Source organism: Acartia tonsa, chromosome 6 (assembly GCF_053477335.1).
Source record: "Acartia tonsa isolate MP-2025a chromosome 6, ASM5347733v1, whole genome shotgun sequence".
Classification (NCBI taxonomy): Eukaryota; Metazoa; Arthropoda; class Copepoda; order Calanoida; family Acartiidae; genus Acartia; species Acartia tonsa.
The window spans coordinates 11,079,778-11,368,135 of NC_137265.1; the positions used below are offsets into that span (position 1 = coordinate 11,079,778).

The 288,358-nt window shown below is 32.3% G+C and overlaps 16 protein-coding genes, 1 long non-coding RNA gene and 1 other non-coding gene across 25 annotated transcripts; 13 read left to right on the forward strand and 5 right to left on the reverse strand.

The window, feature by feature from the left end:
- The first annotated feature begins 937 nt into the window (after positions 1 to 937).
- Positions 938 to 4,370, forward strand: LOC145323263 (retinol dehydrogenase 12-like). Its single transcript, XM_080165698.1, has 8 exons — positions 938 to 1,096; positions 1,644 to 1,760; positions 2,008 to 2,110; positions 2,543 to 2,593; positions 2,808 to 2,916; positions 3,484 to 3,559; positions 3,844 to 3,924; positions 4,213 to 4,370. Exons 1-8 carry the CDS (start codon positions 1,048 to 1,050, stop codon positions 4,353 to 4,355), a joined length of 729 nt encoding a protein of 242 aa, XP_080021824.1. The 5' UTR covers positions 938 to 1,047; the 3' UTR covers positions 4,356 to 4,370.
- A 912-nt stretch (positions 4,371 to 5,282) lies between these two features.
- LOC145321827 (dehydrogenase/reductase SDR family member 13-like) lies at positions 5,283 to 7,762 on the forward strand. The gene is made up of 5 exons (XM_080163457.1): positions 5,283 to 5,409; positions 5,958 to 6,018; positions 6,308 to 6,355; positions 6,610 to 6,657; positions 6,813 to 7,762. Exons 2-5 carry the CDS (start codon positions 5,982 to 5,984, stop codon positions 7,013 to 7,015), a joined length of 336 nt encoding a protein of 111 aa, XP_080019583.1. The 5' UTR covers positions 5,283 to 5,409; positions 5,958 to 5,981; the 3' UTR covers positions 7,016 to 7,762.
- A 293-nt stretch (positions 7,763 to 8,055) lies between these two features.
- On the reverse strand, positions 8,056 to 14,820 carry LOC145321826 (zinc finger Y-chromosomal protein 2-like). Its single transcript, XM_080163456.1, has 11 exons — positions 14,747 to 14,820; positions 14,207 to 14,287; positions 13,855 to 13,926; positions 11,647 to 11,795; positions 11,051 to 11,167; positions 10,491 to 10,592; positions 10,084 to 10,187; positions 9,608 to 9,701; positions 8,861 to 8,968; positions 8,481 to 8,540; positions 8,056 to 8,223 (listed from the first exon to the last, which is right to left on the reverse strand). The coding sequence occupies exons 2-11, from the start codon at positions 14,247 to 14,249 to the stop codon at positions 8,116 to 8,118; spliced, it is 957 nt and encodes a 318-aa protein (XP_080019582.1). The 5' UTR covers positions 14,250 to 14,287; positions 14,747 to 14,820; the 3' UTR covers positions 8,056 to 8,115.
- A 232-nt stretch (positions 14,821 to 15,052) lies between these two features.
- LOC145322246 (uncharacterized) lies at positions 15,053 to 22,399 on the reverse strand. Its single transcript, XM_080164111.1, has 20 exons — positions 22,249 to 22,399; positions 21,958 to 22,024; positions 21,681 to 21,748; positions 21,428 to 21,513; positions 21,036 to 21,108; positions 20,707 to 20,833; positions 20,442 to 20,512; positions 20,169 to 20,249; positions 19,693 to 19,754; positions 19,087 to 19,180; positions 18,607 to 18,711; positions 18,231 to 18,292; positions 17,557 to 17,670; positions 17,379 to 17,430; positions 17,173 to 17,298; positions 16,665 to 16,754; positions 16,465 to 16,550; positions 16,092 to 16,158; positions 15,615 to 15,700; positions 15,053 to 15,212 (listed from the first exon to the last, which is right to left on the reverse strand). Exons 1-20 carry the CDS (start codon positions 22,351 to 22,353, stop codon positions 15,053 to 15,055), a joined length of 1,782 nt encoding a protein of 593 aa, XP_080020237.1. The 5' UTR covers positions 22,354 to 22,399.
- LOC145321828 (Na(+)/H(+) antiporter NhaA-like) lies at positions 22,361 to 23,686 on the reverse strand. The gene has a single exon (XM_080163458.1). It carries the CDS (start codon positions 23,494 to 23,496, stop codon positions 22,507 to 22,509), a length of 990 nt encoding a protein of 329 aa, XP_080019584.1. The 5' UTR covers positions 23,497 to 23,686; the 3' UTR covers positions 22,361 to 22,506.
- Positions 23,687 to 23,951: 265 nt separating this feature from the next.
- Positions 23,952 to 25,917, forward strand: CHMP2B (Charged multivesicular body protein 2b). The gene is made up of 2 exons (XM_080163475.1): positions 23,952 to 24,408; positions 25,059 to 25,917. The coding sequence occupies exons 1-2, from the start codon at positions 24,262 to 24,264 to the stop codon at positions 25,557 to 25,559; spliced, it is 648 nt and encodes a 215-aa protein (XP_080019601.1). The 5' UTR covers positions 23,952 to 24,261; the 3' UTR covers positions 25,560 to 25,917.
- Positions 25,918 to 26,310: 393 nt separating this feature from the next.
- On the forward strand, positions 26,311 to 43,297 carry LOC145321833 (guanine nucleotide exchange factor for Rab-3A-like). 4 transcript variants are annotated; one of them, XM_080163465.1, is made up of 14 exons: positions 26,311 to 26,402; positions 30,087 to 30,542; positions 32,881 to 32,981; positions 33,639 to 33,707; positions 34,018 to 34,070; positions 35,707 to 35,812; positions 36,194 to 36,279; positions 36,590 to 36,704; positions 37,133 to 37,218; positions 37,515 to 37,594; positions 37,798 to 38,111; positions 38,532 to 38,631; positions 39,079 to 39,200; positions 40,667 to 43,297. In XM_080163465.1, the coding sequence occupies exons 2-14, from the start codon at positions 30,369 to 30,371 to the stop codon at positions 40,809 to 40,811; spliced, it is 1,551 nt and encodes a 516-aa protein (XP_080019591.1). In that variant the 5' UTR covers positions 26,311 to 26,402; positions 30,087 to 30,368; the 3' UTR covers positions 40,812 to 43,297. The 4 variants fall into 4 exon arrangements, with proteins under 4 accessions (XP_080019591.1, XP_080019589.1, XP_080019590.1 ...); XM_080163463.1 differs by having other exon boundaries at positions 30,087 to 30,535; positions 32,862 to 32,981; XM_080163464.1 differs by having other exon boundaries at positions 30,087 to 30,535; positions 32,862 to 32,981; positions 33,639 to 33,703; positions 34,020 to 34,070.
- Cog7 (conserved oligomeric Golgi complex subunit 7) lies at positions 43,282 to 61,200 on the forward strand. Its single transcript, XM_080163459.1, has 21 exons — positions 43,282 to 43,386; positions 44,170 to 44,253; positions 44,457 to 44,524; positions 45,334 to 45,420; positions 45,750 to 45,822; positions 46,236 to 46,337; positions 46,797 to 46,885; positions 47,142 to 47,213; positions 50,488 to 50,545; positions 51,086 to 51,215; positions 51,776 to 51,936; positions 52,391 to 52,496; positions 52,755 to 52,829; positions 53,124 to 53,214; positions 53,594 to 53,691; positions 53,788 to 53,960; positions 54,183 to 54,324; positions 54,481 to 54,551; positions 54,716 to 54,809; positions 55,260 to 55,466; positions 60,665 to 61,200. The coding sequence occupies exons 1-21, from the start codon at positions 43,282 to 43,284 to the stop codon at positions 60,829 to 60,831; spliced, it is 2,253 nt and encodes a 750-aa protein (XP_080019585.1). The 3' UTR covers positions 60,832 to 61,200.
- Positions 57,837 to 57,960, reverse strand: LOC145323513 (small nucleolar RNA ceN39). Its single transcript, XR_013881010.1, has one exon. It is a non-coding gene; the product is annotated as a small nucleolar RNA ceN39 (small nucleolar RNA).
- On the forward strand, positions 61,200 to 67,513 carry Septin1 (Septin 1). 2 transcript variants are annotated; one of them, XR_013880424.1, is made up of 7 exons: positions 61,200 to 61,244; positions 61,578 to 61,834; positions 62,174 to 62,408; positions 62,764 to 62,916; positions 63,562 to 63,785; positions 64,153 to 64,713; positions 65,008 to 67,513. XR_013880424.1 is itself a non-coding variant. In XM_080163471.1 (6 exons), exons 1-6 carry the CDS (start codon positions 61,206 to 61,208, stop codon positions 64,346 to 64,348), a joined length of 1,104 nt encoding a protein of 367 aa, XP_080019597.1. In that variant the 5' UTR covers positions 61,200 to 61,205; the 3' UTR covers positions 64,349 to 67,513. The 2 variants fall into 2 exon arrangements, 1 of the variants encoding a protein (XP_080019597.1); XM_080163471.1 differs by having other exon boundaries at positions 64,153 to 67,513.
- Positions 67,480 to 79,454, forward strand: LOC145321835 (tumor susceptibility gene 101 protein-like). Of its 2 annotated transcripts, none has more exons than XM_080163469.1 (13): positions 67,480 to 67,574; positions 67,902 to 67,950; positions 68,575 to 68,637; positions 68,838 to 68,930; positions 69,454 to 69,540; positions 70,423 to 70,550; positions 74,238 to 74,386; positions 74,826 to 74,921; positions 75,773 to 75,849; positions 76,473 to 76,597; positions 76,900 to 77,000; positions 77,439 to 77,652; positions 77,974 to 79,454. In XM_080163469.1, exons 2-13 carry the CDS (start codon positions 67,903 to 67,905, stop codon positions 78,017 to 78,019), a joined length of 1,227 nt encoding a protein of 408 aa, XP_080019595.1. In that variant the 5' UTR covers positions 67,480 to 67,574; position 67,902; the 3' UTR covers positions 78,020 to 79,454. The 2 variants fall into 2 exon arrangements, with proteins under 2 accessions (XP_080019595.1, XP_080019596.1); XM_080163470.1 differs by having other exon boundaries at positions 67,519 to 67,579.
- On the forward strand, positions 79,430 to 89,281 carry LOC145321834 (esterase/beta-lactamase LipL-like). 2 transcript variants are annotated; one of them, XM_080163467.1, is made up of 11 exons: positions 79,430 to 79,487; positions 80,130 to 80,192; positions 80,527 to 80,633; positions 81,061 to 81,182; positions 81,565 to 81,662; positions 82,033 to 82,180; positions 85,777 to 86,119; positions 86,408 to 86,544; positions 87,642 to 87,679; positions 88,532 to 88,644; positions 88,988 to 89,281. In XM_080163467.1, the coding sequence occupies exons 1-11, from the start codon at positions 79,454 to 79,456 to the stop codon at positions 89,126 to 89,128; spliced, it is 1,344 nt and encodes a 447-aa protein (XP_080019593.1). In that variant the 5' UTR covers positions 79,430 to 79,453; the 3' UTR covers positions 89,129 to 89,281. The 2 variants fall into 2 exon arrangements, with proteins under 2 accessions (XP_080019593.1, XP_080019594.1); XM_080163468.1 differs by lacking the exon at positions 79,430 to 79,487 and having other exon boundaries at positions 81,072 to 81,182.
- On the forward strand, positions 89,260 to 95,472 carry LOC145321839 (hypoxanthine-guanine phosphoribosyltransferase-like). Its single transcript, XM_080163473.1, has 9 exons — positions 89,260 to 89,339; positions 89,785 to 89,869; positions 90,445 to 90,495; positions 91,500 to 91,633; positions 91,981 to 92,055; positions 92,552 to 92,651; positions 93,814 to 93,862; positions 94,161 to 94,231; positions 94,508 to 95,472. Exons 1-9 carry the CDS (start codon positions 89,290 to 89,292, stop codon positions 94,565 to 94,567), a joined length of 675 nt encoding a protein of 224 aa, XP_080019599.1. The 5' UTR covers positions 89,260 to 89,289; the 3' UTR covers positions 94,568 to 95,472.
- Positions 95,473 to 95,474: 2 nt separating this feature from the next.
- On the forward strand, positions 95,475 to 104,145 carry LOC145321838 (zinc finger C3HC-type protein 1-like). Its single transcript, XM_080163472.1, has 12 exons — positions 95,475 to 95,558; positions 96,232 to 96,300; positions 97,190 to 97,254; positions 97,687 to 97,733; positions 97,954 to 98,062; positions 98,458 to 98,553; positions 100,763 to 100,843; positions 101,228 to 101,331; positions 101,468 to 101,562; positions 102,139 to 102,206; positions 102,596 to 102,713; positions 103,262 to 104,145. The coding sequence occupies exons 1-12, from the start codon at positions 95,481 to 95,483 to the stop codon at positions 103,361 to 103,363; spliced, it is 1,032 nt and encodes a 343-aa protein (XP_080019598.1). The 5' UTR covers positions 95,475 to 95,480; the 3' UTR covers positions 103,364 to 104,145.
- Positions 104,109 to 122,965, forward strand: LOC145321832 (motile sperm domain-containing protein 2-like). The gene is made up of 19 exons (XM_080163461.1): positions 104,109 to 104,235; positions 107,644 to 107,720; positions 110,120 to 110,215; positions 110,877 to 110,941; positions 111,390 to 111,489; positions 113,026 to 113,077; positions 113,254 to 113,315; positions 116,233 to 116,324; positions 116,699 to 116,770; positions 117,085 to 117,194; positions 117,841 to 117,937; positions 118,379 to 118,524; positions 119,808 to 119,897; positions 120,306 to 120,484; positions 120,984 to 121,109; positions 121,390 to 121,471; positions 121,933 to 122,011; positions 122,545 to 122,602; positions 122,776 to 122,965. Exons 2-19 carry the CDS (start codon positions 107,668 to 107,670, stop codon positions 122,828 to 122,830), a joined length of 1,614 nt encoding a protein of 537 aa, XP_080019587.1. The 5' UTR covers positions 104,109 to 104,235; positions 107,644 to 107,667; the 3' UTR covers positions 122,831 to 122,965.
- Positions 122,966 to 123,666: 701 nt separating this feature from the next.
- Positions 123,667 to 125,629, forward strand: LOC145321841 (uncharacterized). Its single transcript, XR_013880425.1, has 2 exons — positions 123,667 to 124,974; positions 125,314 to 125,629. It is a non-coding gene; the product is annotated as an uncharacterized LOC145321841 (long non-coding RNA).
- A 401-nt stretch (positions 125,630 to 126,030) lies between these two features.
- LOC145321831 (chitinase-3-like protein 1) lies at positions 126,031 to 133,976 on the reverse strand. Its single transcript, XM_080163460.1, has 10 exons — positions 133,870 to 133,976; positions 133,457 to 133,532; positions 132,712 to 132,808; positions 131,084 to 131,161; positions 130,318 to 130,822; positions 129,708 to 129,871; positions 129,134 to 129,267; positions 127,987 to 128,124; positions 127,472 to 127,827; positions 126,031 to 126,522 (listed from the first exon to the last, which is right to left on the reverse strand). The coding sequence occupies exons 1-10, from the start codon at positions 133,898 to 133,900 to the stop codon at positions 126,374 to 126,376; spliced, it is 1,728 nt and encodes a 575-aa protein (XP_080019586.1). The 5' UTR covers positions 133,901 to 133,976; the 3' UTR covers positions 126,031 to 126,373.
- Positions 133,977 to 157,343: 23,367 nt separating this feature from the next.
- Positions 157,344 to 166,080, forward strand: LOC145321842 (iroquois-class homeodomain protein irx-1-A-like). Of its 2 annotated transcripts, none has more exons than XM_080163477.1 (5): positions 157,344 to 157,673; positions 160,822 to 161,277; positions 161,404 to 161,700; positions 162,110 to 162,263; positions 164,768 to 166,080. In XM_080163477.1, the coding sequence occupies exons 1-5, from the start codon at positions 157,566 to 157,568 to the stop codon at positions 164,956 to 164,958; spliced, it is 1,206 nt and encodes a 401-aa protein (XP_080019603.1). In that variant the 5' UTR covers positions 157,344 to 157,565; the 3' UTR covers positions 164,959 to 166,080. The 2 variants fall into 2 exon arrangements, with proteins under 2 accessions (XP_080019603.1, XP_080019602.1); XM_080163476.1 differs by having other exon boundaries at positions 157,380 to 157,673; positions 160,822 to 161,292.
- Positions 166,081 to 288,358: the final 122,278 nt, after the last annotated feature.

A 288,358-nucleotide genomic window follows, 5' to 3' on the forward strand; every position in this document is an offset into this window, starting at 1 on the left:
GGAATGTGGTGCTATTGGAAGAAAATTAAAACTGCAAAAAAATTTACTGTTTTGCAAAAAATTCTATGATTAGAACTAATCAAATTCTTTCAAATATGCAAAAATACTGTTTTTGGATGGGATGGTTTCAGGATATTTTCACCACTACCACTACAAATACAAAGTCCCTACATGCTAGACGCCGCCCCTAGTAAGATTTATAATGCCAACTATATTAGTCTGTCTGAAAGTCTCACGGTCACGCCACCCTTAGGATCACATTCAGAGTTCTAAAGGGTTAGGACAATGGTCAATAAATAGTGTACGTCCACTGTGATGATACACAAAATTACCCCTTCTGTAGATTATAATTAGTGGTTGAACAGTTTGGACACTCAATTCTTAATGAACAAATTTATCTTAATTCAATAGAAGTCGCCAACGAATAAGAAAACGTTATCATAAGACTTTGTGGACTTTTGTAATAACCATCCCAATGTCTCCTCCCTCTCTGGATCACAACACCTATTGAAGGTCTGTATAACTTCCCCTACAGCACCCCCCCTCTGACAAAAACATGTGCACGCCACTGAATCTATGTACATTATTTTGTTCGCTAAATGTAAACTGTTCACCCTGGTCGTCGCGACCACTTGTTGTAATAGTACGTCAAAATATCTCTTCACAGTCCAATGTTCCCTCTCTTCCTGAGTAAAATTAAATATCTTGCTTGTGTTTAGGTGTTGAGAAATATTAAATCTCTAACAATTCATATTGTCCTTTTATTGAAAAATTCTTCGCCCAATTATAAAAAAAATTGGAACGTGAATTAAATAGTGCAGCAGTGAAAACATAAAAAGTGCCGCTAGGACGCACACAACACAAACACACACAGACACACACGTTTGAAAACACATCACACACACACACACATGCACAAACAAGCACGGATGAAGAAGAATAAATATAAATGGATGAATCCGAGGAACATAGTTCAGTATTGGCGCGACTCATCTAGTGTCAACTGGTGGCTGTACTCGGGGATGGGAACAAATTTCAAAACACAAAATGACGGAAGCTCTTCTCACCCTTTTGCAAGTTTTTGCTGGTTTAATTGGTAATAATTAACCCCATAGCTTTTCTATAATTACCTTTCTTCTTAAGTTCTTTTTTATATTATTAGTTAGAATCACAAAAAAAAGATTTAAAAAAAATCTTACTACGATATAATTACCAAATGGCTGATGATTTTTGGATGTGATGTAAGGGTTTAAAAAGCCTATGATAATCAAATTATCATTTTAACATCTGTCCTTATCTTATTATCTTGGGTTGTTAGGAGGTTCAGAGCCTAAAAATTGCTTACTGCCCTAAAAGTTTTAATCATTCACCTAAAGAAATTTTCATTAGGGGAGTTACAAAACACATCAATATATGCTTAATTTTTCTGAGGTGAATTTAAATTTTTTAAAACTAATCAACTTAAAAAGAAAATTCTAGTAGCCTTAATGTTGTTTTAAATTTCCATCAAAAGATAAATTAATTTTCAAAATTAAAACTTGAAATTGTTTTTCCAATTTGATATTGTTTTGCGCTTTTCTAGTGTTAATTTGGGGACGGGACAAGAAAACCTAAGCTATCTAATTAGTGTATCTATTATTTAGTATCAGTTACAGCTCTGCTATTCGTGTTAAAAACCTGGATGCAGGGACCTAAATTCAGACCAAAGAGTCCAATTTCTCTGACTGGCAAGGTTGTTGTCATCACTGGAGCTAATACAGGTATAATAGTTCTAGATATGATACAAAGAGTCCAATTTCTCTGTCTGTCAAAATTATTGTCATCACTGGAGATAAGACTGGTATAATAATCCTGGAAAAGATTCAAAGAGTCCAATTTTTCTGGCTGACAAGGTTGTTGTTTTAATTTGAGCTAATAATATCTCCAAATATAATCCTATGGGTTTAAAATAAGCTTCCAAATCTAATAATTGTGTATTTTTATTAATTAATATTGTGTTTTTTCAAGGAATTGGAAAAGTCTGTGCCTATGAGATGGCGCAGAGAGGAGGGAAGGTTATTATGCTCTGCAGAAATTATGGCAGAGGACAAGTAGCAGCTGAAGAAATAAGGTGATTCATTTTTTTACAGTATAGCTTCTCTACAAATAAATTATGTCAGTAGACTCCAAGAAACAAATGTTTAATCGTCTCTTACAGAAAATTTAATGAGAGGTTAAGAGAAAAAAGTTCTATTTTTCTATTTAAGAAAATTATGAAAACCTTGAGATTAAATTATAGTAAGTATGCAATTTTATTATAAGAAAATGGAAGATAAATTTGAGTCTTTCAATTTGTATGAATTAAATTCTTTTTTAAGTTTAATTTAAGTATTTAATATTTTAATGGTTAAATTATAATAAATGACATATTTACTCCTTTTCTGATAGGTATGCCAAAAATAATCATAAAATAGCGGACTACTAAATAAGTATTTGTTCAAAAAATGTTCTTCAAAATGATATTTCAATGATTTTTGATTAATATGAAAGTATTTTTTTTTAGATCCAAAACAAGTAATGGTGAACTGTTAGTTGTTGAATGTGATTTATCAAGGTAGGGATCTTTTTTCAAGAAATTATTTTTATTTTTGTTCATTAATAGACATTTTTGAGGAGGGGGGGGGGGGGAAGGGTACTTTCTTAATATTTGAATTTTTCTACATTTCATCTTTTAAGAGATCTTATACGACAAACAGACAAGCTAATAGACTATATATGTAGAATGTAGACTATTGATTTTTTTTGACAGAAATTATAATTTTTTGTAGCCTATCAAGTGTGAGGGCATGTGTAGCCACTTTGTCCACTCTGGTGGATCATATTGATGTTCTTCTCAATAATGCAGGCGTCTGCATGCTTCCTTACTCTATTACAGAGGTAATACTTGTTTCTTATTAGACAATAGCATGCTATATTATATCTTCTTCTCAATAATGCAGGCGTCTGCATGCTTCCCTATTCTATTACAGAGGTAATATTTATTTCTTATTAGACAATAGCATGTTTTATTGATATACTTCAAAAACAATGCGGAAAATCATAAAACATTTCCTAGGAGTTAGAGTTACACATAACTTTGTATTTATTATATCCTATTTCCTAGACTAGCCTAGAATTTTTAAAGGATCTGGCTTAATATTCTTTTAATCAAAAGGATAATTGTATGATATTTAGATGTTACATAGAAAATTTGGATGTAAAATATACGTGGATATTATTACAGGAGAAAAAAATGTCGTCAATTTTAGGATGCTAACATGGAACTCGTTTATTGGTCAGTTCGTTCATCCAATAGGAAGGCAGGGGATGCGGTAAAGTGGGAAATCCTTATTTTAGCCCGTTGCAAGTTTCACTTTATTAGAGAACATGAAAATCAGGCGTAATATCCATGAAATAATATATTTATAATAGAAACTGTGTACCTATATCAATATTAATTTTCAGGATGGAATCGAGACCACAATGGCTGTCAACCATTTTGGACATTTTCTTCTCACAAATCTTCTCATGCCATTATTACAGGAATACAAACTTGAATAATTTTATTTAAAAAATAAACTAATTTTTAACATACTGGCCTACCATTGCTCAATTAAAATGTATACTGGCCTGCCATTGGTAATTTTGTCTGTGTATTGGACTATCATGGGTCATTTATATTGTATTTCGTCATTTTTTTGAGACACTATGAAGAGCTTCTTATAAGCATCATGCCTAAAGGTTAACAAGTAATAAACCTTGTTTTTTTTTCAATTAAATACTGGCGCATAATTGATTTTAAAAATATCTAAGTTTATATTGTTTAGAATACTCAAATTCTTGGCTTAAAATGTGGACAGAAAAACACAGCTAGAGTTGTCATTGTCTCATCATTAATACATGACAAGGAAAATTTACATTTTAGAATTAATTAATCATTTCAAAAAGAAAAAGTATTTTTTCTTACTTACAAAGACATTTATTCAAATATCACTTTAAAACAATTTAAACACCAAAATTTGCTAAATTTGGCGAATTTTAGACGAGCAAATTTTTAGCAAATGATTTTTTAAATCGACTGTAAGACAAGACAAAAGACTAAACCCTACTTAACTTAGCCTAAAGAAGCATAATACATATATAGTTATTTAAACCATAAAATATTAAATAAATTCTAAAATGTTGATATCAAACAGGGCAAGCTGCAAGTAGAAGATCTGAATTATAAGCGCAGATCTTTTGTGCCTATCCAGGCGTACTACGACTCCAAGCTGGCTAATCTCATGTTTGCCAAAGAATTGGCCAAAAGGAATGTCACAATACTGGTTTTATATTGAGCTAGGACAACCCCCCCCCCCCTCTTATTGAATTTTTATTGATATCGCAAATAGAGGATAAAAAGATGATAATCTAATTTATCAAATGCTTTGTTAAAATCAAAACAACAAAAATGTTTAAAACCATATATTCGTGAAGAAATCTAGTTATTTTTATACATTTTAAGTAATTTCATAAATATTTGAACATATACTAAACCTAAGTAATTTCATGATATCTTAATGAATAAATTATTAAAATAGTATTTAGAAAAGGAATGTTAAAGACTAAAAATAGACAGACTAATTAAAGTAATAAGTATTCTTGGGAGTTGTAGCTTCTCTGTAATTAACTTTAAAACTCTAATTATTTCAGTAATTGTTTTTTTTATTTATAAAATTCTGAATGTGTACTACTTAATTGTTAACATATTTTTTAAAATTAAATTTTTAAGCTAGTATGTAGTCAATTAGACTATATATTCTATTAATAGTAAACTTTTCAAAAAGCTATTAACTTTTAATTAGAATTCTAAGAGACTAAAATTGATTTTCAACAGCTAAAAATAGCATTAATAAATTAATATCAAATTGAAAATTTTTAACCAAAATATAAATAAAATATATAGTACTTTTTTATTACTAGCGGCTTTGCCCCTAGCCTCTAGAGGTATAATTACATATTCTATTACCTTCCCAGCGGAAAAAAATGTGAATGAATCGCAAATTTTCGCGAATTCGCAAAAGAAAATTATTAGGGGGGAGGGGGTTTTGGGGTGTCCCATCCCCAAAAGAATAGACCGAAACCACCACAGGACCAGTAAGTATTTTCCTTGAAGAGTAGAATCCGATCGGTTCAGTGGTTACCGAGATCCTAAGGGACAGACAGACATCGTTCTACTTTGTATTTTAGATAAAGCAGAAATAAAAAGGAGGGGGGATGTTATTATAATATGTTTGTAATGGTGCCCAAACGTGACATAACCCTAACTGCAGGCTTGGCAACAACAGTGGAGTCAATGTTTATGTACTTCATCCTGGAGTCATCGCTACAGACCTGGGCAGACATTTTAAGGTAATTACAGACTTTAACCGACCCAAATGACTTGTGTATAATAACTTTGTTGCTAATTATTGAAATATTTATTTCGAAGTAAATTTATGGGGTATAGTCCCTTTCGTGACATCGCTCCTCATGGGGCGATTCTTCGTATTTTTAACAGTAGGTTTTCTCCTACTTCTAGCCCCTGCGGGGGGCTCTAACCCTGCGGGGCCAATTACCTAACCCTGTGGGGCAATCACCTAACCCAATATAACCTAACCTAACCTAAATTAACCTATAAAAAGCCATTTTAAAAATACGACAAATCGCCCCTTATGGAGCGATGTCACGAAAGGGACTATTCCCAATTTATGTTTACACCTACTCTGTTAAAAGTAATATAAAATACAAACAAAACTGTTTTGCTTCTTACTTTTCTACCTGTAAAAAAATTATATTGAAACAAACAATATTATTTCTATACATGTTAACTGTAGCACCTCCTGCTTCTTTTTGTTGGTGGAAAAATGAGAGAAAAATTTTTTTTTAGAAATATTGTTTCATGTAAATATTTTTTTCAGGAAGTCTCATCTGTATTAAACTTCATGTCTCAACTTTGTTACCCTCTGTTAAAAACTCCAGGTAACACACCCGGTCTTGTAGAGCATCTTCGCAACTAAAGCTGATTTTTATAAATACTTGGAATTTTTCATTCGCTGTTATAAATACCAGTTCTTTAATTTCCCATCGAGTTTCATTGCATTTTGTATGGATTGGGCTTCAAAGCTAAAGCTATATTTCCACAAACCGACCAACGTGCCCCCAAACGACTTTGTAGCCCCTTGAAAGGCTCTCCTAACCTTTACTTGACCTAACCTATCAAGCACCAGAATTTGGTTGCAATATTTTAAAACAAAATGTTTATTTTTAGAATCTGGGGCACAGACAAGCTTATACTGCTGTCTTGAAGAATCTCTATGTAAGTAATGCATAATTATATATGTAAAAAATGTCACAGGTAATTAATCCTGCACTGCACACACCCTACCCGAAAGTTAGACCTGATTTTTTGCCATTTCAATTGATGAACACGCAAATAGTTAGATCAAGTTGTGGTGTAGACCGAGACTCAAACCGATTACTTTTTCGACAATTATAGCGGCTGCAGAAAAAGACTAGGGTTTCTTGAGAAAAAAATTTACAATATTTAACTTACTTTAAATTTTTGTTTAGGCTGTGAAACTGGAAAGTATTATAGTGACTGTAAAGTGAAACAACCAGGTATTTAACTAATATCCTAACTGCTCCTTATCGCATGATATTATTTAAAATTTGAACATTTCTCTTTTAAATTTTGTTAAACATTTTATTTTGCTATTATACAATAAAAAGAATCCCATATGGACATGGAATGATGATTATATCTTTTGTTTTAGATAAAATAGTTGAAAATAGCGAACTATCTCAACAACTATGGCAAGTTAGTGAGAGGATAACAGGGTTGTCTCATCCAGGAGGCGCGTGCACAGAAATTTGTCAGGGAGTGGTGGACATTGAGGAGGGGATAACTGACCTCCCCCTTTCCTTTGCCCAGGGCTCTGTTAATTGTAACACCCCCCTTGTGTACGCACAAGCTTAGACTTAATATTTTCAATGTATAACATAACAGGAGCTGGCTAAGCCATGCAGACATTTTACTGTGATTATATGCAATACAAAAACTATGAAACCGTCTTACAGTGGTAAATCCAATTTCAATAACCAGTTTTGTCACACGGCCAGTAACCGGTTTTTATTCATTGGTATCGCTGGCAGCATGCTAAAACTACTAATTCGATCTCCATAAAATAATGATGTATTAATTTTAATATTAATTTATGTTTTAAGTGCTCATTTTTATAAGACTGACTTAAATTGTAAAATTATTCTAATGAAAGTTTTAATAAAGATACCTATATTATATAAAAAATTTTTAAATCATAGAATATTTTCAATGCAATAAAACACCTTCTAAGATTTCCACTTCTAAGGTTTACATGTGATACCGTGATGAAAAACATTTTAATATTTTTTTTAGCTTTAGTACAAATTATTTGTAAATAATAAAACACACAATCAAGAAATGATAATTATAGAGAAACAAAAATTTATAAAGTGTCCTTTTTTTCTGATACAACAGTACTGACAAAAAATCTTTTTTATTCTTGACGACTGAAAAGTATTTGAATCAAAGAGTATTTGTTTTAAAAGAGAACTATAACTAATTAAATTAGTTAGAAAGATTATTTATGTATTATTATATGTATTAGATTTTTATAAATCAATATAAATATTATGACAATGTACAAATATAAAATTATTTGTTAAATAAATGTTAGATATATTAGTATTTATTGTTTTTTTTCTTCTTTACTTCAGATGTATATAAGGATAGATTTAGGCTATTTTTTGTCCTTCCCTCCCCTTTCGAAACCAGATCCTCTAGATGTCAGGGACGCATCTGCTAGTTAAACTTAGAGTACCTAAATAGTTGCTACAATACCTATACTATACGTAATCTTTATAGGAATCTTTAAACTAGATAATTGATTATTATAAAAAAAATCATGCTATATAGACGGACAGACATGCCCTATTTGCAGAAAACCTTCATGTTTGTCTCCTTTTAAATTAAATTAATTTGACTTTATAAATTTATTCGACAATGATAATACCCAACAAATCATTCTACAATTAATACTATGAATGTTTCTTTTGAATATGATTCTTGAGTTCAGTTTTTGTTTTGAAATATTTGCTGCAATGATTACACACCTCCAAATCTGATTTGTCTGGATCATTGTGCATCTAAATAATACGAACATTGTTACTACAGCAGCTAAATATCTTCTACATCACAAATGACATCTTAACTTTATTTCTATGGTTTAACACTTTACAAATGTTAATTTTCCTCTACCTTTTGTAATATAAATAAGATACCAAATCGTTTTTGAAAGGTTACTTTGTTTGAAAAAAAAATATTATGCCAACTACTTTTCAGCTGGCCGGTCAAACATTATATTTCTTATAAATGATTTTTAACGTGAAATTAATAAACTTACCTTAACTCTATGGAAAGCTAATTGTTTCTTGTTTTGAAAAGGCTCCCCACAAGTTTTACACTGAACATAATTAATATGAAAAGTTAAAAAAAAATAACTTATCTTAATTGCAAACATAATATATCCTTATTTAAAAGTAACAGAGTGTCTGTCTTTCTGTGCGTATATACCGAAGGATCTCTATAACCGATATGGTTCTCCTTTACAATGTAGCTTCTCATGGCTCCTGGGAAGGTTTAAAACTATTGAAAACTAAAATTTAAAATGTGGGGTGTCAACTCCTCACCTTAAGTCAACCTAGAGTCATCTAATAGTAATACACTAGAGAGGAAACAAATTAAGTATGTCAATAAATTGAAGTAAAACAATACATTTCTTACCTTTCGATCAAACCTACTTCCAGTCTGATGAACACTTTTTAAATGCATGGTCAGGTATCTTTTTCCACTAAAATGTTTTCTGCATATACCACAGGAAGTACCTTGAGTCTAAAACAACATTTTTAAAATTAAAAATAGACAATTCGTGGATTTTTAGACACCTAAGAACATGCAACTATGAATATAAAATATAGTTGAAATTTGTAAAATATTGGTTTATCAATATTCACCATAAATCAACATTAAATATTTTAATAAGGTCTAAATTATACGGACAAATAATACAAGAATATGGGTGATTAATTTTGGAATATTATTGAGCAATTAAAAAAATTTTGGGATGTATGTTTTCTTTGTCATTGTCCTTTCGTTCCCCATATAAAAGAAACGTGCATTGATTAATATTAGTATCATAGACGTCCAACCTTTTAATTGGGGAGGGGGTAAAATGGCGCGCGAAGCGCGCCGCAATTTTTTTTACCCCCCCCCAAAATTACCCCCAGGGTAGGGGTAAATTTCAAATAGGGGGGGGGTAAAATGAAAAAAAAATGGGGGGGGGGGGGTAATCGCTACTTTACCCCCCCCCCCTAGGACGTCTATGATTAGTATAGTATTAAAATTTTCTTTTTCCTTTCTGATTTAAATAAGTTTTTTTTAATTAGCCCCAAAAAATGGTGACTTTATGGCTTAAAATGTTGGAGGAAGAACAATTTATCTCCCATTGTCCTTTACCTCTCTGAACATTACCTGGTTATGATTATTGTGGAAATGTTGTGAAAGATAATATTTGGCAGGAAACTTCATCCCACAAGTTTTACACTGAACTTCTCCATACACATTTCTAAAATACAAGTTCATAAAAATTTATAGAATGGTTACGCTACTAATTAAACATAGTACTATTAGGCAGTGACAAGGGACCAGGATTCTGACAAACAATTCTAAGCGAAAATTTCCCCACAATCTACTTCCTTCCTATCCCCCTTCATACACACTTCCCTTTAGTTACAGAACAAAAGCAATGACAATTACTTCTGTAGGAAGCGCATCATAAACAAACTAAAAAAAAATAAAATTGAGAAAAAAACTGTAAAATAAAAATACAGCAAATAAGCAAAGATATATTCGAATTGCATATTAAAACAGCAAGGAAACATCAATTTTTACAAACTCTCTTTGAGGATTCACTATATGCAAGAGTAGCTGCGCTATAAATAACTTACGAGTGTGCATCTTTGATGTGTGTCTTCAGCCTATGTCTGGAATATTGGACAGATTTACACAGGTAGCACTGAAGATTTAGGTCAAATCCACCATGCACAGTATGCTGAAAAAGATTACAAGTTATTATTATTACATTTATGTCCATTAATATCACAGAGCCAATACTTCAGGTTTTTGGCAGCTTTACTAAAACACTTCAGATTTGAAATAAATTGAAATTAAAGGGGGGGGGGGGTCTTTTCACTATACTTCACTTATACATAGCCAATCCAACCTGAACCAAAAATAATAAACAAACAAAAAACTACCCACCCCCTACTCCCTTCAAATTTATTTCAATATGAGGGGTAGGGGGTTTCTGCTTTTGACTAATTACTTTGAGGAAAACTGTGAATTTTTTACTAACCTTGTGTTTATTACAAGCGTACATATCTTCGAATAGTTGATCACAAGAATCACATGAGAGTTTTGCAACAAGCATATGCATATTACCATAATGAGTAACAGCCTTAAATTAAATATTCTTATTAATTTTATGTACTTTAATTATTGTTATAAATGTGCAGGGATCTTTGTTTATGAGACAATGGATGATATATGATATTCATTTCCAATGATTTTAAAAAATTACCCCTTCCATAGATTATAATTGTAGGTTGGAACGTTTGGACAATCCATTAAAAACCAACGTATCAAGGTTTAATAAGGAACCCAACGTTTTTCAGTCAAAAAATTGGAGAGCATGTTTTAAAACTTTGGATACCAGTATAATTTAGAGTCAAATATCACCTCCATTCCGGTTGCTATGTAAATTATTTTGGGTAGTCAATAATTCCTTATATGGTTTAAAATCAATGAAATTAAGAAAATTTAATATTAGCTTGGATTTAGAATTAGAATTAATCTTAGGACCTCTATAAATCGAAAAGACCAAAAAATCCGCCATATGAGAAAAAATAACTAAACCTGTTTATATTTTTTAAACTTAGCATCACAGACAATACAGTAGTGGATAGCCATCTCTAGACGAGTGTCAAGTCTCACCAATCCTGTCTCATCCAGGTAATCAGGATTCAGCTCATTCTAAACATATATTTACTCCAGTTCACACAGGGTTAGCTTATTTCTTTATCCATGATTCTCTGAAGTTAGGATTCAAATCACACGGAGATTGGAGGTGAGAATCCTTTGGCCAATCACAGCTGATTGTTTCTATGTTAGTGTCATACTCTGGAGGCTCCTATGTATGTAAGTTAGGATTCTTATGCACACGGAGATAAGAATTCCTTTGGCCAATTTTAATTAGGAAGCTTCGCGAATAGCTGAGCTAGAGGGGATCTTATGTTACACAACAAGCTGACCCACAATTCTCGTGGAAGCTACACGATTATTACATAACCCTACTATGGAGTTTTGTCTGGTGTTTCATCTTAAGCACTCTTATATGAATGAGGAGCAAGAAACCTAACATAAATGCATAATGACTTGATATGCGGAATCAATGGCAAATTAATTTGATAAAAAATCTTTTGATGATTTTTAAAAAAATCCTTTAAATTTACCTTGTCTACTCTTATAATACCAATGGATAGTGGGTCTCGTTTTCTGCATAATTGTTGGTGGTCCAGCTTTCCAGGTATATCTGTTGCTGCAGGTTGTATTTCTGGTGGCATCCCGACATCCAGCATACCAGCAGGATCATTGCCAGATACTTAAAATAGTTAATGTATAATATAGTGGCGGTTATGCCCTAGAGGCCTCTAGTCGAACCTTTGGCTATACTCAAAAAACGCCTATCTCAGAAAACGCCCATCTCAGAAAACACCTACTTTACAAAACGTTCATCTCAGAAAATGCCTATCTCAAAAAAAGCCTTTTTCATAAAATGCCTGCTACATTTTTAAAATTATCTTGTAGTGAAACATGTCAGTCTAAGAAGGTATTGTGAATAGTGTACAATATGTACATTATAAATCTTCTTATTAAAATATCTATAACTAATGTATAATGTCACTCTTGTACATTCCTTAGGCACTTTTCATTTTCTAAAGCATTTTGAGCAACAACATACAAAAGGTTTGCTTTTTGAAAATTGATCACAATTGAATAACAAAAACTTTTTCCTAGTTAATTCATGTTTTAAGTGTCTTTATTTCATATATCTACTGCAAACAACCCAGTTTACTTTTCAGTTATTACAATAAGATGAACAAATATGAGCTCTATAAAAATTACTTCTAATTTATTTTCTTAATTTTTTGACCTAATATCTTGAATTAACAGAATATCAGGTTGATATTTTGTAAATATGACTAAACCTAGTAAATTTGTTAAGAGATATTCATAAAGATGTTGTGGAATTTGGGTTGGGTAAATTTCAAAATAGGGTTGTAAAAGGGGACTATCCACGAACAAGAGCAAGTGATTCTAAGCACTTTGAAATGTTAAGCATTGTTTGGTGCAATATCATCAAATGCTTTGATGAGTTTAAACTGTTGTTTAAAAGCTTTGACACAAAAGTATATTATTGTGATCAAAAATGTATATTTAGAAAAAGGGTTAATTTAATTACCCATTAGTTTAATTAATGTACTTTAGCAATTTACAGCATTTGATGCTTTTCTATATACAGTGTTATTTTATTTTGTCCTTTGAACTCAACAAAGCATTTTATGATATTGCTTTAGAAAATGCTTTACATTTCAAAGTTTTTTTCATATAAAACCATGGTGAAACCTAACTTTTTAGTCGATAAACCAAAAATCAAACATAAACCTAGTATATTCACTAAAAAAATACTATGGATCAATGCTGGAAGGTGCTTAGAATTACTTGCTCTTGTTCGTTGAAAGTCCCCTTTGGGTAGGGTGTAAGGAAGGCATAAATAGTTTGGAAAACACAAAATTTTGTTCTTGTTTTTATTATGCTTAAAAGAAATTTTAGATTCATGTTATATAATTATTAACATACACAAATAATATACAAAATATTTATTGAGCATGACATGCTTATTTAAAATTATCAGAATTATACAGCTGTTCCTCAAAATAAAAAATTAGTTTAGAATAATTATAATAAATTATAAAGCAATTTATCATTATTTTAGATTTTACTTTCCATAGTTGATGAATTTTGGGGGTAAAATAGGGTGAGGTTATTTTAATGTCTTATCCCTATATTTCTTCTTATTTTTATCAGATTCAAAATTGATGTACTTTTGAATAAGCTTCAATAATTAAACCCTTTCCTCTAATGAGTTCTCCCTCCAATAATTTTCTCCCATCCCCCATTTTCCATTTATTTAAACTATCCCTATTCTCTTAATATAGCAGCTACTCTTTAGTCTACCATTTTATCCATCTTTGTACATAGTTTATAAACTGGTTGATTTGGTAACTGTTTATTTGTGTTTTAGATAAGAGATCATGAATGACAAGTATTTTAATATTCAATTAAATACTAGTTATAAATTAGGATTTATTTTTAAAAAATATAGTGGGCATTTTATGATAAGGCGTTTTTTGAGATAGGCGTTTTCTGAGATGGGCGTTTTTTGAGATAGGCGTTTTTTGAGATGACCCAAACCTTTAAGTTTAGTAAAAGGGAACTTCGTTAAACACAAAAGAACATCCAGTTACTTTCCATTGCATAAAAATCATAAGATATAACTGTGTTTTGTCAAAACAAAAAGAAAATTTTAGGCCGAGCTAAGTTTTGAAACAGTTACAACTTCTTTAACCCCACAAAAAGTAGTAAATGAATATCTATACCTGATGGCTGAACATTAATTTGATGTTGTCCTTCAATATTATCATTCAGTGCTTCATTCTCCTCTTGATTTTCTATAATAATATTAAAAACATTTTTTTGGCTATATTACCATTCAGAAAAAAAGACTAGGTACAGTTTTCTTGTTCTTGCTATCTAGTTTCTTGTTTGTTTGAATATTATAATCTTCATTTTTACAAATTCAAATAAAATTTTTATCCATAATAAAATCCCAAAACGATAAACATTTATATTCACTTTAAACGCATTTTAAAATAGGACGCAAGCTTACAATTAGGTACAGAAAAATGATGGAAGATGCTAAGCTTTATGAAACTCATTATGCGTATATACCTTGTGAAAATTTATAATGTCCATGTTCATCTAGAAGGACCATGGAATCACTCAAAGATTCCTCCCCATCAGGAAAAATTACTAAGAAAAGATAATTAATAGAACTTTAGAAGTGTTGAGATGGCTACTCTAAAATTAGTGCAAGGCCTTGGCCATCAAATCATAGAATAATAATTTCTACACCACGACCTGGATAGATTTCTAAACAATGAACTTTTGAAAGATCTTTCAATGTTGAGAAGTCCTTAAGGCCATAAAAATGATGGAAAAGCAATTTTTTTACAGTTGCCAGAAAATGATATTCGAATTTATTCTAGGGCGGAAAAATACCATATATTAAAGAAAATAGGAGACCTTATTGTTTTGTGATTATAATTGCACGGGTTAACGGGAAGTTCGTTTACTTGTGAGATTATAAAAAAGCAAGGGTACACAGTTTTGGTAGATTTTCATAACTAATATTTACAGGCAGACAGACTTAAGGAAATGCGAAATGGTTGTTGTAAAATAATTTTTTTTATAGAATTTTTGTTAAGTTACCCTTTCTTTTATGCTGATTAATAATATTTCTGTGTTGATTTTCTTGGTGGTTTTCATTATCTAATTCATGGACTTCTCCTTTAGGTATTGTTATTGAGATAAACATTGTGAAAACAATCACAGGAACAGGGTTATCAAAGCTTTAGTTTCTTCCGTGTTTTGATAATGTCGTCTATAGATGCAAAAATATGATTCCATTAATTTCTTGTACAATTGTGAAAATGTTATTCTGAAACCTTTCTACAAGTAAAAAATATAAATAATGATTTTTAAGCAATACCTAGTCTTTTCTTACTTGCAAAAAGGCTACAGACCAAATTTTGATCTATTATGCTTATTGTTATCAATATTGTTTAACTCTCTGCCTGAAGCTTGATGTTGGTCTTGATGTTGATCTGTGTTAACCACGGGGTCCAGATCAAAATGTATAATTGATTGGCTGGAATAAACTCGGGCTTCATACAATCTTAATAATACAAGGATGATTGCATCCAACAGTTGCAAAAATTCTTTAAAACTTCAACATTTTTACTTAGATTTTATAATAGGTCAATGAAATGCATAGATTTACCAAATACGTAAAAATTTCATAAAAAGGTAAAACAGCTTATATTTTACTAAAGATTCCTAAAAACAGATAATTAAAATTTTGCTTGGAATTAACTCTTATCGTACAGGTTTTATGCCAATAAAAGCCCGAAATACTTGGACCTGGTTAAAAAATGTAATTGCACTACTTTGCTTAAATCTAAAAATACAATTAATAATAGGTAGAATGATATAGAGCTGGTAAAAGAAAACTATTTTAAATACAATAGATCACAAAATCATAAATCGCATGTTATAAATAAGATAGGTATTGACTTACTGTATAATGCTTTGAATATTAAGTAGCTGAGCCAGGGGTAGAATATTGTAAAGTTCATCCAAATTAATTTCCTCTAAATTTAATTCCTAAAAAAACAAAATATAAAAGTGCATGAAATCCAGGGAGGGAGGGGAGGGGACATTTGGCTTTTTTTACACTAGTCCCCAAAGTTTTAAATTAAAGTTTTCTTATTCGTTTGCTTATCAATTTGGGGACTTGTAATAAATTTTGATTTGTTTGTTAAGTCTTGATTTAAGTGTCCAACGTTTTATCCAATAATTGTAATCCAAAATTCTTATTTTATGTATCATTATTGGCCAGGGATGGGATGTACATAACTTTATTGGCAATTGTCTTATCCCTTTAGATCCCTGATGATATCACAATTTTACAACTACTCATATAATAGTCTTTGGGAAATTTTAATGAAAAGTAGTATAAAATAACAAATAAAAAAAAGGTATTCTAAAAGCTCACCTGATAAATGATTTTGTTTAATAAATGTAGTTGGCTGGTATTAAATTCAGGAGGCAAAATTATAGTCCTAAAATAAAGAATCTATAATCCCAATTTATTTGAAATTATTTGAGTTAAGGGAGTTTGTAAGTTAATAATCCTAATATTGAAAAAATCAGGATGTATGTATGTAGCTTAAGATCTCGCTAACTGGACTGATAATATTCATATTGGAGGAGGGTATCTCTACCACTCAAAGAGAAATCGCATCTGAATCCCCCCACCCCCCTCCAAAAAAATTTCCTTTATTTTACTTATTTTTTAAAAACTAAAATTAAAAATGGATGGTCAATTTCCTCCCCCCCCCCCCTTCCTTTAAGAACTTTTTATATACCTGTTCGCATCTATTCTTGGCTGGGAAAACATTAATTCTTTTAAAAACCCAGATACAGACGCTAAAATCACTCCACTTGAAAATACCTAAGAAAAAAGGTTATTTAGAATAGATACTTTAAAGTCTAGTCACTAGATTCCTGATTGTAGTAGTTTAAAAATATCATTCCCTAAAGATCCCTAATTAATAACTGTATGTACCTGACCATCAGAACAATAGAAGACCAAATCACACAGCTTTGGAATATTAATTAGTGATGGCAGTTCTCTTGCTATCATCCTATCACTAAACTAAACAAATTTCCAATTTAAAAATATTATTAATATTAATCTTTTTGCTCATTTATACTGAAAACTTTTATTCAAAGTTCCCTCATAAACAGACATTTTTCGCTCTAAGGGACTTTTTAATAATGAACACAAAATCATATTTCTTTCTACATCTTTGAACCTTAATTATCTCACTTAATACAATACTTCATCAAATACCTAAAGTAGTAAGTTTATTTTCTGTTCGTAAAGATTTCGCTAGCCACTCTGAACCGATTGAGTACTCTATTTGGAGGGGGCTCAAAATAGGATGGTTTTAGACCAATTTAAAAAAATATATTTTATGGGTAGTTTGAGGCTATTTTTCTGCCCCTTCCCCATTTCCCCCTAGATGCTAAAGACGCAGCTGCAAGTATCAAATAATATGAACTAAATTTACCTTACAATGTATTCTAATATTCTTGTTATCACCATCATTGATATTGGAGTGTTGTATTTCTATATTTGGATTAATTCTTGTGTTTTCAATATTGTTCTCAAATCTTTCTTCAGAAAACTCTTCAATCTAAAATTGATTAGGTACTTTATGTTTTATATGCATTTATATGTTAATAAATTTTTATTCTGTTAAAAGTAAGTTTTTACCTTTCTTATAGTTGATGGTCGCAAAGACTTGCTTGGTTTCGGATTTTTTCGCCTAGAACAATAAGACACATTAAAAAACCTACCATTCTTTTCAACTTTTGCCCAGAATGAAGTGTTCCCATTGGAGATTTGTGTTGTACTATGAGATAAATTATCACAAATTTGGATATTGGATTACCTCTTGATTTGTTGTATATTGATAGAATTGGTGGCTGGTTCCAGAATATTATCACTGCCAGCATATCCACGTTTACGTTGCTCATCCACCTCACATTTTTCCCTTCCATCATGTCTGAATAAATGCAAAGAAGATAAAGTATAAAATTGAAAACTTTATTGGAAAATTGAAGAAAAGTTACGCTTTTGCATTAAAAATACTATCTCAAACTTAAATTGTACATATGTCCAGTTGGGACAAAACTGAAATGATATTTTTTAAAGAAAATATATCGAAATGAATACATTTAATTAACGAAATTCACGTTAATACAATTTTATTATAGTTTAGCACATAATAAAAAGTTTTAATCCGTTGTGTATTGAAGAAAGGTGGTTGAATGCCAGTCCTAGTGGCTTTTAGTAAATGATTAAAAAAGGCATTAATTTTAAAAATATATGTGGATAATTTCTGAAAACATATGATGTGATTTTACTAAAAGCCAGAAATACTTTTTGGTCTTGCATAAGTTCCAATTTTAATTAAGACTAGCCTAGCAGAATCTTCTACCTGAATTCTATTCTATACTTAAACTTCTGTGGAATAAATGACGGTTTCTTTCATATCTATATTCGACTATAAGCGTACAGAGTTTCAGTCTACAAAATTCAAATTTTAATTGATAAAATACCTACCTCATTATAATGCTATCACTGAGTTCATATGACATGTCATTACTAGATGATTGATCCATTGCCTAAGCAAAAATAATTCATAGGTTTTGTAATCTAATAAGTGAAAGAGTACATATTTTTCATTAATAAATCAATTTTGAAAAGAATCTTACAGAAAAGCAGCTAAAAATAGTAAAATATATAGTCTGCTTTTACAAAAATAAAATAGACTAAAACCAGTCTAAGAGCACTGCTCATGCATGCTATACTCATACTCTAACTAGTCTGAAAAAGTCCACGTACCATCCTAAGTTCAGTAAGGAAAATATCTGAATATGTCTTGAATTTGGATAGACAGAAAAATATATAGAGCAGCTTCGCTACTAATACAACTCACCCTACTATCAGAAACAATATCATTCAAAAGAAAACCCGACATGTCAGAAAGATGAATTTTCATAACTCGGGCAGATTTGGATAATCCTCCATCCTCCCCAACTCCCTAAAAAAAGTTATAGACATTTTAGTTTTTCATATTAAGAAATAAACCTATCTTAACTTATTACCTACTACCTAATAATGTGAATGTGCTTAAATAACAATAATAAAGGATCGCGGTGATAATCAATGCCATTACTTAGGTAAAATTGGTAGTGTGGGGAACAATGTAGTGATAATATCCCATTGGAACACCAACCAATAAGCCTCAACAAGCGCAATTAATCTTTATCAATTAAATCAATATTATTTTGTTTGTTATGTTCCACGTCCTGATAATCATATATAGTATTATACATGTAACTCTTAGGTAACTTTCACTAGGGCGAATATAAGTAGGACATATGTCACTTTTATGACAAAATAAGAAATCGTATACCTGTATTATAATGTTATTATGTCCATCAGAATTATACACAAATTGGGTTTCTTCTCCTTCTGAATGGTTCTCATACGCAGACAAACTTGTTTCCCTAGAATTGAAATAATATCCTATTTATGGTCTAAAGAAGTTGGATGTATCTAGATATAGCGTGAAAGCTATACAATGGTTTATAAAAGGTATTACACTATAATGGGATATACCCTCTTTACTTTCAAGTGAAATGGCCTGTGTAAAAAAGTGTCTCGGTCGGACCCTCTGAAAAATATTCCCTACAGAAATAAGAGTTGGGTATTCAAATTCATATTCCCTAGAACGTAATCGCCTGCAGAATCTAAGGGTATAGCACAAGTCTATAGGTAGAAAATAGAGGGAGCATGAGCTATGTTTAACTCTGCCAACAGAGTGGTGACACTTTCCCGATTTTGTATTGGGTCTTTAAAAACAGCTACTAGAGTTAGAAATATAAGCACTACCAAGTCCCTACAAATGAACAGAAAGCAAATTGCTATCAGACAAAAGAGTCTCCACCACTTGAGCAGGTAGTTTTCTGATTATACATCAATGTATACTTATACATTTATTTCTATAGTATCTACAAACCTTGGTTCAAGCATATCATTTACGGGGATCTTGAACAATTCTTCAGGAAGAACAACTTGACTCTGAACAAATATAAGTTTCTGTAAATTAAAAAGTTTTGGGGCTAAGTGGACAATAAAATTGGACGTTACAATTTTAGGAAAGAGGATAAAGCTCAAGGATCTAAAGGGGTAAGACAATAGCCGATAAATTGATGTACATCGCATATGATAATACATAAAATTTCCTCATCTGTAGCTTCAATTATTGGTTGAAACGTTTGAATCAATAAATCAAAATTCCTTAACAGTCCCTAAAGTTGTTAAGCCAACGAATAAGATAACATTATTAAAAGCTTTAGTGACTAATGTAGTAAACACTAAACAGCCCATTTTACCCTTTCTTAAATAAAATTTCTGGATAAAGCTACTATTCTAATTTTCAAATTGATAAGTCTTTCTTTTGTTCTGAATCAAACCAAATGAAAAAAATATAACCTTATCAGGGAGAATAGATGAAGTCAACCCAACAACAGAGTTTTCTGATGACATCTCCATTGCTTTCAAGCTACTAAATGCCTGAAAAATTATATTGTTAGTTATTCATAATTAAAACGGACAATTAAAAAAAAAGGCAACAGTATTGTAAGTATATCTAAAGGGTATTGGTCTGTCCGTAGTTTCTATAAGGTTGCAGTAACATTTCTATAAGTGGTTCAAAGTCAGACAAGCGTTAGTTATTGAGTAGCTGCGCTCATAGATATTTCTTACCCGCTGTGTTTGTACTTCAGATAGATATTCTTCTGGCGTAGAAAGAGAGTTAGAACTCGAACATGCCACCCCTATTACAAAAAAATCATATTCAAATATAATACCTAGAAATAAGGGGTTACAAAAGTTTTGAGGAGGTTAATCTTTTGAGAGTTTCAAAAATTTGAGAGGTAAACACCCCTGCGTTGAAAGTCTATGGTATGTGCCCTCATGCAAATTATTAGATTTAGAATTGTGAATTTAACATTTGAATAAAATTGTTTACCTGACTGTAAAAACAACCTTTGTGTTTTTGTAATATTACTGGAACTGGATACTGTAATACTTTTAGTTGCTGCTATATTTAGGCCTGAGCTTGATTCTATGGTTCCGGATTGTGCCTCTAGACTAACCTAAACATCAAAATCAATTACTTTTTAAAATTCAGTCAACAAATTAAACAAGCAAATTACAAATGTTTATTAATGTGAATACCTAGTAAGTTTTTATTCTATAATTTTCAACAGCATATTACAATACTATAGATTACTCTTTGTCTTATGACATATGTTTTACTTCTTTAAAGGTGTAATTTCATTAAATTAAAATAATTACCAGGCTAATGTGTTTTGTTTGTGACATCAAAGGAGTTCTGAAGGAAAGTGAAGGTTTATCCATTGAGCAAGAGCTTCAAATTTATGAGAAATAAGAAATCTGGAAATACTGAAGGGTGGATTGAAGTATTCCCACCTAAGCCTACCCCCTAGTTTAATTTTTTTTGAAAACACTTTTCTACAATTTAAAAAAGAATTGTTAATATCTTAAAACACCCATAATACCAACCCTAAGATTCCCTGAAAAGAATGGTATAAACGAACCCTCCGTTTGTGGATAACTTGATTAATAAAAAACTCTTTCATTTTATGGATTCTATTTGCTATCTTGTTATTTCTGTGCTACTTATGGATATAATTATTTGTGTTTACAAAGATTTCTAATTCCTATCCCTAGTTTTTGAGGTGACCTTCTTGTCCTTTGATTCCATACTAAACTCTCTTGCTTGTCTCAACAGTTCCGGGTGCTTGTAACAAACCTAAAATAATATCATAATGCAAACATCCATAAATGTTACAAAGGACAAGTGAGTATCATAATACCTAATACTTCAATGAAGCAACAAGACAAAAAAAAAATAATCAAATTTTGTCAAATTTAGGTATCTAAACGAAAAAACTGACCATTTAAAATATCAAATATTACCTGAACAGATTTCATTCCAGATGGAATTTCTTTTTGTATCAATTCGAATATTTTAACCAACATCATTCCTGAAATATTTTAAAGTGCATGAATTTCTTCAATAACACACATGTCCCTCAGTAGACTTATATTACACAAAACAAATCTCGAACTGAGAGTTCTAAAATTTTCTCAACAGCTTATAATCATTGTGTATTATCGTTTAAGATTTATTATCATATCTATTTAAAATATTTGCAGTTATATTTACAATACAGGGAAACATAATCGTCCTTACCTGTAAAAGCCAGACTGCAAGGAAAAGGGCAACGACATAAAGAACCATCTCGCTTCTTTTCACATTTCTACAAGTAATATTTTCTTATATGTAGATAAACTTTGATGTTACATCTTAACAAGACTAAATCAAAGTTAGAAACAAACAAACAAAAATCTACCCCCATCCCTATTCTTAATTTCTTTAAAATATATGAAAGGATAGGTCAGTCAAAGGCCAAACAGAAGGGAGGTTGTTTTTGTGTGGTCTTAGTACTTTAGACCCATCCTACCTTTTCTTATAAATACTTACCACGCAATATTCAGAAACATATTCTGCAAAAGCTTGTTCTAAATCTTTTTGAGTTGTTCCACACCCAGGCAGCTCACAAACTAAACCTGAGCTCTCTAATGACATTTTGTAATCTAAGATAATAAATATTTGTTTAATAAAGAAAATGGTTCTACATTAGGTCTCAAATATTATGTAAGTGGGATTAAAATTTTAATAAAATCATATTAGATTTATACAAATACTAATATAATAGAACAGTTTAACATTAAAATTAGTTTATTTCAATTTTAAGCTTTCTTGTGAAATTTTGAGAGCCATGGAATCTTCAGCTAATGGCGTGGTAATTGGTGAATTCTGGTCTAAACTAAAGCTTGAGCCGCTATATTCATTAGCTGCCAGTTGCTGATTTGCAGCAATCAGCTGATTAACTGCGACAAGCTGACCCATAACACTAAAGTCAGGGTCGAAGAAAGCACCTAATAAATTGGCCAAACCTCCACCTCTTTTAGCTCTGTAAACTTTAACCTTATCTCCATAAGTTCGCTCAATATATCCATCTACAGTATCAATTCCATCAACAAGACCAAGTTCTAAGGCCTTATTACCCGTCCAAGCCTCTCCAGTAAATAAGGTTTCATCATCTCCCTTCAACCTCTCCCCTCGGCTTGTCTTAACGTGATCAATAAAATGTTGATGTAAATGGGTCAATATGCTCTTTAATCTCTGGATATCCGCCTCCTTCAGGGGCTCTAGTGGGTTCATACCAGCCTTATTCTCTCCTGCAGTAAAAATTCGACTCTCAATGCCATACTTCTTAATTAATTCATGAACACCAATGCTGGCAGTGATGACTCCAATGCTGCCCACTAAGCTACTTCTGCAAGCATATATCTTGCTTCCAGCACAGGCAATCCAATACCCACCAGAGGCCGCCATATCCTCCACAAATACTATCACATCTACTTTGTGTTTCAGGGATTTGTCCTTTATGTATTGGCTGACTAAATCTGACTGCACAGGACTACCGCCTGGGGAATTTACGTTTAAGCAAACTAATTTTAAATTTTTCTGTTTGAAGGCATCATCAATCATCTTTCTTGTTGATTCTAAATTAATTTTCTTTTCTCCACCAAACTTAGGACTACCACCTGACAAAATTTTTCCTTCTAATCTTATAACAGAGACAGTTGGCTTTGGATTCATATAACCTGATATTCTTTTGCTTCTCAATGCCATATTCTTCACCTTTGACAGGAGAAAACTCATTTTGCTGTGACGTTTTTCTCTCTTCAAATAAAAAATTTTAAAAACAAATCTGAAAATATAACAAGATTAAATAATACAAAAGATCATTTTAAGATAAAACTAAGGTAAAAATTAACACATTCATTTCAAATACTTGAAAAACCAAACAGTATAAGATTGCCTTCTTTTATTTTTGTCTTTGATGTAATATGTTGACAATTGTGAAAGAAGGGGAAGTATAAAAGGGGAAGGGGGTTTGTTTACAAGAGCTACAGTGCCGCGTATAATTTTTACTGCGTAGAAGAGCAAAGTAAACAACTTTTTATTATTACCATTTTTATTTTATTTTTGGGGCTGTTTAATTAACATTTAGGATATCAAAATTGTTTGTAATGTCCAAATATTTACTGCGTTTTTGCCTTAGTAAGTTTTATAACGAAAAAAGGGCTCTTTTACATAAATAAAAAGTATAAATGAAATGTTGTTAGCTCTAAAAAATAAAAGTAGAATCTACGCAGCATTAAATGACGTTTCAAGTTCCATGGACAAAACCGTTATTGAAGCCGTTAGATATCCACAGGTTTTTATATAAAGAGATGTATACAGCTTACACCGGCTAGCAGTTGTCTGTTAAGAAAGGGAAGAAGTTTTCGTCACATACGGATAAGCATCAACAAAAGAAAAAGTTTAAAAAATGAATCATTGTTTTCTTTTATTACGTATATCAACACACAATAATTAATTGAAGTTATCAAAATACAAAACAGTGCTTTTTGGTGATAAAAAATGGATAAGTTATTCGGAAAAAAGCCAACGGTCAAGGAACAGTTGAAGGAAAATGACCGCGCCCTCAGAAAAGTGAACAGAGACGTGGACAGAGACAGAAGGGAGTTGGAAAGAGAAGAGAAAAAATTAGAAGCTGATATTAAGAAGGTGAATTTAGAAAAACCTTTTCGCTTTATATCAGTTCTCATTAAAATACTACATATGAATTTTTGTGTACGTTTTTACAGTTTGGTATAGATTTTTTAATGTACACTATTATGGGGATTATTTATAAACAGTTTTATTTGGTTTTCATAATATTTACTTTCATACTTTTATAAAAATATAAAAATCAAATGGTTAAGGTAGCTAATAAAAGGGCAAATTAATTGATTTAATACGTAGCCCCTAATTTCCTTCAGAGATTATAAAATTGTACACATATACGTGAATGAAGTATAGCATATATAGTTAAGATTTACTAACAATTTTCATAGTTATCTTTTGTTTCTATATATTTGTATATCATTAACTTTTAAAATAACAGTTAAGTTATTGCTTAGGTAACATTAATTTTGAGGTTTAGTTCTATGGTTAGCTTTTATTTTCTATGGAAAAAAACCTTAAAACATGGTAAATACGTTTATGTAGAAGCGGCTATCTAAGAGCATCTTGAATTTTAGGTGAAAAGCTTAAAACCAGTGTATTATTGGCTTCCCGGATATGAATAACTTAATAGAATTCCGTGACATTTTTAAGGACATACTTCTTTATGTGTGCTTTTTATACATTTGTTTCTAATAATAAAACTGTTTTAGGCTGCCAAAGATGGAAACAAACAAGTGGCGACAGTCCTTGCTAAACAGCTCATCAACATTAGGAAACAGAAAACAAGAACGTACACAGCCAACAGTCGTATCCAGGCAGCCGGCAGTACAGCTAAGGCGATGGGTGCCAATGTAAAGCTCACAGAAGCTATGGGCGCCACCGCCAAAACTATGGGTCAAATGAACAAAGTCATGAATCCGCAAGCCGTGGCCCAAACCATGCGAGACTTTGAGGTGGCCAATACTAAGATGGCAATGACTGAAGAGATGATGAATGATACTCTTGACGACATATTGAACGAGAGTGGAGATGAAGAGGAGAGCGATGCCATTGTCAGCCAGGTTCTGGACGAGATTGGCATTGAGATATCTGGCAAGATGTCAAATGCGCCATCCGCGCATAAGGGAAGTCTGGCCGCTAAACCTATTAGTGATAAAAATGCGGATGCAGATGCAGAAATTGAGCGAATGTTGGCTCAATTGAAATCTTAATCTTGTAATTGTTATTGTGATAACTACCTAATAATTTTATTTCCATAATGTACTCAAATATCCTTTTTTAGTTATAAGATACATAGTTTTATGAGACAAAACATTGAAAGCTATCCATTCTTTCCAGAAATTGAACTAATTTTTGTAAAAAAATCTTTGGTAGATAGTAAGTACTTATTTGTGTTATTTGCTGTGATTTAAATAAAATCAAATTTTAATATAATTACAAAATTTCAGTTAAAATGAAAATCTTTCTTTTATTGTTTTAGTGCCATTATGCTGTGAAATATGTTTCAAATCTTAATCTTCTGTGCAATTGATTTTAGTTATGGGTAAGATATTAAATATGGAAAGAAAATCAGAGAGAGAGAGGACAATGGGCTGATAATTACACTAGTCCCCAAAGTTTTATAATAACGTTTTCTTATTTGTTAACTTAACAACTTAAAAAACTTTTATTGAATTTTGATAGGTTGGTTCATTTGAATGTCCAAATGTCAGCCATTAATAACGTCATGTGTGTCATAATTGGGGATGTACATCAATTTATTGGCCATTATCTTATTCCTTCAGATCCCTGAAAGAAAATTGTGATTCTGTATAGTTTATTTATATTTAGGATGAAGCTTAACATAAACAATATTTGATTTTCAACAAAATTCTGCACTCAGTAACAAATTATCTATTGATGCAAATCTATTGATTTATTTATGTATAATCTATTCACTTTTTTTAATAATATAATCTTTAGTGACAATAATTTAAATTTCAGACTAAAAAATGAGAAACTAAAAAGTCTCTGTGTGGATTTAGACTAAATTAATAATCTATTTAAATTAATAGGTGAGTATTTTTAGTCATTTTTTGAAGCATTTAAACTATGTTTATCTAGGTACCTAGTACCTAATATTTTTAGTTAAAAACATGGACTAATGGGCTTGTTATGCATAGGTATTATAAAAGTACTTCGAGTAAAGTACGGGAGACTGCAATATACCAAAAATTATGAAATCTATTGGCATTCTAAGTAAATGTAATATATAAACTTAGATAAACTAATTTTTTTTCGTGTCCAAACGTTTCAACAACTAATTGTAATCTAATACTATAGAATGGGTAATTTTGTGTATCATCATTGGGGATTTACATCGATTATAGGCAATTGTCTTATCTCTTTAAATCTTTAAATTTTCTTATCAAAATTTATATCTTCCTATAAATTCAATTACTTTGCGTTACTCTATTAAATTGAACTTTGTATTATTGATATTAAATGAAAAATGGCAGTTAATGATGTCATAAATAATTGAATTATGTGCAATGTTTATGTATATTGAGTCAGTCATGTTTAGTGTCAAGTAAATATTCAATATTCATATTTGTGTATTTATATTTTTTTGCTTTTAATGATTTTAATGAAGACGCTGGATAAAGAAAGCATTTCAAGAACTTAGTTTAATTCTTCACAAATATCTCAAATTTTAAAGATACAGTTGTTTTTTATATAAATATATAAAACTCGATAAGTAATAGAAGTAACGTTTTTGTACCTAATAGTTTTTTGTCATCGCATTTTTTGTTCTATTGGCTCAGAGGAAAAAAAATTCTATAATAGGTACAAATTTTCAGCATGGTTAAAGATCGGTTTTATTTCAGCGGAATTGAATCGGATTCGTAGCCATACTGGAAAACTCATCTTTTTTCCTTGTTGATCTTCATACTACACAATAATGTATGCATAATAAATGGTACTTCACTAAAATTCAGAGAATCACATTATCCTGCAATTTTATGTTGTATTAAACTTCAGGGAGAGAAAGGATAATGGGTCTGCAATTTAGGATAAATATTTCCAGTATGACTGTCGGATTAGAACCGGTTCTCAGCTATAAGGAAAATCATGTATAGTATTGTATTACAGACAATTTTCCACGAATATTTAAATAAATATAATAAAATCAATACCAGTTTTATTAGCCCGGGTCTTCGGCCCCTAGTGGTTAACAAACCTGGTTTTAATCTTGTATTTTTTTATTTATATATTCGCGTAAAGCTGTCTATAATACTATGCAATAAATAAACTATTCTTTACCTAAGTATTTACAAGTGGGAAAGATAGATTTCATATAAACATAGGAAAATATTATTTTATCTTGAATTTTCTTATCCCTATATTCCTGGCAAAACTTACAATATATTGTGTAAATGTATCATAATAATAATTATTCAAATATTTTATTTATTAAACTTTGCAATTGCCCCAAAGCACATATGTATGTGCACAACTTTATGAAACTCGGAATAAGCATCGAATTATCATATCAGTAAATGGGACAATTGTTTTCATAAACGTTTGGACACTCAACTTAATGAATCAGCCAATCAAAATTCAATGAAAGTCCCCAAAGTTGTTAAGCCAACGAATAAGAAAACATTATTATAAAACGTTAGGGACTAGTGTAATAAACAACCCGATATCTCCCTGGCCGCTTCCATCACAAAAACTAACTTTAGCATTTAAAAAGCAATTTAACAAGGATGACAACATTCATAAAAGCGAAGCTCTGAAACGGTATGACAGACGAACATTAACTCTTGTAGAGTGTCAGAACTGAATATACAAAATATGAATATATAAGTTTTGACAAAATTATACATAAATTTGTTGCAAAACTTATTAAATAAAGGATTCTGTTTAAGGACATATTGACATTTTTAAGACTTGATTATAGAGATGCTTCGCTCAAAATACTGTACCTTATTGTAACATTAATCAGTAATCAGTTGTAAAAAAGTTATAAAAATCAACTCGTTTAAAACGGACGTACGGACATTCTGGTAACGGTTATAGAGTTGTTACGATTTCTAAATCGTACCTAACTACTACAGGAATTACCATACAAAGTTTGAAATCGATAGGACAGTTCTAACATGCCTAAATTAACGAAAAAAGAAATCCGTTACGGATTGACGGACGGACGGACGGACGGACGGACGGACGGACGGACTGACCGACCCTAATTATAGAAAAGCTTCGCTTTTAAAATGCATAAACTTAATAATACAAACATGCTAACATCTTTTCGAATGATTTTAAACAGATTTTTAAACCGCATAATTGAAATTTGCCTGTGTACTGTTATTTATTGCCAAAATATTAGATAATATTGCTAAAAAATAATGCAAAGAAGATTTTAAAACAGAAATGGATAATGGTGCATTTTTATTTTTCCTATACCATACATTTATGGTCTGTCTGTCTGTATGCCATAGTTAAAAATAATCATCCGTCACCCCTCTCATTTTACAACACAGTACATGAATTTAAAATCTTTTTAGTTAACTTATTTTGCTCCGCTTTACGTAGACTATATGTTCTTTTTATTAAGATTTTAATCATAAAACCTTTCCGAATGACTAATATTTGATAAATATACGGAAGTATTTATAGCTTATGATAGTTTCCTTTCAAAACTTTTTAATAAAAATCTTATTTATTAATTTGACCTTGTAATTAAAGGGGGGGGGGGCGAAAGTGACACTTTTTGAAACCAAAACTAAAAGTCAAAGGAACTCAACTAAAAAAAGTGTTACAGGTCTGACATTTTGCATGGCAGTTGCTTTATAGGGGTACAATATGGAACTGTGAAAAAACGGCGGCGCAACCGCCGAAAACCGCCGAGAAAAGGCAAAAAAAATTACGGCGGGAAACGGCGGTTTTCGGCGGTTGCGCCGCCGTTTCTTCACAGTTCCATATTGTACCCCTATAAAGCAACTGCCATGCAAAATCTCAGACCTGTAACCCTTTTTTTAGTTCAGTTCCTTTGTTGACTCTTAGTTTTGGTTTCAAAAAGTGTCACTTTCGCCCCCCCCCTTTGTACTTTTAAGTAGCGCAGCTACCTTCTATGTACACGTTAAGTACTAGTAACCCCTCCCCATTATTTATGAAATTTATTGAAAATAATAAGGGGTAGGGGGTTAGTTAGGGTATTTATTTTCCGATTGAATATTATCCTTATGTTCGTCTATAGACTAAATATTTTTCTCTCTTTTACCACATCAAATATTTTAGCGTTGGTTGCTTTTTATGATCATAACTGTTCTTGTTGAGTTTTATATTTAGCAAATATTTTTATATACACCCTTAATTATTTAATTTAAGATATGTTTATATTCTTAATTTTGACGCAAAAATCTAAACATGGATAGGTACTTATTCTATAATAGTTATTTATTGCATCGTATTATATACAATTACAGCTTTCTATGGATAGTAAAATTAAAAACGATAAGATTAAAACCAGTTTTGTTAACCCCAATAGTATTAATATTATGTTTTATTTTTTAATATTTGTTGAAAATTGCCTATAATACGATGTTATACATGATTTTTCAGTATTACTGAGAACCGGTTATAATTCAGCCATACTGAAAAAAATTCCTGATTTGGTGAAGCTATAGGTTTGTTTTCATAATCCTTATTTCCCTTCCTTGAAATTATGATATCGAGTATTATTATTGTTACAGATCTGATGTTACGGTCCATTGAGCGGCGCTAGTCTACACACCTCCCACCCCCCTGCAATACACCCCCACACTCACCACCACCACCACCGTTTACTTCTCAATATAAATTAATCCTAATTGCGTGAGCGGCGTGTGTGTATGTGATTCTTCTGCTACGTGAATGCCAAACGCAAGTTAAAGTGCACGCACACACATAAATTCACACAGACAACACATATATATGTACATAATATATATACACTACTAAAGTATACAATAAGAAGAGAGTGAAAAAAACAATGCATGTGTGAAGCAATGAGTAAAAACAGCGGCGGTGACCCTCTGGAAGAAGGAGGGAGCAGTGAGCAGTTAATTGTGCATGGTGGCTCTAGTGGTTCTGATAATTCCAACAATTTAACAACTAGTGACCAAATTACTTCTAGTGAGGAAACTGTGAATCTAGAGTTTAAGTTAGATATTATAGGCTGGCCACAAACATACTATTTCCACTATATCCACTATTTCCACTATTTTTGCATACTATGCAAACTATTCCAAAAAAATATGCTATTTCCACTATTGTCCAAAATTGCATACTATTTCCACTATTTCTTTGGATTTCAGATAAATCTTCAATTTTTAGGTAACTAAAACAAACTGATTTTTTTTATCATGAAAAGAAAGCCAAGTAGCAGGTTTCATCGCATTTTCACAGTATCTTTTCTCCTATTTCTCGTCCCTGCGGGGGGCTCTAACCCTGCGGGGCAATCATTAACACTTACCTAACCTAAAATAACCTATCAAATGCTACTGTGAAAATACGGCAAAATCGCTACTTTGTTTTCAATTTTTTTTTTAGAAATGTTTCCAGAAGAGAGTAGTCTTTCAGTTCAGATTGTTGTACCTTTATTGAAAGTTATTGGTATTTCTACATTCAATGTAAAGATTTTTTTTTGAAAGATACCAAAACTTGGGGTAATTAGTGACACAACCAAAAAGATTTCACCCAATTATCTCTAAAACTAAGGGAGTAGCACCCAAAATGAAATTGCTGGTATGTCGTGTCACGTGTGACGAGTCACCACATTTCTCCCCCCCCCCCCCCTTTTGCAATTAGATGATAGGGTTGATTTATCAATTACATAACACTTGTTGCTTCGCCCCTCGCCTCAGGAAAATAGCTTAAAACCAACCAAGTTTTTTATGAGCTTAGCTGAAAAGTATAACCGATTAGGACCAACATACTTTTGGCTTTAGAAAAACAAACTTACCTACTACTTATATTATAGGATAAAAATTAAACTAAAAATAATCGTTCATAAAATTGTGGCTAATCTTCCTTTGAATCATAATTAAATCATACTGACAATAATTATAAAGTATCTAACGGTTTCGGACATCATATAATGCAGTTTGAAAACAATAGGACAACTTTAACATACCTAAATTATCGTCAAGAGCTATCCGTTACGTACGGACGGACATACATGAGAACCTATTTATAGAAAAGCAGCACTTAAAAAAACTCCCAGCTGTAGTAAAGGTAAACAATATACTGACACTGAACATAACCTGTCGCGACAATATATTGACGTAAAAAGTATAAATTGAACATACACAACTTGAAATTTATATGAAAAATGTTAAAAATGCTACGTACTTTCTAATCATACCTAGATAGGCTGGTTTTAAGAATTTAGAATCAATTGTATACTATTTGAATGTGTCGATCTACTTTAAATAAATATGCCATATCTAGTATATCAGTTTTATTTCAGTATTTAGTGTTATCGCTGCGCTACATACTTTTGGACCGGATTGTCCTATATATGAACAACAAGGATGACAACATCCATAAGTAGCGAAGCACAAACAAATAAATAAGAATTTAGATATTAGTTGTTTAAAGCATGTAAATTAGGAAAAAATCACGAAACCTTTTCAACATTTGTTTTTAATTTCTTAATATTTATATTTCAGTACTATGACTAACAGACTGACGGTCAAAGTAAATTACACACTGGATGCTTAAACCAACGGGAAATTTAATTTTGATATATTTAACTACAAGAATTTTTAAAAACGGACCATAAACACCAAAGATAGGAGGAAAAATGTGAAAAATATAAAAATAGCCAAAAACCTGCAAAAAGGCAGTCTGACCGCTATTGATGTTTTCTTGAAACGACAGGAAATTTAATTTTGATATATATAACTGAAAAACTTTGGAAATCGGGCCATAAACACCAAAGGTATGGAGAAAAATGTGAAAAATACAAAAATAGCCTAAAACCTGCTTAAAGGCAGTCTGACCGTCATAGTTGTTTTCTTGAAACGACAGGAAATTTAATTTTGATACTATAACAGAAAAAATTTTGGAAATCGGACCATAAACACCAAAGATATGGAGAAAAATGTAAAAAATACAAAAATAGCCTAAAACCTGCTAAAAAGCGGTCCTAACACCATTGATGTTTTATAGTTAATTGTGCTCCTTAATAATGGGAATGTTGTTTAAAAATTTCAGCCTTTTATCTTTTATAGGAGCCGAGAAAATCACGTTTCCCCCAACTAAGACATACGGACAGACGGACATTTCAAATTACTGATAGCTAACCAACATTTTAAGGCCCTATAGTGTTTTAAATGCTTGCTATTTCATACTATTTTGTTTAAAATGCATACTATTTCATACTATTTTTAAAAAATTTGCATACTATTTTTAAAAATTTTACATACTATTGCATACTATTTACTTTTTTTTTGCATACTATTTTATACTATTTTGAAAAAAAGTCTGTGGCCACCCTGTATAATATCATCGTGTGGGGTCAGCTGTGCGAGTACATCGTCGTCAATAAGCAGGCCGACAAGCAGTGGTGGCACAGGGTGCACTGCGGTTCCAACCTGTACCAGGCAAATATTATATCTTTAAATTTAGTGATTTTTTTTCTTGTTTTTTAATATATTATTGTCAATGATCTAGATCCTATAATAATAGAATTTTTAAAATAGTGATTTAAATTAATCAGGGAACTTAAGATATATGACAATTGACGTCAAATTGATGTAATTGTATTATTGTACACTCGTTTTTATTATGCACAAATTTATCCTATCTGTAATTTAGAGTTATAGGAGGAAAAGTTTGAACCTTATCCAATACGGTTTTATCAAATGTTTCTAAAGTTGATGAGTAAACAAATGAGAGAACTTGTTCATAAAACTTTGGGTACCAGTATAATTTATAAGCCAATGTCCCCTCTCTTCCTTGAATTAACACATACATAGACTTGTAGGATAATTTGTATTTATGCAATTAAACTATGATTCGCTTTGATGTTTATGTACCTATTTGAATGTTTGACAAAGGTTAAGAAAATTTTACTTAATAGAACTATTATCATATTATACCTTTAACATGAATTGTCCCAAAGAAATAATATGATATTACTAACTTTGGTGGGCAGAAAAGTTTCTTTTTTGATTAAATATCACACCCTAGCTACAGCTAGGAACTGGATCAAAACTTAAATGCTTAAAAGTAAATTGAAGGATATAATCTTCTTGCAGGGCTACAACAAGTAGTAGGCCATCTTCATCATCAACGACCAGCAGCAGTAGACCATCATCTTCAGGCACAGGAATAAACATTACCTATATAAAGCATTACAGCAAAAAACCTTTTGTAGTTTTAAATACCTAGCGAAGCTACTGTATAATTTTAATTTAATTTGTCTGTTCGTCAATGTGTAAGGCTATGAGTGACTGTTATTTAAGATAAATTTGTGATCTTTCTTAAAACAATATGAAAAGAACATGAGATTGTTGTAATTAAATCATGCTACATTTTTATCTATTCTTGGGCCCATAATAATTCACGAATCTAGATTCGAAAAGCTACAATAAAAATTCTCTTTGGCTTTCTTAATGTTTAATTCTGTCACTGTATAGGAGGTTCAAAAAGACAAGAGTGTCACAGTAGAACTAGTAGTCTTAGTTCAGGTAATAACTAGAGATAGTATCACTGTGTATACTAGGTTCAGGAACATAAAGGCAAGAGTGTCACAGTAGAACTAGTAGTCTTAGTTCAGGTAATAACTAGAGATAGTATCACTGTGTATACTAGGTTCAGGAACATAAAGGCAAGAGTGTCACAGTAGAACTAGTAGTCTTAATTCAGGTATTAACTAGGGATGGTATCACTATGTATACTAGGTTCAGGAACATAAAGACAAGAGTGTCACAGTAGAACTAGTAGTCTTAGTTCAGGCAATAACTTACTAGGTATAGTATCACTGTGTATACTAGGTTCAGGAACATAAAGAGTCACAGTAGAACTAGTAGTCTTAGTTCAGGTAATAACTTACTAGGTATAGTATCACTATGTATACTAGGTTCAAGAACATAAAGACAAGAGTGTCACAGTAGAACTAGTAGTCTTAGTTCAGGTAATAAGTAGAGATAGTATCACTGTGTATACTAGGTTCATGGACATAAAGACATGAGTGTCACAGTAGAACTAGTAGTCTTAGTTCAGGTAATAACTTACTAGAGATAGTATCACCATGTATACTAGGTTCAGGAACATAAAGGCAATAGTGTTACAGTAGAACTAGTAGTCGTGGCTTTAAAGAACCATAGCATAAAGCAATAATTGTAAATCCAAGATTTAGATTCATGTAGATATGTATTTAACATTTAGCCAACTACCTTTTATATAGTAACACCTTTACTGTATTACTTTTTAGCTGTAGTACTGGAACATCTTTGGATTTACTGTTTTTAAAGAAAAGAAAATATTTTTGCTGTGGAATTTTTTCTTTATTATTGCATTCAAACACAATTTCATTGTTTTTTTTACTGCAACTTAAGTATGTAATAAATGTTATAATGAATATGAAACAATGTGATTTGATATTACATCTGTAGTAGAAAGGAGAATTTATGCAAAATAAGATAAAAATGTTAAATAAGGAAATGCATGAAATCTGATATTTATTATTAGCGTGACATCTTTCTTTTACTGCAATATCGTTGTAATCCCTTTAATAGACAAGTGGACCAATGAAACCCTCCCCATATTTTCATCTATTAAAGTATATTTGTTCTAGCCTCCATGGATCGCATATCCTACTTGACCCTCCCCTTTCTTAAAAAAAAAATATTTTTAAAATTTTGAAATTATTTTATGAATCTAGAACTAGTTGGCTAATTTTCATTGGTCAATAAATATTTTTTCCTATATATCAATATTTCTAGGGAAAGAGAAATTAATACTTAAAAGTTTATATTGACAATGAAATTGTCATCCTTGTGAATATTAGTAAATCTAATTTCTCATGCAATATTCTTCATTCAATTATGGCTCTGGTTCTGAATCCAATTAAAAACCGCTGGATTGAAACCGGTTCCAAGCCGTACAGAAAATATATGTAGCTTATCATTTCCCGCGAAAAGTCAATGATTTGTTGGCCAAGAATTTCGGTGCCAATGAAATAGAACTTAATCCTATATTTTTCATAATTTTTTCCTCGGAAAACTGTCTATAATACGATACAGTAAATATATATACATTCTTGTATGATAAAGAGCAATAGATTAAACTCTCACACACAATCATTATTATTATTATGTTTAGGAGATGGACTGTTACTGTCTGTATCAGCATTAGCCCGTGGAGGTAATCCCCCCCAGCAAGGTGCAGCAACCAGGCAGGACCAACCTAACTCAGAGTTATATCAACAACAGGAATATGCATTTTTAGTTTTGAAAAAAATATTTTTTTTTTATCTAAAACAACTTTTCATGATTGTTAATAAATTGAAATGTAAGATTAAAAGGTGCCTAGTCTTCACAAAAAGTGCCTGTTGAGCACTGATCATCCACAAACCCTGTGGAAGGCCCTAACCCTGCGGGACCTATACCTGGAGTACCTTAACACTGTTGGCTACCTTTTACCCAATATAAACTAACCTTACCTGAAGTTAAACCAAACATTATATACTACTAACTTAAAAAAATTATAGGCGAGGCAAGGGGGGGGGGGGGGGGGTAGTGGGTTATCAGTGCCCCCGACTAGGTACTTTCTGTGAAATCTCTGACTAAAACTTAATGTGCATGTAATGACAGTGTATGGGCCAGTCTGGTACTAGGCAGGCAGGGGTACATACCTCCTCCGGGCCTCCTTCTGGTGAGAGAGAGGATCCTGAAGGTAAGCTATATTTAAAAGTAACAGGATGTTTATGTATCTATCTCTGTGAGTGTAGCAAAGGATCTCCCTAATCACTGAAATTATATGGTTCTCCGTTACAGTGAAGTTTTCTTAGGTCCAGGAAAGGTTTATGATTTAAGGGTAAATTACCTTCCCAAGAGAAATCGCCCTTAAAGAAAAATTAGAATTGGAGGATAGACCGATTAATATTTGCTGGAGTAGAACCGTTTCTGATCCATACTGAAAAATCATGAATCGTATCTTAAAGCCATTTTCTACGAATAATAAAATAAAGATTATCAACTTTCAGGTCTAACAGATGGGGAGGATGAAATCCAGTCAGGTCTGGGATCCCTACTAGCCGTGGACAAGCGGGTATTTGGAAGGTTACAAGAGGAACTTACTGCTGCCCAGTCAGAACTAAAGTAAGTTCATTGCTGTTTTGCTGTTTTTTTATTTTCTTGTGTAAAAATTATTTATTTCATTGTTATTTACAAGTATCCTGTTTTTATAAAGTAGGTAGTAAGTTTTTCTTTTCTTACCACTGAACCGATAGTCTTTAGATAAGTTTCTCGTAGGTCCATATATGGTTTAAAGCTATTTTATTTGTGGATTTTGTTGGTTTAGTTTATTTATCTTCTTTCCATCCCCATTAAATACAGAGCCTCTAAAGCTGCAAGTGGCCAAGCCTTTGTAATAATTAGTAAAAAACAATACATTTTGTATCAATAATGATAACTTGTGTTGCCTCTTCTGTATAAATCATACAGTTTGACTGCTTTTTTTTGTATGGCGATATTTCTTTAATACATATTAAAACATACAGAGAAGATTAAAATATGATATTGATCAGGTTGAAAGAAGAGGAGGTGACAAGATTATCCAGAATAAGAGATGATGTAGAATCAGAACTACAAGAATTAACCGCCAGCCTGTTTCAGGAATATATACATTATTATTTATTTATTAACACTTTTTGCGATGGCCTGAATCTTCGGACCCCAGAAATTTATCCTTTGATTTTCATATCCCGAAGCTTACGAACTATCCAACCATTGAACCAATTGAGTTATCTTTTTCGGGGAAGCTTTACTTAGCTCATGAAATGGTTTTAGATTATCTTATTTATAAACTCAAGACTTGGTATGGTTTTCAGCGATTTTTCTTTTATTTCGAATAAAAATCCTTAGACGTGTGGAGCCGGTCTACAAGAAATATAATGTAATAAAACGTATAGGAGGCTCACAATATGGTAAGAGAGGCCAATGTGAAGGCTGCTATGTCTGAAAAAGCGCTTGTAGAGTCGAATATGAAGGTAAAACTTCATGATTTTAAAAATTATGAAAAATATGTCAGCTTTATGTTACTAATATTTATGACATAAAAGACTGAAGAGAACAATTAGAATTTAGAAATCAAGAATGCATTTTAAAAGAGACAAACAATAAATTCAATTTTTTAGTAGCAATTTCAATGAACAATGAGCTAATTGTGACTTCCAATGATTTTAATGCTTAGGTTGACGGATTAATGATGGAAGTAGCCGCCCTGAAAGCCCTAGTCATAACATCAACCCCTGCCAAACCCAACCCCCACTTGCACCCACAAATATCGGGGGGAAAATCAGTGTCGCCAGCGGTCAGAGGGGGCGGATCTACCCCTGGCACCCCCACAAAGGAGCGCCTGAGTGGGGTTGGCAGTGATGAAACGGATGGGGGTGAGGAGAGGAAGGAGGAAAAATTTATGGATCCGGTTTTGAGGGGAGAATATCTTGACTGGAAGAAATCTCCCAAAATGGACCCGGAGCTGCCATTCTTTGTCAGAATTTATAGGTATTGTCATATATTAGTATTAAATCTCGGGAGGGTTGAGCCTCAAGTCCAGCAGTGAGCGAGATCGTTAAGTACTAACATTCAGATAGACAAATTAGATTACAAAAGAACAGCTACTTTATAAGTTTAGTAAGGTCTGGCCAAAAATAGCTTCCTCACAGTCTATAATTTTCCATTTACGCAAACGGGCCCGGTAGACGCACCTCAAATTCTATTTTTTTAAACAAACAAAAACGTTTGAAGACAAGATTATATCACCGATTTTTTTAAAATTTGACTGTCGTCTAAATGTGATATTTAAGCGGTACAACGTCCAACACTACATATTTGACAATTTGTCATAAAACTATTTCATTATTACAGTGTACTGTAGTTTATAATCTTTCTACAAACATTTTTAAATGAATTTTTGCTTTTCAGAGAGGACATAAATCCTTGTTTGGAATTTCCTAACGAGAGTTTATCAGCAGAAGTGAAGGAAGCTGTTCTACAGAATACTATTTGTATTAGTCCTGTTAAAGTAAGTACATACATACTATTTATATATACTGGTAGCTTCGCTCAATATAGAGTAAAGGCTAATCCCTGCATTGTTTTAAAAAGATTTACAATTGAAAATTAAATAGCTTGTATACAAAGAAAAAAGTACTTTAATGTGAAAGCGATTTATTTTAAGAGGGGGGAAGTTTCAAGGGTTGATATCAATTTGAAGTATAGAGGTACCCGCCCCCCATAAAGTTATAAACAATCCCTGGACATAAAAGAAGCTTCAATGCAAATGAGATCCATGTAGGTCCAGCGGTTAGCGAGATCTTATTTACAGACAGACCTCTTACTTCTAAATTGATTTCTTGATTCAATGACATTATGTTTAATGGAGCCAAAATCACAATATGTAATATTACTTGCTAAATTTTGATATCCTCCTACACGTCTGACGCATCTCTCACAATCAATGATATTTCAGGAGTCTTTGGAACTGCCCCGGAACTGTTCATTATTAGAACAGCCACGACGGTGTACTCACATCATCACATTGGGAGAGGGGGATAACAACCAACATTTTGTATCACAACTTGCTAGAAACAGGTAATAATGATATTACATTGGGGGATGGTATGGATGTCCGGGTAGGTAGGGGTAAAGAGGTGTTTCATAAAATAGATCCCCCTCCCACACAAAAAAAAACTTTAAGGAACCCTCATTTAATCTCACCTACCCCCCCCCCCCCCATCAAAAAAAAAATAATTAAGGCTTGGACGCTCTAGGGGGATGGATGGTATAAAAACATTCCTTATATTGCACAAACTTTGTCTAAAAGTCCTTAATGTGCATGCCCAATTAGTTCGATAAGACAACTACCAATAATAGGTACACAAAAATCTTAAATTAAAACTATAAAAGTTAGAAATCTTTTTCAACCCAATTTAATAGGGTCAAGCGGGGCATTAACCGGTAAGGGGCATTACCGGTAATTTTTTATCCACCTTCAGAAAATGACATTTTTCTCCATGTTCTAATCGACTGACAGAAAAAAACACAAAAGCAAATTTGTTCCTTATTAAATTGCCTACAAAAAAGTATAAAATGAAATTTTTGTGAGATGAATTTTAAGGGTACTTTTTGGGTCTCAAAGTCGGACGAAAATTTTTTTTCTTCAAAATTTTTTTCACCTAGGTGTATAAAGATCGACCTACACAAAAATTGGTAAGACCTAGAACTGATCCGTAAAAACCTTTTGAACTAAGAATTGCCCGCTCTTTCCAAATCCGTTGAGAGCTTAAATGTAGAGTTAATATTTTTTTCAAAAATGACCAAAGTTCGCGCGGGGTATTTTTCGGTAACGTCGAAAAAAAAATTCAAATTCGATTTTTAAGATCAATTTTCAGATTTTCTTTGGTAAAATCTAAAATTCAATATGGGCTTTTTAAGAATTAGGCCAAAAAGTGAATAGAACAGGTTTTTTTTTATATAAAAAAAATTAAATTAAATTTTTTAAGAAAATTTTTGTGAAAAAAAAATCGAAATTTCTCGTCTTTTAAATAAAATGATTTTTGACATATAAGGAATAGTCCGATCTTTATGAAAATTTTTGTGGATAATCCCTATAACCTATACTAATTATGATTATTTATGTTTGACTGGCCGTTTGGCCGTTTTTCATCGATTTTTTTAGGTTGAAAAGACGTTACCCACAATGCCCCACCGTGGGGCATTTATCGGTAATTTCTTTGAGTCCAATTATGACAAACTTCTAAAAGTCCTAGGATAACGTCCTATAAGGACCTGATAGTCCTTTCCGTAAGCTTTCTAATGGTCTTGGTCCCATTTAAAAATATTAATATTTACCCCATTTTTTTTTTCAAAAAACCAAAAAAATTACCGGTAATGCCCCGCCTCACCCTAGGAAAAGATTTACTTTAATATTTCAAGTAAAAAGTACTTATTATCAAACGCATCTGGAAAAAAAACCCCAACAAAATAGAATATTCTTTACGAGTAAAACATTAGATAAGACTATAGATAAAATGATAACAAAATAATATTTCACTTAGAATTGCTGCTGTTTGTGATTTCCTTCTGTACTGTCGTTACATCACCCAGGGACTAGTGAAGCAACATACCAACGAAGTCTATTGGCAGATCATGAATAGAAGAAAGAATATGACACTCGCGAGATTTGGCTTTCCTCATAATTAAGTCGACATATTTAGGTTTATATCATTATTTAATGATATTATATAGTAAGGAATAATGTAAAAATTATAGTATAACCGTGATATTCACAGAAAATTTTGAAATTAAACTCTTCCTATTTCTCTAAAAATATTACAAGTTAATAGAATAGAAAATTTTATTGTAGGTTTTATTGTAACTTGATTAGGTATTTTTTTAATATTCTAAGAAGTTATCCCTAGTTTTTAGTAAAATTTTATATTTATTGTTTATCTACTTAGATTTTGTAGGTTTTGAAATTTGCATTACAGAGATTATATTTAAAGAAAACACATATGATTCATTGTGTAGAAATAAGAATTTTTGCATCACACGGTCACCTATGCATTCAATTGAGATATTAAAGGGATAAAATATCTAGAAAAAACTTATAATGCACGACATTTTTTTGAAGTCTTAAATCTGAGTTGCAATGAGTTGCTACTGTTTATGAAACAAGGCATTCATCCTATTATTACTGTTAAAGTCACGGGCCATGCATAGCAGCATTAATTACCATTTATATGTCCTCAGTATGACTCGAGTCAGTTGTTTTATTACCAGATCTTCTTGTTCTCTAATAAAGTGAAAAATGCAGCGGGCTAAAATAACGATTCCCCAGTTCGACCCCCCCCCCTACCCTATCCCCTCCCTCCTACTGGATGAACGAACTGACCAATAAACGAGTTCCATGTTAGCATGCTAAATTAACGACAATTTTTCCACTGTCCTAATATCCACGTATATTCTACATATATCCATTGTAACAACTATGCATATTCATTACTCCCTGTGAGATATGATTAATATGCATGACGATTTTTTCTTGTCCACGTGTGTGTGTGTGATATTTTTTAAGATCCTGTTTGGATTTTTTTATATGGTGACATGTAAATGCACTCACCAAATAAATTTCTCTAAAATTTTTCGACCATGAACAAATGTTTTAAATATTGCATTATAAAATTCTAAGAATTTTATGATGCATTTAGTTTTACCACAGAAAGAAATTAATAATAAGATTTAAGTACTAAGGAGGCTAGCGTTGAATTTATAATCAAAACTTTTAACTTTGATTGTTTTTGTGTGTAGTTTTAGCTATTTTGATCAGTGAAAAAAAATATTTTATTGATATATTCTAGAAGCAAAATAAATTGCAAACTTATATTCTTGCCAATTAAGATAAATGAATACTCAATATTAAGATCTGTCCCCAACGATATATTGCTCATTAGCTACATGTTTTTACAGTTATTAGATAAAGGGATAATTCCATGAATGGTATTTAACGACTCCAGCTTCTAAGCCTTGTGAATTGATGCTTCTTAAGTTATTGTTTTTATAATTTAGAAAGATAAACTAACTTTACCACTTAGTTTTTGATGATTTTAAAGAATATTATATTAAAATTATTATTTGGTTAAAATCTATTCATGGAAATATCCCTTTGGAAATAAATTCAAAATAACAAATCTTTTATATTCCTAGATGTGTTTAATGTTATGTGGAATTAAACTCTTATTGTCAAATACTCTTAAATAGTTAAGAAATAATATTATAAATGCATATATTTCAAATTAGAAATCTCAATTTATAGCTTTACATATTTAATGTTATATTACTATAACATAATTTTATTGTTGTTTATGAAAAATTGCATAATATTTTAAATAGTCAATTTATATTTAGTCTACTTTTATTAACTGTCAAATATTACCCAACAATTTTGATTCCTTATGAAAATTGGTATATAAAAAGTATTTAGACTAGTTTTTATTAGATTTGACTCCTATTCGGAATTTAGATATGACTTATGGTTATGAAAAAGTTTTCTATTAAAAATTTTATATAGATTATGATATTAGAATAGAAAATTTTTATAATTTATATTTATAATTAGAAGTTTCCAGGTTGATATTATAGTTTGATTGTGTACAAATAAATTTTGAATTTCTATGATTGACAACCCTCTATAGATGGTCTAAATATTTATACTCAGGTACCCACAGATTTATCCATGTTGTAATTAAAAAACTGGACATAAAAGATAAATAAATATATTCCTTTTATTTAGTCCTTGTAGTTGCCAATATTTGATCACTATCCATTAGGTAGGATTATGAAATCTAAATTTGAAAAAATATCTTATATTATATGTTTAGGTTTTTTGAAATACAACATTGTTCAATCCGTGGGTCATAATTTTTTACTATTTATTACATCTACATGTAATATGTTGTACGTGTTCTTAGACAATAAAAATTCAATTATATATTTTTTGTACCGGTTTTTTAAAATTCCTGTGATTAACTATATTATTTATATAAATATAATAATATTGATATTCAACGAGATAGTTTAGTTATATTTAAAAATTTTCATAGTGTAATAATTCGTGTTTTTTTAGATTTTAACATTTATAGATATAAACCATGATTTTATTCAAATTATAATAATGTTTACAGACAAAATGGATGTTGCAGCGTTTTCAGATGAAAATTTTAATCCAAAAGATTGGATTAATAAAGCTTTAAAAACGTCTGATCCTACTCAAACAAAGGTAGGTATTAATTTTGTATTGTTGTGTTTCCCCTTTTATTGCGTGTAAGCAGGAGTCGCAAGGTGCCGATTTTTTTTTCAAAGAAGGAGGAGTTATTGTACTGTAAATTACACTTGTAAGTGGTACTAAATATCCACATAGTTCCTGGGACACTTTATGGTGTGAATCATGGATGGAAAATCGGGTTATTCCTCAAATATTCTGGACTTGACAATTTGTGTATTTTTTTACATTTTACTCGGAATCATTCGCATTTTTAATCTGTGTCTAATGAAGCCGCCAATAATCAGAGTTTGTGAAAGTTCTTCGAATTGACTTCTGTAAAACTACCACGGTTACACATTTATATTTTTTTTATTAAGAGTGTTTAATCCTTTAATGGCACTCTTTTCCTCCTTTGCTTTCTTTCTTTTGGGTTTCGTTTATATTATTAGTATTAAAGAAATGTTTCTGGTGCAGTTCACGGTAAAATGTCGGCATCGATTATTTCCATAAATCCAATAACTTGATATATTTTAACAGATCGCTTTCAGATTATTTGTAGCCATTGGCTATAATGTTCGAACATAATGTCGACGTTTATCCGTTTGGCCTCTAGCAGCCTTCAAAGTTCTAATTTTTACAAAATTATAATCGATTCCAGCAACATTTTATTGTGAACGGCACCAGATCCAAAAGTAGAACACCTGCTATAGTTAGGTAACAAATATGCTTTTTTAGAATTAGATTATAAATGGGTAAAAAAAAGCATTCATAAAAGACTTTAAAAATCTTAATTTACAGGAGCAAGCTGCTAGTAGCCTGGTGTTGAAACTACAGCTCATGATTTCCAAGTTAAACACTGCACTGGAGGACCAGTGCCAACAGGTATACTCGTTCAACAAGGATGACAACATCCCAAAAGACTATTGCACAAACAAAAAGTAAGAAATTAAAAGTGACTTTGGTTACAATATCGAAAAATAAACTAAATATCATTGTTCATGATTTAATTCTGAACAAAATTTGATGTTAAAGTCCGAGAAATTGTTTGAAATTGATTAATGTATAATTTATATTGATATATTTAGGTTGTTCAAAGTATTCCACGAATTGTTGTGGAAGCTGAACAGTTGCAACAAGAAGCAGCTTTCTTAAAGTAATAATAGTTTTAAAAGCACAGTTACTCATAATAGGTTCCAGGACAAACGCAGGATTATTAAAATATTAAGCAGGGGTGTATATTCTGCACAAGATTTATTTTTTTTCCCTGCTACAAAATTTTTTATTTTTTCCCCCCCTAGTTTTTTCTCACCAAGTAGGGGTTAAAATGGAAAAATATTTAGAGAACTCTATAATTTATTTGTTTTATCCCTCCTACCACACATTTTTTTTAGTTTTTTTTTACCAAGGAGGGGGGGGGGGGGATGGAAAAAATGTTTTCAGTTTTCTTAATTTTTACATTTTTTTTCCCTCCAACCACTTATTTTTTATTTCCCCCCCCCCCCCCTGAGCAGGGGATCCCATGTAGAATATACACCCGTGATATTAAGTTAATCAAGTATTTCTATACACGTTATCTAGGTTATATATGAATATACAAATCAGCTCCACGCAGGTTAGGCATTTGGAAAACCCATAGAAAGGTTTAAAATACGTTAAGTTAGGTTTAGTGTTCACTCCGACGATTTTACTCCTGCGTATGTCCTAGGACCATATGATGGTACGTATATAGCCCAACCGAGTACGTAATTAACTGTATAACAAACTTCTTCGGTTTAAATTTTAATTATTTCAATAGGTACATGGTTAGTTAAAGTATAATTAAATATTTTTTTACATTGATTGATTTACGATATGTTAAATGTTTTAAAGTAAACGACCCTTTGAGAAAAAATGCATTTAAAAATGTTATTTTACAAATTCTATAGACATTATTTTGAAGTTTTATCACAAATAATATTTTAGGGATAAGTTGATATCTGTGAAAGCAGATGTAGAAAGTGTTGAACAGGAAACTGAACAAAATATGAGAGCTCTTATTCAAATGGATAGGTAGGTCTTATCTTTTTATCATGCAGATAAAAGTTCTGCAATCAAAATTTTAGTTTTCCAAAATAATCTATGAATCATAAATTGGAAATTAAAGTTTCACCATACGTGACAAAAATTATAGTTAGGTAAATCCAACATATTTTTCCAGTGTGGCATTGAATCCGATACAAACATTTTCTACGAATATTAGAATAAAAATCATAAAATTAATACATACCAATTTTGTTAGCACCGAGGGGCCGTCATTTTCATTTTGATATTCGCGGAAAGCTCTCGTAATACGATGCGATAAATACCTAATATCAATACCTACTTATTATTATTTGTAGGGTGAAAGAAAGAATCTCCGAGACGAGCAAAGCTCTTCAGGAAGCGGATAACTGGTCTATTTTAGACTCACAGGTAATAAATACCTAAATATTATACTTTTAAAGAAATTAATTATGTAAATTTTTAAAAGATATTGCGGACTGTACCAATTTTTTTTAATGGTCATTTTGTATAAAAGAATCTAAAGTTCATTTGCTCTCTATTTTCACAGTAGTTTTTCTCCTATTTCCTTGCACTTACAGTCTGATTTTCAAAACCTGATCTAACCTAATCTAAAATCGCATGAAAAGCTACCGTTAAAATAAAATAATATCATTAATCTGTAGTTAAGAAACATTACAAATTTTTAAGTGCTACAAAAGTCATAAAGATTGACAACACGAACCAACAATTTAAATTGCGGGTTGCGTATTCTGGGTCAAAAAATTGGGCGGATTGAGGATTCTGATTGTTATCCCTACTTTCAACATTACCTAATATTTTAGGCTGAGGAGGGTTTGTTGAAAAAGGATTACACCCTGGTTGGAGAAAAAATTGCTGGTATGCAGATTAGTCTCAGGTTACTGCATCATGCCCAGGATTATCAGGTCAGTTGGATAATTCTTTTATTTTATCAAGATTTAAACAATGCCATAACTAGGTACCTATTTTTAAAAATAAATAACAGAATGCTAGAAATTGAACAAATTATTTGGGCAAATTGGGGGTAAATGTTGTGATTAAAGGAAAGTGAGTAAGGAGGGGCGAAATAAAGGAAGTGGGTTATGGGTAATTTTCATTTCGAATTGGGTGTTAGAATCATGGTTCCTTATCCCTGAGTAACACCAAAATGTTCTTAATTTATACCTAGTAGTGAAGCAAATATTTAACTTGGTATGTCTGTATGTCAAACATTCACTAATTCGCTAATAATACCGAAAATGGAGTATGGAGTATCTATGTCATTTATACTTAACATTTTCTGTATATATCTGAAGATTAATATATTATTACAGTTTATTGATACTATTGCTGAGCTACTTATTGACATAATTGTCCTTGTTAAGGAAAGAGTCGATCATCTGGAATCATTAAGAAACAGGCTTGAGGCTACCCTAAGTCCAAATCTTGTCAAGGCCTTCAGTAACAATGATAGGTAAATACCAATTATACAAAACCCTACTTAAGGTATTAAAAGCAATGGAATACTCCGTAGTAAGTACCTAATATGTGGTTGTAATTTAATTTTTTTTTACCATCTTTGTTGTTTGTTAACATTGGATTGTATATATTTAGTATATACTCTATATACTTAAAATTTTGATAATAAATAAAACTTCAATTTATGTTTATTTTTAATAAAGACAAAAAAAATCTTCGAAAGTAAAATTTAAAGATATTTCAATATTCAGGGAAGGAGCTAAAACTATAGTAAACATATTTCGTGGAATGGAGAGGGACAAACAACTTACTAAATATTACAGGTAATTCTTAAGAAACTGGTGAGAAATCAGTATTCTAATAAATATAGTTGCATTAAGGTTTTAACCTTTGATCATGGGAGAGGTGGGAACAGGGGTGTATTTTATGAATTGGGTTCCCCTAAAAAATTAAGGGGGAGAGGGAAATAAAAATATGTGAGAGGGTAAAAATTTTTTCCATTTTCCCCTCTCCTTGTGTGGAAAAAATAAGAAAAATATGTATAGAGGGAAAGAATCGAATAAAATAAAGAATAATGAAAACATTTTCCCATTTTTACACTCCTCCTTTGCGAAAAAAAATTGGGTGACAAAATGAAATATTTTGCAGCCGGGGAAATGAAATAAATCTTGTACAGAATTTACATCCCTGTATTAGACAAAATTCCACTGTTACCCATAGTATTAAAATCACTTTTTCTTATTCCTTGATTATGCACGAAAGAGAGCAAGTGATTTTAAGCACTTTCCAGCAGTAGGTTAATGTATAATATACCTTGTTATATCGACAAAAAAAAAAAAAGTTTCACCATGGTATTATATTTAAAATTTTTTTAAAAATGTTAAGCATTTTTAGACGAAAAATCATTAAATGTTTGTTTGGGGTGCTGCCACTTTTACCACTAGCAAAAATACAACCACTGTGTTTTTGGCAAAAAGTGGGTGTGTTTTTGTCAATTTTGATTTTAGCTGTTTTTTTGGCAATATTTTTTTATCCACTGTCAAAATTACACCTTCACTGCTGTCATAAACACAGTTTTACTGCCATTTTCACACCCATGAAATTCAATGAGGCTGTCAAATTCACAGATTTGATGACAAAAATGCACATATTTTCATATTAATATTAAGTATTTTAACCAAGCTGTTATAACTTATAACTATTAATGTTTATAGTTAAATTAATCTACACAACAATAATTCTAAACTCAGAAAAAGAAGGTAACAGACAAATATTAGATTATAGAGTCCCAACTATTATTGTATTTATAGGTTCAACTATATTAGGTTTGTTTTTTTATTGTTATACAAAATTATATATTTTTATGATATACTTGTAACTTATGCTTTAAATCATTTTTCTGAAATGCACTTCATGCAACTATGCCTTTTATTTATTTTGTCATCATGTAAATTAATCTACACAGCAATAATTCTAAACTTATCAAAAGAAGGTAACAGACGAATATTAGATATAATAACAAAAAAGATTGTTGTTAGTCAACATATTTATTAAAAATTTCCCGGGCGCACCTTATTATAAATTTTTGATTGTTTTAAATTTTGAACCCATACTTCACAAATATTTTCAAAGGTCAGTATAACCTGAATCAAGTTTGTCCCTTAGACTAGACCTCACTTTCATCATTGACTTAGCTTTGGTTCTATGAACAATTGGTATTTTACCTCCCAATGCTAGAGAACATTTCAGTAAGCTATTGTTCAACTCTAATAATTAAAGTATTAAGATATACTTGTAGAATTGCTACGATTTTTTAATAATTAAAGAATTAAGATATATTTTGAGAGTTGCTACGATTTTCAATTAAATTAATAAATTAGATAAAATGTATTTGAGTATGTACAATAGGAGTATAATTAAAATGGTTTTATACATATTTATTTGTATATGTAAAAAGTAAAAGATGTATTTTTGTCAATATGTAGGTGTATAATTGACAAATTATGAATTTAATAGATGTATTTTTGTCAATATGTAGGTGTAAAAATGATAACAAAACTGTGAATATGACAGTGCAATAACTGTATTTTTGTCATACCCCCTTAAAGTGCAGGTGTGAATTTGACAGTAAAACTGTGTTTATAACATCAAATCACTGTGTTTATGACAGTATTATCACTGTATTTTTGCTAGTGGTAAATCTGCCATGTACCCGTTTGTTTTGTTAAGTTCAAAAGGCAACATAAGATAACATGACAAAACATCAACAAATGCTGTAAATTGCAAAAGTACATTAATCAGACTATTTACAATATTACAAGTTACCATCCCTTTTTCTAAATATGCATTTTTTATGAAAAAGTTTGAACCTAACTGAATATTTGATGATATTTCGTCAAAAAATGCTAAACATTTTTCATATAAAACCATGATGAAACATAATATTTTCAGTCAGTATAACTATATTAACCAAAAAAATATCCAGTTTCACTGATGTTTTGATTGATTGATTAACCATAGTCTCTTAGGGTTTGGACCTAAGTAGTCATGGAGTAGGCTGAGACACTTTTGTATAGCCACTAGGGCTATCAAGCTCCACGTTCAAGCACATTATGACTTGACCCGCTATCTCATGAGAGCTACTCATTATTACCTCACCCTCGCCGCGTATGGCAGGTGTCCCAAATTAAGTCACCGTAATGAATGACGCTCTCCGCAGAGGAGCTTGGGATAAGGGTAGTACTGATATTATGTACTTGACTATTAAGTATCCAAACTTACTCAATAATCCCCTTCTTACACAACCAGGGGAAGTTGCGTGAATGTGTTCAACTGAGAAATTCGAGTTGCCACATGGGGACTAGAACTCGAACTCTCATCACCGTAACTCAGTGCGTTACCACTTAGCTACGACGCCCCTTGTTCATGTAAGGTGCTTAAGTTACTTTCTCTCCCCTTTTTGGTACTTTTATAATTAACTAGCGGCTTCGCCCCTAGCCTCTAGGGGCTTTGCCCGATGAGGTAGTTTAAAAAAAAAAATAAAAATTTTCTGTTGCTCCGAACCATACCTACTCTCCCCCAAATTAAGAAAAAAAAAATTGCAAAAATTTCTGGTGCTCCGAACCATACTCTCCCCCCAATTTTTTTTTTTTTTAAGGGGGGGGGGATTTCATTTTTGTGGGGTTTGGGGGTGTCCCACCCCCCAAGAAAATAGCTTAAAACCACCACAGGACCAGTAGGTATATACCCTGAAGAGTAGAATCTGATCGGTTCAGTGGTTACCGTGATCATAAGGGACAGACGGATGGACGGACAAACAGACAGACAGACGGACGGACAGACGGAGAGACAGACATCAAGCTACTTTGTATTATAGATTGATTTTTTGTTGGTTTCAAAATAGAAATATTCAAACTTTTCAACCAAGAATTTAGTTCAACGAAGGAATTATTTCTAGATATAACAATGAGAATTACATCAAGTTATTATACATTGTCTTATCCGTAAATTAAAAGTTTTGTTATTGGTAAAAGTACAGAAATTTAAATTGGTAGGTACCTACCTAGGTACTTATTTTATTCTATATAATATTTATAGTAAATGTGTGAAAGCAAGAGTTGCTCAGCGATGGACTGAAATTGTTAATACGCCGGAGGTAAATACAAATATATTATTTGTAGCATAGTATTTATTCAGATCTGGATCTTTAAATCATTTTAGTGGTGAGCCAGATCGGGTTGAGCCGAATTTCAGCCAATCACAGCGCGGCATTTCATAAAATGCTGTGCTCTCATTGGTGGAAAGTTGGCTAACCCCGATCTGGCTCACCACTAAAATGATTTAAAGATCCAGCTCAGATTTTGCATATTATTGTATAATATCTAGGTATGGTATATCCTATTATTTCAGTAGTAAGGTTTTTTTGTCTGTAGCGTAAGATTTCAATAACTAATTGAACCTATTGAGTTCTTCATTTTATGGAAGCTTCTTATAGGTCTCTAGAAGGCTATTACATTTTATATTTAAGTTTGGTTTTAGGCTATATTCCTACTTTCCTTAGGAACAGTCGGCAGCCACAAGTGTATTATGTTTTTTATATAAATCTTTTGGTTCTTTGAAAACATAAGGTGAAATAGGAAGATTTTAATGAGTTAAAAGCCTCAAGGATAATCTAATCCAATGTAAACTTATTTAGACTGATGTAGTCGACTGGTTAGCAATGCTGTATAGAGATTTATTAAACCAAGCCAAGGAGAACAAAGAGTGGTGTGAACAAATATTTTCTGATGATAATCCTGATAAGATTACCTGCTCTGTTGTTACAGGTTCCTTTCATTTTCAGCATATAAATATATTATTCCAAACATAGCCAAACTTTTAATATTATTTCTGATCATTTAACTATTTGGATTAGGGATCTAAAGGGATAAAACAATGGCCGATAAATTAATATATATTCCTAATAATGATACACAAAGTTAACTCTTCTGTAGATTACAATTAGTGTTTGAATAATTTGAATGGACACTTGACTTAGTGAACCAACCAATCAAAGTTCATTAAAAGCCGCGTGCCCAAAGTTGTCAGCCATCGAATAAGAAAATGTTACCTAGTATAAAACTTTGGGGATTAGTAAAATAAATGTCCCCTCCCACCCTGAGTTTGATCATTACTTTAGTTTTTTGATGTTTTTTGCCCTTTTGAAAATGCATTTAGCATTTAGATACTTTTTCCACTAATTCTCATTTTATTTTGTATGGAGTCGACATAAAAGGACAGTCATTCAGAAAGACATTATTTAAGTTTTCATGAAAGCTAATTTTAATATTTTTTACGACTAACAACAATATTTTGATGAATAACAATTTGAATTAATACATTTCAGGATGCCTTACTGGTCTCGATCCTAGCCTTGACTTCTGTCTGGAGGCGGGTGGCAAGCTGCAGCCCTCGCTCTTGCCTTACCTGTCAAATCTGATCCAGAAAACGAATGACTTCTTGTCTGAACTGGAACCATATTTATCTTCCTGCACGGAGAAAGAATGCAGGAAAGATGTTACTCCTTTTAGTTATATTAGCCCTACGCCCTTGCTTTTAGGGGCTCAGTATTCAAAGAGGAAGAGAGGGGCTTGAAAATATCTTAAATCGTCCTGAGACTTAAATCTGAAAATAAAACAGGAATTATGCAAAGCCTATCTAAAATAGAACTAAATCGGTTCAGTAGATATTGAGATCTTAAGGTTGGACATAAAACCTTACTATTTTATAAAATACAATATTGATAACTATGTCATAGTACCTAACATAACCTTACCTAACCTAACCCTTATTTAGGATAATAAACTAACGAATATAACACTCCTCCCTCCCCACTTTTCACATATTCATATAATTTTTTGTTTGGTTTGATAGTTTCATGTATATTCAATTAAAGGGTTTGATGTTTACTAGCTACATATATAATTTAGATAAGTATAATTGTGATAACATCTTATCTTAAAGGGATCTCGGTAAAGCTGTTTACGGGCCGTACAGACCGTTTGTTAGCAAATACAGAGAAATAGAGGCGCAAACTTTAATTAAAGAGATGGAGTCTTGGACCTCAGGTTTCACCTTTTTTTCTTGTAGTAAAGCTTCTCTATAACTGACAAATATCCGTCTTTCAAGGATATTTTAGGAGTTAATATTATTTCAGAATATCTCTAGTACATAATACATTGGGCAGAGCATATTTTCAAAAAAACATAGTTTTATGTGTGCTCTTAATTTAATATATATTCAAAGACCTTGAAATTAGATTTAGTTGTAACTTTTTTACGTTTTTGTGTGAAATTCTAAAATTAAATAAAAAGGTATATATTTAGGTGGGAAGGATACTATTGAAGAGATCCATAGCTTGAGCAGCAGTGTGGCTAAGCTTGTCCAGTTATTTACCACAGGTTATTCTTAATTTTTGTTTTTGTTTGTACAGTTGCCTCTTTAATTGGGGTGACGAGGTTCTATTTAGATTTCAAGACAATATCTAGAGAACCCAAGGGGCATCATCCGCTTGGAATTGGTTACCATACCCTAACACCTAATCTAGGATATTAACATCCAACAGACAACCAATCCTTTGTTAAACGACCTTTGTCTGAAATTCCTTATTGTACATAGTATAAGTTGCCCCAGGAATTATCCGTACTCTCTTACATGACATGGATCATTCATTGAATAAATGCTTTTTGTTTTAGGAGCAACAAGGTGCAATCAAATCACCAAGGGAACTGCATTCCCTGCCTTTGCCGGAGCCGTCCGTGACTGCATGGATAAACATCTAGACAGGTAACATGAATAATCCAGTTATGTTATTCATTACTTTTTATGGTCTGTCGCATACAAATACAGTCTTACATGTTTATTAATCTGTGAAAGATAACCACTTAAATAAATCAGGGACCTAAAGGAATAAGATTAATTGAGGTAACTCCCCAATGATGATACACAAAATTACCCCCTCAGTAGCGTAAAATTAGTGGTTGTAACTTTTAACATTTAACTTAATAAACCAACTAATCATAATTCAGTAAAAGTCCCCAAAGTTCTTAAGCCAACCAAAAAGAAACCTTATCATAAATCTTTGGGGACTAGTGCAATAAACAGCCCCTTGTACCCTCTCTCTCTGACGTTAATCACTCGTATGAATAGCTTGGCTTTTATTTAGATATAGAAAAGTGATGCGAAGACTGGAGAAAAGGAAGGGAATAGCAGATGATGACTGGTCTGTTCTACAGAACTGTCTGTCTGCTGTTCAGATTACAGGCAATTTTTTGTAAAAATCGGAGAACAAACTGTACTCAATAGTTTTAATTTGTTTTTATGTTCATAGTCATAGTTTTAAAATTATCCATTATTCAGGTGACCTTTTGAATCAATTTGAAGAATTGGATATGAAGTTGGCAATGATGTTCCTGGAGGCCACCAGATCGTACCTGGGATCTGATACAGCTACCAACAAACCTTTGGCCCAGTATCACAATTTCCTACTCAATCCTGAGAAGATTAAAGAGTTGGAAACTATGTATTCTAAGGTATGATGTTTGTATAGATCATTTTTATTATACGAAACCTTTATGATTTTTAATGGGCCTTGGATAGCCTCGTATGGTATTAGCTTCACAGGTATATGCCTCCATCGGTTTGGACCCCGCAGAGGTATTAAAAATAAGGAGAGGGGGGAGGGGGGTTCAGTGCTCGACATGCACTTTGAGTGAAAGCTCCAATTTATTTTTTAATGCTTAAATACAATTCAGGTTTCTGGCAAATCTGGTGGGAGTACAACACCAATTTTGAAGGATTCTTTGGATATTTTGAAACAGGCTTCAGCTGATTTACAGAAAACCAGTTTTAACATAATGTTCCATCCTATTGAGACTCAGCTAGATAAAGTTTCAGGTAAAAAAATCTTTATTTTTTTTGCCTTTGGCTCTTGTAGGATCTTGCTAAAGTCACTAGGGGCTAGCCGCTAGTTTCTAGTAATATGCATGTAACATTTAAAAGAGTTATTATAAATCTAGGCTATTTTTGTGTTCAAATTTTCTATTTTTTTAGAATTGGCCACACAGCAAGGTCCAGGTATAAGTTTGGAGGCCAACCTACCAGAGTTCAGCTTCTCACCACAGGCATACAATACAAAGTATTTTAATAGGGACAGGGAAAAAACTGTAGTTAATGCATTGCAAGTGGATATAATCATTGGGTGTGTACTTCAATTTTTCGTCCATTGTCTTATCTCTTAAGGTCCATTGAATATTGTTTACAATACTTCATACTGTATGATCTGTAGGAGTATATAACCCAGACAGGTGAATATCTGATGACACTGCCGCAGCACTTGGAGCCATTCATGTCAGCTGCTGATAACACAAATATCACTACAGGTAAACATTGTGACTAGCTAGATAGATACACTAAAGAAATATTTTATCAAGAGAAATTACAGTTCCTTCAATTTTAAATTATTTTATATAATCATAATATCATTGTATTATGGGCAATATTATTTGAATCATTGATGATTGTTTTTGACCATAGAGGCAAAATTATTATAATTACGAACGAATATAACTACATCGGCCCTTTTATAATCTTACAAACCCTAAGGTCCGAGGCTATCTTTTTGATAGTTTAATCTGGAAATGACAAACTACACCAGATTACTATAAATAAAATGCACCAATCACTCTTTGAAGTTCGATGTTTTACGGGAAATAGAGAAGGAATATTTGAGATTATAATATGAAACCTTTTAGTCTGCTTTTAAAGAAAAATACTTGAGGGGGGGGGGGGGATAAGTGGGCAATTTCATAAAATTGGTTCTTAAATTTAAGGCCTTGCTCGAGCCCTCAGAGACGGCAACATACCAGGATCCAAAGAGGCAGTGCGCGGGGGCGGTGAGTCGGCTGCCGACTGCAGTGCGCCTGTTGACTTTCTGCTGGGCTGTGTGGCCGTCTCTACCTGTGGTAAATACATGGAGCAGCTGAATGGAGTGCAGGGTATCAGCAATAATTCTGCCAGGCAGCTGGGAATTGATATAGGTAAATTAGTTTTTATCAGCACAGAAACTACATAATATAACTTAAGCTAGTGTATATTTGCAACTGCATGTCTATCCTTTATGTGTTAAAAAATACTTGAATATCCATTATTACTGCTGTAGATAACTTAAATCATTTGTTTAGTAATAAACCGTGTAGGAAGCATTTTAGCATCTTAAAATTTGATTATAGAGTTATTTAACAAACAAAAGATGAAAATTATCTGTCATCCAACAGTCTACAGATATCTTAATATACAAACTAATTCAATCTCATGTGTATTTCATTTAAATCTAACTAATTTATAGCTTGATAATTCACATAAAAGCTAGGTATAGTTTTCTCGGATCATGGAAAGAAAACAAAGTCATTCCTTAATTATGACAGTAGTCACCTTCCTAGGAAGGACATAAGTAGCTTCCCTTATGTGAGAATTTGTTAGATAAAGGGCATAACTTGTCTCCCTTAACAAAGATTTTGCAAGATGGAGGACATAAGTAGCCTCCCTTCACCACACAAAACCTAGCTTTTTGGTCCTTCACATAGCAAAATCTAGCATAAAATAGTTTATCTATCCTTCACATAGCAAATTCTTGCAAAACATAGCATTTCTGTCCTTCACATAGCAAATTCTTGCAAAACATAGCAAATTCTTGGAAAACTTAGCTTTTCTGTCCTTCACATAGCAAATTCTTGCAAAACAGCAAGTTCTTGCAAAACATAACATTTCTGTCCTTCTGTGGCGGATGGCAAGTACCTTATGCTTCAGCCAATCCAACCCTCAGGTGCCGTCTGTTCCTAGTCTGACAGCGTCTTCATTTCATTTTCAGTCTTAAAGCATATGCATTCATTACTCATAATTCAAATTCTCTCATAGGTTCTTTTACGGTAAAAAATTACCTAAAATAAAAAAGGAGAATTATTTTTGGTATTGTGAATTAAAAATTTGATTCAAATGAAGTTAAGTTAAAGTTTAGGTAAAATTTTTAAAAGACCAACATTTATTACAACAGTATATTTATATACAATAGACGAAGGCTTTAACAGTAACTATTATTGTAGAAATAAAATAAAGATAAAAGAAGGTTAATAAAATATAAAATGTATATAAGCTTATTAAAAGTCCTATTTTCACTGTAAGAAGTTCGGCAAATGGGCTTAGTTTCAAGGATGAATAAAAACTTACATTGCAGGTATGCTGTTTCTGTTTTCAGGAACACCCGGATTATGACTAGTACTGTTCAATATCCCACATTGGCGTTGTTGTGGTTGGTGAAACTTCCACTTTGATCTTCTTAATTTATTAGTTTTGATATCTGTTGGTTAAGGCTCTTGATTTTGCTTAATTATTATCAATTGTCCTATCTCTGGGCCTGCTACAAAGGCTTTGAACTCCTGATCCGAGTCCTGAACAAAAAGAAACCATTAGTGGGTTCATATAGGTGGCCACAGGACATAGTCAACACTATTATGAGGCGGCTATGGAAGGTCTTATTTATAATTGTGGTGGCCACAGGACTCATTCACATTTCCAATTACATTTAGAACATTGAGGAATCATTGATGGACTCTTATTGGTTCAAATAAATTGTAAGGAAATTATACCTTTGGCAGCTATAGTGTAGGCTTAAGCTCCACAGTAGCTCTCACACTATTTGGATCAGACAGGCTCCACAGATCTGTAGTAGTTAGTTTTCCACTATTTATTCAGCAACTGGATGAACTCTCAGCTGGCAATGGACTTTAAGGTTTGGCCGATCTCATCAACCTAAAAAGGTTGCTGTTAGATGTTGAAGTTACTCAGTTAAGAGCTGAAGAAAGTAAGATTAATGTATGTTGAAATATTTGCTTCTTAAAAGGCTATAATTTTGTAGATTATTATGCAGGTTTCTTTTTATCACTTTATGCAGAATTCTCATATAACTAAGCCCAATAAAAGTTGCCATTTATTTTAACTCCTTTAACTAATTATACCTCATAGACGTCCATATAAATAATTAATAAATAAGCTTATATACCTGTTAAAGCCACCTTATTTATGTATGAATTATTAACATTATTACGGGTTAAAATAGTCTGAAAGATAAAACTTTTTTTAAAACTCTGCTAATTGCCTTTCAGACATGGAATTACATTTGAATTTATTTATCTCATTAGTTCCTCTGGCAAGGTGGGAACAGATTATTTGTACAATTAATTCTTATTAGACATAAGAAAACATTTTAATATCTCATCAGTTCCTCTGGCAAGGTGGCATAGGCGTCCAAGGGGGGGGGTAATGGGCCATTTGGCACCCCCAAAATTTTTTGAACAATACCCCCCCCAAAAAAAAATTACCCCTAGCTTGGGGGTGCCGTAGGCACCCCCAACGATTTTGGGGGGGGTATTTACCCCCCCCAAACCATTTTGGGGGGGGTATTTACCCCCCCCAAACCATTTTGGGGGGGGTATTTACCCCCCCCAAACCATTTTGGGGGGGGTAATTACCCCCCCCAAAATAAATGTTCTTTAAAAAAAATTTTTTGGGGGGGTATTTACCCCCCCCAAATTGAATGTTCTTAAAAAAAAAATTTTACTGAAAATTTTTTTTAGGGGGGGGGGATCTATGATGTAATTGTAAAGCACTGAAGATTCCATAAAATAGATACCTAACTAAATTAAATATTTCATTAAATAATGAAAAAGAATTTCTATAGGCGATTTCTTTTGGGAGGATGTCAGGGTGTCTCAAAACTAGTTATAAAACTTACCAGGACCTATAAGACGCTTCACTTTAAAGTATAATCATATTGGTTCATTGGTTAGTGAGTTAATTATTGTATTTTTATGTTCTAAAGAATGAGATACTACTATATATTTGAATAGTAGTGGCGCCCTTAGCATCTAAGAACTCGTGTTTTCTAAAGGGTAAAAAGGGAGGAGAAAAATAGCCTAAAACCACTCAAAGGATTGACCTATAATAGTGTGGAACCATCATGGGATCTATGTGAAGCTTTCCTAAAAAGGAGAACTCAGTATTAAAAGTAATGAAATCTGAAGCTATAGTCAAATAAACCTTACTTACTACTTTATGTTATAGGATAGTACTTATTAACTTAATATATTAGGTAGGTGCTTTTTTTACATAATTAAATTACCCCCCCCAAAAATTTTACCCCCGGGGTAAATTAGTTTGGGGGGGGTAATTACCCCCCCCAACAGATTTGGGGGGAGTATTTACCCCCCCCAACAGACTTTAGGGGGGGTAATTACCCCCCCCAATCAAATTTTACCCCCGGGGTAAAAATTTTGGGGGGGGTAAAAAAAAATTTCGGCACGCTTCGCGCGCCATTTTACCCCCCCCAAACACGAATTACCCCCCCCCCTAAAATTTTTTACCCCCCCCAAAAAAAAAAGCTTGGACGCCCCTGCAAGGTGGGAACAGTTTATTTATCATTATTATTAATGCTAGTTTGACATTAGAAAAACATTTGATATAAAATTGTATTTTGTACTTTTTTTGATATTTATACTATTTTTTGCTGTTTATGTAGGTTTGAATTTAGCAAAGCATTTGACGAATTTAATAATAGGAATAAAATCAATAAATTGGAAGTTAAAGACTTGAATAAGGAGAAAGATATAATGATTCAAAACACAAAGGGTGGCATGATGGATTATTGAAGAATGTAGACATCTTGCAAGTTCTGTAGATTCCTTCAACATTCCATGACTTATATTTTGGTTGCTTTGACTTAATGAACATCTCATATCCATCGGTTTACATCAATCTCTATCAACATCCACATATATTCTTCAATTACTTAATGCTGGGCTGGTTGGTCCTCGTCAATTTGATAGCTTTGAAATTTCCACATGTTCTGTCCAGACAACTGTGGTGCATCTAAAAGAGTTCAGATTAGAATCTTACACCTTCACATAGCAAATTCTTGCAAAACATGGCAAATTCTTGCAAAACATAGCAAATTCTTGCAAAACATAGCAAATTCTTGCATCACATAGCAAATTCTTGCATCACATAGCAAATTCTTGCATCACATAGCAAATTCTTGCAAAACTTAGCTTTTCTGTTCTTCACATAGCAAAACCTCACAAAACATAGCTTTTCTGTCCTTCACAGAGCAAATTCTTGCAAAATATATAGCATTTTGTCCTTTCAATTTATGAGATCTGAAGCTACAGACAGAAAAACTTTACTTTTTTGTTTTTAAACAACCAGGGTATCAGAACATAAATGGCTATGTTTTGCAAGAATTTGCTATTTTTTACAAGAATTTGCTATGTGAAGGACAGAAAGCTAAGTTTTCCAAGAATTTGCTATGTTTTGCAAGAATTTGCTATGTTTTACAAGAATTTGCTATGTTTTACAAGAAAAGCTATGTTTTGCAAGAATTTGCTATGTTTTGCAAGAATTTGCTATGTTTGGCAAGAATTTGTTATGTTTTGGAAGAATTTGCTATGTTTTGCATAAATTTGCTAGTTCTTGCAAGAATTTGCTATGTTTTGCAAGAATTTGCTATGTTTTGCAAGAATTTGCTATGTTTTACAAGAATTTGCTATAATTTGCAAGAATTTGCTTTGTTTTGCAAGAATTTGCTATGTGAAGGACAGAAATGCTATGTTTTGCAAGAATTTGCTATGTTTTGCAAGAATTTGCTATGTTTTGCAAGAATTTGCTATGTGAAGGACAAAAATGCTATGTTTTGCAAGAAAATGCTATGTTTTGCAAGAATTTGCTATGATTTGCAAGAATTTGCTAGGTTTTGCAAGAATTTGCTAGGTTTTTGCAAGAATTTGCTATGTTTTGCAAGAATTTGCTATATTTTGCAAGAATTTGCTATGTTTTGCAAGAATTTGCTATAATTTGTAAGAATTTGCTATGTTTTGCAAGAATTTGCTATGTGAAGGACAGAAAAGCTAAGTTTTCCAAGATGAAGGACATAAGTAGCCTTCCAAGATGTAGGACATAAGTAGCCTTCCTAATGTAAGAATTTGTCAGACAAAGGACATAAGTCACCTCCCTTAAGTTAGATTTTGTTAGATGAAGGACATAAGAAGCCTTCCTTAGACCAATTTCCAGTGACTTCTGTCCTAATTAGGAATGACTTTGTTTTCTTTCCATGATCCGTTTATTTATTGATATTGATTTATCAATGTGGAAGATAGGTATGTTCCTTTAATACGGATTTTTCCTTTAGGATACCTGGGGAATGTGCTGGAGGACCTTGGACACTGTCTATCTGGAGACCTGGCCAGTGCTTCTACCTTGCTCAAGATTGAACAACAACAATTCAAAACAGAAGCTCTCAACCATCCTATCAGTATTGCTACTTTAGTTAAAAAAATTAGAGCTATTCAGAATTGATTTGTTTTGCTTGGTTTTTTGAATACTAATAGTGATTGTTATGTATTTTTTTTTGTTAAGAATTTAGATAGAAATGACAGAAAAGTAAGAAACTTTGTCTTATGAAAAAAATTGGAAGTGTTTTTTCTTGAGTTGTGAAGGATTGCAAGTTTGCTGTTCGTTTGGCAATTTATATTTAGTTTGTTAATGATTTTATTAGTGTTTGTTTTAGAGTTTTTAATGAAAATAATGTTATCAGGTGATGGTTATTTGTTTTTATTATGGAATTAATCTGTGATAGTTAATATTTGATTACTACATTTATACTTATGTAATGAAGTCTGTTTTGTTTGTTGTAAGTTTTAAAGTTTTTAAAAATTTTCAGAAAAATCAAAATGACGGGAGATAGCTCTAGATCATATACAAGTTTAACACAGGAATTCTATTTTTACAACTTTTATATTAATAAAAGCACAACGCAAGATAAACATGAGAATAAAATAAGAAATTTTGGACAAGACTAATCTAATTCATTAAAGATACCCAAAGTCAACGAATATAATGGTTAGGTTATAATAAAACTTTGGGAACCTGTGAAATTCACAGTCTAATGGCTCCTTCCTCCTGCATTATAATGTCTACTTACATTTTAATAGCATCATATTTCCTAAATATGAAACATCAGATTTTTTAAGAATAATTCTCTTTCAACCCTTTTTTGTATCACTTTATAATATTGTGCTAAAAGTTGTAAATATACTATATTCCAGCAAGAAACATCCGGCTATGTTGGATTCGCCAACCTCCCCAACCAAGTGCACAGAAAATCCGTGAAAAAGGGCTTTGAATTTACCCTGATGGTTGCGGGGGAGAGTGGGCTGGGCAAGTCCACCCTGATAAACTCCCTATTCCAGACAGATCTGTACCCAGACCGTGTGATACCACCGGCCGCCGACAGGATCAACCGCACCGTCCAGATTGAGTCAAGCACTGTTGAGATTGAGGAGCGTGGAGTTAAATTAAGGTGAAAAATTATAACGTGCATATCATGTTCTGTTAAGCTTAGTGTCTCTTGTAGCACTAGTTTTTGCATTTCTTTTTGTATGCCAATACTTCACTCTCTATTTTAGTTTGAAAAAGAGAAAGTTTAAAATATTTTTTTAGGGGGGAGGCTCTTCTTTTTAATGGGCGATTTCTCTTTGGAGAGGGGAAGTAACCTCCCCCTACATATTATTATGTTTTAAATCTTCCCGGGATCTTTATGAAGGTGAACCATATCTGTCTAGCGGTTAGATTTTATGCTAGCCAGACAGACAGACAAGCATGTTGTTACTTTTATATAACAAGTAATAATGATTTTTAGATTAACAGTGGTCGATACCCCTGGTTTTGGTGATGCCATAGACAACACTGACAGCTTCCAACAAATTATCAAGTACATTGACGACCAGTTTGAGCGGTATCTGAAGGATGAAAGTGGTCTGAACAGAAAGAATATTATTGACAACCGTGTGCACTGTTGTTATTATTTTATATCACCGTACGGCCATGGTCTGAAGCCACTGGATATTGATTTCATGCGGAAGTTGTCCAACAAGGTAAATGTTTTGTTACATGCTTTTTGTTTGATTTCTAATGATTTTATCACTCTCCATTGTTAATGATCAGTCTTTTATTTTTACCTTTTTTTGGCGATTTTTCTCAAAGTGCATAGTTGATCACATAAACCCGACCATGAAATAAATTGAAACAAATAAGGGGGTGGGGTTAGTCTTTCGTGTGTTTGAGTCGAGAACCACTGAACCGATTGTGTCATCCAGTTTCGATAATCTTCACATAGATCCAGGGATGGTTTTGGGCTATTTTTCTCCTCCCTCTCTCCTCCATTGATAATAATACGTCTTTTTACTAGGGACACAGTCGCTAGTTCAACTAACTTTACTATTTCCAAAGGTATCTGTTGTGCCTGTGATTGCCAAAGCTGACTGTCTAACCAAGAAGGAAATAGCTGCCCTGAAAATTCGTATCCTGGATGAGATCGCAGAGAATGGAATCAAGATCTACAGTCTTCCTGACTGTGACAGCGATGAGGATGAGGAATATAAGGTAAATAGTGACCAGCGGATGGTTCCACGTACGTACAAAGTACAAACCCTAGTATTAAAGAAGCTTTGCTACTAAAAACACAGGAAATCGGAATCCAAATTCAGGGATCTAAAGGGATAAGACAATTACCGATAAATTGATGTATATCCTCAATGTTGTTAAACAAATTTATCCCTTCTGTAGATTACAATTAGTGAATTAATGAACCAACTAATCAAAATTAAATAATAGTCACCAAAGTTTTTAAGTCAGCTAATAAGAGAACGTTATTATAAAACTTTGGGGACTAGTGTCAAATGTCCCCTCCCTCTTTAGGTAAATAGTGACCATCAGATGGTTCTACGTAATGGATACCCTAGTTTATAAGAAAGATTTGTTATTTAAGACATAGGAAATCGAGAGTAAACATCTCACTAGCTCATTTCTCAGTCCAGAGAAACTAAAAAGAGTGGGCATTATTTTTTTCCAAACATGAAAAAAGCTAATCTTGATTTGTTTGACGTTATTTGTAGTCCTTTTACAACAATATAAGATTGTTTGACTAAAACAAAACCTTTATTGTACCATGACCTATTATATATCATCTCTTTCATACATAAAATTGTCAAATCTATGCTAAATATCATAAAAGTGTTATAATTTTAGACCCAAGTCCAACAGTTGAAAGAATCTATCCCCTTTGCTGTAATCGGTGCCAACGCCATGGTTGAGATAGCCGGCAAGAAGGTGCGTGGTCGCCAGTACCCGTGGGGTATTGTTGACATTGAGAACGCGGACCACTGCGACTTTATCAAACTGCGAACGATGCTGATCACCCACATGCAAGACCTACAAGAGGTCACCCATGATCTGCATTATGAGAACTTTAGGTATGTATTTTATTAGACTTTTGCGCAAAAAAATCTCAGCTGGCGCATTTTGTGAGAGAGTTACTTTTTTATATAATGATGTCATAACATATTTGAAAATTGTAGTTCTTCTAAATAGAATATTGTATATCTTCCACCAAGTGCTTTGTTGAAAACATCGAAAGTAGAGGGAGGGGGGGGGGGTGTAGATTTTCATTTGTTTGTTGAATACATAAGGTTAGGTTATATTGGGTACTGGGTAGCCCCGCAGGGTTGGAGAACTATAATATCCTCCCTTCCTTACAATTAATTTAATGGGTTCAATGATCGACAGGCACTTAGTGGTAAAGCTCCGAATATACAAATCCTTACCAACATTCTAATTTAGATCGCAGCGTTTGACGTCCACCTCTCAGCTGCCAAATGTTGGTGGAGGCGCGACAACTCCTGGTGGTACACTAGACGCCACGGAACAGAAACTGCTGGAGAAGGACGCAGAACTGCGCAGGATGCAAGAAATGTTGGCCAGAATGCAGGAACAAATGAAGCAACAGAGCACTACGAATCTAGCTGCCAACTATTAAGAAAATATGTCCCTGAGAATTATCCTTATATTAAAGGTAGGGAATGCTAAACCACTATATGAAGAAAAACTGCTACAAATTTGAAATTTGTCTTAATTTTCACTGAAAATAAACTCTTGTTAATTTTCTACATAACTTTTCCAAAATACTTGATTGATTTATTGAATAGCTAGGCAGGTTTTTCTAAATATTTTGAAATGTTGACTATAATGGTGTTCAAAAATATCAATGTTTAGTTTTTTACTTATAATTTTTATACTTGTGAATAGGTATTCTGATTGTGTACAATTAAACCTTAAACAGGAACATTACTCATTCTTGTTATTAATTACTTTTTAGAAACACAGGATCTATTGCAGTTCACGGTAAAATATTCCTGGTAACGATTATCTCTAAAAAATCTATGAACTTTAAAGGCTGCTAAGTTATCTCGCAGGATACATAAAAGTGTGAAAAAGACTTTTTTTTTATTTTAGTGACACTTTCCCTGTGCATCATTAGATCTTTGCTTTTCCTAATTATTTATTGGCTCTCTCTTGCCGCTTATCACGGTGTGCGGGCATGCCATGTACATTCAGCATGGCAACTGGCAGCCTTTAAAGTTCATAGATTTTTGTAGATAATGGTTACCAGGAATATTTTACCGAGAATTGCACTAGATCTGAAAAACATTATCCTATGTAATATTATATGAACCAATGTGGAACTACAAGTTATCTTATCGAGCTGTGTGGCATTTTTGTCTGTGACCTGCTTTTGTAATGCAACATTTTTACTTTAAGGTTTTAAAATTAAATGTTTAGATATTTAAATTTAAAGGAATAATTTAAAAATACTTTTGAATTTATGTGAAAAATCTCAGATTTCTTACAAACATAGAACTTTCATTAGAGTTATGGAGTATTTTTTAAATAACATTAATAACTACAGCAAATTCTATATAGAAAGTTAGGTAAACCCATTAACAGCATAAATGTTAAACTAAATTAAAATTCAATGTTACAGAGTAAAACTGAGTAAATATAAGTGAGTCTAGGTAGTCTCCTTAAGTGAGGGAATGGACAATAATCGATATATAAATCTGGATCCCTTTCATCCCCCGAATATTTACCTACAAAATATAAAAATCAAGATTTATTTACCTTTCTTTGTCCTTTCCCTGCGTCTGCGAGTTTCTAAATATTGAGTTAATGGTGCTGATACAACGAATCCGTAAACGACCTTTGTATCTAATATTAATTAGTATGTTCTTAAAACTAATGTTAATTAATGCTTTAAAAAGCCAATAGTAATATCAAAGATTTAATAACCAAAGATATGATCGAATGTAAAGATACTATTTTTAAACGTTTTAAAGTTTGTTTTTTAATGTTCATATCTTTAAACTTTATAGGTTGTAATATTTTGATTTTACACATATCAAAATTGTTTCATATAATCCTTTTATAAAAGTAACATGATGTCTCTGTGTGTGAGAAGGATCTCTTCATACAATGATTACGTTACAGAGAAGCTTCTTATAGGTTAAGGGATATAATATTACTAGTTAGGGGAGGAACCTTCACCCTCCCAAAAGAAATCGCCATAAAAAAAAACATTTTTCTATTTTCATTTAAAAACTTAGATGGAAAGTGTTTGGTCAATCCCTCCCCCATTTCCCTAAGTGCCCCTAGAAGCCTCTAAGGGCGTAGCCACTAGTTATTATATTAAAATAATGCTAAAAAAACTTAGTTGCCAAGTTAAAACAGAATCTGGTGTTAAAAAAAACGCATGGCCTTTTATTTTTTATTTTATTGTATGTAAAAAAGTTATGTATAAAATGTCACTTTTGCTGCCTTATATCTTTAAAAAATATTGATTCTTTAAATACTGATTCATGTTATTTATTGTATATGTAACAAAAATGTTGAAATATTTAAAATCCTCATTGATTATGAAAAAAAGGGCACAAAATAAAGTATAAATGGGTATTTTTTTTGCGTATTTTTCGTAAAGGGGTAGTTTCACGAAAGGCATTTGAACTTAATTTAGTGAACCGCATATTTTTTCCTGGTTAATTGGTTAAACTACATTTATATGGCATATATTTGAAAGAATTTAAATTTTCTACCACGTACTTTTTAAAATATCAAGACCTGAAAATCGTCTTTTTAAATTGCATATATCACAAAATGACGATTTTCAAATCTTGATATTTTTAAAAATACGTGGTAGAAAATTGAAATTCTTTCAAATATATGCCATATAAATATAGTTTAACCCATTAACTAGCAAAAAATACGCGGTTCACTAAATTAAGTTCAAATGCATTTCGTGAAACTACCCCTTTGGGCGTAACCTCTTAGTTAAATGCTCTTATTAAAGTCATAATTAAGATAATTTTGACTTAACAGGAGCATTTGAGAAAAAGGTTACACTCAACTTTACAGAAAATAAACGAAAAAAATTACACTCATTTTTTAAAAGCGAAGCTTTTCTATAATTAGGGTCGGTCCGTACGTCCGTCCGTCCGTACGTCCGTCCGTCCGAGATAGATAGCTTTTATTCGTTAATTTAGACAGGTTAGAATTGTCCTATCGATTTCAAACTTTGCATGATGATTCCTGTAGTAGTTAGGTACGAGTTAGAAAGCGTAGCAACTCTATAATCATTACCAGAATGTCCGTACGTCCATTTTAAACATGTTGATTTTTCTATTTTTTTAAAAACAATTTTTTATGTGATCTAATTTTCCGTTTGATCTGATTTTTTGTATATTGATCCCTGGGACAACAAAGAACAATAGTATAAACGAAGCAACTCTATAATCAAGTCCTAAAAATGTAAGTATGTCCATAAACATTATCCTGTATCAAGCAGTTTTTCAACAAATTTACTTACAATTTTGCTTCGACTCATTCGATACTTTTATATTCTGATTATTCAGTTTCAGACACTTTACAAATGTTAATGTCCGTTTGTCCTTCCGTTTCAGTGCTTCGCTTTTATGGATGTTGTCATCCTTGTTTAATCAACATTTTTTGACTCAGCAATAATAATTTGTGAAATATTTTTTCCATTTTGTGCCATTTCAAAAACAAATGCAACATTTGTGAAAATGTTTGGATTTACTAAAATGTGTGTGTCTATATTTTGGCTAACTTTATATAACATTTGTGTTTCAGACTAGTATTAAAATGTTTGATTGAAAAATCTGTGATAGATCCCAGAAAAAAAATTAGTTTAGGTTAGGTAATCATTTTATTAAGTTTAAGAGAGAAAATAAAGACATTTTGGATTTACTTAAAATTTTGGGGATATTTTAAAAAATATTCGAAACCAGTGGCTTTGCCCGTAGCTTCAAGGGAGTTTTTCCTCCACATTTATTTTGTTGTAAAAAGGTTTATTTTTGCATTGGGAGGGAGTAAGTTTTTTAACGATTAGCAGACAAATAGACATTATATAACTCTCTAACTCTAGACAATGACTTTTTGAGAAGACAGTTTTATATTTTAATTTAATTTCGAACACGCTCACTCATTTTTCATTACCATTTATCAATCATTTTGTTAAGAATGTCTAATCGAGTATCTGAGGACCAGTTAAACCAGGCTTTGTCCAAGGCAGGAGCAATGCAATAATCAAACTTTTATATCTTAGTAAATGCCTCTAAAATTTAAATCTATGGAGGGAGAGGAAAACAAAAAAAAATTACTTTTAACGTATACCCAATGTTTCCATTTAGATTAACATTAACACGAAAGACATAATTGTACAAAGATTTTGCTGCGGATTCCCATTCCCTGATAAATATTTTTTTCCCATAGCTCTAAGAGTACGATGGCTATTTTATATTTTTTTTCTAATAAATATCTAATTATGAGGAATTGAGAAATACAGAAATGTAGATAAAATCTGTAATTCCCATCCTAATTAAAGAATATTAACATTGATGGATTTATTATTACTTGGATCGTACACCAGATTTTTATGTTCTATAATAAAGTGAACTCTGTAGTGTGTTAAAATAACGATCTCCCCCATCCCCTTCCCTTCGACTGAATAAATGGCCTGACCAAAAAATACTAGGGTATATTGCAACATAAATTGACGACAATTTTTCTCCTGTCATAATATCCAAGTATATTATACATCCATTTTAAGTTTTTAACATTAGTAATTTTAGATTTGTTAAGCCTTCAAACTCCTTTATTTATTCAATTTTATTCCATGCTCCTGGGATTCAGGTGAACTATAGAAACAGCGACCTTACAAAGAGGGACATCAAAGCAGCCCTCCACCATTATAAGGCAAGTATATAAGTGTTCTTTAAATAGCAACTTTAAAAGAAGAAAGGAAGTCCTTCCCAATTACAATTGTAAGGGGGATATCAACACCCCCTACCGCACGCCACTGCTTACATTACAACATTACTTTTGTTTTAATAAACGAAATTTTTTAGTATAAGCATGAAATCTTTACAAAAATAGCGATAAATGTTTTGTTTTAGGGTCTGGTACCAAAGTCAGACACCTTCATATTCAACGATGGGTCACAGAGGCTGCTGATCAACCTGGCAGGAACTATACCTGTACCTTATAGGGTAGGTTTTTTTGTTTTGTCGTCGTTTTTCCTTAAACTATTATCACTCCCAAAAAAGCCTTTTTTGTAACTTGTATAAAAATAAGGATGACAACATTAATAAACGCGTAGCTCAAAAATTTTAGAATTTTAAAGTATTTTATATTATACATGATTTTAAAGTCTTGAATATTTATGACCAAAATTACTTAAATACAATTTTTAAAATTGATATACTTAGAAGTTTTATTTTAAGACTTTGCTTACAACATTTGCTTTCAAAATTTGACCTAACTATTACAGGAATCATTATGTCTAATTTGAAGTTGATACGACAATTTTCACATGCCCTAAATTTAAATACAATCAGCTTATACCAACAACGAAATTGATTCAAAAAATATCCCGTAACATATACTTTATTTTCTGCTGTCGTTTGTAATATTGACGATATTTCCATCTGACCCCCGAATATTATTTTAGATTTATTTATCTTGTTGGCTATACCTTATACCTGAAATATAATACCTACCTATTGTTTTCAGGGAAACAAGTATAATATCCCAGTATCATTGTGGCTACTTGATATCCATCCTTTCTCAGCCCCAATATGTTTTGTTACACCCACTCAGGTTAGTACCAGGGAGGGAAGGGACACTGGGACGTTTATTACCTTAGTCCCTAAATTTTTATAATAACGTTTTCTTATTCGTTGGCTTGACAACTTTTGGGGCTTTTATAAAATTTTGATTATTTTGTTCTTTAAGTTGAGTGTCCAAACGTTTTAACCAATGATTGTAATCTAAAGATAATTTTGTGTATTGTCATTGGCAATGTATTGTACATCAATTTATCGGTAATTCGCTCATCCATTTAGATTCCCGGGTTAGTACTACGAGAGAACGTGTTTATTAAGGGGGGGGGGGGAAGTTCTGACACATTTGCGTAAACGGTGATTATAGGCTTTATCTTTGGACTGAGAGGATAGGTTATTAGGGATAAAATCATTCTTATATGATGAATTTCCCCCAGATTTAAGATTTTTTGGATAGGCCTCCAGGTGGTCTCTGTACAGGTAAAAATGAAAAAAAAAATTTGTATGTGAGATGTCAGCTTATGAGACAAAATATGTATGTTTTTTCTTCAAATATGTGAATAACAATCAAAAAGAAGCATATTTTGTTTTATAAGTTAATCTCTAACTCTTCAAAAAAATCTTTTTTTAATTTTTACCGGTACAGAGACCACCTGGAGGCCTGGAGCTCCGGAACCTGGAGGCCTATCCAAAAAATCTTAAATCTGGGGGAAATTCATCATATAAGAATGATTTTATCCCTAATAACCTATCCTCTCAGTCCAAAGATAAAGCTTATAATCACCGTTTACGCAAATGTGTCAGAACTTCCCCCCCCCCTTATTGGTGCCAGTATATTACATTTCAAAATTTATTGTCTCTACCTACAGTAAATGTAAATGTTAGTTTAATGTTAAGTAGAGACATTATTTATATGTAGGACATGCAAATCAAAGTATCTAAGCATGTTGACGGGAGTGGAAAGATCTATCTACCCTACCTCAGCGAGTGGAACTACCCCAGCTCTGACCTCCTGGGACTAATTCAGATCTGTATTGTTACATTCAGGTACTAATCAAAAGTGTTTTATGATTAAAGAGCAGAAAGGGATAGAGTTTGACATTTCTCACTAATTGTATTAAAATCTCATTTGCCATTGAGAGCATCATTCACAATATTTCGTAAAATTGGGTGTAAGTTTTCAGTCAAATGCGCTTATTAGGTCGAATTGTACTAAATTTGACCAAACGCATAATTAAGAACAGTTTGACCTAATAAGCGCATTTGACTGGAAACTTGCACACAACTCTACGGAATAATGCGAAAAAATGACGCTCATTATCAAATCTGTGATAGTTGCTTAGATCCATTGTCTTTCATTATGATGACAAAATCTGTTTTGAAATTTATCATAAAAGAAAAAAATTTAGTCGGTTTCCCTTAAAATGCTTAGACGAACATAAACTGAGTTTGAAATAAATTGAGTAGTTTTTTGTGTCAGTTTATTTTATATTTCAAGGTTATTGTCCACGCAGGGATTATAAATATAGAAAAAATATAGCCCCCCCCCCACAGTGGGTTTTTTGGCTGATTTGGGGATTTTTTAACTTTATGAGTCATAAATGCCAACAAAAGCTTATTTTATCTAAAATTAAAGTTAAAATCTTTCATATACAGGTTATATCTTATGTAATATAACATATTATATACATATTATTGTGATTTTAATAAGAAAGATGTCCCTAGAACTACTCTACTCATATAGTTAAAAAATCGAAATTTCTGATATTATTCTGTTAAAAAGAAAATTTTTTTTAACATCGACTTAGACCTCAATTAAAACTTTTGAAGAGTTTTAAGGTGTACATATATGATTAATATATATAATATATGCTTCTAAGTTTTCAATAAATAGTATACAGGGCTCGGCAGCTGCGCATCAGCTGTGACTAAGCTGTAAATTTTAACCCATTTTGATGCTTTAAAAGATTTTTGATAAGCGGGATTGTCAAAATTGGGTCAGGTTCAAACTTTCAGTTGATATTTAAAATTGTAATAGGTTTTCCTGAGGTATATAGGCTGCCGAGCCCTATTACAATGTCCTTAAAAATTATCCTTTAATTATTCAGTTTTTCAACAAATTTACTCACAATTCTGTTAAACTTTTATACATTATGTTCTGATTATTTAGTTATGACAATCTATAAGTGTTAATGTTCGTTTGTCCCACCGTTTCAGAGCTTCGCTTTAATGGATGTTGTCATCCTTGTTATTTTCAAATTTTAATAGTTGGATGGAAAGTTTAAGTAATACCTACAGTAAATGAATGTGGATTCAGGGACTACTATTAAATTTAGAAACCAAGACCATTGAAAGGAAAGAACAATATAAATCAAGTATTTTAAACAAAGTTAAAGGACAGACAGAAAAAAATAGTGGCTTATAAATCAAATTTAATTTAAATGTTTCAGAAATACAGAAAGGAAGACATACGCACATTTAGAAAAATTGAGCAGCTTGTTCCTATTACTATTTCATAATAATCATTGTATATATGTTTTCAGTTTATCCTATAATATAAAGTACTAAGCTTTTTTTTGTGTGTAGCAAAGGATCTCACTAACCACTGAACCGATATGGTTCTTCTTTAGAGGGAAGCTTTTTATAGGATGGTTTTAGGCTATTTAATTTTTATTAGCCTGGGTATTGTTTTAAGCTATTTTTCTGCCCTTCTATATCCCTTCGAATACCCTAGATGCTAGGGGCGCAGACGTTAGTTTTATATAGAGTAGATTACCATCAATGAGGTAAATCTTTACCCCCCTCCCCTCCCCCCCAAAAAAGCTTTCTATCTAAAATTACAGCAAAGCTTTTCTATAATTAGGGTCAGTCCGTACATCCCTGCGTTCGTAACGTTAGCTTTTTCGTTAACTTAGGCATGTTAGAATTGTTCTATTGATTCTTGTATTAGTTCTGTACGATTTGGAAAGCATATCATTATCAACCCTATAATCATTACCAGAATGTCCATACGTTTATGTTGATTTTTAACTTATATTATAAGTTCAATATTATAAGCGAAGCATCTCTATAATCAATTCCTAACAATGTCCGTATACCCTTAAACAGTATTTTATATTTAAGAACTTTTGCAACAAAGAGGACTATCCACGAACAAGAGCACGTGATTCTAAGTACCTTCCAGCATTGATCCTGAGTATTTTCTTTCAGAATATAATAGGTCACTATCAATAATTAATATATTGACGAGAAAATTTATGTTTCACCAGTTCAAGTTGAAGAAAAGTAAAAAAATGTTCACCATTTTTCGTTAAAATTCTATCAAACGTTTTGTTGAGTTCGGAGTGTCTTTAATTGTCCATGTTGTCAAATGATAAAAATTAAAAAAAGTCAAAAGCACTTTTAACATATCTCATATGTATGTTTAAATTAAAACTAATATGGATTAATTTACAATCTATATAACACGAATATTCGCATATGTATCATCAAATATCCATTTTATTAAAAGAATTAGCTTCATAAAAGTTTTCAAAATCAATTAAAATACCTAAAAAAACATGGTGAAACATAAATTTTCTCTACAATATATTAATAATATATGTTGACCTATTATATTCTGAAAGAAAATACTTAGGATCAATGCTGGAAGGTACTTAGAATCATGTGCTCTCGTTCGTGGATAGTCCTCTTTAGGCAAAATTTTGACAAGACGTATTTATATATATTTTACATATTCACGCTCTACAAGAGTTAATGTTTGTCTGCCACCCCGTTTCAGAGCTTTGCTTTTATGAATGTTGTCATCCTTGTTCAAATATAAATCAACTGGTTGTCAGACCATTATCGATAGACTGAAGGACTTAGTAAATTATAATCTGGATGCTTCTTAGTATGGTAATAAAGTCTTTTAAAAAGCAGCCGAGAAATTCACGTTTTCCCTAATACTGTTTCTAACAGACAGATGTACCAACAGACGGACGTATCATATACAGAATAGCTTCTCTATTAAAAACGGAAAGGTAACCTTTAAAGATTAAATATGTGTGTTATTAAATTATATAAATTTTTAGTAGTTTGACTTCATAATGGTATTTAATTTATATTAATAAAACTTCAGTGTCTGTTTTCTAAGCTGAATTACTAATTTGGGGCTACGAGGTGCCAAGAGTTATGAACTAATCTTGAATTATGAATACTTGAATTTAATCAGGGCCTAAATAACTTTTGGCACCTCGTAGCCCCAAGTTAGAAAAACCTTTAAACGTAAAAAATACATGTTATTTTAAGATGCAATTTGAGGTGTTCTTGGATTTTAAATTACAGATTTATGACAACTTTTTTTATTTTTCTTGGCATTTTAAAGTAGAAACATCTGTCTATATCAATGAAATATTGTTACATATCATTTAATCAGATTTTTACACCAATTTATTCTAGGAAAAAGTAGGAAAAGCAATGTATGATGATTTTAATGAAAAATTTCACTTTTTAAAAATATTCCTTTGACCACGTTCAGCAAAACGGCTGTATTTTGCCTAATATTGTAGTAAATCAAAAAAACTGTTGTATGGCAACTTTTGAATGGTAATACTAGCCTTTGGGACATTTAACTCAAAATTGAGGAAATTTAAAAAATGACCAAAAATCCCACTGTGCCCCCCCCCCTCCCCCAACTTATTTTTCATTCATTTTAAAATTATTTAAATGATAAGTTTTTATATAACATTTCAGTGAGCAGCCGCCAGTTTACAGCCGGAAAACGTCTGCGGATGCCCAGCCGTCACACGCCTTGCCTTATCCAGCTGCAGGATATCCCGGTTATCCGCCATATCCGGGGGGCGGACAGAATTACTCCCCTTACCCAAACTATCCTCCTTCAGGTAGAAAATTTAATTAAGAAGTGTGGCTCACCTTCCGTTGTGGTAAAAGCTTGTTCACTCTGAAATACATCACTCAGTAGGTTGAGTCAGAGGGAATCTTCTCTTGATTTTAAAATAATCAGAAGATACAGATTGTCTTATCGTTTTTATTTAGTGACTCAAGATCCAACTATGCATTTCAGTAGCAAAACTACTCTTTTACTCATTTTGGATGTCTGTTTGTCCTCTGGTCCTAATTTGGCAATTTAACAGGGCTGCTAAACTCATAAGGGCTAAAAAGGCTAAATTTTAAAGATTTATTAACCGACGAGCATATTCTCTGTAACTCTGTGTGTCTGATCGCCTGTTCTGGATACTTTAAAATAATCGTTAATTGACAACCTTATTATTAATTCATTTTTTCAATACTTTTATCCTATAGATCCGTTTTTGATTTTAGGATCAGGATACCCGCCTCCAGCTCCCTTAGGGTACCCTCCTGTCCAGGTTGGCTACCCCCAACAACAATCAGGCGGATACCCTCCTTCTGGATATGGTACGTCTTTTTTTTGTTGCAAATTTGATAGAGATGATGGTCTACAATCAGCATATCCCTTAATATTTCACTTGGTTATATTTTTGTAGAATGCATTATTAATATTAGGGATGGCAATCCGTCAAATTTTACAAGAATCTGTCCAAAAAAAGGCGGATTCCCGCGGATTCCGGATTCTTATTTTTTGCGGATTCCGGATTCGGATTCCGGATTCTAGCAATATTTTTAACGGCGTTTTTTAAAAATTAAAAAATTTAAGTGCTATGTCCTAAAAATTAATGTTCTCAAGACGCTAATTTTAGCCTACCAATTAAGAATCCGAATCCGCTATTAAAAAACGGATTCCGGATTCGGATTCCAAAATTGTCTAAAAATTTGGCGGATCCCGGATTCGGATACGGATTGCAAACCCTAATTAATATTGATGTTAAGGGATAACATTGGACGATAAATTGATATTTAAATCGCCTATGTTGATAAACAAAATTAATCCTTCTGTATATTAAGACTATTGGTTAAAAAGCTTTGAAACTTCTAGTTAAAACCAAAGCAATCAAAAAATCAATAAAAGTACCCAAATTTTTAGATCTAACGAATTAAAAGTCGTAGTTAGAGAACATTGGGTACTACCGTAATTTTCAGTCCAATGTTGCTTTCCTTCTTGATCAATAATCTTAGCTTAATTGTGATTTTATTGGTCATTATATGAAACTAAGTATTTTTAGCAGCTATTCTATTCTAAGTAATACTTGTTTATCAATTGTGACCGATGCATATTGCCAATTAGCAGCACATGACATATATTTGGTCCAGCTACCTGTCCTAACATTTCCTTGATTGTTACTGTTCAGGTATGCCAGCAGCTGGCAGCTACATGACTCAGGATAGTGCGGAGAGTAATAGCAGCATTGCGGATGAACATATCAAGGTAATTTTCATTATGTTAAAGGGATAGGGCAATATGTGATAAATTAATGTACAACCCCAATATTATGATGAATAAGATTACCTCTTTAGTAGAAGAGTATTAGTGAACAATTCTTGGACTATTCATTATTCAACCTCACATACCCCAAAGTTTGTAGGCTAACGAATTAGAAAATGAGTTCACAATCCTTTGGGGGGACAGTAACACTTGCAGGCTATTGTACCCAATATCCTTATCTTTAGGGTAGGAATTTAAGATTTTAACAAAACATATAATTTAGTAACCTCATTGCAATAAGTTCATTATTTTATTAATGAAATTGTCTCTTGTAAAAAGATGCATCTGAAGTTATTTAAAGCGAAGCATTTCTACGCTTACGGTCGGTCCGACCGTCCGTAACTCATAGATTTATTAACATTCGATTTCAATATTTAATCCTAAACAACTTAGATCCGTAGCAACTCTTTAATCATTTTCAGAAAATTCGTAAATCTATTTTAATATGATGATATTTCAGCTAAATATGATTTATATTAGATGCGTTGTTAATGTTCGTTTATCTGACCATCTTATTTGTTCAACTTCGCTTTTATTGATGTTTTCATCCCTGTTTTTATTTGCAGGCAAGTATCCTGTCTGCTGTAGAAGAGAAAGTGCGTAGACGTATCTGGGAAGAATTTTCTACCCTAAAAGCTGAACATCTTTCCTTACAGAAAATGAATGAAGACCTTAATAACGGAAAGATAAGGTGAATAAATTTGCATTTCTTTGAAGATTTTTCATGCTTTCCCTCAAAGTCCCTATCGAGCACCGAACCCCCACTTGCCTTATTTTCTAAATAAGTAAAAAAATATGGGTGGGGGTTGGCCTAACTCTCCAATATAACCTAGCCTAACCTGAACTAAGGTAATATCAAACAAATGAAAAAGTAACCATTGCACCCCACTCAATTTTCAGATTATTTTCAAAATAAGAGGGGCGGTTTCTGTGCTCCACATTTCACTTTAAGGGAAATTACTGATAATTTTCATTCTCTGAATATTTGTTTAGATTGAGCCAGATGACTGAAAACCTTGCCAGTGAATCAGAACAATTAGACAACTCCATCAGAATTATGGAGGAGAAAAATACAGAATTGTCAGAACTTGCTACTAGGAAATCATTTTTAGTTAAAAGATTTTTTTAGTTTTAAACCTTTCCTTTCATCGTTTTAAAAAAAAACTTATTTGTCATTTGTATGGCCCCTTTGACCTCTAAAACTCTTCCAGCCGCTTACAGCTGCTTCTAGCCGGTAGCGACTGTTACTAGAAAATTAAAAAAGGTAACTGGTAATTGAAATAAAGCAAAGATATGTTTTTAAAAGCTGATCCCTATGTAATATATGATAGATTTGCCCTGAAAATAGCCAAAAAAAAACCGGCTAAGCCGACAGCCGTTACTTTTCCAACTTTTTGTTCAATTTACGGAAAATAGTACTCATGCCAAGTTTCATAACGAAATTCGAATTCTAAGTGTCATTTGCGCATTGATTACGAGATGGTTGCATTACCCCCCCCCCCCCTCCCCTTATTAATATGATTAAATCACCGCTAGACTTGACGAAAATACTAACGACCTGGACGTGGATGACGCGGTAACCGCATCCGCACCGCTCTACCGCCAGCTGATGGCCGCCTACGCCGAAGAGTCCGCCACGGAAGACGCCATTTATTTCCTCGGCGAGGCGTTGAATCGTGACGTCATTGATGTGGAAACGTTTTTGAAACATGTCAGAAATTTGTCAAGAAAACAATTTTTACTCAGGTAATACCTATTATTTTCTGTTCTTTATTGATTTGATAAAACAAAGTGTGCCTTATTTTGCAATCAAACTTTGGAAAACCCTATTTTTAAGGATTATGTTAGGTCAAGTAAAGGTTAGGATAGCCCGCAACAATAGTACCCCATAAAATTATATTTTTTTCTCTTAAAAAATTCCAAACTAGGTTTGCGTAAGAGCCCTTAATTGTCTTAGTCGCTTAGCAAAAGTTATCTCCATCTAGTCTAAGATAAATAATGGGCGCGTTACACCTTACGATTAGTCCGCGAGTATTACTACTTATAAACTCTTTATTTTTTATTTAGGGCTACTATGAGAATGTGTAGGCAGAAAGCAGGGCTTTCAATTTAGAATATTTTTGTTTATTTGAGTATTATTTTTATTTTGAAATCCAAAGATTTTTAAAAATTTGTATGATATAGGTATATAATATTTCGTTATCTTTAATTTAAGAAATTAAGATAAACATTTAATTTGCTTTAATGATCATAATAATAAATTTATTAAATACAGTATATGAATAATTTGTTATCATCACTTGTAAAAGTACAAGAAATTTTTAATTTACTGTGATTTGTTTCATTTTAGTAACTAATTAATTTTGTGATTAAAGTATTGTTATTTTGAGATTATTTAATGTAGTTCTAAACGCATAAATATAAAAATATATTGATATCTTAATTAAATTTTTGTTTGTATGTAAATTAAACATATGATTTGATATTATTTTAAATAACTAAAGTGCAATAACCTGGGCATGCATTCACAAAAAAGTTGTACCACATTTTTTTGATATTCATGGCGGCTTCTGATCCCTGAAAAATATTTTGTATCATTTTAATCTTTTATTTGCAAAGACATGTAGTTTTTATCTTATCCACCATTTTCATTTTTGAAAATTTTTCTTGTCATTTGTATGGTAATTTAGTCGATTTTCAATAGATTTTCACTTTTTGAGGGCTGAAATAAAATAATTTCACTAGGGTTGGCAATCCGGATCTGGAATCCGTTTTTTAATAGCGGATTCCGGATTCTTAATTGGTAGGCTAAAATTAGCGTCTTGAGTTTTTTCTTTCAACTCCTCCTCTTTGAAGGCAAAGATTTTCATCATTATATATAATATCTTTTAAAATCTGGTTCGATTCTCGGAAGTGAATTATAGAGAACACCAAGAACATTGATTTTTAGGACATATGTAGCACTTAATTTTTAAAATTTAAAAAAATCCTTTTAAAATATTGCTAGAATCCGGAATCCGCCACTTTTTTTGACGGATTCTTTTAAGAATCCGGAATTCGAATCCGGCCCAAAAATTCGACGGATTGCCATCAATAAATTTCACGTCGTTTCAAGCAGAATTGGATGTCTAAATGTCAAAGTAGTAAGATGTGTGTGTTATTATTTTCTGTACAAGAAAGGACAGTAATCTTTTTTTATTTTATAACGCAAAAACTTTTCTAGAAACTATCCTTTTTGATAAGTTTTATTCTGTCGGTGTGTAAATTTTCCGCACATAAGTATTTTTACTAAATTTTAAAGTACATATTTATGTATACATAATAAGAATATATTTGTTTATATGTAAAACATTAAATAGTCGTGACACAACTTTAAATATTGACATCAATTCTTTACCTAGTTTTCTAAATAAACTAAAGCTTTATAATCAAAAGATGTGTGCTAATAAAATTAAAATACACAAATTTTCATGATATATGTTCTTATTTTCTTTCAAATAAAATATTTAATTTATGGATTAAAAATTACTTAATTTTCAGATAAAAAATGGGAAATAAATACAGCTCTACAACTATTATAGGCAGGAATAATGGAATATTTATTAGTGCTAAAAAGAAAAATTATTTATTTATTGTCATTAGTAGCGCGCGACTTACGCATAATTCGTTTGTTCGTTTGTTTCAATGTCTTCTACTTCACCTTTAGGAATATTGTCTATTAAGTCTCGTAATTGTCTAATTATGCATTAAATATACTTTAAAGATAATTCGTGGTAAAGAAAGCGACTTAGATATCATTTAAGAGTTGGTATGTTAGCCTGTTTTATTTTTTGTTTAACATGCTCCGTCAAATAGTGGAATTTACGTAAACAATTTTAGTTGATGATCATTAATCATTCATATAAACTGAAATTAAACACAACCAAGAAAGGTCCGAGTGTAAATACTCATTATTAGAGGAATTTACACAAATAAAAACAGATATCTATCCTTCATAGCTGCAGAAAAAGACAAGTTTTGTAAGTGACTTGGGCGGATGGAAATTACTTTAAAAAGAGCAAAAAAGCGTTACTAAAAAAAGGTTAATAAATAAGGTCTTTTTTCCTGTCTCTTTATTTCTGTTAAAGATCATTGTCTCTTCTTATTTTCGACTACGCGGACAACGAAAATTTAAATAATATATAAAATATATATTTTTCAAATTTCATTATTTTTGACAACAGGGGGAAGCTGTGATGAAGAATATGAATCTGTTAAACAAATGTTTGTCAAAAATTTTAAAACAGGTATTTGAATAAATTCTGAATCCTCTACCTATACTAATTTTTTTCGCTTGTCTCTAGCTTACAGTGAAGCTTCTTATAGAAAAAAGGAAGGTTTTCTTACTATTTGGAGAAAGGATACCTCCACCTTCTCAAAAGAAATTGCGTCAGGATAAAATTCCCCCTCCCCCCCACCCCTCACAAAAGAACAGCCTTTCTTAAATTTTCTCCATCTTTATTTTATATAAACTTAGATTTGTGGGTGGCCCCTCACCTCCATCCCTCAACTGCCCCTAGAGGCTTCAAGGAGAATAGCCGCAAGTGCTTTTCATATGGCAATAAGTAAAATGTTTTTCAGGAAAAGAAAGAGATGCTCAATTATGTGTGTATGTGGAAGGAAAGAAAGTTATAGATTTGTGGGGTTCAGCAGAAGGGGACGAAACTTATAATGGAGATAGTCTACAGGTCATTTTAAAAAAAGATAGCTTTGCTTTTAAGGAAGAATTTTTCATTAGTAAAGATGATTTATTAAGGTGGATGTACATGCAGTATTATTGTGAATAGGTTGGTTAAGAGAATGAAAAAGAATAGATGCAAATGATTGATTTATTAAGTTTCAAGAAAGATAAGACAATGCATGTAAAAAAGAAAATTCTGAACATACATTTCTTGTACACCTACAGATAGATTTGATAAACTCATGTTTAGTGACAAAAAAATGATTTAACAAATACTTTTAAGTTTAAATACCCAGTATTTTTTAAAATCCAAATCTGCTTCTAATCAAACAAAAAAAATCGTTGAAAATTTGGGGAAAACATGTCTTCTTGTGGTATAGGTATTTTGTGTTTGACCCTATAAAATATCAATTTGACAATGATAAAAATTTCAGTGTGTTTTCAGTTCCTCAAAAGTGATAACAGCCATAGCTGTGGCCAGCCTGGCAGACCAAGGACTCATCAAGTATGGGGATCCGGTGGCCAACTATATACCTGAGTTTGCCAGCAAACCAGCTGTCAGGAAGGGTTACAACATTGTTGTCTTAGTATCTTATACACTTCCCAATCCCTATAAATAGGGACAATCAAGGCCGGACGACAAAGCTTCTTATTTAGATTTTTTTTGGGTGGGGGAGGATTAGGGTTTTCAACGGTTTTTTTTCTAAGGGGGGGGGGGGGATAATCTAACATATTTTCATTTTTTTTGTGGGAGTGAACACCCCTTTACCTTAACCCCCTGGACGTCTTTAGGACCTGAGCATGTGTTTAAATTATGATGCTAAAAAGATATATACAGTATAAAATATCGCTTTCTGTAATCATCCATCAGACTTAGTACAAATACAATCTTATCAATCAATTGCATCGAATTATTAAAAGTTGTAACGCTCTTATGATGTCAGGGTTGAAGATGTGCTTCGGCATGAGAGTGGTCTTGCCAACCTTCATTTCCCTGTGGATCCTGAACATACACTCAAAGATCATCTTCACAAAGGTGAGCTATTTTGTTACTTAGGGCTGTTTGATCATTTGGTCATAATGGGGGGAAAAGGGACCATTGAATTTATATCGAATTGCGTATGTATACATTTAAGTCATCAATTGCATAGTATCATTATTAGTATTATTGTTAATAGCCTTAAATGACATATACATTGATTTTTGCATTTAGAACTCAACAAAACATTTGATCATTCCTAGACTAAAAGATTTCTAATTGTGTTTTTAAAATTTCCTTAGTTTAAAAATATTTTGTGCGGGACTTTACTTGCTTTTACTGGTGCATAGTCAACTTTGGCTTTTGAAATGTAGAATAATCTCTGTGTGAAGATAGCCCTTTCCACTAATAATACAATTTTCTTAAGGTACACTGGCTTCATTGATTGGGGGTAATAAGCAAATATTTCCCGAAGAAACTCCCCGTCAGTATCACAATCTAACTGGGGGTTGGATTATCAATGAGGTTGTGCGCCGCGCTATTCCAGATAATGTCACACTTGGTGCCTATATTAGGTAGTTACTTGTTCTTATCATAGCCTAGGGGCACACGAAGAAGGGGGGAGGGGGGTTGAGTGGACCCTCTAATTACATTTTAGTTTTAAGAAGAAATAAAAATTTAGGGGCATTTTTTAGGATGGCGGTACCTTTCCCCAAAACTGTAATAAACCTTTCCTATTCCTTTGAAAAGCTTCACACTAAAGGAGAATCATAACTGTTTAGTGTAATGGACTAAGGGGGGGGGGGAAGTTTTGCCACTTTCGCGTAATCCGTGATTATTAGGCTAGGTATTGATGTGAGACTATAGGTTTTTTGGGATAAAAGTTTACTTTTGGGTAGTATTTCACGTATATTTAATCATTTTTGGATAGGTATCCAGGTTCAGGTGCTGCAGGCTGGAAGGTGGTTTCTGGACAGGTAAAAGAAATTTAAAATTTTTGTTTTAAGAGTTAGAGATCAAATTATTAAACAAAATATGCATCTTTATGGATGTTATTTCATATCAGAAGAAAAAATTAAAATCGGCCTCCAGGTTCAGGTGCTGCAGGCCTCCAGGTCAACTCTGGACAGGTAAAAAATCAAGTTTTTTATTTAAAGAGTTAGAGGTCAACTTATTAAACAGAATATGCATATTTTTTAATATTATTGACATATTTGAAGAAAAAATTAAAATCGGCCTCCAGGTTCAGGTGCTACAGGCCTCCAGGTCAACTCTGGACAGGTAAAAAAATAAAAATTTTTATTTGAGGAGTTAGAGGTCAACTTATAAAACAGAATATGCATCTTTTTTGATATTATTGACATATTTGAAGAAAACATTAAAATCAGCCTCCAGGTTCAGGTGCTGCTGGCCTCCAGGTCCACTCTGGACAGGTAAAAAATCAAATTTTTTATTTCAGGAGTTAGAGGTCAACTTATAAAACAGAATATGCATCTTTTTTGATATTATTGACATATTTGAAGAAAACATTAAAATCAGCCTCCAGGTTCAGGTGCTGCTGGCCTCTAGGTCCACTCTGGACAGGTAAAAAAATAAATTTTGTATTTAAAGAGTTAGAGGTCAACTTATAAAACAGAATATGTATATTTTTTTATAATATTGACATTTTTAAAGAAAAAATCTAAATCAGCCTCCAGGTTCAGGTGCTGCTGGCCTCCAGGTCCACTCTGGACAGGTAAATAATCAAATTTTTTATTTGAAGAGTTAGAGGACAACTTACAAAACAGAATATGCATCTTTTTTGATATTATTTACATTTTTGAAGTAAACATAAAATCAGTCTCCAGGTTCAGGTGCTGCAGGCCTCCAGGTCCACTCTGGACATGTAAAAAATCAAATTTTTTATTTGAAGATTTAGAGGACAACTTACAAAACAGAAAATGCATCTTTTTTGATGTTATTGACATATTTGAAGAAAAAATTAAAATCGGCCTCCAGGTTCAGGTGCTGCAGGCCTCTAGGTCCACTCCGGAAAGGTAAAAAATCAAATTTTTTATTTGAAGAGTTAGAGGTCAACTTATAAAACAGAATATGCATCTTTTTTGATATTATTTACATTTTTGAAGTAAACATAAAATCAGTCTCCAGGTTCAGGTGCTGCAGGCCTCCAGGTCCACTCTGGACATGTAAAAAATCAAATTTTTTATTTGAAGATTTAGAGGACAACTTACAAAACAGAAAATGCATCTTTTTTGATGTTATTGACATATTTGAAGAAAAAATTAAAATCGGCCTCCAGGTTCAGGTGCTGCAGGCCTCTAGGTCCACTCTGGAAAGGTAAAAAATCTAAAAATTTTATTTGAAGAGTTAGAGGTCAACTTATAAAACAGAATATGCTTCTTTTTTATATTACTGATATTTTTGAAGAAAAAATTAAAATCGGACTTCATGTTCAGATCCTGCAGGCCTCAAAAATTACCTTTCTGGATATTTATCTGGCCAACGGCCAACAGCGGTCACTGGGATCCATCAAAAAGTTTCAATGAATATGATAACTACTAGGTTTAAATAAAGAAATAGAATAGAAAGAATAGAAAAAAAGTAGGGGGGAAATCAAATAAATAGGAAATGTACCTGGAAATAGCCTCTAAAGTTCACATGGAAGCCTGCAGCACCTGAACCTGGACGCCGATTTTTTTTTTCTTCAAATATACAAATAACATCTAAAAAGATGCTAATGTTGTTTTAATAACTGACCTCTAACTCTTTAAATAAGAAATTCCAATTTTTTACCTGTCCAGAGTGGACCTGAACCTGGTGGCCGATTTTAATCCTTTCTTGAAATATGTTAATAACATCCAAAAAAAATGTATATTCAGTTTTATTAGTTGACCTTTAACCTTTTTTACCTGTCCAGAGTGGACCTGGAGGCCCGAAGCACCTAAATCTGGAGGCAGGTTTTAATTTTTTCTTCAGATATGTCAAATTAGATTTTTTTTATTTTTTTTACCTGTCCAGAGTTGACCTGGAGGCCTGCAGCACCTGAACCTGGAGGCCGATTTTAATTTTTTCTTCAAGTATGTCAATTATATAAAAAAAAATATGCATATTCTGTTTTATAAGTTGACCTCTAACTCTTCAAATAAAAAATTTGATTTTTTACCTGTCCATAGTGGGCCTGGAGGCCTGCAGCACCTGAACCTGGAGGTCGATTTTATTTTTTTCTTTAAATATGTCAATGATATCAAATAAGATGCATATTCTGTTTTATAAGTTGACCTCTAACTCTTCAAATAAAAAACTTGTTTTTTTACCTGTCCAGAGTGGACCTGGAGGCCTGCAGCACCTGAACCTGGAGGCCGATTTTAATTTTTTCTTCAAATATGTCAATAATATTAAAATATGCATATTCTGTTATAGAAGTTGACCTCTAACTCTTCAAATAAAAAAACTTGTTTTTTACCTGTCCAGAGTGGACCTGGAGGCCTGCAGCACCTGAACCTGGAGGCCGATTTTAATTTTTTCTTCAAATATGTCAAAAATATCAAAAAATATACATATTCTGTTTCATAAGTTAACCTCTAACTCTTCAAATAAAAAACTTGTTTTTTTCCTGTCCAGAGTGGACCTGGAGGCCTGCAGCACCTGAACCTGGAGGTCGATTTTAATTTTTTCTTCTGATATGTCAATAATATCCATAAAGATGCATATTTTGTTTAATAATTTGATCTCTAACTCTTCAAACAAAAATTTTAAATTTTTTTTACCTGTCCAGAAACCCCCTTCCAGCCTGCAGCACTTGAACCTGGAGACCTATCCAAAAAATGATTAAATATACGTGAAGTACTACCCAAAAGTAAACTTTTATCCCAAATAACCTATAGTCTCACATCAATACCTAGCCTAATAATCACGGATTACGCGAAAGTGGCAAAACTTCCCCCCCCCCCCCTTATATTATTTCAAAACAAATATATTGTCTATAAAAAGGTTTTTCATCTTAAATATTGAACTACTGTTATGTAGGTATAAATACAGCCGCCAGTAGGGATATTTCATATAAGGATATAATATCAATTGGTCTAAAAGATAATGAGAACTTACGCTTAATACAGACAATCGGACATATATTATTCTACTTTGTACCTATGAAAGATAAAACATATTCAAGGCGAGAATTTTATGAGAAGCATGGTGTTGACGTACACCTCGGGCTGACCAAGGACGAAATTGCGCGAACCTATCCACTGAAGGCAATGACCGTTCCCAAGGCCATCATGGAGAGCCTTATACCCAACGCCTTCGGGGCCGAAGTGGAGCACAATGTTTTTGTATTTGGAAAAATTTTGAAGTCTTTTAAGAAGAAGTTTATGGAGTATGAAAAGCAAGGATTTGCGCCAATGTTCAAGGGAAATAAGCAGGATGGCGATCCAGGGGAACAAATACCATTATTCTTTAACAGTTCGGTGTGGCGGGAGGGAGAATCGCCGGCCGGAAGTGTTCACGCCAGTGCCAGGGATGCATCCTTAAAAAAAACTTTGTCTGCTGATCAATGAGAATGATTATGTTGAAAAGTATAACATTTTTAAAAAATCATAACATGACTAGAATTGTTATGCTGTTGGTAGGTAATATTGAATTGTCTTGATTCTAATTTTTCTTTAATACGATTAAATGCGGTCATATGCACATTAACTAAATAAAGAGTAGCTTCCTTAAATAAAATGCAAAATAAACTAAAAACTTTTTAAAATAATCTTTTTTAAGTTCAAATAAGTTTTAGATTTTAAGGATTGATCTGTAGAGCACTTGCAAAGCTGGCCGCGGCTATGTCTTTAGAAGGGAAGCAGCTGGAGGGGGAGGCCATCATAACACCTGGAGCCTGGCAGCTGCTGCATGCTAATCCTGTTTGTAGACCAGATGCACAGTTTAATATGGCCAGGAACAGATGCTTTAGAAAATACTCTGTTGATAACAATTGCAGCATATTTTTTTTTTCTTCTAATGTATGAAGAATAATTTTTTTGTCTCAATTAGATTTGAATGTTATACCGAGCTGGATCTTTAAATCATTCTAATGGTGATTTAGATCGGGGTGCGCCGAATTTCAGCCAATCACAGCGCGGCATTTATCAAATGCTGTGCTGTGATTGGCTGAAATTTGGCGCACCCCGATCTGGTTCACCACTAAAATGATTTAAAGATCCAGCTCAGTCAAATAAGGGGGGGGTTTTTAATGCAACCATCTCGTAATCAATGTATAAATGGCACTTAGAATTCGAATTTCGATATAAAATGTTGCATGAGTAATCCTTGGTAGGTCTATTTTCCCTAAATCGAACAAAAAGTTGGAAAAGTAACGGCTAACAGCTGGCAGCTCAGCCGCTTAGTAATTTTTTGGCTTTTTTCTATGGAAATAAATCACGAAACCTCTCTCCACATAATGCTCTTTTCCAATCCAAAAAGTTTTAAAACGATTCTAGCCGGTAGTTGCTAGTACTAGAAATCTAAAAAAATATTTTTTGTATCATTTCACATGATTTAAAGCAAAAATATGTTTTAAAATGTTGATTTCTACGTAATTTTTGACAGATTTGCCCTAAAACTAGCCAAAAAACGGCTAAACGGCTGAGCCGTTAGCTGTTACTTTTTCAACTTTTTGTTCGATTTAGGGAAAATAGACCTACCAAGGATTACTCATGCAAAATTTCAGATCGAAATTCGAATTCTAAGTGCCATTTATACATTGATTACGAGATGGTTGCATTAAAACCCCCCCCCCTTTGTTCTTTTAGTAGCTGCTAAATATTTATTTTCACTTTGTCTGTCCGTCAGCCAGTCTGCAAATTTGATTTTCTCGGCTGCTATTAAAGATATACAGTTGTCATCTTTAGTGAAGATTCCTATGACAAGCGCATCTAATCTATACACTGTTTTGTGATTTCTGGGTGTTTATGCATATTCTATCTTTTTTATATGAGAACTGAATATCTATTCAAACCTCTCTGTACAGTTATTTAAAGTATCTGTTGTTTACAGGACTGAATTCACACAAGGTGGTGTCAATATGTATAAGGAAAGTTTTAACTAACAATGAATTGAATTATCATTGATTCAATAATATTTGCTACCTATTTCATTAAAGGGGGGGGGGGGGGGGGGTTAATGCAACCATCTCGTAATCAGTGATTAAATGGCACTTAAAATTCGAATTTCCATCTGAAATTTTGCATGAATAAGTGTAGGTCTATTTTCCCTAAATCAAACAAAAAGTTGGAAAAATAACGGTTAACGGCTAGCGGCTCAGCCGTTTTGCCAATCTTAAGAGCATATTAGTCACAAAACCTATCTCCACATAATACTTTTTCTCGCTCAAAAACCTTATCAAACGGTTCTAGCCGGTAGCTGTTGGTACTAGAAATTTTTAAAAATGGTTATTGCTATCACTTAAAATAAATTAAACCAAAAATATGTTTTAAAAAGTTGATTCCTACGTAATTAATGATGAATTTGCCCTGAAAATAGGCAAAAACGGCTAAACGGCTGAGCCGCCAGCCGTTACTTTTCCAACTTTTTGCTCGATTTAGGGAAAATAGACCTACCAAGGATTACTCATGAAAAATTTTAGATCGAAATTCGAATTCTAAGTGCCATTTAATCATTGATTACGAGATGGTTGCATTACCCCCCCCCCCCTTATTTTATTTGTTATTATCAACAAAACATATTGTTTATTATGTTCTAAAAACCGAAGAAATTATATTGTTAAGAATTCAGACTGGTGTCATTTTTTATTCCTTAAATTATGGAAATTAGAATTCTAATAGGTATGAACTGTTCAGTATTGAAAATAATACCTCTTTATAAAGCCACTTTCCGCCTTATTTCAACCTTTAAATCAAAAAGTTAAAACTTGCATAAAAAACAGGACTATGAAGATGACACAATGAAGGAGAGATTGTTGAAATCAGGTAGAGATGGATACATTGGCTGGAAAGGAATGGGTGGCAGTGTCGTTCAATGGCATCCAAGTTTACAGGTATATCTTTATTATAGAAAAGCTTGCTTTTAATTATTTAAGTATGTTAATTAAAAACCAATTCTTTTTCTTATTACGTTATTGGTATGATTTTGCATTAGAAATAGGTGGTGATCAATTTATTGGATATTGTTCTATCCATATCTTTCTTGTCATATCTTTGTGACTTTAAAAGATAGTCATTATAATAAGCTCTAACTTGAAGTGAAAGAACCTTGAGACCTGAATAAAAGCACAAAACCATCTAGGACTGTCAAGATCAATTAAAAGTGTCTGCTATTTTTTTTTTTAAATAGAGGCTTAACGATTTTTCTACGATTAAAATATCCCTCAATGCTTTTAGATTGGGTTCGGTTATGCCTGTACCTTCCTGACCTGGTGGGACATGGTCAACACCAAGGCAAGAAAATTACAGAAGGAGGTGAAGGCCTGCGCTGAAAAGATCAAAACTGTCAAGACTGATGTCAATAATAATCAACCTTAGTTACATTTTAATTGCAAATTGCATAATATTACTATTCAAAATAGCCATATTATATTGTGATATTTAAGTTTATATGTATTTAGTTATATTGTTATCAGTTTAAAATATTATAATTTAGATATTTAATCTTATGTAAAATACTCAAATTTCAGATTTTAAAAATGGCAAGCTTGGATTTAGACAGGGTTCTCAAAATATCAGATGACTGCGAAGGAATGGTTTTACATTTTTAAATTCATAGAAAAAAATTAGGGTATGGTCCCTTTCGTGGAGCATAAGGGGCGATTCTTCATTTTTTTCACAGCAACTTTTCTCTTATTTCTAGCCCCTGCGGGGCCAATTGCCTAACCCTGTGGGGCAATCACCTAACCTAACCTAAAATAACATATCAAAAGCCATTTTAAAAATACGACGTATCGCCCCTTAATGGTCGTTGCCACGAAAGGGACTATCCCCAAAAATTATACATACGTTCATCTTCCACCCTCTTACAAAATAGTTATGAACCTTTCCTAGACCCTAAGGAAGATATATTGTACAGGAGAACCGTATCTGTTCAGCGGTTAGCGATATATTAAGCTACAAACAGATGTAGAGTAGAAGTATAAAAATTCTCATTCTCATGCATAAAAATGTAACAACCTATTAAAAACCTTAGGATTTCCAACCGATCTGTTTTGTGTGCCTAAACATTACGAGGGTTGTGTCAGCAATGTTCTTATCACCCATGGTACTATTCAAGTAAGTAAATAACTGCAAGGACAACCATATCCATAAGTTGCACTGCAAAAACTAATTAAACATTATGAGTCTCGTGACAGTAATATTTTTATTTGCACTCCAAAGTGCCGAGTCGAGCACAGAACCCCCTTTTTTTAATAAGATAAAAAATAAGGGGGGGGGGAAATATTTTGTTTTTTTTAGGTAAAGTTAGGTTAGTTTATGTTGTGTGCAGGGTAGCCCTGGAAAAAAAGATACCCCCTACCTCACATTCAATATAAAAATTAAAGAGGGGGTTCTGTGCTCGCCGGGCGCTTTGATGGAAAACACACATTTTTATTACTGAACAATATAAGATAGATTGAAATGGTTCCAGATGATTGGTATCTTTATAAGTAATATTCTCCGTTTTCTTCCACATACTTTCGCTTAAAATTCTCTCATAAGTTTCCCAAGGTTTTTCAGGAAGATGGTTGTTTCAATTTTCATGTTTAGATTTCAACATATGTTCATGTATATCTAAAATGTAAAAGAGTGGACATGAAGATTTAAGTACTACTTAGTAATAGGAATTAAAAATATTTTTTTTTATTTAGGATAGAATAGAGAAGTTAGCTAGAGATATCTTCTATGATTTCTACAATCAGGTATTTTATTCTAATGATTTATTTGAAATTCATGAAATCTATTTTGCTTTAACATTTTTGCCTGTCAAAGGGGTAGTTTCATGAAATGCATTTGAACTTAATTTAGTGAACCGCATATTTTTTTGCTAGTTAATGGGTTAAACTATATTTATATGGCATATATTTGAAAGAATTTCAATTTTCTACCACGTAGTTTTGAAAATATCAAGACTTGAAAATCAACTTTTTGTGATATATGCAATTTAAAAAGACGATTTTCAAGTCTTGATTTTTTAAAAACTACGTGGTAGAAAATTGAGTTTTTTAAAAATATATGCCATATAAATGTAGTTTAACCAATTAACCAGGACAAAATATGCGGTTCACTAAAGGGGGGGGGGGCGAAAGTGACACTTTTTTAAACAAAAACTAAAAGTCAAAGGAACTCAACTAAAAAAAGAGTTACAGGTCTGACATTTTGCATGACAGTTGCGCAACCGCCGAAAACCGCCGAGAAAAGGCTAAAAAAAATTCGGCGGGAAACGGCGGTTTTTGGCGGTTGCGCCGCCGTTTCTTCACAGTTCCATATTGTACCTCTATAAAGCAATTGCCATGCTAAATCTCAGACCTGTAACTCTTTTTTTAGTTGAGTTCCTTTGTTGACTTTTAGTTTTGGTTACAAAAAGTGTCACTTTCGCCCCCCCCCCCCTTAAGTTCAAATGCATTTCGTGAAACTACCCCTTTTAGTTAGTCAAAATGTATGTATTTTGCTTAGAGGCAAAAGTTTGTAAAGATCGATATGAGTACAAAGATAAATCATTATATAAAAGAAACAGGATGTCTGTATGTCCTTTTGTAGCTGAAGATCTCGTTAACCACTGAACCAATATGGTTCTCCTTTGCAGTGAGGCTCCTTATAGGTCCAGAGAAGGTTTATAACTTTTATGGGGGAGGGTATCGTCCTACACCCCTATATAATAATGACCGCTAGAAAAAATCTTTTTTCTTACTTTTTCTTGTTTTAGGGAAAGGAACCTCTGCACGCAATATGTGTTCTAAAGGGAGGTTACAAATTTTTCTCCGACCTGCTTGACAAAGTAAATGGACTGAACTCCAATCATAATGATGGCAGTGTCCCCATTTCTGTAGACTTTATTAGGTAAATATCTTATATTAAGCAAAAATCATAATATAAAGGTAACAGGAGGATGTCTGTCTTTTTGTAATGTAGGATCTCATTAACCGATCAGCCGTATTTGATTTCCTTTACAATGAAGCTTCTTATAGGGCCAGGAAAGGTTAATACCTACATAATCCCATGAGAAATCATCCTTTTTTAATAAGTGATGCGTAATTTGTGTCTTTTTGACTGTGACAAAGCAATCGATATATTATTTTTACGCATATAATTTTCATCAATGATTAAAGACTTTGTTTCTTTATTATCATCATCAAAAAAGAAAGAAAACTATGAAACAACTGGACTTGATTTTAATAATAATTTAGGTTAAAATCATATGAGAATACAGAGTCTAGCGGTGAGGTGAATATCATCGGTTTAGACAATCTAGACTGTCTACAAGGAATTTAATATTTCATTTCATTAGATAGGCTTTGGCTGTTTGTGTGTACTTAATTGTCCCTTAAGATTTCTAAAAAGATAACAAACAAAATCGAACAACAAAGACAATTATGATTATAGAAAGCTTTTAGATCCTACGTAAAGTTTTATCAAACTGCATTTAAGAATTAGACAAATAGACCCTAATTTTAGACTATAGGTTTTACTAATAAAGTTTCTTCTAGGGAACTTTAGATAATACAATAGCCGATAAATTAAAGTAAATCCCCAATGTTGATTTACAAAATTACCCCTTATGCAGATCACAATTTTAATTACTCGTTGAAACGTTTTGAATCTCAACTTCATGAAACAACCAATCAAAATTAAATAAAGCTAACGAATAAAAAGACTTTATTATAAAACTTTGTGGACTAGTGTAATAGACAGCCCAATGTCCTCTACCACCCTGAGTTTCTTCAGTGATGGAGATGAAATATTAAAGTATTGCTAAACAGGTAAGAATGTGCTTATAGTAGAAGATATAATTGACACGGGTAAAACTATGAACAAGCTACTGAACACAATCAACAAATACAATCCAAAGTCAGTAAAGGTAACTTTTTAAAATATTTCTAGTTTACATTTGTTGTCCTGTATACCTAGTATTTTAAATAATAACAAGGATAACTTTGTTTATAAATAGATCAGCAAAAAAAATAAAAGTAAAAAAATACAGATTAGCGCAGATACGTTTAGTTTAAATTAGGGTTGGGCCGGATATCCGGTGTGGCCGGATATCCGGCCATTTTCAATATCCGGCCGGATACCGGATATTAAAACTATCCGGCTATATAATTTTTATACTTTACACCAAAAATCTCTGCTTTTTAAAATTTTTAATGGCTATAACTTTCTTATTATTGAAGCTAGAAGAACATTTTTTATCTTTATGTTTATCTTTATGTAAATTTATATAAGATTTCTGTAGAAATTTTTTTTGCTACTTTAATATATGGTAATTTGGCCGGTTATCCGGCCGGATATCCGGTAATTTGGCCGGATAACCGGATATTTGCCGGATATCCGGCGTTAACCGGATATCCGGCCGGATACCGGATATCCGGCATTTGAAATCAGCCGGATATCCGGTATCCGGCCAAAAAAGTATCCGGCCCAACCCTAGTTTAAATATTTAATCTTAACAAAACAGTACTTTTTTGTTATAAATACTGTTAATTTTACAGCATCATTACATTACATTTCATGGGTGTGAAAATGACAATAAAACTGTGTAAATGACAGCGTTAATAGTGTGCTTGTAATTTAAAAGTATTGTCAAAATACAGCAAAATACGAAATTTTTGTCAAAAACATAAGTATTGTACTTTGGCTAGTCGTAGAAGTGACAGCAACCCTAACACGTCTGTTTAGTGGGTGTCTGAGATAAAAAGAAGTTAAGTAGATACTGTAGGGACGTAACTACGTAATAATAATGATTATTTGGTATCTGCGATACAAATGATTCAGGGGGGGGGGGGTAATGCAACCATCTCGTAATCAGTGTGCAAATGGCACTTAAAATCTGAATTTCGTTATGAAACTTGCCATGAGTAATCCTTGGTTGTTCTATTTTTCCTAAATTGAACAAAAAGTTGGAAAAGTAACGGCTGTTGGTTTATCTGAATACTGAACACGAGATGGTTGCAATAACCCCTCCCCCCTAAATGAAGAATGACTTTTTAAGATATTTTAGTCTCAAACTTAATTTTGTTCAGGTTGCCTGTTTGTTGAGGAAAAGAACTCCACTTAGCTCTGGCTACATTCCAGGAATCAACATGATTAAAATAATGCATTTAGAATATACGTGGAAATCATGACAGTGGAAAACTGTCGTCAATTTAGTTCCTAACATATACAATACATCACTTAATGATCAGTTCGTTCAACTAGTAGGAGATGAGGGGTAAATGAAGTGGATGGGGGTTTCATTATTTTATAAAGCTACCAGAAGCTGCTATTCAGCCAATTAATTCCATTTGAAATTGCCGAAGATTAAATATTTTGTTGGAGTAAGCGATTAAGGATTTTTTTCATACTTTAAAATTGTTGATATTTTTTTGTGCAGATTATGTTGGATTTGAAATCCCTGACAAGTTTGTTGTTGGATATGCTCTAGATTATAATGAATACTTTAGGAAAACTATATAGAATAAGAATCATTAAAATTAAGAATTTGAAACATAGCGCAGTTACTTTATTGAAGTTACAACCCCAATGATGATTCACAAAATTACCCTTCCTGTAGATTACAATTAGTAGTTGAAACGTTTGGACAGTACCAACAAATCAAAATTTAATGAATGTCCTCAAAGAAGTTGAGCCAACAAATAAGAAAATATCATTATAAAACTTTGGGGACTGGTGTTTAAAACAGCCTAATTTTAATCTATATAGTTATTACAAATGTTCAGGGACCTGCTACATATTTGTGTTATCTCCAAACAAGGCATTGATAAATTTAAAGTCTAGTCTATTTATATATACTAGTCTTCATTTCAGAGATAGAACAACTGCATATAATTATTTTTTGTTCAGATGCCCTATTTTGATCTCTAGTATAACAATTTAGTGATAATGGGATAAATAGATTAATCATTTAAATGCTATAAAGAAGCAGGGACAAGGGAATGATATTCTGACAAACGATTCTAAAGGAAAATTTCCCCACAACCCCATTCCTCTTTTCCTCCCCTTCTCACACACCCCTCTTCACTTACATGAGAAAACAAAATAGGTATACTTCCAAATACTTTCAAGGTTTCGTGATTTTTTTTGTAGAATTGATTGTTACAATAGCTACCCCTGTAATGAAGGGACTGAGATTTATTTTTACCCTTTCCATGCCAAATATGAAAAAACTGATTTAGAAATATATATTTTAATTTAGTTTTTTTAGATTTGTTTATCTCCATATCTCTAGTAAATACTCATTAAATACCTAATTGAAACTTTAGCTTTAAATTGCATTTAAACCAAAATTGGAAATATTCAGATATTATTTCTTTTTGAAATAGATAAAACTTTGTTTATTACTGAGAATATTTTCATAGTCTTACCTAGTTAGTTTATATAATCAGAGAGGGATCTTTTTGCTGAAGAAGAACTACTTCATATTTTTGCTAGTCAAAATTTGAAGGAATATTGTTATTTGCTGACAATTTTTACAGTCAAAAAGATAAAGTATAGGTTAAACTTTTTCTTCAAATGAAATATTCCACCCTGATGAAACTTAGTCAATTAATAACTGTTGGGCTGTTGAGTGTTGTTGTTTTCACATTTTCTATTGTTTGTTACATACAGTGATTTATGAATTAGTATGTATTGAAATATACAAAAATAGTTTTTATTGTTATAAATTTTTTATATTTTCAGAAGTTTAAAAATGAGTAATCATCTAAAGAGATTAGGTGATATATTTGGCAGTTTTGTGTCAAAAGATTTTAAAAGAAAACGGTTACAGGTTTGAATTTTATATATCTTTTGTTTTGTTTAATGCAAAGAATGTTATTTGAGCAAGAATTTTAAGGTATAAGTCAATGGATGATAAATTGATGTACATTTCTAATGGAGATACATAAAATTATCCCTTCTGTAGATTACAACTAGTGTTTAAAACGTTTGGACACTCAACTTAATGAACCTACCCATAAAAATTCAATATAAGTTTTTAAGCAGCCAACGAATAAGGAAACCTCATTATTAAACTTTTGGGACTAGTGTAATACCAGCAAAATGTCCCCTCCTTCCCTGGTTATTGCAATTTCAAATTTATCTAAGGAAGATTATAAAAAGAAAGTTAGCTTTGAAAATAAAATTTTAGAAACAGATTAATGGAAAAAAAATCAGCTCTCAATGCGATAATGCTAAATGTCACTAGAGAGTCCTACATCAAATTACTCTCTCTCCCCCAAGCTTTTTCGTCTATGACGCACACAGACAAACCTCATGTGTTTTGACGATCGTTTTCAAAAGTCTTTGTCTTATTTTACACTTTACAAGGATGAGATACATTGTTTGTTAGTTTTCGCCTTCTAGAGAAGGAACATCTTGAAAAGCTATCCAGCACTTTGAATCGAATATCTGACAGAATATCCGCGGGTTACTTTGGAAGTAAACAATCTTGTTAAATTCAGGATGAATCAGTTACAGATGGAAAGCCAGACGAATATTCACCTGTTAAACTTAAGGAGTTTAAGAACAAGGTAATTGTCGTCTTCGATTGTTTCAAAATATTCTTAAAATATTAAGCAGAAAATGAGGCTTTGTTGATAGTCAGTTTCTCCTACTTTAAGGGTTGTATATTCTGCACACACAAGATTTTTTTCCCCTGCTGCAAAATACTTCATTTCAACACCCCCCACCCTCCCTTAGTGTTTTCCCCCTCCCACACATTTTTTATTCACCCCCCCTCCCCTTTAGCAGGGGATCCTATGCAGAAACTACACTCCTGCCTTTTTTTGAACATAATTATCCTTGCTATTATTAATTTCATGTCGTCATTACCAGTAAAATTCTCGATGTTGCTCTGTTGAAAAAAATAAGTTAAATTGTCATGTCAGTCATTTCTGTAGTCAGCATTTAATGCTAGCCAAGAAAAACAATAGTTTATCATTTAATATGTTTATGAATAGTTTAATAATATTAAAATGTTTTGACTCTTTATTTGTTCTAATGTATCATTATAAAAACAAGGAAGACAACATCCATAATAGTGAAGCTCAAGAGTTCAGAGATACAAATGAACATAAAGTTGATATATAAACTTACATATTAAAGGTTTAGAATTAGAAGTCAGAACAAAATTTCTTTAGTGAATCTTTTCCAAAATTACTTGAATTCAGGATGAGTAATACGTACATTTAAAGTCTTATGACTTTTTGGCTGGTTATGTTTTATAGAGCTGCTACGCTTTCTAAATTGTACTTACCTTACTGTTACAGGAATCATTTTGCCAAGTTTCATTTTGTCTAAATTAAGAAATAATATCTATCCGTTGCGAACCTATCGGCCTTAATTATAGAAAAGCTTCGATTTTAAAAACCTTGTCCTTACATTTAATAATACAAGTTTGCTCTTTTATTTATTTTATAGAATGAGGAGATAGAAGAGAATGAGTTTATGAGTGTTGACTGCTTTGTCAAGCGCGTGGCTACTTTTACAGGAATTCATACATACATATTATATAACAAAATTGAGAGAAAAAATATTCGGAAACTTTTCTGCTACTGATTTTAAAACTAGCGGCTACGCCCCCTAGAAGCCTTTTGGGGCACTCAACGCTTGACCTTATCTCATTATAAATTTGGGTTTTAAAAGAGTTAAAAAAATATTTTTTTGGGGTTTGGGCGGGGAGGGGGTGAAGACACCTTCCCAAAAAAAGTTTTAAACCTTCCCAGGACCTATAAGAAGCTTTATTGTAAAGGAGAACAATATCGGTTCAGCGGTTAGTGAGATCCTTCGGGACAGACAAAAAACGCTTACTACTTTATATAATAAGATAAATCCTAAAGATCTTATAAACGTGAAGTTTCATATTGTTTCGTGGTAGATTTCTTTTTAAAAAGTTGATTTTAATGTATGAATTTTACTACAGATTTTTGTTGGTGCCGTGATATACCACAACTTTCACCTTTAGGTAAATATCCTTTTTATGCTTTAAAAGTTTAATTAATGTCTTTTAATACCAAATTATGGTAATAAATCTATGTTTAAACTTTTATCTTAATTGCTCCTTTTTTCATAAAATTGCTATTCGAATAATTGAGATTAAGATTTACAAAGGTATCCAAACTCATCCAATACATTTAAGGAATTTTAACATAAGTGAAAAATATTTCATTCACATTTAATTTTAGAGATAGCACGTCACGGATGGGCCTCTACTCGTGATGATTTTATGGTGACCTGTGATTCCTGCAACCAACACCTGTCACTGGCCATTCCAGACCAGGATTCTGGTATCAGGTATGTCAGTTATTTAGTTGCTTAGCTACTAAATAATTGTGGTACAAAAGTTATTTTACTGCCCTACAAGCCCTGTAATTCAATTAATATATATAATGCTTAACAGTTAATTATTAATACAAATAATCAGAAAATATTCAAGGAGGAAGAGGAAATTACAAATTATACTGGTACCCAAATTTTTATAATTACTTATCTTATTCATTGGATGACAAACTTTGGGTACTTTAAATGAATGTTTAATGGTCGTCGTTCAACCAATACTCTAATCTATAGAAGGTGTAATTTTGCTTATCATCGTTGGGAATGTATATATATGAATTATTAAAATTAAATTGCTAAAACGTCGAAGGTAAACACTCTGTTAGTTATTTACGAATATTTTTATTGTTCAGGGATAGTTGTATTAATACAGCTGTTGGAAGACTTTTCTCTGCCCACGGAGAATTTTGTCCTTGGGCCACTACCTCATCACCCGCTCATCTAGCAAGGTAGGACATGATATAATGTTGAAATTGATATGTTATTTCTTGAAGAACTATCGCTTAAACATACGTAAACAAGGTTAGATAAAGGTACAATTTTATAAGCGAATTATCTTTATAATCAAGTCCTAAAATTGTAAGTACGTCCTTAAACAGTATCCTCTTATTAATCAGTTTTGCAACAAATTTACTTACAATTTTGTTTAGACTTAATTCAACTATGTTCTGCTTATTAGGTTTTATGTGTTAATGATCGTTTCAGAGCTTAGCTTTTATGGATGTTGTCATCCTTTTTTATCTGAAATCTTATGGCTACACTTCACACTTATAAAATAACACCAACCTAAGATTTTTTTATTCAATCTTAACCAGACAAATGCCATCTAGCTAAAAAAGATGTGTAGATTTCATATCTGGCAACCAGAAAATCTGCAGAAATCGCATTTACGAGATCCAAAAAAGTTTCATTAAAAAAACCTTACACCAAAGATAACAACTTATAAATAAAAAGACGACTTAGTTTCTTTTTCCTGTTCAATACTAATATTGAAACTAATTCACAGGCATGCATGTTTGTTGGTATAGTACTTTTTTAGAAACCAAAATACAGACATATTCAAAACTACTATAGTGCATATTAGTTATTAGAAAGATTATACTTTTTTTTCTTGAATCAAAACAACTTTTTGTACATAAAAACCCGTAGGTAATGTCTTCATTATTGACACAAACATGCATGCTGTATAGTTGGAAAAATTTAGTCATTTAAAATTCTCATTAGAATACAAAACAAGAAATAAAGGTTATCAACTCCCTATGAGCTTTTTCTGTTAAATAAAATTTATAACAAAAAATAAAAGAGTTTAAAAAAAGTAGTGAAATAACAAATTGTTAGGTGAATAGTTGATATTAAAATAATCAAAAATTGTTTCACATTCTTTTAAATAATTTTAGTAAAACATATATATGCTCAAATGTAAATGAATAAAGTATTAATCAAACTTAAAGGATTTAATCTTTTTCTTTGAAATTTATATGTCTAAATAGTGTAATTATGAAGTTCTTAATCACGAATTTTCAAATCATTAGATTTTAAGCAAGTTTATTACAGAAATAAAGAATAATTTCGACCAAAAAAATAGCCACAAAAAGGGGTACTGCATTATAAAACTGGCTTAATTGTACAATTGCATTCATTTTGTATAATTACCTTAAAAAATGAGTGTTTATATGCTGACTTGGTAATAATCAAACCTAAAAGTGCTCTTTAGTCAGTGACAGAGTGAAAAAAAATATACCTTGTTTTATAGTTTTTGATCTCTTTTTTTATATACTTTTATCTGATTTGTATATCAAAATTAAAAAGTATTTATTTCTTTAGATATTCATTCTTTGCTAAAACGCCTTGGTTACTTTTTGCACTATATTTGCTCTAAAAAGGATTCTATATCTGACTTTCACATTTAAAATGATAGATTTTATATCAATTATTGTGTTGACTTTAATTAAAATCATAATTTCTGTTTATATGCATTTTTTTATAATGAAATGTAATAATTGCCTTTTTTCATATATAAGGCGAAAAAACTGACACTGAAGATATTTTTTTGTCTTATATATGCTCTTAAATAAAAAGATTTATTTAAAATATGTCATTTAAGGCATGAAATAGATTTTGCAAATTAACATTGCTAAATTTTGCAAATAACTTTTAAAAATGATTTCTGCGGATTTTCTAATTTACATGGGTGTTTTCTACACATTTTCCCCTTTCCAAAAATACCTTCCTCGTAAAGATTGACTTCAAGAAAGTATATACTTTCTGAAAATGAAATGTGACTTATAAAGAAGAGGGAGTGTTAAATAATAATAGAAAGAGAATGGATTTTGAGATATTGTAATAGTATGCAGCTCTGTTGATCAAATAATGTGACCCATGTGTGAAGATCAATTACACTAAGAATAGCTATTTCTCGCATCGTATTATAAACAGCTTTCCGCGGATATAGAATGTACAATTATAATTTTTTTTTAGCCACGAGGTTCCGAAGGCACCGGCTAAAAAACTGGTTTTAATCTTATGATTGTACATTTTTATATTCGTAGAAAGCTGGATATAATACGATGCTAGACAGTTTTTTCGTATGGATGAGAACCGGCTCCTATCCACCGGATTCGAATGAAAACGAGAAATAATATTACCTATTCTATTTAGAATTGAAGTACCTGATTTAGAAGTAGTAGGCAGAACTGCTGCTAATATTGCTCAACACCAAGAACGCCTACCTTATTTAAAGTAAGTTTTTTCCATATTATGTAATACTCACTACTGTAAAGATAAGGCTAGGGGTTGCGAGAGGGAGGGGGGTGACACAATAGATATCACCGAAGAAAGTCTGTTGATTCAAACTTTCAAGTGGTAATTAGATATGTTAAAAGACCAGCATAAAAAGAAGTAGCTTGTTTCTTATTAAAATGTTAGCCATATATTCTAACCTATTTGTAAAAAATTATTGTTCTCGTTGGGGGGATGCAAAAAAATTTCAAAATTGAAAAATAAATTTCCACAGAGGATAATGCCAAGGCTTGTTTCCTCTAATAGGACACAATTATATGTGTAAAAAATAAAGGATAAAATGTCTGGTTTCTTTTTTATTTGCTTGTTTTGACATTTATTTAGATCCTGTCACGTAGAAAAATGGCAAGAGGTGTTAAAGAAAATAAGCAAAGATAATCTTAAAGACATTGACGATGAAAGAGTCAAGAATTCTGCCTGTATTTTAGGTCAGTAAGAATTTTAAGTAGCATTACTTATAGTTAATCGGTGTTGGTTCGTTTAATGCTGTCTCCTACTTTATATTTGATTGAAAGTTAGTAGGATAGTATCTTTATTCCTGAAAACTAATCCTGTTTTATTCAGCTTTGTGTGGTTGGAGGCCAGGTAGCTTAGAGGATACACTTACAGATGTTTATGCTGTTAGAAGAATTGGATTATGGAACTTTGTCAGTATACAGGTAAGAATAATAAATATTACAGCCATAGACGTGCGGTAGAGAGAATATGGGGGTGTCAACACCCCTAAAATATATTTTTTTATATGGGATCATCATCCCATTTTTAATCATTCCAAAACACTAGGTACACTACTTTCTGATGAATACCTATGCATGCCACTAATTACAATAGATGGGGTTGACTTGAACTTGACTTAAATAGGTTCATTGGCACATTTTCTACATATTGTGTAGTATCATTGAATTAAACAACCAATTATTACATGAACTTTGCAAGCTTATATGCAACTTCATTTTGACCGAGACATTTCCCCTACTGTGAGAATTGTCGCATATGATTTCACAAACTTTGTCCCGGAATCTTAATTATGCAGGGTAATAAAGTCTCAAACAGTACATTTTAATGGTGGTTAACTTTTAAATTAATACAGAAGTTGTATTTTTAACGTCTTTTGTATGCCATAATGGGAAAGAACACGCCTAATAAACGTAGTCACGTTACAAAAGTCCCTAGGTAGAGTAAAAGCGAATCCTATTATATAATGAATTTGATAAATAAGAAATATATTTAATTAGGATGAAGATGACATACTAGAGACCCAAAGAGTAGCTGAAGAGTTGGGCCACTCCTTAGAAAAAGACAGGTAACAAATATTATTAAAAAAAAACCTTTTTCTTTAATGAGAATGATTTAAGTGTATTCAAACACTCGGCAGATGGCTTATTTTAATGCCGGAGGCAGCTAACTCAGGTATCTAGGGCTATGACAATGGCCGATAAATAAATGTACATCCCCAATGATGATACATAAAATTACCCCTCCTGTAGATTAAAATTAATGGTTTAAACGTTTGGACACTTAACTTAATGATTCAGCCAATTAGTATTCATTTAAAGTCCCCAAAGTTGTTAAGCCAACGAAAAAAATAACGCTAATTTAAAACTATAGGGAATAATGTAGACAGCTACAGTTGCGAAGTTCTTAAATTAAACTACTATAAAAACGAAAATTTATATTACAACTTTTGTTTAGATGTATCTTGCCCGAGGGTAAAGAATACCTGGATCCTGTAACTGAACATGTATCCTGGCATCCTCTCCTGCAGAACCTGGAATCTGGAACACCTGCACAGCAGTATATCATTGATCAGGCATGTTGTTTGATACTTTTTCCAGTAAACTCAATAAATTCTTCATAATAAGAGCTACCAAAAATCAAAATTGTATGTTTTGTTTATTTCACACTCACAGCTATCTTTAATTTGTAAATTATTTTTTCTTATATTCATATCAAAAAGACCTTTTATTCCTTTTTACTTCTTCCATCAATTAAGAAATTTTTAGTGTTTTATTTTTAATGAACTGTTTGGATAGGTGCTTCTTATCCACAAAGTGCCCATCGAGCACTGAACCCCTCAGCCCACCCCTGCATATTTTCAAAATAAATAATATTAATATAAAGGGCAGATGGTATTTTTTTCTAATCCTATCCGCTGTGGGCCTCCCTAGTTTTTTTTTAGCTTTCCTGAGTACGCCACATAACCTAACCTATTCTGACCTAAAGTGATAAATGAATAACTACTACTTCCACTAATTTTATTTTATTTAAAAAAAATAGGATAGGGTTCAGTGCTCGCTCAACAAGGAACTTTGAAGATATTTGCCAAATCTTTTGATATATTTCATTATTATTTTTCAGTTGTGCAAGGGACCGTCTGCAACGTGTTTAATAGACAAACTTGGTAGAAAAGACTCTATTCGTGCCATCTTTAAAGTCAGGGACATTGTGGAACAGTGGTGATGCAACAATCTTAATTTGAAACTTTGTTGTTTTCCCTTTATTCCTGGAAGTTTGAAAGTTATGCACAAGAAGTTTGTTTTGTTAAATAAATCTTCCTTTTCGTCTTTTAATTTAGTAGCCTATTATTTCTTCTTAATGGAAAATCTTTGGATTTAATTTTTTTCAATATGAAAATACTTCAAATGTTAAAATGAGAGGCAGAAAAGTTAATGGCAAAATTTAGTTTTTATAAATGTCATTAGTTGATAACTTTCCTAAAATCCTTTTTTAATTTAATTCTTAAGTTATTATCCAAAGATGATCTCTTTTTAATTTTTCTTAATTCTAGAAAGAAAAAACTCTGATAAAATATACTTACAATCTCAGTTAGATTTTTAATTGTTTAATTTTTTATGTTGACTTTATAGTTATGTATTTGTTGTTTTTACATTATACATATTAATTACATGGTGATTATTCATTTCTGAAAAATGTAAATTTTTTCACAAGTGTCACATAAATTGATATATCATTACTTGGATGTTACACCAGGTTTTCATGTTCTCTAATAAAGTGAAAACACGCAGTGGGCTAAAATAACTATTTCTCCAAATTCCACCATCTTTACCCCATTCCCTCCCCTCTTACTGGATAAAATAACTGGCCAATAATAAGATCCATGTTAGCAAGCAAAATTTACGACAATTTATCTCCTGTCATAATATTTAGAAGTCCTTTAACGGAAGCGAATAAACACCACAAACTAAATATATCTGATTATGAATTAGTATAATACTTTCAGAGTCTGTGTTTACAGTAGAAAGATGGAAAAATAGAAACATTATTAGTAATTGCCATTTATCTGTAGTAGAAACTAGTTACATAGCATAGAGGTAATTTTAATAAATTCATGAATTTTAATTGTAAATGTGTCCCCAAAGTTTTTTTTTATGAAAAAATCAATCCTTTGCACCGGTGTCCTGGATAGAAAACAGGTTTTTTTTGACATACGTCTCACAAGACCTATGTAGTCATGACCGGGAGACAATGACGGTTTAGTAAATGACTTTCGTTAAATCACAGCTGATCATTTTTGTGGATTTTTTTGAAAATTACTTTTTTATCCAAAACTTCATAGTTTTTCCAAAAAAAATCTCAATTTTCTCACATTTGCTGCTTAGTTAGCCTAAATTTACGCAAGAAAAGTATAATAAGTAACAGCTGTACTGAAGATTGTGCTATCACCTATAACAAGATCTTTCAGAATCAATGGAATAAGATTTGAAGTCTAGAAATTGAGTAAGAGTTAATTATTTTGAATTAATGTTCAACAATAAATTTGCACGTCAGAACTGCTTCTAGCCTCCATAGGCTTTCACCTGGCTTTAACATGATTCAATCTATCTGACTTTGCCTGTGACTCCACAACATAAAGTTATTGCCCTCAAATTTTTTTCACTAAAACATTATCTCCTATCAATCCACATGTTAAACTTCTTGTTTAAAGACGTTAAAGTTATCTTCCCTGTCCTTCAACTTTAATAAGTATGCCTCATAATACTTTCCACTAAACAGGGTACCTCTCTCCACCCTGGTATAGCCAGACCTCTATTCTAGCCGGCTGACATGTTTCACTCAGCCTATAAATCTTGATGGAAGTCAGTTTAGAATTCTGACCTTGTTTGTTAATCAACAATTTCACACACTTTTGACTCTTTCTTTATGGCACTTGTGTGCTATTGAACTTGTGGCTTGACTTATGCCATATAAAGGGATAACCTCAAGATTCAGAATAAACTTTCAAGTATTCTTACTTTTTACTTCCTTTGGTTTCCTATGAACCAACTACTGTCATGAGAGATCTTTCCATGAATGAAAGCCAAGACTGCCATGCATCTAGCTACATGGTCTTTAAGACTCCCTTGCCTTAGTTACTTCAGCTAAGAGCTCATATCCTCTCATTCTCTATTACTCAGAAATTCACCATGGTTTCCGCCTACTCTGCTGATTGAAAGTCAGGTGGGTCTATGATTCCAAATTTAACACCACTTGATAGACAAATTGCCCTTTATTTTTGCTTTGCTAATCCTTCATTTTGGTCTTCTTGTTCAATACCTTCCTAGGTCCCTTTACTACTGGTAGCTTTTAGGAAGGGTAGTATTGATCTGCTTAGGACAAAGAACTTGCCTGTGTTTATTTTCAAATTGGATTTTAAAGTCGCCATTGGAAATCAGTTATGATCATGTAACCAGCATTCACATTCACTCTAGTAATAAGCTACTATTATTTTCTTCAAGCTATGAGCCAAGTCAGTTAGCTGCTCTTACACTATCTTGAATACACTATCTTGCAAATTATTCATCCAGCTTAGAATCCAATATGTATCTATAATCATTCTGTAGGTTCACCTATGTAAAACCTTCCATGGTTCTCACTATGACATTTAATCAGTAGTAAAGACAAGCAGTGTGTACAAAAGGCAGAGACTCAATCAAGATCAGCTATAGACTGGTCTTTACACGGATTCCAAGTTCATGTCAAACACTTACAAGTGATAATCCCACTTATTAAAAATAATAACCTTCTACTAAGCTCTTTTGAACCAAGGACTGGTTGTATATTCAATTGTAGCCTGGTATATATGGCAATATATGACTTTAAACATGGCAACTGTGGTTGTGGATATATATGTTATACTCCAAGCAGATATTGTTTTGATGTTGAGACATCAAATCAGCCAGGAACCAATAATGAGCAGGATAACTTGTTAATATTTCAAGGAAGCTTGTTTTAAATATATAATATGTCATGAGGCATGCAACAGGGACATGAAATATTTTTTTAAAAGTTAATTACAAGAGTTGTTTAGACATCAATTCAAATATTTACTTCAAATAACTCTTATTTCATTCTAGACTACAAATCTTAGATTATTCAAGATTCTTAAAGATTTTGTTATTAATGATAACACAGTTTTTTAGTTCAGCTGTATTTATTATACTTTTCTTGTGTAAATTTAAGTTAACTAAGCTGCAAATGTGAGAAAATTGTGATTTTTGAGGGAAAAACTATGAAAATTCGGGTATAAAAGTAATTTTCAAAAAAAACCACAAAAATGATCAGCTGTGATTTAACGAAAGTCATGTACTGAACCGTCATTGTCTCCCGGTCATGACTACATAGGTCTTGTGAGACGTATGTCAAAAAAAACCTGTTTCCTATCCAGGACAACGGTGTTTGATTGCACGACTTTTTGTATGTTTTCTTTAATTTTCGTAGAATATTGTCGCCTGTTTGTGGGCTGCTGCATTCCACTATTCTTACTCTATAACATGGAACATCAAAGTTCTATTCTTATTGTCTCTATTTTGACACAGCCTCAACCCGCCAAAATAAACCAATATCTGAACTGTTATTTGTTTGTTAAATTATTTTGAAATTTTAATAGTATATTATTGAGAATTGAAAGATGTGTTTTTATATCATTAAAAAATAATTTAGATAAGGAATAAAACTGATAAGAAATTAACAAGGATGAAAACATCCATTAGGACAGAGCAAAGAACACATAGTAGGGGAATATCCAGGGATAAGACAACGGCCAATAAATGCACGTACATCCTCAATGATAATACACAAAATTACCCCTTCTGTACATTAAAATTAGTGGTTGAAACGTTTGGACACTCAATTTAATTAAACAACCATTCAGAATTCACAAGTACCCAAAGTTGTTAAGATCGCGAATAAGAAAACGTTATCATAAAACTTTGGGGACTATTGTAATAAATAACCCATTGTCCCCTCCCTCCCTGCATAGTAGGGGAATTTCAGAAGCCTTATCCCGACGAGCTGAATAAATCACGATTTACCAACTAGAACATTTTTTTAACATACAGAATGACTAATACTTAAATTATAGAGTAGCTCCACTGTTTGAAATTAAGTAACATGAGAAGAAAATAATAATTGGTGATCAGTTGTTAAAATAAAGTGACAGCTCCATATTTACTATTGATAAAAAGTTATAGGATTAAAAAAAAATTGACATAATTATTTTTTTTAAGTAGAGCAGCTACTCGTAATCTAATTCATGTTCTAACGTTAACAGAATTAACTTGCCTGTTTTGGTTGATTTTATAATACAAGTTGATTCGTCCCTAGCTAATAAAAGATACCCCCACATTTTTTAATTAGGTGGGGAGGAGAAGAAAAAATGTTATATAAATTCTGTCTTTGATAACTATATTTTAACTGGATTTTTTGCCATGTTTTTGTATATACCTATTAAATTTTTTCAGTGATTATAAAGTAAGGGCAGAACAATGCCGGGAATTGAGGGGGAGCCTCCAACTCCTGACCAGTTAAAAACTCTCAGGTAAACTTCTTTTTTTGCACCCAAGGAACTTCATCCACATTTGATAGCCATTAGATTATTTGATGATGATCTCTAGAGGGCTTGGTGTTGCTAAGGGTTCTAGACCTCTCCGCGCATCTAGAAATATAATCCGCATCGTATAATTGCTGTGTAAAGCGTCCATTCGCCTGATAAGACAACCAACCCTTTGATTGCACGACCTTTGTCTTGAAGATCTTACTGTGCATGGTAATGAGTTGCACCTTTTTATGGGCTAAGGCATTCCCTATACTCTTATTATTGATACCACGTGTCTGACCCAGCAGCAGTAGGTAGGGTAAAGCGGGGCGATCTCGGTTTTGAGGTGAAGTCGGTATTTTTTTGACCACCTTCATTAAATGACATTTTTCTCTATGTTCTAATCGACTGACAGAAAAAAACATAAAATCAAATTTGTTCCTTATTAAATTGCCTACTAAAAAATATAAAATTTTTGTGAGATGAATTTTTAGGGTACTTATTGGGTCTCAAAGTCAGACGACAAAAATTTTTTTTCTCGATTTTTTTGCTTCGGTCGGAAAAACGGTAAGTTGGACAAAAATTGGTAAGAGCTAGAGCTTAGACGTTTTCAGGGGACTTATTAAGAATTTAATGGGCTATCCATTTCCGTTTAAAACTTTAAAAAAGCTTGTATAGTTTTTTCTTAAATCGACTAAAAGTGAAGCGGGGCGAACTCGGTTTTTTCACTTTTTATACTAACTTTTTCAATTTTATATAAAAAGTGAAATTTTCGAGAAAAAAAGTCAAATTTCTCGTACTTTGAAAAAATTTATTTTTTTTGTAGAAAAAATTGTCCGATCTTCATAATTTTTTTGTGAATGCTCTTTATTACATTTAGCAACTTTAACCTTTAGGGCATGCTGTAATTAAATCAATATGTCATAGGTTTTTTGAAGCTGGAAAATCGACCACAGATTTTGCCAAACTTTTCTTTTTTTTCAACTTGATATTTTTAGGAAATTTTGCTAATAGAACTAATTTTTTTTGGCCAAATCTATTCAAAATTGCCTGAATTTTAAGGATCAGGCCTTAAAAGTCATAAAAAGTTATTTTTTCTAGTAGTATTTTAATGTTTTTTATCAAACAAATTTTCGAGAAAAAAAAGTCAAATTTCGCGTACTTTTGAAAAATTATTTTTTTTGGTAGAAAAAATTGACCTATCTTAATAAATATTTTTGTGCATACTCTTTATTACATTTAGCAACTTTTACCTTTTGGGCATGCTGTAATAAAATCAATACGTCATCGATTTTTTGAAGCTTGAAAATGCCCTACCGACTTCGCCTCAAGGCGGGGCGAAGTCGGTGCCGTTTTAGAGATCAATTTTGACAAACTTCCCAAAGTCCTAGGTTTACGTCCTTTTAGGACCTGATCGACTTTTCCGAGATCTTTCTACTGGTCTTGGTCCCATTTAAAAAAAATAATTTTTACGATTTGCAGGTTCAAAAAACCGCTTTACCCTACCATTTTTAACGTCTAGTATGAGATAAGTTAGGTAATTTAGATTGAGTAATTTACAGTTTTTCAAGGTTTTGATAATTTAAGTTAAGGAGAGATTTTTCCTCCTATATACACGAACCTGAAGATATACCTACTCGTCATATTTCTAAAATTATTATTGCATTTTTTTCTTGGGTATTAGGGGGCAGAAGTGGTGGTTATTATTTTACTTCCAACCTTGGGATTTGAAATGGTAATATCTCAATTTCAATAAAATAAGTGAGTTTTAATTTCCATCTTCACATGTTCTTGATTTGAGAAAAAACCTTTTTTAAACAGAATATACCTCCCAACGTAAAACCACAAGATTATTGCATGTTAGTTGGAATAAATAAATCTACAGATTAATACAATCATGTTCCTCATACTTAATTTAATCTTATATAATAATAATAGTAATTCTGGTAATCATGATATAATCATTATTTTATTGAATTTCGTTATATAATCTTAAATTTCTTCTAACAAATTAAACATATTAGGTAAAAATTGGGAAATTGAAAGGAAAAAGTTGTTTATAAGAAAATGATCATTTGATATTTCTTAGATTGAAATCATTGTTCGAAAATTTTAACCAATAAATCAATGTTTATAAGAAAAACAACCCTTTCTGTAGATTGAATTATTGGATGAGAAGTTTGATCAAACCAATCAAGGTTTAATATAAGTACCCAACGCTTTTAAGCCAACGAATGAAAGAACGTGTTTGTGAAACATTGAGTACCAGTGTAAAATTTACAGACCAATGTCTGCTTCCTGCGTTCTTTGACTTTACTGAATCATTTGATAGTTGTTGATGATTCTTTTCAGCTTTATTATAAACCTTCCTTATTAATATCATATTTCATACTTTGTTATAGGGAGAATGCCTTGTCCCGCCTGCGAGAGAACGGAGAATCAAATTATTTAGCAGAGGATATCCAAAGAATTGCGAAATCTGACCATTATGTTTCCAGGTATCAATCTTTGGGCGCATTTTATTATAAACTTATAGCTAATGCGTATTCGTAAGGAGGAGGGGGGGGGGGGGATGGTCAACATCACTCAATTAATATTGAAATCTGGTAGGCCTGCCTGCCCTCCCTCCCCTCTCTGCTCTCTGTCCATGATCAGTACACAGACTCAGAATTACCACTTTTTTGAAATTCAAAAGTTATCCTTAAATAACTGTCAAAATCAGCTAATTTTGCTAAAATAGCCAAAATTGTCAGTCTTTTGAGGATAACTTTTGCCAGGGTCATTATTTTTAAAAATCGTTTTTTGATCCATAATGTACTCTTCAAGACGCATTCAGGAAGGTATATAAAGCCACGGTTTGAAATGAAATAAAATAAAATTTCTACCCAAGGGGAGACCCTTCCCCTTTTTCATGAAAATCGAAATTGACATATTGCTGAAAAAAAGCTTCCAGAACACTTTTTTTGTCAATAGTTATCATATCATAAAAGAAATAGGTTAGAATAGCGCGCCAAAAAATTTTGCGTTTTGAGTCAGTATCATACTTCCTTCTTCTATAAAATACTAACATTTTGTGTTTAAAAAAAAACCTAAACTGCATTATACCTTTATATTATTGTTAGTACAATTTCGTGGAATGTATTTTTTTATTAAATTAAGATTTTGGATGCATATGTTTGATGAGCCAGGCGATCAAGGAGAATTAGCATGCAATATGATCATTGGTAAGTTAAACTCTAACCCCGTGGGAATCTTTTTTTGCAAGATTGCAATAAAATCCTTAATAAATTGTCACTATTACATAAGACTAGTGGCTAGGCCCTTAGATGCCTTGAAAGTGGGGGAGTTGACCGCCATTTTCAATTTTAGATCTTTTTCAAAAGTTTTTTTTTAATTTCTTATTTTTTCTAGGGGCGATTTTTCTTGAGATGGTGGTTTTACCTCCCCTAATAGTTTTAAACCTTGGTTTTAAACCATGACCTATGAGAAGCTTTACTGTAAATAAGAACCATATATCTTTTCAGTGGTTAGTCAGATCTTTCAGTACGAACAAGCAAACATACAGACATAGATCTGTTACATTTATATAAGGATAACTTCTGTTAAATATTTTAGCTATAAATTAAATTTTTATTTTACTGCATTATAATTTATTGTTCTTGTTATTTTAAGAATCATTGAAATGGAGAAAAGAATTTGGAGTGGATGGAATAAGCGTGGATACAATTAATTCTGCTCTCATTGATAAAGGAAATGTTTACTCTCATAATAGGTATATTCATAGTAGCGAAATTACTCTATAATTACCATTCGGGCTATGTGCGTACTTCCCTTAGTCGTAAGTAAGTACCTTTATTAGAATAAGTATGGATTTGATTAATTTTTAACTTATTTATCTCATGAAAGTTTATTGGCGCAGATTCTTAAATCAACATTTCTGTCAAATAGATTTTAGCTGCACATTTTCCATGCAGCGCTGCTTATTGATATAATTGTCCTAGTTAAAAAATCGATGTAAAAGGACATATGATACCTTTTTGATTTTTTAACCCTTCAAATTCCTAATTCATTTATAAAAAGTTTGACTCTTAAAATACACAAATGTAGTAATTTCAAAGTAATTTACACACGTTTTATAGTTTTATCTTGTAACTTAAGGGGGGGCGGGGGAAGTTTTGACACATTTGCGTAAACAGGGAGTATAGGCTTTATCTTTGGACTGAGAGGATAGGTTATTAGGGATAAAATCATTCTTATATGATGAATTTTCCCAAGTTTTAAGATTTTTTGGATAGGCCTTCAAGTTCCGGAGCTCCAGGCCTCCCGGTCCTCTCTGTACAGGTAAAAATGAAAAAAAAAAATTTTTTTGAAGAGTTAGAAGTCAACTTATGAAACAAAATATGCGTTTTTTTCTTCAAATATGTGAATAACATTCAAAAATATGCATATTTTGTTTCATAGGTTGACTTCTAACTCATCAAAAAAAAAATTATTTTTTTAATTTTTACCTGTACAGAGAGGACCTGGAGACCTGGAGCTCCGGAACCTGGAGGCCTATCCAAAAAATCTTAAAACTTGGGAAAATTCATCATATAAGAATGATTTTATCCCTAATAACCTATCCTCTCAGTCCAAAGATAAAGCCTATACTCCCTGTTTACGCAAATGTGTCAAAACTTCCCCCCCCCCCTTGCTGTACTTTAGACTTTAATTCAAATATTATCAAATAAATACATATAAACAAAGTATTTTTTAAGATAACTAATTATACTTAGAATACCAGGTGCAATATTATCAAATGTAGAAGATTAGGTTGTTTCCCTCTAAATGCCTATTTAAGTACAGAAACCCCGCCCACATATTTTGATATAAATTGAAATTAAGGGGAGGGGGGGGGGGGGGTATTTTGTTTGTTTTTACTAGGGTTGGCAGTCCGGATCCGGAATCCGGAATCCGCCCAATTTTTGGGACAATTTTGGAATCCGAATCCGGAATCCGTTTTTTGACGGATTCTTTTAAGAATCCGGAATCCGAATCCGGCCTAAAAATTCGACGGATTGCCATCACTAGTTTTTACTTAAGTCTTGGTTATTTTGGATATAAAGTTGGACACTGCTATGTTCGAACCAACCAATTAAGATTCAATTAAAGTACCCAAAGATTTTAAGATAACGTGGTTATAAAACTTTAGGTACCTGTGTAATTTACATTCCAATGTCCCATCCCTCCCTTAATTAAAGCAAAATTATAGCATTTGCCTCATTTTTACCCATACAAGATAATGTGTTATCTGATGGATTTTTTTCAGGGATAAAGACAATAAGAAGTTGCTAGTATTTTCTGTTGGTACTCATGAAAAGGTAAGGTATTTTTTCAAATATTTAAAATCTGACAAATATATGTATTTTTTTTGAAAGTTCTTCTCTTTTTGAGTTTTGCTTTAACCTTTGTCAAATAAAGTAATTGTTTTAAATTGGAAATTTTGAAAGATAACTCTAGTTTTTAGAAAAATAAAATTGAATTCGTAATTTTTTAGGGAAAAGACAATATGGTTGAGTTAAAAAAGTTCTTTGTGTACTATCTAGAACGTTTAGACAGGTAACATTTCAATAAACTTAGTTGGAAAAAATACTTTAATGGACATTTATTGGCGCAGCTACTCTATGATTATGTCTTGTCTGTATGTCAGTCAGTCATTTGCTCCGTCACTCAAAAATTCATAAGGATACTGTCTTAAATAAACAAAAAAAATGCTGGTGGAGGGGGGGGGGGGGTGTCAGGTTAGGTTAGGTTAGGTTAGGTTATATTTGGCACTGGATATCTCCAAATCCACAGTTAGGGTTTTACAGGTTTAGGACTGCAGGGTCCCAGAACGGGTCAGGCCCAAGGGAAAAGAACCATTGCTTTCAATTCATTTTTTTATTGCAACCATCTCGTAATCAGTGAGCAAATGGCACTTAGAATTCGAATTTCGATCTGAAATTTTGCATGAGTAATCCTTGATAGATCTATTTTCCCTAAATCGAACAAAAAGTTGGAAAAGTAACGGCTGGCGGCTGGCAGCTCAGCCGTTTAGCTGTTTTTTGCCTATTTTTAGGGCAAATTCATCATTAATTACGTAGGAATCAACTTTTTAAAACATATTTCTGGTTTAATTTATGTTAAATGATAATAATAACCATTTTTAAAAATTTTTAGTACCAGCTGCTAAACGGCTAGAACCGGCTGAAAACGGCTGGGAGCCGCCAAGAGTATAAAGGGTAGATAGGGCTTGTGACATGTCTAGGGGTAGGTTTCTATGGGTGCTGAGCTCAAAAAATGCTACTAAAAATAGTGATGGCCAATCCATATGGCAGCTGGGTAACAGCTGCAGCTCAGCTGCAAGCGGCCAAGAGTAGAATTAGTAGATAGGGCTTGTGACGTGTCTAGGGGTAGGTTTTTATAGGTGCTGAGCCCAAAAATGCTAACAAAAATAGTGGAGGCCCATCCACATGGCAGCTGGGTAATGGACGCAGCTCAGCTGGGTAACAGCCACAGCTCAGACGAGATAGGCTAAGAGTAGAATGAGTACATGAGGCATGTGACGTGTCCAGGATTAGGTTTTTATGGGTGCTGAACTCAAAAAATGCCTTTAAAAATAGTTTCGGCCAATCCCTATGGCAGTTAAGTAATAGCTGCTGCTTATTTGCGAGCGGCTAAGAGTAGAATGATTAGATAGGGCTTGTGACGTGTCTAGAGGTAGGTTTTTATGGGTGCTGAGCTCAAAAATGGTACCAAAAATAGTGGCAGCCCATCCATATGGCAGCTGGGTAACGGCCGAAGCTCAGCTGGTAGAGGCCAAGAGTAGAATGAGTACATAGGGCATGTAACATGTCTAGGGGTAGGTTTTCATGGGTGCTGAGCTCAAAAATGGTACCAAGAATAGTGGTGACCCATCCACATTGCAGCTGGGTAACAGCTGCAGCTCAGCTGCGCGCCACCAAGAGTATAATGAGTAGATAGAGATTGTGACGTGTCTCAAGGTAGGTTTTTATGGGTGTTGAGCTCAAATATGCTACTAAAAATAGTGGCGACCAATCCATATATAGCAGCTGAGTAACAGCTACAGCTCAGTTAGGAGCGGCCAAGAGTAGAATGAGTAGATAGGGCTTGTGATGTGTCTTAGGGAAGGTTTTATGAGTGCTGAGCTCCAAATGCTACCAAAAATAGTGGTGACCCATCCATGTGGCAGCTGGGTAACGGCGGCAGCTCAGCTGGGAGCGGCCGAAAGTAGAATGAGTACATAGGGCTTGTGACGTGTACAGGGGTAGGTATTTATGAGTGGCGGCTCATCCATATGGCAGCTGGGTAACAGCTACAGCCTACAAGCCCTATCTACTCATTCTACTCTTAGCCTCCCCCAGCTGAGCTGCGGCCGTTACCCAGCTGCCATATGGATGGACCGCCACTATTTTTGGTAGCATTTTTGAGCTCAGCACCCATTAAAACCTACCCCTAGACACGTCATAAGCCCTATCTACTCATTCTACTCTTGGCCTCTCACAGCTGAGCTGCGGCCGTTACCCAGCTGCCATATGGATGGACCACCACTATTTTTGGTACCATTTTTGAGCTCAGCACCCATAAAAACCTACCCCTAGACACGTCACAAGCCCTATCTACTCATTCTACTCTTGGCCGCTCGCAGCTGAGAAGCAGCTATTACTCAACTGCCACATGGATTGGCCATCACTATTTTTGGTAGTATTTTTGAGCTCAGCACCCATAAAAAACCTAACCCTGGACATGTCACATGCCCTATGTACTCATTCTACTCTTGGTCTCTCCCAGCTGAGCTGCCGCCATTACCCAGCTGCCACATGGATGGGCCGCCACTATTTTTGGTAGCATTTTTGAGCTCAGCACCCATAATACCTACCCCTAGACACGTCACAAGCCCTATCTACTCATTCTACTCTTGGCCGCTCGCAGCTAAGCTGCAGCTGTTACCCAGCTGCCATATGTATTGGCCGTCACTATTTTTAGTAGTATTTTTTAGCTCAGCACCCATAAAAACCTACCCCTAGACATGTCACAAGCCCTATATACTCTTCATACTCTTGGCCGCTCCCAGCCGTTTTCAGCCGGTTCTAGCCGTTAAGCAGCTGGTACTAGAAATTTTAAAAATGGTTATTGCTATCATTTAATATGAATTAAACCAAAACTATGTTTTAAAAAGTTGATTCCTACGTAAATAATGATGAATTTGCCCTAAAAATAGGCCAAAAACGGCTAAACGGCTGAGCTGCAGCCGCCAGCCGTTACTTTTCCAACTTTTTGTTCGATTTAGGGAAAATAGACATACCAAGGATTACCCATGCAAAATTTCAGCTCGAAATTCGAATTCTAAGTGCCATTTGCTCACTGATTACGAGATGGTTGCATTAAACCCCCCCCCCCCCCCTTATTACATTTTCTGAATATATTGTCGAAATATTTTATTTGTTGCAACGCTACTTGATTGTCCTTGTTTTAGGGAAGAGAATGGTGATCTGATAACGATATTGTTCGACTGTAGAAATGCTGGGTTAAAAAATATGGATATGGAGTTTATTCAGTTTATTATAGGTTGGTTTGTCTTATTACTATCCTGTTACAGAGAGAGAGGGGACAATGGACTGTTTATTCAGTAGTCCCCAACATTTTATAATAACGTTTCTTATTTGTTGGCTTAACAAGTTGGGGACTTGTATTGAAAATTCATTGGTTGGAGTCGAGTGTCCAAACGTTTCAACCATTAATTGTAATCTGCAGAAGGGGGTAGTTTTATGTATCATCATTGGGGATTTACATCAATTAATCGGCCATTGTCTTATCCCTTAGATTTTTTTACCTAGGTACTAATTTTTGCATTTAAATGAAAACTTCATATTAAAATATTAAAAGGTTGATGATGATTTCAATTTATGTCGAATTTTGACTAAACAATATTTTATTTACAGGAGTATTCAAAGACTACTATCCTTGGATGTTGAATTATATTCTTGTCTTTGATATGCCTTGGGTTCTTAATGGTAAGTCTTTTAAAAACATTTTTCAACGAATATTTTAAAATATAACTGTTTTGAAATTAACCTTATAAAATGAATATTTAAGATCTATTTTTAATGTTATGCGAAAGAGTCATTAGATTTACTTCATATAGTTTATCTTTTTTCTCTAACCTTTTTTTATCACTTAGCAGACAGACAAAGTGAGTTTTTGAGTAGCTTCGCTACTAATAAAGTATAGGGTTTTAGTGATTCTTTAGGACTTCAGTATTATTTTATTAAACAAAACTTGAAGCTTCGCTGCTTTTTATATATGTAATGGTTTTGTTTTTGTTAAGCTGCCTGGAAGGTGATCCAAGCCTGGCTGCCACCGGCAGCTGTCAAGAAAATCAAGTTTCTTAAAAAGAATAATATTTCTGAATATATCGATGATGAGAATAGAAGAGAGGTAATAATCATTTATAATTTTAAAAATCCGCAAGTAAAGCAAAGGTGACAAAATGTTATTGGCCAACTAATGTTCAAGAACGGTTAGGACTCATAGACAAAGATCTTGCAATTAAGGGGGCTTGTTGTCTGGAAAAAAAAGCAACATGGACGCGTTTCAATCTAGATAGAGAGAACAATAAAAAAATAATCTTTACTCAATAATTCCAAGCTACTATTGATAGATGAAAGGGGGGGGCGAAAGTGACACTTTTTGTAACCAAAACTAAAAGTCAACAAAGGAACTCAACTAAAAAAAGAGTTACAGGTCTGAGATTTTGCATGGCAGTTGCTTTATAGGGGTACAATATGGAACTGTGAAGAAACGGCGGCGCAACCGCCGAAAACCGCCGTTTCCCGCCGAATTTTTTTTTGCCTTTTCTCGGTGGTTTTCGGCGGTTGCGCCGCCGTTTTTTCACAGTTCCATATTGTACCCCTATAAAGCAACTGCCATGCATAATGTCAGACCTGTAACTCTTTTTTTAGTTGAGTTCCTTTGACTTTTAGTTTTGGTTTCAAAAAGTGTCACTTTCGCCCCCCCCCCCCCCCCTTTATAAAATAGTGGATTTATCCTTTATTGTCATATGCCTATATCCTTGTAATTTTAGTGTTGGGGAGGTATGGATATGTGGGAGTATGTGTTTGAGCCAGAAGTTGTAAAATCTCCGCCTCCTCAGATTAATGGACATTCCGAATCTGTAGAAGGTAATATATACACATTTTATATTTTTATATAAACATTTAACACGGATGGTATTAATTCATAAGTAGCAAAACATTAAAAAAAAATTGAATGGACAAGGACAAATGGAGTTATAGGGCACATTAATTTAAAATATAAAAAAATCACGAAGCCTTTTATCTAAATTATTGATGTTTTGTAGCATGAACGACAGACCGACGGACCAAATGAATTAAATACTGGATGCTCATTGGTGTGTGAATCTTCACCCAGATTTCAAGATTTTTACAGACTGTCGGATATTTTGAATTATAGAGGTAAAACAAAATTATACCACTTTTGACAATGCTTTAAGCATAATTCAAAACTACGCGATAAAAGTAATTTTTCTTTTGTATTCCTTGACACCTGACAAAGAATTAAATTCTTGACTTTTTTGTGGGGATGACAACTTTATATTCCAGACACTGATCACCGGCAGCATTCCGAGTCTAGAAAAACTGTGACCTTTGCCGAGGTGAAGTCTAGTGCCAGCATTGACAGTCTGAGTAGCTCCATCACCTCGGTACAGACAGGACCTGATATTCTCAAGCTTATTCCAAATCATGAGGTAAGTTTTTAGCTTTATATACGATTCCACACAGGGACAAGAATGCTGACAAACAATTGTAAGTGAAAATTCCCTACAAACCCCCCCCCCCCCCTTCGTACCCACTTAATTTAATTGCGACTAAAAACAAGTTTTACTCCAACACTAGTACGCTTCTCAAATATCCAAATTTTTAGCAATTTTTAAATAGAATCAATTTGCTGAATAACGGTCCATGTGAACATACCATACATAGAATAACCAATTACACAGTAATGTTTCTTAAACAAAAAGAGTGTAACTAAATGGCTTAATGTCATTATTAGTTATGGTGAATTGAACCATAAGATATACTACGAGCCTATATTCCAAACCAAAAATTATTTTTGATTGCTATTTTATAAAAACTACTAGCGGCTTCGCCCCTAGCCTCTAGGGGCTTCGCCCTATATAGTTTTGGGAAGTCAACCCTCCTTAATAGAAATATTCAAAATATTATTCTTTGTTTAATTACTCTGTGGTAAAATTAAACCCAGGTTGTGCGCTTTATGCACAAAAATTTTAATTTGTACAAATTAAACCCAGGTTGTTTGCCGTATATACAAAAATTTCAATTCGTAAAAATTAGACCTAGGTTGTTCGCATACACAAAAATTAAAATTAAAAAAAAATATTTAGATTTTTTTTTTCGGGGGGGGGGGATTCATGGGGGCTTTGCCCCATGTTGCAGTGGGGTTCCCCCACCCCAATTACTGGTTTTTGTTTTAAAAAAAATAAAAAAATAAAAAATATTGGGAGTGGGGATTTTTTTATTTTTGGGGGGGTTGGGGTGTCCCACCCCCCAAGAAAATAGCTTAAAACCACCAGAGGACCAGTAGGTATATTCCCAGAAGGGTAGAGCCCAATTTGATCAGCAGTTACTGAGATTTTACAAAAAATGTAAAAAAAAAATTTGGGGGTTGGATTTTTTTTTATTTTTGGGGGGGTTGGGGGTGTTCCACCCCCCAAGAAAATAGCCTAAAACCACCACAGGACCAGTAGGTATATTCCCTGAAGAGTAGAATCCGATCGGTTCAGTGGTTACTGAGATCTTAAGGGACAGACAGACAGACGGACAGACGGTCAGACGGACAGACATCAAGCTACTTTGTATTATAGAAAGAAATCATGTAATTCCTGTTTTCATATGTTCTATTTGACTTGTAAACAAATAGTTTTTCTATAATTATGATATATGAGATTAGTAACTATGCCTAAAAGTGATTAAAGTCGAAAAACTATGACTTAGATTTTTATGGGTTTAGGTAATCTTTGAAGCTGCAGCCAATGGAGACCTCATGTCACGTGTTCAAATTATAAACATCAGCGACAAGAAAGTGGCATTCAAGATCAAGGTGGAAATTTTTTTCGTTTTTTTGTATACAAATAATAATGCATGTACAGACATATTAGACATTTTTCTTCCTTCACTCCTATTGAGGACAAATTAGGCGCTTCCCTGAAAAACAAATAGTTTTTCTTGGTGATTTTAGAGATATATAGTAACTCTCAAATTAATTTAAAATTTGCTAGCGTCAAGCGTCTATATTCCTATCATCTAGGGGCTCCGTATTTTAAAGGTTATGGAAAATAGTCTAAACCCAATCTTATTTTATAATGAAATAGCCTAAAACTTTCTCGGGACCTAAGTGAAACTCCCTTAGAAAGGATATCTCGGTTCAGCAGTTATCAAAATTTTAAGTTATAGACAAAAAAGTCACAATGATAGGAATTGATACTAGGATTTACCGTTACAATTTCAGGTAACCTCGCCGGAGAAATACCGAGTGCGTCCTTCCAGCGGCCTCTTGAGTCCCAACGTAGAAACATCCGTTTCGCTGTATGTACCGGCGGTCAACAACGGCAACTCGCCGATAGCGGACAAGGACAAGTTTCTAATCACGGCCGTGTATGTCGAGGAAGAAGATGTCTCAAATTCAAGGTAAGTTTGGGTTATGGGGATATGACAATGCTAGATTTTAGTGCCTCAAAGTGCCTAGTCGAACACAGAAAACCCCGCCCTTCCTCCCGTTAAAATAATTGAAAAATAAGATATTTTTCTTGTGTTTGTATTTTTTATTAGAATAAGTTATGTTGGGTTATATTTAAAACATGGTAGACCCCTAGGTTCAGGCCAGGCGATTATGCAGAAGAATAAAAAACTAGAACGCTTATTTTTAATTTGTTTAATTAACAAGGATTTTGGTGAAATGCACCAGATTTTCTAATGATTATTTTTGTCCTTTATATTTCATCAACTGAGAATAGTAAAGAAAATTAAAATCTTCTTTATTTGTTTACTTATTTAATTTTGGACAATTATAAATGGAAAAAAGTGGATTTGTTTACAATACTCCATACAATTAATTAAGAAATTGTTTATCTCTTTACTTAATATCTTTCACTGCTTTCAAAATAATACTAACTGTGATAAATTTTAGATTACAAGAGCTATTAAAAACTAAGAAGCCGGACGGAACATACCGACTGCGATGTCACTTAGCTGGCGGTCACATGACTCCGCCACAGTCCCCTGCTCCGGGTGGGTGGCCAGCCCAACAAATGTCCCAGGAATCACCATTTTTATTTCTTACCTTAAAAATTGGTATTGCAGTGGTGAAGAAACTAAAATCTAGGACATTAGTTTACAACATAACAGTTCTGTTTGTAAAGAATATTTTGTTAGGTAATAAGCTAGTTATTTGATGTAAATTATTGCTCTTATTACACATCTACAATAAATTCTTCCTTCATTAGATTCAATTGTAAATTTTTGGAAGGAAATACGCGCTGGAAATTATTCTTACCAGCATCGACAAATAAATAAAATAAAAAATGGTGAAATGATCAGGTTACAACTCTTGGCTCTGCACCTGGAGGTCCTGCAGCCCAGGATCCTAGCAAACAAATTACTCTCCTCCTTAAAAAGGTATATTTATATTAAGTTACAAGCGGCTAGGCACATAAAGGCCTCAGGGATAACTTGTAAGAGAGGGATGGGATTGAAGAAAAAAAGAAAAATCGGGAGTAGATGCTTTTTTAATGGTGGATAGAGCCGTTTTCTACAATATGAATAAAAAAATTTATGGGAACTATATAAAGCTTCCCTGTTAAGGGGAGTCATGGCGATAAAGTGCTCAAAAATATCTTACACTCAGATAACCTGTTTCATTTAAAAAATAACCTGAATTTAGGTTGTTAATCTATTTCTATCATTGGGATTTAAATATGCTTCATAAACGAATCTTAAAAACTATGTTCTGCATATTTTGTACTAATAAACCGAGAGTAAAAAGTATGTCTCGTATAATGAAATTTAACCATATAAACGGAAGTAAAGTCAATTTGTTAATTTATGGAAGGATGGCTAAAACATTTTTTTACTTTTAGGTGGTGGATTTGACTGGTAAAACTGATAAGTTAGAGGAACAGCTTACATTTCAATTCTATATACAAGCGATACTTTTAGGTAGGTTATTATTTACTCTTGGCTATTAGGAGCATTTGAGGCAAGTAGGGGAATTTTTAGCAATTTCTCTTGAGAAGTTAGAGTTATCCTTCTCAAAAAAGGGTAATACAACCTTCCTTGTAAAGGAGAACCATTTCCTACCAGCGGTTAGTGAGATCTTAGGCTACAGACACGAGATATGCTGTTACTTAAAGACTATTTATACAATCTACCAAAATAGTGAATGGATTAAATAGTATATATCAGACAACCAACTATTCAAGTGCATATACTTTAAAATTTGAATAGGCCGAGACAATCTTCATGCTCGTACCGATGATGTCACATGTCTGACATATCAGCAGTATGAACTTTTTTTCTACTTTAGTATTTGGTGCTTTTATAACACTCAAAATTGAAAGGATACTGTCAGACAAGACACGAATATCTTTGCTTTATTAAAAATTACTTTTTTATTATCCATTTTGTATCTTAGACTTTATCAAAGCATTTAACAGATACTTTCCTTAAGATTTATTCATTTGTATATTTAGGATTAATCTTTCTGTTGCTGATAATTGTTTGGTTCTATATCCCTTCTTCAAGTATACAGTAAGTTTGATTTATTTAATAACTGGTTTGATCAATTATGAACAAAAATGATAAAGACAACAATTTTCTTTAAAGTTATATTTTGCCTTTTAGAGCAGTTAACTAATACCTCGTTATTAGTAGAACCGTTCAATTTGGCTTTCTTAAAATAAATGATTGATTGATTGTTTTAGGTGTGAGTTGCCAGAGGGAAGTGGGGGACAGAAATTATCATCTGATGAACTGTGATTTTAGTTAGTATTTATTATTGCCTATCCATCTTAATATTTACTCAATGTTTTATGTTGAAAGCTAAGTTTTTAAGTCATTTTATTGAGATTACTTAAAAGAATATTTTTTATGTCCTATAAATTGATACTTGATGTGAAAAAATCTGGGGGGTTTTTTATTAAGGGGGGGGTTTTTAATGCAACCATCTCGTAATCAGTGATTAAATGGCACTTAGAATTCGAATTTCGATCAGAAATTTTGCATGAATAATCCTTGGTAGGTCTATTTTCATTAAATCGAACAAAAAGTTGGAAAAGTAACGGCTGGCGGCTCAGCCGTTTAGCCGTTTTTTCCCTATTTTCAGGGCAAATTAATCATTAATTACGTAGGAATCAACTTTTAAAACATAATTTTGGTTTAATTCATGTTAAATGATAGCAATAACCAATTTTTAAATTTCTAGTACCAACAGCTACCGGCTAGAACCGTTTGATAAGGTTTTTAAGTGAGAAAAAGTATTATGTGAAAATAGGTTTCGTGACTTTTTTGCTCTTAAGATAGTAATAACCGTTACTTTTCCAACTTTTTGTTCGATTTAGGGAAAATAGACCTACCAAGGATTATTCGTGCAAAATTTCTGATCGAAATTCGAATTCTAAGTGCCATTTAATCATTGATTACGAGATGGTTTCATTAACCCCCCCCCCCCTTTATAACTTTAAAGTTTAACGTTTAAATAAGGTGATTTATGGTATTCTGATTCTTTTGTTTCTATGAAAAGGGGGTTGTTTTGCCCTTATCTAGTAGACAGCTACCCCTCCCTCCCCCCCCCCCCCTCCCTCTCTGATAAATAATAATACCCTTGTTAAGTTTAACTATAAAATTAATCGTCAAATATTTTTATAGAAAAAGTGCAAAAATAAAAAATTGCTTTAAGTATCTGTGTTAATATTATTTTACCCTTAAATGTTAAAAAGTTGGTTATTAAATAATAGTTTGATGGATTTCTTCAAGATTAAATGCTCTCAAAATCGAAAACAGATTCTTCTTTAAAAAGACTCCCACAATTGAATTGATTTCGAGATCTCTACTTAATTTATTCTACCTACCAATTTTATATATAAATTTTGAGATTTTTAAATATTACGAGATCGTAAAAGAACCCCCTCCCCCTATCCAATTTTATGATTATGAGACCCAAAATATATATTTACAAGGATGACAACATCCATAAAAGCGAAGCACTGAAACGGTAGGACAAACGGACATTAACACTTGTATAGTATCTGAACTGAATAATCAGAATTTAAAAGTATAAGAGCCGAAGCAAAAGTGTAAGTAAATTTGTTGAAAAACTGCTTGAAGCAGGATAATGTTTATGGACATACTTACATTTTTGGACTTGATTATAGAGTTGCTTCGCTTATAATATTGTTCTTTGTTGTCCCAGGAATCAATATACCAAAAATCAGATCAAACGGATAATTAGAACACTTGAAAATTTGTTGTTAAAAAAGTAGAAAAATCAACATGTTTAAAATGGACGTACGGACATTCTGGTAATGATTATAGAGTTGCTACGCTTTCTAAATCGTACCCAACTACTTCAGGAATCATCATGCAAAGTTTGAAATCGATAGGACAATTCTAACATGCCTAAATTAACGAATAAAAGCTATCTATCTCGGACGTACGGACGGACGGACGGACGTACGGACGGACCGACCCTAATTATAGAAAAGCTTCGCTTTTAACAATTGCTCTTTCAACTCTAAATACCTTTTAACTTTTATAATAAAATCTTTAAAAATCTTGCCCCCTTACCTAGTGTTTTCAACAAAATCTCAAAAAAGAAGATTTTTATTTATATAAAATAATAGTTAAATCTAGCGAGCTTAGAAGCGCATTTTCATAATTTTTATCAACTTGCTAAAAAGAGATTATTCTATCGTAGAAAAATGTAGTTTTTACGTTGTATAGTATTTCTAAATAATTGTTAAAAATACATTTATTGGATTTAAACTTAATATTTATTGTCATATTCGTCCTTGTTAAAAAAGACATTGCTACCCTTTAATTTAGAAAAAAAGACATTTAAATATGTTTTGATTTTGTTTTATGCATTTAGTACTTGATAACATTTGTTTCGAAGCCACTCTATAGTTAGATTGTGTCCGTTTTTTACTTTAACTGCATTGTTTGTAGACAGATTTTAAAGATTTAATTAGATAAACAAAGAGAGTGGTAGGTTTCTGGTAGAATCAGTAAAGGTGTGTGTTTTAAGGCTTAAAAATAGTAGTATAACGATAAAAATTTATGTTAACTTTTTTTAAAAAAATTTTGTCTATAGTTCTTTTCAATAAGAAATACACATATTTAGTGAATATTATCGTTCTACTACTATTTTTAAGCCTTAAAACACACACCTTTACGGATTTACCAGAAACCTACCCCTCTCTTTGTTATTATTTGTTATGCTTCTTATGGATATAATTGTCCAGAATGGCTTCGAAACCGATTAATATCTGCTGTATTGGAACCGGTTATCAGCCATACTGAAAAATTATGTATAACATCGTATTACAAACAATTATGGGCTAAAAAACTGATTTTGATTTTAAAATGATATCCGCGGAAAGCTGTCAATAATATGATGCGGTAAATAATTGAAAATATTTTCAATGAATTAAATATTATAATGTTGTGATTATTTTTTCTAAGTCTGTGTCAAGCACAAAACATTGCATCATGTGATTTTAATTATCCTGTACTTAATTAATTTGTATATTAGGTTAATAAATATATGTAATATTTTAATTAATTATTTTATTGCTTTTAAATAGCAAGGATAGTTTTATTACGAGAAGCACTGCAATAAAAAACAAGCACTGTATGCGAAGTTTAATCGAAATTGTCATTTATTGTCAATTTTATTAAATTAATAGCTTATTTAATTTAAGTACAATTGTATAATCCAGACAACTACCTGGTCCAAGTGATGGGAACCTTTTTCGTCTGCTAGCAAATTGCTCTCTGTTTCTATGAAGCGATACGGCTTTGTTTATTTTACCGACGCTATTTGCTGATATATTCAAAGACCCAAGGCCCCACCACGTGGGTAGAGTTACATATAGCTTTTTATTTTGATAATTCGGGAATCCGCTATTCAACTCTTGCCCCCTTTATTCTTCAACTTTAATATTATTAAAACAAAAAAATGAACCATTATTTTTATTTTAACATTACATATGACATAGTACTATATTTTGTGAAAGTTTACTATACATACAATATTATACATGATTATTATACTACTAAATACATAGATATACTTTACGAGAACTGTTTCTAATATAATACTTTATTTTTTTTATGTTTTATAGAGATGATTTAAGAAGTTAAAATTTATAGCTTTATTTGCAATTGTTTCAAAATTGTAAAAAATCTAATAAATTTCAACTACTTTTAACTTGATGTTATATGATAAGTATTATTAAAATTTATTTTTTTGTTGAAATTTTAAAATACTTTAGAATCGCAGAATGCTTTTCTACAATTTGTTTACTGGCAGAGGTTGTCATTGCCAGGTTGTGGATTCCAACCGCAGGAATCAACAACAGGATCAAACCACTGGCTGTGGCAGGTGTGGAGCTCCACGTGACAACTTCCATCACTCTCGTACACACACTTGTAGTACTTGTGACAATCACCTACACAATAAACAAAATTACCCTTTACTATTACACTTTTTGGTTTAAACGTTTGGGCACTCAACTTAATGAACCAGCCAATCAAAAATTATTAAAAGTCTCCAAAAGTTGGTAAACCAACGAATAAGAAAAGGTTATCATAAAACTTTGTGGACTAGTGTATTAAACAGCCCATTGTCCGCTTTCTCCTTGGAGTAAAGTTTAATAATGGAATATTAAATTACCATAAATGTGTTTTTAAGAATGATAACTTAGATACCTACATTAGTACATATCTATAATACAAAGTAGCTTGATGTCTGTCCCTTAAGATTTCGGTAACCACTGAACCGATCGGATTCTACTCTTCAGGGTATATACCTACTGGTCCTGTGGTGGTTTTAGACTATTTTCTTGGGGGGTGGGACACCCCCGACCCCCCAAAAACAAAAAAATCCCCCCCTTATTTTTTTTAGAAAGTAGTGGGGGCACCTTAGTGGGGGTACTTAATTTTTTTTTTTTTTAACAGAAAGTAGTGGGGTTACTTAATTTTTATAATTACCTCTTGAGGCAAAGCCCCTAGAGGCTAGGGGCGAAGCCGCTAGTGGTATTATATAAAGTAGTAAAACATATTGTCTAAGATTTGATACTGTACTGGTTAAGTTATCCCTTTTAGAAAGCTTTACATATGTCCCTTTATGGTTTTAGACTATTTAATTTTTAGATTCAAGCCTTGGGATGGTTTTATTCTATATTTCTGCCACTTTCGTACACATTTGAAGCCATAGTCCCTAAATGCTACGGGCGCAAATAATAGTGTGAAATATTAAGATATATTGTAAACGTTAACTGCTTTATTAAAGTCAAAACTGTTGTATGACATGATATCTTTTTTATCCTTCTTTTTTATGTGATACCAGCAGGTATAATTGTAAATATTAACACGCATCTACCCCAAAAAATTTTTTACCTGGATATGAAACTAGGTCTCCATCACCACGGCAGTTGACCTCATTACATTCATGCTCAGCTGTTGTTGTGGTTTCAGGGCGCATACTTGTGGTTGAAGGCCCTGGGATATAAGTTGACAGAGTGGGAATAGTTGGGGTATAGTCGGTGGGGTCACAGAGAGGTGCCTGAGGGGCACAAGCGCCGTTCTCCTGAGCCTCGCCCAGCTGCTCGTTTTCCTCCAGACCCTTTCCACTCTCCAGGGCACGTGCAATGGCTTTGGAGATTGTGTATTTTTCCTTGCCAAAGTCTCCGAGGAAGTTGTCAGTGTCAATTTCCCAGACAAAAGCTCCCTTCAGTCCATAATGATTAGCATACCTGGCAAAAAAATAATATGTTATTCCTATTTTATATTAATTTAGCTCAGATTCCATTGTATAATTCCCTTTGTTTACAAAATAATATATGTATCCTAAATGTAACGCTAATCTCATAATGATATCAAATCAAAGCAGTAATCTTATAAGGATCATTTACCTGGCCTTAAGATCGACAGAGGCCTCATCATCATAAGATATCCAGAGAGGTCCTTGCCATGCGTGGGGTGACATGTAGCATCCATCAGTAAAAAAGTTCCAGTTGTCAATACCTGGCACGATTCCCAGTTCCTGGTACCTGCAACGAAAGAAACGTTTTTAAATGTAAATTAAGTTATCTGTAAGATTATTCTCAGACAATCTTTAACTAAACTTCATTTTTTTAAGATTACAAATTAAAATTAAATTAATTGTGTAAATTGTTCTTCATATTCCTGCAATTTTGGAAAATGTAAATTAAGAGTTGGAAAAATACATAATAATTGCGTTAATGCTTTTTATCTACTGTTTGTAGCTCTTTAATAGAGCATTTTGAAACTTATCTTCATATTAAGTTTAATTATTTTACATCTTGAATTAAACAAAAATTCATTACGTCACCCCTATCTCATCTACTAATTATGCTGCTATAGACATCTATAAAATTATCTGCATATTACAGTATAGGTTTATATTAGGTCTCATTTGTAGACCATCTTGAAACTTATCTGTATAATGTAGTTTAGTTTTCATAATAAACACAAGTTCATTTTGTCCAGTCTTAGAGTTGAGCCACCGCTTTTTTCAGGGTTCGGAAGCCGCGCCTCAGCCGCGCATAACCTCAGTTTTAAACCTGCTTGTGAGCAGAAAAAGAAATTTTTGAAAGAAGGATTGTCTACTAAAGAGACAGTCTTATACATCCAGCTAAATTTTACAGTGATAAAATGACGATTTCACTGAGGCTTACGCGCGGCTTCCGATCCCTGCCTTTTTTATCTATTTATTGATTTATAGAACATCCAAAAAATTTTCTGTTTTTAGCAGTTTTCATCCTATTATATAAGTAGCAAGGGTTTTTTTCCTCTGAAGCTTAAGATCTTAATAACTACTGAACCGATTATGTTCTCTATTGTAGGTGAGCTTCGCTTTGATCCTGTGATGGTTTAAGGCTATTTTATTTCCATATTGAAGTCTTGGGGTGGTTTGAGGCAATCTTTCTAGCTCTCCTCTGCCCATTGAATAAAGACCCTCTAGATGTTAGTGGCATAGTGCTAAATAAAAAGTGCATTTTTTGCCTTTTAGAGTAGAGGAAGGTTATTAATACTGACCTAGGATCCTCAATGGTGTCGTTGTAGAAGAACTGGAGGACTTCATAGTAGTTGAGCCATCCCTCCTGCCTGGAGAAAGTCATGTTCGGGGAACCAGAAGCTGGACAGTAGATACCTCCTTCAGTTCCCTCATCCTGCAACAACAAATTTATTTTATTAAAGCAGAGAAGGACTGTAAATTACACTGGTACCTAAAGTTTTTTAATTACTTTGGCTCAAAAATTAAGGGTACTTTTATTGAATTATAGTTGGTTTAAAACTAGTGTTTTCCAAACTATTCAAACAATAAATTTAATCTTTAGAATGGATAATTTTGTATATCATCATTGGGGATGTATATTAATTTTTTGTCCATTTTCATAACTTAAAGATTTCTTCATTTTAGTGACAACGCTAATTAATATTCAGTTTTCATTGAATATTTGTATTGTTTCTTAATTAAATTGTATGCTTTTTAAAAAAATATTTACTTCTTTATATCGTCTACAGTATTTCTTATTATTATTGTACAATAAATAACATGTTGCAATTTTTGTCAACTAAGAAAATAATTGAAACAATGAAGATAACTTGCCTTCAGTACAAATCCTTTTGATTCAGTGTGAATACCAAGAGAAAGCTTCTCTGGGGGAATGCCCTTGCTGAGATAATGCTGTACAGTGGAGTGGATGCTGAACTGATAATGGGGGTGGCCCTGGAATCCCTCCTCCCATCTTCCATAAAGGGGTGCGTCAATACCTTAAAAGAAAATTAAATTTTAAGATGAGCTTAATGTCTGCTTTTTGCATGGAATTGTTCTTTGAAATTGATATTTTTCATAAGTAGGGTTTCCGATAAAAGTGGCTTGATGTATGTATAAAGCTTAAGATCTCAGTAACCGTAGAACTGATTAAGCTATACTATTCAGGGAATATACTGGTCCTGTGGTGGTTTTAGGCTATTTTTTGGAAGGTGGGGTTTACCCTCTTTAAAAAATACTTTAAAGTTCTCCTGGGCCTATGTGAAGCTTCACTCTAGTTGATACATAGGTTTGAGAGATCATAAGCTACAGACAGACACACGCACAGATAGACAACCTGTTACTTTTTTTAAAAAGATATAAGAGCAACAAATGAAACAAATATGGCCTTATATCAATACTCAAAACCAACATGGTGTTAAAATATTTGTTATAGATACAATACCTGTGAATTTATCCCATAGGCCACCATAATCATAGGACATAATGTTGATCCAATCAATGTAGGGGGCGATCTTATCCCACTCGTACGCATTGTCGGCCTTATAGGGATCAGCAGCTGACGCAAATGTGATCAGCAGACCCTCGTTGTCAAAAATCGGCCTCATTTCTTGCAGGAGTAGGGTAAAATGTTCCCTATCAGCTGGGTCGGTTGGTTCTTCAGGCAACATGTCAAATGCTGGGTACTCCCAATCAATATCAATACCGTCGAAGCCAAAGTGGTTGAGGAAATGCACCGCGCTCAGGATAAACTTCATTCTTGTCTCCTTGGTCTGCGCCATCTGGGAGAAGATCCAGCCACCGGCGGTCCACCCGCCCACGGAGAAGAACACCTTGAGGTCGGGGTTGATTTTCTTGAGGGCAATGGTCCTACGCATACCGTTGTGGTGACAGTACTCAAGACCGTCGTCTGTCACACATCCTGGTGGCCACGCGTGTCCGTCTCTCTCCTAGAAACCAGGTATATTATAGAGATAAGTAAATTAAGAAGAATCATACACCAAGTTTTTCAAGATTTTTTAATTTCATAAAAATTTCAATGGTCTTTATATGTTAAAAGATGAATTGAAGTAAAAATTTAAAACATGTTTCATACATGTTCAAATCTCGTTCTAAACAACGTCTCACAAAATGATTCTTATTAATTAAAATAAAAGTTGTAGTGCAGAAAAAGGTTTACAATTGAACTTAAAATATCCTTAAAATTCTACCTGGATACAATTGTAGATATCCAAAGCACTGCTGTCAATCTGCATATCCATGTCAAACCAGGGGTCCCAACTACAAACCTAAATGTTTATATATTTAGGGGTCCCAACTGCAAACTTAAACATTATCATATATATTAGCGGCTACGCCACTAAAGGCCCCAACGAGCACTTGATGAAAATGAGATGGGAAGTCGACAAAGCGTCCCTAAAAAGTACAACCAATTCAGACCAGCAATTTCTTAGATCTTTCAGTCACAGACAAAAAGAAATCTACTTTAAATGATAGGATTGGTTATGTACAATTTAAAGCAAAACAAGGATGACAACATCAATAAAAGCGAAGCTCTGAAATGAAAGGACAACGAACATTAAAACTTATAGATTGTCAGAACTGAATTAGCAGAATATCAATGCATCAGTAAAAACAATATTGTAAGCAAATTTGTTGCAAAACTGCATAAATAGATGATACTGTTTAAGGACATACTTACATTTTTGGGACTTGTTTTTAGAGATGCTTCGCTTATAACATTGTACCTTGTTGTAATAGGAATCACTTTTCAAAAAATCAGAAGAATCGGATAATTTTAACATACAAAAATTTATTGTCAAAAAAGTTAAAAATCGACAGGTTTAAAATGGACGTACGGACATTCTGGTATTGATTATAGAGTTGCTACGCTTTCTAAATTGTACCTTACTACTACAGGAATAATCATGCAAAGTTTGGAATCGATAGGACAATTCTAACCTGTTTAAATTAACGAAAAGAGCTAACTGTGACGTACGGACGGGCCGACCCTAATTATAGAAAAGCTTCGCTTTTAAAAAGTGATACTAGATTCATTTAACAATTATATACAAATTTACATTTATCCCGGATTTTAATAAAACTTGATTTATAAGATTAAAGGAATTCATAATAAATAATGATAAGACTACTTTTATCTTTTAAATTGTACATACTTTAACCTTTGAATCTTAACAAATATTTCATGAGAGTTAACTATTGTTTAATATTTTACTTTTTTTGCCAAATTCCAAATAATTTGAATAAATAAAATCAGACATTTTTTTGTCTTATTAAAATCAAACATATAATAAACATAACCCAACGATGCACTTAATACAAAAGATGAATAAATACAGAAATTCGAAAATATTTTAGACATAAGAACTTATTCTAGTTATAGAATGGCTGCACTACGTGAATTCAAAACAATTCAAATAACAAATTCAACTAAGAGAACTTATTTAATTTTAATACACATACTTTAATTATCATTCTTATAGCTATTTATAAAGACAAAGTTATGTCCGTCCGTCCGAGACGGATAGCTCTTAACGTGCATTAGACATATAAGCATTGTCTTATTAATTCATAAGTTGGTTTCTGAGTTGTTAGCTTCGCTTTTATGAATGTCGTCACCATTGTTATTTTTATCAGGAATAAGTATATAGCCAACAAGAGAAATAAATCAAAAATAGTGTTTTGGGGCCAGATAAGAAGGTCGTCTTTTCTACAAAGCGTTGCCCCTAAAATTACGAAAAATCTGCTAAAATTACCAAATATCTTTTAGAATTAATTAAGTTGTTAGTTTTACAGCTGTATTTTTCTAATTAATTACCTCATATGTATCATTGAGAATGTTACCAAAGCCATAGTAGATGACGTCACACATTGTTACATCAATATCCTCGGGCCAAAACTCCCCCATACCAGGTCTGCAGGGGACAATTCATATCAAGAATAGAGTATCAAAATGAGTTATTTTTGAAGTTTTTTATAGTGCCCATAAAAATTGAGGTCATACTGGACTATCATTGGTAATTTAGTCTGTGTATTGCCCTATCATTATCATTTGTATTGTATGACGTAATTTCTTTGTAGGCGCTTTAAACAGCTTAAGATTTCTATCTGGAGTTTAATTGTATTGCCTCTAGTCAAAGCAATAGTATTTTAAAATTTTTGGTGATATAAATTATGTGCAGTTACACGCTTTAAACAAGGACTCGGCAGCCGGGCGTCAGCCGCCTGAAAGCCTCATGGAAATCAGCTTTTTACAAAAAATTAGCTGGAAATCTTAACCTGACCCAAATATGGTAATCTCACTTTTCAAAAAAAAAATTAAAGCATCCAAACGGGTTTAAATCTGAGGCTTCAGCACGGCTGCCATAAACAAATACATTTAATCTAAATAATGATTATATTCTCAATGAATTTTGTTTACTGGTATGGAGAGAGAATTGAATGAAAGAAAAATTTTAAAAAGATTAAATATAATTATTTGTAGAAATCCAATGATAATATTGATCAAATATAAGCACAGTTTCAACCCGATAGTACAATTCTAAAAAATGAATTATCCATGCCTAGTATAGGCCCAGACACCATAGTAGCAACCAAAATGTTTCTTAGCCTCAGCCTCGCCAACATTTGCACTCAGCCCTGATATTAATTTTACCATTAATTCTACTTTTAGTTGATTCAAGTGGACATTGGGCTGTAAGGCCATGTTTTTACTTTTTTCTTTTATCAAAAAATGATCGTCATTTTTTCATAGTAATAATATACAAATTTTTCGTTTTTTAAGTAATAAGAAACAAACAAAAATCAAAAGTAATTTCTGACCTAAAAACTAAAATCTGATGTGTATAAATTAAAATCACAAAAATAAGTGGCTTCACGCAAAAAGGTATCAACGATTCAACATGTAACAGACTTTCGGACCTATAATAAGTATAGAACATGCTATAAATATTTTTAAAAAATAAAAATAACCTACCTAGGGCAAAAATTGCCGCAAGGACCCACATCCTAAAAGATAAATCCTAACACTAAGTCAAAATTTATCAAAAACATTAACAAAGATAACGTTTAAACAAATATAATTACCTTTTTAAATTAAGGGATAAATATTATTTTTCAATTATATAAATTATAATATTTGTAATATCTTTACTATATACGTGGAGTATTTCTACTATTTTATGCAAAAAATGCGATTAATATCTAATTTAAAATGCCAGGTAAATAAATTTTTATCTTTTTTTCAGATTGACGTATTTTCTGTTAATAAGTTACAAAAGCATTTTAAAAATTCTCGTGTTGCTTATGTCATACAGAAGCGTGCAGAAGGGTTTGTGTATTAAGAGATATAAGTTTTCCGGAATTTAAATGTAGGGAGTAGATTTAAAATCTGCATCAAATTTTAAGGATTTTTTATAAAATTTGTTTTTTGTAAAATTCTTTATCTAAAAGCGGAAATACATTTAAAGTTAATTAATTTTGACCAATAGGATAGGTGGATTTTAAACTACCTGCGCTCTAATTGGTCGAATGATGTACGACATCCAATCAGAGCGCAGATTTTTTAAATCCACCAATCACGGATGCCAAAATTAATTAACTTAATTTGTATTTCCGCTTTTAGATAAAGAATTATACAAAAAACGAATTTTATAAAAAATCCTTAAAATTTGATGCAGATTTCAAATCTACTCCCTACATTACAATTCCGGAAAACTTATATCTCTTATTGTGTATCCACCCCTAGGCCAAAATAAAGTGGTGTGAAAACAACCTCTTAGGTTTGAATTAAATGGGATTGAAATAAGGGGGGGGGGGGGGTTTAATGCAACCATCTCGTAATCAGTGAGCAAATGGCACTTAGAATTCGAATTTCGAGCTGAAATTTTGCATGAGTAATCCTTGGTAGGTCTATTTTCCCTAAATTGAACAAAAAGTTGGAAAAGTAACGGCTGGCGGCTGGCAGCTCAGCCGTTTAGCCGTTTTTTGCCTATTTTTAGGGCAAATTCATCATTAATTACGTAGGAATCAACTTTTTAAAACATAATTTTGGTATAATTCATGTTAAATGATAGCAATAACCATTTTTTAAAATTTTTAGTACCAGCTGCTAAACGGCTAGAACCGGCTGAAAACGGCTGGGAGCGGCCAAGAGTATGAAGAGTAGATAGGGCTTGTGACATGTCTAGGGGTAGGTTTTTATGGGTGCTGAGCTCAAAAATACTACTAAAAATAGTGACGGCCAATCCATATGGCAGCTGGGTAACAGCTGCAGCTCAGCTGCAAGCGGCCAAGAGTAGAATGAGTATATAGGGCTTGTGACGTGTCTAGGGGTAGGTTTTTATGGGTGCTGAGCTCAAAAATGATACCAAAAATAGTGGCGGCCAATATATATGGCAGCTGGGTAACAGCTGCTGCTCAGCTGCGAGCGGCCAAGAGTAGAATGAGTAGATAGGGCTTGTGACGTGTCTAGGGGTAGGTTTTTATGGGTGCTGAGCACAAAAATAATACTAAAAATAGTGGCGGCCCATCCATTTGGCAGCTGGGTAACAGCTGCAGCTTAGCTGCGAGCGGCCAAGAGTAGAATGAGTAGATAGGTCTTGTGACGTGTCTAGGGGTAGGTTTTTATGGGTGCTGAGCTCAAAAATGGTACCAAAAATAGTGGCAGCCCATCCATATGGCATCTGGGTAACAGCTGCAGCTCAGCTGCGCGTCGCCAAGAGTATAATGAGAAGTACCAGCTGCTAAACGGCTAGAACCGGCTGAAAACGGCTGGGAGCGGCCAAGAGTATGAAGAGTAGATAGGGCTTGTGACATGTCTAGGGGTAGGTTTTTTTTGGGTGCTGAGCCCAAAAGTGATACCAAAAATAGTGGTGGCCAATATATATGGCAGCTGGGTAACAGCTGCAGCTCAGCTGCAAGCGGCCAAGAGTAGAATGAGTATATAGGGCTTGTGACGTGTCTAGGGGTAAGTTTTCATGGGTGCTGAGCTCAAGCATGCTACTTAAAATAGTGGCGGCCAAAAAATATATGGCAGCTAGGATCGGCCAAGAGTAGAATAAGTAGATAGGGCTTGTGACGTGTCTTGGGGTAGGTTTTTATGGGTGCTGAGCTCAAAAATGATACTAAAAATAGTGGCGGCCCATCCATTTGGCAGCTGAGTAACAGCTGCAGCTCAGCTAGGAGCGGCCAAGAGTAGAATGAGTAAATAGGGCTTGTGACGTGTCCAGGGGTAGGTTTTTATGGGTGCTGAGCTCATAAATATTACCAATGATAGTGGCGGCTAATCTATATGGCAGCTGGGTAACAGCTACAGCCCACAAGCTCATCTACTCATGCTACTCATGGCCTCTCCCAGCTGAGCAGCGGCCGTTTCCAAGTTGCCATATGGACGGGCTGCTACTTTTTTTGGTATTATTTTTAAGCTCAGTACCCATAAAAACTTACCCCAAGACACGTCAAAAGCCCTATGTACTCATTTTACTCTTGGCCGCACTCATCTGAGCTGCAGCTGTTGCTCAGATGCGATATTGATTGGCCACGACTATTTTTGGTAGCATTTTTAAGCTAAGCACCTATTAAAACCTACCCCTAGACACGTCATAAGCCTTATCTACTCAACCACTCTGCTCTGCTTGCAGCTAAGCTGAAGCTGTTTACCAGCTGCCATATGGATTGGCCGCCACTATTTTTAGTATCATTTTTGAGCTCAACACCCCTAAAAACCTAACCCTGGTTATATCACATGCCCTATGTACTCTTTCTACTCTTGGCCTCTCCCAGCTGAGCTGTGGCCGTTACCCAGCTGCCACATGGATGGGACGCCACTATTTTTGGTAGCATTTTTGATCTCAGCACCCATAAAAACCTACCCCTAGACACGTCACAAGACCTATCTACTCATTCTAATCTTGGCCGCTCGCAGCTGAGCTGCAGCTGTTACCCAGCTGCCATATGGATTGGCCATCACTATTTTTAGTAGTATTTTTGAGCTCAGCACCCATAAAAACATACCCCTAGACACATCACAAGACCTATCTACTCATTTTAATCTTGGCCGCTTGCAGCTGAGCTGCAGCTGTTACCCAGCTGCCATATGGATTGGCCGTCACTATTTTTAGCAGTATTTTTGAGCTCAGCACCCATAAAAACCTACCCCTAGACACGTCACAAGCCCTATCTACTCATTCTACTCTCGGCCGCTCCCAGCTGAGCTGCGGGCGTTACCCAGCTGCCTAATGGATGGGCCGCCACTATTTTTGGTAGCATTTTTGAGCTCAGCACCCATAAAAACCTACCCCTAGACACGTCATAAGCCCTATCTACTCATTCTACTCTGGGCCGCTTGCAGCTGAGCAGCAGCTGTCAACCAGCTGCCATATGTATTGACTGCCACTATTTTTGGTAGCATTTTTGAGCTCATCACCTTAAAAACCTACCCCTAGACACGTCACAAGCCCTATATACTTATTCTACTCTTGGCCGCTCACAGCTGAGCTGCAGCTGTTACTCAGCTGCAGCTATTACTTAACTGCCATATGGATTGGCCGCCACTATTTTTGTTAGTATTTTTGAGCTCAGCACCCCTAAAAACCTAACCCTGGTTATATCACATGCCCTATGTACTCTTTCTACTCTTGGCCTCTCCCAGCTGAGCTGCGGCCGTTACCCAGCTGCCACATGGATGGGCCGCCACTTTTTTTGGTAGCATTTTTGAGCTCAGCACCCATAAAAACCTACCCCTAGACACGTCACAAGACCTATCTACTCATTCTAATCTTAGCCGCTCGCAGCTGAGCTGCAGCTGTTACCCAGCTGCCATATGGATTGGCCGTCACTATTTTTAGTAGTATTTTTGAGCTCAGCACCCATAAAACCCTACCCCTAGACATGTCACAAGCCCAATCTACTCTTCATACTCTTGGCCGCTCCCAGCCGTTTTCAGCCGGTTCTAGCCGTTTAGCAGCTGGTATTAGATATTAAAAAATGGTTATAGCTATTATTTAACATGAATTAAACCAAAAATATGTTTTAAAAAGTTGATTCCTACGTAATTAATGATGAATTTGCCCTAAAAATAGGCAAAAAACGGCTAAACGGCTGAGCTGCCAGCCGCCAGCCGTTACTTTTCCAACTTTTTGTTCGATTTAGGGAAAATAGACCTACCAAGGATTACTCATGCAAAATTTCAGCTCGAAATTCGAATTCTAAGTGCCATTTGCTCACTGATTACGAGATGGTTGCATTAAAAACCCCCCCTTTATTTGTAAGCATGTTGATAACCAAGCGGTTTGAACCCCTTACAATAAAACAACACTCTTTTTGTTGTTTTAAATACACCCCTCGAATTGGTTTTAAGGGGGGTGTCATAAATCTTAATGGTGTTTCAAGATTTTCTGTTGTGCTTCGTGCACCCTCTTGGTAAAAGGCCACTTATGCCACTGATGTCATCTAATAAAAGAAAAACGATTGTTGTTTATTGGTTGAATATCTTTCTTATAAATTTCAAATTCATTATTCTATTAATTTACAGGACTATGGTTCAGAATTGCCAAACCCTTTAAAATAATGACGTACCAATTGATTTAAGATTACTGGCCCTTAAATCAGTAGAATTATTACAAAAAAACATCATCTGTCTAAGATAACAGCCGAGAAAATAAAACATTTTGTTAAAAAATATTGTTACTTCGAAGCATTACAGATAGACTAACAAACAATTGATATAGAAGGTCATTGGTATGAGAAATCTTAACAAAGATTTTACCCGTTTATAAAAAATTGCTGCCAAGAAAATCGCATTTGTCATATTGAGTTTCAGATGGATATGCAGAGGAACATTTGAATTCATATACTACTAAAAATTTCGTCATTGTTTTATTTTTCTTCATCGTCAACATAGACGTGATTTTATTGTTTTACGTCAGTAGGATCTAGAAAGGCTAGTGAAATAATTTTATGGTTTATTTGCCTTGCAACTTTATTAGTTCATCATAAAACTACTCTTTAATTTATTTCAATTCATTTAATATTACCTAATTAATTCTTAAAATGTTTGGCCATGGAAATTAACATTGTAAGTCAATCTGTGTGGGTATACCTTAAAGATATCTAAAAGCCGCTGGTCCGTTGAGGTTCTCCTTTTCCGTGAATCTTTATATAGGTTCTAAGCAGATTCTTATCTCAAATGAATATAGCAAAATAATATGTTTACATTTTCTTATCAAAGAAAAAATTAATTGGAGGGAGGCCCTATTTTCATCGAGGGCCGAAGCCTATTGTCGCTTAAGTCGAACAACTAGAATGAAATAAATTCAAAGGCTTTAATCGTGCATTTTTAATTCAATAAAATATTTTCTTCCAATATTATTCAGAACTTTTAGCATAAAATAAAAATTTAAAACTAAGTATTTTATGCGAATTTTTCCTATAAATATGCAAATCCTTGTTCCTTTCATAAGTACATAACAATTTTGCATTAATGTAAATAAAATAATAAAGGCTTGGTGACTAAATTAGGACAAGTCCGGGAAAAGTAACTGCAAAGAAACGCCTAACTTGATTTTATGTTGCTCAAGCTAACCTAATTCGTGTACCTTCCTTCATAAGTGCCTGAAAATGGGGTAAAACGTCCTTCATACAACCATGTCTTTAAGTGTGGCTGTATGAGGATCAAGGCTTTCCCTTGCAACAACTCTTTCTAAGTGTTTGATAAAACCGTAAATAAGTGATAAATGGTAGCCATACTGGATTTGTTTAGGTTTGAAATTGGCATGGACGTTAAAACCACACCCCCACTCCGTACCTTCTTAATGATTAAGAGATTTTTTATTTTAACTGAGAAACTTCTAGCCTCTCTAGTTCTATCTTGATCTTAGATAATAGGGAGTGGAGAGGGGGAGGCATTTAACAGAATCAAAGAGACAAAAATACAGGCGGACAGACGATATTACCTAATTGAAGAATAGCTACACTACAATGTAAAAATTAAGATAGATTGAGGAGTTGCTTTGACTGAAAGTTACATGAGAGGGCAATGAGCTGTTTATTATACTAGTCCCCAAAGTTTTATAATAACGTTTTCGTTTTCGTTTGCTTAACAACTTTGGGCACTTTACTGAAGTATATCAATTTATCGGCAACTGTCTTATCCCTTTAGATCCTTGAAAGTTAAGTTTGTACATAATACATGATTATTAACTAACTAAGGTTACATGAAGATTTTCCTTAAAATTATCAAATAGTTTTATAAACACTTTTATAATCATACATCATATAAACAGGAAAATTAATTATGATAACATTTAAAACAACAATATTATAACATAAAGTGCAAAAAAAATAAGAGTTACATAAATGAAAACTAGAGACTGTTCTCTAAAAAGTCTCAAAAGCATAATAAATTTTAAGGGAAAAAATTGCTGAAAGCTTACTTAGGACCAATATGAAACTTTCTTTAAATATAAAAATTAAATGACTGCTATTTTTTAGATCCTAACGGACAGACAAAGTTAGTTTATGTCGAGTAAAGATTAGAATCCTTACAAGAATATGGAACAATAAACATATTCTTAAAAATTAATAAGGATGACAACATCCATAAAAGCGAAGCTCTGAAACGGTAGGACAAACGGACATTAACACTTATATAGTGTCAGAACTGAATAATCAGAATATAAATGTATGAGAGTCGAAGCAAAATTGTAAGTAAAATTGTTGTAAAACTGCTTGATACAGGATAATGTTTATGGACATACTTACATTTTTAGGACTTGATTATAGATTTGCTTCGCTTATAACATTATACTTTGTTCTCCCAGGAATCAATATAACAAAAATCAGATCAATCGGATGATTAGATCGCATAAAAATTTGTTGTTAAAAAAGTAAAAAATCAACATGTTTAAAACGGACGTACAGACATTTTGGTAATGATTATAGAGTTGGTACGCTTTCTAAATCGTACCTAACTATTAAAGGAATCACCATGCAAAATTTGAAATCGATAGGACAATTCTAACAAGCCTAAATTAACGAAAAAAGCTATCCGTTACGGACGGACCTACCCTAATTATAGAAAAAAAGCTTCGCTTTTAAGAATGGGAGAGTAGGGTTTCGATGTTTCAAAATTTGATTCAGAAAAAGCATCTTCATCACATTTATCTTGGCATCAATCATGAAACCTTCTTGGAGATCTTTGCGTAGCTACTGTAGATGCTGGTCAGTCTAGGCACAATAGATCATCGTTGGGAAGGTGATGAGTTTGAATCTCGGCCCAATCTGCTTCATGCCTAATGGTGTTAAGGATTGTATTAAATGTCTGGCTTTAAATCATTACCTCTCTCCAAAGGTCTACACCTGTATAATACATTTTGAAATTTAGGAAAACCATAACATACCCGCATACTTTGTACCAAAGAACTTTAGTGGTTGTACCTCTAAAAACTACCAGCATAAAAAGTCCCTCTTCTTGCTCCATTTGAAGAGCTGTCATCGTTTCCTGCAGGACCTGTTATAAGGATAGCTGACAATGACGCTATTGCCAAAGTAGGTAGTAGACGCTTATTCTTTGCTCGAAATTCAATAACAAAACCAATCCTTCTTTGCTCTAAGGTTAAAGTTTAATTCAATTATGCTGGTCAACTACAGGACGCAACGTTCTTGTACGTTTGTAAGAAAAGTTACTTTTTTTCTTTTATATTGCTCTTGTTTTTCCTTAGCCAAAACCATCGGTAAATTTCTGTTATCTATAATACAAAGTAGCTTGATGTCTGTCTGTCCGTCCGTCCGTCTGAAGCTTAAGATCTCGGTAACCACTGAACCGTTCAGATTATACTCTTCAGGGTATATACCTATTGGTCCTGTGGTGGTTTTAAGCTATTTTCTTAGGGGGTGGGACACCCCCAACCCCCCAAAAAATGAAAATTTCCCCCTCATTTTCTTTTTTTCTTTTTTTTTCTTCTTTTTTTTTGATGATGTATAATTATAATATGATGAAGATGAGGATCCTAATTTTTTTTTGATAATGCATATGGTGAAGATGAAGATCCACCACATGTACTACATTTTTTTTTAATTACCTCTTGAGGCAAAGCCCCTAGAGGCTAGGGGCGAAGCCGCTAGTGATAAATAATTGAGGAAACATTTTGGACTGTAAATTACTCTGGGACCTAAAGTTTTATAAATAAGTTATCATATTCGTTAGCTCATATATATTGGGTACTTTTATTGAATTTTCATTGATAGGTTCTAAAGCGTTCAAACTTTTTAAGCAATAATTTTAACCTACAGAAGGAGTTATTTTTATCATAATTGTGGATATTCATCAATTTATCGTCCATTGTCTTATCCCTTTAGATCCATGATTCTGGAAGAAATTACTGAAAATATTTCATATTAAGACGACCTATGAAATTTTCCTAAAATTACAACATTTACAATAAGATGAATAAGTACATTTGTTATCTTTGTTTTAAGTTTTATCTACACAACATTTATATACTAATTAATAATTGATACCATAGTTTTAAAGTAAACTCTCCTGTTCAATATATTTGTAGATAAATATGTATATGGAGTTTTAAATATTAGTTTGAAACTAATACTGTAATGAAAATGTAGACTCTAGTTTATTTCATGTAAAGATGGAAAATGTTCTACCAATGGTCCAATATTTCAAGATAAAGGAGAGTTCTTTTAATTGTGTTCAGATAAGGTGGGTTTAAGCAAATTATAATATAGGAGAGTCCTTTTAATGGTGTCCAGATAAGGTGGGTTTAAGCAAATTATAATTTAGGAGAGTCCTTTTAATTGTGTCCAGATAAGTTGGGTTTAAGCAAATTATAATATAGGAGAGTCCTTTTAATGGTGTCCAGATAAGGTGGGTTTAAGAAAATTATAATATAGGAGAGTCCTTTTAATTGTGTCCAGATAAGGTGGGTTTAAGCAAATTATAATATAGGAGAGTCCTTTTAATTGTGTCCAGATAAGGTGGGTTTAAGCAAATTATAATATAGGAGAGTCCTTTTAATTGTGTCCAGATAAGGTGGGTTTAAGCAAATTATAATATAGGAGAGTCCTTTTAATTGTGTCCAGATAAGGTGAGTTTAAGCAAATTATAATATAGGAGAGTCCTTTTAATTGTGTCCAGATAAGGTGGGTTTAAGCAAATTATAATATTGGAGAGTCCTTTTAATGGTGTCCAGATAAGGTGGGATTAAGCAAATTATAATATAGGAGAGTCCTTTTAATTGTGTCCAGATAAGGTGGGTTTAAGCAAATTATAATATTGGAGAGTCCTTTTAATTGTGTCCAGATAAGGTGGGTTTAAGCAAATTATAATATTGGAGAGTCCTTTTAATTGTGTCCAGATAAGGTGGGTTTAAGCAAACTATAATATAGGAGAGTCCTTTAAATTGTGTCCAGATAAGGTGGGTTTAAGCAAACTATAATATAGGAGAGTCCTTTTAATTGTGTCCAGATAAGGTGGGTTTAAGCAAATTATAATATAGGAGAGTCCTTTTAATTGTGTCCAGATAAGGTGGGTTTAATCAAATTATAATATAGGAGAGTCCTTTTAATTGTGTCCAGATAAGGTGGGTTTAAGCAAATTATAATATAGGAGAGTCCTTTTAATTGTGTCCAGATAAGGTGGGTTTAAGCAAATTGGGAGCATATGTTTAATGTCTACTCAAAACAAAAGTTGCTATAATAAAGTATTTGAATATTAAAATAAACACATAATCTAATCTTTTAAACTTAAAATTATAAACAGGCATAATAATGAAAGTAAGGTATCTGCTATAAAGATATGTTAAAATAAGTGTTACATATAATTAATTACAAGACAAGTACACTATGTTGATATAAAAGTAACAGGATGTCTATATCTTCTCTATGTCTGCGTAAGAGCTCATTAACTGTTAAACCAATATTGTTTTATTTACAGTGAAGATTCTTATAGGTCCAGAAAAGGTTTACAAATACCTAGACTTCCAGCAAAAGTGGAGCAATTAAAATATTAATCTATAATGCAAAGTAGAACGATGTCTGTCTGTCTCTTTGTTTGTCTGTCTCTTTGTTTGTAGCGAAGGATCTCGCTAACCGCTGAATCGGGTTCTCCTTTACAGGGTAGCTTCTCATAGGTCCCGAGAAGGTTTATAACTATTTTCTTGGTGGGTGGGACACCCCCAACCCCCCAAAAAAATAAAAAATACCCCCCCCCCCAAAAAAAAATATATCTTTAAAACTAAAATTAAAATAGTGGGGTCGACTAGCGCCCCCCCCTCCCAAAAAAAAAGTTTCTCCCTCCCCCCAGAGAAATTTTAAAAAAATTTTCTTTTAAATATAAAATACGAAAAATTGGTTTGATCAAACCTCTTGAGGCAAAGCCCCTAGAGGCTAGGAGCGAAGCCGCGAGTACTTTAATAAAATACTTTTGTATATGCATGCTACAATGTTATGGTTGGTTCTAAATGCAATATCATTAAAATAAAACAATACAGCAATACGATAGTTTTGACTGTGTTGAGATTTTGTTAACAAGGAATGTAAATGACTATAGAAACCATACTTAAGCAGCAGCATATGTTATTTAAGGTCTGCAAAAGAGCCGTTTTTAATAAACACACGAGGAAATAAATTATTAAATGATCATAGGAGGAATTACAGAAAGACATACAATTACACAATCCTTATAATAAAGTAACAGGAACTCTGTGTGTCCCAAGGGATCTCGCTAACCACTGAACCACATGGTTCTCCTTTACAGGGTAGCTTCTCATAGGTCCTGGGAAGGTTTATAATATTTAATCTCCCAAGAGAAATCACCCTAAATAATTTTATTTCACCCTACCCAAAAAAATTTTTAGTTTTTATTTTCAAAAATCTGTAATGAGAAATTCAAAAGAGGCCTACACCCCCACCCCCCCCCCCCCACCCCAATATCAAGAATCCCTAAATTCGCTAGTTTCTTCGCTACTAAAAGCTTGGCAGTTTTGTTTTGACACGTAACCAGTCATAGCATAATCTATGTCAATGTCAACATCAAGAATTAGGCGACACACCTTTTGCACAGGGAGGGAGGGGACATTGGGCTGTTTATTACTCTAGTCCCCAAAGTTTTATAATAATATTTTCATATTCGTTGGGTTAACAACTTTTAAGAATTTTATTGCATTTTGGTTGGTGGGTCAATCAAGTTGAGTGTCCAAACTTTTCAACCACTAATTGTAATCTACAGAAGGGGTAATTTTGTGTATAATCATTGGGGATGTACATCAGCCATTATCCCTTTAGATTCATGCCTGCACAATCACATGTTAAACTATGGTGCAGGTATTATACCAACATCAAGAATATATCATATACTATCGACAGTGGGCCAAGTCCTATATAATTTCTAATGGTTCACTAGGAATATGGTTTCCTAGGGCCTATGCATTTCTTAATATCTATGTAAGGCAAAGAGAAACATTACTCCTGGGCTAGGATAGGAATTTTACCTATCAAGATTTTTAAAAAATACCGAAAGGTTTTAAGCCAACAAACCTGATATCAACATAATGTAATAGGGGTGAAGCAATTCAAGCCCTATTTGGTGAGTCCGGCGAGAGAGCCCCTAGCCTTAATGATTCTATCAATAAAATACTCCAAGTAGTTACAGTTTGAAGATTTATTTAGAACTAACTATACATGATAAGATAATCGCTTTATATACAACAAATTACAGATATTGGGTTAGGTAGAAAATGGGTGTGGAGAGAATGGGGAAATGCTGTCCAGGTGAAAGGCAGAAGGGCAGGCCAGTGTGAGGGGTAAGGCTGGCGTCCCCCGGAAAAGGGTAGGTTGGCTGGCGGCTGGTAGTGTTGACCGCGTTAAGCTGGCGGTCAACAAAAGAAAGGGTTTGTTGAGGAATGTGCTGGGTGGAGATTTAACACCTGATTGCTTATCGGGACTCTAGGAGCGTAGCATGCTCTAGGAAGTAACAGTCTGTCCGACTACCACAATAATACTTAGTTTCAACAGTTTATCCAATATAAAAATTGTTGATAAGCTTCCCTTATAATTTTAAATCAGAGGGATGGTTGTTTGCAGGATAAATCCCAAAAAGCTTAATATCACAACGAGTGTCCTTTTATTTGTGCTAATCAATTCATGAATCTTAAGGGAAAAGACAATGGCCGATAATATAATACACATCCCCAATGCTAAGAAACAATATTACTCCTTCTGTAATATAACATCATTGGTTGTTAATTATGAACCTTAAGTTTTGAGCCAACAAATGAAATTTCAGTAAAAGTATCCAAAGTTTTTGAGCCAACAAATAAGATAACGTGGTTATAAAACTTTGGGTACAAGTGTAATTTACACTCCAATGTCCCCTCCCTGCCTGTAATTAATTGCACGTCTGTTGTCACTGATACACATAGAACATAACATCTCAACTAGCACATTTATTTCCAATATGTATACATCACCAAGTTATAGAGAAGCTTCGCTATTAACAATATAATACTATCAAAGTAGTAAGTTTTTGTCAGTGTTAAGATCTTACTAACCGCTTTGTAGATCAACTATTCCAGTTTAGGTGCTCTTTTATCCATCAATATAGGGCTTAGTGTGGTTTTAGGCTATTTCTTTATGTCTTTCTCCCCCCTTCGAATTAAATGTACCTGGTTTTTTTTGTGGTGGGAGAGAGGGATGGATGGAACATTTATTTAGGACAAACACTAAGCTGTCCTTAGATGTGTACTCATTGGTCAGCTGTTTTTGGTAACATTTTTGTACTTGCATACTTACAACCTACTACTTTAGTTTATGATAAAATTACAGTACAAATATAGTAAATGAGTTCAGATGAATTGTGCTAACTTGATGCCTAGGTGCATATTATCATCAATTTCATTTGGCATTCATTGTGACCATTCAGAAACCACCTTTTAGTTCTTACTTTATATACAGTCTTACTCAACTCAGCATTTCATCGATTTACCTTCTCTGACTTATGGGGTAATTTTGTTTACTATAATTAGGGTTTCCTTATGTTCATTAATTTTTCAATCATTGTCTTATCCCTCAAGGTACCTGTTAAACAAGGAGACAACATCCATAAAAGCGAAGCACTGAAACGGTAGGACAAACGGACATAAACACTTGTATAATGTCAGAACTGAATAATCAGAATGTAAATATATAAGAGTCAAAGCAAATTTGTAAGTAAATTTGTTGAAAAACTGCTTAATACATGATAATATTTATGGACATACTTACATTTTTAGGACTTGATTATAGAGTTGCTTCGCTTATAATATTGTACTTTGTTGTCCCAGGAATCAGTATACCAAAAATCGGATAATTAGGACACATACAAATTTGTTGTTAATACTGTAAAAAATCAACATGTTTAAAATGGATGTACGGACATTCTGGTAATGTTTATAGAGATGCTACGCTTTCTAAATCACCATGCAAAGTTTGAAATCGATAGGATAATTTTAACATGCCTAAAATAACGAAAAAAGCTATCCGTTACGGACGGACGTACGGACGGACGGACCGACCCTAATTATAGAAAAGCTTCGCTTTTAAAAAGGGAGGATTTTTGAGGTATCAAAATAAATCAAATAGGATAATTATATTTTATCTCTGAATAAGATCCCACCTCCCTTTCACCAAATGGTATAGGGTCTGTTTAACACAATATAAGTTGCAACAATTGATATATTATTACCTGGATGTTGCACCAGATTTTCATGTAGTCTGATGAATTGTTGCTTAAAATAACTTTACCCCCTATCCACCACTTATATCCTAACTCCTACTCTTCTGGATGTATGAACTGACCGATAAAAGAGGTCCATATTAGTAAGCTAATTTGACGACAAATTTTCCTCTGTCAATATATCCACGTATATCCAATATCCGATGATGATAAACATAATACCCCAAAGTTTTATATTATTTTTTTCTTATTTGTTGGCTCAGCAACTTTGGGGACTTGTGAATTTTTATAGGTTGATTCATAACGTTAAGTGTTTAAACGTTTTAACCACTAATTTTAATCTATAGAAGGGGTAATTTTTGTATCATCTTTGGGGATGTACATTAATTTATCGGCCTTTGTCTTATCCCTTTAGATCCCTGGAATATATACATATGCAGAATGTAGATACACATTAGTTTGGTTATCTTAACATTCCTTAGGACATACTCTTATCTTTTTCAGGGATAAATATGCCTAAATTCTTTTCATTATATATCATGAGGTCAGCGTGTGTGTCTGTGCCGAAAAATCTCGCTAACCGCTAGTCCTGGGAAGATTTTTATCCATTTTGAACGGTATCCTAACCATACCAAAAGCAATGACTCTAGAACCCCCCCCCCCCCCCCCCCCCCCAGGAACTCAACTTTTATAACTAAATGTTTTGCTTATTACTGCGCTACTTATGACAACAACAATCCTTGTTTCCTTTTAAAATAAAGCATTACACTCAAAAACAAGTGCAGTTTACAAAATCTTGAGGAACATTGTGACAATCCCCCTGTATTTGTTTAACAGTGTTAAGTTTAGAGCTGCTTAAAGAACACAGTAATAGTGTCTGACTGATAATGACGTAACAAAAAAAAATTAGCCAATGAGAGGCCGTTATTGACCAATGGTAAAATTAATAGTGGCCTCTCATTGGCTAATTTTTTTTGTTACGTCATAATCAGTCAGACACTATTACTGTGTTCCTGCTTAAATAATGCCTCTATCTATCTATCCCCATAAATGCACAATGAAAGTTTTTTATCTTCTTTAAACAGGATGATAAAAAGACAAAGATGTCTTCAAAGGATAGAAAAGAAAAGTAAACATTAATACAGTAATAACAATGAAAATTTTAAAGAAAACAGCTAGGAGTCTGTAAAGTATTGGCTTTGTAAAAACAAAACAATCTAAAACCATCCCAGGACCTAAGGGAAGCTTTCCAAGAAAGAAGAGCTTACTCAATACAGTAGTAATTGAGATATAAGCTTTAAGAGAAACAAACCTTACTACTTTTAAAAAAAGAATATATTGTATTTTTTTATTAAAAAATGCAGAAAAAAACTATTGTGAGTAGTAAACCCTGGCAAGATAAAGCCAATAAGAGACATTGAACGTGAGACCCCTATTTCACCCCCACCCCCTTCATGATTTGCGCCTCCAAATGCACCCCTCCAAACGCCCCCAACCATTAGATAGTTTATTAGATGAGCGTAAAAAGCATTGGAAATGGCTGCTAAATGAATTTCTAACGTTCCAAAACAAAATGGCCGACAAGAATTATTTAGTACATTTGTACAATTTTATTTATATATCCTCTAGGAAACGAGAATACTGCAATCTTTCTTTGTGATGTATTTACAAATTAATCTACCTAATATGTTCTTTATAATGTTGCTAAACATCCTACAGACAACTAACCTTTTGGCATGGTAATAAATTGTGAATTAGAACCAAGAGTAAGACCTTTCAATAATTGTAATTTGCTCAATATATCGGTAAAAATCATATTTTATGGTCTTTATATATAACAGGGTTTGGGCCAAGAATCGAACTAATCACCTTTGTATATAAAATAACTAGCGGCTTCGCCTCTAGCCTCTAGGGGGTTTGCCCCAAGAGGTTTAATCAAACCAATTTTTCGTATTTCACATTTTAAAGAAAAATTTAAAAAAAAATATTTTTTTTTTTTTTTTTTGGGGGGGGGGGGGGTAGTCGACTCCACTATTTTGAATTTAGTTTTAAAAAGGAAATTTTTTTGTGGGGGGGGGGGTATTTATCCATTTTTTGGGGGGTTGGGGGTGTCCCACCTCCCAAGAAAATAGTTATAAACCTTCCCAGGACTTATGAAAAGCTACCCTGTAAAGGAGAACCCGATCGGTTCAGCAGTTAGCGAGATCCTTCGCTACAAACAAACAGACATACAAACAGACAGACAGACATCGTTCTACTTTGTATTATAGATGCATAACGTACAAATCTTACAACTTAATATTAACAGCCTTTAAATTTAAAACACTACAGTGTGTATCTATAGGTAAAAAGAAATGGGGAAATGAAAGGAAAAGGGGGTTTTGGAGAGAGGGTGCCATTGGCTCAAAATTTTATGAGTATCTTTCAGGGAAGATGAGAAAATTGACAAATTAATCTGCTTCCCTTTCTTTCCACAACATTTATCAACTTTCAACTGGTTAATTTCACATGTAAGAAGAACGAGGTAAATTTATTGACCATTCTTTATCCCTGGGTTTGTTAAAAAGAAACATTTTGTAGACAAGATAAAGATAATTTAAGTACTTCGGAGCGAGAAGACAGTAGAGTCAGGAAACTAATGGGATAAGACAATGGCCGATAAATTGATGTACTCCCCCAATGATGATACACAAAATCACCCCTTCTGCAGATTAAAATTTGTGGTTGAAACGTGTGAACACTCAATATAATTATTCAACCAATCAAATTTCACTAGAAGCCCCAAAGTTGTTAAGCCAACGAATAAGAAAACGTTATTATATGGCTTTGGGGACTAGCTCAGTGTTCCCTCTCTCTCTCTGGGACAATAGAGTAGATTGATCAAAACTGATCTAAACCTCTTTATCAGCACTAGTCCGTGAAGAAAAACCATGTTTTCCATGATTTCATAAAAAGTATCATGAGAAACATAGATGAATCACTTTTTGTTGAGCATATCAGTCTAAACCGGAGAATTTTTCATTAAGGTTGCCACGACACACGTAATCTATAAAACCCTTCAGTAAATTAAAACTATTTCTCGTATTTATTCGAATCCGGTGGATAGGAACCGGTTCTCATCCATACAAAAAAACTATGTCTAGCATCGTATTATATCTAGCTTTCTACGAATATAAAAATGTACAATCAAAATATTAAAACCAGTTTTTTTAGCCGGTGCCTTCGGCACCTCGAGGCTAAAAAAAATTTAATCTTTTAATTGTACATTCTATATCCGCGGAAAGCTGTTTATAATACGATGCGAGAAATAACTATTAACACTGCTAGTTTGTACCATCCAATCAAGATTTAATAAAAGTTCCCTCCTCCTTGTTGAAGCCAAAGATTCTATAATAATGTTTCCGCGGTAAACTATCTTTAAATATGTTTTCTAGCAGCCATAAACAGGTCTTATAAATTATATTTGATTTTTTTTCTACAATTGCGCGCTAGTTCAAGTCAACAGTATTATATTTGAACTTTTACCCTTACAGTATTTTTAAAAAACAATGATAAATACATCAATTACAAAGAAAGAACAATTACGTCCAAAAACAGCAAAAACCATATGAAGAAAAAGACTAAATATTAAATTACAAATCAAAGATGGCTTGGTTGCTTTTCTTCACCCTTGATTTTAATATAAATCTAAAATGAGGGGACTATTTTTATTCCTTTGCCCAAGGTGGGCCCTAGGATTTGATATACATTCCCAATGATGGTAAACAAAATTACAACTATAAATGTAGATTAAGTTTATTAGTACCAATTAAAGTACTCAAGGTTTTTGAGTCAACGAATAAGATAAATCTTTAGGTACCAATGTAATTTTCAGTCCATTGTCCCCTCCTACATTAATAAATCCTATTATATAAAGTACTAAGATATTTTTCTGTCTGGAGCTATAGATTTCAATAAATACTAAACGGGTTGAGTTATTTTTTATAAAGAAGCTTTATATAGGTCATGGGGTGGTTTTTTGCTATTTCATGCCCTCTTCTTACCCCTTTGAAGGCAAGGTCTCTAGATGCTAGGCGTACAGCCGCTAGTATTAAAGTAAAGGAACCTAAGATGTATAGAAAACGCATCAAGCATTTTTGTTTTTGACAATTTTGATTTATATTTTGACATGTGGAATAACAATCATATTAAAATGTAAAAAACATGTTAACTATAATAATCAAATGTGTAATTTTGTTGGTGAACATTTTACAATTATTTAGACTAAATTGTAGTTAAATATCCAAAAGAAATGATTAAAATTTGCCACTTTTAGCGACAATTTTTACAAAATGGTGATTTTTTTGACATTTCAAATAGCTTTAATGTGGGTTTAATCCCCCAACCCCCAAATCTCAGAAAAGAATTGCCACTTTTAGCGACATTTTTTTTTAAATGGTGATTTTTGACATTTCAAAAAGCTTTAATGTGGGTTTAATCCCCCCCCCCAAAAAAAAATCTCAGAAAAAATTGCATAGTAAAGAATTGAATTTCTCCTCTCTCTCGTGTAAATTTTAATTCCTAATTAAAGATCAATTATCTTCCTGATGGAGATCAAACCCCCCCCCAAAAAAAAAAACCAAGAAGCATTACCCACAATACAGCTTCCCTGAAAATTGTAGGCACAAAGAAAATCCATCCTTCTTTTGAATTATGAATTATTTGACCATTAAAAAACACGAAACCTTTCTACAACAACAATGCAAAAATATGTTTTCAAAAATGAAATATTTCTTTTTCTTTTAAATTTATGGTGTGTCTGTACCTTTAACGGATAGCTCTATTGATATAAATTTGCATTTTAGAATCGCCCTATTAATTTCAAACCTGGCAATCAGAAAATTTGAATGCTAAGTAACTATAAAATCATTACAAAACAAACTTACTTCCATTTCAAAAAATTATTATTTTTTTACAATGCAATATTTTAAATGTTCTATCAAAAGTTGTGTCGTTACTATGTCAACATAAGTACTAAGATATTTATCAGTCAGGAGATTTCTTTATTAAAGCCTTATAAACGACATGAACCTTTGAAATTTCATTAAATGTCACCGATTTTGCCAGGGTATAAATAACATGGTTTTATATTTTGTTTTTACCATTTATCAATATTTAAACCATATTACTCTATATATTTTTTATGTTTGTTTTCTATCTATATTGATTTTTGCTTTCATGGATGTTGTCATCCTTGTTTCTCTCTTTATTTTATCTTCTGCATAAATGCTAATAGATCAATTAATTACAGTAAAATTATAATAAATCATTGCAAATAATTAAAATGGGACACTAAGGTAATTTTCCAGATAATACGAGTTAAGAATTTTATACCCATCCCCTACAAAAACTAAATGTTACGCCTAAGTATTAGCCAGAAATGGATGTAGAATATTGTGCGTGGATATTATGACAGGGGAAAAATGGAGTAAATTTAGGTTGCTATTTCCCCTGTCCCTTATTGGTCAATTCGTTCATCCAGTAGTAGGGAAGGGGATGGGGTAAAGGGTGAGGGTCGGTATTTTAGCCAGTTACAAGTTTCACTTTATCATAGTACATGATTATCTGGTGTAACATCCATGAAATAATAAATCCATTAAGCTAAGACATTACTACTCTCACTCGCCTGAAGTAGCAACATTCCAAGTATGAACTATTATTAACGCCTTTAGTTTTGATGTAGTTTAGGCCTTGACTGGAAACCATCACCTCCCTGACAACTAACGGAATGGGGTTAATTCTTAAATGAAAAGTATTTTTCCTCAATATAGATTAATGAGTTAAACAAGATAAAGAGCTAGTTTAGTACTGGGTGCTAAAAGCTAAACATTAAGCAGTATCCTAGTAAAATAAATGGATAAACCCCCTCCCCCCCACTAAAAAATATCAAAATTAAAAATTGTAATTTATAATTGCATGATTAGATAGATATACATAAAAATCCTCTACATAAATTAAACAATATATAGGTATGTATAACTGTTACCAACAACTTATAAAAATATTTGTTAAGGTTTTGTGATTTCAGCTGGTTTTAGAAGTTTTCATTAGTAGAAGTAACAACCTTTTTTTTGCCCAAAAATATTTATTTTCAACATATTTTGCTTGTTGGTTATAATCTATCCCTAGACTAATTAAGTTAATTATTCTTCTTTCAAACTAATTACTTGTCTCTTACTGAACATAATATTTATGAAAATATCAGATATATTAGACAGTCAATTACTAAGTCAAACCATGGTTAAGTTGTCGATACTAAACATTGATCGTATGTCAATACTTAACCATCATTTGTTGCTTTAAAGGGATATTGCAAAAAAATAATTTGCAATTGGCAAAGATTGCCAATTTTAGAGTGTTTCAACAAATGGAAACAACAAGTAGGACAAAAATTATTAAAAGCGCAATTTAATACTATTTATTAAGACTATTTATCATTTCCTGGCTGTCTGTGTGTTGTATAAGATCTTATAAACAGCTGATATATAAGTGTATGTTTAAATGATATATTCATCTTACAGAAATAAATCTTGCATATGATCATAAAAAAAAACTTATGTATTAGGTCAAATTTAAAATAATTATCCTATCTTATAAAGCAGTAGAGTGTTTTTGTCTGTTAATATCTACCTAACAAAGTTTTTAACCTAAATTGGAATCCTGTCAAGTTTTCGTAGATTAATTTGATGTTGATTATGATTTTAAGTCAGTCAATACTACTTTATTATAAGGATACATTTATTTAATGTATTAATTTTGACAAGGTTTTTTTTTACTAAAATAAAGCTTCCATGAAAATCAATTAAGCCGAATTGCCCAAGAAAACTAAACAAAAACACAAAAAAAATTCATTCTTTATCCTAAATAATATTTACATTTTTCCTCTAAAAAATCACGAAACTTCTCCACAACAAAATGAACTAGAAGCGTGGTAATATGAAAATTAAAGCTGTTCAATTGATATACTTTAATTTTATTATTATAGTTTGATTTTATGATATAATACTTGTAATTTGAGATATTTTTTAGTTCAACAACCTTCGCATAAAACATTTTTTATGCAGTAATGTTTTTTATTGATTTTTTCATATTTATATCTTAATTTTATTATTTCAATACCTCTAAACAATTTGGGGGTATTGTCTACTTATTGTTAAATTTTCTTCCTCACTAGCCTTAGAAAAACAAGGATGACAACATCCATAAAAGCGAAGCACTGAAACGGTTGGACAAACGGACATTAACACTTATATAGTGTCAGAACTGAATAATCAGAATATAAATGTATAAGAATCGGAGCAAAATTGCAGGTAAATTTGTTTGATAAAACTGCTTGATACAGGATAATGTATATGGACATACTTACATTTTTAGGAACTTTGCTTATAACATTATACTTTGTTGTCCCAGGAATCAACATACCAAAAATCAGATCAATCGGATGATTAGATTACATAAAAATTTGTTGTTCAAAAAGTAAAAAAATCAACATGTTTAAAATGAACGTATGGACATTCTTGTTATGATTATAGAGTTGCTACGCTTTCTAAATCGTACCTAACTACTAAAGGAATCACCATGCAAAGTTTAAAATCGATAGGACAATTCTAACATGCCTAAATTAACGATAAATACTATCTCTCTGTGACACACGGACGGACCGACCCTAATTATAGAAAAGCTTTGCTTTTAAAAACAGTCTTAAGTTATATACATTATACATTACAAAGCTTCTTAAGAAAGCAAAACTCAATCATTCCAGCCGTTTCAAAGATAATTTTCTTAAAACAAATTTCCATTACAGAAAGTAGCAAGGTTGTTTTGTCTGTCAGTTTAGATCTTGCTAACCAATGAACCGATTAAGTTCTCCATTTAAGAAAATTAACTTACGTCCCGGGTTTAAGGCTATTTTAATTATAAATTTAAGTCGTTATATTGTTATTTTATGTCCCAATTCGAATACATGGGTTTATAGCCTAGGATTCCAATCGCTAGAATTGGAAATGGACAAAAAAATATTTCTCGTATTCATTCGAATCCGGTGGATAGGAACCGGTCCTCATCCATACGAAAAAACCATGTCTAGCATCGTGTTATATCCAGCTTTCTACGAATATAAAAATGTACAATCATAAAAAAAGTTTTAATCTTATAATTGTACATTCTATATCCGCGGAAAGCCGTTTATAATACGCTGCGAGAAATAATATTCTTTATTTTAAATAATACTCTTAATTTAATACAAAAATTATGATTTTTATTACTATAATTGTAGTTTTAATTTAACATTCATAAAATAAATAATAAAACAAGTGTAAAAAATCCTTCTATTTCTTTTTAAAATAAAGTTAAAATTTATTTTGAGTATTGAGGTTATATATAGGGTTTAGCAAAATTTATGATAGATTATTGTAGTCAAAAACTGCTATTTTTCTACTCTATTCCAAATTAACCATTGGTTTGTTTGTCTGATATTTATGTAGACATGATATCCAATGTCTATCAAGTATCCAAAAACTATGTCTTATCTACTTTGCTATTCTAATAATGATATTAAATAAAATGCTATATTGATAGAATAACAGCACATAGGTTTAACAGAGTATTTTTGTCTCAATGCCTTATCTGTACAGAAATCTTTGTTCCATCCAGTAGATACACAGAATAATGCGACACACAGACACACAAAAACACACAGAAAGATGTTACACAGAAAATAGTCATCTAATAAATACACAGAAAAATAAATACAGTAATACTTAAACACAAACACACACAGAAAATACACACACACACACACACACACACACACAGACATACTTTTATATATACACAAAAATCTACACATAGTGTAAAAATTGTCAACAGACAATCCTGATGTATAATTACAAAACCGTGGTATTTATATTTATCTATTTTAAACGGCTAGCCGCTGGAAATGGGCGTTTATGGTCCCCGAGAGTAAAAAAATAACATAAGAGTGAAAGAGGAGCGTGTAGAGGGAGAGGAGGAGGGAGGGGGGGAGGGGGACAAGTATCTAGAAGGTAGAACATAATACTTGCTCCAAATTCGCTGTTGGTACAAAATGCGCTACACAAAAAACAACATAACTTCAGATAGCAGAAAGGGGAAGAAATAAAGAGAATGGGGGCGTTCAATTCTGAACAATTCAGCGGCAAATTACCCCCAGAATAATAGTTAAGCTCGTACAGGGGAGGTTAAATGCAGCGGCTTGCCTTACCCACCTCCCTTTTTTGGCCCTCTTAACTCTGTGTTGGCGGGGGGAATCTGTCGAGAGTGTGTGTGTGCTAGGGGGTGCCGGGGGGGAGGGAGGGAAGACCGCAGTGTAATGGTCATGTTTCCTTGTCCAACATTTGTATTACATCGCAGTGATAATTGGTACGGATGTTTTCATGTGATGGGGGGGACGCTAGCAAAGAGAGGTGGGCTAGGCCAAAACGGGCTAGGGGGAATATTTACTAGCAAAAACATGGGAAAAGGGGGAGGGGGAATGGGATGGGTTTGAATTGAGTTCACTTTACGGGGACGTGGGGGCAAGGGAAAAGAAACTAAAATCTGTTAATACAAGCATTCAATGGGAGTGGGGGATATAGTGTTATATAGATAGACAAGAGGAGGGATGTTATTATTTGTTGGGGAGGTGCGCACCATCCCCCCCCCTGCAGGGCTCTCTCTCTCTCTCTCTTTCTCTGGGTACATGGAGTGAATACATGTTAGTACAGTAGTCAACATAATACAAGTCTAACTACACTACAACTTGTACCGACTAATATTTACATGTTCAAATAAAAAATATATAAATAATATATATTTTATTATTTAAATGTAATATATAAAAAAAAATACTAAAGTGAAGACATTATAATAGAGTTACTATGCACTAGTGAATGGTGAAAGGACCTGATATATACGTGGACAAGAGTCTTAGTTCATCTAAGATGTCTCATCTAACTTTTTCTTATAATTCTGTTCTCCCTTCAACTACAGCCGCACAGGTGATTACAAATTTAAGTTTTTGAATAAAATATCATTATCACTTCTATTTTATATAGTTTTAAACTTTATAAGTCATATTTTTGTTTAATTTAAGAGCATTTTACATTGAAATCTTAAATTTCTTATTATATGATAAATTGCAATCAATTGTAAATAGTTATTCCTATCTTTTGAATAGGTTAAACTATCTACACTTGATCAAAGATCAAGATATTTATACCTTGTTTTTATGTGATTCTTCTTATATTTTCTTAGACTTTCAACTTTTCTTACAAGTATTTAGTTGAAAAAAAGGTTATGTTTTTAATTGAAAACATCTCAGAAATATAAACTTATATCTACAAAAATAACTTTTTTTTGTATAATTATAAGTTTGAAGTAATTTAGGTAATTAAATGTAAAGCAAATGTAAAACTAATGTAGATTAAAGATTAAACATAATATTAATGTATGCGTAGGAAAGTATGATTATGGTATATTTTAATATTTTACACGAAAACTAAAATTCAAGATTACATTTAGATTACAAGGGCAACCTTGTTTCAACCAGGGATCTAAAGGGATAAGACAATGGCCTATAAATTGATGTATATCCCCAATGATGATACACAAAATTACTCCTTCTTTAGATTATAATTAGTGGTTGAAACGTTAAGAAACTCAACTAAATGAACCAACCAATCAAAATTCAATAGAAGTCCCAAAGGTTGTTAAGCCAAATAACAAGAAAACATTATTGTAATACTTTGAGGACTAGTGTAATAAACAGCCCAATGTCCTCTACCTCCTTGGTTTCAACCAACTTAAGGAACTTTAATTCTTCTAATTAAACTAAAATAATACAGGCAAATATTCAAAGTATCTTTTTTAAAAAAGGCTAATAAAAAGTAAAAAAAGAAAGCCTAATATAAAAAATTAAAAAACTTATCAATATTTTTTCTCATTAAGAATTATTGTTTTATTCCATGTCTTTGGACTTGACATGAGTATTAACATTTCTAAATTCAATTATATTACAACTTATGCATTTAATACAATTTTGTTTTTAAAAAGTAAGGAAATCTGAAGTTATTTAAAATTTTATTTTATGGCATGGCAAAAAATGGGAGTGGAGTTTTTTAATCTTATAAGTCAAAGCACGATTTTTAAGAATACAGTTGGGGGGAGGGGGAGGGGAGGGTCATTGCTAATAAAGTTTATATATACAATCCCTTCATAGCCCCTCCAGCTTTTGCAAGAAGGGTTTATAATGTTTATTAAGCGGCCTAGGGTACTAAAAAATGGCCATAAAAAAGTGCCTATTTGTTTAAAGCTGTGTAGATACAAGGCGAGTACATTATATACATGAACGTTTAGTCCTATTAATACAAGGATCATAATATCCATAAGTAGCGCAGCAATTACAATTTTGATGGAAAAAGAACAGTAAACTGCTATACATATTGTATTGATTGATTTTTTGTTTTTTTAAGAATTTTCATGGAAAGTCAATGTTCAAATCTAATTTGACAAAAAAAGTTTTTTTGTGGACAAAAGGAGATACTGACAAACACTTGCTATAGAGTAGCTGCACTTCAAATAATATTTCTAGAGATGCCTAATTTGCATAACAAGTTTTAAACTGCTTGCAGGAGAGAGCTTGTATGGGAGGGGGGGAGTATGGTATGATATTTATATTTTATACCATTATATATATTGAATAAATACCAAAGAAGAAGAGAGGGTTAAAAAGATAAATAGCCAAGCTCGCCAAATTATGAGCTTTTTCTATTTATTACCAAAAATGCTAAAGAGCGCTGGTATTATGGTATACACAGTTTTTATATGTATAATTTATTTATACATACACTTTTATTCAATATATTATGGGGCTTCATAAACACCCCCTTCCCCCCTTTTAATTCAAACACCCCATCATATATAAAAATTTACAGCTACAAAATATGTTTAGATATTAAAAAGTAGAGATGGATAGATAAAAAGAGGTAGAAAATGGAGAGTGGATAAAAAAGATGAGAAATGGGCGGGGTTAGGGAAAATCCAAAGGGGGAGGGGCAGAGAAATTTGAATATTATAATAAAACATAAAACTGTCATAAACAGCTTCAGAGCTAGAACATTGAACAGATATGAAAAACCAGAAAAAGTATAAAATACCAAAACTGCCCCAATTTTTAAATAGATTTGATCATTTAATTTTAATAAAAGTTAGGTTTACTTAATTTTCATGGAAAATAACTAAAACTTTTTTCCAATGTTTGATAATGCTAAAAGTTATTTTTTATTAGATTGAAATTTATATCATATTATACAGTTGATATAGAAAAAAAAAACAGTTAAGGAGTTGTATTTCTTGAATTGTTGAAAAATGATCTGAGTTTCATAATTAATTATACGAAGCACTTTTGATAACACTTAAATTTACCCCCACGCAAGTGTCAAAATTATTTTAATTTATTGTCCATATAAATATCATTTTTTTAAAATTTATTTTATTTTTATGACAGTATTATGTATTACAATTTTAATGGGATATTTTTTATTATAATTTTTATCATAAAACATAGTTTTAGCTTAGAAAACTTTGAAAAACACTTGAGTTTTTAGACAAAAACATTATGTTAGTGATAAGTTCTAGAAATCTCCGCTAGACTGCTCTAGTGTAGCAAATATAAATTGACTAGTTGCCGCCAAATTTGCCGCCAGCCACTCAACTCTCTCTCTACATATTCTACACACTATCTCATAAGTTCTTTGTTAATAAGCAGATGGGTGTTAAGGGGCATTTAGACACTCATTTAGATAATTTTACTACAAAACTTCAAATTTTATATAAATCAAATTAAACAATTAAAATATTAGGAACTAATATTCAACATTAAAAATCACAAAATATTTTTTTGTAGAATAGAAATTAATTTTTATAGCTTCTATGTTTAATGAAGTATGTTTTATGTTTTCTTAGTGGAAAGTTAATTGTATGATTGGTTGACTTGAAAACATGAAAATTTATTGTATTTCCTAATTTATTTGTAAAAAAGACAATTGTAAAAAACTATTAAAGTTGTTAATGTACTAACGCAATGGTTAAATATTAATTTTTGTGTAAAAAGTTATTAAAAAACTAATTTATTTTTTTATTTTTCAGATGTTAGCTGGTTTACCAACAAGTTCACCTAACCTCTCCACCTCCAACCCATCACTAAGCCCTGTGGGGTCCAGCGAGGAGGGCCGGGCAGTCTCACCTCTCCCCGCCTCATCCCTGCTTCCGCACCGCCTTTCCCTGCCGCCCACATCCCTCGGCTCCTTGTCTCTTCCGCCGCCGCCCGGCAGTTCTTCCCCGCCGTCCGACTCATCGCCGCGAGTTCCGCCACATTCAGCCGCCGGAGGCCTAGATCCCAGTCAACTGTTTTCCTCAGCTGAGGCCGCCGCGGCCGCAGCAGCATCAAATCCTCTCAGCGGACTGTCCGCCTACTCCCGCCTTCCGCCCGCCATGATGGCGTTGAGCGCAGTGCCTGGTCTAGGCTCGCCATACGCCGCCGCCGTTTCTGGCGAAGGTAACCCCTACGCATCACTAGCTGTGGAAAATTTTTATAACCCCCTGGTAAGTTATCAATATGTAAGTTATAAATATTATACAAATTTCAAACTGACTCAAATAAAAAACAATATAATTCAAAATCTATAATTTAAATTGGATTTTAATTTAAATTTATTTCTTATTTTTCAGGCAAATCCATACAGTTTAAAAGAGGGCAGCGGACCGCCACCCTCAGCCGCCGAAATGGCAGCCTGGACACAGTCTTCCGCTCTGGCCGCTTCCGCCTATGGTTACCCCTACGACAGTTCCGCCTTGGCCGCCTATGGGTACGGCGGGGCCTACGGTCTGGCCGCCACCAGGAAAAACGTGACCCGCGAGTCGACGGCGACTTTGAAGGCGTGGCTGAACGAGCACAAAAAGAATCCATACCCAACCAAAGGAGAAAAAATTATGCTCGCTATTATTTCCAAAATGACTTTAACACAGGTGAAGATTTTTATAATTATTATTTTATTCTTATTTTATGTTACGTTTTCCTTAAAGTGTTGCTTATATAAAAAAGTATTCTTTAATATTATTTATTAAAAACAATACATTTTGTTCCAGTAATAATCAATTTTTAATAGTTTTCTTCAAAAAAAAATTAGAGAGGTAGGGGACGTTGGGCTGATTATTATTCTTGTCCCCTAAGTTTTATAATAATTGGTTGGTTCATTAGGTTCAGTGTTCAACGGTTTCAAACAATAATTGTAATCTAAAGAGGATTTAATTTTGTGTATCATCAATGGGAATGTACATCAATTTATCAGCTATTGTCTTATCCCTTTAGATCCCTGATATCTCCCATAGATTATGATTTTTAAAAAAAGTGGACTAACTCAAATTTTGCGTGTAGGTGAGCTGCTGGTTCGCGAACGCGCGGCGCCGCCTGAAGAAGGAGAACAAGATGACCTGGGAGCCAAAGAACGGACTCAACGACGAGGACGTCGACATCTCGGATGAAGAGGACCAGGACAATTCTTTCAAGGATGAGAAACCTCACCAAACAGGTAAATTTTAACCTCCATTTGCATGTTGGTCTTAGAATTATTCAGCTGACATTCTATATTATTATAGGCTGTTACTTAACCTAAAAAAACTCTGTCCTTGAATAAAAATCAATCTTATTCCTAAAAAGTGCTTCTGTAAGTCTCAAAAAATGACCCGAAGCCTTTTTTTAAGTTTTAGTTTGCTTTTAGTCTGTCATCAATAACTAATGGTCTGTACCTCAATCTATCAAGTAGCCCACTCAGCTCCCCCCCCCCTCTCCCAAATCTGTCAAGTAGCTAACTTGGCCCAACCCACCCCCAAAATCTATCTATCAAATGCCTCTACTAATAAAATGCTTTGAGATTTTCAAAAATCTCCTAAAACACTTTAAAAAAGAAAACATTGATATAATTATATAAAAATTTAGGTAGGTATACTTATTTAAATATATAACTAACTTTTAAATAGGTATTCCAATTTAATCTATGTTAGAAGAACGATATACTTTCTTAATTAATTTTACTTGAATTGTAAATAAGATTTTTAAATAAAAATCAATTTATAGTAACAAGTATTTTGGTGGCAAAAATCTGATTTTGTGCCATTTTTTAGTTGTACTATCATGGTTTTAAATATTCTGACATTTCAGCTACCTAATTCTTTCTCTCCCTCTTTCTCTAAAATCAATTTAAATTTGCATTTTTAGCATCAATTTTCCTCGCAGACACTTTTTACTTTAAAAAACTTTATATTTATTCTAAAAACCACAAAAAAAGAAGAGAAAAAATTAATTTGTGGGTTAAAAAAAATATAAGAAACATATTTCCAGTTTGACTTCGTAACCAATGAAAATCCGCTGAATGAAAACCGGTTCTCAGCCCTAATGAAAAATCATTTACAGCATCGTATTACAGACAATTTTCCACACATTATTAATACCAGTTTTGTTATAAACTTACATTTTTTTGTTTTAATATCCGCGGAAAGCTGTCTATATAACGATTTAATAAATAACTATCAAAAGTTAAAAAAATCCAAAGATGTTAAATTGTTATCATTTTAAAGTTTCATATTTGACTGGTGACTATTAAATGTGTCAATATTTGCTTAAGATTAAAACTAAACCTCAAACTATTTGTCAAAGAAACTCCATAATTTAATATCAAATTCCTCATTTTAAAATCAATAATGAATATTTACACATTTTATACTACCCAATGAGAAATCTTTCAAATGTACTTAAATAAAAATAATTTTAATTATTTTTGATCTAAAAATGGCGTTTTATTTTCGTCACGCTTAGAAATGCATAAAATTTAAATATTTTGGCGCGCAGCATTTACCATAATTATCAATATATCAGGCATATTTCATATCAAATATCAAAATTCAAAGGGAATAAATATGCAGCACATTTAGGCTTTATAATAATCATGGGGGGGGGGGGGATTAAAATTTTCTGACACCAAATTATTTCCCAGGGGGCAGCAAGAGTTTTCTTTGACGAGGTTTTATTCAAAATCCGCCCTAATTTTCTGTGTGTTTGTCGTTCTGTGTATGCTCATGTGTGTGTGTGTGTGTGTGTGTGTATGGGCAAAACCCGCAGATATGTAAATTGGTCGCAATTAGGTCGCTTTTCTAGAAATGTTAAGATCATCTTAGTAACATACTTTTCTCGGCCATTATCACGGATAGAGGGACAGACAATTGGGCTATTTGATTAGTAGTTTCAATGTAAAGTAAATGAAACTCTCTAACCCAAATTAATGCATATTTTGTCTGATATTTAAAATAAAATTTCCCTAGACATATCTTTTACCCCAAACTGGACTTGTTCCTAATTTCCAACCGTTAGTTAGACAGACACATAGAAACAATTAGCAGCCAAGGGGCGGGGAGAAGGCAAGGGGGGGTCAAATTGGTAATGGGCACTGACAACTTAGCAACCAACAAAAGTATAAAAAAGAAAATTTTGTTTTATTTTCAAACATCTTTTTTTTAATAGAAATTTAGCAAAATGACATTAATTTTAAAACAAAAATGATTATTTTTTGGGTTGTAAAATTGTCGTCTACCCGAAAATTTTTGTAAAAGTTAACAGGTCCAGATAAAGATAGATAGATAGATAGATAGATAGATAGCTGGAGGAAAATTATGGTTAATGGCTCACAGAATGTACCAAACTTACTTTACTTAGGAGGATGGGGGGGGGGGGGAGATAAGAGTGATAGGTAGGGACTAAATATTTTAGAGAAGATATGCTTAGGATGGTGGGAAGGGGGGGGGGGAGATGGTGTTATAGTGGTCCATGGCGCCTAAACATTTTCAGACAAATAAATACTTGTTGTTCTATGTGTTGTTTGCTTAAATTTACAAATATTTGTTTATTTTAAAACTAAAAATATACCCCTTTTCTGACTATTTAAGTCAATTTAGATGTTTTTTCTTCAAATTTATGTGTCTTAAAAATTGTTTGAGAAAAAAATGTGTGATTTAAATTAATTTTATTTTATTTTTATTTCAGAATCCGAGGATCACCATATACCCAGCAGTTTACCCACCCGACCCCCTTGGGTTGTTACCCCCGGCGGGGTAGAGCTCACCCCCTCACCTCCACACAAGGATGGCGTACCGCTGCCCCCCACCAAACCCCGCATCTGGTCCATGGCTGAGTTGGCGGTTAGCAAGCCAAGCTATGGTGTTGGCTGCGGCTAATAATATGCGGCCAGCCGCATTTTTTAGCCTAGCGCCTGCCAAAATCAGCCCGGTTGTCCGCAGTTGACACAGCTTATCCGCAGATATAATCTGCGGCTTTCAGCTGCTAAAGTTTGCGGATAAATAATTTAGTGCGCAATATACAGGGTGTCCAGTAGTTTAGAGATTTTGCTAGTTAAATTAGCTGTCCTGGTCACATGAAACACCCTGTACACCACAAAATTTGAACATTGTTACTGAGTTTTTATATAGAAATTCTTCATGAAAACAAAACTATTTTTTGGAGAGAAAAAACAATTAAATTCGGCTTTAAAATAATTTAGAGATATTATTAGAATTTATAGAATTATTACAAAGTTAAAGTGAAATGGATAAACATTTTAGAAATCCTAAATTTAAAGAAAGCACATAAATTCACACACAATTGTGGCCTGTAGAATTTTATCAAGAAAAAATACGCCGGCCACCCTGTAGCTTTTCAACACAAAAATACTACACAACGAAAACACACTTTTTAAATTCTAGTGATTTTATTTCTGTTTGTAAAAACACCAAGTCATAATTTTAAGTCTGTTAAAATTAACATGCAGTTATAATAAAAAAAATCATAGCAATTTTAATTTTGAACTCCCCATTATGCATTAAATAATTTACATTTTTTCTTTTTTTATGGTTTTTTCTTTTTTTCTTTTCAAAGACAGATTTATTAAAGATCTATCGGAAAAATAATTTAAAATTTAGAAGGTAATCCTAAGCATTTTTAAAAATTTAGTTAGAATAATAGTTCTAAAAATATCAAAATTAGAGCAAATAGTAATAAAACCGATGGTTCTGAATTTTTTCAATTTCTGTAGCTTTTAAAGACAAATTTTTAAAACAAAATTAAAATACAAAAAAGGAGAAAATAAAATTTTCAATTTCAAAATAGCATCTTTATAGTTTTAAAAATTTGCCTCTAAAAATAATTTCCTTTATAAATTGCCAAAAATTAATGTGATAAATATATTATTATTATAATTATGAATTATTATGAGTTGTAACCTTATGTATTAAGTTATTATTTGTTTTTCTTATATTAATTAAGTCCATTGTCAGAAAAAAATAAAAAGTTTGAATTGAAAATTTTGTTGTTGTTTCTTTTACCTAGCGGCGCATCTTGGGAAGAGAGGTAGTGCAGTAAAATAGCCTAAAACCCTATAAAGTTGTCCAAGCTAATAGATAGATATTTTAATGTTATTTTTATGTCGAACTTTAATAATTACTAATATAGAAACTGTAAAACTTTTAACATATAGCGAATCTTTCTGAAAGTGCCATACATATGTGGCCACCAAACGCCAATAGATATAAACCAAAGGATCTAAAGGGAAAACAATAGCCGTTCAATGATTATCCCTTCTGTAGTTAACAATTAGTGATTGAAATGTTTGGACACTCAACTTATTGAACCAACCAATAAAAATTAAATTAAAGTCCCCACAGTTATAGACCCATAATACATGTTATTATAAAACTTTAGGGACTGGTGTAATAAAAAGTCAAATGTTACTTCCCCTCCCTGTATAAATCAACATTTTAAACGTTTTCTGTATGTTTTACCTGTTTATAAGAATATACACCAGGCCTGTTTAAAGGCTAAGTCATTGATTAATTCCAAGCGTCTTAATTAAAAAAACATATTAACGTCATTTAGACACTTTGATATTAACAAATATGTAGATGTAAAGGAAATTATATAGATACTACGCTTTCAAATACTAAATAACATTTAGAGTCAAAAGTCAAGCTAACAAAAAAGAAGTGAAATTTAAAAATTTCTTTACAATTTAAATAATTCAATTGACAAAATATTATTATTAAATTTCTTTTTTTCAACAATAGCATAAATATTTCATTCACGTAAATTGGTGTGCAGATAAAGAAGCATATTTTACTAACGTGTCCGCTAGTTGTCTGGTAGGTGTTCTTGGCATAATATGTTGCCTACTGTTGCTATGTTAGACTACATAAAATTAAAAATAAGGAAACGCCATGACCAAAAATTACCACCTTTATTACTTTGATTATGACTTCAAGACAATGGTCAGGCAGTTAAAGTGTCGGTTGCCCGTAATGCAGAATATTACAGTAGTTTAATTAACGCGAATAATACGCTGGTTTAATGGAAAAATTAAAGGCACTCCGCTAGTCCTTAAATTCTATGTTTAAATGAGTTAAACCTTCAACAACCCAGCAATGGCAGTGCAACTAATTTAAGATAGAAAAAAGAACAGTAATTTGTGATACAGTAAAAGAATAAGGAATATTGATCAAATATAACGTTATAGAGTAACTAGACTACAAATACAATATTTATTGTTTTGTAAAAAATCTCAAAATCAAATCAGTGCTTTAGTAATAGATGCATTCGTCTAGATGAATAATATCTAAAAATTTCAAACAGAAGAATTCTGGGTACTATAATGTCATAGTTAACATATAGTCTACATACTATTGTCTAGAATTATCAAAAGACATAAAGACTGGAACCCCCCCCCTCTTCCTATGAGACCTCTAGGGGCGAAGCTGCTAGTTAAGGTAATAGTGGTAAAACTCTAATAGGATGTTAGATGTCTATTTTAACGTATCTATTGGATATTGGAAAAGGGGGGTGGAGTGTCAAAAGGTTATATTTTTCAACATCTCAGTTCAAAGTGCATATACACACACTAACACACACATGCACACTCACACACACACACACACACACACACACAACAATTGAAAAGATACTTTTAATATACATAAATATAGTTTTTTTTTCTACTAAATTATTAAATGTCCGTTTCTATTTCTGAAACTTTCTATTTATATCCAGTGCATTTCGAGGGTTTTTGCTACAGACAGACTCTGTTTTATTCTGCTGACAAAAAAAAAGAGAACTCAAACCACTAATGGCATCACCCCCTTGCCTCTAAGGGCCCTATATTCTACGGAGGGGGGAAGGGCGAAATAGATCCTAAAACCATTACAAATTTTTAATTCAAAGTAAAATAGCCTTTATCCAACCCCAAAATTAGATCAGTAGTAGATCAAGATATTAACTGGTAAACTAATCAACTTTACTACTTTTATATATTAGAATAAATGACTATGAAACGAGAATATAATGTTAAAAGTGTACATTTATAAAGGCAGAAACATTCATGATAATTTATATTATACACACATATAAATATTAGGCAAACCATCTTGAATTTTGATCAATATATTTATTTTATCAATGACTGGGTATCAGCTTATTTTAACACATAAAATGTAAATAAAATGCATGGCTTTTGGTTCAGAATTTTAGATAATTGTTTTTCTTACGGCAGGCAATGACTACAAATATAAAATCATAAAATTTACATAGAAAAACCTAATCATACAATGTAATTTTATAAAAATAAGTGAACTGTTACCCAGCCACTAGAGTGGGTGGAGCCAGGGAATTTATATCTCAATTGATTAAAGCGAGAGATACCTTACTTGCACCACTCGATCCATACATGGATCTAAAGGGATAAGACAATGACAGATAAATTGATGTTCATCCCTAATGATGAAACGCAAAATTAACTCTTATATAATTAGTGGTTGAAACTTTTGGACACTTACCTTTCTGAACCAACCATTCAGAATTTAATTAAAGTCCCCAAAGTTGTTAAACCGACGAATAAGAAAGTCCCCAAAGTTGTTAAGCCAACGAATAAGAAAACGTTATTATAATTTGGGGACTAGTGTAATAAACAGCCCAGTGTACCCTCCCTCTCTGCGATCCTAAGGTTCCAGGGATCTATACATGCTAAGAGACACTAATTTAACCTAACCCCCAAGGCTTTTATGAGACAATGCCTTTTGTAGGTGTTGATTATTGCGGGAAAAATTAGCTGAAGATAAATTTAATTATCATGATCCTCACAATCCCTGTGTACGTACGTAGCTGCGAAAGGATTTCAAGGTTATTATTAATAGATTTGATCATTGCTAATTATTGTACGGATTTTATTGACAAACAACTTTATCAATATCGTCTACTATAAAAGATAAAAAATTTACACTAATATAGTTTTAACTCTATCAAGTTTTAATAATTTTTTGGTGAAGGGAAGTAGGGTTATTTTATCTAGAAATTCCGTTTGGAAAGAATCTTCAATCACTGTAAAGAAAAGCTATATTAATCCAGGTTTTAGCAAAATCTATAGACAGAGAGACATCCTGTTACTATTATATAGAATACTAGCGGCTTCGCCCCTAGCCTCTAGGGGCTTTGCCACAAGAGGTATAATTACATATTCTATTACTTACCCAGCAGAACGGATCGCAAATTTTCGCACCTACCCAGCAGGAAAATTTTTTTGCGATTTTTTGTTTTTTGGGGGGTTGGGGGTGTCTCACCCCCCAAGAAAATAGCCTAAAACCACCACAGGACCAGAAGGTATATTCCCTGAAGAGTAGAATCCGATCGGTTCAGTGGTTACCGAGATCTTAAGCTTCAGACGGACGGACGGACGGACGGACAGACAGACATCAAGCTACTTTGTAATATATATAAAATTATCATGTTTGATATATTAACTTTTTGAGGGCCAAAGCATTCCCCCACATGAATAACCTTGTAATATATGCTTATAAATGTGCCCCAAGTCACTGCCATCAACTCAATACATACAATTTATAATCAGTCATATATTCACACCAGCCCGCCCTATACATTACTATCTATCTATCTATCTATTTATCTATCTATCTATCTATCTATCTATCTATCTATCTATCTATCTATCTATCTATCTATCTATCTATCTATCTATCTATTTATCTATCTATCTATCTATCTATCTATCTATCTATCTATCTATCTATCTATCTATCTATCTATCTATCTATCTATCTATCTATCTATCTATCTATCTATCTATCTATCTATCTATCTATCTATCTATCTATCTATCTATCTATATATCTATCTATACATTTCAAATGGACAATATCTACTTTTATCTTTTATTGAAGTTTCCCTACAACAGGAACATTTATTTCAGCATAGCTTCTCTATAAATTAATAACATAAAAAAAGGCATAATTACAAAGCTTACCCCATCGTTTTCAAACACGGAAAGAGTAATGCCTTAACCCAAAAACAGGCGCATCTCTTAAATACATAAGGACTTTCAGACAATTACAGGGTTGATAGTCTGTAATGGATGTTATATATAACGCCAAGCCATTGGCTTGAACAAGAATATAATTATCTTTATTTTAGCTTCGCTACTCATCTTATATTGATCCTTGTTAAAACGTATTGCCTTGGTCAAACATTATTTTAGCTCGTTATAGAAGAAATTATTTCATTCCTGACACTCCCCTCCTTCCTGCCTATTAACACCCACTTCCCTTTTACACCCAATTAACACCCACTCCCCTTTTTTCTACTTATTAACACCCCTCTAAATAGGGTGCAACGAATTTCATGGATAAAAATGAATATATAAATTTCTTGGATATTATGCCAGGGAAAAAATTGTCGTCAATTTAGGTTGCTAACATTGACATAATTTATTGGTCAGTTTGTTCATCCAGTAGAAGGGGAGGGAATGGAACAAGGGGGGTGGATGGAGTATTGTTAGCTAGGAGTAACACTGATCTATATCTTGTCTATCACCTTCCCGCACGTCAGATACATTTAGACGGGAAAAAAGACTGTACATTCCTATTCCTAAGTAAATCATTGTCTGTTCCGTCCTTCTGTCTGTACAGATGAAATCAAAGGTCTCGCAAACTGCTTGACAGATTGGGTTCTTTTATTCAGTAAATATACTTTTATTTAATCAAAGGTAATAAATTTATTTGGATGGGGATAGATTAACGTTTTATTTAAAAAAAGATATTGTAATTGTTGGCTCTCTCCCTCTTTTCCTCGGCTTCCCTAGAGGTTACAGGCGAATCATTAATAAATACATTAACTATATTCCTTTTTACTTTTGTGGTTTTGAGGTCTTTCCGGACAAACAAAAACCTTATTGTTTTTCATAGCAGTATTTTAAAAATTTTTATCAGGCAGTCTTTTTAAAGTGTTAGGTTACCTTCGGCGCCTGTCTTTCCTTCCCCAACCCTTCCTCATACCTTCTCTTTTATATTAAAATTTAATCCTCCTCCCAATTTTTCTCCCTTTTCTTTGCTCTGCTCCGGGAGGTTACTCAGAGAGGGAGACAGGAGTAGAAATAAGAATTCTTAAAAAAATCCTTTTGTACAAAGTAGTAAGGTGTTTTGTACTATTTGTGTGTTAAAATCTCGCGAACTGGTTCGATTTGGTTTCCAATTTAGAGAAGCTTCATATGGGTCTTGTCCTGATATAGTTTTATATCTGAATGAGTCTTCGGTTAGGCATAAAAAAATACTAGCATTAAATTTAAATGTAAAATATAAAAGAAATGCAAAAAATAACTATTACATTATTTTAAAAACAGAAAATGAAAAATTGTAAAAAAATATATCTGGTTCGTTAGCCCCTTGTAACAAAGATATGGTACAATAAAACAGGAATAAATCATATTTCACCCTTGTAAAATGTACGATTTTTGGGGAAAATGGGTCAAATATAAAGCTTTAATTTTCTCAATGTACAATAAACAAATATTTAAATGGCTTATATTTAATAAAAAGCACCTCTTGCTAATGGCAAAATTTTCCTTGTTTTTCATAAAAATCCACCCTCTCCTTTGCAGAGATAATGTAAAACTTTGCGAGTAATGTCTAATTTAATATATCATCGATCATCTGAGGTGTTAATATACAAAGCAAATATTATATTAACCCTAAACCAACCAAATTTAGAGGAGCGCAGCTACTCTATAACTAGGATATGTCTGTATGTCAAACATGCCTTCACTGACACGTTTCCTCGAAAGTTGGCTTAAACTTTTTGGGCTTATATTAACTCTTAATAGGTTGGTTTGTTAATGTCCAAACTTTTAAGTCAATCTGCAGTAGGGGTAATTTTGTTTATCGTATTGGGGGTATACTCAAATTTATCTTCTTTTGCCTTAATGTGAATATCTGAACATGTAATTTGTTATACATTCTAAAATGTATAAGTTACAGTTTATTATTATTGTTTTAGGCTCTTTTTGTTGTGCTAAATATGAAAAAATTTGTCCTTGTTATTGTAAAATAAACATAACGTTGGGGGGTGGAGGGGGCGTTGATGAGGGGGCCCTAATTAAGAAAGGTCATATTATAATGAAAATTATGATATTTGATCACTTATAATAACGATTACATGAAATTTAAATTAAATAGAACCAAAACGACAAGATTCTAAAAAGCGAAGCTTTGAAACATCTATGAAAGAATGTCTATATTGGTCAGTAAAAAAACAAACAAAATTAAAGATGTTATTACATCCAATAATGTTTTTTTTTTTTTTTTTTATAAAATTACACTTTTTTGTGTATATTCACTTAACCAAAGACGCATATTTAAGAAGAAAACACTGTTTGAAATCATGTAGCTATAAAAACTTAAATTTATCGAGTAAATACTTAACAATTTGCTTAGTAAGCTCTAAATAAATATTATAACTAGTTTGTTTTTATTTGATAGCATACAACAAATTCATTATAAATCATCAAATGTAAGAATTATTTGATGTAGTTAATTTGTAAAAGAATATGGTGTAAAACCTAAAATTGTAAAATTTCAATGTTTCCTTGAGTATTACCGACGTGCAATCAGCCGTCTTTATATTAAAAAAAGATACGGGTGGACTATCAGACAAAGTGAGTTATAAAGTAGCTTTGGAACAAAATTTTTCAAAAAATTGAATTTTAAGAAAATTTTTTGAGAAGGAGGAAGGCTAAAATCTAGTACTACAGGAGTGTTTACTTAAACACTATTAAATGTGGAAAGTTTAAACTTGATAGGCCAATTCTTTATGACAATATTTCATAAGGAAGTTATATACATTAATACGCCCTAATTATAGATAAGCATTTATCAAACAGCTGCGAAATTATGAAAAATAATTTTGACCTGACTTGATAATCAGGGATCAAAAGGGATAAGATAATGGCCAATAAATTGATATACATCCCTAATGATAACACACAAAATTACTCCTTGTGTAAATAAAAATTAATGGTTGAAACGATTGAACACTCAACTTAAGAAAACAACCAATTAAGATTTAGGAAAAGCCTCCAAAGTTGGTAAGCCAACGAATAAGAGAACGTTATTATAAAACTTTGGGGACTAGTGTAATAAAGAGCCCATTGTCCCATCTTTCTCTGCTTGATAATGCTTAAAAGAATATAGGGAAAGGGCAATGAGAGAAGAAAAAAATTTTTCTCCCTATTCTTAATTGTTTAGTTAAGCTTTTAAAGCTTGTAAATATTTGAGGGAAAAGGGTTTGTAGATTAAATTAACCGCCACTATTCCCTTCCTCCCTGAAATGAATCGAACCCTTAAAAAATGGGCGGGGTCGGTATTTATAAAAATATTTGTGTAAATGATGTGTGTTTATAATTTATGAGATGTATAATAAGGCGGGTGTCATATATGTATGAGATTAGAGGGGGGGGGGGGAGGTTTATCCGTGTTAAACAAAGTAGGCGTATTGTTGACAAAGAATATCAATATTTGTTTTTGATAAATTTGTATACATTTTACTTTACCATATTCTGACAAGGATGACAACATCCATTACAGTGATGCTTATCAAAACAGACAGACAGACAAACGAACATTACTTAATTATAAATGAATCTTAGTAGAAATCCACTTTTTAAAAATCAAGATAATTCGATAACATATCACAGGAAAGGCGAAGCTTTTTATAGTGCCTAGAAAAAAATTGTGCCATACTGACTTGCCATTGGCAAACTAAATTTAGCCTGTGTATTGGACTATCATTGGTCATATATATTGTATGACGTCATTTTTATAGGTACTGTAAAGAAATTTAGGAAATGCTAAAAAGTCAACAACATTGAAAAAGGTAGTACGATCTTTCTGTTGGTGAGAAAATAGAACCTAATTGTCACAAGAATCATCATGCAATTGAAGTAGATTGTTTAAAAAATAAATGACAGCTATAGTTTTGTGTTGATATAATAACAACACAAAAGACTAACAGGATAAGGGAATGTTTATTAATTATAATGAGGGAAGCCATTAAACTAATAACAGCACCAAAGTCTAACAGGGTAAGGGAATGTTTATGAATTATAATGAGAGGAGCCATCAAGCTAATAACAGCAACAAAGACTAACAGGGTAAGGGAATGTTTATGAATTATAATGAGGGGAGCCATTAGGCTAATGATATATTTGGATTACACCTTCTTAGTGTGATATCAGTTTTTTCAGTAGCGAAGCTACTCTACAACTAGCGTTTGTCTGTATGTCCATTAATTCTATTGGTTAAGATGTACAACACAAGAGATGATCTTAAAAGATGGATTTATATATTATTTTTAAATTTCACTTGCAATCAATAGTAGTTATAGGTTTTTAGTAGTAATACCATCATTTTGACATAAACCTTTCAAATAAATTGGTGATGTGCAAACCCTACATTTTTTTAGCTTTGAAATGGACTGTTATGAATGATTGTATTCTTGTTAACCCTAGAATGTAACAACCCCCAACCCATTTCTTATACTTTAATTTTTTGTTTACTTATCACATACGTGTAAATATGTGTATTTACTTTTATTATAACTTTTAATTACCCTTAATGGGTAAATAACCCATTATTATATTATTTTATGAGCTAAGGTGTAAAAACTATTATATTTTATCTTGTTTTAATGAGTTTTTGATTATGTGTCGTTTCTAACAGGTTTTGTTTGTATTTTAAGAAGTCGGTGCTTCGCCCTTAAACTCTAGGGGATCCTCATCAAGAAATGGGGAGGTAAAAAGTTTTGGGTCCATTTCTCTTTGGAGGGAGGTTTATATACTCCCCTAAAATTTAATATAGAATATGTACAGGACCTAAGAATAATCTAAGCTTTTTGGAAATTTGTGAAGCTAATGTCCAACCGTTAACGATGCATTATAAGGACATACACACACAACTTACTTATATATAATGTAGGTTGGAAAAAATCAAACTTTCAAATGCAAAGTTATTCTATTTTAGATTGATTCAATGTTTAAATATTTGAAAGCAAGATTCAATGTAATTTTGCGTCAGTAATAAATTTTTACATTTTGCTACAAACAGTTCAATAAAAATCTCCGGAATGGCTAGGAACGCTTCTGGGAGGGAAAGATTTTAGCCTGAAAATCATACACCACGATTTAATTTGGTTGCTGAAAAAATTTTGGGGCTTTTTATTAAATCTTCATTGTTTTGCACATTTTCATTTTGTTTATCATGATAGGGAGTGTCCATAATTATATCGTCCATTGTCCCTTAAGTAAAAGTCTCAGAGAAAACTTTAATTATGTCCTTAAAATGATAAAACAATTCTAAAAGAAAACCCAAAATAGTCTACACAGTTTAAAAGTTTAAATTTTCCTATTTTCCCTAGAAGATGTTTTATAAAAAAACTAATGATAGAGATTAGTAGTTGCGATATCTAAACATTTTTCATAAGATTATTTTTAAACATCTTTTCTTTAAGAAATTCCCACACCTAACTTGGTGGGGAGGATGAGTTGATTGCTGTCGACTTATGCGGATTTTCTAATATTTTTTTGACAGATTTTTATGATAAATGTAACAAAATCACGGCTTTATTATAGCAAGGGAATGAGATTCTTATTTGTATATCAAAAATAAAACAATTCAAGACTTTACAGATAACCAACCAGTTGTTTACACGATCTTTGTCCTGAATTTCTTACATTGCATGATAATGTGTTAGATCTGTTTACGAGATAAGGCATTCAACCCTACTCTACCCTTCCTAATTTCAAGCGCCTTACATAGCTGCAGATGGTACCATTTTTAAAGTCTTAAGTTGTTTTTTACAGATTCGAACCCGTTCACATAAATAAGAGGAAATAGTAAAAGAGCCGCTTAAATAATTACAAATCAACTCAAATTATCTACCTTACAGACTCAGGAAATAAGAAAAATAAACAATCATAAAAAAGGATAGATTTGAATATAATCATAAAATATTTGAGAAAAGTATTTAAAGCAGGGGTTTTCTGCAAATAGGGACTGACAGTTCGTTTATTACTCCTCATTGAGAAATATAAAAGAGTCTAGATTAACATAAAGTCTTTTAAAACTGCTTTTAAAAAAATTGTTATCCTTTTATATAAAGTAGCAAGATTTTTTTTTTATATCTGTAGCCTAAGATTTTGATAACTACTGAACTATTGTGTTCTCCATTTTAGAAAAGCTTTATATGTATCTCACTATTGTTATAGGCTATTTTATTTTTAAATTCAACTATTGGGGTGGTTTTAGGCTATTTTTCTGTCCTTCTTTAGCCTTTTGAATACAGAGCCCTTTTATGCTAGACCGCAGGGGAATGATTTTATTTTAAACAAAAATCTTTTACAATTTTATCCATGGATATTTTCATCCTTGTTTTCTTTAAAACAATTGGATAATAAATTTGAAAAAATATAAAAATCTGTCAAAACTAAAATACCTATTTTTCAAGGATATTTTTGCTTTAAAAAAACTAAATATGTCAATTTTAAGTTTCCTTAATTGTTCTTTTTTTTAATTATTGACGATTGGGCTACGAAAAATACTTGAATCTAATTTTTAATTGAGATAAAGTGCAAATATTTCATATGCTAGAAACTGTCCACTGAAACGTAAAAAGTAAGTGTAGAATTTTTGTTTTCTGTGAAAACTATATGCAAGACATAAACTTCAACTTCAGAGTTCTTTTTATGATAGACATATCTTGGGACGAAGACATTCTTTTTTATGTTATTCATGATATAACGCATTAATTTGGTATTATTGTATCCCACCCCCTTGGCTGATAATTATTAGGTATACTGATCAGTGCTTAAATGAGAGGAAACAGTTTTGACAGCCAATTTTTTAAAACACATCCTAAACTCAAAATCAGACTTTTTTGGGTACGCTAGCAAAGCTACTCTTTAATTATACCTAAAAGTCTGTATGCTGTAGAGTAAGTGAGCATTTTCTTCAAGACGTCGCGTAATGCTAGGACAAATATCCACTAAAATTGTAAAATAAAATATCTAAAGCCTCTTAACGAAATAAGTAAGGTAAGGCTATATATGGATTAACTTTTGTTTTACTATAATTAAAGACTTTCAGAGGTTTTTAGCAGGGAGGAAGGGGATATTGAAAAATCAATAATATTGGCTGGACAAAGTGACTAAAAAATTAGCTTTTTTTCGTCATAAAAATGAGGAATTATCCATCTCTTTTTTCAGGGTTTTCTTTTCCACTTCTCTTCTCATCTCCCTCTTTTTTTTATGACGTCACACGGCAGATTTTTGAGACACTTTGTCCAGCTACTATTGGATCCAAAGTTTTATGAAATATTTGGGGACTTTTATTGAATCTTGATCGGGAAAGATTAGTGCAGATATGTTAGTATCACTACAGGTCCAACATAAATGTTGAAATATAGAGCAGCTACGCTTATCAAAAGCGAGAATGAAAATTTAAATCATTTTACTTTCACTTTGAAAATAGCCTGAATCCTGTAAAAGATAAACGCTACTCTATTTGAAAAATCTGGTTAAGCTATTTTTGAGATCTTACTGGTATATTTAACCAGCTATTTCAGCTCCGATTTGGAGGGGTTAGGACGGTCCTTTTTCAAATGCAATAAATTCCCACAAAAGTTTTTTGTATGACAATCTAAACTTGAGAAATTTTCTGCTGACAAGCTTATAAAACATGATTGTGGTTGATTTCTAGCATCATGCAAATTAGAAGATTTTTTAAGCAGATATTTTTATACAAGAACAATAATATGTCATTATAAGCATAGCATTTAAAAGCCATTTGATTTTAGCCAATTAAAGATGTTTAAAAAGAAGAAAAAATGTTATGGGGGGGGGGGGATAATTATTTCAGGGCCATATCTCCGAGAAGGTGCTTTAAAGTTAAACCCCTTTCAAAGAGTCTAAAACCTTACCTGTACCAATGCCAAACTTCTCTGAAAATTTTGGAACTATCGGTAAAGCCATTATGGAGATCTTAGCTGACTTACAGACAGGCTGATAGACATTCCGTTACTTAATATTAAATAAAATTAAATCAAGTTTATGCCTTTCCAAATATTTTTACTTTCTCTTAAATATCTAATTAGCCTGAAGCTAGGGTTTCTATATTTTGATACAAAAAACAAGATTAATACATTCCAAAGTAGTGAAACTTTGCCTGGATCAAAAATTTATTTTATACTGTATGTTTTGCTTTAGGTATAGCTGAAAAAATACCCAAAATTAAAAGCATTTTACTTTAGGGCTATATTGCTTCCTTTTGTTTAAATAGGTTTTTTTTACCTAAAGCAAGAAATAACAGACAGGGATACAGACTGAAAAAGGACTTTTGGAGTAGCTGTGCTAAAAAAAGGCATCGAATTTTTAAGTTAATTTATATATGTATTTTGATTCAATGAAGCATAACTTATTGGCTTTCTAATTCTGAAACCTTTCAGGGCTAGTGGATAAAGCTTATTAATTTGGATAACCCCAACAAAAAGTCTACCAAAAGTTAAACTTCAAAAGTTGTTAAGTATGGTTCCTAATGCTGTAATGCTAAAAAACGAGAGAATAATTTAAGTTGGTATATTCTATGCAGTAGTAACTTATATCCATGTTTATGCACGTATGTCCCAAAATATCTCGTAAACGGATGGACCGATCTTTCCACAATTTTCAGAAAAGTTTCATAAAATGTTTAAGGCTGTTTAGACGACAGTAAGATCTTAACGGACAAGCAAAAACTTTTAAGCTTATATCTTAGTATAAACAGTTATTGAGATATTAGTACAAAGGTCGTGCAATAAAATTGTTATGTTTGAAACATATTTGATTCATATTTACCTATACATTAACCATGAAAAAGGCTTCCTATAACATGAATAGATAGATAAACAGATAGACATGTTATGTACATTATCATGCAATGTTTTAACCTTTATTTAATAAGCATTTTTATATGGTTCATGGAAAATGAATAGCCGACAATTATTATTTTTTATGGCCAAAATTAGTAGGAAATGTTTTGGTGCTTTCCCCCAAAGTGCAAATCAGAAAACACTGCGGGGGCCTTGACCTTGCAGGGCTATACCTACGATACCCAGTAACCAAAAACCTAACCTAACTGAACCGAAATCAATAAACAAATAAACGAAAAATTCCCCCTCCTCTCAATTTCAATTTATCAAAAAAATAATGGGGGTGAGATTTCTCTGCTTAACAAAGCACTTTGAGGGAAAACACCAATTATCTTCTAGTAAAATAGCACTTCTAAAACCTTAAAACAAAACAAATAAATCTTTCAAAAATATTTCCTTGCACTGAAAAGTAATAAATTTATTAATTAATCCTAATAAATTAATAAAATTTAATAAGTCAGATATGATATGTGGAAATGGTTTTGGATATTATGACAAAGGGAAAATTTTTCGTAAATTTAGCTTGTTAACATGGAGCTAATTCATTGCTCAGTTGAATTAACCCATTAGGAGGGGAGGAAATGGGGTAAAGGGAATCGTTATTTTACTATATTGGTGTACATTGATGTAAGATCCAAGTAATAATATATCCATTTATGTGGGATAAATCACCTGTAGAAAAACTATACTGTTTATTGCATTAGTCCCTAAAGTTGTATAATAACGTTTTCTTATTTGTTTGCTTCACAATTTTGGGGCTTGAGTGAATTTTGATTGGGTGGCTCATTAAGTTGAGTGTTAAAAAGTTTTAACCAATAATTTTAATCTTCAGAAGGGTTAATTTTGATTATCAACGTTAGGGATGTACATCAACTTATCGGCCATTGTCTGATCCCTTTAGATCCCTGTAATCAAAAGAAAGCAATTATTACAATGTTGACCAAAAAACCTTAAAGATAGAAAAGCTTTACTTCTAACGACCCTCCCATATTAAGGTTTTTCTATGTCCATTGGGGGAAAAATAAACATTTTTCTTACATTATCTTCCAAAAATATCAGCACCAACGAAACAAAGCTATTAATCTTACTTTAAACTTAACATAAAACCAACTTTTGTTTTTTCTTTTGTTTGAGATGGCTTTATTTTTTAATCAATGTATTATTAAAACCCGCGACCGTGGCTCAACACGTAGCGCATCCGCTCGTCGTCGGGAAGGTGATAGGTTCGAATCTCGGTCCAACACCGCATCATAACTAAAGACGTTAAAAATGGTTCCCACTGCTACTATGTCAGATGCGCGACGTAAATAGTTGGAGTGGGGAGAATGCCTTGGCCCAAAACAGGCGCAACTCGCTACCATGCACAGTTGTGACTTCTCAGACAAAGGTCGTGCATCTCAGAGAGTTGGTTGTCTGATGGGTGAATGGACGCTTTTCAACGCAATCATAAGTATTGTATGTATGTTTCAAGGTGCGTGGAGTAAGGTCTAGTACCTGAAGCGACACCTAGCCCCCTAGAGTCTTAACTCTTAATCGATGTATTTTTAAAACTTTTCTATAATTATTTATCTCTAATCGTTAATTCAGGCCTGTTAGAAATGTCCAATCGATGATTTCAATTTTTGCATGATGATTCCAGTTAAATACGATTTAGGAGCAACTCTATAATCATTACTAGAAAGTCTGTACGTCCATCTAAAATATGCTGCTTTTAAAAAATTTTTAACAATTTTTTGGTATGATATAATTAGCATATTTATGTGATTTTTGGAATAATGATACATGGACAACAAGGTACAATATTATAAGCGAAGAATCTCTAATATGAAACCTTAAAATGTATGTCATTTAACAGCATCCTGTATTTAAGCAATTTTGCAACAAATTTACATATTATTTTGTTTGTACTTTTTCTTATGGATATTGTCTATCCAGAAAAAGGTTATACTTAAAAACGTTTAAAAAAATGACAAAATATATTTAAGACCTCAATCCTAAAAACTAAATTATCTTTGAAATAATACTTTTTAAAGAAGTGAGAGATTAGAGAAAAAAATAACTTAATCCTAATTTTTTAGTCTTCTTCCTCCTTTCTTTTATTCTTTTATTAGATTTTGAAAGGACAGTTATATTAGAGTTGAGTTAATTGTAAAAATGCCATGGAGAAGTAGAACATGTTATACTTTACTTTACTTGGATTTCAACAGGTAATTTCTGATTTAAACCATTTGCAATAAATTTAGACTTTATAGAGTAAACTGCTAAGCAATCTGCAGAGGTGTCGGGCTCGAGTCTGGATCCCACTACCTGATACTAGATACTTTTGGTTCCAACTGCTATGTTAGACGTGTGACATTAGTAGTACAAATAGGTTTTGTCGTTATAATGCAAGGAGCCTAGTTTAACAGATTCTGGCGGCAAAGTTGGGTATTGTATAAAGAGTATTAAGTTTAAATCAGGTATTCAGTTACTCCAACAATTTTTAATCCTATCTAGGCTACTCAATATTTTCAAGTGGCGTAATAATTCTACTTTCTTTGTCAGCTTAAGTCTTAAGTCACGTAAAAAATCAACCTTAAAAAATCTAATATTATGATTATTTCAATCAAAAAATATTTTTTCTTAACAATTTTCTTTAAATAAATAAAAGAAAAAATAAATAATCTATTGCCTTCTTAAATAAATATATTGTTTTAAAGTTATGAATTAAGATGAAGTTGATAAAGTTGAATTTTTATAAAAAATAGTTTTATATACCAATGATTCAATAATGTTTATTTTAATTGCCGCAGTTTACCAAACCCAACAAAAAATCCCCAAAATGTCCAGGACCAATAGAGAGCTTCTCAGAACATTAGAATCTTTGAACAAACAGACAACTATTTTCTATTATTTAACGATGAAATAAAAGGGAGGGAGGGGACATTGGGTTGTTTATTACACTGGTCCCCAAAGTTTTATAATAACGTTTGACTATTCGTTGGCTCAACAACTTTGAACACTTTGAATAATTTTGATTGGTTGATGCAATAAGTTGAGTGTTCAACCACTAATTTTAATCTACAGAATGGGTAATTTTGTGTATCATCATTGGGGATGTACATCAATTTATCAGCTATTGTCTTATCCCTTTGGATCCCTGGCTATTTGTTAACTTTCTTTAAAGTTGTGATGACTTTATTACTTCATACAAGACACCGCGGAGACAAACACATGGTAATAGATGTAGAAAGACTAGATGATCAATCCTTTAATTGGATCAATGGAAAATTACAACTCGACCACATTATCGGTTATAAAGTGTACACATTATAATCGGAAAAGAATTAAATTTGGTATAATAATCTATTTTACATTATCGGTTATAAAGTGTACACATTATAATCGGAAAAGAATTAAATTTGGTATGATAATCTATTTTAAATTATCGGTTATAAAGTGTACACATTATAATCGGAAAAGAATTAAATTTGGTATAATAATCTATTTTACAAAGTAGAATGATGTCTGTCCGTCCGTCTGTCTGTCCCTTAAGATCTTGGTAACCACTGAACCAATCGTATTTTACTCTTCAGGGAATATACCTACTGTTCCTGTGGTGGTTTTAGGCTATTTTCTTAGAGGGTTGAATACCCCCAACCCTCCCAAAAAACAAAAATCCCCCCTTTCCAATTTAAAAAAAAAAAGAATTTTTACGAATTTCGCGAAAATTTACGACCCATTCGCATTTTTTTCCGGTTTAATAGGTAATAGAAGATTTAATTATACCTCTTAGGGCAAAGCCCCTAGATCTTAGGGGCGAAGCCGCTAGTAAACAATATAGAAATACTAGAGGAACCATCCTTTCATTAAACCATTTAGAAATAAACAACCCGACTTCATTATTGGTAAGGAGGTACAAACATTATTAATTTTCCAATTTATGAGTCAGCTACAAAACTGTTCGATTTCTTCTGATAAAATTCTGTTTGGGAAAGGTAAATTGTCCAAAACTTTTGTCACTTGAGATTGAATTTTTTTGGAGTTGAATCATTGTGTCTGATTGAAAGTCTAGGGTATTAAATCAGAGTAATGAAATTACAAGTACCATTGCTTCAGAACTTTTCCTAATATTTGCTTTTTTAAAATATGGAACAATTATCAGTTTATAATTGTATTTTATAAATATCCAAATAATAGCAGTGTATTAATGAAAGTTACTTTAATTTTTCCCCCCTTCATTACTTATCCCTTAATGCGTGAGTAAAAAGACTGCATTCATTGAAAAGTCCGCCATTCATACTGATATTTAGTTTTTAATACTTTACTAAAATGTACTTTTTTTGCTTCAAAAGTACATCTTAAAATTTAAGCGGGGGTACTCTTCACCAAAAGAGTTATAAACCTTCCCTTAATATGAGAAGCTTCACAGTAAAGGAGAACCATATTGGTTAGCGAGATCATTTAGTACACAAAGACAGATAGACACCCTGTTACTTTTATAAAATGTTACAAATATTAAATAAGTAAAAAGCGACTATCGCAACCATTTTTTTTTTGGTTGAAGCCTCGTTGCTTTCGTACAATACTAGATCAAGTCACAAGATTAGGACACAAACTTATAGTGTTACAACGCTCCAGCTAAAATATAGAATATAATAAGTTTCTAGCAATACGGTTTATTGCTTGATCAATTGATAATATGTATGTATATGATGACCCTTTAAGCCTTAAAGCCATATATACGACAAAATAGAATGTCAATGAAATAACTTTTGATTTAACCAGGAAAATATAATTTTTTTTTACAGAATATGGGAACACTTTATATTTTTTACAACCTGGAAAAGGAGGTAAATTGGAGCAGGGGGTGATATGTTCTAATAAAACCACAAAAAGTTTTTTAGGATTGGTTAGAAATAAGCATACTATATCCATTTTTGGAGTAAGGGTGTCCAAAATACTAATCATACTCCTAATGTCATTGTAAGGCATAGTAGATAAAATTTATGGGATTTGGCCTATAATGACTTTACTTTCAATGCCTTTTCAATGAATAAAAAGGCTTTTTGGATATTATATGCTAGGTTAAGGGCAGTTAAGATTTATCATGATTATAATTATAGTTAATACGTAAAAATATCTAAGCTTAAGCTAATGAAGTTTAATTCAAATTCTGAAATTTTTTTGTTTTGTATGAGAACCAGTAAAGTGAAATTATTATGTCAAGACGAGAAAACTAAACTTGGAGCCAAACAAGAACAACCACCTCAACAGATTTATAGGGGGACATCGGACTGTAAATTACGATGGTACCCAAAGTTTTATAAACACGTTATCTCATTAGTTTGCTTTTGAAAACTCCTTGAACGAAAGTTAATTTAGATTGTGTTGTACATTCCAGCAGAATTCAGACAATAATTTCAATATGAAGCTTCTAAAGTGCCTATAAAAAATTACGTCAATTGGCCTACCATTGGTCAATTAAAATGTATACTGGCCTGCCATTGGTAATTTAGTCTGTAAATTGGTTTTTCATTGGTCATTTTTATTGTATGACGTCATTTTTTACAGGAACCATAAAGAGCTTCTTTCAATATAATTTGGTTTATCAAAATTGTGGGTGTACAACCAATGTCTTATCCCTTAAAATCCCTGGTTTTATGAGACTCAAACCATCACCGTCCCGCAAAATCTTGCGGACACTTGAACTTGTAGAGATGCTGCGCACATAAAAAAGTTTAATCCATGGTTTTGTATGGCTTAAGATCTCGACATCTACATCTCTAACAAATATCAAATTTTTTTTGAGCGAAGCTTCAATACAAGTCTTAGGTTAATACTAGGTAGACGTGTAAGTACGTCTAACATAAAAGTGTTTAAAGATTGGAAGGCCTAATAAAAAGAGAGTTTTTGTGTAGTTTTAAATTTTGTTACAATATGGTAGAATTTATATCATTTGCAGGATCATAATGTATACAATCTCTACGCAGTATACTCTAATTAAAAAGTGCACACACGTTCACTCATTCACATTTATTATATAGTTACTGTAATAAAGTACGTTGTTATGATTTTAATTAGAATCATTTTAGTCTGTCTGTTGTAGTTGCGCTAACTATGGACAAAATTTTGCTTGTTTTTATTTTATTTTCTAAGCCTTTTCACATCAACTTACTTTCTTTGGAAGCAAGATTGTGCCCTTTGGAGAAAGATGCTATATTTAGTAGGGAGGAAGGGGACAATTGGTTCACCGGTTAGCAAGATCTCAACGGTCAAGCAAACAAAAAACCTAACTACTTTAAAAAGTGCTAGGAGGACTATTTTCTATTCTAGTTATCAGCATTACACATTAACAAACGACTAGAACTATAAAGTAGATTTGTTGTTAGAAATCAATTACTTCAAAAAAAGGAAATCTAAAAAAATGTTTAAATATTGAAAACGTGTATAAAAACGGATATTCTAATTATTTTAAAGTCACAGGGAAATTCAGGGACAAGACAATGGAAGATAAATTGATGTACACATCAAAATTATGAGAAACTAAATAACCCTTTTTGTATATTTAAACTATTGGAGGAAAAGTTTAGACACTGATAGTTAACACCAACCAATTAAGATCGATTTTTTTTGTTGACAAATGAATGAACGGGGTTATAAAACTTGAGGTCAAGCTTAATTTACGGCACAATATCCCCTTCCTCCTTGATAATTCTGCAAGACAAAATATTTAAAAAGAAGAATGGGGGTGGGGGGGTTATATTTACTTTTCAAACTGTCTCAGGAAGTAGGAGGGCTAGGAGGGAGGGGCGGGATAATTACACTCCATTTTTACAGGATGTGAATGAGTGGGGGGGGGGAGGGGGGTGAATTGGGATCACATTATTGATGATTACGGTAAGGTGAAGAAAGAGGGGGGGGGGAGGGGTCAAAGAGGTCTTTATGACCATTAATAAAACAAGGATGACAACATCCTTAAAAGTAAAGCTCAGCAAATCAAACAAACTAAAACTAATTTATTTAAGCTAGTACGGACATACTTTCATTTTAAACCTTGGTTTTAGAGATGATCCGCATAAAAGATCCGGCCCAATAGTCCTAGGAATCATTACTAAAAAATTCAAGTGAATAGGATAATCGTATAAAAATGTTAAACATGAATAAAAATGGACATAATTGAAATTTCTGGTAATGGTTAAAGAGATTTTTGAACTGTACCTAACTGTTACAGGACTCATAATTCCAAGTTTGAGATCACAAAATAAATGTCTAAATAACTATCAGACACGGACGAACGGTTGGCTCAACACTAAAGGTAAAAGATCTTCATTTTTCAAGGACGAAACAGTTAGAAAGAAAATGTCAAAGCTGTATCAAATGAAAGGACCAACATATTAAGTAACTCAGGTCTAGGTCAATGGAAGTTTCATGTGAAATTGTTGACATGTTAGCTGGATAATATTGTTGAAATGATTAATTTATTCTCCTACCCTTCCCCAATGACTGAGTTCTTAAAAGTTTTATTTTGATAATCTTGAGTTATCTTATTATTAATTCAATGGTCAACCTTACTTACATTTAATATAATATTTAGTAATTTAGTCAGGTTATCATACATTACTTTAAGATAATGTTTTTTTATATTTTAAAATGTGTCTTAGGCTGCTGTCCATGACACTATAACGTCAAATTCAATATACAAGTATAAATAAGTGGAGATAACTGTTTTATGAAAGGTAACACTATCTCTTTGATTGTACTTCCTTTGCTTGGAGGTCCTTACAGTGCATGGTAATGAATTGTGCCTGTTTATGGACCAATCAACTCATCTTACTCTTTTAAGTCACTTGCTTGGCATAGCAACAGAAGCTCCGATTTTTTTGCGTTAAGATGTTAAAGAAAAAATATGATATAAAAGTATTTTTTTTTATTTTCTACACTAGTAACCTGACATAACCTGACTAAGTGTGGCATAGATTCAATAAGCAGACCAGTAACACTTTGTTGTGCGGATTTGCAGCAATGTGAAAACGCTTTAGATAGGCTAGAGCATTCCCCACACTAATAAAATAATCCATTATAAATAATCTACCTCTTTTTACACAGAATAATAAATATTATCATACAGGATACAGGGAGAATGGGGACATTGGGCTGTTTATTACACTGGTTCCCAAGTTTTATAATAACGTTTTCTCATTTGTTTGCTTAACAACTTTGGGGACTTTAATTGAAGTATGATTGGTTGGTTTATAAAGTTGAGTGTCCAAATAATCCAACCACTGATTAAAATATACAGTATGGCTAATTATGTGTAACATCATTGGGGATATATATCAATAAAAATTTATCGGTCAATGTCTTTTACCTTTATATCCTTGATAAAATACCTTATTTCCCCAATGGAACAATCTTAACTCCCTTACCTGCTTTAAAGATAGGGTTTCTTTCGATTGGGCAACTTTTTCAAATTGTGAATCCTATGAAAATTAGGCATAATATTATAAGCAACCTTGTCTCTCAAAATTCCGTCTATTCTGGTTTTCAAATTGATATTTGGTTGTTTCCCTCTTAATGCAAATGGACCTCTGTGGTTGTTAATGTTTATTTGTCCGGCTGTCAAGATTCGCTTTTACAAATATTGTACAGGGAGAGATGGGACTTTGGGCTGTTTATTGCATTTGTCCCTAAAATTTGATAATAACGTTTTCTTATTCGTTGCCTTAACAATTTTGGAGATTTTCATTAAATTTTTATTGGTCTGTTCATTAAGTTGAGTCTCCAAACGTTTAAAAGACTAATTTAATTTCATAATTGGTAATTTTGTGTATTATCATTGGGAATATTATTCATAAATTTATCGGCCATTTTCTTATCCCTTTAAATCCCTACATATTGCCAACCTTGTTTATCAATGTGTCGCCATTATTTATGGACTTTTGTGTCCAGATTTTTATAAAAACAAACAGTTTTCAAAAGTGGGCGGAGATTGTTTAATTGCTTCGGATTATATGAAACAAAAGAAGTTTTGAATTAATAAATTGTAGTTGTACGCCAAAAGATAAAGGGTGTGTAAATCTTATTATTCAGATTCAAAAAGGGTTAACATATGTTTCTATGAAAATTTGAAAAAAGACCATGAATGCTTAAGTAATTCTTTTTACTACAAAGACTACCAAGAAATGAACAGATTTATGTTTCTGTAACCAACTTCTATCAAACTTTAAGAAAAGAATGATTGCATCAGTAGTTAATTATTTTGCTATTTTGAAAGTTTCCATATTTTGCTAAAACATATATTACTCAAATAGGTCCAGATGTTAAGGGGCGGAGTTTAGATAAACAGGGGAAAGGATAGGTAAGCCTATGAATGACAAGAATATATTGGTCCATAAACAGCATAGCATTTAATATGCTAAACAAACCCATAATTTGTAATGTTGAAGTGAATAAGTCAAGCTTTTGAATAAATTATTGCACTAAAAAGTTTCTTTCTATTTCTAATGTATATTAATAAAAAAAGAGTATATAACTTAATGCGTAGAGACGGATATTCAGGGATCTAAAGGGTCAAGACAATGGCCGATAAATTGATATGAATCCCGAATGATGATATACAAAATTACCTCATCAGAAGATTAAAATTAGTGATTGAAACGTTTGAACACTCGACTTAATGATCCAACCAATCAAAATTTTAAAAATAGTCCCCAAAGTTGCTGAGCAAACGAATAAGAAAACGTTATTATAAAACTTTGGGGACTAGTGTAATAAACAGCCAATTGTTCCCTCTCTCTCTGTAGACACTGAATATTATTAGCATTCATTGAGTGACGGTCAGTCAAAGATTAGGATATATTCTTATTATAGAGTAGTTGCTCTACTAAAACAGGGAATGAAAAATTTGGGGAAGTGGTCAACTAAAATTGTTAAATAGGGCGGGAAAAAGGGGGAGGGGGAAGAAAGGGGTGTAGGGCGTGGTAAAGTGGGCGGAGTCGGTGAATCTGTGGAGTTGTGGTTTATCATCATATACATATGTTCCTATTCTACCGCCAATTTTTTTTTAGAATTAGCTAATCACATTTAAAAAGTTTAGATACTTTTAATTTAGTGTTAAATAAAATAAGAATTACAAAAAAGCACTTTTTTGTAACAATTATTGACAATTAATGCCCAATAACATTGATTAAGTATGCTTATTTTTATTGGTACCAAAACTTTGCTGTTAAAGAAAAGTGTAAAATTTGGCGTTAGTGTAACCACTCTAGTTGATCTATTTAATTCTTGCCAAAATAGGTTAAAACCAGAGATCTTAAGGGATAAGACAACTTTCGATGAATTAATGTAAATATCCATTGATGATACATGAAATTAATCCTTCTGTAGAATTTAAATATTAGTTAAAAAGTTTGGACACTGCAAATCATAATTCAACAAAAGTACCAAAAGTTTAAAAGATATTTTTTTTTTGAGAAATATAAAGACATAATCATGGGATCATGTTACTTGTAGATGCAGCGCTGCACTTACAAGTAACATGTTTAACTTTGCTAAACCTACAAGTAACATGTTAAAGGGAGATACAAAAAAGGAGATAGGCAGACAATGTTAGTTATATTTTTTATTGAAAATAAGCTTTTTAGTCATTTCTAAAGAACTTCAAAACCCCAAACAACTTCCTTCATCTTGAACCAAATTAAACCAGAACCTTCTTACAAAGTTATTTAAATAAATAAATGTGGAAGGATCGCTATAATGATAATGCATTTTACAATTTGTGCAACCAGATTGCTATTCAATATCATGTGTAATTATTTAATAATATTTTTGCATATATTCAAAACCATTACTAATTAAATGTTTAGCTAACGAATTAATCTTAATTGTTTCTATTTAGTATAATCATATTAGTATCTCTAAAGGGAATGGTGGGAGGATATTGCTGCACCTACAAGTAACATGTATGAGTTTGCTGCACCTACAAGTAACATGTGATTAGCGCTGCATCTACAAGTAACATGATCCCAATGGCTTAAAAGTTTAGTGACTTTTTATAAAAATCCTAATTAATTGATTTGTTCAAACTAGCAGGTCCTAACTTTTCAACCAATAATCTATTCAACAGAAGAGGTTTTTGTGTTTATCGTGGTTAAGGATGAAAATCAACTTATCGTCCATTGTCTTATACCTAAAAAACACTAGCTTCCGGTCAATTGGTAATTTTAGCATCCTTCCTATTGATATGGTTTCTCATAACCCTTTAATTTTGAAACTAGCGCAGCGGATATGCAGTGCAAGTAACAGATTTAGTTATAATTCATTTTTCTAAAGATTGGAAAATAAAACTGGTTGAATATTTGCACTTCTATATTATAAACAAGTCTCTTAGTTAAGATGACGTTAGAAGTGTCACTTTTATAAATATAGACCATATAAGATCATTTTTAAATCGAACATAAGTTCACAATTAAAAATTTGAACTTGTTTGTCATAAAAAGCTTCCAAAGTAAATATAAAAACGCAGGATTAATGATAAGGTTTGTTTAGAGATACCTCTCGCACATTTAAAAATTAGTTTACCTATAACTATTCCGCCAATCAAAACTTAAAGTCACATAATCTAAATAAATTATGACTAATGCTGTATTACAAGAAATCTACAAAAATTATAAACATTATAGTAATACTTTTATGTACATACTCCTTGATAGGTTGACCCGTTATAAACAGAGCAGTCAAAATTAACCTGTTTATAGCAGAGCAATCACCAGAGTGGTTGAAATTGACCTTAAATACATCCGGCCGCCTGGAACAGCGACATGTATTCTGAAAAACAAATTTTAGACCCTGTTAACCTTTGAACAAAATGTGGATATTTAATCCAAATGGTTTTTGTCGACTTATGGCATTTAATGACCTTTGTCATCTATGTGTAAAAAAATTTTGTTTTTCCCAGTATGGCTTTGAAACCGATTAATATCCGCTGGATTAGGACCAGTTTTTATCAATACTGAAAAAATTATATTGTATCGTATTATAGACCAATTCTATTATTAATACTCTACATTTCAATGGTTATTTAAATTTTTTTAAAAGCTTAGCAATTATTGGACGTAATATTCCTTTTTTTATTCTATTTCATATAAAGTTTGTCCATTTCTTATTATTTAATAATTATAGACAATACAATGGTTAATTTTGGTGTCAAAAAATAGATATGCAGTGATTTCCATTGGGCGGATCCATTTCCGCTGGTCAATTTAAAACACCATTGAAAGCTGGGATAAAGGGATAAGACAATGGCCGATAAATTAATGTACATCTTCAATGATGATGAATAAAATTATCCCTTCTGTAGGTTACAATTAGTGGTTGAAACGTTTAAACACTCGACTCCCTGATTAAAAGTGTTTTAAAAAGTTACAAAATACACAATCAAACTGTTTGCATTTTCAGGCTTGGTTCATGATGGATTTAAATTGGCATCGCTTTTTTGTAACCCCTAGAGGCTAGGGGCAAATTCTTAAGTATGTATAAAGAAATCTGAAAATAACATATGAATCCTATGTTAAATAGGACAGCAAATAACTAAAGTAACCCCTAGAGGCTAGGTGAGGGGTACTAGTATGTATAATCCACAGTATTAAAAACAACAGATGAATCCTATGTTAAATAGGACAGATATATTACCAATGTTCCTTTTATTCTTATTAGAATAGTGTCAAGAATGAAAGAATTAGTAAAAAAGCTGGATATTCTAGATCGATATGGAAAATATAATTTTTGTTATTATTGAAAGTGTTAATTTAAACGTTCAGACCAATCAAAAAGGAATAAAACCTTGATTTTTCAAAATGTTTAGAAAGCCATATACAAGAAAAATATGATGGTATAAAACTGTTTTTTCCCTTCATCCGTGCAATTTATCTATGTTTTGATATAAGTGTAACACATGTACGTATTCATATTGTTTATGAAAGTGTTGGGGGGGGGGGGGGGGGGGATTAAAAGTTTTTTTTTGCAACAATGAGACAAAGGACAGATAGGGAATAAGAGTTATGTTTTGACAAACTGCTGTTATGTCAGACGTGCACAAAGAGAGAACTTAAAAGAAAGAAACCCAAATTAAATATTTATAGTACAGTATTTCTATACATGTACTTTAATGCTAAGAAGGATAAAAATATTTAATGACAAACAAAAATGCTTATAAAACAAAGTAGAAGAAAACTCTCGTTTTCTTTCGAGATATAAAGGGTACCCTGCTTAATACAAGAAATTGCTTATTAAAAACAAGGATTAAAAAATTTCATTGTAGGAAACATTATTAGTAGCGGAGCTTCTCTTTATTTACATATACATACATGACTGTCCGTCTAAATTTTTGTTAGGAAATTAACCCTCTGGTCTTTGTTTGAAGTGCATAGATTAATTAATTGTCCCCGTTTTTTTAGCCATGGCATTTCACATAATCTTATATAAATTTTACAGGATTTTTATCTGTAGCTTAGGATTTCTATAACGCGGGACCGATTCGGTTGTCATTTACAGTGGAGCTTCTAATAGGTCTAAAGATGGTTTATAACTTTTCTGCTAGGATAAATTGCCACATAAAAAGTCCATCAACTAAAATTTTCCCTTTCATTTTAAAACAAAAATTAAATGAAGAGGCTTGACTTACCCCCACCTCTGCAATCTCTGAGCGTCAAGGACTGACAGACATAAGAAAGAAAGTAAATTATTAAGTAGCTACGCGCAATTTCAAAAGAAAACTTTTTCCCAGGACCCTTTAAAATTTGTTGGCAAGCGACAATCTTTTATCCTTTGAATATGAATCATCAGAGAGTGAGGGATATGTAATCTTTTATACTTTGAATATGAATCATCAGTGAGAGAGGGATATGTAATATTTTATACTTTGAATATGAATCATCAGGGAGAGAGGGATATGGAATCTTTTATACTTTGAATATGAATCATCAGGGAGAGAGGAATATGTAATCTTTTATACTTTGAATATGAATCATCAGGGAGAAAGGAATATGTAATCTTTTATACTTTGAATATGAATCATCAGGGAGAGAGAGATATGTAATCTTTTATACTTTGAATATGAATAATCAGGGGGAGAGGGATATTTAATCTTTTATACTTTGAATATGAATCATCAGGGAGAGAGGGATATGTAATCTTTTATACTTTGAATATGAATTATCAGGTAGGGAGGAATATGTAATCTTTTATACTTTGAATATGAATAATCAGGGAGAGAGGGATATGTAATCTTTTATCCTTTGAATATGAATCATCAGGGAAAGAGAGATATATAATCTTTTATACTTTGAATATGAATTATCAGGTAGGGAGGAATATGTAATCTTTTATACTTTGAATATGAATCATCAGGGAGAGAGGGATATGTAATCTTTTATACTTTGAATATGAATCATCAAGGAAAGAGAGATATATAATCTTTTATTCTTTGAATATGAATCATCAGGAAGAGAGGGATATGTAATCTTTTATACTTTGAATATGAATCATCAGGGAGAGAGGGATATGTAATCTTTTATACTTTGAATATGAATCATCAAGGAAAGAGAGATATATAATCTTTTATTCTTTGAATATGAATCATCAGGAAGAGAGGGATATGTAATCTTTTATACTTTGAATATGAATCATCAGGGAGAGAGGAATAATAATATTTTATACTTTGAATATGAATCATCAGAGAGTGGGGGATATGTAATCTTTTATATTTTGAATATGAACCATCAGGGGGAGAGGGATATGTAATATTTCATACTTTGAATATAAATCTATAGGGAGAAATATGTAATTAAAAGTAATAAACCTTCTTTTTAAAGCCTATTTACTTTTTCCTTCACCCCTGACTTGGCAAGACTTATACCAATATTATACAAGCAAAGCTACTCTATTACATTTTGATTGTTAATTAATCATTAAATATGAAAAAAAAATGGATTATACTCGCACAATTATTTGTAACATTATATTTAGTAAACATGTCATAGGATTTCCTAAAATTATACTGTATTCCAGTTCACTGTCTTTTTCCATTCTATATTAAAATATAATTTGCTTGTAATGGCTGCGCTACATAAGGACAAATTCTCCTTGTTTTTTCTTTAGGTAGGTAGGTAGGAAGGTAGCTGGTTTTCACTTTGTTATTCAAAGATATGCCTAAATATTTGATGGATCGGGGCCTACCGTTTCAAACAGTTTAAACTGCTACTGCCTAATTAATTGATTCAAAGGGTGAGTTAGAAAAAGAATAATCTTCTTCAGTAGTTGGATTACGTTTGTTTGTAATCTCTTGAACAGCTAAACCAATTGATTAATAATTTTAAAATTAGCAGGTAAGGGTTGGGGGACACCATTAGGGCCTGACACTACAAGAATAGTTATTTCTCGCATCGTATTATAAACAGCTTTCCGCGGATATAGAATGTACAATTACAAGATTAAAACCAGTTTTTTTAGCCCCGAGGTGCCGAAGGCACGGGCTAAAAAAACTGGTTTTAATCTTATGATTGTACATTTTTATATTCGTAGAAAGCTGGATATAATAAGATGCTAGACATAGTTTTTTCGTATGGATGAGAACCGGTTCCTTTCCACCGGATTCGAATGAATACTAGAAAAAAATACACAACTCAATTTGTTTCTTTTCATTTAAATTATTTTCTAAGAAAATCTTTATCTGACTCACTCAATAATCGTGTATTCAAATCAAGGCTGTATATAAAACCGGAAAGGAAAGACAATAGATTCTAACTTATACCGGTACCCAAAGTTTTATCAACACAGTATCTCATTCGTAAGCTTAAAAACTTTGGGTACTTTTTATTAAATCTTAATTGGGTCGTAAAACCTTACAAGTACAAACTTTTCCAGTGATAATTCCAATACAAAAGAAGTAATTGTGTTTATCATAACTTGTAATGTACATCAAAAAACAAAGTTTTTGCTTTCAAGTTTCTTATAAGGTAAGGTTACCTTAATACACAATCTTGAAATCCCTTTAGGCCTACCTTAAGTTAAAGTGTTCATTAAAACCTGCAATATAATATATGTATGTATAGGAGGATTTCATTATTATCACATTAGTAAATTTTAAATCTTTACATATCATCTCATTTGTAAATCTTACCAATCATGTCAGTAAAACTGTTTTGAGTGCCTTATATTTAGAAAGATTTAAAAAGTTTAAAAACATAAACCACTTAATGATTAATAAATTTTTGCATTAATGATGCATTTTCTAAAATGGATAAATCTGTTTATTTATATTAAACAACAATTGATAATTGCCTCGCTTCTTAAAGTTCTATATTCTATGGGTTCTATACCTTTGACATTCGATTACTCTATAATGTAAGAAGAGGTTCTTTAGCTTTATTAACAGGACGCCTGCATGGTTAACCCTAGGCCAGGGTAATATATCAACCTTCTGTCAGTGCTAAACACATTGGGCCTAGCGTTGGTGATACAAAACTAAACAAATTACAGTTTCCTTTTAAATTGATTATTTTGAGACAAAATCTAGTTTATTCTGCTAAGTGTAGGGCCATATATTTAGACTTTTAAGACTTAGTTTTGCGCCAGTGAAAAAAAATAATCATTATAAAGACATAAATAAATAAACTTGCATTTTCCCTCTCAGTATCATAATTTAGACTTCACAGGATATGGATTAAATGCTAGGCCTACATTCGGTATAAATCATAAGATTGTATATCAGTATTATTTATTTTTTTCGCTCATTTTTTTCGTATTATTTGTAGCACTACCCAACTATATTGAAATGTGCTTAATTTTGTTTTAGGCCCATTTTCTTTATATGTATACACTTACTCCCACGATTTTTAATATCGCAGCTACTCTACAACCGGGGAATGTACGTACAACCTACATTCTGTAATACGTAAATAACTGCCGTTATTATGTTCTATCTGATTTTCTGTAAATGTTTATATTCTGTCAAACTTTTATGTAGTTAACATTTATGTATTTAATCGCAATGTCGATGATATAACCATTTCTCTTCAATGCCACGTATAATAATGTCAAAGATTGTATGTCAATAATATGTCAACCATGACTGCGTTTATTCAGTGACAAATACCATACATAAACCAATGGAAGTCAAATGAACTTTATGAAAATTTAAACCTGGAGGAATGGATACACCACAAAGTCTTATTTTAGTGCATATCATATTGACAACCAACTCTTTGATTGCCTTAAACCCATAATTTTGCATGGTAATGAAATGGCAATTTCCCCTACTTTTACTGTACATGTCACACAACCTGCATAGCAGCAGAAGGTACATTTTTTCAAGCTGAGATTCAAACCCATCAACTCTTAAGGAGTGGATATTTTCGCAAGTTACAACCAATAAAATATTTCAAAGATATTGTTCAGACTTGTACTCTACTAATTTATTATAGTTTTCAAACAAATTCTTTTAATTTGTGTAACTTATCAATCAACGTAAAACAGTGAAATTTACATAGATCTTCAGATAATAAAATAAATAACAAACAAACAGTATTTCTTCCAAAGAAGCGAAAACAAAAATTTTGAATTAAATTTTTAAAAATGATAAAATAAGAAAGGGGTTATTAGGCTGTAAATTATACTTGTACCCAGTTATATGAATATGTCTAACAATATTGGGCACTTTTATTAATATTGATTGGATGGTTTAATCCATAATTTGATTCTTTGGAAGGTATGACTTCAATCATCCATTGTGTCATCACTTAAGATCCTTGAATAATCTGCAATGGTTAACTGCAAGATCTTGAAACACGTACAAATCATTTTAAAAAAGTAATTAAAAAATTATGTTGATTCGTTTATAAACAAAATAATACCAAAATAAAATTAACAAAATTACTCCTTTAGTGGAATCACAAACTAGTTCTCATATTGTACCTTATTTAGTGCTAAAATCTGTTAAATATCATCATAAATAAGTATGAGTTTTAGAGTAGATTTGCCACCAAAAACAAACAACTTATTGACTTAACCACTGCTGTTTTCAACCCCCATCCCCTACCCCAACTTAAATTCCCAGGTCTTCAAATAATGGTTTGAGAGTTAATACCCCACTTGAGCAACTGTTTAGGATTTAATGCCATGCAACCCCCCATCCTCACCACCCAGCAGGGGGTGGGCTCCCCCCCTACAGGTGGGAAAAGCCTAGTAAAATGTTTATAAAGGATTGTTAATTTGGACACCTAAACTTGAAAACATTCCAATCATTCCGATATTTGGTGTGCCAATTTATCAGCAAATAATCCTACTTTTTTGGAAGTCAAACTTCTATATACTAATGTTCTCTCTATCTACATACCAGCCAATAAAGAATCTAGCGAAGACACACAAGTAGACAGCATAGAAACTCCTTTGGTAACGCACATTTTGTTGTTTTATACGACAAAAAGACTGCTTTAATTTTGGATATTTTTATAACTACTGAATATACCGTGAACAACATTAACAAATAAAGAGCAACTACGCTTTTGATATTCTACACTATCCATAAGTCTGGGTGGACATACCGACCTTACTTGCAGAAAGGCTTCTTAAAAAAACATTTGGTATAAACCTTATACTCAAATCGTAGCTTAATTTGATTTTTAAATTTTTTGTCTAAAACTGCGAACACCTATGCATGTAAGTATGAGACAAAAAGTTAAGTGTAATTTTTGGAATAAAATTAGTTTTTTGTCAACAACCTTGTTGAAATATCGACAGAAAAGGGTTTAAGACTTTAGCTTACGCATTTAATCGACATGCTGTTATTTTGCTTCAAATAACAACATTGAAATCTGAATCTGTAATTTTTATTGTCATTTTGAATGACTAAAGTCTTAGTTTGATACAATAACAGCACAAAAGACTAAAATTGCAATTCAGAAAGGATCAAAACCAATATTTCCACTAAATAGGGTTTTTAACAATAAAAACATATTTGTTTTTTATGTAATGGGGACAAAGATAAAACTTCTAAAAACAAAAAAAGTCTAATTCTTTTTATGAAGTAATTTGTAGTATGTTCTGTTAATCTCTCCATATTTGGGACACTGTGATATTTTTTATGCCAATTTATTTCTAAATGAAAGTATTGGGATGGTATTAGTTAATTTTTTTGCGTTAAAATACATTTAGCTTAATCCAACGTTTAAAAGAAATTTTTGTTTTCAGAATATTTAGTCCCAGCCATAAAAAAATTAAACATGTCTCCAATGTATAATTGGTTTTAAAGTTGGAAGTTTGAAAATATTTCATTATATTAAAATGATGAATAACTTTTATAAATTTATCTCTATTAAACTTGAAAATGAGAATTTCTATATTAATTTTGAATAGCCAGTTTTTAGAATGGAATACTAGCCTAAAACCATTTAATTTGTCTTTGTAAAAGAGTAATAATATCATACCTATTGCTTACAAGTGTTGATAGCTTACATAAAAATTACAATTTGTATTGTAAGGGAAGTGGAATATTTTCAACCCCCCAAATCTTCTAAATAATTAAAAAAAAACAAATTACAATAACAATTTATTAAAATATTTAGTTACAATTGTAAACATGACAAAACATAATGTAAATACATGTTTTATAATGATTTTAGAAAAACTAATAAATACCACGGGGGGGGGGGGGAGGAGGATTGATTGAACTAATTTATACAATTTTAGTGACCTTTGTCTGGGAGTCCTAAATTTATATGGCAGTGAGTTGCCTAATCTTTTTTTACATTCTTTTTAGTTATTGCAACTGACATAGTAGAAAATTATACACTTTTTAACTTCTCTAGTGATGACGAAATTGGTTCCATGATTCGGACCTACAAACAAATCTAACATTGTAGAAAGTTCGTCCTTTTGACTTAAAACATTGTCAGTTGTTTGTTTGAAGTAACTTTATAATCTTTATCTTTACTGACTGAAATATTAACCTACATCATTGTTCTCAGTAAATTATAGAGTAACTTCACTGCTAAAAAAAACAATGTTTCTAATTAAAGGATTAGCCTTGCATTGTTAAAATAATTTAATCTTATTTTTTTTCTACCTATTCTTTTTTTAAAGGAAAATTGGGCGAATCTCCTATTCTTAGATGCGTGGCAGTATTCATATCTAGGGTGTGTTGAATATCCAACCGTTGCCACGTCATAGAAAATTAAAATTAATACCTCCAAGTTTATTTTATATTGACAAATTTTATTAGAAACATATAAATTATATTGATTACAAAAAGATAAATAAATTATCACATTACAGTGTTCCATTCTTCATAGAAAAGTTTTCTAAACCTGTTTTATCATTTTTGAAAATCTAGTTTTACTGTATATTATCTTACTGCTTTTTTTCCGATCGAAACATACCCATAAAATCTATGGAAAAAATACTTCTACATATTTCTAACTGTATCTATTTTTATTTCTTTCCTTTTTTAAAGATATTTTTTATTTGTGCAATTTAGTTTTGTTGTTGCAATTTTGCATTGTATGACGATTCAATTGAATGCATTTCTAAAAATAGTTGTTTAAAGTTTGATCACAGCAGACTTAGATTAATAAAGATAATAATTAAATTAAAAAAGGTAAAATGAGATTGAATTTACTTTTGTAAGTACATTGTAAGTATATGAAACATATATATATTTTATTTTTCTTATTGTCTAACCGTTTGTGTGCCCTATATATAAAGGGTACATTAAGACTAATAAAGAGATTTCATATCTTTAATTATAGAGTATCTACGCTTTTGTTAGTAACTACTTAGCTGTGCTATCTATGTAATTTATTGTCCTTGTTTTATCATCACATGTCCGTGTGTATGCTTCTGTATATCTAGGGTCCATTAAGATTAATGAAGAGGTTTCATATCTTTAATTATAGAGTAGCTTCGCTTTTGTTAGTAACTACTTAGCTGCGCTATTTATGGAATTAATTGTCCTTGTTTTATCATTACTTATTCGTGTGTATGCTTCTATATATGTATATAGGGTCCATTAAAATTAATAAAGAGGTTGTATATCTTTAATTATAGAGTAGCTTTGCTATTGTGCGTACATACCTTGTCGTGCTGCTTATGGATATAACTTATTATAACTTATCTTAAATTATCTTATCTTATTATAACTTTATATTACTTATCCGTGTGTATGCTTCTGTATATGTATATAGGGTCCTTTAAGATAAATAAAGAGGTTGTATATCTTTAATTATAGAGTAGCTTCGCTTTAGTTAGTAGCCACTTTGTCGTGCTACTTATGGATATAATTGTCCTTGTTTTCTTATTACATATCCGTGTGTATGTTTCTGTATATATAGGGTCCATTAAGATTAATAAAGAGGTTGTATATCTTTAATTATAGAGTAGCTTCGCTTTTGTTAGTTACAACCTTGTCGTGCTATTTATGGAATTAATTGTCCTTGTTTTCTTATTACCACTCCGTGTGTATGTTTCTGTATATATAGGGTCCATTAAGATTAATGAAGAGGTTTCATATCTTTAATTATAGAGTAGCTTCGCTTTTGTAGATACTAACATTGATGCGCTAATTAAGGATATAACTTATTATAACTTATCTTATATTATCTTATCTTATCATAACTTTATATTGCTTATCCGTGTGTATGCTTCTGTATATATATGGTCCATTAAGATAAATGAAGAGAGTCTTTATATCTTTAATTATAGAGTAGCTACGCTATTGTAAGTACTAATATTGCTGTGCTAATTGTGGATATAATTATCCTTGTTTTATCATCACATGTCCGTGTGTATGCTTCTGTATATATATATATATATAGGGTCCATTAAGATTAATCAAGAGGGTTTATATATTTAATTATAGAGCAGCTAAGCTTTTGTGCGTACATACCTTGTTGTGCCATTTATGGAATTAATTATCCTTGTTTTCTTATTACTTATCCGTGTGTATGCTTCTTTATATATAGGGTCCATTGAGATTGATGAAAAGGTTTCATATCTTTAATTATAGAGTAGCTACGCTTTTGTATGTAATATTGCTGTGCTAATTATAGCCATTATTGTCCTTGTTTTCTTATTACTTGTCCGTGTGTATGCTTCTGTATATATAGGGTCCATTAAGATTAATGAAGAGTTTTTATACTTTTAATTTTAGAGTAGCTTTGCTATTGTGCGTACATACCTTGTTGTGTTATTTATGGACATAATTATCCTTGTTTTCTTATTACCTGTTCTTGTGTATGCTTCTGTATATGTAGAATGTATATAGGGTCCATTAAAATTAATAAAGAGGTTGTGCGTACATAACTTGTTGCCCTATTTATGGACATTATAGTCCTTGTTTTCTTATTACATGTCCGTGTGTATGCTTCTGTATATATAGGGTCCATTAAGATAAATGAAGAGATTTTATATCTTTAATTATAGAGTAGCTACGCTTTTGTTAGTAACTACTTAGCTGCGCTATTCATGGATATAATTGTCCTTGTTTTCTTATTACCTGACCGTGTGTATGCTGCTGTATATATAGGGTCCATTAAGATTAAAAGAGGTTGTATATCTTTAATTATAGAGTAGCTACGCTTTTGTTAGTAACTACCTAGCTGCGCTATTTATGGAATTAATTGTCCTTGTTTTATCATCACATGTCCGTGTGTATGCTTCTGTATATATAGGTTTTATTAAGATTAATGAAGAGTTTTTATATCTTTAATTATAGAGTAGCTTTGCATTTGTTAGTACTGACATTGCTGTGCCATTTATGAATATAATTGTCCCTGTTTTCTTATTACCTGTCCGTGTGTATGCTTCTGTATATATAGAGTCCATTAAGATTAATGAAGAAGTTTCATATCTTTAATTATAGAGTAGCTACGCTTTTGTTAGTAACTACTTAGCTGCGCTATTTATGGAATAAATTGTCCTTGTTTTCTTATTACCTGTCCGTGTGTATGCTGCTGTATATATAGGGTCCATTAAGATAAATGAAGAGGTTTTATATCTTTAATTATAGAGTAGCTTCGCTTTTGTAGATACTAACATTGTTGCGCTAATTATGAATATAATTGTCCCTGTTTTCTTATTACCTGTCCGTGTGTATGCTTCTGTATATATAGGGTCCATTAAGATTAATGAAGAGGTTTCACACCTTTAATTATGCAAAATTCTCAGCCATTGTTAAAGCTAACCTTCCCATATATATTTACCCTCCTTTTTTCAACACCTTGTCATAGGCACCTTTCAAAACAGCAAAAAAAGCTATTTAGCAAATTAGAACATAAATTGTCATTATGACAGAAAACAAAATGTAATATACTAACATTAAACTGTTTATTATTTAAAATTTTAAGTAACAAGGATGACAATATTCATAAAAGCGAAGCTCTAAAATCAACAGGAAGGGCAAAACGAGCAATAGCTCTTGTAAAGTGTCAGAACTTAATTATTATTAATTTGTCTAAACAAAATTGTACACAATATTGTACACATATTTGTTGCAAATTATTTAAATACAGTGTACATTAAAAGGACATAAACATTTTTAGGATTTATTTGAAGAGATGACTCGCACATAATATTCAACCTTGTTGTCCTAAGAATCATTATTATAGATATCAGATGAATAGGATAATTATATCATGGACGTATGGACTCTCTGGTTTTAGAAATAATTATAATAGAAAAGCATTACTTTAAAAATTATTTTAAAAATCCTTATGCTTTGTGGGGACACTTCCCCTTGGTTTACAAAAGGCTAAGATATCCATCTTGATTACAGCTATTCAAGTCAATTTAGCTCAGTTATTCTTTGGCTGTATGCGCGCCGAGTCGGTAATTCCTGCAAATCTAGATTATTTTGCAGAGGCATTTTTGCATGCTTCTTTGCTTCTCCTGGCTGTTATAGGCAATTTGATTACTTACTTATATATTAAATTAAGCTGGTTATTAAATCTTTTTGGAAGACTTTTTAAAAAGGGTTAACAAAAGTATACTCTGACACCTGTATACTGCAGAGTTAAAATAAGAATAATACCCACATAATTTTTTTTTGGGAATCTATTTTTTTGTTATTAGTTAAATTCTTGATTACATTATTTTGAAGAGGCATTTTTGCTTCTTGCTGTGATTATTAATTACTTCTTTTACCATGATATGAATGTCTTGCCTGTGCTCTTTAAGTGAGAGGACAATAGATAATTTATATACAACACCCCCAATTACGATCATAAAACATGATCAACCCTTTGTAGAAATTATTGGTGGACAAGTTTGGACACTTGTAGATTGTATAACACAATCAAGATTTAATAAAAAGGGCCAACAAATGCGAAAAAACTGTTTATAATTCTTTAGGGACTAATACAATTTTTAGTTTAAAGACAGGTTAATCTAAATAAAAATAAGTAAACATAGTTTTTGGGTTCTACACCAATATTTTCTATAAATAAAAATAAAACATTTAAGCCGCAAAAAATTAAATCTTGGAGTAAGGTACTGTCAAAAAAAGCTAAGATGTTTCCAAGATTTTTTTTTCTCAACTGCCCCAAACCTGAAAAATACAACAATGATAATGTCCTTGCCCTTCTCTCTTCAAACCTATCCAACTTTAGAGTGACTTTTGATATTAATATTTTTCATAATACTCATAATGTCGCCGTAAAAGCCCGACAACTTAGATTTCCATATAATATCGAAAGTGGCACGCAAAATGTTAACACAAAGCCACCAGGTAAACAGGGCTTGGGTGAGTCATTAGGTTAATTATTCTTGCATATCATGTCGACAGTGTCAGCTATAGAATACTTTATTGAAAACGTATGTCAATACAAAGCATCAAGGTTAGCAGGGTATGGGGGAGTCATTGGGTTAATTGTGGTTGACGCTAAAAAACAAGCTCATGCAGTGTTTTGGGATGGGAATTAACATTCTTAAAAACAGAATAAAGGATTAGTAAACTTTAACACAAATTAATTGGCGATTTCACACGAAGTCCCTTGTTGAGCGTTAAACCCCCCACTTTTACTTAAAAATAATTTAAAATTAAGGGAAGGTGAGTTATCAGTGGTCAACAGGCACTTTGTTTGAAAACAGTGATTAATTTGTTTTGGTTATTTAGTTAAATTGGCAAAATGATTTACTTATCAATTGAAAGTATTTCTACTATAAGTGGGTTTTTGTCTGTAGTTAAATTTATTTCTCATTAGATTGGTTCGCATGTTGACTTACAGACGTACCCTAAATTATAGAGTAGCCGTTGCACTTATTTTTTATCAAGCTACATTAAATTGTTGAGAATATTTATCCCTTGATGATGCTGTGTTATCCCTGCAGGGAGCCTTCAAGTGGTTTGTTGTTTGGGGTGTTGATGTTGGGTGGGGGGATTTTTTTTGTGGGGGGGGGGGGGATGGGCAGGCACAATGCAGTGTTGTGGTGTAATGTTTGCATAAGAGGGTGTCCAAACCATTTTCTTTCAACCCAAAAATAAAAGTCAAAAAGTTTGTTAATTTATATCTATTTTTTTAGCTTGGTTGTGCTTTAAAAAAAAGCTTTAATAGCCGGATTAATTGGAATGGTTGATAAACTCAACCCAACTTTATTAAATCCTGTAGTTAAATTTATAATAAAAAATGATCTCTGTTGAAAGTGGTAACTGTTTATAAGGCAAGACATTCTACCTGTATAGACAATAAATAAAAATTATCTAAAACATTAATTCTAGTTTTTGTTACTTATTATTTGGCTTAATTGTTAAAACTTTTGTTAGGAAATGGTTTATAAAAAACAAAGAAATTGAGAAGGGGTGAAAATATCGTGGGGGGGGCGAACTGTAGGGAGGTTGGGGGTGGTGGGGGGCTATGGGGTGGTTGTTTGTTTTTAGTTTTTTTATACTATCTGAAGATCTTCTTCAAAGGTGTGTATTCAATTTCTCATACTATAGAGTGTTTGAAAAGACCCAATTGACTGAGATTGTACATAAGTTTAAAATGTACAAAAGCAAAAAAACACTGAAATAAAAGTTACAAAAGTTGACCCTAAATTGTCGTATCATCCATAGAGCAATTCATGTTTCATAAGAACAAATATGCTGATTGTAAAGGAATGAAATAGTTTTTGTTGTTGTAGTAAAATGTGCAGTTCTGATATTTGATAATATGATGTTTAAGTGGAATTCAATTCACATCTTTTAAAAAGTTGGGAGTACTAAACCAAATCTTAAAAGCTTGATTCCAATCTTTAAGTTTCCCATTTTATCCTATAATATAGTAAAGAGGTTTTTTCCTAAAGCTAAAGATCTTGTAAAATAAATCATTTATAGTTTTGAGGGAAGCTTTATGAATGTCTTAGGATGGGTTTAGGTTTTTTTCTGACATTGCCTCTCCCTAATGGCTAAACAACTATTCTCAATTAAAAAATGAAGGAAATTAAATGGCGTAAATCTATTAATTTTTATACTCTCAAGGAGAAAAATAGAAGAAATCAATCATTTAGCTTGGTCTATACTGACCAATCTAAATTTGCTTCATTCACTTCACTAAGAGATGCGATTGACAATGAAGATTTTTTTCTTTGAAATATATTTCGTTACGAAGCAGCAGTAGTTACTATTTTATAAATGTTATGGTTGGGATAGATTTATAACTGTTAAAAGTTAGAAGAAATCAAGCTTAGGATTAAATATTACTGAATTCTATGCTGTGGGCATTAGATTCACTCTCCCAACTAATAAAAAAACTGAATTTGCATGGAATGTTTAAAGCGAAATTTAAATGAGTAATGAACTGGAAGCTTCTCAGTAAAGGAACTATGTACAAATAGATCTGGCTTCTATCTTAAATAGCGGCTAAGTAAATTATATTTCACCTATAGTATAATTTCACCTATAATGACTGAAGGTAAAGTAAATAATAGTGGAGCTGGGAGACTAAAATAAAATTAATTGTTAATAAAAAATATTTTGAAATGAGACATAAGATTTAGATAAATTTAAGTTTGGTAATTAAATGTTAATTATAATTATTTGAAATTAAAATATCTAATTTTCAAAGTCCATTATCAATTAAACCAAGAATAGAAGCATAACTAAAAAGATTCAGTTTTATTTTTTAGTTATAAGCAAAGAGAAATGGGATATTAAACTGTAAATTACACTGGTACTCAAAATTTTGTAACCTTGTTATTTTTTCATTGGTTGGTTCAATACTAGTAATGGCCAAACCTTTCAATCAGCAACATATTGAGTAAGTTTGGATACTTAATAGTCACGTTCATAATATCAATACTACCCTTATCCCAAGCTCCTCTGCGATGAGCGTCATTCATTACAGTGTGACTTAATTTGGGACACCTGCCATACTCGGCGAGGGTGAGGTAATAATGAGTAGCTCTCATGAGATAGCGGGTCAAGTTATAATGATCTTGAATGTGGAGCTTGATAGCCCTAGTGACTGTACAAAAGTGTCTCATCCTACTCCATGACTACTTAGGTCCAAACCCTAAGAGACTATGGCTAATCAATCAATCAACAGAATGAATAATTTTTAGACTATATTTCTTATATGATAACAGCGCAAACGAAAAAATATTAAAATTGAAAAAATATATAATGGAATTCTAAATAATTTTCTGGTCCCTTTATCCCAGATTAAAGTTTACAGACGTCCAGACGATTTTCAATATTTTATATTGTCCAGGAAAAGTGACTTGCATCCCAAAGAATCCGAGATAGTTAAGTGGCAATTTACCTATAGAAGCGCTGGTCAATTCTTGCTAGAGACATTACAAAGTCATACGTGTGAAATCTATAGAGAGAGTAAGGATATGTCCTGTCTGAATAAAAGGCCCAGCCCATTTTCATACAGATCTAGACATGTACTTGAAATAACAGGTTAGTGTTCCATAACTAGCAGCTTATCCCCTTGCTTCTAGGGGAGATATTTGAAAAAAAGATGACAAGTTATGAGACTAGTCCCAAAAGACTTTAAAAAGATATCAAGTTATATTTAATTTACTATATAAAAAAATTATTTATGGAAAGATTTTTATATGTCAGTTTGATACCAATCAATTAAGATTAAGTCACCAAAGTTGTTTAGCCAACTAGCCAAAGAATACGCGTATTTGGACACCTTTTTAGTCCAATCACTACCCCTGCGTTCTAACCCAGAGTGGCTTTATACTTGTGGATTTTCTTTAAAAAGTTATCCCAATTTCAGATATTTTATTTAAAGTTTAAATGTCTGATAAATCTAATAATTAAATCTGACTTTTAATAAAATGAACTTTAAAAAAATAATAATGAAATAAATATCATGATTACATTTATCAATTATCTATTAATTAAAGATCATTGTATTTTAAAATCAAATCAGTGATGTACTTTCAATGAATAAAAAATGTAAAATTTTAAAGTAATAACAAAAATAACTATGTATTCATATGGTACAAGAGCAGTAAAGTAGTATATAGTAGAAAAAAATGAAATTCTCCAGAGGTGGATTCTTCAAAAAGATTTGCCCCACTAATCGCTTAGTGGGGCAAAATTGTTTTCGTGAAAAATCCACCAAAATAACATTAAAAATCTACAAAAATTAAACAAAATCATAGAAGGGTTATGAACATAAGATTTTATTTAATTTTGTAGATTTTTATGTGATTTTGGAGGATTTTTCACGAAAACAATTTTGCCCCACTAAGCGATTAGTGGGGCATTTTTTTTTAAGAATCCACCTCAGTACAATAATTGATAAACAGCTAATTTATTTTAAGAAATTTATGTTTTCAATTGAAAAAAGCGGTAAAACGTTAAGTTTTGAAACCTATAGTACAACTCTAACATATTTATTAGAGCTATCCGTTACGGATGGACGGATTGACTCTCGATGTAGAAATGTTTTGCTTTGAAACTCTGCTGACATAATATTATTAATAATTTAGTTTAAAAATAGTTGAAATTATTATCATGTTGATAATCTTATGTTCAGACTTGTTTACAGTGTGTTGTCTGCAACCCAACCAGGGAGGGAGGGGACACTGGACTGGTAATTATACTGGTACCCAACGTTTTCCTTTATTCATTGGCTTAAAACCTTTGGTTTCTTTTATTAGATGGTGATTGTTTGGTTAAATTTAGTAGAGATCGAACATTTCAATTATATTCTAATTTTGATTATTGTTATTGGGAACGGCTATCAATTTATCATCCATTGTCTTATCCCTTAAGATCCCTGGCAAGCAAGTAAATAGGGATAGTTAAATGGAAGATAAATTGTTTTAATTTTAATCCACATCTAATATTAAGAGTTAATTTGCCTATTTAATCGAATATATCAATATAATTATGATTTACAATTCATATATAGCTATTGTTCTACTTTAATACTATTAATACCTCTATTTGGCCAAGGTATTGCCAATGTAATAGGCAATCATTAAAAATATCAACCAAAATTAAATAGTATTCCAATATTAGGTCAGCCACGACCACTTTTATTAAATGCCATAAAATCGACTCAAACTGTTTGGATTGATGGACAAGAAAGTTAAGTCAGCCCCATAAATAGTTTAACTAAGTTATACCAAAATACCTATATCTATATATTAGCCATTTTCAGTTGAAATATTTTAGATCTGGTGATAATTTTTAAACATACAAACAAACATTTTAAAATCATAAGATTATTTTTACATTTTTTACCGGTAGAATCTCCTAAATAACCAACAGTATTAGTGTAAATGGTATCGCGGAAGGTGTTGTGTTCGAGTCTAGTCAATACAGCCTCATATTATAAACGTTAAAAACACACTTGTGAGTTTTCGTTGGTTTTTAAATATTTTGGTCTTTTAAGGAATTTCAATTAGCAGATTCATTAAGTAAAGTGTTTAAACGTTTCAACCACAAATTGTAATCTACAGAAGAGGTAATATTGTATATCATCATTGGTGGTGGTAGTATTACGAAAGTAAAATATATTATTAACTTTTTTTAAGTGGCAATTAATTTTTTTTCATTTTCCATATCCCTGGCCCGAGATTTTAATGGAATAAGATCTCTGAAACAGATAAGACCACACCTGGTTTCACCACACACACACACACACACACGCACATAATCACATCATAAAAGTCATCATGCTGCTCTGTCAGGCGCGATTTTTACAATGGTAGCGTAGGTTTTATACAATTAAGGTCATTCGTTCTATTATAAACTGGGAATCAGAAGTACGAGTCCATAAGTAATCAAAACTGTAATTTGGCGTTTTTTTTTGGACAGCTTAAAAACATGTTCTATATTTTTATTGAAATCATCTGCTAAAAGTTAGTGTCAATGTTGTTTTATCATTAAATCGAGGCTATGCCACAAGATACCTCTAGGGGCACTTGGGGTGAGGCGGTGGAGGTTGACCCCCATACTTTTTAACTACTTTAGGTTGTAATGAAGAACCATATCAGTCTAGCGGTTAGCGAGATCCTTCGGTACAAAGACACACACAGACAAACATCCTGCTACTTGTATATAAAGGATAATTTATTAGCTTGTCATTGCTGCACAACTTATGTGTAAACTTATCCCTGTTTTTTCCCCTCTTAATTGAAAAATACAGAGGATGCTATTTACTTGTGACGGCCTCTGTAAGTTTGTCAGATAAAGAGATCACCATTATTTACCTTTATTAGCAGCTAAGCTTCTCTAAAACTATGGTATGTCTGTTAACCCGCGACCGTAGCTCAACACGTAGCGCATCCGCTCGTCGTCGGGAAGGTGATAGGTTCGAATCTCGGTCCGACACCGCGTCATAACTAAAGACGTTAAAAAGGGTTCCCACTGCTACTATGTCAGATGCGCGACGTAAATAGTTAGAGTGGGGGGAATGCCTTGGCCCAAAACAGGCGTAACTCGTTACCATACACAGTTGGGACTTCTCAGACAAAGGTCGTGTATCTCAGAGAGTTGGTTGTCTGATGGGCGATTGGACGCTTTACACCGCATTCATAAGCGGAGTATGTTTCAAGGTGCGTGGAGAGAGGTCTAGTTGTACCCGAAGCGACACCAAGCCCCCTAGAGTCTTAACATCTTATGGTATGTCTGTTCGTCTTTCCGTCCATACAAGTAATACATAGTTGTTAGGAAGGCTGCTACTCATTAACCATGATATGTATGTCTGTCAGTACAAGAAAAATTAATCTTATAAATAAATCGTTAACCTATGTTAGAAACGGACACTCTATCAGTCTGCCTGTAAGATCTCCATAATATTGCTACTTTATAACTAGGGTGTTTCGTCTGTAGGATTTAGATGTACATGTCCGTAATGATTAGCACAGCTCTATAGCAATGGTCTGTTCGTCCGCCCGTCTAAAAAATAAAATTATTTACCTTTGTTACCAGCTGAGAAACTCTAAAGCAATCAATTTGTCTGTTCGAACATGAGAAAGAGATCAACCCTGTTTATGCATTTGATAACATGACGAATTTTTAAAAGAAAGACAAGCAACATCTTTATCTATAACTCCTTGATATAAGCTTAGCTATAGTACGATATGTTTATCCTTGTTTATTTACTATTCTGTCCACATAAGTGCAATTGTGCTCAAACTTCTTGAACGCAAAGCTTCCTTATATTTATTTAGGGACTATCAGTACGTTATTCTATACATCCCCTTCCTCTTATATTACAAACTGAGTTACATTTCTTTACTATCTTTATTAATCATATAAAGTAGTAAGGTTTTTTATCTGGAGCCTAGGATATCATCAACTACTGAACTGATTGGGTTCTCTATTTTAGGTAATCTTGATGGTTTTAGGCTATTTCATTTTCAGATTTAAGTCTTGGGGTGGTTCTAAGCTGTTTTTCTAGCCCCTTTCTATCCCATTGTATAAAAACCAAGAAACTAGGAACGCAGCCGCTGGTAATTTTTATAAAGTATATTGTAGCTTGATTTAAGCAAAGAATATTTATGTAGACTTTTTTGATCAACATTTATAAAAAAAATTCATGTTAGACAAAATCTAGATATATTTATTTTGGACAAAAATCTCCTTGCTGTACTGTAAAATTATTCAAAAAACTCTACCTTATTTCAAAAATATTGTTGTAATATACCTCCTTGAGTAAATAGCCTGGACTTTCCGTAAAGACCTCCTTGAATCTAAAATCTTGATGAATTTGATAAAAATTGTTGAAATTCCTTGCAACACAATAAAAGCATTGGTAGTGGGTTTATAATAGAATTTAGATGCCTAGACCTATCTTACATTGTTAATAGGTTTGTAATAGAGTATGGACAATTAGACCTATCTTACATTGGTAGTGGGTTTATAATAGAGTGTTCACAGTTAGACTTATCTTACATTGGTAATTGGTTTATAATAGAGTGTTTACAGTTAGGCCTATCTTACATTGGTAGTGGGTTTATAATAGAGTGTTCACAGTTAGACTTATCTTACATTGTTAATTGGTTTATAATAGAGTGTTTACAGTTAGACCTATCTTACATTGGTAGTTGGTTTATTATAGAGTTTTCACAGTAAGACATCTTTTCTATGGTTACTGGGTTTGTATTACAGTATGGACAGAAAGACCTATCTTTCATAGGTAGTGGGTTTATAATAGAGTATTCACAGTTAGACCTATCTTACATTGGAAGTGGGTTTATAATAGAGTATTCACAGTTAGACCTATCTTACATAGGTAGTGGGTTTATAATAGAGTAATAACAGTTATATCTATCTTGCATTGGTAGTGGGTTTATAAAAGAGTACTCACAACTAGACCTATCTTACATTGGTAGTGGGTTTATAATAGAGTATTCACAGTTAAACCTATCTTCCATTGGTAGTGGGTTTATAATAGAGTGTTCACAGTTAGACTTATCTTACAATGTTAATTGGGTTATAATAGAGTATTCACAGTTAGGCCTATCTTACATTGGTAGTGGGTTTATAATAGAGTGTTCACAGTTAGACTTATCTTACAATGTTAATTGGGTTATAATAGAGTATTCACAGTTAGGCCTATCTTACATTGGTAATGGGTTTATAATAGAGTATAGATGGTTAGACTTATCTTACATATGTAATTGGTTTATAATAGAGTATTCATAGTTAGACCTATGTTCTATTTGCAGTGTTTTTATATTAGAGTATTCAAAGTTTGACCTAACTTTCATTTTTAGAAGATTCATATTAGAAACTAGCCTTATTTTTTTTCTAGCTGAAAATATTTTCTATGGTTTTTTTGTCTATTAGATTTCTCTACGTATATGTAATATCTATATATGTATGTAAAATAGAAGCACGCGATCAAAATACCAAAATTTTATTTTATTTATCATAAGAATGGTCATTGTATAATTTTGGTAGCACCGCTGCTATTGAATTAAGGCATGTCCGTTAAACTTTTGACTTTATTTTGATTGACAGTATTTTCCAACATCTATTTTATTTATTTTCTTTTGATTGTCTACTTTTAATAACTCTAAATCAAAATTGCCTTAATATTATCTTTTTACTACTGAATTACTGTTGATTTTTATAAAATATACTTAGTGTTATGCGTTACAAATAACTTTATTAACTGTTTAATATTTTATGTCAATTCTTTTTATTATTACACTATGGTATAGCAATATTTTGATTCCAAAAGTCCTAAAAAATCTACAAAGAACAAGAATGAAAAAATCCATTGAAGCAATTCTTTGACGTTTACCATACCTAGTGGGTTGATATAACATTGTTAAACTTAAAAGTTTAGCATTTGGACTAATACGAACCGGCTTTAAAATGTAATACCAGACGTTTAAGATATTTTATTGGAAATACATATTAACAAATGATTAAATATTTACCTTAATTGGAAGTTTTGTCTATTTTGTGCCTAACTTTAATTTTTGGTCAAATTAACTTTTATCCTCCAAAAATAAAAGGAATAGGTAAAATCATTTAGAAAACAGACGCAAGTATGGCTGTAATTTATTTATAGAGAAGCCTAATTTTTTCAAAGCTAAGCATCTCTACCGCGATCGGAGCGCGCATACTTTTACCACCACAAAGTCTTTTTTCAGCCAAAAAAGGAAATTTTTAGATCTTGATTATGGAAAAATATTCTTGGGACAATAATCATTCATTCTTAAATGTGTCCGTGTCTGCTCTGGTATTTTTAGGGATATTAAGGGATAAGACAATGAACGATATATTAGTTTACAACCCCAATAATGTCAATTAAAACTAATGTTGAATTAATTCTTGTTTTAAAAGTTTGGACACTACTAGTTTAGGAGGATCTTGGACAAAGTAGCCTCAGACAAAGTAGCTTCGGACAAAGTAGCTTCGGACAAAGTAGCTTCAGGACAAAGTAGCTTCAGGACAAAGTAGCTTCATGACATTTACTTAAGAAAAGTAGCGTCCTAAGAAAAATAGTCTCCAATATGGCCGCAACCCGCGGGCGCTCGGCTCCCTAACCTATAACCTAACCTAACCTAACCTAACCTATGTTAGCCTCAGAACATTTATTTAAGAAAAATATCATCAACTGATAATACATAGGTGGTTTAGAATTTTGAGGATTTTGCAAAAAGTGGTTGATAGATTTTTACAAGTTTTAACAATGTTTTTACATTTTTTTGGTTTGGTTAGGTTAGGTTATAGGCTAAGGGGCCGAGCGCTGCGGCCATGACCTTTATTAACAGTGGAGGCTACTTTTTTTAGGAGGCTACTTTGTCCTGAAGCTACTTTGTCCTGAAGCTACTTTGTCCAAAGCTACTTTGTCTGAAGCTATTTTGTCCATGATCCGTTTAGGACCAACCAATCAAAATTATATAAAAATACCAAACGCCAATCAGCCAACAAATAAGATAACGGGGCCCTAAAAACTTTGAGTACCAGTGCAATATTTTTATGATCCATTGTCCCCTCCCTCTCTAGGTATTTATCTTTTATTATATTCTAGCATCTAAGAATTGACTTATCAATTTCAAATTATATTTTTCAAGGAAAAGCTAGAATTTTAAAAGCGAAGAAATTCTATAAACATTGAGAGAAAATCCGTCTGGTATTCTTAGTTGAATAGCTACTTTTCAAATGTGGCTTTGTGGCTTTGTGTGTGCTAAAGTAGTAAATATGCGACTAACCAGCGCGCCAAAATTGTACTGTAGCCGCACACAAAAATATTTGTATTTTTGTAAGTGATAGGGTTAAAAAATCAATTAATATGTAACTTATTAATTATTATCGCTAATCTACAAATTTTTATGCACTTCACGTAAAAATGTAAAAAATCAATTAAAAAATAGAAAACTAAAGATGAGGTCTTATACTGTGCTTTCTTATGATGTTTTACTAAACTGAATATAAAAAATTTAACCATTTTAATAGACAAACGCACAGACTGTATATAATAATAGAAAAGCTACGCCTAGCTTAATTGATATGTCCAAATAAATATTCTAGCACAACATGTCAAACTAAATAAAATGGTGTTCACATAAAAAGTAAAATTTAATACCAAAAACGCTTAATAACTTAAGACTTTAATAGTTATTTATCGCATCGTATTGAAGACATCTTTCCGTGGATTTTAAAATGAATAATTTTAAGATAAAAACTAGTTTTGTTAGTCCGTGCTCTCGGTCCCTCAGTTTTATGATTTTTATTTTAATATTCGCGGAAAATTGTCGGTAATACTATGCTGCACATGATTTTCAGTACGGCTGAGAACTGGTCCTCATCAAGTTGATATTAATCGGTTTCGAAGCCATACTGGAAATATGATTAATACACCAATGCTTAATATATGGAATTCCTTAGCTTGAATACAGGTGAACAACATTACATAAGTACTTGAAATAAATGTTGTGTAATCAAATGGTTTTTAAGTAACAGTTAAATTTAGCAAGAATGAATAAACGTCCAATGTGTGTTTGTCTTTTTTTACATTTGTTGTGCTCTAAATAGCATATAACAGTAGCACTAATACATAATACAACCCCCCCCCCCTCAAATAAAAAGAACCTATTTTATGTAGATCCAATAAAGGCATACGTATATTGATTGGAGAGTCTTAATAAGTAACGGGATGTCTTTTTGTGTAGCGAAGGATCTCGCCAACCACTGAACCGATATGGTTCTCTTATACAGTGAAGCTTTCTAGTCCAGGGAAGGTTTGTTACTATTTTGAGAAAGTGCACCTACACCCTCCAAACATAATCGCACCTAAAAAAATTCTTATATATATTTTTATATTTTATGACTAAAAAGGAGTTTTAAAAAGTTTCAGCTGGACTAGAACTTGAATCCTTTTTTCAAAACAACTAAATAATGCATTAAACTCTATCCCATCTATCCCAATCTGTCTATCCATTTTCCCCTGCGAGCTACTGAATAAAAAATAAAATTCCGTTCTTTATATTGAAAATAATTCACCGTTTGTATGTCTATCAGGGAGGCATTGTTGTTGGACAACCAGGCAGGGAAGTGAGTAGAAGGAGTTAAACAACTTTGTTAAAATAAATAGTTGCACTATTGTGTAAAAAAGGGCTAAATACAATAAATAATAATGCTATTGATTGGAGTTTAAATAAAATAGCAAATCTAAAAAAAAGCAAAAACATATTCAACATATATATAAAAAATAGAGTTGGCTCGATATAACTATCTCGCTATTGGCTAGGTTTATTCAATATTTTATTTACTTTTTTTGGTTTTACAATATAAAATACGCTCTATATTACTATAAAATCCTTATGTGGCATTCTTTTTCTAAAAAGTCACCTCATATTGGCATGGTTTAATAACCAATTTAAAATTTATTTAATAACCTTTACAAACTGAAATTTTAATTCATACACTTTATTTCGACCTCTTAAGATTTTTTTGAAAAAGACGACAATGAATATGTTTTTGAAAACATGTTATGTTCATCGCAACATGTTGTAACATAAACAGGGGTGGGTTTTTATATAAATAATGCTGCGTTTTATTTTTTTATTTTTCCTTTGTCATGAAACCTATGTTTTTTATATGTACTTTTCTCTCTCTCTCTCTCTCTCTCTCTCTTTAGCATGTAAACTAAGACTGTAAAACAATAATCTTTGTCCAATGCTGATGTACTTCTTTTGGTTAAAGCGTCAGGTTTCAGATGTCAAGTTTCAAGGTGAGTGGTTTGAGACTGACCACTGAAACAATATTTTTTTCTATCTTATAGACTTAGGCATGTTAACAAAGGCTGTAAAACAACAACCTTTGTCTCATGTTGATTTAGCTCTTTTGGTTAAGGCATCAGGTTTCAGATGCCAAGTTTCACAGTGGGTGGTTCAAGACTGACCACTGAACCAATATTTTTTTTCAATCTTATATAAATTAGCATGCAATAAGTTTTTTGATATTTAAGTGGTATAATGTAAATGTTTAAAAATATTTTTACTTATACCAAATATTGATTATTAATAAAAAAATAGGTTAAAAAACACTAATTTTTGTCTCATGCTGATTTAGCTCTTTTGGTTAAGGCGTCAGGTTTCAGATGTCAAGTTTCAAGTTAAAAGGTTCAAGACTGACCACTGAAACAATATTTTTTTTCAATCTCATATACTTTGGTATGTAAACTACGGCTGTAAAACACCATTTATTGTCTCATGCTGATTTAGCTCTTTTGGTTAAGGCGTCTGGTTTGGAATGTCAAGTTTCAAGGTGGGTGGTTCAAGACTGACGAATGAAACAATATTTTTTTTTCATCTTACATACTTTGGCATGAAAACTAAGGCTGTAAAACCGTGTTTGAAGTCTTATGCTTATTTAGCTCTTTTGGTTAAGGCACCTGAAACAATATTTTTTTCAATTTTATATACTTAGGCATGTTAATTAAGGCTGTAATTTGTCTCATGTTGATTTGGCTCTTTTGGTTAAGGCGTCAGGTTTTAGATGCCAAGTTTCAAGGTGGGTGGTTCAAGACTGACGAATGAAACAATATTTTTTTTTCATCTTACATACTTTGGCATGAAAACTAAGGCTGTAAAACCGTGTTTGAAGTCTTATGCTTATTTAGATCTTTTGGTTAAGGCCTCTGGATCAGATGTCAAGTTTCAAGGTGGGTGGTTCAAGACTGACCACTGAAACATTATTTTTTTCAATCTTATATACTTTGGCATGTAAAATAAGGCTGTAAAACAATGATTATTGTCTCATGCTAAATTAGCTCTTTTGGTTAAGGCGTCTAATTTGGAATGTCAAGTTTCAAGGTGGGTGGTTCAAGACTGACCACTGAAACAATATTTTTTTTCAATCTTTTATACTTTGGCCTTTAAACTAAGACTGCAAAACAATAGTTGTGGTTTCATGCTACTTTAGCTCTTTTGGTTAAGGCGTCAGGTTTCAGATGTCAAGTTTCAAGGTGAGTGGTTCGAGACTGACCACTGAAACAATATTTTTTTCAATTTTATATACTTAGGCATTCTAACTTAGGCTGTAAAACAACAACCTTTGTCTTATATTTACTTCTTTGGCATGAAAACTAAGGCTGTAAAACCATGTCTAATGTCTTATGCTTATTTAGCTCTTTTGTTTAAGGCGTCTGGATTCAGATGTCAAGTTTCAAGGTGGGTGGTTCAAGACTGACCACTGAAACATAATTTTTTTTAATCTTATATACTTTGGCATGTAAAATAAGGCTGTAAAACGATGATCATTGTCTCATGCTAAATTTGCTCTTTTGGTTAAGGCGTCTGGTTTGGAATGTCAAGTTTCAAGGTAGGTGGTTCAAGACTGACCACTGAAACAATATTTTTTTCAATTTTATATACTTAGGCATGTTAACTAAGGCTGTAAAACAACAACCTTTGTCTCATGTTGATTTAGCTCTTTTGGTTAAGGCGTCAGGTTTTAGATGCCAAGTTTCAAGGTGGGTGGTTCAAGAATGACCACTGAAACAATATTTTTTTCAATTTTATATACTTAGGCATGTTAACTAAGGCTGTAAAACAACAACCTTTGTCTCATGTTGTTTTAGCTCTTTTGGTTAAGGCATCAGGTTTGGGATGTCAAGTTTCAAGGTGGGTGGTTCCTGACCAACCACTGAAACAATACTTTTTTCAATCTTATATACTTAATCATTTAAAATAATACTGTAAAACATTAGTTGTGGTCTCATGCTGATTTGGCTCTTTTGGTTAAGGCGTCAGGTTTCAGATGTCAAGTTTCAAGGTGAGTGGTTCGAGACTGACCACTGAAACAATATTTTTTTCAATTTTATATACTTAGGCATGTTAATTAAGGCTGTAAAACAATAATTATTGTTTTATGCTGAATTAGCTCTTTTGGTTAAGGCGTCAGGTTTCAGATGTCAAGTTTCAAGGTGGGTGGTTCAAGACTGACCACTGAAACAATATTTGTTTTAATCTTATATACTTTGGCAAGCAATAGCTTTTTGATATAATGTAAATGTTTAAAAATATTTGTTACTTATACCATATATATATTTTATTATCTCAGAGAGTGAAAATGATATTTAGTGTTTGGATATATTGGAACCTCATCTCTACCCCTGAGCTACAATGACAGACATGAAAGTGTGTAAAATTTTAACATATACTATAAGAATTATTTTTTTGTCTACTTTGTCTTTTTTCATCACTGATAATTGGTCTCCTTTATAGCTCATTTATAGAATGTTGGTTACCTTATCCGTATGTTGTGGGTTCGAGGCTCTCCGAGAGGGGCAGGGTTTTTGTAGTTGTTAAAAATTGGAAGAATTTATAAAACAAAAGTTGTCGCAAATATAGGTATTAAATGAAAGAAAAGTAAAATGTTATTCAGTAATAAAGATGATTTAACTTACGGTTTATTTATATTATTTCTTTTATCTTACTTAAATTAAGAAAAATTAAGAATTTTTCCTATTGTATAAAGAAGTAAGGTTTTTTTGCATGAAGCTAGAGATCTTGGAAATTGCTGGTTTAAATGGGTTGTACTTTTCAGGGAAGATTTTGGGAACCAATGAACTGATATATTTATCCATTTTCAGGAAGTTTAAGTTAGACCCCAAGATGCTTTTGGCTATTTTCTTTTTAAATTCAAGTTTTGTGATGGTTTTAGGCCCTTTTCTGCTCTTCTTTCCCTAGATGCTAGAAGCGCCAGGTAGATTCATGAAAAACATAAAGCGAAAATACTTAAATGTAATTTAAATTCATTCTTGAATAGAGAATCTTTAAAAACCTCATTTACGTTACTTTGTAATCTAACCGAGTTGACAAAAGTTTTTAATAATAATTACACGGATTAAATCCAATTAAATGGGGGTAAAGAATTCAATTACAGATATTTCTCCATTATAACTTAGATATTTTTCCATTATAATTTGTTTTTTTAACAAATATTTGCTTCACATATATAATAAAGAGATCAATTTTATGCTGAAATTCTCAAATTTTTTTAATTCAATGAATAGAGATGTCAAGTCTAGATCTCATTTTAAATGCACACATCAGAAAATAAGCCATTTGATTGCACATTCTTTGTCTGTAAGCTATAATAAATGAAATATGTATTTGGATAAAGGCATTCTTTTTATCATCACATGTTTGACATAGCAGCAGTAGAAACTAGCTTTTTATGTCTACAATACGAATTGGGTTGAAACTCGATAACTTGCGAACATTTTTTGTGGATTTTTATAGTGAATCAGAAGGAATAAATCATGAAAATCAGGGATCTAAAGGGACAAGACAAAGGCCTGTAAATGGATGTACATCCCCAATGATGACACACAAACTTACCACTTCTCTAGATTAAAATTAGAGGTTGAAACTTTTGAACACTTAATTTCATATACCAATAAATTAACATTCAGTAAAAGTTCCAAATTTGTTAATCCAACAAATAAGAAACTGTTATTGTAAAACTTTAGGGACTAGTGTAATAAACTGCCCATTGTTCTCTCCCTCCCTGCATGAAAATACTTTTAATAGATAATAAAGAAAGGATTAAGTAAAAATGGTAGAACAAAAGAATTTCGGCAAATAGGTGTGGTTACAAAAGAAAGAAGAAAAGACCACCCAAATTATGTTTTTATATTCCTATAGCAAACTACATATTTTTCTATGGGTTATTTTCTATTGCATATTTGTTGGTTTTAATAAAGGCTCGAATAACATCATTACATTTGTTGAGAATTGGAGATTTGGGGAGGGGGTTGGTGGAGATGCAGATAAAACCCCACAATGAGATTTTGGGCCATTTGTTGTAAAAGCTAATGGCGAAGCAGACATTAGTAGCATTTTGATATACTATTTTATGTTAATCTTACAATTCATTATACGCGGGGCAGTTTAGTTAAATTAGGAAAAATAAATTTTCTGTTGATTTACATTGTTTAATATGAGCACGGTTATATTAACTTATTTTCGATTATGTAAATGGCTTATGTTAGTAATACAGGATGGGAAAATGGACGAAAAAAATCTTCCCTATTTCATCGTAAAATTCTGCCATAAAGGCTTATGATTGTTATAGTTAAGATGGAAGTGTAGAATTATTTATTTGCCTTTTTGTATAAAACTAATTGCTTTTACCCTATAAAATCTAAAGGACCGCGAGTGAGTAAAATGGCCTAAAACCACCCTAAAGATAGTTATAGATATACCTGAAAAGTATAACCAATTAAGAACTGCATTTTCTGAGATCTTAATTTTCATTTCAGACAAAAAACTCTACTACCTTATAATATAGGATTGAAAAATATTATTCAAACTACCCTGAAAATTATTCAAAGGGGGATTATCCTCCCTCCCCCTCAACAATATAAAGTTTCCACTAAAAGTTAAGAAGATATTGCCAGAAAGGTTTTTCTATGCTCAGCTTTTGATTACTTACTTACTTTTAAACATTAGGCTTAAACCAAAATTATTCTTAGAAGTTTGAAAAAAAGTCTGTTAAAATTTTGTTAACATCATACTCACATTTTTAGATTAATTATAAATATGCTTTACTTAATTATAAATATGCTATACTTATGTTATTTACCTATTCATCCTAGGAATTATCAATCATTATTGATAATATAGACAATTAAAAGCTCATGTAAAAAGTTTTAGTCAAAATAACGAAGCTTTTTATATTTCCTAAAAAAAAGGACGTAATATAATACAAAATGACCGATGTTAGGCTAATACACATACTAAATTACCAATGCCATACTAAATTACATTTTAATTGACCAATGGTAGGCCAGTATTACATAATTTTTTATAGGCACAACTTTTGAAATCAAATTTTAGAGTTGCTACACTTCTTGAATTTTATCATTAAGAATATCCAAATAAAGCTTTAGATAAATAGGACAATTCCAACATTACAAACATAGGGTCAGATACACAGGCTGACCCTAAATAAAGAAAAACTTAAAAAAGAATATTCCTGAGAAGCCTACAGATTAACTGTTCTCTATTCTCCCAATGTTATGCTCCATAAACTTAATGTAGATACCAATTTTCTCTCTCTCTCCCTCTCTCTTTCTGTCTCTCTCTCTATTTTTCTCCCTCTCTTTATCTCTTTATTATCCAATGATCTAATAATTTTGTGGAATATAATTTTTGGGAAAAACAGTTCAGACAAAAATTTAATGTTAGGTAAATATTTGATTTTAATTTATTGATATTATTTTCTTTTGCTGTTATCATATCAGCATAAGACTGTAGCCATTCTGTCTTTAAAATCTAACATTAAATGGAAAGGTTTAAATTCGGCATTATAACGACTTATAGATGAAGCAAATAACCACTAACAAGGATGACAACATCCATAAAAGCGAAGCTCTGAAACGGTAGACAAACGAACATTAACACTTGTATAATGTCAGAACTGAATAATCAGAATGCGAATGTATAGGAGTCAAAGCAAAATTGTAAGTAAATTTGTTGAAAAACTGCTTGATAGAGGATAATGATTATGGACATACTTACATTTTTAGGACTTGATTATATAGTTGCTTCGCTTATAATATTGTACTTTGTTGTCCCAGGAATCAGTATACCAAAAATCAGACCAATCGGATAATTAGGTCACATACAAATTTGTTGTTAAAAGTGTAAAAAAAATCAACATGTTTAAAATAGACGTACGGACATTCTGGTAATGATTATAGAGTTGCTACGCTTTCAAACTCATACCTAACTATTACAGGAATCACCATGCAAAATTTGAAATCGATAGGACAATTCTAACATGCCTAAGTTAACGAAAAAAGCTATTTAAAAAAGTAAAAAAATCAACATGTTTAAAATGGACGTACGGACATTTTGGTAATGATTATAGAGTTGCTACGCTTTCTAAATCGTACCTAACTACTAAAGGAATCACCATGCAAAATTTGAAATCGATAGGACAATTCTAACATGTCTAAATTAACGAAAAAAGCTATCCGTGACGGACAGACGGACGTACGGACGGACCGACCCTAATTATAGAAAAGCTTCGCTTTTAAAAAAGTAAAAAATAGTATGTCAGTTATTATTACTCATTATTACTATACATAGTAATACATATGTATATGTAGTCGACACAAATCACTAAAATTATTGCCAGCAAGTTTAACAGGTTGTCCACCATTTTGTATCCTATTTTATTATTTACTAAGTATATTTGCGATTACTTTTATTTAATGAAATCTTCCAATTTTTAACATTTACAAAACGGCCTGCTTTATTGCATCAAGATCCATGACAGATCTATATAGGAAATAAACGTCTATAAATGAGCTCGAGTCTTCCAATGGTAAAGTGTTTAAAACTCATAGTGCTCCAATAATCCTCATTAAACTCTCATTGACCAAAGCGATAGGACCTTAATTCTATTTGTTTATGGAATGAACTAAGTTTTTCACTTCATGTAGATATTTGAATTACATTGAAGTATTTAATCCTTATTTCATAAATAAAAAATATTCGTTCATAATAGAGTAAATCTAAGAAAACTGTTTTTTAAAAGAATTCGATTGTGGCGACACTTCCTTTGTGTTAAAATATTAAAACTAAAATTTTAATCATATTAACCCTTTGGTGATGGTAATGTCAAAAAAAATATAGTTGAAAAAATCTTTTTAAAATCATTTAAATTAATAAATATTTACTTCTTTCTTTTAGATAGTAATGGCGGGGGAGGCAAATAGATTTATTGAGAAATAGATAATAGATTTGTACTTATAGAAAACTAGCCAATAGCGATATAGTTATATTGAGCCAACTCTAGTATAATATAGGACTTTTCACTGTCTGGTAAGATCTCGCTACTCTAAACTGATTGAGTTCTCCATTAAGGGGAAGCTGTACGTGGGTCCCGGGATGGTTTTAGGATATTTTTACCATTCTTTAAATCTTAAACATATACATGATAATGTACAAAAACTTTTATTATTTCAAAATGATCATAAATTGAGTCATTGACAGGTTGCAGATTTTTCCTTTTACAAACTTTACAACATTTTGCACAGTCTTTTTGCGTATTTTAATACTGTAAAAAGGTTGAAATACTAAGGTAAAATGCTTTAATTATAGTACTTTATAGAACTAATTTTTGTTTGTCCGTTGGTACTTTAGATTAGAAATGTTAGAATCGTACTACCGACATTAAACCTTATAATTCCAATAGATATTCCAATTTTAGGTATACAGGGATAGAACAATAGAAGGTAAATCTATCATGCCCGCCAATTTATGAGTGTCTTCAGGTTAAAAATAATAAGAAGGATGGTAGATCAATTTAAGCGCTATTCCCCCCTCCCTCTCTGGTGTTTTAAACATATAGATATTTTTGTTACAGGATGTTTCCATTCAAAAACTGTTTAAGTCATACCACATTAAGTATCTTGGGTTCTAATCAATTCTTCCATTTGTTTTTGTCTTAACCTCTTTTCGAGCACATATCATTTTTGGAAAGTAAATACTTTCTTGAAGCCAATCTTAACGAGGAAGGTATTTTTGGAAAGGGGAAAATGTGCAGAAAACACCTATGTAAATTAGAAAATCCGCAGAAACCATTTTCAAAAGTTATTTGCAAACATTTGCAATGTTAATTTGCAAAATTAATTTCATGCCTTAAATGACTTATTTTGAAAAAAATGTTCTAATGAAAGTTTTTATCTCTGAGTTTATGACCTGTTCAAGACATACATTTTATTTTCAGTGTTAGTTTTTTCGCCCTACGTGTGAAAAAAGGCATTTCTCACATTTTATTATAGAAAATTGCATATAAACACAAAAATAATTTTTTTCTGGAGTAAACATAATAATTGGTATAAAATCTATCATTTTAAATGCAAAAGTCAGATACTGAATCCTTTTTAGAGCGAATATATTGCAAAAAGTAACCAGGGCATTTTAGCAAAGTATGAATATTTAAAGAAATAAATACTTTTTATTTTTAATATACATATTATATAAATGAATAAAAAGAGAGTGAAAAAAAACTATAAAACAAGGTATATGTTTTTTTCACTCTATCATTGAATAAAATGCACTTTTAGGTTTGATTATAAGCAACGCATCACATAAAAACTCATTTTTTACAGTTATTAAACAAAATCAATGCAATTCTACAATCAAGGTAGTTTTATAAAGCAGTAATCCTTTTTGTAGCTATATTTTTTGCCAAATTTATTCTTTATTTTTATAAATAAACTTAATTAAAATCTTATGATTTGAGATTTCGTAATAAAGAACTTCATATTTTTACTGTTTAGACATATAAATTTCAAAGAAAAAGATTAAATCCTTTAAGTTTGAATAAAACTTTATTCATTTACATAATAAAAACGTTAAAATCATTAAAGAATCTAAAAAACTGAAAAAAATAAGTAATTTTTATAAATGTTTTTGTGTCGTCTTTATAAACTCTTTCCGCTTTTATTATTAGACTGATAGAATTTAAAATTATAAATAACACTTGTTGGGCCTATCCTATTATATAAACTTAGTAAAATATTTTGTCAGTATCTTAAGGTTTGATACTGCTAAACTGATTGAGTTCTCCATTTTAGGGAAACTTTACATTGGTCCCGCAATGGGTTTAAGCTATTTTACGTTCCCTTCTTAACTCTTCAGAAAACAGAGCCCCCTTCTAACTTTTTTGTTTTTATAGTAAAGTCGCTGATTTTTTTCGTGAAATCTAATGTTTATTGACAAGTACATCTATTTGTGAATTCGTTTTATTCAAATTATTATTTTTTATATGTTTTTTTTATTGTTTTTTTACGCCCTATTATGACCCGGTTCGGCATGGCCATAAATGCCCGACAGTTTTAAAACCCTGCTCGGTTTTGGTTTTATTACCCGGTTTTAACTTTTCAACCATTAAATATTTTTTTATGATTTATTATTCTTGAGCCACCCTAATCAGTATTGCCTAGTAATCTCTATATGTGTCCTCCAATATTTTTATGCTCGTTTTCTGATATGTGGAGATGCGACATCCAAATTTCAAAATTCTTTGAACGTACAAACACGACTCTTATAGAAATGCTTCGCATCTAGTTCACTTTATTTATATTCTCTATAAATTTAACACCATATAAAAGTTTGATCTGAATAATGATTGACAGGCCATAGTAATTATCGCGCGCACTTCAGGCACAAGACACAATTACTCTGGTCAGCCCTTAGGCACTTTTTATGTATTTTTATGCATTTACAAGTCTAATATTACCAATATAATACCATATATGGGTAATACTAGCCTAATCATGGTAATCTGTATGTGATTGAATATTGTTATATGCTTATATAAAACATTATATCTATTGTTAAAGTAATCATGTAACCATTATGTAAAACTAAGTATACCTATAGCCATAGCTTCATTTACGTCACAAGTTAACATACAAACACCTTATCAAACAGACAAGGACTTAGATCCTGGTAAATAGTTGTTGTTATAACTTGCACCTCTTAAAATATCTCAGTTATTCATTGACTCTTGAACTATCAAGTTCTTCTCCTGGCTTAAAGGTAATGATCTTAGTTAATTTAGCATGCATTGTAGTTTAAATTTAGGTCCCTTAGTACTTAGCATGAATTGTGCCTAGGTCTTATGTTAGAGATCTAACACTATGTACAATTAGATGCTTTGGACTTAGGGCACTTTTCTGTCCTACACTACTTATGTTTATTATCTCCTATCCTGTAAATATTTCATACTTAACTGATTCACTTGTAATGTAAATACACTTCATAAAACCATCTTCCTTCTTAAGTGCTTAATATACTTATATGATATAGATCAAACATCCTAACCAGCCATTTATTCTTAGCTTAAAGCAATATAATACCGCGCGTGGGTATTTGTTGAACTGCCACGGGTGAAATTTGTATTATACTTGTGGGAATAAAAGGAAAAGCATTCTTCACTGACAAGCCGACGCTGAGAATGTCTATGTGTATTGCAGTAAAAGTAGGATTTTAAGTAGTACTCATAGAAGAGCGATCTCCATGCCATAATATTGGACAAGCGCCCCATTCGCACTACCATATGTATTACCCAATTTTTATATGTTCTTTTTTTGTAGTGTGTGTGTTTTAAAACTTCAAGAAACGGGTTTTTTTAACCGAAAACGGCAGCACCTATAGCCGAAACACTAAATTGGATATAAATCGCTTTGTATATTACTTTTAGCTCTATAGATTACATGAGGTTGTGTAGTTTTCAATTACGGATCGTATCAAAGTACTAAAAAGTGTTCATCTCACTTTGGGCGATCAAAAATTACATTTTTCATTTTTTTGCCGGTTTTTTTGGCAACTTTCCTGTGCAGGCCACTAGAGCAAAACAAAAAAATATGTTTTCCGTTTTTACCATTATAAAGCTTCCCTGAGATTTTCAGCTCGATCGGCCCATAAAAGTGGCGCTCAGCACGAATGGGTTAAGCAATACTTTTGTCCTATTAAAAAAAAACACCCTGTATGATATAAGATAAGATTATTTATCAAAACAGATATTTTTATGGTGCAAGCTAACTGTTTTTTGTTTTTTAAAAATAATTTAGACAATCCGACTTCTTTTTGTCTTAGAATATAATTTGTTTAGAAACACCTAAAAATATTATTAATGTCTTGATACAGACATTGTTTGGACAAACCCAATGCATTATTTACTTTAAAGGCCATATGATCCAACAAACTATTACATTGTTTTTATCAGGTGGAACTATATTGTATTCAAAGCCATGATCATGGACATCAAAGCTTTTTTATTTGGGTGAGGGAGATAAAAAGACGAAATTCTTTAAAATCCTATTTTATTTGGGGAAGGGAGGGTAAATACTTCCACAAAAATGGTTGTTTGTAAATTTTTTGGTTAGGGGGGGGGGGATGAGTAAAATAACTTTTTTTTCTTCTTAAATATACATGGTGCCTATGACATCCCCAAATGCGTTCTGGGTGTGTGTATGTGGGGAGGGGGGTAAACAATAAACACACCCTTGGACATACCTGACAAAACAAAGTATTTTCATTTTTAACCTTTTTAGGGTGTCCCCAAAGTGAAAAAAATTATGCATAAATAAGACACAGTTTTAATCAGTAATTAAAGGCCTGTTTTATGTCACTTGGAAACAAAGTAATCAAAAATTAAAAATTCTCAGTACAGAAAAAAAGTTTATCTAACAAGATTTAATACCAAAAAGAAGAAATGGAGAGAGCTAATAAACATACAGATATAGTATACAGTATTGGAGCCATTAACAATAAGCTGCTGAAAAAATTAAAGGCATTTAATTTTCATAACAATGCTTCGCTACTAAATGAATGACTGTCCCACAAAAAAAAACATATTTAATTATTTGGGAATGGCCCCATAAGGGGTGATTCGTCGTATTTTTAAAATGGCTTTTTATAGGTTATTTTAGGTTAGGTTAGGTTATATTTGGTTAGGTGATTGCCCCACAGGGTTAGGTAATTGGCTCCACGGGGTTAGAGCCCCCCCGCAAGGGCTAGAATTAGGAGATAAGCTACTGTTTTAAATACAAAGAATCGCCCTATAAGGTGCGATGTTACGAAAAGGACTACACCCGATTATTTTTATATTACTATGTCACCTAACTTTTTAATAATTCACTATATTTTTCAAAAACCTTTTTTTCACCCTTATAATTAAAAATTTCTTTTGCCCACAGGGAGAAAATAATCTTTTTTTTCTTTCTAGGTATATCAAATGGATGGATTTTATTAATCATTACAACATGCATGTTTAAATATAAAATAGAGACAATGCGGGTTTTTTTAATGTACAAAAGTAATTTTATTACAAGAAAAAAAGAGTATCTTTCATTAGAACTAAAAGTAGCTTTTTGTTCATGTTAAAAATCCTTTTTATGTTTCTCAGAAAAGAATATTATTAAATACATGCATGCCTGAAAATTAGTTTAAAAAATCTGTATTAAACAGGAAAAAGAAACTAAGTCGTCGTTATATTTATTGTTTGTTCTTTTTGGTGTAAGGTTTTTTTTTAATGAAACTTTTTTGGATCTCGTTAAATCGATTTCTGCGGATTTTCTGGTTGCCATAAATGAAATCTACGCATCTTTTTTAGCTAGATGGCATTTGTCTGGTTAAGATTGGATAAGAAATTCTTTGGTTGGTTAAATCCAATAAGTGTGCGAGGAAGCTTTGTGTTTATCAAGTTCGAAATTAATTCCTTATCATTATCCTAAAACTAAGCGCAAATGTCGTCTTTTTTGACTTTCCTTTCATAATGTGACGCGGCAGGGATTGTTTATATATTTTGATGCGCACGTTCGTTACTTTTGAATGAGATATGAGTGTGTGAAGATTTCGGAGAACAAAATTGGGCCTATCATTGGTCTCATAGTGTGTGAACGACCCTAGTATACCAGGGATTTGAAACCATAAGAACCTCAGGTAGAATTTGTTAATTTTATTAAGAAGAATGGTGTATAGGACGATGATATGTAGTTTAAAAAAAGGCTTTAGCCAGCTAAACATGAAACTTAATAATGATTAATATATGTTTTAGTATTTTTTATGTGCCTTTATTTTTGCATTTAACAATGATTTATTAAACCAAATAATTTTCCTTTAAAGCCAAAGTTTCCAAAGATTCTTAACCGTAGAGAAAAATGATTTTTAAAAAGCAATTAAGATTACGTGGTTATAAATAACTGGAATTATGAACTAATTGATTTTGTAATTTCAGGACTTTGAAATAATTTCATCAATAAATCTATATTCAAACCTGCTGTTGAAACTTGATGGTTCCTGGTATTGGGGGTTTGTATGTTTGCCAACAGATCTCGAGAACTTCCCGCTAATTCGGAAGTCATACTCAACCAAAGTGTCATGGTTGAGACAATTTCAAAGTATCTGATGAATAGGCGTTAGCATTCATCAAGAGATCAATAGCATCCAGTGAATTATTGATGCAATAAACTGTGACAATTTTTTCTGTGAAATAAGTACCTAGTGAATCAATATGCCACTAACCAAAAAGCAGAAAATTGAGCGAGCTATCGCTATTGGCAGTGAAAGGCTAGAAGTGTTTGACGAACAGTTAAAAGTGTTTTATGACAATCTAAAAACCTGCCAAAGTTTTAGTTCATGTGAAAATGTGAATGTAAAATCAATTCGTGACATTTTTAGTGAGGTCAAGGACCAATCTGACCTAATAAAAAGTCTAAAACCTGCCGTGGAGACTAGTGAGCTGCGCGAGTTCAAGCGTGATTTGGATGAAGCTAGTGAGCAGAAAACTGTTGCAGATAAAGTTTATGCGTCGTTGGAGCAGTGTACAAAAATTCTGTACTGGCTTGACAATGATTCAGACGACGCGAGGTCAAGCATTGTCGCCAGGAACCTCGACGTCATTGAGAAGGTGAAGATGGACATGGGAGTGCTTAAAATTTCCGTGGAGTTGCGCCAAGAAGTACGTGATATGTACCGAAGGCTTAGAGAGATGGAACGTCGTTCATCTAACTTGGATGAGAGTGGGACACCTGTCATGCTCTCCAGAAGTATGTCTGCCGTGGATATTCGGAGTTCCAACCCGCAGTATGGGCGCTGGGACAACAGTTTGTTGCCGTCCTTCGACGGTACTGACACGGATTACCCAAACTTTAAACAGGTCTTTAAGGATCTATGCTCTGGTTACGGATTTGCTGACCAGAGGTTAAGTCTGATGTTGTGTATGGAGAAGGTGATAACCAACCCGGAACTACGCAAGCAAGTGTCAGCGATTAGAGATCATAATGAACAATGGTCGTTTCTTGATCAGATGTTTTTATCAAACACTCGCCGGTTCATGAGGATTTTAACTAAGCTGAACAAGATGAAACCTGTGGATAAACCTGTGGACGTGGTTAGCGCAATTGCTACCTTCAAGAGCATGATGCAGGAAGTAGAAGCCATCGTTGGTTCTGCAGCTAAGGATTACAACCACCTAACTCTTATTCATATTTTTAAAGACAAGTGCCCTGAAAATTTGAGAGAGAAAATTATGATGGAGCTAGGTAGCATGAACCAACCAAACATCCAGAAGATTGTAGAACTACTGGAGAGGACCAGGGGAGCCATGTTGGCCGGTGATATGTCCTATGACACTAGCGCCGGCAAGAGAAATCGTGACAGAGCTGCCGCCGCGCAAGTATCTGGCCGCAGCGACAATAAGAATGGAAAGGCTGGAAAGGACAAGGCTTCCAAGTGGAACAGTGCATGTCCTGTGGAGAGCTGCAAGGAGAAACACCCGATTTTCCGTTGCCTCACGTTTAAGAAGATGGATGTGGTTGACCGAAAGAAAGTTGTCCAGCAGAAGAAGTTATGTGAACTCTGCCTGTGTGAAGGCCATGCTGCTGACAAGTGTAATAAATCGGATAAGCTTGGTGTTTGTGGCACCAATAATTGCGACAGATATCATTCTAGATTGCTCCATGAGGCTAGTGCTGGTGTGAATACAGTCTACAAGTCAAGTTCTGCACCCAGCCCCTGTACCTTCTTACTTCAGTTAGTTCCTGTTGTAGCACCTGGTGGCGGCACCTGCCACGCCACTGTAATGTTTGACTCTGGTGCAAATTTGCCACTTGTGTCTGAGAAGTTATCCAACAAGTTGAAGCTGAAATCTACCGGCAGATATACAACTATTTCTGTAGCTGACGGCAGTGAGTCTTCCTGCCGCAATGTTGTGTTTTATCTGAAGGATAGGGACGGCAATTTGAGGGAGTTTGAGGCAGCTGTCATGCCTACCCTTGGCGGGGCCAACGAGATGCGCTCGGTCCACCCAGAAACTGCCGCCGAGATATTTAAAATGCCGCCAGAAAGATTTACATATATTAGTGGAGGCTTAGATATCATCATTGGAAATACACATCCTGACGTGTTTCCATCAACCTACCAGAAAGTGGGTCTATGTTGTGGCGAACCATTTTTGGTAGTGGTTTTATCTGTACAAGTGCTGACGGAGGAGCTGGAGATCAAAAGTCGGCATATAAGGCTGTCAGTGTCAGTGGAGGCACCTTGCCAGACTTTCTGACGTCTGAATCGTTTGGCGTACAGCCGCAGGCACTTTGTCCAGGATGTACTGCCTGTCAAGAGTGCAAGGCTATGGCCGATGGCACTACCTGGGACCAGCGTGAGAGGCAGAGGATAATTGAGGCAGGTTTAACACTAGACTTGCAGTCCAACAAGTGGACAGGTCAATATGCTTACATTGAAGATCCTCACACTTTGCCCTACAATGAGAGTTTAGCCCGCAAAATTGCTGAAAAGGATCGTGCCAAGATGGTCAAGGAAGGTACCTATGGAATGTATGTGGAGGTATTCAACGACGCCATATCCAGAGGCGTGTTTCAAAAAGCCACGCCTGAAGAATTGCAGTATGAAGGGCCTAAGTCTTGTTCATCAATAGTGGTTGCTTTCAAGGAGGATTCAAGTTCCACACCCATGAGATTGTGTGCAAATAGTTCTCTGACGTTCAAGGGTACCAGTTTTAATAACATAATGCTGGGAGGCCCGCCGCCAATGCAGAAGATTTTTTATCATTTGTTGCTTTTCCGCGGTTACAAGGTTGGTTTAACCGCGGATATTTCCAAGTTTTATAACTCCATCCTGGCCACAGAGTTCGACAGCCAGATGAAGAGAGTTTTATTTTCCCCGACGCCAGACGGTCCACTTGAAATTTACCTGACTAAGGTTGTGAATTTTGGCGAGTTGGCTGCGGGAAATTTGGCAGTTACAGCCCTGAAGTTGACGTCCCGCCTGTTCGGCGGAAAGAGTGAAGCAGAGGTCAAGGAGAGGTATGGAGAGGGGCAGATAAACGGTAGTGAAATTGTTGCTAAACCTGAATTATGGAAGGAGCCACAAATACCTACCTACCCTGAGGAAGATTTCAAGTTACCTCAGATTCCAGTTGCAGTCAAGCTTGAGAAGCACAGCTTCATAGATGACGTTATTTCGGGAGCAGGATCGAAGCCAGAAGCCAAGGAGATGATGAAAGAGGCCGACAGAATTATCGGCAAAGGTAGTTTTTCCTTCAAACAAGTCATTTATTCTGGAGATGATTGCCAACCAACCAAGGTTCTCGGGCTGATATGGAAGCCAGCCACCGATGTGTTATCCATCGCCACAAGAGTAAACCAAGATGGTAAAGTCAAGGGAAAGAAGGTGAAAGAGGATGCTGATTTGTACAACCTCCAGGACGCCTTGGACGAGAATCTGACAAAGAAGATGGTCCACAGGTTCGCCGCCCAGACCTTCGACCCGATCGGGCTTTGCAGCCCTATTCTGTTGAGAATTAAACTTGTCCTGCGGAAAACATGTTTGCTGAATTTGGGCTGGCAAGATTTCATTCCAAAAAGTCTACGGGATGAACTTGTTAAGTCGCTGGAGGACAGAGCTGAGGTCGCCAAATTGGAGTTTGACCGTTGTGTGGTCCCGGAGGAACCAACTGGCCTTCCATCCTTGATGATGTTTTCGGATGGGTCATCAGAGGCTTATGCATGTATGGCATATTTGAGGTGGCCAACTAGACAAGGATTTGAAACGTTTCTGCTAGCCACCAAGCCAAGAGTTGCGCCGGTCAAGTGTGAATCAATTCCACGCCTTGAATTGATGGGTTGCCAGATGTCCACAAGGTTGTCAAAGTCCATCAGAGATGCCCTGCCCTTTGATGTTATCAGAGTGATGTACTTTACTGATTCATCGTGTGTTTTATCACAAATAGTTTCCAACAGTGCTATGTTGAACACATTTAATTCTCATCGCATTGGAGAAATTCAATCTGCAACCAACAAGGATGACTGGAGGTGGGTCCCGGGGACACACAATGTTGCAGATTTGGGCACCAGAAGCACCTGCAAGGTATCAGATTTGGGACCAGGTTCCAGGTACAGATTGGGCCCAGAATGGTTGCGCCAGGATGAAAGTGCGTGGCCGGTGAAAACTGCCAAACAAGTCAAGCAGGATTTACCACCAGAGGAGTTGAATACCAAAATGGTTAAGTTATGTTCAATGAAAGTTGCCGGAGAAGCCGCTGAAGATGTCTTTAGGTTTAAGCACAGGAGATCATTTGGACAGGCCAAACGTATTATGGCAGCTGTCCTGCAAGTAGCGAACACCTGGTTGAAGAAGCTAAAGAGCAGACAAGAAGGTAAGACTACAGCCGCTGGTAGTCATGTAGCAGCCGCAGATTCTGTGTACAAGCCGTCTTTGTACAATTTTATGGCGGCGGCGGAACTTTTCATTGTGTCATGTAGCCAACAGGATGAGTGGATAAATGACGCTAAAGGCAATTATGCGTCATTGAATCCATTAGTGCATGAAGTATCATTGACCTGGCCTGTCGTTGGTCCCGGAGGAAATTATGTGACCAGGGAGATGAGAATTCTTAAAATGGTTGGTCGTGGAGAGCCCGTCATTGACGCCATTACTGGTGGCCGTAAAATGATATTTGAAGACATGCCAGGTTTAATAATTTTGGAGCCTGGTAATTGGTTAGCTGCTGTTTTTATGAGAGAAGCGCATGTTGAGCTTCACTCTGGTGTCCGTGGAACTTTAGCTGAGAGCCGCCGGTGGTGCTGGATTGTGAAGGCAAGGAGGTTGTCCATCATGGAAGTGAAGAAGTGTTGGCCCTGCAGTGTTGAGAGGGCCAAGGAATGTCGTACTACCATGAAGGATGTGTTACCTGACAAGTTGGTCCCGAGCAGGCCTTTTGAAGCTGTGCAAGTCGACCTGATGGGTCCGCTGGTTACGAGGAGAGCTGCCGCCAAAACGAGGAGTCAGACAGCAACGAAGAAGGTGTGGGTGTTCGTGGTGGTCTGCAGGTTCTCAGGGGCGTTATGGTTAGATGCCTTGGAAAAGTATGATACCAGCAGTATCCTGTTGTCCCTGCGCAAGTTGGAGGCTGTTCATTGTCTGCCGAAGGTTATAGTAAGCGACATGGGCACACAATTATCCGGTGCTCGCAAGGTTTTAGAGCAGAAGTTGGGCAGCCAGGTAGAGTTTTCTTGGTCTCAGATCCCGGCCCGAGCCCACCATTTTATTGGGCAAGCTGAGAAAATGGTGGGATTAACCAAGAGATTGCTGTCCAAGAAGTTGGTGAATAGTTCTGTTAATTTTAACGAGCTCCTGGTGCTGTTGGCAGAGGTTAGCAAGTTGATGAATAGCAGACCATTGACGATAGAAGCTGCGAACGACGTGGAGAATTGGCGGCTGATTACCCCTGGCCAGCTGCTGGGAAATGTTGACCGCCAGCCGTTGTGCAATGTGGCGATGAAACCGGAGGACCAAATTTCCTCCAGGTTGAAGTTGTTAGAAGATTTGTCTGCCCAGTTTTGGACTGCCTACCGCCAGGAGATTCTACCGAAGATATTACGGATGTCCAAGTGGAAGGATGAGATGGCGGAGCCACTAGCCGACGGAGATATAGTTCTGGTTACGAGTACCAATCCGCTGATGAGATGTTTGCGGATGGGCCGAGTGACGAGGATTGAGGATGGGAGAAAGACTGCAAGAGTCTTGTTCAGGCTGTCAGATAAATCTCCCCTGGAAGAACATGCTGTATCAGTCAGGCAGTTGTTAAAAATTATGATTAATAATTGATTCTTATTTTATGGAAATTGAGATTTTTTTTAGTAAAAAAGCCACATTTTTCATACGCCTATTTTTATGCCTAAAATAAGAATCAAATGAAATGCGATTAAGTTTTATTCTATTTCATATGCTCAAATTTAATTTTATTGAGTTTAAATTCTTTTTAAAAGTACAATTCATTATAAAACTTACCTGAAAAGTTTACTGAAAAAGAATAAATATGTCGAGGTTGCGTGATTCGATATTTATTCTAAAGAAAAAAATCAAGTATTTTTTAGCAGATTTTTTAAAAAAAATTATATATGAATTTCAATCAAGTAAAACATTTTTATTCAGATCAAGGAATGATTGAAAATTCATATTTAAAGTCTCATATTTTTTTACAAAGAAAAATTGGTATTTTTTTTTCATAATTCCGATGAAGATTCTAACGAAGATATTATTATTTTGCTATTCTTTAAGTATTAAAAAGTTTTATTGTTGATTAAGATAGTACAGTTCTTATTCATTAAGTTTGAAAAACTTTCTGCCCAAGGATTTTGAAATATTTTTTCTTACTACTCTTTTTGATGCTTAACAAATTTAAATTTAAGTACCTATAAATCTTAATTTTCTTGTCTAAGATTTATTTCGTTTTATTTTACCATTATTGTTTACATTTCGACCTGATTTCGTAGGTACTTATTGATTTATTAATAATGATTTATTACCTATTGATTATGAAATGATTATTATTTAGTATAAGTTGTTATATTTACAACATCATGATTAATAGGATTATCCATTTTAGGATTTGTGTATGTGATCTTGTGATTGTCATGTGCATGGAATGTTGTATGGTACAAACCAATCCCCATCCTTCTATCCTAAAATGTGAGGTATTATGAGTCCTAGTGAGGAGTATAATATTGTGTATGCATTTCACGGGGTTTCATTTAGTTAGGAGCAAAATTGTCACGTTTTCGGGATGTGGCCATTCTCATGTGATTATGGTGAGTTGAGTTTAGTGAGAAATGTTGCTAGTGCTCAGCGCAAAAAAACCTTGAATCTCGTTAAGGAAGTTAATTTGACTTTCAAACGGGGGGTGTGTCTTAACCTCTTTTCGAGGAAGCTTTGTGTTTATCAAGTTCGAAATTAATTCCTTATCATTATCCTAAAACTAAGCGCAAATGTCGTCTTTTTTGACTTTCCTTTCATAATGTGACGCGGCAGGGATTGTTTATATATTTTGATGCGCACGTTCGTTACTTTTGAATGAGATATGAGTGTGTGAAGATTTCGGAGAACAAAATTGGGCCTATCATTGGTCTCATAGTGTGTGAACGACCCTAGTATACCAGGGATTTGAAACCATAAGAACCTCAGGTAGAATTTGTTAATTTTATTAAGAAGAATGGTGTATAGGACGATGATATGTAGTTTAAAAAAAGGCTTTAGCCAGCTAAACATGAAACTTAATAATGATTAATATATGTTTTAGTATTTTTTATGTGCCTTTATTTTTGCATTTAACAATGATTTATTAAACCAAATAATTTTCCTTTAAAGCCAAAGTTTCCAAAGATTCTTAACCGTAGAGAAAAATGATTTTTAAAAAGCAATTAAGATTACGTGGTTATAAATAACTGGAATTATGAACTAATTGATTTTGTAATTTCAGGACTTTGAAATAATTTCATCAATAAATCTATATTCAAACCTGCTGTTGAAACTTGATGGTTCCTGGTATTGGGGGTTTGTATGTTTGCCAACAGATCTCGAGAACTTCCCGCTAATTCGGAAGTCATACTCAACCAAAGTGTCATGGTTGAGACAGTTTTGTATAATTTACTGTAATTATTTCTATTCTTAATCTTCACTTTAATCAATGTTGTCATCCTTGTTTTTAATATTTATCCTTAGCAAGCCAGAAGAGATAAACTCCTCGGGGAAATTAGACCTTCAAAATGGCAGCACAAATTATACCAGGAATTTGCCAGAAATTGACAAAACCTGCCTGGAATTTAAATAACATATGAGATCACATGGGGATGGAGGGAGAGAGGGGGGGGGGGGGCATACCTAATTAGAGTTCCTATAAGACAATGTGTTTAGTAAATTAAGAAACATCCTGAAGTTCGCTTAACCCTTCATATAAAAATAATTCATAATACAAATATAGATCATATAGGTTCTGGACTTATTTTAGCCATCTCCTTTAAAGATCTCAAAATTGGCAAGAAAAGTTTAGTTTTATTTCTATGATGGCATATTTTCAAACCTTATTAAATGCTTTGATAAATTCAAATTGATATAATATATAAGTATACTTGTGAAACATAGAATTCAAAACTACAATTCCAATGTCAGCCTTTAACCAGCCATAGATTGTCATTTTCATTATTATTACTTCTAAGAAGCGTAGTAAGCATCTTTAATTTCAAAAACTAATTTTTAAAATTAAGCTCTGTTAAACGAATTACAGCTTGTTAATGATAGAAACCAAAAAGAATCCAAATTGAGCTTAAAATATTTATGTTTTATTAATAATCCAAAGCACTATGTTAGGTAAAGTAAATTATATGGATATAAAAATAGTATTAAGATGCTATTAACATAGTATCATATTGATATATGTTATATGTATGTGTATATCATGATAACTTAATAAACCAGATTTTCTCTGGTTTACTGGTGTTAAATAGAAAGATACTTTGTAAATGAGGATAAACATTCTACAAAAGAAATACTCATAACATTATCAATACATTATTTAAAAACTAGCTGTTACGTGCCTAGAGGCTTATGGGGGCACGTAAATTGTTTTCTTTTCAATTTATGTTAAGAAAAGCTGTTTACAAAAAAATATATTTTTACGGCCTCTAGATGGTTTTAGTTATATTTTTCAGATTTTCTTACAATACAAACCTTCGCAGGACATATGAGTAGCTACACTGCATTGGAGAACCATATCGGTTCAGCGAATAGCGAGATCCTTTGGCACAGACAGACTGACAGACAGATCTCCTGTTTCATTATTTTAAGGATACGCGATGAAATAATATTTGTAAAAAAAACCCAGTTAAATTGCTCTTTTTAGGGGATAATATAATCACATTTTTAGGACAATTTATAACAAACAGTTATTTCTGTTATATTTGAAAACTGTCAATGAGGTATACAAGTACAAGCACTAATTATAATGAAGCTCTACTTTTATGCCTAATCTTTCATATACCAAAATCTCTTTTAGAAAACATATCCAAAAAAACTTCCCCCACCTCCCCTTAACTTTTATCCTCAAATCTTAACCTAAAACCATTAGCAGATAGAGGGGGAAAAACCCGCTGGAAATCTCAATAAACAATAATATAAATATGTTTTTAAAAAAGATACTCGGAAAATGTTTTGTGGGTCCGTCCATCTGTTTGTAATTGTCTTTTCAAGGTCTTTACGTCTTAGCATTTTCTGGGTAAAAAGGCTTCATATAATAAAATATTTTTCTCCTAATTTATTTTCTCTATCGGGGTCTTTTCTCTCACTATCCATTAGCTCGCATCTGTTGATGTTTCCCCTATGGTTCCTTATGGTTTATACAATGGATACAAGGATTGGACAATGAAAGATTAGTCAATTCCCTAGCTCCCCCCCCCCCACAATGGTTTTGGATGATGTTTGCAGCGATGCATTGATATTGGATAAGGCATAAACCCGATTTTTAGAAATGTTTTCTTCTTGAAGGGTTAAGACAAAGATACAGGGATAGAAAGAAATTTCCACCATAATTATAACGTGTGGAATCATGTCTTGGGTAGCTTTAAAATATAAGGTAAAGATTGTGGAAAATTACCTATTTTAAAATCAAAGTTTTCTAATTACTTCTTTGTACTTCAAAAAGGAAATAGGTTTATGTTATGTGTAAACCACATATATTTTCAAATATTATTTAAGAAAGATCTCTAAGGTGTTTGTTAGAGTCTCGGCAACAAGTTTGCTTTTCAGAATAATTTCGCTTTCCATTCCATTTTTTAATTCATCTTCCCTTGGGCTGAAAAACCTTTTATTTTGTGACTCCGTGAGCTATTATTCATATATGAATCCAGGATGGGGATAAAAGATCTCAGAAACGGCTTAGGTGATTGTTTAATAGTTTTGAGGGATTTCAATAGATTGAAAAAATGAAAATGCAATAAACCAATAATAAAATAGTTCAAAAATTGTTTAATCAGGTTATTAAACAAGATGCAATTGTTTTCTGTCATTACTGTTTTCCAGGGATGAAGGAAATATTTGACTTTAGATTTTTAACATGTTTTCTCATTTGTTGGTATACAAATTAAAGAGACTTTTATCTAATCTAGATTGTTTAGTACAATTTAGTAGTGTCCATACTTTTTCACCAATAATTGTAATCTACAAACGGTCTTATTATTTGAAAACTTATATTCATCAATTAAATACCTGCATATATCTGTCAATGATACATTAGTTGCACAGATAAAGAAGAATGAGAATAAGTTTTAAAAGTAAAAAAAAAATTATTTTGTAAAAAAAACTTGTGAATTTTAGTGCTATCAAACCTTATCTTTAAAACAGGATCTCTCTAACTGCTAAACCGATATGTTTCTTATATACAATAAAACTTTTTCTCGTATTCATTCGAATCCGGTGGATAGGAACCGGTTCTCATCCATACGAAAAAACTATGTCTAGCATCGTATTATATCCGGCTTTCCGCGGATATAGAATGTACAATTATAAGATTAAAACCAGTTTTTGTAGCCCGTGCCTTCGGCACCTCGGGGCTAAAAAACTGGTTTTAATCTTATAATTGTACATTCTATATCCGCGGAAAGCTATTGCGAGAAATAACTATTATATGTCCCAGGAAGGTTTTTATTTATTTTGGTGGAGGGTACCTCCACTCTCCTATGAGAAAACTGCTATTTAAGTTGCCCTCAATTTCTTATCAATTATTTACTAATTTAGCCGCATTTGGCAGACATAATTTCAATAGTCGACTTAGGCATAAATAAACATTTGCTTTTCTAATAGAATTACTTCAGTAAAAAAATAATTTATCATCCGTTGATCGTTCCCTGCTACTAATCCATTCTATAAACATAGTTTCATTTACTTTTCCTACAGTCAGGGTTTATATAAAACAAGGTTTAACAAATAATATCAAAAGGAATGAATGAAGGGCAAGTTTAAATTTACATCGTTTTATGGACAAAGACCAAATTGTGTTAAAATTGTTACAAAAATGATCCATGTGACGTAATAAAAATGAGGGATTATCTCTTTTTTAGGGGTTTTCTTTCCCACTTCTCATAAAATCTCCCTCATTTTATAACGTCACATGGATCATTATTGACACAATTTTAACACAATTTGGGCTTTGTCTGTTTTATGTCAATGAAGCTACTCTATTAATGTTTTGTCCGTTTGTCCTTCTGGTTCTATTTGTAAAAAGGGGAAGGTGATCGCATACCTGACGTTGAAATGAAATGAAATATTTATTTTATGACATATACAAAAAAATATATATACATAACATGGTATAATCACAAACAAACAATAAAATTGATCATGATAACTTACAGTTTAATAATAAGATATACAAAGGAACAATCAAACAGTTTCTATACTAATATGAAAATAGATAAATTGTATGCTATATGCATAAAGATTTAAAAGAACAAAAGGTACAATTGAAGAAAAAGATATTTATATAACCTTGAATTGCAAAGTATATTCATAAAAAGAAGAAATATCTTGCAGTACGTTTTCAGCTAAGCTAGTCAAAAAAACAAAAACATTTACGTCTAATTTTTTTAACTATTTAAAACACTGTTAGTAACATTTATCCATGTATTGACTGCATTTTATCTTCAGATATAATATCCCTCCTTGGTCTGTATGCTCTTTTTTATCCATAATTCTCCCCTCTTACAAAGTGTGCCATCATTACTGCAAAAATATTATAGAATTTAATCATTTACCCCGAATCTGCTCTCTTAGAATCTAGCCAGTAGTAAAATAGCCCATAACCTTCCCAAAACTTGTATTTAAATGAAATATTCTAAACCCGAATTTGATGATTCCCTAAAATGGAGAAATCAATTATTATTGTGGTTAACGATATCTTACAGGATAGACAAAAAACTTACTTCTTTAAACGGCGTTTTGTAAATATGAGATGAAAATTTTCGGAAGCCAAGGCACAGTCTCTAACATTACTCACACTATGTAACAGATATAAACACATAGAACACAGTGGAATATTCCCTGGTAAACTGGAAGCCAATGCACAGCCTCTAACATTACTCACACTATGTAACAGATATAAACACAAAGAACACAGTGGAATATTATCATTGTAAACTGGAAGCCAAGGCACAGCCTCTAACATTACTCACACTATGTAACAGATATAAACACAAAGAACACAGTGGAATATTATCATTGTAAACTGGAAGCCAAGGCACAGCCTCTAACATTACTCACACTATGTAACAGATATAAACACAAAGAACACAGTGGAATCTTCCCTAGTTAGTTTGGCAATTTGCAGTTGACTTGTAATTATATTTGTTTTTTCAATATGGCTCTTAACACATCTTTTCATATCAACTAAAGGCAAATGTTTTAGGACAACAAACAGACACTTTTTTGTGATACTTAAAGGTTAGGTTAGGTTTACTTAAGATTAAGAGTTTCTTGCAAGGCTAGTTCCCCACAGAGTCCCCGTCTGGTTAGAGCTCCTGAAAGGGTATTCTCAGCTATAGGCTTTTTTGATCTATGAACATTTTGCATTTCTTATAGTAATCTAGAACCGAATAATATCAATTTGGTGTCATCCTAAAACACGCCCATCTCAGAAAACGAATATCTTAAAAATCGCATTTCTGAAGAAAATGCGGGTATAGTCCCTTTCGTAACATCGCACCTTATGGGGTGATTCTTCGTATTTTTTACAGTACCTTTTCTCCTATTTCTAGCCCCTGCGGGGGGATATAACCCTGTGGGGCAATCACCTAACCCAATATAAACTAACCTAACCTAAAATAACCTATAAAAAGCCATTTTAAAAATACGATGTTACGAAAGGGACTATTCTTGAAAATGCCTACTACATTGATTCTTAAAACGGCATTGTATAATTTAAAGCAATCAATAGTCAAAAAGTGGCCCTCTTGCTTATTCAGTGAGTGTTTTTTTATTATTTATTTACACAGGTCCTATCTTATGAGCCATTAGCCTCTAGTGACTTTAATAGGGACAATAATATAGTCCAAAACCATCATACAAGATACAAGATATGAAAAAAAGAACTCAATCTCATTCTTCACTACTTGCCAAACTTCGTAGCCGCGCAGTGGCACATACAAAGTTTAGATTTTATAGTGTACACAAAAGTAATGTGATGTATGTTTTGTTTATAGTCTGTCTCAGTTCGTTCTCTGAGACGGGACAGACAGGTTCATTTTATTTAATAAAGTCTTAGCCGATGAAGAGTCTTCCAATTTAACAAGTAAGCCTTGACGAAATGAGAGGCAGGAAGTCAATCTTCTATATTACTAAGGTGTTTAAAATAGTCCTTAGTACAAAGTGTTTTACAGGTTGTTGAGAGGCTGTGTTTGCTGTTTAAATTTTATATATTTTAATTTAAGGTTTTATTTTTTAGGTGTTTATAAATTCATTCTTTTTATTTAAGTTTAGCTGGCAACATTGTTGCGCTTTTTTTGCCGCGTAGCTTTTTGTGTTTGAAAAAATTTATTCTGCGGAGAAATGTTGTGCTGTGCGGTAATTGTCGAGTTATTTATTTGGATATTTTTTCTTTTATTTTAGGTTGTTTTATATATTTATTGAAAGGATTGATATTTTTTATTAATATTTTCGTTTAAATTTTTTAGATTTTGTACAATGTCTTATCGTGAGGTTTTAAGTGTGGACCCAGCTTTGAATAATGGTTTTGTGGATCCTCAGTTTGCTTTGGAGCAACAACAACTTTCTTTAGCTAATGTTGAGCAGGAGTTGGCGGCGGCGCGAGCTAGGGAAGCTGAGTTAGTTAAATTAGCAGCGGAGGCTAATGCTAATGCGAAAAAAGCGGAAGAAGCTGGATTAGCTGCTGAGGCGGCTAAAAGTACTGTTCAGTCTAGTTCAGTATCTGTGCCAACGGTTAATAGTGAAGCTCATAGTGTTAAATATATAAAACAATTGGAGGAGCTTAATAAAAAGTATGAAGAAGTTAAAAATATTGCCAGAGAAGGCAGAAAAAAGGGGGAGGTGGCTAAGCATAGTAAACCCCAGATCAAGCGTTCAATTGGCTTCATTTTTGACATTAAATTTGGAATTGAGGATCTGAAAGATTCGATGGAAAAGTTAATTGATTCTCAGTTGAGAGGTGAAGTTCTTGATGGTGATAATCTATTGTATGTTAAGGATAAGATTGAGGAGATGGAATCTATTGTTGATAATGAAATGGAAGCCAATGAAATTGCCTCTGCATCTAGATTTGCTTGGGGTACTGTGAAATATTATGAAAATTATTCTTGTTTTATTGGTAAGGAGGATGCTGATAAGAAGTCTCAGCGGTTTTTTCAAGCTGAGGGAAAAGCTAGAGCAAATTATTCTAATAAGAGTTTTAGAGGCTTTGGTAAAGGAAGAGGAAAGTTTCATCCATATAATAATTCTGTTAATAATTCTAATGTTAATAGTAGTTCAAATAATTTTCACAAAAATAATTTTTATGAAAGGAAAAGAAGGGTAGATCCTGAAACTGTTTGTTTTAAGTGTAATTTGAAGGGGCATATGAAAGCTGATTGTCCTAAAAATTAGTTTAAAATTTTTATTTGAGTTTTTATTTTTCATAAAGTTTTTTATTTTTTATAAAGCTTTTTATTTTATTTTTAAAAGTTTTTAATTTTTATAAAGTTTTTTATATTTTATTGTGATTTAAGATATTTTTATTTTGATTTATATGTGTTTTATTTGTAGATAATTTACCTATTCTTATTGCATTTTATTTTATACTATATTAGAATTAAGATGGTTGAGGATTTTGATTGTAGGCCGTTTGTATTTGATTTGCCAGAGGAGGAATCTGGAGTAGCTGATATGTTGAGTAATAATGCGCGATATGCTGGAAAGAAGCTTTCAACAGACAAGCGGGTTCCAGGTAGAATTGGTAATCTGGAATATTTTTCGTTTTGGAGAGACACTCTTAAAGCTTCTGATTTTATATTAAAAACTATAAGTGAAGGTTATACTTTTCCTTTTAAGTCGATTCCGCCTTCTAGTTTTTGTAGAAACAATCAAAGTATGTTAAAAAATCGTGATTTTGCTTTACAAGAGCTTTTGAGATTGGAATCTTTAGGATGCATTACTAGAGTGAGTGAAAAACCTTATTTATGTTTACCTTTATCAGTAGTGTTTTCTAAAAAATATAGATTGGTAGTGGATGCTAGTAGGCATTTGAATCCTTATTTGGAGGACAGAAAAGTTAAGCTTGAGGATTTAAGTGTGAGTGAGCAGTTATTAATGCAAGGAGATTTTCAAACTACACAAGACTTGGACAGTGGATACTGGCACGTGCCATTACATGTAGATATGAGAAAGTATGTAGGTGTTCATTTTGTGATGGATAATGGTGAAATTTTGTATTTTGTCTGGCGAGTTCTTTTCCTTGGTATAAAGGATGCTGTGTATATTTTTACAAAACTTTTAATTCCTCATAAAACTTATTTGAGAAGTTTGGGTATAAGGGTGTCTGTTTACTTAGATGATCAAAGAATTTTGGGTAAATCTAGTGAAGTGTGTGCAAAGAATACTAAATTTGCTATGGAAGTTTTAGATAAAGCAGGTTGGACAGTAAATGTTAAAAAGTGTTCTGTTAAACCAACTCAATATTTGAAATTTTTGGGTTTGTTGAATGATACTAGTGTGATGAAATATTTTGTACCTGATGAAAAAGTAAAAGATATTTGTGATTTATTATGTGATATTTTAAAGAAAAAGAAAATATTTATAAAAATTTTAGCTAAAGTTTTGGGAAAAATTCAATTTTGTGTTAAAGCCATGGGACCTTGTGTTAGGTTGTTAACTAGATCATCTTATTATTTAATTTCGAAAGCTAATAGTTGGAGTTCTATGATTATTTTAAATGATTTAGCTTGTCAAGAATTGTCATATTTGAAAGATAATTTTGTTATGTTGAATGGTAATGATATTAGACCATCTCTATCACAAATTAAGATTGATTTTAAAATTAGCAGTGATGCTAGTGACAAAGGTTTTTGTGTTTATGAAGTTTGTGATGGAAATGATATTTTAAAGAAAAGAGTTTTTTCATTGGAAGAGTCTAGAAGATCTTCTACTGAACGTGAATTAGTTGCTTTTCATGATTTTTATAACAGTGAAAAGGCTCTTAAATTTAAAGGTTGTAATATTGTTCATTATACTGATAATTTTAATTGTTCTATTATTTTATCTGTTGGATCAAGAAATGTAAGATTGCAGCCTATTGTTTTAGAAACTTTTTTAGCTTGGAAAAGACTTGATATGAATGTAACTGTATGTCATTTGCCTAGATCTGATCCTATAATTGAATTTGCGGATTTTGAGTCTAAGAATTTTGATTTACATGATTTTTCAATTGATTTTGACAATTTTGTGATTTTATATAAAAAATTTGGACCTTTTGAATTAGATTGTTTTGCTTCAAGTTCTAATAAGAAATGTATTAGATTTTATTCGAAGTTTAATGAAAGTAAAGCAGAAGGAGTAAATTTCTTTGCACAAAAAATTCCAAATTGTAATTTATTTGTTTTTCCTCCTATGCATTTGGTTATTCCTGCATTGTATCATTTACAAAGATTCAAAAGTTTTGGTTGTTTTATGGTTCCGAAATGGGTTTCAGCTCATTTTTGGACCTTTTTATGTGCAGATGGTAGACATTTTAATAATTTTATTGTTTCTGTATATGTTTTTAGTCCGTTTTATGAATGTGGAGAATATATTATTAATTCTATGTTTAAAGGAGTGAAAAAATTTGAAACTCTTGCTATCAAGTTTGATTTTAATATTTCAAATGCTTTTTCTAGTAAAGTTGATAGAAGGTTTTGCATTTTTGATGGTTGTAATTTATGTTGTATCTAATTTTATACTTTTATTTGAAATTTTTAATCTATTTTTATTTTGCAGATGCCTGTTAAGTATGCTAAGAAAGATGCTAAAAGGCACGAGAAGTTGGTTAGAGCTGTGAGATCTCATGATTTTGATTTAGCTGGAGTTTCTGATGATTTTATGAAGTATTTTGAGAAAGTTGATGAATCTATTTCTGTGGATTTAGCACAGAGTTCTTCTAATCAGTATTATTTAGCTTTTAATCGTTTTGCAGCTTTTTGTGTTGAAAATAATGTGTCTAGTTTACCTTCACATCCTATAGTTATTATGACATATTTTAACAAAATTGCTGATTTAACTAAAGGTATTTCTTCTGTTTTAATGGCAAGAAGTGCTATTAATTATTATAATGAGCTTTATAATCCAAATGTTTTATCTCCTACTAATCATAAAGATGTTGTTAAATGTGTTGATGGTTTAAAAAGGCAATATTCAAAACCTGTTAAAAAAGCTGAACCTATGACAAAGTCTATTTTAGATTCTATGGTTGATAAAATTTTAAAAGGAGATCATTTAAAAAGTGCGAATTTTACTGTGTCAATTGATAATTGGCAAATAGTTGTTAAATCTATAGTTAAATTTCATTGTTTTGGAAGATTTGAGGAAGTTTGTGCTCTCAAAAAATCACAGTTTGTTTTTCTAGAAAATGGAGATATTTTGGTTGATTTTTTGAAAGGCAAAATGAATCAATATCACGAGAAAAATACTAATGTGATAGCTGCTAGTAATGATTTTTATTGTCCTGTAAGAATTATCAAAACTTATTTTAATGTTCTTAATTCTGCTTTAGATCATTATTTTATTCCAAGAATTCAAGATAAAAGTGTCTTTTTATTAGAACCTGCAAATTATCAATATTGTTTAAATCAACTTAGAAATGCTTTAAAATTTATTGGGATTAAGAATTGGAGAGATTTTGGGGAGCATAGTGATCGACATGGGGGATTGTCCGCAGCTGCTGAAGCAGGTGCTAGTTTATTACAATTGCAAATGCAAGGAAGAATGAAGTCTGATAAAACTCCTAAGATGTATTATAAAAAATCTTTATGTACAAGGAGAAAAGTTTCTGCTATGTTAAATGTTAGACGATAAATTTATTGTTTGTTATTTTGATGTTTTTAATAATTGACTATTTTAAATTTTGACATTTTTATACGGTTTTATATTTGCAGGAAAATGTTTTTATTTTATAACTAGTAGCTAACTGCTCTTAGAACCTCCGAGGTCATCAAGATCTGTGTTTTGTGTTGTGGAATCTGGACGAAATATTGAGATTTCTGGTTGTTTGGTAGTTTCTTTGCTTATAAGTTAGGTAAGTGCTTTTGTTTATTGTCTATGAAATCTGGAATACCATAGTGAAAAAATAATGGTTGAGGAGGAGAGGGGGGGGGGGGGAATGCATAGACACCTCTCAAGGGAGCATCAATCTTCCTAAAGATTTTCATTGATATTGAGATTTAGGAGGTGTTGGGAAGAGTGGGAGGGGGGGGGGGTGACAGGGGTGTTGGATATAGCGGGTAATCACCACACACACACACTCACTCACTCACACACACACAAACACACACATATACACACCACACACACACACACACAGATTAGGGGGAATATATAAATATTCACATTCTCAATGTTAATTAGATTCTCTAATATGAAACAATAGACCATTTAACTGCAGAAATTAAAAAAGAAATAACAGAAAAAACAAGGATGACAACATCCAAAAAGGAGATCTAATAAACTAAACAATCAATGTTTATATGATGAATACAGCCATTGATCCTACATAAACTTAATAAGCTGGACAATGGATATACAGACCTTTTTGATTATAATTTTAAAAAAAAATTTCCAAATGAATAATGGCAAACCTCAAAAAATACAATTTTGCCAAATTCTAACAATTCTCTTATATTTAAGCAAGCAAAGAAACTGACAAAAACTTTGCTTTAACAATTATAGATATTATTTTCTCATAAAAGGTATGAAGTTAAAATTTTCATATTTTTTAAAAAATGGACGAAAGCACAAACTCTGAGTCAATATTTATAGAAAAGCTGTGCTTCTTAGAATATTTGCAATTATTTTCCAGTATGGCTTCGAAACCGATAAATATCAGGTTGATTAGAACCGGTTCTCGGCTGTACTGAAAAATTGTGTATAACATCGAAGTAGACAATTATCTACGTATATTAAAATCAAAATCATAATATCAATATTTAATATCTTAAAATTTTTCATTTATAGAAATCTGTCTATAATACAATGCTCTAGATAACTATTATTGAATTTAAATGTTTCTCTGTGATGTTTGCCTTGCTTGTTTTTAAGTATTAGAATAATCCAACCATTTATAGAAACATCTCAACCATTAAAAACTATTTTGAAAGAAAGTTTTTGCCTTTGGCTTAGAGTTGACTTAATTTTGAATTTTTGAGGATTTGTAATATTTGTTCTGTAGCCAAATTGGGGCGAAACGTCATTATTTAACGTCATTTTAACACCAACAAACCAAAAAAACGTAGAATGTTGACCTCGTATTACTAAAGACATTGAAAATAGTAACTAAAACCAGATAAAGCAATTGACACTAATATTGTGAGAATAGCTTGAATGAGGTATTATAGTGATTATTTCATTGTTTTAAATTCAATGTGAAGATATTTAAACAAGTTTGACATCGACAACTTCATAAAAGCGAAGCTCTGAAACAGTAGGACAAACAAAAATTAACAGTTGTAGAAAGTCAGAACTGAATAAGCAGAATATGAATGCAAAAGTCTAAACAAAATTATAAGTAAATTTGTTGCAACACTTCTTACATACAGGATACTTGATTTTAGACATGCTTTGCTTTAAACATTGTACCTTATTGAAATAGGAATCAGTATTCTAAAAATCAGAAGAATAGGATAATTATTATATAACAAAATTTTGCTGTCAAAAAAATTCAGCATGTTTTAAATTGACGTACGATTATAGAGTTGTTACACTTTCTAAATCGTAACTAACTACGCAATGAATCACCATGCAAAGTTTGAAATCAAACGGACAATTCTAAAATGTTTAAATTAACAAAAAGAGCTAACCGTTCTGGATGAAAAGCTTCACTTTTAAAAATTTTGATATCTTTTTTTTTTTTAAATAATGAAAGGATATATGAAACCTATGTTAAACGATGTTGTTTGTATTTACTCAAGGAAGCTAAACATATTCTGCATGTAATATTTACTAAATAACAGTTTACATGTATTTTTCTTCCTTAGACTCCACACACACATACATAAAGCTAGCTACCTTGCAATACATCCATAGTTTAAATAAAATTGTACAAATTTGAAATGTGTCTTGGCGATCTGACTGACTTTTTCCAAATGATGTTAAAGCCAAAAATGGATCTAACATGAGATCTAGAGCTAGGTGGGTTCTATAGTCATATACCACATATATATCACAAATGAATAGATGATTTTGAGTCACTGAAACCTTACTGTGATACCAAAAGGAAATTATTAAGGAAACAATATCTATAGAAACACAGAAACATTAGTATGTTTATTCAAAGTAGCCTAATTTTTTTGTCTCAAAGTTTTTTCCAGACAAATAATGTAGATAATGTATTAGAGTAAAACAATAAAGAGGGAGAATGGATATAATAACGTTATGTACCGAGGACTATGTACCGACTCTCAATTGGGTCTTTGAAAATCAAACAATAATGTCAGGAATATTAACACAGCCAAGTCGTTAAAAGAGAGCAGTAAGCAAGTTGCGAGCAGACGAAAAAGATCCCCAACAGGGGGATTCAGGTAGTTTATTGATTTATTGGTCATTTTAAAAATACATTATTATTTTGTGCATTTTGGAATAGTTGGAGGCAAAATAGTTTCCTTCAGATGAACAACTGCATTTTATTTGTTTTATACTCATTGAATGAATAAATAGAGTTTTTAGTTAAGTAATATGTTATTCGTAGGTAGGTAAACCTTACAATGGACGGGCAACCGGATGTAGCTTAAGTTGCGCTGGAAAAATCTTTCTTTTTTGGTAGGGTTGTATGACAACTTAAAACTAAGACTAACTCCTCTGATAAACTTAATCTCTGTCCCCAAAGAGTCAACCAACCATACTCACCCTCCCCCTCCCTCCCCCGGGAGGGTTGTTGACCACCCCATGTGTTTTAGAGAGGGGGGGGGGGATGTTTCAAGCCCTAAACACCTTTTGATGCCTTTTCTCAAAAAGACAGATACAGCTTATCCAAAAATTACAATAAAACAGAAAATAATAAAAATTTAAATCATTGTCAATTAGATTTCTATTAATGATATTTCAAGTAACTGATTACTAACTATTAAAGTAAGGTAAAAAGTCCATTTATTAAACTTACTTTATATTGTTTTATCAACAATGCCTTTAGTCAATATCTTTAGACAGGAATATCAGGAAAATTAGCTCAATATTTAACAAGGATGACAACATCCATAAGTAGCGAAGCACAAAAAATCATGGATGGAAATACGTAAAAGTAGATTTAAAGTTTATTTATTAAAATCAGGAATAGATTTATTGGAGAAAATAAACACAAAACCTTGTTTTATTTTGTATAACGAAGTCGGTCAAAGAAAATTACATAAAAGATGCTCATAACAATGGGAAAAATTATTTTGATACTGATATCCCAAAATGCATCAGAGATATGGAAAATAAGGGAAAAAATTTAAAAATAGCCAAAAACCTGCAAAAAAGCAGTTTGACCGTCATGGTTGTTTTCTCTAAACAACAGGGAAATTTGAGTTTGATATGTATAACTGAAAAAATTTTGGAAATCGGACCATAAATACAAAAGATATGGAGAAAAAACAAAAATAGCCTAAAACCTGCTGAAAGCCAGTCTGGCCGTTATAGTTGTTTTCTTTAAAGGACAGAAAATTTAATTTTGATATGTATAACTGAAAAAATTTTGGAAATCGGACCATAAACACCAAAGATATGGAGAAAAATGTGAAAAATACAAAAATAGCCTAAAACCTGCTTAAAGGCAGTCTGACCCCATAGTTGTTTTCTTTAAACGACAGGAAATTTAATTTTGATATCTATAACTGAAAAAAATTTGAAAATCGGACCATAAACACTGAAGATATGAAGAAAAATGTGAAAAATACAAAAATAGCCTAAAACCTGCTTAAAAGCGGTCCTATCGTCATCGATGTTTTATACTTAATTGTGCTCTTTAATGATGGGAATGTTGTCAAAAAGTTTCAGCATTCTATCTTTTATAGGAGCTGAGTAAATCCCATTTCCCCCATAGCGTTACGGACGGACTGACTGACGGACTGACTGACGGACGGACGGACGGACGGACATAGTGAATTATAGAGTAGCTTCGCTACTAAAAAAATTTGAAAATCGGACCATAAACACTGAAGATATGAAGAAAAATGTGAAAAATACAAAAATAGCCTAAAACCTGCTTAAAAGCGGTCCTATCGTCATCGATGTTTTATACTTAATTGTGCTCTTTAATGATGGGAATGTTGTCAAAAAGTTTCAGCATTCTATCTTTTATAGGAGCTGAGTAAATCCCATTTCCCCCATAGCGTTACGGACGGACTGACTGACGGACTGACTGACGGACGGACGGACGGACGGACATAGTGAATTATAGAGTAGCTTCGCTACTAACAAAAAGTACCATGTAGTTTATTGAAACCAATTAATTCTTATTGGGGCTTAAGAATTTCCTTGTCCTTTTTTGTACTTTTTCACATTTTTACTCTAGAATGTTTATCTCTTTTTCCTTTTCTCTCCTGCTAAATGGATTACGTTTCAGACTAAATTTTGCAGTTGCCTAAAAATGGTCAAAAAACGAAATACACATTTTTCATTGTAAAATTATAATTACTTTAGTAAAGGACATATTACCAAAACCCAAATCCTTTCTTTGCATACCTTTTTCTAAAAGTCCTTTCTTTGTATGGGTATAAATTGTGCCTGTCAAGGGGCCAAGGCCTCTACCATTGCTTGTTTCAATAGCCTGGTATGGTAATAAATATGCTATTTTAATGCCTCTGATATGAGGAAACCTACGTTTTAGAATTATTTTTAGGAGATCTTTTTTTCTCCATCCTTTATCCATTTATCTATCTATCTATCTACTTATCTCTCTTTCTCTCTCTCTCTCTCTCTCTCTCTCTCTATCTCTCTCTCTCTCTCTCTCTCTCTCTCACACTCGCACACAATGGTGATTGAATTGTGAAAGGTTTAATAGGATTAGAGAGTATATCTGATTTAGATAGTAGGGCCAGCCACGGAGCTATATTTATGTGTATATCATATATGTGAAACTTTATATATATACAAATAAATATAACATTTTTTTTAAACGAAGCTTTTCTACTATAAAGGTAAATCACAATGCAAAATGTAACTTATACTCTTACCCAATGTTTTATACACACCTTCTCTCATTAACTGTCATAAAAACTTTGGGTACTTTTCTTGTTGGTTGGTTAAAGATTGCAGTGTCTAAACATTTTCCACCTAACTTTCATAGTTGTTGTCATTTTTTTTGCAATATTATTTTAAGAATTTATTTGGACAATAAAATAAATATAATTCTCGTATTCATTCGAATCCGGTTGATAGGAACCGGTTCTCATCCATACGAAAAAACTATGTCTAGCATCGTATTATAAACCGCTTTCTACGAATATAAAAATGTACAATCATAAGATTAAAACCAGTTTTTTAGCTCGTGCCTTCGGCACCTCGGGGCTAAAAAACTTGTTTTAATCTTATAATTGTACATTCTATATCCACGGAAAGCGGTTTATAATACGACGAAAGAAATAACTATTAAAAGATTGTGGAACGCTTTGGTCTTTTAATCATACTCATCTTATTTCCATATGGGACGACAAAGGTTGTTGCAATAAAAGAGTTGGAAAGGAAGCAAATTGCTTGCAAAAAGATATATAAAACTATCAGAGACGATCAGTTTTAACTATTTTTTTTAAATTTTTACTGCTGTTTTACAAGTATAAATCAACTTTCAATAGATATCAAGGATCTAAAGAGATATTACAATGGCCGATTAACTAATGTACATCCCCAATGATGACACACAAAATTATCCTGAAGACTAAGATTAGTGGCTGAAAGTTTGAACACTTAACTTAATAAACCAACCAATAAAATTCAGTAAAAGTGCCCAAAGATGTTAAGCCAACGAGTAAGAAAACGTTATCGTAAATTTTGAGGACTATTGTAATAAACAGCCTATTAAGTCCTCTCTCTCACTCTGAATAGATATAGCCGAACTGACTGACTTTCTTCAAAATATATTTATAGAGCAGCTTCGCTTCCAATAAAAATGTAATCGTGGGAAGAAATAAAAATTGTATATTATTTTATATTCCTCTCCTCACTTTAAGTTTATTGCTTAATAAAGTTACCATAACTAACTTCTTAATGTTTTTATTATATTATGGTATTGATTTTATCCCCCCTATTCCCTCCCTTATGGCAATATTATTTCATAGATGTAGGGGCAAATGAATTAAATTTTATAGCGCGAATAGAATCATAAAAAAGTTAGATTGCTTTACTCATAAGTAAATAAGTATACAAAAATACTTTTAATTAAATGATTTATCAAAAGTTTTTACATTTTACATAGATAAATAGATGGTAATATTTCTATTTGTAAAAATTCTTATTTTATACAGATTATAGACTATTACAAACCATTTTGAGATAATGATACTTCTAAGAGATACTACCACTTTAGCTTGATTTCAGCTATAGATTGTATAAAAAAAAGTGGTTTGCCGATTAACCAAGTTACACCATTTAATATATAAGAATCACTTTTAAAATATCAAATATCTTTAGTCTTTTTAATTATCCCTTTATTCAAAGAAAAATTTATAATATTATATGACATATTATTATACAATATGTTTACTTTTATCATTAGAAAACAGGTTAACAATTCATTTTGACTTCGCCATTAACCTCTAGGAGTTATTCGGCGGGAGGAGAAATTTGATTGAATGTATATTATTGGTATACCCAAAAGTCACTCTCTCTTATTCGCTGACTTAAACCTTGGAATACTTTTATTAAATCTTTGTTTGGTTGTTTCTGAAGTTCTTAAACTTTTCTATCAAAGTTCAATATACTTTGGTGGTGTATGTACATCAATTTATCGTCCTTTTTCGTATCCCTCTAGATCCCTTAAGGGTTATAGAAGCTCCATCGACCATCTAATCAAAGTAGTCCAGACTGACATTACAAAAAGTCCTAATTATTTAATCTTATCCGTAATCAGAAAAAAAAAATTTTTAGTGCAGAAATTAAGCCAAAAACCATAAAATTGCGTTTGACCTTAAAAATAATTTTCGGCATCTTTTTAAAAAAATATCAATGAATGAATGTTCCTTTTCTAAAATTTAATGACTTAACTAAATATGAAACTAATTGCTTTAGATTTTGTAAATTTTAAAAATCAAATTACTTGTTTTATATAATTTATCTAAATAAATGTAAAAAAGAGTGTCCTTTTATCAAAAATAATTATAGATGTATTAGAATGGTTAAATTTGATGCTATTTATAAAGACACAATTAAAATTAAGTTGTCAAAATGTTTAAAAAATAATTATGGCAGGTTGACCGCTGAATTGTGGCTGCGCTATCCTCTGACCAGAACAAAGCTGAACAACAATGGGTAATTACTTCCTCTTGTCAGTGATTTTGTAAAAATTATCAAGGGCGTGTACACGATATTGCCTCCATAGACCCCTTCCTTACCATTCCATAGACTTTTTAACCTACCTGAAATCTCTAGGGTGGTTAAGCATACAATGTTCCAATTTTTTTTTATTCCGGTTTAAGGGGTTTAAAACCCCAATCCACCTTAAAAATATGTATAGCAGTGATTTCACAGAGGTTTTACCTTTCTAAATTGCCTTACAACTTATATCTTTCAATGCAAATACAAGTAGCTTCGAACCATCAGTAGACCTTGAACAGTATATATAGTTTAAGTTGGACGTGTGATCTTAAAGGACAAGAAGAAAGAAATGTTTTCAATGCCATTTCCGTGTATCACTAGATTCCGTATTAAACCTAAGTGCTCTTATTTTATCAACATAAAAAATAATGGGTAATATAGGTTTTCAGGAGAAATATCATTAATGAATACAAATCAGCTTTAGTCGATGACAAAGTCAATATGTCGACAAAAAATTATGTTTTCTATGTCAACACAGTGCCATGGGTCTAACAGGAAGAATATTATAGTGCCTAATAAAAAATGACATTAAACAATACAAATGACCAATGATAGGCCAAGATGAATATTACTATTGGTCAATTAAAATATATACTGGCCTATCATTAGTCATTTGTATTGTATGACGTCATTTTTTATTAGTCATTTTAAGCTGCTTCGTCTAACATGGTTGTCCAGGCTGTAGTTCTGGTTTGTTGAAAAGACAGATTAATTACATTTGTGCGGATTTCCACCCATTCCTATTCATAGTGTTCTTTCACTGAAACAAAGTTTTCAGTTTATAATATAGCGAATAATGGATTAGTAACGAAAATAATATGATAAAGGTGACGTAAAATATTGTGTAATTTATTGAAGTAGTACCAAATAAAATCAAAATTAGATAAAATACTAACGTTATAATTTATCCATTGACTAAATCCAATTTATTTTTTACTCTTTATTCTTTACTTTATGGAGAACATGGCAAAAAGTTGCCATAAGATAAACTTACCATTTATTTACAAAAACATGATTCTAAGTTTCTGTAGTAATGAAAATAAAAAGATTTTAAAATATTCTGACTTTCAGTAAAACAATTAAACCTAAGCATGTCAAACAAAGAAACGCATTTATAATTGTGTATTTTAGTTTTGAAAGAATTTTATTTGCTGCTTTATGGTTTAACCCTTCATAGCCACTCTGATTAATTACAAATAATTACACCTAACTTTTGGGGGTGGCTGGTTACACACCCCTATAAAGTGGGCGGGGTGAGTGGAAAATAGGCTCCAAAATAGGGCGGAAAGGGGTGGGTTGGTGGTTTTGAAAGCGGTCCATTTGAGTTCCGCCCAAAATTGATTCTAAACTACATAATTGCTAAACAAATAAATTTGAATAAAAGAACAACAAAAAAAAGTTAAAATGGGGGAGGGGAAGGGGTTAATCTCAAAGTATTTAGGGAAAAGTAGGGGATTTTTTTAGAACACTAAATTTATCAATGATATGCAAATTGCAAAAAGGATTCTATCTTTAACATATAACCAATACCATGCTTATTTTAATCAAATACCTTTTTTTGATGTAAACAAAGTGGCAGATTTAAAATGTCACGTTGTAATAATATTACGAAACTTTTCATGAACTAATTTTTAAAATGATTTCCTAATAATGAACATAATATCGATTATCGAAATCTATTTTGTTAAATTAACTTTCTTAGAGCGTGTTGAAAATATGCCAGCTTTGAGCATACAAGTCGATAAAGAGATTTTAAACGTTTGACAAATAATCAAATTTCGGCATGTATGTCCAATAAGATATCGTAAACGGGACGTTCTACAATTTTATAGCTTAGTATTGAACTAGTCAAACTTAAAATTTGGTTGTCCTTGATCACACTCTTTGGTCTAAGCCACTAACACTGAATAAACAAACTTTATATACAAACTTTGAACTACCAAAAAAGGATGCTTTTGGTTTGTCGTAAGTTTTGAGATATTTAGCTTTGTCCAAACCGAATTAGAATAGTAAATTTGTACAAGGATTATTTACTACAAAGTTATGAATTTATTGGAAACTGTCCAGTTTACCATTTTGTCATAACCTTGTGACATTAAATTCAATCAAAATATCAAACACTAGCGACTGCACCCCTAGCATCTAGTAGCTCTGTATTCGAAGGGGTAGGAAATGATAGAAAAATAGCTCAAAACTATCAAAACATTTACAGCCCCAAATTTTTGGAATTGTAAGTCAAATATTAAGCATTCCTCCCCCCCCAAGAATACAAAACTAGTATTTGTAACACGAAAAAACTTATTTATTAGGTAAAGAAGAGCTAAGGATGCTATTCTGCAAGGCTAGAGCCCCGCAAGATTAGAGTCACTGCTTTTGCTAAAACTAGGTTTGAATAAAAACACCAAATATTTGTGTAAATTTTTTACCCTTTAGTATAATGACTCTAAATTGGCTGAACAATTAAATTGCATAAAAACTATCTCGGTACAATTAATTGTTCTTTTACATTATTTTACATTGTTTTTAAAAGGAAATTGGGGTTAACATTGGATATTTATAGAATTTAGGTATTTTAATTGAATGCGTTTATACCTCTCAATGGTATAAGTTTTGTTTATCAGTGCTATATCTAAAAAGCTAAGCAAAGTCGATGCTTTTTTTCTAGAAATGTTTTGTTAAGCAAAGTTAAGAAAAGGCCTCAAGATAATTGTAAGGCTCCCTGAAGCATCAGACAAAAACAAACCTAACTACTTTTTTTGGTGGGTTTCATTGATTTTTGACATTCTTGCATAGAAGCTGCAGACGAAAATACTTATGATAAATATAAAAAAAAACATTTTGCATATGTTTTGCTATGAAACAGTTGTTTTATTTCTTTTAATTATATTTCGTAATATTTTAAACAAAACCATATCAAATACTATTATTTAATTGTATAGGTGTCATTCATTTATCTATGTTACATAAATTAAATATAAAAATTTCCTTTTTTTCGTATTTTATGTATATAATAGATATTAAAATGTAGATAACATTTTTAATCATTTGACCCTAATGTCTCGAAAAAAAAGTAAACTGTAATGTATTAGAACATAGTTTCATAAAAATAGGACAATAATATTATACAGATTAATAGTTTTATGATTATTTGTTAAAATAAGGGCGCAGTGGGGCTCTTCTATTACTTATTTAATCAAACCTAACCTAATGTAAGAATTTTTCCTTTATGCTTTTCTAGCTCACAACCAAGGATGCTTTTGGCTGTATTTCAAACATATCATTAACTAATTAAAGCTGTATCATTAAAAAGTACATTAAAAGCACTTTAAAAACTCTTTCAATTCTCTATTGTAATGTATTTAACTGATTATTATAACAAGGATAATCATGTCCATAGAAAGCGCATCAAAAACAGGACACTGTTATTTTTATTTGTTTTATACATTATTAGGATGAATTTTAACTTTATTAGTGACTATTTTGGCTTGACATACATTACGGACAGACCCTAGTTGTATTATATCTGTGCTTGTAACAATTAAAATAAGTTTTATTATTGTTTGATAAGCTGAAATGTCATTTTAGTTGATAACAGAAAAAGTAAAACCTTTATAATTTATATGTGAAAATTACGATTTTTAAATAGTAGGAAAGCTACTCCTAAACCAACTTCTAAAGAAACGCATAAAAAGTTTTATTCTTAATGAATGTAAACCACTATAGCTGCACTCTCTAGACGCTCTGAATAAGAAGTGTGAAGAGGACAGAAAAATAACTTAAAACCATCCCAAGGTTTAAATCTAAAAAAACTTTTCTTAATTGCAGAATTTAATCGGTTAGTGGTTAGCAAACAAACATAAAATAATTACTCACGTCAATCAAAACTCATTATAAAATAAATTAAGCATTAAAGTTTAATTGCTCATCAATAATACAAAGTAGCTTGATGTCTGTCTGTCCGTCCGTCCGTCTGAAGCTTAAGATCTCGGTAACCACTGAACCGATCGGATTCTACTCTTGAGGGTATATACCTAATGGTCCTGTGGTGGTTTTAAGCTATTTTCTAGGGGGGTGGGACACCCCAAACCCCCCCAAAAACAAAAAATACCCCCCTTATTATTTTTTGCAGAGGATTGTCTTGGTCCTTTTTTTTTTGCAGAAGATTTCCTTGGTCCTTTTACGAATTTCACCTTAATTTTTTTTATCACCTCTTGGGGCAAAGCCCCTAGAGGCTAGGGGCGAAGCCGCTAGTATATCATAACATGATTAAAAAATATAATATCTTCATAACCAGGGAGGGAGGGGACATTGGGCAGTTTATTATACTAGTCCCCAAAGTTTTATAATAACTTTATCTTAATCGTTGGATCAACAACATTGGGGCTGTCTATTGAATTTGGATTTGTTGGTTTCTTGAGTTGAGCGTCCAAACGTTCCATCTTTTAATTGTAATCTTTAAAAGGGGTAATTTTGTGTATCATCATTGGGGATATATTTGTCTTATCCCTTTAGATCCATGCTTCATAACATTTGAATGTCCAGCATGTGTTGTTGATAGGATTGGTTTCTTGGTTCAAAATTAGGTGTTACAAAGTTAAAAAAAAGGCTAATTTACTTTCAAGATTAAAGTAAAACAACAGAAGGGGAAGGAGTTAAATAACTGTATGTGTTTAAAAACAACCAATAGCGTCGGGAATATTAACACAGCCAGGTCGCAACAACAAAAAAAAGGTCCCCAACAGGGGGATCCAGGCAGTTGTCTGGTTATACTATGGATTTTTTCAAGAACGTCAAATTGAAGGATAGATTTTTATTGAAAATTTATTAAAAGATTTAAAAAAAGAAAAATTAGTTTGATATTTTGTAGGACTGATATTAAGTTATTTGTGAGTACATATAGGAGATATAGAGAGGTCGATCTACAGATTAAATAGTCTTACAAAATAACGAAAGTTATGTGAAAAAAATAGCAAAATACTCTATTATTTACTTGGTCTGTCCGTCCGTCAGTCCTTAATAAAAATGATATTTACTTGGCTGCTATCAAATATAGACTTTGTGTCCAAAGATTACTATTAACATTAACTGAGTACCTGCTTAAAATCTCAATAAGCTTTAGAAAAGGTTCCCTAAATATATGATTTAACACAATGGCTATTCCAGAGATCTTTTGTAGCATTGTATCAACATGTATAAGCACGAGGCAACATTGTTAACTAAAGTTAATAGAAATTGGTTTGATCAGATGATAAACTTATCTTAAACAAGGGATGTACATCCATATATATCAGCCTAAAAATAAGTCGAAAAAGAACATTAAACTTATAAACAGCATAAATATTTGCATAAAAATAAAGATTTTGCAACACATAACTGAGTAGTGTAGCAATAACAAGCAAAACATTTTTAAACAAAAAAGATATGACCTTAGGTGGAATTTTTAGATTTAAAAACAAAATCATATCAAGCATATGCAAAGTGGTAAAAGATTTGTTTGTGTTATTTAATGTTTGTTAAAGTAAAATAGTAATGGTTGGGTGGACATTTGACTGGGGGTGTACATCAATTTGTTGTACTTTGTTTTATCCCTGATCCCAGTTTTTGTAGAAAAGAAAACTAATATGCTTTGTTTCATCAATGATATTATTTGGAGGCAAAAAGGTTAGAGGGACCATACTGCTTCTCCCTTCTCCAAGTTCTCCAATCTAAACCTTGCTAATAGAAATTGGTTTGATCAAATGATAAAATTAATACAAAAACAGAACTGACCAAGATTAAGATACAGAGACAAACAACAGGGATAAGACAATGGCGATAATTTGATGTACATTCCCAATAATGATACCCAAAATTACGCCTTGTGTAGATTACTATAAGTGGTTGAAACGTTTAGACACTCAACTAAATGAACCAACCAATCAAAATCAATAAAAGTTCCCAAGGTTGTTAAGCTTACGACTAATAAAATGTCATAATAAGACTTTGGGGACTAGTGTAATAAAGAGCCCAATGTCCCCTCCCTCCCTATGCTGATACAGAGACAAACAAACTTAAGATTGATTTTGATTGGATTGATTTCGCCATTCTAACCTAACATAAAAAGTACCGAAATTGACAGAAAAATGCCAATAATTAAATCTCTGCTTAGTTTTTAATTTATTGTTCAAACAAATGATAAAACCTTTTTTGCAGGAAGTTTTAGGGAAATGTGGGGGGGGGGGGGGAATATCTTCCATCTTCTAATGCAAAGCTCCATGATGCTTAGAATAATGTCGCTAGCTATGAAATAAGTATTTTTATAGGTGCGATTTCTCTCCCAAAGCATTCATAAACATTCCCTGAACATATGAGAAGCTATATTAAGAAGGAGAAAAATATCGGTTCAGCGGTTAACGAGATCCCTCGGTACAGACAGCCAGACATCATGTTACCTTAAGGATAACTTTTAATTTCTGTTGATTTATCCATCTATCTGATGCTGTTAGTTAATCTATCTATCTAATGTTTGTAAGTTTGTTTGTTATATAGATATGAATCTTACATCTGGTTAGAAGTTAAACAGTTAAGCAGCTAGGTCCTAAATGGACACACTGAGACAACTCTAGATTGTATATGCATAAATTCCGGATTTAATAAAATGTAATTCATAGAGCTCATGTTAAATTTAACTGGTACCAAAAGTTTTACAAACACATTTTACCTATAGTTAATACTTAAAACTATAGGGAATTTAGATAAATCTTGATTGGATTGTACATACTAGCAGTATTTAAACTTTTCTACCAATAATTTTATAAGATTTCTCTTCTATTATCATATCCCTCAACTAAGAGCTCGTTTTTATCAACTTAAGACAATCAATAGTCAATAACTAATATTGCTTGTATACCTATCTTATAAGTAAATCTATCTATAATACAAGTTATTAGAATAGTCCTGAATATGGTAAATTGAGGTTTCTTCTAATGTTGTAAATCCCGGAATACGATCCAGTGCAAACAAAAATCTCAGCATCCCCCCTTTTTAATCCTTTCCATCCCCTGCCTTCATTAAAATTATAAGATTATAGAGATTCCATATCCTTCCCTCTCTCTCTCCTCCCCCCCTCTCTCTCGCCATATGAGGTAATGTGAAAAATTGACCTCTCCCCCCTCCCTAAACAAATATAACCCCCACCCCTTGGAGATCCTGCCTTGATGATTCCATTCCATCTAGCCGGGTGGGTCAGAACGCCCCGCTGAGACATTTTGATTAACTGTGTTGGAATTATAGCCCCCTCCCACTCCCAACACTCTTGAAAATAACATTATTGTTTCATGTAACGAGACAATTTTTTAAAAAAATTAAAAAAGTAGTACAAAAATAACAAGTTGATCCCGTTTTTGCACCAAATTTTTAGCAGACAATAAATCACTGAGATATTTATGTGTAAAGTATTCTGGGTATTTATGTTTTCAGATTTAAAACAAGCTTTTGATTGAGAAATTTTCATTATCTTAGTAACTGACAGTCGAAAGAACTTTTATATTTATGAATTACTCAATTCTATGATAAAAATATTCCGTTGGGACTTTTGATTTTAGTTATTGAGTCCCAAGCCATATCCTAGAAAATTATTGTTTTAAAATTTGCATAGACAAACCAGCTGCCTAAATAAACATATAGATTAGTAAACAAATAAAAATTAGCCAAGGTATCAAATTAATTGTCAATTAAAAAAGTAAACAGAATAAAATACGAGTTAATAATCCTTGCCTTTCTGTTATTAAGTTAAATAAAATTTAGTACAATGAGCGATTATATCAATTATTCTAAAGATATAGTTCTTAAATAATTATAAAATAACAGTACAATCAACCTTTTTCTATGTTATTCACTTTTTGTATCCCAATCAATGGTAAAAATTCTAACAATACTTCTAAAACACGTATATCTGAACTATATAGAATATTAATCTATGATTCTTATTATTATTAGCTTGATCTCAAGCAGTTAAAAGGACTAAACCATGTATATCTGATCTATATATAATATTAATCTATGGATCTGATTATTATTAGCTTGCTCCCTTGAAGTTAAAAGCTATATCTGATATATATAGAATATTAATCTATGATTCTGATTATTATTAGCTTGTTTTCTTTTAGTTAAAAGGACTAAACCATGTATATCTGATCTAAATGAAATATTAATCTATGGATCTGATTATTATTAGCTTGCTCTCTTGCAGTTAAAAGGTCCAAACACATGTATATCTGATCTATATATTATATTAATCTATGGATCTGATTATTATTAGCTTGCTCCCTTGAAGTTAAAAGGAATATCTGATATATATATAGAATATTATTCTATGAATCTAATTATTACTAGCTTGCTCTCATGCAGTTAAAAGGTCCAAACACATGTATATCTGATCTAAATGAAATATTATTCTATGATTCTGATTATTATTAGCTTGCTCTCAAGCAGTTAAAAGTTCCAAACACAAGTATGTCTGATCTATTTAGAAAATCAATCTATGGATGCTGATTATTAATAGGTAGCTAAAAGTTCAAAACATATGTATGTCTGATCTAAATAGAGTAATAATCTATGAATCTGAATATTATTAGCTTGCTCTCTTGTAGTTAAAAGGTCCAAACACATGTATATCTGATCTATATATTATATTAATCTATGAATCTAATTATTATTAGCTTGCCCTCTTGCAGTTAAAAGGTCCAAACACATGTATATCTGATCTAAATGAATTATTAATCTATTTATCTGATTATTATTAGTTTGCTCTCTTGCAGTTAAAAGGTCCAAACACATGTATATCTGATCTAAATGAATTATTAATCTATGGATCTGATTATTATTAGCTTGCTCTCTTGCAGTTAAAAGGTCCAAACACATGTATATCTGATCTAAATGAATTATCAATCTATGGATCTGATTATCATTAGCTTGCTCTCTTGCAGTTAAAAGGTCCAAACACATGAATATCTGATCTATACAGAATATTTATCTATGGAGCTGATTATTATTAGCTTGCTCTCTTGCAGTTAAAAGGACTAAACCATGTATATCTGATCTATATATTATATTAATCTATGGATCTGATTATTATTAGCTTGCTCTCTTGCAGTTAAAAGGTCCAAACACATGTCAGACTGATGTCAAACTGATATTCAATTATTTACAGGCATAAAAGGACAAGGGGAAAAGTAAAAATCAAGATAAAATGTATCAAATCCTTTATATTAATACTTCTATTAAAAACTACATTAATTAATGTTTTGTTGATAACTTGTTCTTTGTTTTTAATCATGAAAATTACTTATTGATTTATTTTCATCGCAACAAAATTTAAAATTTTTCTTTCCTAGAACAAATAAAGACATTAATGACAGCTCTCATATTTTTTAGAACTTTAAACATGTTCTTCTCTTTAATTAATTAGTTTGCTTGTACCTTAATTCCTGATTTGGCTCTCAGAGCAAAACTGTGACTTGGTATTCCTTCTAAGCATCCAAGTTTATCAAATATCAAAGAGCTAAAGAAATTACATCGGGTAGCTAATGATTAATTTTAAATGTATTTTTTTTCTCACTAAGGGTTTAAAAACAGAATACATAGTAAAATCAACTTTCATACTCCCCAAAAAATTAAACAATTCAGAACTAAATATAATTTTTTGCTTTAGTATAGAAACACTATTTAGATGTATAGACTGATAGACAAACTTCTAATTATTATTTTCATAACATTATCAAATCAAAACAAAAGGATTTGGTAAATGGAATAATATCATAATACATCTGATATTTGTTTGATTTAATTAATTTTATTGCAAGTGGATTAGATTTAGATTAATGTTGCCATCTTTTCTGTAAAGTACCAGGATGTTTGTGGGTATTTATGATACAAACGTAATTTTTTTTGATTACAGTAAAATTTTGATTATTAACTAATATAAATATAAGAAAACTTAATTTGATGTTAACTTAAAATTTTCGTATCCTGTTATAAATGAGACTTTTTACAAACAAATACTATTAATACATTTAAAAAAAAAAACAAATGTACTATGCTTTTAAAGCAATAAAAATATTGGATCATGTTACTTGTCGATGCAGCGCTGCACTTACAAGTAACATGTTTAACTTTGCTGCACTTTCAAGTAACATGTTAAAGGGAGATTAAAAAAGGAGATAGGCAGACAATGTTAGTTATATTTTTTATTGAAAATAAGCTTTTTAGTCATTTCTAAAGAACTTCAAAACCCCAAACAAATTCCTTCATCCTTCATCTTGAACCTTCTTACAAAGTTATTTGGATGAATACATGTGGAGGGATCGCTATAATGATAATGTATTTTACAATTTGTGCAACCAGATTGCTATTCAATATCATGTGTAATTATTTAATAATATTTTTGCATATATTCAAAACCATTACTAATAAATGTTTAGCTAACAAATTGTTTCTATTTATAATTATATTAGCATCTCTATAGGGAATGGATACGGGGATATTGCTGCATCTACAAGTAACATGTATGAGTTTGCTGCATCTACAAGTAACATGTGATAAGCGCTGCATCGACAAGTAACATGATCCAAAATATTTTTTTCAAATCGAATTTGACGATGGTGTACACAGGGTTTTGCAAGGGGGATTATGCTTTTGACCATACTATAGATGATTTTTGTACCAGGGATCTAAAGGGATAAGACAATGTCTGACAATTTAATGTACAGCCCCAATGTTGATAAACAAAATTACCCTCTCTGAAATATTTGAACACTCAACTTTATGAATCAACTTTTCAAAATTCAATAAAGGTCCCAAGTATTTGAACCAACGACTAAGGAAACGTTTTTTCGGGACTAGTGTAATAAAAAGCTCAATGTCTCCACCCTCCCTGGTTTTGTCCCCTTAATTAGGTAAATTTCCCTTAAAATGATAAATTTATATAGAAAGGAAATATGTTTCTCTTTCATATTTGTTTAACATTATTCTAAACACCCGGTCAAAGGATTCAGGGATAGGCAAATAGGTGATTAATTATGAACAAGAACTGCAATGTCAATGAGAAGCACGGCTATAAGAAACCAAAAAAATGTTGCCGAAAAAAAGGCACACTACAGTATATTTTGGCAGGTAAAATAAAAAAAGAAGTTGCTGTAGATTTTACACAACTTCAGACCCATTTCTTGATTCCTTTACCACTGCCCATTGTGAAATTTGTGTGCTTCTATTTGTGTGCATGTATGTGCATGTGAGTGTGTGTGTAGATGGATGGATGATTCTTTTTGGGCACATGGCCATTGTTAGCTTTGAAATATGAGCCAGCTCACCTGGAGGGCCATAGACAGGTAACCTGCAAAACAGGCAAAAATTTTCACGGGTCAGAGGGCTTAAAGGAACTTATTGTGACGTCATACAATACAAATGACCAATGACCATTTAATTGACCAGTAGTTAATTGTATACTGGCCTCTCATTGGTCATTAATATTGTATAACGTCACCGTTAAATAAGCTCATTCTGTTAAAAAAAAACGTACATTTAATGCATCATTTAGGTTCAGTAAGAAGTAGAAAATCTACAGGGCCATTTCCCCTTAGGATTAGAACCCTGCATGGCTATCAACACGTTTCGAAGATTTTTTTTTAGCTTTGGTGAAAAGCATAGACAAAATGTTAATGACTAAAGATATTTAACTCCTTTGATACAATTTGATGTATGTATTTCTTTTTTTTAGAATATGTGACCCTATCTCTGGGTATGATTGTTCTAACTTGCGCAGGTGATAGCACGAGCGGTCAGACTTTTAGTAAATTGATTAGGTTTACTTAAGGATGATAGATCTAGTTTTGATATTTTGGGATATTTTACTCATAGGTTTCAAAATAAGTGATGTGTTAGCTGTTTTAAGTCTTAACTCCAAATCTTTTATTGGAATGTAAAATGTAAAATACAAAGCACATATAAAAACTCACTTATTTAAAAGATTATGACATACAGACAAAGCTCGTGCAATTAAAGGGTGGCTGACTCGAAGAATACTAATACTCGAATAATGCATAATTGACCGTTTAGGTTAGAGTCCCTTACCTAAACAAGAAGACATAAATGAACGTTGTAGATACGTATACCGTTTTTAACCGACTGCTAAAAAGGGCATCCGATATCAGTTGCATCTTTTGTAAATTACAACTTCTAAGAAGTAGAAATGTGATTGACCAACCTTAACCTAATTATCCTTGTGTAAACAGATAATATAATATGAGCTAGTTATATATGTATTTAAGTTAATATGCTGCTTGTGTGTTTGCTTTTACAAAATAGATATGTTTGTTTTACTCGGTTTCAAATACGTTCATTCATTTAAACAATAACTGTAAAAAAAGCGAATGAAATTAAAGTTTCCTATAACATTGTTTTTTTTCAGGCATTGTCTACAAATCTCTTAATTAGAATTTTACATACTAAGATAGCCAAGAAAGATAATAAATAGTACCCTTAAAATGTTACTACGTTATATATCAGATTACTTTTCCTTGTCTTATCAATAATCTTTAGTAATCTTTGCTATAATTAGAATGATTTATTGTGCACAATGTCTAAACACCTAATAGGGGAAATATTTAATATTTGTTTTTCTTTATGATTCCATAGTAAATATTAGTAATTTTAATTCAAAATAAAAAGTTTTAACTTAGCCTAGTCCCCCGTCATTAAAGGTATCTATTACTGCTGAGACTTTATGGTTTAGATTTTTTAAAACTACAGGGTGTTTCAAGAGAAATGCGTTTTTTAAATACTTAATTATGCATAGAAAATAAAAAAAAAATGTGCACATTTTAAAAATTCAAATTACTCGGCTTGTATTAATAGTAGAAAAATGTTATGCATATCGTTAGGATCGTCACAAGCTTTAGTTTTTGGATATAGAAGAACAATTCCTGTGCTACGTATAGTTTAGGAGCTACGTGGTAGAATGATCCAAAACTTTTTAACCTTTCTCACATTTTTCAACGTAGCTCCTAAACTATACGTAGCACAGGAATTGTTCTTATATATCCAAAAACTAGAGCTTATGACGATTCTAACGATATGCATAACATTTTTCTACTATTAATACAAGCTGCGTAATTTGTATTTTTAAAATGTGCACATTTTTTCTACAACCATTAATTCTGTAAATCTTCAAAACTAAGGCCTTTGGAAAACCGGTTTTTAAGGCATAATTTGTAAACATAAATGTCCCAGAATAGGTTTTCCAAATATATAAAGCATTTAATATAATTGTTTCATTTTCTATGCATATTTAAGTTTTTAAAAAACGCATTTCTCTTGAAACACCCTTTATGAACAAATAAGGTTTTAGGCTATTTTTTTCAGGAATGAATGTCAATCACCCGTAAATTTATTGTAATTTTACAGTTCGAAAATATTTTAAAGTTCTTAAGGCTGGCGCCTCTTAAAGAATAGGGGCGAAGAATAAGAAGGACAAAAGGGTTAAAAAATGAAATATGAACTAAAATTAGAAAAACTTCTTTAACTATTTCCGTGTATTAGTCAAAACTAAACTACAAAACTTGTACAACATTGTATTTGTAATGAATTGTAAGTTGCACATCTACTCTATAAAAATGTTTGAATGTCCTTCTTTTGTACGTTTATGATATCATAACTGAGATTACTCAGATGCTATGTAAGATCTGATTTCTTTAAAACCTAAAAGCATAGTTTAGTATAAAAACTACAAAGGCATTAAGACTCACATCAAGACATTACATTACCTACCATTTTTTATTAGGATAGGTTGGTCTTTATATAGACATAAGAAATATACTAAGACTTACTGTGATTTAATACAAAAATACCAGAGCTGGATCTTTAAATCATTTCAATGGTGCACTAAATGATTTAAAGATCCAGCTCAGATTTTATGATTTAAGTCTATTTTGAAATAATACAGCATCAAAGTTCTATTTTTTGAATGCTGTACAAATGTTTAAAATAATCCTAGACATCCACTTCCGGTAATATTTTCTTTGTGAAATGACAACCTTCTAGACATTGTCCCTATGTGTTTCCTTTACATATCCAGCCACCCCCCCCCCCCTCCCATTTGAAAGGATAAGTTATATTGGTTAGGAAAATGAGTTGACTATTATCTACTTGTGTAATTAATCTAATATTCACTTTTTCTATCTTGCAAGTGTCAAATTAGCTTTTTATTATACTTTTTTTTAAAGGGGTATAATATATTTTTGCTTTGTTATATATGTTAAAGATTATAAGAGATTCATAGTTCACTTTTATGGAATAGTCGAAATTATAATTATAGTATATTAGATACGATTCAGATATTAAAATTTTCTTCGAAAAATCCTTCAATTCGATTAATGATTAATTTATAACCGCAAAAAAATGCATCACACTTGCATAAAAAGTGCTTGACTGAATAAAAAACTGTTGGTAATACTTATAATTAAGTTTTGCTCCATAAATTGTTGAAAATTGCAGTATGAACAATTTTTAAAGTTCTATAAGTACAATTCTTTCTGTTTTAAATTGTTGGGATATTGATCCCCGCTCGCCTGACGTACACACCTGAATTGAAAAGGATTTACTGTATAAAAGAATAAATGTAAATATTAATAAAAAAAGGTGTCTATCTAATCTAAATTAAACAGTTTAAATCAAAGCAAACATATTTTTAAAATTGATCTCTGAAAGGAATGTAATTCGAACAAGCCTATATAAATAATTTCAAGTAACCCACTGTAAAATGACCAGTTAAAACAAACTCAACTCAAAGTTTCATGTGTCAAATTAGCTCCGAGTTTGTTTGAAGGCGTCGCGACAATGTTCTTCACAGAGGAAACTACTGGAATGCATCCGACACGACAGCTGAAAACTGAACCCCTATTTGTATTAATCCAGACGTGGAACTTAACATGTAGGTTATGTATTATCTTATGTACTAAAGAAGTTGGAAGTCTGTCTGTAAATTTGATGAAAGGTTTAAAGCTAATTTATTAGTTTAGGCAAACAAAAGTATAGACTGGGTAACAAACCTTAGTTACAAAATAAAACCAGGGAGGGAGGAAACATTAGATTGTAAATTACACTGGTATCCAAAGTTTATATACCCATTCTCTTACTCGTTGGCTTAAAAACTTTTTTTATCATCTTTGGAAATGTACATCAATTAATGGTCCAATTTATGGCAGTAGTTATTAAAACCTTTCATTTTTTCCTTTAGAAAAGCTTATTCGCTGGTTTTTAAATGAGTTTTTTGTTGAAAATCTTTATTGAATTTACAAAAGCACCATCAAACACCACCGGTTAGGGAACAAGACACAGGTTAATCCCATTATTGTGGAATAGCTTCGCTCCAGCAAATTTTTCCTACACCTTTTGTACACCTGGCTCGTATAACTATGTAGGTATAAGCCCTAACTTTCCTGACCCACACTCTTTAATACTCTGTTAAACTTATAGGGTGTATTGTCTTCAAGGACGTCGAAGCTTTTTTTATTGAAGGGGGGAGGGTGAGGGTAAAATAAGGGTTTTCATAGTTTGGAGGGGGGTAATCTAATATAGTTTCATAAATTTTAGGGGCATCCCAAAATTTTATCGAAGGGTAAACACCTTTTATTCCAACCCCCTTAGACCTTCATGGTTGTCTTTTTTCTACCTAAGTATTAAAAATATAGATATTGGGCCTATTCCTATACAATTTTCTAGGCTAGCATAGCCTTACAACTTTTTAAATCTTTTATAGATGACTTTTTTTTATCTATGTAAGGTGAAGTAAACCTTATCTCATTGTCTAACTAAGGAAGTTTTAAAGGAATTGGATCAATATACCTTCCAATCCCTTCCAGTTGAACTATTGAATACCATATAATATTTATTTAAAATTTTATGTCAACTAAATGGCTTTAGGTCTAGCAGGGTATACCCCTAATTATTAGGTTAAAATTTCTTATCAATTTCCCCACACCCCCTAAATCAATGTATTAGATCTTATTAAATCAATGATATTACCTTCGTAATAGAGTTAGCTTAGACTAATCCTATAACCTATTATATAAAGTAGTAAGGTGTTTTGTCTGAAGCTTAAGATCAAATTAACTACTGAACCGAAGTTTACTTTTTTAGGGCTTTACATAGCTCCTTTGATTGTTTTTGAATATTATATTTTCAGATATAAGTATGAGTATGGTTTTGAGCTATTTTTCTAGCCCATCTATGCCTTATCAAATACTACTGTTTACAGCATGAAGTAACAAGTTCTGTGTGTTTGTGTATTTGTTTATGTTTGGTACATGAAAGGTTTTAAGCTATATTTATATTAACAAGAGGTCAAGCTGTCTGTCTTCATGTATGTTTAGTGTTCATGTGAAACGGATACGTATCCGCCCCCAGAAAAACTTGGACGTCCTTATTCGGAAAATACTAAATCATAGTTGTAAAATAGTTTCTTTGGGAAAAAGGCACTCTAAATTATTTCAATTATTAAAATTGAATACTTTTGTGTTCCAATTAGGATTTAACAAGAGTTAAAACCCACAGATACAATTGCAAAATATGTACACTATGTTTGGTGACTTTGTACTGGTAGTTTAAAGATATGATTTGTCCCCACTAAAAGTTACAAATATAGTCTTTCTATTTGAGCCTGTCATTCAACAGATCAAAACAACACACATTCATATATGTACAATAATCATATTTAATCTTTTTTAAAACATACAAAGTTATACCTACAAAAATAGGTTGTAGCAAAGACACTCCAGAGTTTACAAATACTTTTATTACACTTACTGAATATCTTATGATATAAAATAGTAAGTGTTTTTTCTGAAGCTTATAATCTCGGAAATTGCTGGTCTAAATGAGTTGTACTTTTCAGATGAGCTCTATAAATGCACTGGGGGTAGTTTTAGGCTATTTTCCTAAACTTCCCCTCCCTACGCCAGATTCCAGGTTCCATTTGTACATTCTAAAAGCTGTACAAAAGTAGGAATTGAGTGTTATAATTCACAAGAGACAATATAAGGAGACATGCTTCAACTAAATTAAAGGCTAGAAACACACACTTATCCTTGTAAAACCTGGATGTATTAGTTGACATTTAATTCCATTGCTTTATGTTGCTGTCACTAATACCTTATAGCTGATAGTTTTGTTGACATTGTCTCAAATAAAAATTGTACTTCCTAATACTTACTTTTTAACAGAGTTAAAATTTTTCCCCTTTTTCTTGAAGTCAAAGTTTTTATACTTAAGCTTAGCTTCACCGAGATGGCTACGAAATTTCTCATACGATATTTGTGCAATTTAAGATTAAGATTTAAAACCAAAGCAAAATACACGAAAGGTTCCCTTTTCAAAACAGTTAGAGCCTGGAGCACGTTTTAATCTCAAAATCATTGGGCTTTGTCGATGGATCTAAAAAGCGTAAAAAACGTAGAGATATTTTATAGTGCCTTTATCATTTTAAATTAATAGTACCCATCTCTATTTCCCTGAAATGTCCTAGATAATTTATACCCCTCCATTGATTTATAAAAATATGTCAGTCAGTCAGTCTGTATGTCTGTACGAATGAATTAGAGACCCAATAATTTTGTATAATAATATTGACACAAAATTATTGATATTTGTCCCACTAATAAAGCGTCAATTATTGGGACATAATACAACAGGGATGCCATGTTTGATTTATTTAATTTACAGAATTTTTAGCGTTGATACTCTATAACTAGAGTGTGGCTTTTCGCTCCTGAATGTGCTGTATAATCCCTATTTATCCATATACAGCCCCTGTGAAGTTTTTCTTTACACTTATTTTTTTGGTATTTGAAGGAGAGAATCGTTATTTTCGAAATAAATATAAAATTTTAACTTTAAAATGTTTTAATTTCTAAGTTTATACTTATACAAGTACTTTATCCTTTTAAAAATTTCTAAATAATAAAATTCGGCAACCTTTGGGGCATTAGGTTTGGTTCTCATGGCGGTAACAGTTAGGGAGTTGAATCCATTTTTATAAAAGCAGAAACATAATCTATGATTATGGTTTGGACCCTCTAAAACTGTAATCTACCCTTCCACTTTCCCCTCTCTTGATGAAGATATCTTCAACGCCGATACGATTTTTGAAATGTAAGATTCCACTTTCAATAGAGGCAAAACTGGAATCATACATTCATGTTTACATATCAGCATATTCATAAACATTGATTTCCTTATTTATATCGACATAATAGTAATGTATCATTCTACTTTCAATAGAGACAAAACTGGAATGATACATTCAAGATAACATATCATATATTTAAATCGACATAGTAGAAATTGTACATATTAGTTAGTTTTTTTTTATATTTTTATTAGTTTGAAGTTTTTAAGAAAAAAAGGACCTAAAAATAAAGGTTGCTAACACTTAACAATCAGGCCCATTTCCGGACCTTAATAGTTCAACGCTCCCCCCCCCCCCCCCCACATATCATCTCAGCTCCTATTAGAGTTAGATGGCAAAAAAAATTGTGCATGTTTCCTGTTAAATAATAAATTTCCGACTTTAAGTGAGACAAAGTCATTTTTCGCTTACTTTACTCTTTCATTTAACAACTTTCTTTTTAAGGTTAATTAAAATGTTAAATGGATGTAATTTCCTTATTTTTGAAGCTAGAACAATTTTTTCAGAAAATGTTTATCTTAAAGTAAATTTTATATTAGAAATCTCAAAACATAAATTTTCTTATTCGTTTGCTTAACAACTTTGGGGACTTTTACTGAATTTTGATCTACTATCTATAATACAAAGTAGAACAATGTCTTTCTGTCTATCTGTCTGTCCATCCGGCTGTCCCTTAAGATCTCAGTAACAACTGAACCGATCAGATTCTACTCTTCAGGGTATATACCTATTGGTCCTGTTGTGGTTTTAAGCTATTTTCTTGAGGGGTGGGACAACCCCAACCCCCCAAAAAATTAAAATTCCCCCCCCCCAAAAAAAAAGAATATTCTGGTGAGCACCAGAATTTTATTTTTTTATTTTTTAAAATTTTTTAAAAAATTACCTAATGGGGCAAAGCTCCTAGAGGCTAGGGGTGAAGCTGCTAGTACTTAATAACCTAACCATTCAAAATCCAATAAAAGTCCCCAAAGTTGTTAAGCCAGCAAATAAGAAAACGTTATTGTAAAACTTTGGGGACTAGTGTAATAAACAGTCCATTGTCCACCTCTCTCTATGCTATTTCCCAAAGTTTTACAATAACGTTTTCATTTTTGTTTGCTTAACATCTTTGGGGACTTTTACTGAATTTTAATTGATTAGTTAATTTAGTATAGTGTCGAAACGTTTCAACCACTGATGGCAAATTACAGTAGGGGTATTTTTGGGAATGTACATCCATTTATCAGCTATTGTCTTAAACCCATCAGATCCCTGGTGGCGATAAACTTGAATTAAAGTACCTAGAGGTTTTGGACCAGCTAGGAAAGTAATTTCAGTCCAATGTTCCCTACCTCCCTGGGTACAATAAAAGTTGAAAAATGGACGAAAAATAAAATAAATTCTGTCTATAAGAACATGAGAAAACAGAATGAGAAGGACAGTAGCACCCTGTAATCGATATCAGAAAGTCCTGAATGTCCATTTAAAACATTTGACGAAGCTTTTTATATACAATATAAATTGATAAGATACATACAAAATGTTATTGCTTCTAAGCGACGTTTTCTACAAAAAGGGTTGGTAGAAGTCTATATGTATGTCTAAAAAAAATCACTCTTATGGTTTGCAGGTTTCTTTAACTATGTCTTAATAATAATGACTATAATAAGGGAGGGTTTAAATTTCAGTAGAACCCAAAGTTTTATAAACATTTGTTGGATTTATAAATTTGTTTACTTTTATTTAATCTTAATTGGTTGATGAAAACTGGCATTGTCAAAACTAAACAGCCAAGATTAGTTGTTTATTGCATCTGTTTTTCCAGTTTTGTTAGTCCTGAAGGGGCGAAGGCCTAGTCTAACAAAACTGTTGTTCATGTTACAACTTTTTACTTTACTATTTGTAGAAAAATGTCTATAATACAATACAATACATGGTTTCAAGTATGGATTAGACAGGTCTGATCCAGCGGATATTAATTGGTTTCGTAGCCATACTGGAAAATCATAAAAAATCATGGACAGAATGACGGACAGGCAGAAAAGTGAATTTTAACATACAAATTAGACCAAATTGTTCAGTAATTGATCAGTAATTTACCACAAAAATGCACAATTAAATAAGTAATTAACCTTTTAGTGCTTACTTACACGGTGAGAGATTACTAGGGAAATATTAAGATGAAATAAATTGAACAAAAAAATTACAAATATATACAATTGAATTAATTAATAAACAACTTTCTTAAAATAATTTTGATAACTCATTTGATACACTTTTAAAAGTATTTTTTTAAATAAACAAAACATCTTTTATAAAAGGCTCTTTGTATGTTTTGTTTAATTAATTAATAATGTACACAATGTTAAAATTATATATAAAATCTATGCTTTTTTTCACATTTGACATAATTTTAAACTAGTATGGTACATTTCTATTATGTCGATGTTAAATAAGTAATGGAAGATTACAGAAACATAGATAATAAAATGTAAACCATGATTCCAGTTTCGCCTCTATTGAAAGTGGAATCTTACATTTCAAAAATCGTATCGGCGTTGAAGATATCTTCACCAAGAGAGGCAAAAGTAGAATCTTACATTTCAAAAATCGTATCAGCGTTGAAGATATCTTCACCAAGAGAGGGGAAAGTGGAAGGGTAGATTACAGTTTTAGAGGGTCCAAACCATAATCATAGATTATGTTTCTGCTTCTATATAAATGGATTCAACTCCCTAACTGGGTAATACAAGGGTTCCCAACTACTAGTTAGACAGAGTTAAAATCAAACCAAATGACACTTTAATTCATTCAAAATTGATAACACGTTTCAATTATAATGAGGGACGCCCGCAGGGCTAGGGCGATACATAAAGACACCGAAAATGAATGAAATCAGTAGGATTAATGCTATTGAATACTCTGACATCTAAGAATTGTAGATTATTTAGAACGATTTGATTTTGTGAAATTGTAAAATGGTATTCTTGTTTAGATGCAATATTTCATCCGATTCTCTTCCAACCTTTCCAACCTAAAAATTATACAAACAAAATATTAGACAAACAAGCATTAACAAAGTTAAAATGTCTTTAATATTAAAAGAAACAGAATATCATTTAAAAATCTGAATTTTTTAAATCTGTCTTAAAATTGCTTGAAAAGGAAGATACTATACATGGACATTTTACACGTAATTAGATAGTAGCTACGCTTCTAATAATATTAATTCCTAATCGTTATAAGTTAGACCAACTAAAGAACTTTGGTAGAACTTTTAAGAAAAGGTCGTACATTCAAAATTTGTACTCTTTACCTTAAAGAGTGGGACGGTGGAGACATTGGACTGTAAATCATACTGGTAAAGATTTTTCTCGTATTCATTCGAATCCGGTGGATAGGAACCGGTTCTCATCCATACGAAAAAACTATGTCTAGCATCGTATTATATCCAGTTTTCTACGAATATAGAAATGTACAATCATAAGATTAAAACCAGTTTTTTTAGCCGGTGCCTCAGGCACCTCGGGGCTAAAAAAACTAGTTTTAATCTTATAATTGTCAGGGAGTAAGGGAGGGGACAATGGGCAATTAATTCAATTTAAGAGGGTTCGCTGAAAAGCAACGAAAACCAGATTTTTCAAGAAAATTTTACCAAAATTGTAAGGGGATCATGGTAACCTAATTTAGAACAAAATTAGTTCTAAGAAAAAAATCATTTACTTGAAAATTAAATTATCAACACATCACAATGTAGTAAACATTCTGTAATTAATCACTAGAAAAATCTTGTTTAGAACTACCAATAAAGGTACTAAGAAAGAGAGGGAATGTCTGATTGAGCCAATAGGAGAATCGCATCGGAATTTACATTGGATCTCATTGGTTGAAATTATGTACACATTTTCCTACGAAGGCATGTTTTTTTTCATTTCATACATACATAAAAGTCAGCTGTTAACAGTATATTTTCTTAGTAGAAAGCTTTGCGGAATCAGAATTAATTGCCCAAAAATTTCGTTTACAATTTGAAAGCTTGAAACAAAGTTGGATTCTTAAAAAAAAAAGTTAGGCTGGCAACTCGCTGGTGAGGCAAAATTATTTTTGTGAAAAATCCTCCAAAATCGAATAAAAAAATTTACAAAAATGAAATAAAATCTTAAGAGGGTTATTAACATATGATTATGTTTAATTTTTGTAGATTTTTATATGCTTTTGGATGATTTTTCACAAAAATAATTTTGCCTCACTATCGAATAGCGAGTCTATCATTTTTTAAGAATCCACATCAGCTTGAGTCGAAAGTAAACAATACTTTTGTCTGCTAGGAATGTTCTCTCTTAGATTTGACGAAAAAAGGGTTCAGAATATTCTTCTACTCTTCTATTTCTATTGAACTACCTTAACCCTTCTAATATATTTATAACTGACCACAAAATTCAAGCGGTTCTTAGATTATTTAATACATAAATATCACAGTAGAGTTTCTATACATGAAAAGACATTTTCTTGGGAAAAAATATTTGTTAAAACCAGCGATAAATAACAAACTTTTCTGTCTGCATATTCAAAACTAGCTCAGCTAGTTAGCGGGGCATTGATGCGCAAGTCCCCAAAATCAGTAAGAATCTGCTGTATTCGTGCACATTCCCTTTAAGCCAGTCCCCAAAGTCTGAGACTACTTAAAAATTGAATATTCGATCCAATGTCCCCTCCCTTACTCCCTGTATAATTGTACATTCTATATCCGCGGAAAGCCGTGTATAATACGATACGAGAAATAACTATTACTACATTTGTTAATTTGGCATAAAAACCTTGGGGACTTGTTTTGTGTTCAAATTAAAAGTGTCCAATCTTTTCAACCAATAATGTTAATCTATTTACAGAAGGGTTAATCTTTACCATCATTTGGGATATTTACCAATTTATCCTCCATTGTCTTATCCCTTAAGATCCCTGCTTACAAAGGATAGCATTAAAATCAAAGATCGAAGATATCGCGAGACAGCCATCAAACTTGTTTATCAAATTATATTGTTTGTGTCATGAGAAAAGCCAATTAATTATGAAACTCTTTGAATCAGTATCAAAAGTTCAAACCCCTATCAGAATAAAGAATCTTTTCTTAAATCATGTGCGATCATACTTCATGTTTACTTGAAGAATAACATACTTTCAGGGATAAAATGATAAGAAAATTGGAAGATTTTTAAATTTCTTTAATTTTGAAGTTTAAATAAATACAAAAATATAGCAGCTACTCTTGTGCTGTAGTAGGATTGGTCTGTACGTTCGTCCGTAAGTCATTTTAAGGTAATATAAAAAGACTTTACTTGCTTATTGACTGTGCCTCCAGCATTAAAGGGAAGGGAGGACAGTTAAATATTAAACCATCCCAATACTTAAATGAAAAATTAAAATAGCCGAAAACCGTCCCATAAAATATAAATAGTTCACATAGAATTTTGAGATTTTAACCGAAAACAAAAAAATCTTACCAGGACTAAAAGAATTTTGATACAAATAATTATTGCCAAATTTGCTCTCAAATATTTTATTCCACTCCATTTACCTTTCCTTCCATCTTAACATAATGTGTCAGAAATCAGTTGAAATCTTACCCCTGCTGAACTTAGAAGTATACTGTTGACTTGGTCCATATATTGTCGACTATATAGCATTTAGAAAAATCGCTGAACTAATATAAATCTCCTTTACTGTGTAGCTTCTCCTAATTCCTGGGAAGGGTTATAATTATATTGGGAGGGGTACCACCACACTCCCATGAGAAGTCATCAAAAATACCTAAAATATTTTCAAATTTCCACTAGGCGGCGCCACTGTATACTCACATGATCCCCCTTCCTACTGCAATGGTGCACTAACTTTTTCTTTTTTTTAACTACAGTTATAATGGGGGGGGGGGGGGGGGTGGTATCGACTCCAATCACCTCAAGGACACCTAGTATAATAAATTATCAGATTTTTGAAACTAACTTTCTAATCATGCAACTTTATTAGTGTTTTCTATGTTGATATAATAACGGCACCATAGACTAACAGGGAATATCTAACAAGAATAAACAGGAACATTGTGTCAAGATTATCACAGATTTCATCAAAATTTAAACAAATAAATAACAAAGCTACTTGCCTTAATGATAATTTGAACAGAAAGAAAACTAAATTTTAAATACCTTCAATTTAAACACATTTTCATAATTTTTTGTTAGACAGCCTTAGCCCTATGGGCTCTCCTAACTTCTAAGTCTTAGTTTGCCTAACCCTGACTAAGCATTACAAAATCACTTATGATTTAATTTGGTTTTATCGATGATTTAATTTTGTATTTATGTTTTTTCTCACTCGAGTTCTGGAATAGTTATTTCTCACATCGTATTATAAACAGCTTTATGGCACCTCGGGGCTAAAAAACTGGTTTTAATCTTATGATTGTACATTTTTATATTCGTAGAAAGCTGGATATAATACGATGCTAGACATAGTTTTTTTTTCGTATGGATGAGAACCGGTTCCTATCCACCGGATTCGAATGAATACGAGAATAGTTCTTTCTCGTATCGTATTATAAACGGCTTTCCGCGGATATAGAATGTACAATTATAAGATTAAAACTAGTTTTTTTAGCCCCGAGGTGCCGGAGGCACCGGCTAAAAAAACTGGTTTTAATCTTATGATTGTACATTTCTATATTCATAGAAAACTGGATATAATACGATGCTAGACATAGTTTTTTCGTATGGATGAGAACCGGTTCCTATCCACCGGATTCGAATGAATACGAGAATAGTTACTTATCGAATCGTATTATGGACAGCTTTCCGGGGATATTAATTAAAGATATATAAGATTGAAACAAGTTTTGTTTTATTAATCGTAGAAAATTGTCTGAAATACGATGCTATACATGATTTTCCAGAATGGCTGAGAACCGGTTCTTATCCAGCAGATATTAATTGGTTTGAAAGTCATACTGGAAATGTTTTTGAAAAGTTTTTCAATCACAAAACAAGTGGATTTAAAAACCAAATATGTATGTATATTGAATATTTAATAATTTTGTGGTTATTTCCCATTGTACTTCTGGCGTACATTCGCAAACATCTAGGTGTCTTTCACCGGTTGTTTTACTGGCGAAATAAGTAAAGGCACAATAGATAAAATGAATAATTTGTATAATTTGGATGCTTTCTGGTAGTGAAATGTGTGCATTTAATGTCATTTAATTGTTAAGATCAAATTCAAGATAAAATTGTGTTTGTCTGTTATAACCAGGGAAATAGGGATGGGCAATTGCAAAGTTAGATTTTTTCCTTAATCTACAATTTTGGGGATGTTAGTTCTAACTTTTGTTTTATAGAAGAAAGATTTTAAAAAAGTTTTTTTTATTTCAAATTATACTAATAGATACACCCTTAGCAATGCTTGAATATGAAATTAAATAGACTAAAACCAACTTAGGATCTAATGCTTCCATAAAGTGGAGAATCAGTTTAGTAGTTACTGACAAAAAATCTAACTTATCCAATAGGATAATTTTTCTAGTCTTTAGAATAACTTGAATTAAAAAAAGTTTCTTGGTGTCAGTCAGCCTGTTGATTAGTCTGTAATGCTTTTAAGTTTTTTTGTTTTTTTTCATTCTTGTATGTCTTTTTAAAAGAAAATTTTTCATCTATTTATTTATCACCAACCTAGCTGAAATATTAAAATCATATTTAAATTTTCTGTCTTTATTTATGGGTGTGAATGTGTGTGTGTGTGTTGACAATTAATTGGCTCGAGACAAAATTTAATTTATGGACAATAAAAAACAGATAAACATACATTTTCTCATTTTATCTTTTCCTTTCCTTTTTCTCTTTTTTTCTCTATGTTCAATTCTCTTTCTTTCCCCTTTTAATTATTTACGGAATAGAAGTAGCGCAACAATAACAAGCTGACTTTTTATTCATTTGCAAAACCTTTTTGCTTCTCTTTTTCTACCTTTTGCTTTTATTCTTGTTTACTTTTTATCTTTTGTTGTAGTTTATCCTTGCTCTTTCAAATTCTCTATATCTTTTTTTCTCTCTTTTCTCTTTTCGTTGTTACTCTCTCGCTTTATTTTACTTGTCTTTCTCCCTTAATTATCTCCATATTCTCTACTCTTTTTTATATCTCTCTTTCTCACTTCTCACTCTAACTTTCTCTCTCTCTCTCTCTCTCTCTCTCTCTCTCTCTCTCTCTCTCACTCTCTCTCTCTCTCTCTCTCTATCTATCTATCATTCTTTCTTTCTTTCTTACTTTTTTTGGTCTTTCTCTGTCAAATATCTCATTTTTTCTTTGCTCATCTCTCCTTCTTTCTTGTTCTCTCTATCTCTCTCTCTCTCTCTGTCTCTCTCTCTATCTATCTATCTATTTTACTATCTGTCTTTCTCTCTCTCTCTCTTCCTCTCTATCTTTTATCTACATTTATCTTTTCCTTTAACTTTTTCCTTTTCCTCCATTTTTTTTAACTCGTTTTTCTGTCATTTTAAACCAAGCTTTTTTCCATATATGACCAATCTCTTTGTCTTTTACTCTTCAGTTTTAAATTGTCCCATTCCTTTTTGAGAAGTTTTTTAATGTTTTGTGTTGAGTTTAGTTTATCCATTTTAGATTTGAAATAATTTGATTAAATTTGTCAATATCCAAGTGTGGTCGACATTAGTTGACGCCCCACCGATCAGGGGTAAATATTTTCGACCAAAAATATATTTCAGTACAATTTTGTTCGTAAGTAGCGCATCAATTACAGCAAGAATATTATTATAATTTTGAAATATAAGGACAGTAAACTGTGATGTAGTTATAAAAAAAATTCTTGACATATTTAATTTAAATCTTTGATAGACAAATAGCCAAATATCTATTCAATTATGATAAAATTCTTTTAGAGAAACTGCATAGACACTCTAATTTGTGTATTACAAATGCTGAATGGTTGAACGTACTTGAGGATTTATCCTTATTTTGGACTATCAGCACTATTTTTAAAAATCTATGAATTGTAAAGAATTAATGAGTATAATTTGCCCTGAATTTGAATATTTTAGTATGGTAGTAAACTGATATGTGCGTTGAATTGTTTAAAACCAGTAGAGATTACAAAACTCTAGAGGATCAATTAAAAAAACCCATAGATAAAGGCCAAGGACTCTATGAGAATAGCCGTAAGGATTAGCAATCTGAATAGAATTTCATCGTTTCTCGTCAAAACCACGTCCTGTTCAGCCTTTAAATCTATTTAAGATAAAAAAAAATCCTCTAGTTCTTCTAACCTCTATTGTCTCAGCTCTTTGGAAACATTTGAGCTAATTTGGTGAGAGGTTTCTTTATCTCCATATACAATCAACACGCCTAGCTTTTTTACCATAGCGATGCTTCCCTACAAGTGTCGAACATATTGGTCTGTCAGTTTGAATTTCTGTCTCTCTATCAGCAAATTATTGTTCATTATGAGAAAACCATTTAAAGTGGCTTTATCATAAGGAAGCAGGATAAAGTGTCTCAAAAATCAGCCATGTGACGTCATAAAAATGAAGGAGATGAGAGGAGAAGTTGGAAAAAAAATCCACAAAAAAAGAGATGGATAGTTTCTTATTTTTATGACGTCACATGGCGGTTTTTTGAGATACTTTTTCCCGCTACTATGATAAGATTAGTATAAATTTATCAAATTTATTTTTTTCTCGTTGGATATTTATTTTGAAACAAGTCTGATTGGTGAAAACTTTATGAACACATTGTCTTTAATTGACTGTAAGTCAAAGTTAAAAAAACAATTCAGTACCCAAAGTTTACAAGCAAACGAATGAGAGACCATGTTTTAAAAACTTTGGGTACAATGTCTTTTTCCTCTTGCTCTAAACAGAATTAGGTCTGGATTGTTAGCCCCAATAGTTTAATAAGCTATTTTAAAACTTTTTTTCGTTACTTCAGGTTTCAGAACCACACAAGCATTTCAAGACAGGTATTAATGGTCCACAGGTAATTGATTCTACTTTGTAATTCCAAGTAAAATGTTTTTATATGAATATATTTAACTGTTTGGAGCATTTTTGTTCTTGTTTTTTTGTTGGATGTAGCCTAGCCTATATAACATATCTAGGGCTTTTCTAAGAGCACTGTTTTTACAAGAATAAAGGGTTATGTAAATAAGCTTTAAAAGTCCCCATTTCTTCATTGAAAAGAATGCTAAGTTCTGGGATGTTCGGCCGTCCTAATTTCATTTTAGTTAATATAGAAATGTTATACAGTAAATTGAGGTTATACAATAAAGTTATATAATGTATAGAAACAGATAAATTAGCTATCATTAGTCTTCCATTATCTTATCACTGGATTCAAGCATTTTACACAAATTTCTGATTTAGTCATATTTATATTCCATTGTCGTATCCCTTTGTCTCTGACTGCAAGACATATTCTTATTAATCTTCAATCTTCCTATCACTGTATCCCTATCATTTGCATATTTATTTATCTATTCTTATAATTTATATTCCAATGTCCTATCCCTCTCTCCCTGACTGCAACACGTATTCATGAATTCGAACTTTTGAAAAATGCGCCTTGTTACGAGTCAGAGTCAATTTAAGTTATCTCAAAAACTAGAAAGGGGTGTTACAGTAAGGTCAACTTAATATCTTTTTAGGGAAAAAGATTTTGTTTGTGAAACATGAAAAGATAACAGTAAAGTGATATATACTTGCATAAAATTAACTGGATCTGTGTCTAAGTGCCTGTCTGACCCGAAGGATTTAGCTAACCGCTGAACCGATATGGTTCTCCTTTACAGTGTATTTCCTCATAGGTCCTGAGAAGGTTTATAACTCCCAACAGAAATCGACACTAGAAAAATATGATCCTTAAAAAAGTTTGTTTCTTAAAAAAAATAAAAGGGGGTGGCTTACCCCCCCCCCCTCCTTTTTAGCACCCCTATAGGCGTAGTTACTAGCATAGAGAAAAATTATTATAAGAGTGATTGGGTCGGGTGAAAATATACCTTCACCATAATTTTAAAAAAGTGGTTTATGGCCCCCCTCCTGGACTTTCCCGTTGTTCATTTGGTTAGGACAAAGTCATAAAAGGATTCATAACATCAAAATGTTAGTAGATTTTGTCAATAAATCACTCCATATGAAAAATCATTATTTTATTATTATTTTGAGGATTTTTATCAGTTTCCATGAATATATATATTCAACCTAAAATGGGTGTATTCCCTAATTCTAAAATACTATATATGTCTTTTTCTTTTAACCTTTTTTCTTCAAAAACCGATAATTGACCAACGACTTCTTATTGTCACAATTTAGTAGCGAAGCTCCTCTTTGTATTGCTTTGGTCGTACGTTTTTTTAACAATATTTTACATTATTACAAAATTTATTTACATTGCATAAAAGAATAGTCTTATATTGCAGCTTTCCGCAGCTGGTAAAATGAAAAATTAATTCCAGTTTTGTTGGCCAAAGAAATTTTGTGTTTAGTAAAAAATTCTCTCTTTTCGATAGAAGTTTGACTAAAGCTAAAGAAACCTAAGCTACTACAATTTAGTAAGTGTATTTTGAAGTAGCTTCGCTGCTTTCAACCAGTAAGAGTATGGACGTACGGTTTAGATAGAGTGATAGTAGAATAATAACACTTCGCTTCGCTACTATAAACTAGTAAGCGGATTGGCGTACGGTTTAGAAAGATTGTTAGTAAAATAATTACATTAATGATGGAGTAGCTTCGCTATTACAAATTAGTAAGCGGATGAACGAACGGTTTAGAAACACTAAATATAAAGTTGCTTCGCTTCTATAACTAGAAAGCGGTTGGACGAAGCTTTATTAAAATTGAAAGAATGGGACCCTAATTATTAAGTAGCTCCGCTACTTTAAACCAGTAAGCGGATGGACGTTCGGTTTATATAGATTGCTAGTAATATAGAAAAATAAAAGAGAAGTAGCTTCGCTACTATAAACTAGTAATCTTATGGACGTACGGTTTAAAAAGATTGCTAGTATAATAACACCATGTATTATGAAGTAGCTTCGCTACTATAAACCAGTAACCGGATGGACGTACGGTCCAGAAAGTTTGTTAGTAAGATAGGAACATTAATTATAAAGTAGCTTCGCTTCTTAAAACCAGTAAGCGGATGGACATACGGTTTAGATAGATTTTTAGTGGGATATAGTAACTACTATAGAGTAGCTTCGCTTCTATAAACCAGTAACCGGATGGACGTACGGTTTAGAAAGATTGTTAGTCAGATATGAACACTAATTCTATGAAATGGTTGACATTATCGTTACAATCCATATTATGTATTAGACAACAAGAGTGACAACATCCTAGAATTCTGAAAATTAAAATTACAATTTCGATTTCGGAATTGGGGTTGGTGTTGCTTTTTTTTCAGAGAAGCTTTATTTGAACTAGCGGCTACGCCCCAAGAGGCCTTTGGAGGCACTTGAGGGAAATGGGGAGTGGAGGAGGTAGTCGTCCCTGAAATCTCATTTTAGTTCTTATTATTTCTAGTGCCTTTCTTTCTTGGGAGGGTTATGTTATTCTAAATCAAAATAATTATAAACGTTCCCTGAACTAAACTAAATTGTCGTTGGGAGAAAAGTGCCTGATTTTTGTCTTTTTGTCTTTTTCTCTGTTCTAAGTTTATTTTCTGGGGGATGGAGAGAGATATAAAGACTGAAATATTCCAGTACCAATATAAACCTTCCCTAAAAAATTTATTTGGTCTTCGAGATCTTATAAGACATACACAAAAAAGATACTTAAAATTTATAATGATAGCGTTTTCCCGTCTAAAGAATCCGTCCTAGAGATAGGGATGAAATCAGTAGCACGGAAAATCCTGTTACATAATCGTTTTAAAATAGATGCTTTTTATTTGGATTTGGAAAAGTAATATTTTTTAGAAAGCAAAGCTTATCTTTACTTAAAGTTGTCCGTGATCCTTCCAACTTTAATAATTTTTCGTTTAGATATCTTAATATTGTGTATTGCTGTTAGATTCCTGTAAAAAAAACAAGCATGTCAGCGAAGAAAGTTAGAAAGTCCGATTTAAACAGTTAGATTTTTTCAGCTATTTTAGCACCAAATGAAAGAATTATCCTTTTTATTTGATTTCTAGACCGATATGGCATACCATTTTTTAAATAAAATACTTCAAAAGTGAATACGGCCATACAAAGTATTCTGGATTTTCAGCTTTAAACAATTGACTTGAATATTGTTTCTTTCTTGTACGAATTATTGTCTGATATGTAAAGCTTTTCCTTTTTGGATGTTATTATTATTGTTTCTATTTTTTCTTTTTCAGTAGCTTTATGACATATAAAGTTACTTTAAGTAGGTTAAATAATTTCCTTTTTGATTGTTTCAAAGAAAAAGTTTTTCATTTTGGATTTATTATTTCCAATATTAATACTTCTAGAAACCTAATTTGATCATAGGGTTGGGCCGGATATCCGGTGTGGCCAAATATCCGGCCATTTTCAATATCCGGCCGGATACCGGATATTGAAACTATCCGGCCGGATATCCGGCTATAACTTTTTTTTTATATTTTACACCAAAAATCTCTGCTTTTTAAAATTTTAAATGGCTATAATTTTCTTATTATTGAAGATAGAAGAACATTTTTTGAGTATGTTTATCTTTATGCAAATTTTATTATATGAAATCTCAAAAGTTTATTAATAAATATTTTTTGCTACTTTAATATCTGGTAATTTAGCCGGTTATCCGGCCGGATACCCGGTAATTTGGCCGGATAACCAGATATTTGCCGGATATCCGGCGTTGGCCGGATATCCGACCGGATACCGAATATCCGGCATTTGAAATCAGCCGGATATCCGTTATCCGGTATCCGGCCAAAAAAGTATCCGGCCCAACCCTATTTGATCATAATAAGTATGATCATTTTGCTTTATTAATAAAATAACAGCATAGAAATTTAACAGGGTTATGATAGCATCATTTAATCTAAATCAATATTTTGCTTGAAATTTAATAAATATGATATGAGTTAAAAAGATTTTATTATTAAAAATAATTCCCATAAGTATCAGTTTCATTTTTTGTATTTATTTATAAGCGTAGTTACTCTATAATTTACTTGTTTTATTTTATTTTTTTTTCTATCAATAATCAAACTAACATTCAAATAAAGATATAATTTATGAATAATGCTAAAAGTTGTACCTATTATTGACGTAAATATAAGTCCAATAAAGTATATATTATAACACCACTAAGATAGTATGTCAGATTTTGGTCTTTATTATCAAATTCTAGACACACACCTTACAAATCGAGTATATAACTAAAACATTTTGAACTTAATGTGGTTCATAGTACTGACGTTTGTCATACTTGTTTTCCTTATGTATCAACACTTTAAAACAAAGAGTATAATTGTCAAATTATCTATTTTCTTAGATAACATTGATGAGAAAAGTTTCACTCTATCTTTTGAACTATCTATTTATATGACTATCTAGCTATCCACCTATCTATCTATCTATTAGTGAGGAAAATTAATGAATAAGGATAAATGGTCATTTTCCTTTTTGACTTTAATTGAGCGCTTTCCTCATACCCCCTCTCCCCTTAAACTCATTTTTAGAAGCGTAGGTACTCCGTGTTCTTACGTCCGTCCGTCCGTCCATTTGTGACTTTTTCTGTTTTAAATTTAGATCAATGTTAGGACAGAATCTTAAAAAGAATATTTTCTCAGGGGGGTATTCTGTTAGTCCAAACAAGCAAAAGTAAGCGTTTAATAATATATTTACTTAAGACAGAAGTAAAGAAGGGGGAATCTTGGGTTGTGCATTCACTTACGTACATGTGTATTACTTTATAAAAATACCAGAAACGCACATTTATTACAATAGCAAAAATTGAACCTTTCTTTTCGCTTGAATCTCATGAGGAAGTGAAGTATGATTCCCCCCCCCCCAAAAAAAAAAAAATCAAGGG

Bases quoted from the DNA above. Each gene is read 5' to 3' on its own strand.
- LOC145321834 (XM_080163467.1), top strand. From the start codon at position 79,454: ATGGGAAATAAATACAGCTCTACAACTATTATAG. The intron at 86,120-86,407 runs AGGGATGCATCC...GGATTGATCTGT, and splicing joins GAAGTGTTCACGCCAGTGCC to AGAGCACTTGCAAAGCTGGC. The intron at 86,545-87,641 runs CAGGAACAGATG...ATCTGTTGTTTA, and splicing joins GATGCACAGTTTAATATGGC to CAGGACTGAATTCACACAAG.
- Cog7 (XM_080163459.1), top strand. From the start codon at position 43,282: ATGTTTACAGACAAAATGGATGTTGCAGCGTTTTCAGATGAAAATTTT. The intron at 43,387-44,169 runs GTAGGTATTAAT...CTTAATTTACAG, and splicing joins CTGATCCTACTCAAACAAAG to GAGCAAGCTGCTAGTAGCCT. The intron at 53,961-54,182 runs GTATGATGTTTG...AATACAATTCAG, and splicing joins TGGAAACTATGTATTCTAAG to GTTTCTGGCAAATCTGGTGG.
- LOC145323263 (XM_080165698.1), top strand. From the start codon at position 1,048: ATGACGGAAGCTCTTCTCACCCTTTTGCAAGTTTTTGCTGGTTTAATT. The intron at 2,111-2,542 runs GTGATTCATTTT...ATTTTTTTTTAG, and splicing joins GTAGCAGCTGAAGAAATAAG to ATCCAAAACAAGTAATGGTG. The intron at 3,560-3,843 runs AGGAATACAAAC...TTTATATTGTTT, and splicing joins TCTTCTCATGCCATTATTAC to AGAATACTCAAATTCTTGGC.
- LOC145321828 (XM_080163458.1), bottom strand. From the start codon at position 23,496: ATGAGTTTTCTCCTGTCAAAGGTGAAGAATATGGCATTGAGAAGCAAA.
- Septin1 (XM_080163471.1), top strand. From the start codon at position 61,206: ATGACGGGAGATAGCTCTAGATCATATACAAGTTTAACA. The intron at 61,835-62,173 runs GTGAAAAATTAT...AATGATTTTTAG, and splicing joins GAGCGTGGAGTTAAATTAAG to ATTAACAGTGGTCGATACCC. The intron at 62,917-63,561 runs GTAAATAGTGAC...TTATAATTTTAG, and splicing joins ATGAGGATGAGGAATATAAG to ACCCAAGTCCAACAGTTGAA.
- CHMP2B (XM_080163475.1), top strand. From the start codon at position 24,262: ATGGATAAGTTATTCGGAAAAAAGCCAACGGTCAAGGAACAGTTGAAG. The intron at 24,409-25,058 runs GTGAATTTAGAA...AAACTGTTTTAG, and splicing joins TAGAAGCTGATATTAAGAAG to GCTGCCAAAGATGGAAACAA.
- LOC145321826 (XM_080163456.1), bottom strand. From the start codon at position 14,249: ATGGTCCTTCTAGATGAACATGGACATTATAAATTTTCACAAG. The intron at 11,796-13,854 runs GTATAGATATTC...AACTATTTTAAG, and splicing joins AATTAATGTTCAGCCATCAG to TATCTGGCAATGATCCTGCT. The intron at 11,168-11,646 runs GTAAATTTAAAG...ATATATGTTTAG, and splicing joins GTATTATAAGAGTAGACAAG to AATGAGCTGAATCCTGATTA.
- LOC145321827 (XM_080163457.1), top strand. From the start codon at position 5,982: ATGTCTCAACTTTGTTACCCTCTGTTAAAAACTCCAG. The intron at 6,356-6,609 runs GTAAGTAATGCA...ATTTTTGTTTAG, and splicing joins CTGTCTTGAAGAATCTCTAT to GCTGTGAAACTGGAAAGTAT. The intron at 6,658-6,812 runs GTATTTAACTAA...CTTTTGTTTTAG, and splicing joins CTGTAAAGTGAAACAACCAG to ATAAAATAGTTGAAAATAGC.
- LOC145321839 (XM_080163473.1), top strand. From the start codon at position 89,290: ATGGCAAGCTTGGATTTAGACAGGGTTCTCAAAATATCAGATGACTGC. The intron at 89,870-90,444 runs GTAAGTAAATAA...TTTTTTATTTAG, and splicing joins TCACCCATGGTACTATTCAA to GATAGAATAGAGAAGTTAGC. The intron at 93,863-94,160 runs CAGGAATCAACA...TATTTTTTTGTG, and splicing joins ACTTAGCTCTGGCTACATTC to CAGATTATGTTGGATTTGAA.
- LOC145321831 (XM_080163460.1), bottom strand. From the start codon at position 133,900: ATGTGGGTCCTTGCGGCAATTTTTGCCCTAG. The intron at 128,125-129,133 runs GTCAGTATTAAT...CTTTCGTTGCAG, and splicing joins GACACCATTGAGGATCCTAG to GTACCAGGAACTGGGAATCG. The intron at 127,828-127,986 runs GTAAATGATCCT...TTTTTTTGCCAG, and splicing joins TCTGTCGATCTTAAGGCCAG to GTATGCTAATCATTATGGAC.
- LOC145321833 (XM_080163463.1), top strand. From the start codon at position 30,369: ATGTGTGAAGCAATGAGTAAAAACAGCGGCGGTGACCCTCTGGAAGAA. The intron at 34,071-35,706 runs GTAATAACTAGA...TATTATGTTTAG, and splicing joins AACTAGTAGTCTTAGTTCAG to GAGATGGACTGTTACTGTCT. The intron at 38,632-39,078 runs GTAAGTACATAC...ATGATATTTCAG, and splicing joins TTTGTATTAGTCCTGTTAAA to GAGTCTTTGGAACTGCCCCG.
- LOC145321842 (XM_080163476.1), top strand. From the start codon at position 157,566: ATGGTGAAAGGACCTGATATATACGTGGACAAGAGTCTTAGTTCATCT. The intron at 161,293-161,403 runs GTAAGTTATAAA...CTTATTTTTCAG, and splicing joins CCCTGGTAAGTTATCAATAT to GCAAATCCATACAGTTTAAA. The intron at 162,264-164,767 runs GTAAATTTTAAC...TTTTTATTTCAG, and splicing joins TGAGAAACCTCACCAAACAG to AATCCGAGGATCACCATATA.
- LOC145321838 (XM_080163472.1), top strand. From the start codon at position 95,481: ATGAGTAATCATCTAAAGAGATTAGGTGATATATTTGGCAGTTTTGTG. The intron at 97,255-97,686 runs TACAGGAATTCA...TATGAATTTTAC, and splicing joins GTCAAGCGCGTGGCTACTTT to TACAGATTTTTGTTGGTGCC. The intron at 97,734-97,953 runs GTAAATATCCTT...ATTTAATTTTAG, and splicing joins ACCACAACTTTCACCTTTAG to AGATAGCACGTCACGGATGG.
- LOC145321832 (XM_080163461.1), top strand. From the start codon at position 107,668: ATGCCGGGAATTGAGGGGGAGCCTCCAACTCCTGACCAGTTAAAAACT. The intron at 113,078-113,253 runs GTAAGGTATTTT...GTAATTTTTTAG, and splicing joins CTGTTGGTACTCATGAAAAG to GGAAAAGACAATATGGTTGA. The intron at 117,195-117,840 runs GTAATAATCATT...TTGTAATTTTAG, and splicing joins ATGATGAGAATAGAAGAGAG to TGTTGGGGAGGTATGGATAT.
- LOC145321835 (XM_080163469.1), top strand. From the start codon at position 67,903: ATGTCTAATCGAGTATCTGAGGACCAGTTAAACCAGGCTTTGTCCAAG. The intron at 70,551-74,237 runs GTACTAATCAAA...ATAACATTTCAG, and splicing joins ATCTGTATTGTTACATTCAG to TGAGCAGCCGCCAGTTTACA. The intron at 74,922-75,772 runs GTACGTCTTTTT...GTTACTGTTCAG, and splicing joins ATACCCTCCTTCTGGATATG to GTATGCCAGCAGCTGGCAGC.
- LOC145322246 (XM_080164111.1), bottom strand. From the start codon at position 22,353: ATGTCATTAGAGAGCTCAGGTTTAGTTTGTGAGCTGCCTGGGTGTGGA. The intron at 17,431-17,556 runs GTAATCCAATAT...TTATTGTTCTAG, and splicing joins AATATACAACAAATCAAGAG to GCGAAAAAATCCGAAACCAA. The intron at 15,701-16,091 runs GTGAGCTTTTAG...TTGTTTTTTTAG, and splicing joins TAAACAAAATCATTTATCAG to GAATTAAATTTAGAGGAAAT.